This window comes from Panicum hallii, chromosome 5 (genome assembly GCF_002211085.1).
Source record: "Panicum hallii strain FIL2 chromosome 5, PHallii_v3.1, whole genome shotgun sequence".
Lineage (NCBI taxonomy): Eukaryota > Viridiplantae > Streptophyta > Magnoliopsida > Poales > Poaceae > Panicum > Panicum hallii.
Window position 1 is genome coordinate 10,996,858 of NC_038046.1, and position 249,197 is coordinate 11,246,054.

Below are 249,197 nucleotides of genomic sequence, written 5' to 3' on the forward strand. Positions count from 1 at the left end.
GGACTGTACGAATGGTATGTCAAAAGTGTGCCGTACAAAGAATTAACACAGGTAAAAGTATGTAATTTCTAATCACACTTAGCCTTCGCGGTGTTGAGTTTGATCACCTTTCTTGGACTCTCATCCTCGCTTCGTCTGGGTGGCTAGCATAACTGAATTTGGAATCAACAGTTAGTAGGTTACTGTAACTCATATAGATTGGCAATGCGGTGATCTTTGAAAGAATCAGGTTGTTACATAATCACTAGCAGAAAGATTGCTGCCTGTCACTGGGTGTAAACAGTGCAAATCTACAGTGGAAAGGAACAGGCAGATAACTAGAATATTATCATGTGTAAAAACATAAATTCAAATCAGTGTGGACCACCATGCTGCTAGAAGAATTTATCGCTGAAGAACAGCGAACTACCAGCCCGACAAGCTATGCCAAAGCTTCTGTATTATTTGCTGGAGTTGTCTCCCAATTTCTTTTTCCAAAGTCTAATTCGTCTGACCATGAACCAAAGGAGGAGAGGAAAGAAATGCTATTCTGCTTTGAACTGTTGGTGCACATGCCTTGGTCATTTTACTGCTTAGCATGTTGCCAAATGTCTCAAACCAACAAGATATCACGGATAGAACAAATGGTTGTACAAGAGAAACACAGCCCATCAAACACGGATTGGTTTCGCACCTCATTTGAGACATCTGTGACAGCTATACCTGAGTTCAGACCGACAATGGGACAGATAATGTTATGAAAAAAAAAGTCACATAAACAGTCTCTTTGCCCTGAAAAAACAACAGAACAGAGAGGTCCTTTTTCTACAGATATGGCTCAAGATCACTAGAAAGATTAAAAGTTCATGAGACTATATGTCTGATTCTTCTTTGAGTCGTTACCATGACCATATGTCGAGGTTCATTCAGTCAACAAGATAAAGGCAACATATCAAAAGGTCATATAATTACCAAATATTCTGGATTGCACTTTCATGATTATTATAGTTCAGCATATAAACAAAACAATAAGGGACTTTATCAGGTTGAATAAAGATGAATCAAGGTGCGAAAGATATAAGGTCCAAGTAATCATTTTACTTTTCTTATATTTCCGCATGAATATGATCAACTCGTTGCCATTGTTCACTCAAACGAAAAGTCCTGCACACATTTCAGTTCCATAAAAGGGATTACTGCACACATGGATGTTCAAATGTGCAGACCATGTAATAAGCATAGAATGCAACTGGCTTTAATCCAGCATGGGCAATTTGGACAATTTCAAAGGCTCTGCTAAAGTTAAAACATGCATGGAAAAGTTTGCACAATACCTGGCTTCTGTCTATGTCTATATAAGATAGCTACAGTGCTCTTGAAACCCTTACAGACCCAGATTGGGCAGGACATTTGGAGTGTTCTTCAGGTCCCTCCATTATGATCTCCTGGCCAACCATCTACCATGTTCTTGAAGAAACAGTGCCCTTGTATGTAGCTATGATAGTGGCCTACTTATCCATACAATGGTGGAAGCTGTTCACCCCAGAGCAATGCTCTGGGATCAACAAGTTTGTGGCGAAGTTCTCCATTCCTTTGCTCTCTTTCCAGATCCTCTCTACAAACAATCCTTATGACATGAACCTAAAGCTCATATTCTCAGACATCCTACAGAAATCGATATCCTTGCTGGGGTTTGCAGTTATCTCTAAAGCATGTTGTGTGGAGAAGTTTGATTGGCTGATTACAGGTTTTTCTTTATCAACACTACCGAATACCTTGATTGTTGGCATCCCATTGCTGAAAGGAATGTATGGCAATGAAGCTGTGAAGCTGCTAAGTCAGATAGTTGCCTTACAGAGCCTAATTTGGTACACACTTCTCTTGTTACTGTTTGAGTTTCGGGCTGCTAGAGGAATGGATACCACAACATCATCTGAAACTGCAAGTAAGAACATCCCCACTGCATTCTTGAAGATTGATATTTGAATTTGCTTCTGCTTTACCGTTTGAATTACATAAAATATTTATATTTTTGTTCAAGTTTGACAAATACATGGTTTAAAAGATCTCCCCCCCCCCTCACGTATCTCTACAGTTATTCACTTCTTTTGTGTTAATATCCATATTGTGCAAAATTAAACATGTTATACTCAACATTGCTCTGAAGATAATATTGATCTCATTACTTATCTTGTTCCTTCTGTGAGAATAGATCTTACTATTTAGAATAAATGAAGCGGCGTATCCAACCAAATGATAAGCACAATTGAATGAAAATAACCATGCTAAGATGATCACATGATCCAATTCATGGATTTTCTGTTAGGCGATTGTGTTCTTCCAAATATTAAATTATAACGTAAGCAAAGAGCACGTAGCTAGTAATATGACAATGTCTGTCTCAGGTAGAAATACATCTTCATTTGTAAAGTGAAATACTATTCTACTTGCACAAGTTCTGTTTTTATGTTTAAACCATGGTCGGTAAGAACACATGGAGCTGTCCTTCACTTATCTACTGAAATGAGAATAGGCAGGAGGGGCTACCTATTTGATTGTGTAGAAGAAGTTTAAAGAAAACAGGCAGAAGGGGCGCATCTGCAATCAGAAGCTATCCTTCATAGACCAATTCATAACATTGTACTTAATTGTAGGGGCCTGTTATAAAATTTACATATCAGATTGAAAAACTCTCTCAAAACATATTCAGATAGAGAAGGGGCATTGTGAAGTAATACAAGACATAAAATTGATCATGAAAGTATCATTTATTCCGAGATTTATTAGAACAGTATACTTGGGACTTGTTTATTGTAATGCTCATCTTTTATGCAATAGTGTATGTCTGAAACAATATGCAGACTTTTCTCAATTATCCCAGTATATTGTATTTTTTCGTGTGCACTCTAAAGCAAGTAACTTCAACTTATCTTCTGAGGTTTTAAGTTAATGACATAATTAGTTGAACAGTTCTTATCCCATGTCATGTTTCAAAGATGAAGCAGAATCAGGTACTCCGGCACCTATGCAGGAAAGACACGAAGAGGGCCAAACAAAAGGAGTATCAGCAAGATGTTATAGTGCTTTTCGCTTTTTGTTGGTGGTCGGTAGGAAGCTAGTGATGAATCCAAATATGTATGCAAGCCTAATAGGCCTAATCTGGGCACTGATCAGCTTCAGGTACGAACACGAGTTCATGAACTGAGTTTATGCTCTTAATTTGGAAGCCAGAAAGTCATCTCGTGCTACTGCATACCATATCCTGCAGGTGGCGAATACAGTTACCATCGATCGTCAGCAATTCCATAAGAATACTTTCAGATGGAGGGCTAGGGATGGCAATGTTCAGTCTAGGTGTGCATTTCAACAACAAATTACAAGAAGTGTATATAAATAAATTTAGGATAAACTTATGTAACTATGCCTTCTGACTATTTCTACTGCAGGCCTTTTCACCGCCCTACAAACTAAAATGATAGCCTGTGGAACCAAAAAGATGCTACTATCGCTAGGCATCAGATTCTTCCTAGGACCAGCCATGATGGTGATCTCTTCCTATGCCATAGGAATGCATGGGACTCTGCTGAAGGTGGCTATCATACAGGTAGATTCTAGTCCTTTCATTTGTATCGTCCATTCTAACACAACCGCGTGGACTTCAACGACAACCGTGATGCTTCACCTCTCAAGTTCTGCACAGGCAGCTCTACCTCAAGGAATCGTGCCATTTGTGTTTGCGAAGGAGTATAATGTGCACGCTGATATTCTGAGCACTGCGTGAGTACATCTTAATCCTAGGCAGAGACAGAGTTAATAAGAAGAATATGTGTGGTAAAAGAACTCACTGAGATCTCTCTCATCTCGCAGAATAATTGTCGGCATGATGGTTGCGGTTCCTGTGGCCCTGGGTTACTACTTCGTCATCGACCATCCCAGACTCTAACCATCCCCTATTTTGCAAAAAGATAGATTTGAAGCCATTCATTTCGCGAAACAGTAGTAAAAATTACAATGTGAAGGACACATTAGCTTGTGCTTATGATATAGTTTGCCAAGGCTGTATATATCTGCACGCTTGGATAATGATGACGCAAGCTAATGATAACCAGTTCGTATCCCATGTAAAGCATTTTTCAATTTTTGGCCAGTACTAAATGCAAAAAGAAAAGAGACGCGCAGAAAATTATACCTGGCCTACCTTGTTCCTCACAAGCATCCTGTCGAGCATGGTGCTCCTGCTCTTTAAACCACTTCTGCTTGAACCTTTGCTCCAAAAAATCTTGTGCGGCATTCTGCCGAACATCTTGCAGGCCGGCTGATAATGTGAGGAACAACAGAGATCTGGTTCTACTGGGCATGATGTACAAGTAGCCCCTGACCAGGAGGAATGAGGATCAGGTGCATGAAGTCCAGCGTGTGTTTTCCGTGTTCATGTTACCTGCACTTTGTACTCAGAACGGCAAAATTGTTCAGAGCTGAAGCATTACTGCACTTAGGCCTCGGCAGCGAATGAATTTGCCGTTATCCGGGCAAACCTGAAAGACAGACGCTAGGTTTTCTCAAGACTTGAATTTTTCAGGTTTGTAGAATGCGCACATCTTGGCCCAGGAAGTTTTAGGGTCCTTTTGTTCTGCGTTACGTCTCAACTTCGCGTCCAAAACGCAGAAATCTCAACCAGACGGGTACCCAGGACGCACTGATTTGCGTATCGCGGTGGGTTCCGCTGGTTCACGCGGAAAATCACCCGCACCCCTGCGTTCACCGCGTTTCGGGCGAAAATTACCGGCACTGCCACCGCGTATGTGCATACCGGTTCGCGGTTCTGTTTCCCGAGCTCGTTCCCGTGCCTCTCTCCCCAACAGAGCGCAGCTAGGGTCCCTGCCCCGCCGCCCCGGCTCCCCTGCCCCGCCGCCCCGGCCTCTCCCTGCCCCGCCGCCCCGGCCCCCCTACCCCGCCGCCCCGGCCTCTCCCTGCCCCGCCGCCCCGCCCCCCTGCCCTGCCCCGACCCCCCTGCCCCGCCGCCCCGCCCTCTCCCCACTCGCCGACCAGCGACACCAATCGGGAAGCTCGTCTTCTCAAGGTAACCGATCCTCCCCTAATGCATCCGTACTCCCATCTCGTCGCAGGCACGCAATCGACGAGGACCGATTTGTTCTGTGGCCTGTTGGCTTTTCCACCCCCCCAATCATAACTCTTCTTAGGTTACCTAGGGTGAAATTCTTGCGCAATGTTGCATGTTCCTGCGTGAGATTGCTAGAGAATGACCTGTAGTATTCGTAGTGAGAACAGTGGTGATGCATGCGTATGTTTGATAAATTGGATGCTACTGAAATTGCTCTCTACTTGATGAATTGGAACTATTGTTATAAATTGTGATTGCTCTCTATGTGTATATTAGAATGGGTGAAAAGGCAGATTGGAGTGCTGCTCATGTGAAGCTTTTTTGTGAATTATGCGCAAACGAAGTTCTTGCGGGACATAGGCCATTAGGCCAAAATGAGTCTCCAACATTACTGTTTCAGCCTCCAACAGAGTACCTATACACGAGATCTATTTTGCATGTCAGGAGAGGCACAACCTAAATCTGAGTATGCTCTCCCCTGAAGATCCATTCGCAGAAAGGGTTATCTTTTGGATCTATCGTTGGAGAAGACCAAAAAAAGGTATTGAACCCTTTGCCTGTAGCACTATGCAAATGTGGAATAGGTCCTGTAATTTGGGTGTCATTGTTGAAGATAGTCTTAGCATTCCACCTCCAATGATTTCTTAGCTTGGAGTCCTAGTAGTCTTATTTAAACCAAGGCGCACTAGCATAGAATGGGGATTCATTCCGATTTCAGTTGATATCTCATTTTTGTTGTTCGCAAAGAAGCGAGCCCTAGCTTGCTTGGATGGATTGTTCTTTGTTATTAGGGCGACCTTTGCTCTTGAGGAACTTTATTGTGCGTGGTCAATGTAAACAATGTTGTCTTCATGAAGTCGGGTAATCCCAGTCTATTGTTTTGCACTGTATTTGGACGTAGATAATCAATTTTAGAATTTGAAATTGATGTTGACAGGCGCACGAGTCCCTTCGCCCTTGATACCGAGGTCAATTAATTTTTTTACCGCTCTCACTGATGGCACTTGATCTCGTGTCACTGACCAGCGGGCCTAGCTGAGTCACTGACCAGCGGACCAGCGTACATTTGCCGAGCCCTGCCTCTCGTGATGAATGAGACGTGATGAATTGGCCTCCTCTCTTCTTCCTCGCGACAAAAAACGCACGGACCTCGGCCGCCGGAACTCCAGCCCCAACCTCCACTGCTGGAACTCCACTGCCGACCACCGCTCCCGGAGATTCCCCCATCCCACCAAGGTTAGAGATCCCGTTTTCCTCGCTGCCAGCTTCCCCTCCTCTTCTTCCTTGTGGTCGCGGCACCCTCTTTGTCTTCCTTGCGACCGGCTTCCCCTCCTCGCCTCGTCTTCCTCGCGGCTGCGGCACCCTCCTCTTCTTCTACGCGACCAGCGTCCCCTCCTCTTCTCGCTCCGGCTGCAGCAGCTTCTTTGTGAGCTGGATCTCGTCGGAGCGGTTGCTCGGCGGGGCGCCGCCAGCGGGCGGCGGGCCGAAGGAAAACCCTGTGGGCAGGAGGCATGGAGGGCCGTTGTGCTTGACTTGAGTAGTGGCCGTCTGCCATACCGGCACCCCATGTTTGTGTACATCCAAACAGGAATCAAATTTGGCTGCTTTCTAGGATTTCCAAAGCCAATTCAATGATCCTCAATAATTATCTGCTCTCTTAGGCTTTCAATAAAGCTGGGTGATGAGCCTTTGGTCTAAAAATTCAATGGTCATCCAAACAACTGAATTTGAATCATGGCTCATTGCAATACCATGGATGATTTGGCATTGAATCCAATTCAATACTTATCATGCCCTCCAATATCGACATTACGTGGCGGGTGACTTGTAGTAATAGGTTTGTGAGTTCAAATTGAACTCTGGTGCTCCTGCATTACGTCCTTCTCTGTGTAGTAATTATGTGGATTATAAAATATTTTTCCGCATTTCACATTTGTAGTGAGTGCTATTAGAACAAAATTGGGACTTAAAGCAACCAAACTTTGTTTTCTTCTCGTGTAGCTAGCTTACTGTATTTTTGACAGGTTTCCTTCCCCTTAAAAGATGTACTTCTGCTTTAAAGGCTAACACATTAAGGGCTAGTTTGGTAGAGCTCCAACTTATTCTGATTCTCTATAAGAGCTAATTCTCTTAGAGAAGTGATTCACTAGCTGAAAGTGATTCTCTCTTTGATTCTCTAAGATTAACTATATGAAAAACAGATCCAGTGTGACAAGTGAATCAGCAGAAGCTATTTTTTTCGCTCTCAGCTCTTTAGTTCATTTCAGAGAATCACTCCATACAATCAGTATAGAATCACTTCTCTCAGAAAAACTGTTTGGCAGAGCTTCTCCTGGATTCAGCCTAGAAGCTGCTCTGGGAGCTCTACCAAATAGGGCCTAAATAGTTCGAGATGCATACTTTTGAGTGAATTGTGGTATGGCGTCCCATGCTAGCTGAAAGTTTATATCATGCTTATTATACAACAAAGTGTTTTTTTTTGTTTTGAAGCATGGATTGATTTATTGTATATATCGTGTAGTATTCAAGTATTAGAAATTATGCCCATGTTTGTCCAATAAGCTGTGTGTAAGAACAAAAATTTCAGAATTCATTTAGTGTTTATATGAAGTCATTCCACTATTTTTTTTTGATGCAACAGGAGGGGATGAGTATCCCCTACTGATTATATATATAAATAAAAAGAGAGGAAAGTCATTCCACTATTCTAGTGCCCAAGATTAGGACAGTAAGATGGTACTTGTTAATCAATATCTCAAAAGGATTTGTTGTACCAGAAACTAATACTGATAATTGTTTATGTTTGTATCGTGGTGTTCCTCCTTTCTCTTATTATCTTGTATGTGTGCTCTCTGTCCTGGTATAACTATCCTTTGTTTGGGTTCCGTATTATTCTATACCCTATATATTTCTCAGCGGATAATTTGAACTTTCTTGCAGCCTTGATAAGCTTTCATCTTTTATTCGTTGTGAATGAACGGAATTTTGAGGTTTTGACTCGTCTCAGGCATATAGCCTTTTTTTCTTACTTCTGTTAAAATAATAGCAAAAACCTGAATATCTGCTCTCTGGTCCAACGATCGACAGCCCTGACTGTAGCAGCATCCCTTCTGGCCATCTCGTGCCAGCCTCCTCTCTAGACTCTTGCATTGCATTTCCATCCAGAAAATATGGTGCTCCCTTGAGGCCTTGCAGTGCATCCACAAGTTGAGCTTTCTTGCGATAAGCATTCTAACTAATACAGGTCTTTACGTAATATGATTATTCTTTTATATTGTCATGTTTCTGGATGGAACATAAACTATATCAGTGGTCTTAGTCCTAGGCCTCAATGGCCGGGTCCATGGTGGAGAGGGAGGGAAGGAGTGAGTTCTGCATAGAGCGTGGCCCAAACATGAAGGGTTATAAGGTAGTGGAAACTAGTTGTAGGTATCTAACCATCTTGGATGGCAAGTTGTCTCGTAGGGAGTTGATCTATTGTCTACTGTTTGCTAGTGTCCAACGCTTGTATGGAATGCACTTTTACGTTTCATTTTTGCTCTCTTTCTGTTTATCTTGATTTGCTTTGCTTTTTTAAGGCAAGCATTGCTCATTGATGCCCGGTCATATTTTGTTCTATTCTTTCTGTTTCTCTTTTATTTATGAATGTTCATCTGTGACAAATATGGCAAGCAAAACAATTTTATCCTGTTGCAGTTTGAGATCTATTTGTCATAGCACGTCGCAGCGTGTTAAATAAGGTTATATTATATTGCCTTTGCGCGATAGTCTTCTGTTTGAGCTGTTGATCAAGTTCAAAGCAGAAAAGAGTTGAACTGAGCTTTCCTAATAAGTTATGAGTGAAGCACAAACCAATGTATGCTGCAAATATCTTACAATGTGTATTTTCTTTTGCCTGAGATGCATGCCCAAGGTTATATACATCTGCTGCAAGTAAAGTACTATCTCTTTTTTTTCCTCGAATACGCAGGAGAGTGCATATCTTATCATTAAAGAAGAAAAAGTAGGGTACTATCTCTTGCCAAGAGATAAGCATGTTTACAGCACTAGTACAACTAGTACACGTAGTTAACGAAATATGTATCTATTATAGGTCTGTTTGGTGCTGCTTCTGAAGATGCTTCTGGATAATTTTGTTGCGAGCTGACCAAACGATGCGCTTCTGGCCCAGCTTCCGCGAGCGGCGGTTGTGGACGGCCCGAGAAAAGGCGCTTCCTCACCGGACCAGCTTATCCTCTGCTTATACTCCCCACCCGTCCCTTCCCCGATCCCCAATCCTCCCGTGCCCGTGAGCCCCCGCGCCGGCCCCCGCGGCGCCGCCCAGCGCCGCCCCCCGCCGGCCCCCGCGACGCCCCCGCGCGCCGGCCCCCGCGACGCCCCCGCGCGCCGGCCCCCCGCGCCGCCCCGCGCCGCCCCCGCGCCGGCCCCCGCGCGCCGCCCCCCGCCGCGGTAAGAAACCAAATCCATGAGCCTCCAGTCATGCATCTGTACACTTCTCGAATAAGTGGTCCTCTTTTCTCTACTGGTCGCAAATTTGTTTCCCAAATGTTAACGGGCAATATTTTGATTTTGAATGTGCGGGGGCTCATCTCTAGAGCTCGCCAATTGGTTGTCAGAGAACTGGTGGCTCAGGAACGATTTACACTGGTAGCTCTTCAAGAAACGAAACTTGACACTTGCGATGACAGCTTAATTCTAGAGATGCTGGGGGTCGGTTTCTATTTTTTCCTCGTGCCGGCCACACACACCTGCGGAGGTATTCTGCTAGCTTGGCATAGAGATTTTTGGTCGGCCACAAACCCAATCTTCCATAGCTCGTCCCTAACAGCCAAGCTCCACTGCAACAACGCAGACGAGCAATGGTGGTTCACTTGCGTCTATGGGCCTCAAGGTGAAAACGATAAAGAAACCAAATCCATGAGCCTGCAGTGCTCGTATACCTCCTGGATTAGCTGCGTGGAGGGAACAAGTGCTCGTATACCTCCTGGATTAGCTGCCGCTCCGAGTTGGTCACATTTGCAGATATTAGAATTTAAGAAAACATGTCTGACCTGTGATATAACGTAGGTACAAGTGTGCAGCAGCAAGATAGAACGTGCACAACAAAGGTCATTCTACTTGCTGCCTTCTAATAGGTAATTCACCTTCCAAAATTATTGGGGCAAACAAAAATCAGCAACCATAATCTGTTCTGTAGATCCACAAATCTTCTCATTGAGCCATGCGTGCCATCAAGCCTCACTACATGCAGCACCCGTAGACTGGAAAAACTACTCCATGAATCACGAGGCTTGAAGTTAACTGTGCGGTTTATGATCAATACTCTTAGTGCCACCAGCTTCTGTAAATAAGCAGCCCATTCTACTGCCACTGATTCAGCTGATTCTATAATAGACAGACGCCGCAATTTTGATAAAAGGGGACTACTGACCTCAGTAAACTGCTACATGTTGTCATCGTCCATGCATTCGTGATCTTGCATAGCCAGAGTTAGCCATGCATTATCTGTATGCTTATGATCAAAGCTTATGGCTGTCTTTATTCTCATTATTGTTCAGGAATCGTGCAAACAATCGGCGGAAGTCTCGAGGTACATTCCTTCCAATGCAGTTAGTTAATTTTTGTTATGCTTCTCAGGCACTTGTAAGTTAGTCCACGAATTTGAGTGATAATGACTTTGATACACTTGTATCTGATGAGACATATGTTGATGGGGATGCGGGAACTACTACTAGTTATGTTGGTGATGAGCAAGATATGGGAGATGTACGAGATGCTATTGCGCAAGCATTGGCTGGAGGATATTGATAATGTAATTTGCGCAAAAAAATGATGTAATGACACTCTATTATCTAATTTATAATTATGTTATCTAATTTATAATTAAGTTATCATTATCTTATTTAAGAGTAATTTATGATTAATTGTTTGATTTATTTGTGTTGTTAATAATTCTATTGTTATTCTGTTATAAAAATAAATAAATATATATCTGTACATAAGAAATACATGTATTCAGTAAACAGTAAGGGTATTTCAGTCATTTCTCACTTCATACAGGATTTCAGCCCATTCAATAAGCAGTCTGCCAAACATTTAACTTCTGTGACCAGCTGCTTCTTTAACAAGCTGCTTCTCAGGCCAGCTAGCCACCAGCTGGCTTCAGAAATAGAGGTGTGACCAACACAAGTATACCAGCTGACTAGGCAACACAGGTAAAAATGATTTATGTGACCATTTGGTCTAAGCCACAATGTGGATGGATGATATCCAGTATGACAGCTTTGTATGTATGATGCGGTGCACAAGAACTCTTTCATGATTCAGTCATGGTATTTCTGTTTTTCTCATTCTTTGGATTCATATTTTGCAGGAAAACATTCTCAGTGCAGATACTGACATATGGCATCAAGACGTAACGTTCGTTACACACCTCTTCCTGTAGAGGGTGGGGAGTACAACAATCTTACTAAAGAAGATGTTGATCTTCGGTTCGCTTACACTCCAAAATCCTACAGGAGGATCCCCTGGAAGTCAATTGCACTGGCATTGTTCCTCCTCCTCCTAGGAACTTCACTTCTCTTCCTTTCATACTTCATATTCACAGGTCACATGGAGGGTGATAGTTCTCAGGCATATGGTCTCTTGTTCCTGGGCTTCCTTGCCTTCCTTCCTGGTATGTTAATTTAAAGTACCAAAGCGTGTGCATTTATTTCCTCAACATTATTGAATTTTTCCTTTTTATTTAGTCTGTTATTATCCACTCTCTTTAGCTTCTGAAATACCTATTACTGTAGTTTTTCTTAGTTATATCTCTTGACTTAAGAGAGATATTAATTGCCATACGCAAGATTCAAAAAGTTGATACCAAACAAGGCAACAACATTTTTGTTCTGGCTGATAGTGGACTCCTACGACCAGGGAATCAGTAGGCTTCATGTTCAACTGGTATTGCGATCAGTACTGGCATTATTATTGTAGAAAAGGAAACTGGTCACACTTTTTTGTGTCTCCATTTGCAGCTGTTGAAAGGCTATGGCTGTGGAAAGTGTCAAAGTGGAACATTTACATAATTTTGGCATAATTGCAGGCTTTTACGAAACTCGAGTTGCTTACTATTCGTGGCGAGGAGCACCAGGGTACACCTTTGCATCCATACCGGATTATTAGCGCCTCAGTTCCTGCCGCCGTCGGTGCAGTAAAGTGGCAAGCGAGCAGCCTGGAACTTCAACTGGGAACCAATTTTAGCGATAAACATTTAGCATGTAGATGTAGTGACTCTGCTCATTGTTGTGTTCTAAAATAGGATTGTATTACTGCATCGGCCAGTGAAAGAATAATCCTTATTCTATTGTAAAGGACGAAAGCTGATTTCGCACTTGATATTTTCTATGTCCATTGCTGCTGCACAGCTACCTCAGGAATATGTTCTACAAGTCTAGTATGTGCTTATCTGATATGTAGGTACATATATACTCCCCTCTGTTTTTAAATAACGACCTCTCCCTTTGTTCTACAAGTCTGGAGCGCGCGATTGCTGCTTCCTGTCAGAGCGGAGAAGAAGAGAGGAATTGGGATCAAGGTTCAGGGATTTGGGGCTCAGGGAGGGTCAAGATGAGGGGCCCTTTCACTCACTGGCAATGGGTTCCGGCCGCGACGCGCGCCCACCTTCCTTATCCGAGGACGGCACCAAACAAGGAAAAGCACTATACATAGGTGATGCTAATTTACAAGCGGTGGGCGCATGGCTTATTTTCTGTCCGGCTGCCGTCCAGCCTCTTTTACGCAGGAGAGGGCGGCTCCTTGCTCCTCCTCACCGGCCGGCGGTTCGACGTCGACCGTGCAAAAGGGAGAGGCGCCGGGCCCCGCACCCGCACGCCGCCAGCCTCCCGGCTCAGTCAGTGCATGTTCGTGCTCCCAGATGCCTGCACGCGCCATGCCTTTTTCCAGGACTTGAGCGGTTCGTCCTCTTCCTCTTCCACCCTAGCTGAATGAATCGTCTCACCTTTTCACCCAGTGTATCCTGTTAAATTTGTTTGGGTTTGGAAATTGGGATTATCTGAACGCTGTTTCTTTTTCGTTTTTTGGTACACTGGGACGTTGTGCTCTACACTGTACTTTCTTCAATTTGATGGGAATGCTATTATATCACGCTTGATTCCTTGGTAAAAATATATACAGTCAGTAGGGGCTTCGCCACCTGGTGTTTCATTAGAGAAAAATTGTTACTATGCCTTTCCAAAAAGAAAATGTCACAATGAACCTTGTATGCTGAACCAAGAATATATTTTTTTGGACCAACACGATTTCGGGGGAAAATAAAAAGATTTGTTTGTATGGTCGTTTAAGCCGCCGCACCTACCTAATTCTCGTATTAGTAGCTCATAATTTTTTTACTCATTTTCCTCCTAAAATATAAGCATTTCTAAGTTTTTTTCTAAATCAAACGATCATGAGTTTGGCCAAAGGAAAGAGTATTACCATATACCACATCAAACTATAATACTATGCTTTATAATGGATCCAATGAAGCTAATTTGGTATGGTAATTATTATTCTTATTTTCTAAAAGCATGGTCAAGCTTACAAAAGTTTGATTTAGGACAAACTCAAAAATAATCCGGAACAGAGAGGGTATTACAAAGGAACCGATTTTAGGGAGAGAGAAAAAGGTAGTGTATGTTCTTGTATGTGTCTGCCCATGTGTCATCGTTGGCCCCACTGTATACTGACCTAGTTAGAGATATATAAAAAAAATCATACGCCGGCCGTGCATGTGCACATAATTACAATAATAAACGAGGATCTACGTTCGTTAAGTGCTATGGGCACGTTTAGACTGTTAATCTCCATCCCAACAAGTCTAACAACCACTCAGTTTTCTACTCATTTCTACAGGGGGCTAATATTTTTCAGTATGTTTCTGTTCTTCAACCCAAGATAACAGTAACTAATTGTTTTCCTGAATACGTTCTGTTTGCAGCCAAATGATGTTTTGCTGAACAGATGAATAACTCCTCCAAAAAACAAAGCTGAATACTCGCAAAAAAAAAAGATGAAATATGTTTTACTCTCCATGACCAAAAATAAAGAAAGAAAGCCCGACAACAACAATTATTCTTGATTGCACGTACTGTTCCAAGGATTTATTCCTCTACCATTCCCTAACTCATTTGCCTAACATATAATTCATTTGTTCAGATATCAATTCTTTCCAGCTCGTAGCTGGCTGTCCGACTGCTGATTCTCGAATATTTGCATCTCTTTGACCATCAACATCTTTCAAGAAATGCAGATACCCCCTGCAAACGCGGCATCCATCTGATCATTGCATAAATCCGAAACCCCTACCGGCAGTACAAGGCAATCTGCTTAACCATATTTCTCTTCAACTACAAGATCTCTCCTCATTATGCAAACTGAACAGGAACCTTCCCTGAAGTTCAAAGTAGCCTAATAATTTGTCCAGGAATAGTTGATATAATTCGTCGTCTACAATAAAGCCTATAATGCAAAATGCCAACCTACCAACGAGCACATGCTCTCCAAACTAATCCATCAATCATGAGCCTACACACAACATTATATTGCAGAGCGGCTGCAGGTTTCTCCAAACCTTGCCCTCTCTTTCCAAGTCTCTTGCTTTTCCAAAACCATTTGCGTTTCTTGGATTCACTCTGGTAGCTCTCCATTCTGTTTATCCAGTTTCTTGTTACATTCCCCTCACATTTGCCTGTCTAGTTGAGAATACTTGGTCTTTGGTGCCACAGAAATCACTCCACTCCCACCGTCTGTATGCGAATCTTTAGAACCTGCTTACACATACACCAAACTTATATTCTTGTGACTGCAGGTTAGGCCTTCATCTCTACCTCCAGAGTGTGTACAAACACTGAAGGTGAATTATCTTAAAGAAGAGTACTGAGGATACTAGAAACAGAAAACACACACACAAGTATCCATCACCGTGGGTTCCTGTACTTCCAAGGCTGCCCTAGAGCATAGGAGGCCAGCGAGATATTACACCAGAGGACGAAGAGTCCGCAGCCATTCCCGGTCCATCATGCCAGAGGCACCCCAGTCACAACAGTTGAGCGATTCGAGAGGACGCATGACCGGCTTCTCAATGAGCGAGATTGTACATGTCGAGACGGCGAACCGTGGCAAGTCGGAGCTTTCCAAGACATTCCACCTTACGCAGATGCAGTGGCACCACAGCCAGAGGGACGATAAAGGTAAAAGTTCATGTAAGCTGATAAGTACGAGGCAATGAATCAACCAGATTTTCTCATACCGTTGTAGGTTGCAGCAACGAAGATGCCTGGTTTGACTCTGTCAGCATTCTTGAAGATGATTCTGATGATGAATTCAAGAGTGTGGATGGAGGTATGAACATTAGAAACTTAACAATTAGGAATTATTAGGAATGGTCGTTGTGCGAATTGATGTCTCAGGGAGGCATAATTGTAATGTCCAAGGTTTGAATTCCCCTGCAGATAGTTCGGCATCCTCGGACGAAGATGAGGACGAAAATAAGCAATATGAGAGCGCTCCCCGTTTTGCTGACGCACTCTCGTATTGGCGAGATATGCCTTGGTGTGCCTATGACATTATCTATTGAACAGTACCTGAAAAGAGATAAAGGTATGAACAATTTTACCTCAAAGGAATAAGCATTACAAATATTCAAGAACTTCTACAGCTTTATCTGATATTCTTGCATTGAAAGGTGATGATCCTGGACGTAGGAGCCAAAGCATGTCTTAAGGCCCATGTTATCAAGGTTCACTGTCTGCTAGAAAATAGTGGAAGTCTGCGCAGGCCAGAATTTGATTTCTAACGTACATTGCCACGCAACGAAAATGTCTGATTGCAAAGCAGACCATTTCCCCCCACTTTTCTATCTTTATAGAATTCTTATGTTCCAAAGATTTTCCCCATCTTTTAGTTGACATTCTAATTTACACTTCATATGTACTGATTTTGTCAGTATACATGTGGAAATCATGACGTGCAGCATAATGGGTGTGTAAATACAGTTGGATTTGGTTGATGACTCCATCTACCGGCCTTGAACTTGGGCTTCATCTCCTTTTTCTTCACTGATGGATGGTAGAATTCGTAGCTTAGTGTTTTTCCCTAGAAAAAGGAGATGAAGATAAGGATCTTTTCAAACCCGTGCGGTCAGCATCTACTGATAAGAAATTGATCATCGTACATGAAAATAAAGCAATTTCCAACTTGTTCCAGAAAAAAAGAGGCAAGATCTTCTTTTTTTAAAAAAAAGGAAATCAAGATATTATGGATCAACGCGAAGTCCATGGCCAGTCCTGCCGTCATCAACCCTTTCTCCAAGAAAGCACGAACAGCGCGCCTCCAGACCCCAACTTCTTTCTCTTCAAGAAAAAGACAAACACCCCGTGAGAGGAGATCCAGGCCGTCCATCTCGCAAACGGCGCCATCCAGCGTGCCTCCCTCCCCCCGCCTTTATTATAAGATGTGCCTCTTCCTCCTCCCTCCCCTCCCCAAAACCCCACACCACCACCGCATTTCCCCGGGCTCCTCTCACCTCCTCCGCCGCCGCAACCGTCTGGTCCTCCGGCCCGGGCCGAACCCCTCATCCCTGTCGCCATGGGTCCCGGCCTCTACTCCGACATCGGCAAGAAGGCCAGGGGTCAGGACGAGCTCTTGTTTTCCTCTATTTTGTTTTCGGTTTTCCTTATTTGGGATTTCCTGGGGTTTTGCGGGGGATGGATGGATCTTGGTTTGTGCTTTGTGAGGGGGTTACTGATGGTTCGCTGATGTTGTTGTTTGCTGGATTCGCAGATCTCCTGAACAAGGACTTCCATACGGACCAGAAGTTTACCCTGACCACCTACACCTCGAGTGGAGCCGTGAGTATCTCTGGTTTCTTCACGCCCTCAGCGGTTTCTCGCGCGACTTTTTGCATGCTACGTTTGCTAGAGTGGTTGTTGTTTCTATGGTTTTTAGTTTTATTTAGGTGTGGGATGCTGTGTGGTTTTGCCTATCCGTACGTCCAGATTGGGAGTGTCTGCGTTCCAGGCATTGCACGGTAGGGTGATTAGCGTGATAGGGTTTGCACGTTGGACGTGTTTTGGTCTGGTTTGGTTCGGGATCATTGCAAGTCGAAGAAGATTCGTAACCATGAGTATGCTAGGATTTGTGGCTAATTAGATTTTTTGTTGGTTTGGATGATTCAGAATTATCTCTGATTAGTTGGTGAATGGTAATAGATTTTAGCTTATTTTTGCATGTGTTTGAGGCTTTTTGTTGGGTGATGTTAAGAGGATCGATGTGATGGAGGCACCGTCAAGTAGATGTGATTGGCTGGCTAGTCCTGTTGGAATAAGTTTAGTTAAGTAGTGGTGCTATCCTTGAACTTTTTTGTGTCATGTTGTAGTACTTAGTAGTTTTGCAAACCAATTGAGGTGTCTGTTGACCTATATAGCTATATCTATTGATTTGATGTTGTCATCTGTATTTGCTGCAGGTTAACCTGTGTGCTATGTAATAAATTCATATTTTGGGTTAGAGTAATCATCTTCATGATATTGGATTCGAGTGTTAATTGCAGCTTTGAAATGGATATGCAGTTACAGTTTTGTTTACTTATTCTTCCTTTACTGTTAGTTGGTAACTACGACAGTTGGAAATATACTGGGAATTACTCTTGTAGGCTTGAGCGTATTTGTATGTTGATGTTGCCATCTGTAGTTTCTCCAAGTTTGCTTTGCAATAGGTTCACTTTTCGGTTAGAATTATTGTTCAATCACAGTTTCAAAGTGGGCATATTTATGCAATGTAAGTGTGACTCTGGCTATTGTGTTCATATAATGTAAGTGTGACTGCAAGTCTGCAATTGTTAAATATTTATAATATTCATATAATCTTAGCATGCCATTGTGTTGACATGCCCAAAATTGCAATATGAGACTTTTTGTTACCTTCATTATGTTCTTTCTTCTTTGTTGATCAAACCATTTGTCTTGTCATCAAACACTATAAATTCTTCAACTTCTGTGGTTGTGCTTGTACTGTGTAGAACTCAAGTTTTGTTATTGAAAAAAAAAACTCAAGTTTCCACTAATGATATAAATCTGATCATACACCTTACCTTTCTGGAATTTCTGTCTGTAGGCAATAACAGCTGCAAGCACTAAGAAAAACGAGGCTATCTTCAGTGAGGTCCAGGCCAAGCTGAAGCAGAAGAATGTCACAGTGGATGTGAAAGCAACTTCAGACTCTCTGGTAAGTTTCTTCCAAATCTGTTCTTGTCTTATTCAAGCCTTATTATGTTAAGGTTCCAGTTGAGTATCTGAAACTGAACCAATTACTCTATGCGTATGATTGATTTCTGTTTGTTATCTTCAGCTCTTAACTACAGTCACAATTGAAGAATTTGGTGTACCAGGCTTGAAAAAGATAGTAACTATTCCTTTCCCAAATCAAACAGCTGGAAAGGTAGGCTTCTAAATCTTTTCCATATTGGCTGAATCTCATCTATTTCATTGACTCTTGATTTATCTATCTTGTGGTTGCAGGCTGAAGTCCAGTACTTGCATGATTATGCTGGTATCAACGCCAGTTTTGGCTTGAACTCAAAACCTTTGGTTAACTTTTCTGGTGTGCTTGGCAACAAAGATATTGCTGTTGGTGCTGATGTTGCATATGATACTGCTACTGGGGATTTCACCAAGTACAATGCTGGATTGAGTTTCACCAATGCTGATCTCATTGCTGCTGTGACATTGTAAGTCATTTCTACTAGCCAGTCCAATGTACTCAACTGCTAGGCATTTCATGGATGTTTTCAATACTTGTGTGTTTTTACTGAGATATTGCATCTTTGGGACTTGTATGGGAAATTTTAATTTGAATGGTCAAGGGCATTGTTTCAATTGTGATTGTTATATCAATTTCATTTCATGGTCTTCTGGTGTCCAACTGATTTAACCAATAACACTTTTTCAGGAACAACAAAGGTGACAGCCTCACTGCATCCTACTACCACTTGGTGAACGTGGAGAAGAACACAGCTGTTGGAGCAGAAGTGACCCGCAGCTTCTCAAGCAAACAGAACACTGTCACCTTCGGCACGCAGCATGCCCTGGACCCCAGCACAACTGTGAAGGCGCGCTACAACAGCAACGGCGTGGCCAGTGCCCTCATCCAGCACGAGTGGAGGCCCAAGTCATTCTTCACCCTCAGCACTGAGGTCGACACCAAGGCTTTCGAGAAGAGCTCCAAGGTTGGGCTCTCGCTGGTCCTTAAGCCCTGATGATGATGATGATGATGATGATGCCGATCCCTTTTTGGTCCTAGGATGATTAGGTTCCCGTATCAGCACCTGAGGTTGACTGTAATAATTCTGAACATCTTCCTGGCTCAACTTTGGTGTCATGTGGCATCTTCGATTCTGCAAGCTTGCCCTTCTAAGTGTCATCCGGAATGTTAGTCGTCACTCTTGATGGTTTAGACGTGGTGGAACTGAATCGGTGAATGATATTACCAGTGATCCAGTTTATTGGCATATGGGTACTTTTGTTCTGATCACTCGCTAGCATCTTGTGCTTATCTATGCTTTCTTTTGTTCTGGTCACTCGCTGGCATCTTTGTCTAAAGCTTCATGTCTTTAACGTAAAAATATTCTATGTTCAATACCCAACTAAAGAATGCCTTAGAACTAAATCACTTCTGTTGATGCACGATGCAACTTCAGACTTTCATATATACTTCGCAAATGTGCATAGTATTACATAGCACCAACATATTGGAGGCATATCTGCATAGGTGCTGATAAGCACAACAGAGCTAGATGAATGGGCAATGTGCCTACATAACAGGTAGTTCTGCATCATATCAAATGTTCGACTGTATTATATATAGCATCGCGTCAGCACAGTTCTGTACGGCAAATGCTTCCATCGGACCATCGCCATAGCTCTTGCTGTTGCCTCTCTTGCTTGTCAGCAGCAGGCCGTCAGCTTGACCATTCTGACGCCATTTCCTAGCATTATGCAATTCAACTTTCTTCTAGCTCGTTTGGAAGCAGATTGCTCTAGGAATTTCAGATTCAGTTCATATGTGAACTAAATCCTAGGGATTTGCATTTCAATCTGGACCATCCAAACATCCCCCATGAGCTATACCTGCAGTTAGGCCAGTCAGGCCTATGAAGACACTTCCCAGATTTTGTATTCTTGACCCTCAGCAGCGACAATCCAGTTCTGGGGACCGCTTGGCTCAAAATGTTCTGAGCCTATTTTCATTATTAACTTCTCATCGATTTCAGCAGCATATAAACTCCTTTCTGCCTTGAGTATCTTGATCTGTAAGTGATGTATTATGTAACAAACGGTCAAAAGATAAGAAATAACCATTATGCATACGCTGGGGGTTGCACATCATGGGTTTGGTTAGTTGCATTTTACCTTGCTGCGGCAATGAATCTTTTGACGTTGTCGGATGTTGATAAATTTGGCGATCTCTGGTTGTAAGTGCGAAAAAATGTGATCATAGAAGACTGCTGGAGTGCCAGGGTGCGTCAGGATGTAGGCATATCCTTGCAACTCCATACCATAGGGGAATCTCCAATGACCCTGCAGAGTGCCAGAAACTGTGTAAGGCCGACAGGAGGCGGTAAAACTTGCAGGTTCAGACAGCTTTGAAGGCAGGTGAATCTGGCAATTTTTTCTTAGAATATAGCTGAATTGCAAATCTGACAAGGATTCAAGAGATTGCCTCCTCCAAGGGTACATACATCTCAGCTAGCTCAAAGGGCTGCCACCTCATATTTTGTTCTAGTTGGAGAAGATGGAGAGAGAAGCTATCTCTTGATCAAGAGAGAGTCACATGTAACTCCAGATTATATGAGGATGGTGCATGGGTCCACTTCATATTGGGTTGTGTGCAAAAAGTTAGACCATAGGGAGAATTGTCTCTTGTACTACTTATTGTTGAGGTGGAGCATGCCACGTAGACATAAGAGCTAGTGTTGGCTCTAACTGTTGGAGGCAACCTTAAGGACTTAAAGATTCAAAAGAGTTCAACGATGACGGTGAGACAACATTTATTTCTTTTAGGATTTGAAATACAAAATATTGGATCAATAAGGATCGGGCATCTAAGTTTACAAATCTTGGGAACAAATGCATCAGAACAATCAGGTTATTCAACATCAGGTGTAAGCGTTTCTTGCTACTTCTATGCAAATGCAATTAAACTAGGGATACGTCCACTTGTGCAGAGTGCTGAGCAGCGGTAGTTTTGAGACATAAGGTTGAAATATATTCAGATACAATGTGATACTGCTTACCTGAGTAGAGCCAGTATCATGATTCTCTATGAATGTGACAGCTCGGGAAGGCCACCAACCCAATACTCCAGGGGGTTTTCCTTTTTCATCAGACAAGCGCCAATACTCAGATCTTTCAAGTGCCTGTGTAGCAAAAGTAAATTCCATATGACAGATGCAGGAAAAATAGGTAAATCAATAAATGTAAGGAGATGTCACGGCACAAGATTACAAAAGCATCTTCCCCAAATGATGAGGAAGGGCTAGTCATTCCATTATTAGATGAGTTTACTCTTACAAGCAAATGAATTCAGGGGTTGTCACCCTATGTCAGTTCAACTATGCAAGATGCATGTTTTTAAAATAATCTACATAAATTGAGTTAAAAAAAATTAGGCTTCACATGTTGCATCTCGCATAACAGGTGTCAACGCACTAAATGCTTGCCAGAAATATTGGAGCATCAATAAATAAAATTATACTATTCTCCAGACCTCATACCATGACGAAGAAGAAAAAAGACATGAAGTTATGGCCCAACTGCCCAAACATAACCGAATGCACAGGCAACTAATACATCAAGCATATCAGACATAAGGATTGTTCGAATATCTGTGGGTACAAATTCAGGTACTGCCTGGAGGTGAAAATCTGTGGGTACCAGGATCAAGTGATGCCTAAGGGAATATGCCATTTTGAGCTCTGGTTGCTAACTAGACGTTATTGGAAGTTTGAAACAGCATCCAGGAAACAACTTCTTACAGTTTTAAAACTCTGCCCGTAACTATTATAGAACTTGTATCCTTTAGAATTGTAAGCTGACATCTTAACGCATAGTATTCGAGGAAGAAAAAGGACATCTTACCGCATGAAGTATTCCTTTGGTAGTGACATCAAATGCACCGGCAGTTCCATTTGTAGCATTTATCCAATCAACAATTCTCTGCCTGTGGGCATCTTGATTGTAGTCCATTTCACCATAAGTGTAACTGAGGGAGTCCCAGTACTCTCCTACTGCAAAGTATGGCTCACTTGCTTCCAAATAATCTTTGACATATCCACCCCAAAAACCACGAACAAAGTCAAGTCTCCATCCATCATATCCTACTTCCTTTCTGCAAGCAGAACAGGTATGAATAAAACATGCTATTATGCTGACATTTCGTCCAACACTATACAACCCAACTTATCTCGTCCAGCTAATTGAACATATATTAACCACATTAGAATCTGCAAGCTACTGTTCCTATCTTAGAGCAGCAGAACATGAATATCACATTTCCTACCCTCAAAGTAAGGAACATTGTTGACATTAAGATGGATTAACTCCTGAATAACTTGATTTGCCTACCTATAACCAATTGTGAGTGAAACTAAATGTCCCAATGGCTGTGGCACTTTACTAAAAACGCAAGCACAGCCACAATTACATTAACTCACAGGATCAATCATCCACAAGTACATATCCAGAAAGTCAAGGAGAGTTGAACTGAAGAGATTTTCCAGAGTTTGTAGTGCACTGTTTGTTCATTCCAATTTGTTGTTGGAGCTAAGCAGAGTAGCAGCATGAAGCATACACATTTCTTACCCAATTATGTAAAAAAAGATCTGGTGGTAAACTGATGACAATCTGCAGGGCTTCTGTGTACAATTCATTCATTTGAATTTGTTATAGAGCTAAGCAGGGTACAGTATATATCGAATGCTTTAAAAAAAAACAGAGAGAGATAGAAGAGCTTTCGAAAGTAAGTGACACAAGGCAAGTGAAAACAGGCACTTGGATGCAAGTTATGTCCACAAACAATGCACATACATGGTATTTATTTACTCAACCTATGGGGATGCTGCAGCAAAAGACATTTGCAAGGGTAATGCATATGTCCACAAACAATGAAGCATGAGCAATGGTCCAAATGGAGGAGCTTTGAGAAAGAAATGACAGAATAACAAACCTCATCCAGCAAAGCCATTCCTTAAGATCATTCCTCACAAACTCCTGGGAGTGATCAATGTTTGGTGCTGCATGGAAGTTATCTCCACTACTCTTGTTTCCTCTTCCCTACAGGGATAAGAGTTTTACCCCAACATAAAAAATGTACTTTTGCGTAACATTGATGAAATAAAATAGTAAAAGATGTACAAGCTTAAATTTTCGATGACTGCTGAAGTTGAATAAGTTTCTTTTCTTTCCCCCCTTTTGGAACTAAGGTCAAGTTCCATGAATTTCTTTGTGCTACAGAGTATGGATGCTAACCAGTGCATTTGCTGCAAATACTAAATATATGCAAGCGGAAAGATTTGACAAGCCCCATTAGAGTTATATATTGGTGAACTGAACTCCTGCTTTTTTAAAAAAAACTACTGAACTCCTGCTTAATGTGAAGGAAGAAAATGACCAAATTTATATGTTCATGTTGCTAAAACTTATTGCCGCGCAATGAAGGACCCAGAAGAGAAAATTTAGAGTTGAAATAGGGAGCGCACAGGGATTGCATCCAAGGTATCTGTGATGCCTGCAGTGTATTGTCAATATCAGCTTAACTGTATCTAAGGCGCATATTTGAGTGTTCCCAGGGGTGCCTAATGCACTGTTCTTGATTAAATGAGTTTTCATATGGGAATTTAACCATAGATTTAATAGCTGTACCAGTAGCTGAACAAGTGAGTTGCTCGTTTCATAGGATTGCTAATCAGACTGTTGGTTCAATGGTCCAGCCACCAGTTTGGAAAAATAAAGTAAAACAATATTGGTCAATAGCATCGCAAAGAAATATATTATGGGAGCCTTTATTTTCCATCCATTAACACGTCCACTGCCCGGTTTGCAGTGTGTCTTCACAGGCACTTCCCTTGCCTATCTCCAAGTCCCATTCCAACCCTTGCATGCAAATTAATTTTACATGCATATGTGATCCACTGGTTAGTATGTTCAGTCATGCTCAAACCAGATTGGAGCAATTAAGCATGAACAATCTTGAGACTTGGCCAATATTTTTTTAAGATCTATTCCCCCCTGGCAAAACTATATTCCAATACAGCTTGCTTAAACAATCTTACCCCCACCGTATTTTCTATGGAGAATCATATTTCAGTCTTCTAGTATCTTGGAAAAGAAAAGGCCTTACCTGGAAATGTGGATCATCTGCTACAACCGCTCGATCATCCCAGTTCATACGGCCACCAAAAATATTCCAGACACCATTGTTATTCTGAAACTGAGCACACCTGTGATTTAGAACAGCATCACCAAGAACCTTGATGTCAGCTTCATGGAAAATCTTCACAAGCTCCTTCAACTCATCCATGGTCCCATATCTGAAATATTGGTTTACCATGTTAGTGCATGACATCAGTTTGCATGATGGGTTCATGATATATAGTTTTTAAGAAGCTGGATTTTAACTCTGAAGATCCTTGACTTCTGTGCAAGGTAAACGGAAAAACAACGAGCTTTCCAAGGTTAGACAGGGTCAAGTAAATTAAGCAATAGATGGCAGGACCAAGTGAGGATAGTTTATCGCCCGAACTGCAAACAGTGGCTTTGCTATGCCTCTACAGAGAAAATAGTAGGAAAGCCTTTAGATCCCTACACACCAGCTTCACAATGTTTACCCGTACAGAGTCTTTCCCGAAAATCTCAATGGTACTCTAGATCAAGGAGATGAAAAGGTATGGTACCTAAATGGTCCGCGACATCAGTTTCTAGGTTCTCTGCGGTAATGCAACATAACTACATGGCTATGCCAGTTATCTAATAAGGACACGCAACACTTTATTTTATCAAGAAGGAAAGTTGCTGATAAGTTTGCTGCTTACTTGGCAATAATCATGTTTGTTCCTTTATGTGAGAAAAATCATACATAGCTTGTCTGCTAACTTCATGACATATAAGTTCACCAAACTTCTAGCCAGAACGAATAAAGAATAATCCTCGCAGGAAAGAATATGATGGCAGTGTTTGCACTTATCTCAGGAGAAAACGATGGTTTCGCAAATTTAGTTCAAACAGAGTGGTTCAATAGTCAAAAGTTTCTACCTTACCTTGAGTACTAATCAAGTTCTGAAAATGCATTACAGGGTAAACCACTGATAATTAGCTCCTAAGAATGGCTGCTAATTCAATCTACTTATTAGGCCAGTCTCAGTGGAGGTTTCATAAGAGTTTCATGACATTAAATTTTTACGCCACATCAGCAAATTTACTGACATGGCAGGGTCATTAAGAGGAGTGGGAGTTTCATGGGATGAGAGAGGAGTTTCATCCCCATGGCACTCCTCCGGCACACTTACCAAGTCCCTAGTCTTGGTAACTGTGCAATGAAACTATGCAGTGAGACTGGCCTTAGGATCAAGAACAAAGAGAAGGTGGCTCTTGCACATTTACAGACTATGCCAGTATAAGAGATCTTGAAGGAGGTACTATCCTACAAAACATAAACAGATAAAGACCAAAAGTAATATATACAACAAAACTCAAAAGAATGATTTTGCACACAAAATATATACCTGGAGTTCAGATTATATAAATCCCTTGGCATGTATCCTTCAGGTGACACAGAATCAGTAGGTGGTGGTGACCAAACAATGGTAAAACCAAGGGATGACAACTCCTTGGCCTTTTTACCAAGTTCCACATACCATTTCCCTGACTTATGAGATTCCCAATTAAATCCTTGGCACAATATTTCGAAGCCAGATCCAGTGCCAGAACAAGCTGGCTTTACGATTGATTGATCATCGAGATCTACAGACGCCTCAACGGAATCAATAGTAGGGCTCCTAAAAATGCTATAAGCTTCTGCTGCTAGCCTTTCAATTTCTTGCAGGATATCCTCTTGCAGTACTTTATTCTTAGCTCTCTGACCTCTTCTAGACGATAGGCCAACCACCAGATTTCTTATATCACTGATTATACCATCAGGTTGTGAAGGCTTATCAACTTTTTGTGGCTCAACCTTACCAGGATCTTGGGTGCTTCCACGTTGTTCCATTCTTGTAAGAGAAATGAAGAAATCGGATCCATTGTCCAGATTTCTCAACCAAGTATACTCATCAAGTTTGAGCACAAAAAACAGACCAGAATACTCTGCATCTAGTAAGAATGATAAATAATTGCCTCTTCCATCAGCTTTTGCCTGCAGTAACAGATATGATGTGTGATGAGCAAAGCTTCACTGATTTCACTATGCTAAAGTCATTGAATAAAAAAATACAAATGATCAACCAAATGGAGAAGTAACAAGAAATTCTTTTTGCAGCATCAGCAGAGCACATGGAAAAATTACAAAGAGAACTTGAATAAGCATTGCGCTGTACTTTTTAAGCTGAAAGATAGCAAGTTGTAAGTAGTTGATTCTCACTTTACTAACCAGAAAGAATGCAATTCCATGGATAAAGCAGTTCAGAGAAAAAGAATACACAAAGGAACAACTTTATATTTTTAGTCAATTTAAAATCTCTGAAGTTCAGTAAGGTAGCGCTTGGATGTCTGAATGGGGCTAGGAATTCAGGAATTAGAATTGGACATATTTAAAGAACAGAATTGAAAGTAGCATTAAGGTAGCATTTGATACCCAGTTAAATTCATCCTATCCAATTCTTAGAACCAAAAGGAGCCTAAGACTTCAAATAACTGAACTTATTTTGTAGGTTTTTCCTGGTGAAGGGGGAACCATAAAGAACTTATCCTCCTAACAACGAAATAATATCACAGGACAAAGTATAGATCTAAGGAACCAATTTTCTTTTAAGGTACAGCTTCAAGCACAAACTTGTGGGAGAGGGCATATAATAAAGCCACCTTTATATTTCAGTTTGTCAAATTCTCAGGCGTACTGTTCTTCAAACAAGTTAAGGAGTGCACTTACCTCTGTAATTTATACAATGGATTTCCTGTTGTGGGCAACCAACCTAACTTACCACTGTAATCTATAATGCTTCCGAGTTCTAGTTTGTATAGTCTCAGATGGGGCAAATGAAATAGTTTTAAATTTTGGTAGGATGGTTGGAAACTTGGAATAATAAAATAAAACAATGCAACTGTGCCTTATGTACTCCTACGTTGAAACTCCTTTCCCTAATTAATGGGGGACAGCCGGCTAATTCATTTTGACCATTCTTTCAATTAATACAGTTCAATTTTGTTCCTTTGATTCCCAGCAGCCTTCAAGCTAATATGAAAGTACCTGTAGCAAGGTCTGAAGAGCTTTCTGTCGGAAGATTCTCGTTGTCGGTGGATGTGGTTCTGGCGGGATCTCCCATGTCATGTTATTGTCTCTGCAAACTCCCCAATGAATGATAACTTCTCCAGGAATATCAGTGTCAAATTCCACACGCCTTTTATGTGTTTCATTATCCCTCTTCACAGTAACAGTTACAAAGTTATGAGTGTACTCTGATTTTATAATTTGGAATTCCTGGTAGAACCCTGAAATATGTTTTCCACTTAAACCTTTACCCCCAGGTATAGTTTCTTGTGGCTGAGCATTAGATCCTTCATGTTTCTTCAACTGCCCCAAATCTCCTAAGAAATAAGACAGTCAATACGTCAAGATAACTTTCCTAGACACTTTCTCTAGTTTTAAAACCCGACAATGATGTACTCCGATGAGAATACCACAGCAATGTATAAGTATTTGTCTATTAGACATGCACATGTGAAATCAAGACGGTAGCTTATTTATAGGAACAAACAAGATCATACATATGGATAAAATTAGTTTTCAGGCAAAAGACAAAATAAGTTGACATGAGAAAACAAATATACATGATGGAAAAGTTTATGACAGATCCTTGCAATTATGATTATTTAAAGTAAGATTTCCTAGCTTTGTGGCTTTGTGCTATCAGAAATCCTTACCTTCTATGTTCATGTACTATAAACCCAGACAAGAATAAGATTCTATAGTATGAAGTATACTTTGTGCATCGGTGATGAAAGATATTCCGGACAATATTGTTTCTACAAAAATACCAAATGTTGTAGAATGAAGCGAATCACTGATTCAAAGTCACCCATTCATAGATAACTGATAGTTAAATTCAAAATATTCAGTAAAATAGTTAATGTTCCAAAGCCTAAACAAGTAGATATCAATCGGCGGCAAGCCACTATATTGATCGAAAGAATGTAATAGTTATTCAAACTCTTAATACCTGGCCATACACCAATATCTTCGGTCGCTCCAAATGGAACTCCACCGTCGGAGGATCCACTTAAGGGTATTCTGAAATCCCTGCCCTTATGCTGAAACCATGCACCTGTTTCCTCTTCCTATAAAGGTAAGGATGAATTGAAGCATTCAATGTGCAACCAAACTAAACAACCCATAATAAAAGCTAAACAATGCAAATAAGAACATAGGGTTTAAATAATGTATGAATCTATCAAAACAATCCTCTCAGACGAGGCATGGTTCCGTGGTGCATGTTATCATTTTCATAAACAACTAAAACACATGAAAATAAAATTCCAGTTTAAGTGAGTTTAGCTATTGAGTCAACTGGCATCAACTAGAGAGTAAAAGAGTCGAGAAGCATAGCATCATCAACTCATAACTATGGAAGCTATGCAATAATGCAATAGTTAAAAGCCAGAACCTTGAGGACAAAATTGATGGCTGCAACTGGAGTGTCCATATCAAATTTGATTTGCACTTCATACCGGCCCTCCGAATTAGGTAAAATCTCCAATGGTGTTTCAATGGCATAGTCCTGAAATTTCAAATATTGTCCAGCTAAAGAATAATTAAGAAAGCCAATAGATATTTTATTGTCTCAGTCTCTCAGATATCAGTTTCTGGCATATTTGTATCACATTGACACACACATGCCAGTGAATATAGCTACAATCTAATCAAGTGCTTGAACAGTGTTCGCAAGAATTAAACAACCTTGATTGGAACAGAACCAGGTGGTCTCATTTCTGAAGGAGGCTGATCCCACTCGCTGCAAATCCATAGAGAGCAAATGATGAGATGAAAATGGTCATTAAACATTTTTGGGTCCAAGAAGGTAGGATCTGAATGCAACAATAGAAGGAAAAACGGTAACCGATTATTTTGTTTTTCTTTTCTAGGAAAAATACTAAAGCCTTCGTTTTGAGGTTCGAATACGTACAAAAGAAACGAAGAAACGACAAATTTAGATAATTACATTATGAGGAAAATTCCTTTTTCAACTGATATAAGTACAGGATATCAAGACTACATAGAGGGGGTCAAAGTCAAGGAAACATAACAACCAGTAACCGATCTGATTACTATAACTTCTTCCAATTTTCCTTCATGTCGTGAAGCCATGGAGTGCGCTCAGATTCTACTTTCTAGTTCCAAATAAAACAATTGTGAAATTTAAGGCGTGCATGATATAATCAAGTAGGAACCAGCCAAACTTCTTGAACGCCAGCCCCTCATCCGATAAAATAAAACGCTATTTTCAAGTTTCGCACCCTCCAGGATAGCAGAGGGGCAACGGCGCGCCTGCCTGTTAATCATTTCTAAACTGAACATGGTCATGATTTCACCTAAGCGAATACAGAGCTAGATCACAGACTGCATGGTCTACCATGTCACAACTACACAAACGTTGAACCAGGAGCTACCTAAGGCAGGACAAAACACACTGAAACATGGGCAAAGTTGGCTGTCTGAGCCTATTGTTAGTCCCATCCGTTTTTCTTAACAATGCATCAACTGCGATCCATGAACACAAGAACGCATCCGAATCCAAAAAAAACAAAGTAAAATAAAAGGAGCAAGAGAAGAGAAGGTACTAATAGTTATCACCTCTCATGCTCACCGTCGTAAGAGACACCCCAGTGCAGTATCCACTTCCCCGCCACATCGCATCCCACCACGACCTTGCACTTGCCGTCCCCATCCGGCTCCGCGTCCACCCTCACCCACGCCTTCCCTTCCACCTGCGTTTTCACCACACGACCACAACCCCACCATCACCACCAGCCCCACAGGCATAGAAACAGACCGTTTTAGCACGGGATCAAGCAACGCGGATGTGGTCTGGAGCAAGCAGGTTACCGTTTGACATCGGCGCAGGGGGAACTTCTCGGAGAACACCGCTCCGGCGTCCTCGTCGGCGCCAGCCACCGGAGTCTCGGCCGCGCCAGCCCGGGCCACGACGCGGCCGCCGAGCCTCACGCGCCCTTGCTGCGTGGCGCGGCACCGCCCGGCCCGCGGCCGCGCCGCGGCCACCTGCAGGAAGGCGCCCCCGAGCAGCCCGGCCCTCGGCGGCGGGGCCACGCCCGGGATCGCCGGAATGCACCCGCTCCCCACCGACATCGCGCTCCCTCCCTCTTCCCCTCTCCCCCTCTACCTGTGTGAGAGAGAGGCTCTGGGTTGGTATGTGGGATGCGTGCTTGTGCTGTGCGTGTGTGAAGGAGCGGAGGCTGTGGGAATGGGAAGGGAACGGAAGGGAAGAGGAAGACAAGAAGGGGGCAAAGCGAGGCGAGATGAGTTGGAAATAAGAAATGGCCCCGGAAAAGGTGCGAGATATCCCCGGGCCGGATTACGTGGCAGGAAAGGCAAAAGGGGCGGCGGGGGGAAGATTGTTTCGCGGGCCCACGAGTCAGGGGCGATAGCGAGGGCCGGTGGCCGGTGGGGAGACCCGCGAGGGCCCCGCGCGCGGGGAGGGGAAAAGTTAGTTGCTAATTTTGGGATCCCGGGGCCCTCGGTTAGCGGTACTAATTAATTTACCGGAGAAAGCGTGGGGAAGACAGAAAGGGGGAGAGCGTCCCGGGAGCGTGGGATCAGTGTCCGGGCGCCACGTGTCCTTGACTTGTCCGGGAGCGGGCTTGCTCGGGGAGGACACGATGATGCATCGCTGGGGATATTCAATTCATCGTGGCATCGTCCATGCATGCTAGTGTTAGAGGATAATTTTTATAAAAACTTGGAAATTTAATTGCGGTCTATGAATTTGGCTTTAAGGAGTATACTTATTAAAAGTGAACCAAACTAAGTGATTCGAATAGAGGAATCAAATACTGAAATCAAATACTGGACCACAGCCACCATCTAAGATGGAGGCCCACATTTCTATATACGATTTCCGTACCAAAATATAGCCGGAGAGAGTGGCCACATCACGGGCAATTCCCGACCATCGAATCGGCGGGCGGATGGTCCAGGTCGCGCATGTCCCGATCATTTTGCGAAAAAAGCCCACGGACTTTAGAGAAATCAACCCGCAGTCTAATCTCCTCTCTTAGATAATTTTTTGAAAAAAAACTCGTAACTTTTCCCGGTTCAGGGAAAATTTGCAAAGAAAACTTTAAGCTGTTATAAAATCAACCCGCCGTCCTGACCCTTTATCAGGAATATCTTCATAAAAAACTCTTGGATTTTAATTAAATCAAACCACAACCCGTTCTATCCGTTGCTTCTACACAAGCAACACTATATGTACAATTTAAACACCCGTTGAAATTCAAAGTTGTTCAATATAGAATTTGATAACTTCATCTTAGAGCAAATTTTAAAATTCAAAACGCTTTCGTAACTCGTTTGCACAAATGCTTGCATGCAATCCGTCGTACCTACAATATAGACGCCAAAATATCTTCAAATTAAAAAATGTTCAACGAAAAATGCTTAGAAATTCAAAATTTATATTATAATTTTAAATTCAAAGCGCTTTTATAATTCATCCGCACATATATTTACATAGGATCCATTCTACCTACAATTCGGACACTGAAACGTCTTCATGTTAAAAAATTTTGAATAAAAAAGTTGCTCAAAATTTCAAAATCTAAAGATTCGCTGCAAAACAAACTTTTAAAATAAATGATAACCAAAACACTAAATATAACAAAAAAATTTATTTCCATACAAAAATAATATCCTACATAAATAGTAGCGTCATGGCAATAGAGAGTCATAAACATAACGGACTGCAGATTATGACAACTACGTATATAATAATACTACTATTGCATAATCTAAATCAACTGCAATCCGACGACACCAAATAAGGATCTTGCGCGGCAAAGCCGCGCCCTTTCTAGTCACTGCTATTTGTCTTGGTCCAGTCCACTGCGACTGTAGCAATCACTTGTAGATTGCAGTCGAAAGGAACTGCCCCCTACGCATCACACGAGCCTTTTCACTGGCTCAAAGAGGCGTTGCTGAATAGTCGGCCGGAACGATTCTCCGCAACAACTGCACAGCAATCCAAACATCAGTCCGTTGCAGTGCTTATCTTTTTTTCTCAATCATTGCTCTATTTTGCCAATCTTCAAGGCTGCTGCGTACATGAAAAATAGGGGGAAAACACATTGAAATGTGATGTTGGAGATCTTTGCTATGACAACGTAGCAGTGTTACTAGATGCTCCTGGCCAGTCATAACTCATAAGACAACATCCGATGCATTACCAGACAACATAATGTGAAGCCAGAATAAGAACCTAGACCAAATCGCAGGGATCAAATTGTCAGAACCACATCTAAAAATTCAAAGTGAACTGTAGAACAAAGGCTACGAGGTACATCCATAGAATAGCAGGCATTACAGGCTATTTGAAACGTGCTGAGTTCCAGGAAACTGTCCAGATACTATAGGGATACGTACAGCGAGGGTTTTTCTCTCGCTCAAAAAAATCCTTCTCTAATACTAATTTTCTCGCGCTCCAAACAGGACCTACTTATGGCTGGAAGGAGTTTCAACGAAGAGGCAAAGGCGTTAGTACTACATCAAGCATTACCAGCTGATATGTAGATGCTCATACACTAGCAGGACAACTGATCTAATAGGTAGCTGAAGAAGTCTTGGACTGAATCACGAACATAAGCATCTGACACCTGCTGTGCCGCAGGTAGCCTGCATACCCAAACTCTAGAATATTGGTATGCGATCACAGGGACACAGTTCCAGACGTTCGCCCGGAGAAGCCCTCTGCCAGGTGTGTAGTTCACTTTGCACTGTTTCAACCATGGCTTCATGTAGTTCATGTCTCTTTGCTTCAAGCAAAGCTTCATGCTGCTCGAACTCATCATACATGGCTTTATGCTCCGACTCGTCACGCTGCACGTAGACCCACCTACGATACTTGAGGCTCATTCTTTCAAGAACCCTTGCATTCATAACCAAGAATTGAGCAAGACTCAAGCAAGGGGGGGCCTTTGAAGAATGAATTGGACATGTCGAAGGTGACAGTTGACAAGTGACTCTGAATGCATTCTGCATCTATCTGCGTCTCCCAAAATTTTGCAGCTAAGGGGTGACAATACTTCATATCATAAGGATCCTAACAGCACACATGAGAAGAACCATATTAAAGGCCGCAAAGAAGAGTTTGTTGACCCGAACTTGTCCAGATATATTAGGCCGCAAAGAAGAAGCATGAAACCAGTGTGGCAACAGTTTCATGGTTGTGATCCATTGTAAGAGTAAGCTTCTGCAACCCAAGCAAATAGTCTTTCTTGGGCAACATCATTGGCACTGAATTTTTGGTCTTTCCCAAGACCTAAAGAATGCAAACAGATGTACTCAGGGGAAAAACTATAATGATCAAAATAATTAGAATTATGCTAATAGGGAGTAATTATCTCAGTACAACAATCAATTTGTATCATGGAAAAGTAAATTAAATGTCAGCTCCATTCATTCGTTGCGGTGAAAACAATCTAGCCAATTTACACATGTCACATGCTATACATTTTGTATCATGATAAGCTACCTAGAGTACTTGATCAAACAAAAAGAAATCTAAAAACTGAGTTGTGATTTGTGTGGAAGAAACAGGCCAAATCTGAAAGATACATGACCACATGCATTCATTCATGGTATTTAAAATCATCCTCAAGTACAACCAACAAAACCAGTCCTTTTTTTTGCAAAAAAAAACAACAAAGCCAGCCCAATACTCCAATGTCTATGCAAGATAAAATCTAAATCCTTACAAACGAAATAAATAGTAAAAGCCATAATCCATCAACGTTGTAACCCAGAGAGAAGATTCAGTGTAGCAAATCCATGTGTACATAAATGATTATTTCCCATTATGCATATTCTCCTTTCTCTAACACATGTATTGAGATTTCAAACATATCATGGACACGGATTCATGGTCGCAACCAAAATTCATCTTTTGGGAGTCTGTTCTGCACTTGTATGAATTAAGATGAAGCACATCATCTCGATTACTCTTTAAGTGATGAATATGCCATTCTATCTCACTAGGACAGCTCAATCTATGTTCGTTTCATCAAAACTTACTTGAGGATTTGGTCATACAAGTGAACAACATTAGCAGAAGTTAGCGAAATGCAGTATCCCGGCTTGCGGCTTCCATAGGCAGAAATATGACGTTGAACAAACAAACAGTGACCTTGCAATATCCACGCTTCAACTTCAATGATAGCATCTTGGATTTGGATCTGCCGACTCCACCGAGAAATGTCAGCAAGTTCCCTATCTCGTCCATCTGCTGGTGCTCCCTCTCCTCCATCTCCCCGAAATTAAATATCTCATAGGTCTCCGACATTAAGTCATCACCGTCGGTGTCCTCGCTGTCGTGGGCGCTCCCGTAGAAGATGCCCAGCTTGACGGACTCCAGACGTGGCGCCTTCTTTACGGAGATGCGTTGCGGGCGGAACAATTTGACCTCCAGCAGACCAGCATCTCGAGGCTCGGGGCGCGTATAACGATGTTCCACGCCTTGCGAATGTCGTTTAGCACCAGCCGCTCCATGGCCTGGCACCGTGAGATCATCCGCCGTATATCGGCATCCGTGGCAACCACATCACCGAGATGGAGCGATCGCACGGCGCGCAGGCCGGTGAGATTGCCCGGCACCCGGAGGTGGCAGCAGTATAGCTCTAGCGAGGTGAGCGTCTGACAGTTGTACACCGGCGAAGGTACCTTGTAGCAGTCGATTAGGCTGCTGTTCATGATGCAGAGCTCCCGGAGGCCGCCGCTCCCGCAGATCTCGGAGAAGAGGTCGCCGAACCACCGGGCCTCCTCGCACAACAGCTTGGTTCTGATATCGAAGGCGGACACCGGGGCCGCGCAGCTGGCTAGGACGCAGTCGAGTGCGTCGAGCCAGCGGTCGCTGTCCTCGCAGTGGTCGTCGTCGAGGTAGCCGCGGCGGTTGAAGGTGCCGCATTCGACGCGTAGGCGGGGGAGCGTGGCGAAGACGCGGGGCCAGCGGCGTGAGAGGACGGTGGTTGCCGTGGCGTCGCGGAGCGGGAGGCGGGCGAGGATGGCGTGGAGGGTGGCGTTGTCGAGCGCGCTAAGCCGGTCCTCCTCGGCCTCGGCGGCCTGGGATGGCGGAGAAGAGGGACAGGGCCTCGCCCTCTTCGCTTCCGACTGTGTCTGCTCCATGGGAGAGTTCAGCGATGCCTGTGCGATTTGGCTGTGCACGCGGCCACGCGGGAGGGGAAAGGTTTTGTTATTGATGGCAGGCAGGGGCGGCGGGCGGGCGGCAGTTGTGGTTTCCCGCCAGATTGTGTAGAGCGCGCCAAAGGAAAGGCCTTTTTCTTTCCCGGCTTTCCCGTCTCTGACATCGGCAGGTTCGACGAGTTGTCAAGTCATTTCTTTTTTACATTTGTTGGACGCACTCGGATCTACTCTCTTGGATTGTCTTTTCAAGTCACAAATTATTTTTTGCGGAAGTCACAGATTATTTATGTTTTAAATTTGGATATTTGAAAAGGATACTACTAATATTATGTATGGAAGGGTACTAAATATTCCAAAAACTTTTAACGAAGCAATGGTTGTCCAAAACGTCAATTGTATGTTTAGAGTACTACAGTGTCCAGTTGAGAAACATGAAATTCTATAATTTAGTTTTTGTCGAGGATACTAAATATCAACCGAAGAATGTAATTTCTGTCCCGCAAGATGTACTTAAAATTCAGGTTATGATTGGGGCATAGGTTATGACTTATGACTCAGGATTTAACGTGTTTAGTAGTATTGATGGGAAACCAGCCAACCTGGTGGTGGCAAAGTAAGATGGTGAGACTATAACGGTGGACCAACAGTTGGGTGAGACGGACGCTCAAAGTCTTCCGGACTAAATTTTAATTCTGGTGTATCGAATATTTGGATATTAATTAGAAATATTAAATGTATGTTAATTATAAAACTCATTGTATAAATGGAGACTAATTTATCAGACGGATTCATTAAGCCTAATTAGTCTATAATTTGATAATATTGTGTTACAGTAAATATAGGTTAATGGTGGATTAATTAAGCTTAATAGATTCATCTCGTGAATTAGTCTCCATTAATCAATTGGTTTTACAGTTAGCTCATATTTAGTGTCTCTAATTGGCATCCAAATATCCGATGTGATCCAGACTAAAAATCAGTTTCCGGATCTAAACAACCCCTCAGGTGAAGTAGGTGCGCAGGCTCCTTTTTCTGGCATTTTAAAGACAAACTCCTGGTTCCATCACCTAATTGTATCCAAATATTGAGTCGGCTTGTTCTACCGATTGTTTCCATCGTATCGCATCGCATCACACTGAGCGTGAGCGTGGAGACAAAAGCTCTCCTCAGTGTGGGTGTAATGGATCATAGCTCTGATACTCTCTTCACAATCTTTAATATTTTAACTTAAAATTATATAATATTAGAGTCCGGTTCTTAATTTATCTGCACTAAAATTTGAAGCTTTTTACCACCCCTATCCTCACACTAGTTCCTCCACGTGTACCACGGGAGCGAGAAGCCCTTGACATTGCTGGAGCTCCCCTGGGACTCGGACTCTCTCAAGCTCGCCCGCACACAGTTGATCCTTGGAGCGTCGGTATTTGATACTCAACATTTCGAGAGCCCTCGCGTGCATCACCAGGAACTTGGAGAACTAGGTTGCCACCATTGCTGATTCGACGAACAAATCCGGGATCCCCGCCTGCGTGTTTGTAGTCCGCAGTTTGCAGGCCGAGTTGTGGCCTGTGGCCTTGTGGGCCGTGGCCCAGAGGCCAGAGCCCGGTTTCAAACGTGGGCTCGCGTGTGGTCGCTCGGCGCGCGCCCACCTCCCCCCCCCCCCCCCCCCCCGGTCTCCCTCCTCGAGGCTCGAGCAACGCCAGCCACAAACCCCACGGCCGAGGAGAGCAATCGGCAGCCCGCACCGCCGCCGCCGCCCACCTACCTATCCCTACTCGTGGCAGACGCACCAGCGGACACGCGGGCCTGCCGCCGCACCCCGTCCGTCCTCCGCCACCCTCTCCAGGATGCTGCTCCGACTCACGTGCGCCCACCCCGCGCCGTCCGCGGCAACCCGGTGGAGGCCGCCTGGGCGCGCGCGGCCGGCGCCGCGCTTCCGACGAGGGTGCGCCTCCTCCTTCTCGGCTGACGGTAACGGCGCTCCGAGCTCTCCGGTATACGGCTCGCGCTCCGAATCTCCTGTTTCTCCTGTAATTGGACCTTACTCTTGGATATATTTGTGTTCGTACTACCACTGCAGCTCCCGTATGACCCTTTGGCGGATATCCTCGGCCCGGACATCGGCCCCAGCTCATCACGTTCACAGTACGTATTTTTCTCCCTTGGATTGTCATGAATTCATGTGCTTGTTGGACTGCTCGTGGCCTCGTGGCAGTTAGCTGATTGGAGAATTCAGAATTCGGATTGTTGATGAACGGCGCACTGCTCTTCAAATTGGCTCGTAGAATTTATGTTTGAAATGTGGAAAATCACTCGATTTTACCATTAGGTGATTTGCCGCAATAGCCTGTAGACTAAACATCAAACATCGTGCTTCAACTTAACCGCCAACGAGTTGTTTTAATGGATTTGGGTATGTCTTGCTAGAAGTTTTGTATAGAATTGTTACTTATGTGAGGGACCGAGGATAAAATTGTCCATGGGAGAAGGTTGAATTCCAACAGAGTTTGGACGTTGTGCATACCATCAAAAGCCTTTGAGTATGAGGGTTGCAGGTTTGGATTCCTTTCAAACAGAGTGAAGATTCTGACACTTTTTTAGGTTTGACTTTTGGCTGCAGGAATACAGCACCTATTGCGGAGAAGGGGAAACTGAGGTCCTGGGTCGGTCCAAATGGGCAATACTACCGTGAGCTGCCTTGCCCTAGCTGCAGGGGTAGAGGTTACACTCCATGCAAGCAGTGTGGGGTAGACAGATCAAGCTTGGACTGCCCTATGTGCAATGGCAAGGTGAACCTTCCAAATATCTTGTGAGTCATCTTGAAGGGGAAATAGATAAATCCTAAATACATGTAAATTTCAGGAACCTGTAAATTTATTGCTATGCATTTCTACCAGGGCATTAAGGTGTGTCTACAATGTGGTGGAGAGTGTGTGATATGGCAGGAATCCATTGATGAACAGCCATGGGAGAAAGTACGGTCAAGGTATCCTTTTGTGCAATTTGAGACTTCGCTGTGTTTTATTTGTCTATCCCATCTGCATTTAAGTATTCTAAGCAAATATTGTTGGTGATTATTGATTATTCAAGTAACAATGCATGACGTTGCTTTTTTACAATGTGGATACATGGCCATCTATCATTTTTGTTTTTGCAGCTCTCCCTTGAAAGTAAAAGAAGATGATGAAGTCGACAAGTTAGAGATAAATATCGACACCCCAAAAAGATCAAAGCGCACTTATCCTTCACCTTCACCGGAAGTTGCCATGAAGATTAGCCGATCATTAAGAGTAAGTTGTGTTTCCTTACATGTTGAAAGACACATCCATGCACATATGCAGCTGCATCTTTTGTGTCAATAAGCATTGTTTAAAGTGCAATCTGTCATCCATATTTTATAGGTTGACAAAAGGTATATGCACCACCAAAACAGAAGTGCCTAACTAAATCCTATTCACCTTACCTGATTATGATTAACAATGGAGCCTTATTTATTCTCTTTGATACGAAAACATTTGAGCTCTATGAACTTGCTTCATAATTGTTTTTTTCTTGTGACTTTTAAAAGACTTAATATTAATTGCAGAGTCTGAATGCTCAAACAGGATTGTTTACTAAGCATATGAAGATTATACACCAAGACCCTGAATTGCATGCTCAAAGAGTTGCTGCAATCAAGGTAAGATGCCAAACAATTTTCTTATTGAGGTGTTCTTGTTAAATACAGCAGTTGATCTGGGCATATTCTTTTCTCCCCCTCTTTTCTTGGACATGAAGAGAACAAAAGGTACTGCTGCTGCAAGAAAGCATGCTTCTGAAACTCAAAAGGCTTTCTTCAGTAATCCTGAGAATCGACTAAAGAGAAGCATTGCTATGAAAGGTTAATGATATAACTTTACCTTTTACCTACAAGCATGCATGTCAAGGATAGCTATGTTTTACACAGTTTGACATTGGCCAGCTAGAGCCTTTATGTTCTTGGTTAACATGTAACATGTACATGAACAAATCCCTCCAGTCACAGTTAAGTGATGCTTTTTACATTGGATTGTCCTCAACGATGTGTCTGTGTTCCAATTTGAAGTATTAGCACCAAAATTACCCATAGCCTTCCCTTGTTACATTTCTTTTTGACAAAATTGTGTAAATGTCACCAACATTGACTTGACATTTGATGACCAACATCAGAACTGATGCTTTGCAGGGGTGAAATTTCACTGCAGCAGATGTGGGCAAGAAGGACACAGAAGCTTCTATTGTCCAACAGTGAGGAAAGGTTCGGCCAGAGTGCAGTTCAAATGCCGATTATGTGGCATGGAAGGGCATAATAGCCGAACATGTGGCAAGCCAAAGTCAGAGAAAGAGCAGCAGCGACAACCTCGGCACTGCGGCCGATGTGGTGAAAAGGGACACAACCGCCGCAACTGCCCTAGATCTACTAATGTGGATATTGGTGCTTCAGGGTATACGACTAACAAAGTTACTGGTCCTAATTCAGGTATTTATTCATGTAGTTTCTGCTTAGAAAAGGGGCATAATAGACAAACATGCCCAAAAAGAAAGGCTAGCTTAGGAAAATGAAAACTGTGAGCAGTTAACTGAATTTTAAATATAATGCAAAATGTTTAAATTGGATTTTGGGTCATGAAAGCAGGAAAAAGTTTGTAGAAACTGATATTAATGATACAAAATATTCTCTTGAAATCCAATGCTATCACTGTAACCCACGGTTGGCGGGAACAAGCCCAACAGATCTGAAGTACCTCTATGCAACAAACTGTTATATTCATTAGCACTGGCTGGGAAACATGCTCTCTGCTATTCCCTCTTTTTTTCTTGAGATATCTGCTATTCCCTCTCGTTCTGCTGGTGGCATGTGAATTCTCTTTAACTGTCTGAACACAAGATGACCTAAATAGCAGTGTGGAGTGGAGGATGCTTTTGTCCTTGAGCAATTTGGAGAAACAATCACAGTAACCTCCTTATTACCATGTATTGAATTATGATCTAGGATAAAAGGACCGTTCTGGGAGAATATCTGTTTCTCTTGGGAAATATCTGTTTCTCTTGGGAAATGGTTGCCAGTAGGAGTTGGCACTGAAAGAGCTTCAGCATTTGCAGGTGACTTGGTTCATGTCAAAATTAGTAACTATGTTGATGATACTCAACTGCATCTATGTCATGTCCTTGTCCAGTCTCTTCCTGTGTGCCTGTAGTAATATTTACAAATGATGAGGTTAGAAGTTGAGTTGTGATGTTTTGGTTTATCTTCTGGAGGGATTTGAGAGCTGATGCGAGTTCCCATAATACAATGGAGTTTTATGATTGTTGAATGGAAGTAGAAAACGTACTCATATCTGCATATCTGCATTTATCACCCTGAGCATGCAGGGACAGTTTTGGGACCACTAGTAGATGAGTTTTAAAATATTGCATGGGTACTTAAGAACACCTCTTGAGAAACCATTGTTCTTTCTGTTATGTGTGCCAGGTAGCAAATATAAGGTATCATATCGATGAGATTTGAATGTTCGTGAGAATTATTTACATTCTTACTCATGCAAGGTATTCTTCCTTTGTAAGGTTCTGCATTATATTCAGTTCCTTGTCAGAGTTCATGAACTGACATCTACTAATTCTTGCCATGCTTATCTACCAGCGGTTGCTTGAAGAAAGCAATAGAACACATTTCATCTTCAAATATCTTAACTTTCATGTTTGCATATGCTATAATTAATGCTATGCAAACCATCGTAATCATTCTATTATGATTGTTCTAACTGTGAGCCACACATATGACATGTAGGGTATCTTTTGTTGTCTTGTCCAACCTTAACCGCAAGTCTTGCTCAGTATTCAGTAAGGTTAGTCGAGAAGACCCAATTTGGCTCTGCACATCAGAAACAAGGAAATCATTGCGACCTTGGCGAAATTCAAACCAATCAAAGTAACCAACATACCTATTTGCCCTCTAATCTTATTAGGCAAGGTTATTGAGCAAGAGAACCAACATCCCAGCTTTGATTGGCACTAGGACCTGGGATCTTGAGCAGCTCAATGCAGCAACGCGATGTTCCCGGGACCAGGATTCCCTGGAAGGATAATGCTTGTTATATATAACTCGTATCCTGAACCGATGACGATCCCGCACTTGCTATCTGGCGAGCTGCACGAGCTTCACAGCTCTCGATCTTCGCATGATCTTGTTCGTGTGCCCATGTATCTCCAGATCCAAGGGATGTGTCTCCGACACGGCTGTCCAGCATGCTCGTCCATTCCATTGGAGTCTATTCTGACAGACACGAGGCGAATCCCACGCGTTGCGCGATCGGTCGACTCGTCATCCATCCAGATCTAGATTCCCGTCCGGACATCTGCTGATCCAAACAGAAACAGCCACGAGCGGCTCGGCGCCCACGTGGAGCTTCCTCTTTGAAATCAGCCGGGCCTGCGCCAGTGGCAGCCGGCCCACCCACCACCGTCCAGTCCACCGATCTCGCCGTCTGCCTGGCACGTCCTCCACTCCGCTACCCAACGCCACATCTTCAAATTTTAAAGGCCAGGCCAGGACCGGATCACAAATCCATCACCCATCCGTCATCAGAATTACGTTATCATCAATAAATTCATCTCACAAATATATGCTAATTATATACTACAGTAAATATATATTAATTATAAATTAGTCATTCGTCTCACAAATTAGCCTAAACTTCCGCAATTAATTTTATAACTAATTTATATTTAATCCTAATTAGCATCAAAACATACGTGATACTGAATTTTAGCCCTTAGAATCTCAATGCCCCGTACTAACTAAAAAGCTAAAGGAAAATCAAATCCATCGCTCCATCTCCAGCACCTCCGTGTGCTCCTCAGGATTTCTTTTCCGCTGCCCCCAAACTCCTCGTGCGCCTCGCGGGACGAAGACGACAAGAGGGCGAGGGCGAGTAGGGCCGATCACGATCGCCAGCGCGCAGCCATGTCGACGTCGCGGAGGCGAACGCTCCTCAAGGTCATCGTCCTCGGCGACAGCGGGTCAGCCCATTGCTCCTCCCCCTTCCCCTTTGTGCCCCCTTCCCTCGGATCCGTCCGCGTGTGGATTCCCGTGCCGTCGCTGTGAATTCTGGGGCTCGATTTGGATGCGGCTGCTGTAACTGCTGTGCGGATTCTGGTCTGGTGGTTTGATTTAGTCCTTTTTGATCTGTGCAGGGTCGGGAAGACGTCCCTGATGAACCAGTATCCTTGACTTCACCTCCAACGCTTCGCGTTTGGTAATTAGGCCCCGTTCGATCTCCGTGCAGTTGGCCCCCATTCGGTGTGATTTGCCTTTTCCTCCCTGAATCAACTAACGCTATGGTGCCCGATTCGGTAGACGGCAAATTTGCAGGTCGTGTAGAGACTCTGTGTTTTTAACCAGGGGAGTTTGATCACTGGAGCTGTAGGGAGCAGGGACACATCTCTTAGTTTTGGGGTTTGGAAATTTGGATTTCTGTGAGCTCGCACTTGCCGTCAATAAATGTTTAACTGCATTTTTATGCTACTATTTCATTCATTGTGCTGTGCGTGAGTGCGAGACATGATTTTGTGACTCAGTTCTTAAAGCTCTGGTACATTCGAATATAATTCTTATTGCAGTATGTGGATTGGAGTTAAAATGATGCAAATGCTAGACGAATTAAGTATCTTGACGTATGATGTATCTAAAATGTTGGACGGCTTTTGTACTTTGGGTGCTTTGATGTTCTTGACTTTAGCTAGATATGTCCACAAAAAGTTCAGTCAGCAGTACAAAGCTACAATTGGTGCAGATTTTGTCACAAAGGAGGTTCTCATCGAAGACAGGCTAGTGACTTTGCAGGTGAGTGCCACTGTCTCGCAGAGTTGGTGAGCTTTTTTCAAAGAGAAGGAAGAGGGTGTTGGTTATTGTTGTTGTTGTCATGTGTTGCTTTGATTCCAGATCTGGGACACGGCAGGGCAGGAGAGATTCCAGAGTCTTGGTGTTGCATTCTACAGAGGGGCAGATTGTTGCGTGCTCGTCTATGATGTCAACTCTAACAGGTCATTCGATACACTCAACACATGGCATGATGAGTTTCTCAACCAAGTAAGAATATCTTATCTTACAAATTGTTTTGATATTTGGTCATTGTTAGTGGTTTTCAAAAATATAGGTATCGACCATAGTGCATTTCATCATTTATCTTCTCAACATTATCTTACAAGCTGATAGCTTGATGTGATCTAGCCAATTGTTTTCTGAAGCTTGAGTCTGCGTGCATATCTGCACTTTTTTTGTCTGCACACATATCTGCACCTTTTTTACTTATAGGTGTCTGAAAATATGTTTAAGTTAGCATTGTCTAGTTTTTTATCCAAATAGTGCACTTTGTGAACTTTGAATTTAAAGCGTATGTTTAATCCATTTTATACTGTTGAATTTTTTTTGTCTCGGTGTGTCCACTCTCAATCTACCCTGTTTTGAGCACATGGTAGCTAAGCAACCTTATAAAAAATTATCATCCTTTTTCGTTGAATAAGTATAGGCCCTGTTTGTTTCCGCTTATCTGGATCTCACTTTTCTGAGAAGCAAGATTCTGTGATAAGTCAGCTGTCTGGAGAATCGGCTGTCTGAATAAGCTAGGTGTTTGGCAATCCTGATTATTTTGAGTTGATTCTCTGAGGTAAGTGGTAAAATGTCTGAAGTGCCCCTGAGGCCAATGATATCTTGTTTTTTTACTGAATACGAGCAGAAGTCAATAATTCTTATGTTTTTTGTCTGGACCTATTTGAAGTGTTTAAAGTTGAAGGAAATAGTGAAACAGCTCAACACTTAGAATCAAGTGCACTGCAACTTTCAGGTTCAGAAATATTCAGATTTAGCACAATATAAACAGCAATGTTCAGAGCTCTTTTTGAACAAGTTAGAGTTCGATTCAAATCAAGTGCATATAATGAAATTTGTAGAGGGATGCCCCATGTATAAGTTTGGTTTTGGGAAATTTTGGAGTTTACATGCAGAATTGGGAGATAATTATATTCAAATCCCGCAGGTTTGGGTAGCTTAATTGAAACTCTGAAATTTCAGATTAATTCAGCAGAAACAGTAAACTTCAGAATCAGATTAGAGTGGGTTAGAGGTGGAATCAGAGAAAATGTTCAACATGAAAAATGTAGAGGGAAGTGTCCTCTACAATTTTTCTATTGGCCCCTTTCAAAGTTGACACACAAAACTTAGAGAGAAATGAAGCACAAGAACCGGGTTCAGAGAAAGAGAAGAAAGAGCAGAACAGCCTGGAGGTCTTCATTTTCTTCCTCTCGCAGAATTTCCCCTCTCGGCCGTGGCCTTTCCTCCGGCGAAATTCGCCGCCATCGCTTCACCATCTTCCAATTCCTCTCACCCATGACCTCATCGACACCTCCTCAACCCATTTGAGCTGTTCCCAAGTCGATTCCACCAGGGAAAGCGGAGGGAGATGGGCGTCGGGGAGACTGGCTGGCGAGGGCAGGCGAGGAAAACGTCTCCGCTTACCAGGTACGCGGGCTCGAGAAGGCGTTCGAGAGAATCAGACTTCACGTTGTATGGGTGATTCTCAGCTGAGCGGCTTCCCAAATAAGCGAAAATTAAGCGAGGCGTTTGGGTGGGATTCTCGATTATTTTCGTTGATGGTTCCACAAATTCTGGTGACATATGAATTATCTCTCCAAGTTGAGTAGATGTGAACAGATAAGACAAATTTTGTATTGAAGTCTGATCGAAACAGAACGCAATGTAAAGAGGGGAAAGTCTTCTTGAAGTTTGAAATTGTATGCCTATGTAATCTGGTACAAATTTCCTTAGTTAGTTTTAATCTATTTAATCCAGCTGAAGTTTCTAAAAACAAAATTTTTTACTGTTTCTCTTCAACAAACATATGATTATCCCATATGAGTATTCTCGTGGTTCGAACTTGTGCTTATGATCAAATATTGTGGGTTGGTGATTACAATTTTTGATTCCATGAACTGTATTTACATTAGTCTTTGAAATAGCTGATCATATATTTGGTTAAAAATGGATTAGCCTAGATCACATGGTTACACTCAGCCCATGTCTTGTAGAACTTGACTTTGAGGATTTGTTCAGGCAGAAACATCAATCTGTGTTCAGTACTGTTACTTTGGTAGTCTGTTCAGTACTGTTACTTTAGCAGTTCTGTTTTCTTCTTGAACTTGCTAGCATAGCTAAAGCCTACCATGCTCTAGGGAAGAGATGTCACTGTATAGTAAGATTGTAACCGACATGTGACAATTATACGAGTTACCAACTGCAACTGCAATAGTGTTTTTGTTTATCTCTAGGGCTTGTGATCAAGGTTGTTATAAAATTGTGGAAGAAAATAAATTTGTATGATTCGGTATTAAATTTTGTTAATTTCGAAGTCTGGAAAAAAAAGCCTATCAACTCAGTGATCATTTCATATATCATTTCTGATTGGGATTTTGAATATTTGCAATTAGTAGTGGACTTCTACCCTAGTACATAACTACCAAATGCGTAAATGGTGAAGGAGTCGCCACAAGTGCTGACATTCTGACTATGGAGATTTGTTTAATTGTACTGATTGGGCTTCTACCTTGGTGCGTAACTAGCAAACACATGACCAGCAAACAGAAAGTGCTGATAAGTGACTATTGCATCCTAATCTTTTCAGTGTTTCTGATCTAATGCCATATTGGTACAGTTTTGTTCTATGTTCATGTAATGCTGTGACAACAATGGTACTCTTTGTGCTTATTACCTTTGTTAGCTACCATGGAACTCCTCAGACATTGTATATACATATACGCAATGATGGCCTTTAGTCATTTTTAGCGGACTATTTGGTAAACTGCCTTATGTTTTAGTATGTTTAGTCTGGGGATCTGGTTTATTGTAATGTAAAAGTTTCTGAATCCGAATACTAAACATGTATCTCTTATAGCATCCTATAACATCTTAAAACGTTATGTGACAAGGTTATCTACCATTTCTTTTCAGGCTAGCCCATCAGATCCTAAAACTTTTCCCTTCATCTTACTTGGTAACAAGATCGATGTAGATGGTGGAAAAAGCAGAGTGGTTAGTTTTGTTATCATATGATGATTTGTAGCTTATGTCTCTTGATAAGCCGTTACTTGATTATTATGTTTTTTCACAGGTTTCTGAGAAGAAAGCAATGGAGTGGTGTGCTTCCAAAGGCAATATTCCTTATTATGAAACTTCTGCAAAAGAGGACTACAATGTTGACAATGCATTCCTGTCCGTTGCCAAGCTTGCTCTAGAGCATGAGCATGATCAGGACATGTGAGTAATTTCATCCTCCTCAGTTTGCTGTTTGGTAGGAAGCTCATTTGCTTCTTGAAGTAAAAACGTTTTTTGTTAATATGTGGCCAGACTTGTTCCTAGCTGCAGTGCATCTTTTTTTATAGCTCTTCATATTTTTATAACTAAGCCTATTAGCCCTTTCTTGATGCAAGATTTTATGCACCCCATCCATTTTGTATAACATTGTTTACTCCAATATATTTAGTGGTTCTTCAATCTGTCAACTATTATTTGCGGACAACTTTTTGTGTAGCTAGTTTTAGATATTTCTATAAGCTTCGTAGATGGTCTGAAAGTCCCATTTGATGTGTTTGTATGCTTTCGCTTGCTCCCAGTTTCTCGCAACTTTTACAAGCTTTTGTTGTTAATAAATAAGGTTCTATGTGCGCGTAGCTGTCCCATGTCATCTTAGTGATATCTCTTTGTGTTCTGGATGGTGTTGATGAGCTTTCCTGTTCACAAACTCGAAAGTCATAATGTTGAACATCTTACCATTTAGAGTGAATATGGGCCATATTGGTTTTGCTGTCTGCTGAGAATTTGACATAGGTATCTAGTAGCCTTTTATGTGGGAACAAATACGCTGCTTGCACTGCTTAATTCATGTCATGACTTCACATATCTGAAAACAATAGATTCTTAAGGGAACATTTTGTAGTAGAGTAGAATGCATATGTGCATTGCTGGTTTTAGTGGTGATGATTAATGTCTATTAATAAATACTTTCATGAATGTTTTCGATATATTTCATTATATTGTTTCAGCAAGATTAAACAGCTCCTACGCCCGTACTAATTTTCCTGTTTAGTTATTGACTTACACCCTTTTTTCTGCTCTTCAGTTACTTCCAGGCTGTTGCTGATCCTGTCCCGGAGAATGAACCGAGAAGTGGATGCGCATGCTAGTAGTTAGTCATCATCCTTGTTCCTTCCAGATTTTGCTTATTGATTGCGGCATTCTTTTCGAGTGATGCCGAGCAGGCATTCTTTCAAGTGATGCTGGGGCAGGCATTCTTTTAGTTTTGGAATGTACACTAATGTTCCAGCCATCCAACTTTCGCTTTTTGTAGCCATTGTACGATAGTTAGCGGCCATGGCTTTTTGTACACGGTATTACCGAGTGGTGGCCAGCCCTGTTTCTTGGTTTGGGCAATAAGAATGCAGAGGTGGAGAATTTCTGGATGGGGCCTGTGAAAGGCCAAACTCCTAGCCTCAGTTGTATTCGTGCGGCTGTAACTTGTTGACCTCAAATGCGTTGAGCTCTCGTTGATGGAGGCTTATCGCTATTCCCTACCTTGAATCCTTGAATGAACGTGCGCATTTCCAGCTGAATGATTACGTTCGATCCCTTGCGTGCGTTTGTTTCCGGATACTGCAGGGTTTGTGGTCTAACGCCGGATGTTGGCATCGATGTGATTCTTGTAGAAGCAAAGTTGCATTCCTGACCTTGCTTCCACGAGCTGTACCTGAATCCCGTTTTGGCTTTCCGCTTGACCGCCTTCCCGGATCTTGCTGCGCCGGTGGCGAGAAGGTTCAGAAACGTTTCCAGTGGAATTTTCGGCGTGACCGATTATTCTCCTCGCCATCCTCGTGTCTGGTCGTCCTCGTACCGCCGCGATTGGTATGCCGGCATGCCTCTCCCCGCCACGTGTAATTCTGCGTGACATGGCATGACAGCGAAAGATGCACCCTGATTCCCCGAAGCATAGGCACGAGCCCACCGGATCAAACCAGTTGCGTACAGAAACGTGCGTGCCGAATTTTTAGAAGAGGGAGAGCATTGCTGAATCGTATATAGATGCATGATATTTCGTCTGGATGCAGTGTACTGAGCTAGATGGGCTAAGGGTAACTTCTGAGCCTCTCAAATCCGCACGTGCTTGGATCGCCAGGGAGACTAATCTTAGACTTGCGAGGGGCCGGAACGTGGTTGGATTAGGGGGAAAGAAGCTAGGCAATAGTGGGGGTTGTAAACATTGACCCCTCAACTGCCATATATAGCTAATCCGCGGTCCTCTTTTGTTATTTCAGGGGGAACAAGTAGAAAGGACAAGAACTTCAGGATTCACTTGAGAAAGAGGCAGACTCCCGAGTGAGCTAAAGCGAATCATTCCTTCTACTGAAACTAGTATTTACTTGGTGATTGGACAAGCCGGTTTGGTTCGGCCGGCGGACCGCGGACCTTTCTCAACGCTCGTGGTGGGATAGATGCGGACGGCGGGGCATCCGATCCTTTCCATTTCGAGAAGCATGATCCATTGACGATTGGCGTGGCTAGAGCCTAGATGCCTCGTGCTGGATAATTCTGCGGTACCACGGAAACGCACTCCTGCAGCTTCACGCTGTTGCGATCTTGAGCGATGCAGTTCCTGGTGCAAAAGAGCGGCAGGGAACCAAAAAAAAAATATTATGGGGAAGAACGGCACCGGGAATGATTGAATGAAAAAGGTTAAAAAACGCATCAGATCACGAGGTGTGATATGATGGCGTACCGAACCATCGTACTCTGCAGAGGATATGCCAGTGTCCGGTTGACGCGAGCTATGAGGACGTCGAGGCCATCCATCTCACGGTTTGCAGCTTTGGACCGTCAGTGCGTTTGGGCTGGGTGCATGTCAGCATGTGTACCCCCTTTCGCCTTGACTTCTTGGCGCCTGGAGGGCAATATACGGGAACGCGACTCGCATGAAAACGAGCCCTTGTCCTATATAACTTACTGGCAGGTTCCGAACAGGCGAGTGCGTGCAGTGATCGATGCTTTGCAGGTGCAGATCTACTACTGTTACGGACGCAGCAACTGTGCGTAACCATACAGCCGTTGACGTGCACGTCGTTGCATTGAATCGGAGGAGGGGATCATCGATCTGTGATTCTGATTTCTGAACCCAAGTCGCGGAACCTACATGACCTACGCAGCAGCAGTCGGCGTCGTCATCACTCATCAGTAGTACCACCAGTACTCGACCATTCGACCGTGTGCCACGCAGAGCCTGCGAACGGCGAACGGCACGGCACGGCACGGGCAGCTGGTCAGCGATCGATTGAGCAGGGCGCACCCGGTCCAGTTCAGCCCGGGCGGCCGCTTGCGAACGCTGATGCTGGCCGGAGTCCCGGGAGACAGTCCATACGTTGGAACCGCGGCGTGACTGAACGGCAGATGTTTCCATGGTTTTTCTCACTGTTTCCAAACAACATTTTCAAAACAACTTATTGTGCAACTTTTTATCACAACCTTTCCGTTGCAAGTTCTAACGTTATGCAACATTTTTTTAATTAGATTTTGTACCTAACTTATTCTAAGAAAGTATGTAGAAAAGATAGTTGAACAAAGTTTTGCTTGTAGCACGTCGAAGAAAATAGTAGGGTAAAATATGCGGAAAATAATAGAAAAAAGAAGAAGTAAAATGAATAGGCAAAAAAACGAAAAGAAAAAAGAAAGGTGGCTCGGGAATCCGCAGCGGAATTGGATTTCCGCTGTCTCACTCTCGAGTACTCAATCAGTGTCCAAGCCTGCAATGCGCGATGACATCAGATGATAGCATGTACGATGCATATAGCCCTGGTCGCAGTAATTTTCGAACGTGACATAACGTTGTACCACCCCTAGTCCCTAGACCCGGCTCCTCCCAAGTCCCGCCCCTCGCCGCAGCCCGCGACCACTCCCACTCCGCCAGCGCCAGCGCGCGACAAGGATGGGCGGACAGCGACGGGCCCAGCCAGCCCGCAGCCCCCTGCCCCCCGGCCGTCCCTTTCCTCCGCCACGCACGCACGCACGTTTATGGTACGGCTCCCCAGAGTGGCAGCCAGGGACCGCGGCAGCAAATCAACGACCCGGAAATCGAAACGGGGGCGGCTGCCTGCGCCCTCCCTCGCGTGCGCGCCGCGCGGCGCCGAAGCTTCTCCGCGCGCCCAGGAAGCCCCGTGCGAAAGCCCGCGCGCGACGTCGCCGTCGCGGCGTCGCACCCGCGCCCACGCCACGGGAACCAGCTCGCGACGACGCCTTCTCGGAATCTTTCTGCAGGATCGCGCCGATCCCGCGAGCCTACAAAAACGAACGCCTCGGCGGGGCATCATCCCTTCATAGTCTGCCGCTGTCGGCCCATGCACATGGCGCTAGCGTCCTGCGACTCGCTCCCCGCAGCAGACGCCGCCTGCTTCTTCCCGGCCATGGCGTACCACCACCCGTGCGACGGCGGCGGCCTAGCAGCATCCGCCTTCTACGGCGGCGCCAGTGGCCCCGCGGCGGCTTTATTCACCGGCCTGGCGCCGCCGAGGCGGCAGCCTGACGCCGCCTTCGAGTGCTTATCGAAGGAAGACGTCTCGTCGGTTGTGCCTGGCACGTTCGGGACGCCGCCGCCGCGGATGCCGGTCGAGCAGGCCGTGCCGGACGCCTCGGGCTACGCTCACCTTGCCAGGTGAGTCTCGCGCAACTGCGCAAGTGTAGATACGTGATGCACTGGTACTGTTTAGAGAAACTTCTTTTGCACCAGCGGAGAGTCGCACGTTTTGATCAGCCGGTTCGTGAACCTGGACGTTTTCAGGGGTACGGCCGCCGTGGCGGGGGCAGAAGGGTCGTCGACGAGGACGACGGACAGGATCGCGTTCCGGGTGAGGTCGGAGGAGGAGGTGATCGGCGACGGCTACAAGTGGAGGAAGTACGGCAAGAAGTCCGTCAAGAACAGCCCTAATCCAAGGTACATGACTTGAGTGCCAAAGTGTTCGAGAATGGATGAATAGGAAGAACCATGTAATTGAAAGTTTATTTGGAAGGGCCAGGTAACGTGGACTGATATATGAGCCTTCAAATTAAACGATCGCAGGAACTATTACCGGTGCTCGACGGAGGGCTGCAACGTCAAGAAGAGGGTCGAGCGAGATAGGGACGACCCCAGCTACGTTGTGACCATGTACGAGGGGGTGCACAACCATGTGAGCCCCGGCACGATCTATTACGCCACCCAGGACGCCGCCTCCGGCCGCTTCTTCGTCGCCGGGATGCATCAAGCCCTTGATTAGGCAGCGCGTGTGGTAGCGTAAGATAGACACACGCACGCTGACTGTCCTGGACTCCTGCTGGTTAGGGTGGACAAACCTACTCGAGATGGAACCTAACATATGACATGTCGCTTGTAATATCTAACTGGTGTCCTCCCGTTTATCGGCTAGACAAAGTTAAGGGCAGGGCCCGCTGATTTTGTGCTACTAATTGTAGTATCTGTGTGTCCAGAAACGCGTGGCAGATTTCCCGTATATGAAATGTGGCTTAACTAGACTCGCTTAGTTTCCTTTCTAAGAAAATTCCAAGTGTTCATTTCCTGTGGAACCTATCAGGTTCCATTTTTGCTCTAGGAGACTAGGACAGCAAAGAACAACCACGGTTCCATCCCTACAGGCATGCCCCGACAGATAAAAGAAGATGAGACTCAACCTAGAATGCACAGTGGATGAGATTCGTGTGCAGTAGATGCCTCTCCAAATGAGTCACTTGACACGCACGCTCTGATCCGCTCGCCGGTGACACAACTGCGGAGAGGGCAGTACTGCAGGGATCCCTGTCCACAGTTGTGCAGCCTCGCAAGCAGTCCAACACATGCAATTCTTGCGTTTTGCACGCTCGAGAGTCGAGTCTCTACAGCCAACGGAAAGAGCATCCCTGAAACTTCTAGAACGTTCTAGAAAGTCCGGGACCGCGTGTGTCATTCCGTGAGCCTGGACAACGAGGAGACAGCCTCCCCTCCCGTTTAAAGTAACGAAAATATTGGCGGCTCACCTCCCAGGGTCCCCCTCTTGCCCAACCCTCCTCCCCGTCCGTTCTTATCCTCTCGACGAGTCTTCCCCGTCTCCGATTCCGCGGGCTCGAAGGCCTCAGATGGAGATCGGAGGCGGAAATTCGCGCCGGGGATGGGGGAACTTGAGCGCGCGCGCGTCTCATCCTCCTCCCTGAGACCCTGACCCATCCACGGATCGTGCCGGCGGTGCTTGCGCACGAGGTAGCGGCACGAATGGATGCGCACAAGGAGCAGGTACAATCCGGCCTTTCTCTTCCCGGGCACGCGAGATTCGGTTTTCGCTTGCATCGCGGTTTCGCTTCTCCTTTGGATGCGATCTGGCCATCTGGGTTTTGGAGTGGACTCGACGATTAGCCCTGTTTCTGTTGTGATCTGCGTTCGTTTGCTCCCTGTTCTCGGAGGATACTCTAGTTTTATTCGGATCTGGCACAACGGTTGATCTGTATATCTGAAATTTCAATGCACGAGCACGTGGTCTGGGGAGCTGCCCGTGGGCTTTGAAGTTTGAACCCTTCGCCGATGTGAACAGAGGAGTATTAATCAGTATCCCATTTCTCCTCTGTTCACATCTCGGTTGCTAGATCATTTTTTACAGCTGTTTTTTCCTGGTTTAGGCTTATCCATGCGGTTGGTTTGGTGTGGGTACGCTCAATCGTAGTTTCACTGCCCTGATGCCTTGCGAATATTCTTTTTTCTACACATTCAACAAGACCATTTAGCAGCTGTTTCCCTCCATGATTCAGGTATTCAGTTTTTTTTATTTGAAATGTGATCCAGGATAGTTCCTGCCATGACACAGTACTTGGGCTTTTTTTTTTGGGGGAGAGTATGTAAAAATGGGCTTTGGACTTTGGATTGGGCTAAACGATGTTTGCCTGGCAGGGGGTAGAGCGGTAGAGCCGTATTCGTTGACCAGAAGGGTTCTAGGTTTAGACGAACGATGGCTTTGCGTAATGCAGCCGAGCTTGGTGTAGGTTGCGAAGCTTGTCAAAATTGTTGGGTGTTATATTAGTCAGGTCAGAACTAAAAGTTGGTATGTTTGCAAACTGCCTAAATAAGCTCCAGATATAGGCGGATATGGCGAATTGGTATTTCCAAGAAATGGTTGTCTTTTCTACTGCAAAGTAAGGTTTTGTTTGGATGCAGGGAACTTTCGTCGCATCGAATATTTTGACGCCAATTAGAAGTATTAAATATAGTGTAATTATAAAACCAATTGCATAAATGAAAGCTAATTCACGAGATGAATTAGTTCATGATTTAACCATGTTGCGCTACAGTAAACATATATTAATGATGGATTAATTAGAATTAATAGATTCGTCTCGTGATTAGCTTATGTTTAGTCTTCCTAATTGGTGTTTAAACATCCAAAGTGATCGGATTAGAGTTTAGTCATCCAAACAGCTCCTAAATATATTTGTAATTGGATAGGAGTAGTAGATAACATTTTATTTTTCTTCTAAGTTGGCAACTGAATTCAGAAACAAGAAAGAAGGCAGAGGCCGTGAGCAAACGGTGATGGGAAAGAGGCCGCAGGTAGCTTATGTCTACAGCCTAGCCTCCGGCCCACTAGCCGCAGCGCGGTCGGAGAGCCACAAGCCGAATAGGGAGCGGAGCCAAATGTACTCCCTCCGTTCTAATTGTGAATTATTTTGATAAATCTTTAAAATAGATATAGATAAATATTATATATATCTAGATATATAGTAAAAATTATACATCTAAATTTAAAAACGAACTACAATTTGTTGCAATGGAAGGAGTACAAGCCAACAGCAAAGCCGGATCCGCTCGGTAACCAATTCTTGCTTGGGCGGGTATATTCTTGTAAATTGTAATCAATGAGAACAAAATGATAGACCGAAAGTTTAAATTGTCCTTTATATCTTCCAAACCTAAGAATCCAAGACATCCGAAAATACAAACTGCACACGGGGTCAAAGGATCCAAGACGCACAGCACACCACATCTGAGAGTACATACTTCAATCGTGGGATCTCCGAGGAGCCACGCACAGGATCTACCATGGTCTACGGGCCTTCGGCGAGCTTGCCACCAGGCTTCTCGGCGGCGGCGGCGGAGGCGTCGTCCCGGCTGACGAAGAACATGCAGAAGCCGGCGAGGATAGTCGCCGCAGCCATCGCCCAGACGACAGCGGCTACGGGGGCCGGCATCAACGCGGCCACCCGCTTCGAGAACATGACCGTCAGGGTGGTGGTGAGGGCCCATACAGCCGCCTTCACCTGCAGGCGCTTCGGTGAGCCCGGGGGCAACCTCTCGAAGACGCGCAGGAGGTGGAAGAGGAGGACGAGGCTGACGAAGGACACGACGACAAACAGGACGGAGCTGGGGTCGCGCCTCGAGTGGTAGATGGCTACCCCGCAGTTGATCGCGAGGAAGCAGAGGGCGACGCCCGAGGCCCATGCCGACGAGCCATCGGAGGCTCCGGTGGGAGCGGGGTTGGCCTCGGTGCAATGGTGTGGAGGATTTAGGGGCTCTTTTAGATCTCCTTTGCCGGGTGATCCGCCGTCCATGAACTGTATTGGCGAACCTAGCTTACCAGCAAGCCTTCCAGCTTGCCTGCCGTGATATCAGGGTTCTCTTGTGGAGCGAACAGGGATGGTAGCAAAGTTTTCAGCTCTTGGGAACTCCATCGTATCCTCCATTTATAAAAGGGCGTGAATCCTTTCGCTGTCTAAGAGTCTTTGCAATAGATTAGTGTGTCTGTCCCTGGCGTGCACCTTCGAAGACACCGTCAGGAAATTTCGGCGGCAGTTCCTCCTGATTACTACGTTAGAGTCTTAGAGAGGAGCAGCTGTTCGAGTCTGATACTACACGGTTTCTGACGTAACGACACTAAACAGTGTTTCTTGAGCATTGGGCGAGTCTTTATTGCAGTGACTGCAGGGAAACTCTCCCACTGATGTGTGAACCCCACAGTAAGTGGGCCCACACATCGGTGAGGGAAGGGAAGTCTGTCCGTAGGTACTACTTTCAGAGGATAGAAAATTGCATAGCATGCAAAACATACGAATCTGAATAAGATATTGCTTACAAAATCTTGAGGATGGCACGGATGACTCTTATACTTTGTGCTGCCTTTTATCCACGGTGATGGACTTTGTCAAATCTAGAGTAAAATTAACCTTAAATAAAAAAACTAGAGTATCCCGCACAATCCCCACGCCACCAAGTCCATGGTCATACATGTTTTTTTTTTATTCCAAATGCTGTAGGAATCGAATTGATTACTACAAAATTTCTACGATATTCGATCTTGTGTTCTAAAGCAGACCTAGGCTACCGAGAAAATATGTATAGGATAGGTTTGCTAGTTAGCTAAGAAACTGACATGCGAGTGAGCTTGTGACGAGTGTCGAATGTGACTACAAACCAAAACGTTGTGTATGAATAATTAGACCAACAATGAAATCCGAACTCAAGTAAAATAGGGAACGGTCTCGATACGTATAGCGATTAGCGAGCGCACCAAACACAGAGCTAGAGAACACCTTGACGTTGAAGCTATGCAATAACTACATTGACCGGTCAATTTTTGCATACGTTGCGTATTTAAAACACACATAAACTTATATGCGTTAAACAGTAGAAAAACAATCGGATGCAAATGCGTGTTAAAAAGTCACATTGCAAGCGCGTGATCTGGCCGTCGACACGTTCGTATCAATTGCTTTCATCAACGACAAAAAGCCACTTCGAGTCTTCGACCATTCAAGTCGTCGCAAATGACCAGAAATATGTACCGACCTTTTTAGCAGTCCAGGATGGGCCACTCGCTGCATATAGAAAGAAATTTAATATGCACTCCTGGTGTTACTTCCTCCGTCCACAAAAAATACAACTCTCACCTCCCGAGGAGTTAAATAATTTTTTATTGACTAAATTTATATAAATAATACCAACATTATATTATAAAATAAATATTATTAGAGTACTTATGTAATATATTTTTATGCTAGATCTATTTGGAGATATGAATGTTAGTAATTTTTTATAAATTTAATTAAATTTAAAGTTATTTGATTCATCGGGAAGCAAAAATTATATTTTATATGGATGGAGGAAGTACATCTGTTCACATTGTCCGTGTCGACGACTTCGCTAGTCTCGCCTCCCCAGCAGGCGGCGAGACCCGCGCCAGTTTCTTGGGAAGAGAAATCCCCCCGGTGGGCCGTCGCGTAGAGCCCCGTCGTGGACGGCTGACGCGTGGCGTCCCGGTGGAATCGGCTGTAGCTCGCCACGAGGACTCTTTCCATCCGGTGAAAGTGAACTTGTCACCGTATTTTTTTTTGTTTATTGAACTTGAACAAATCCACTTGCTCCAGCGAAACAAACACGACCTAATAATAGAACAAATCGAACGCTGAAGGTGCAACCCACGAGAACGACTCAGGCTCGAATTGATACTCCCACTTTCCAGCTTCCAAATCATGAACGCAATACCACCAACAGCCCAGCAGAGGACACACCTCACAGCGGCACAGCCCATCCTTGCGATTCAACCAACCAACTCTACGGCAGAGACAACTGGCAGCGTTTGTGGGCCGAATAACATCTGAGAAAAAGGGTAACCAAGCCCACACAATCACTACGAAAAAGGACATGGACTTTGTTGGCCCACAATACGGCACATCATCGAAGCATTCAAATCCAGAAAGTGGCCGCTCCCGAACGGCTTGATATGCACAGTTCCAGGCCCGTTGTCTAAGAAAATACACGACAACGGTGCAAAGCGGCTCGCCATCCAAGAGTTTGAATTACCCAGTTAAGAGTTAACGATGCTAAAATTATGTCCTCTTTGTTTCACACTCCAGAATATAAAATCCGACTTATAATCCGTAGTAAGCTGAAATAAATTAATCCTAGATTATATAGCCCAACAAGCTGGCCTCCTATAATGCAGGGTGGAAAAAAGGGGGCTACAATTTTTGGAACAGCGATAGTGCTTGATAAGCCTGCGTGCCATCACGAAGCCACGAACCACCGGAGAGATTCAGATTCGGAGACCGTGTGTCCGTGTGCGCACGGCGGCACGGGCGGGTTGCACCGCGCGAGGGGCGATGTGACTGACGATCGGGCGACCTCCGAGCATATGCTTCGACAGAAACAAGATTGCTGTGGCCCTCGGTCGTTTAGCGGGGGGCACCTACTCTCCGATGGTGACCTGCACCTAGCAGCATCCGTCGAAAATGACACTGACGACAACCGCTGTGCGAGGCGAGAAAGAGTTTGCATTTGACTTGACGAATCATGTCCTCCATGGTAGTGTGAGTGGGTCAACATCTATCGCAAAAGCATGCGATAAAGCCGACAATGCATGCCCGGAGGCAGGCACAATTGGCATGCTCCGCCGCTCCGGCAAACCGGCATCTCGGGAGGATACTATTCTTTCCGGCAACGCTCTTTGGTTGCCGTATCCTGGGCCGCAACTTTGCCATCAGTACATCCAAACAAGCAGGAGCAATAATGGCTCAAATTCAAATCCCTCTATTCATCATGCATGCGTTATCTTCTTTTTCCCATTCGGAAACTCGTCAGGCACTCCCAAGAAATCAAACACGATTTAATAGAAATCAAACGCCGAAGGCATCAGCCGCAGGAACAGCTCGGGCTCGAATTGATTCTCCCAGACCCAGTTTCCAACGTCCAAATCATCAACCCAACCCCAGCAACCACCCACCAGCCAACCCAGCAGAAAACACACGCCCCGCAGCGGCACAGGCGCACAGCCCATCCTCCTTGATCCTTCTGTTTCGCGACCCGAGCTCCACGAAGACATTTCTGTTCTGTTTCACGGTTCACGTGACAGGAATTCCCTTCCAGTAGTCCAGTCCAGCCTTGCTTCCAGATCCCACAGCTCACTAAAGTCTAAACAAAACGCAAAACGCATCGCGTAGTGGAGTAACAAACAAAAGAACGCACCACCAAAGCAACGCATCCCCGCCCCGCTCCCCCTTCTCGTTTACCTCCCTCCCCCCGTCGCCGGCCGCGCCGCCCCCTTCAAAATCGCCTCCCCGAAAAATCCCCAACCCGACCCATCCCAAACCCAAGCGCCGCCACCGCCAGCCATGTCATCCCGCTTCCCCCGATTCGTCGGCGTGGGGGGCGGCGACCACCGCGGGGGCGACGCGGGCGACGCCGCCCTCGCCCGCGACATCGTCACGCTCCACAAGGCGCTTTCCCTCGACCCCTCCACCAGCCGCCGCCGCTCCCTCCCGCTCCCCACCTCGTCCCCCGCCGCCACCGAGCAGCCGCGCCACAAGCCCGGCCTCAAGCCCTCCTTCTCCTCCTCCTCATCGCGCAGGCTCCTGCCGTCCGCCGCCAGCTCCTCCGCCGCTTCTACCTCCTCCTCCTCCTCCTCCTCCTTCTGGAAGAAGTCACTGACCGCCATCTCGCACCTGGGCCGGCGCCGCCTCGACTGCGCGTTCGCCCTGCACGTGCACTCCGTCGACGGCCTCCCCGCGGCGCTCGACGGGTCCGAGGTCACCGTGCAGTTCCGCCGGATGTCCGTGTCCGCCTACACCCACCCCGTCGCGGCGGCGCTCGGCGCCGCCGCGTTCGAGGAGGCCCTCACGCTGCGCTCCCCGGTCTACTTCTCCCGCGGCGCCAAGGCTGCGGTCAAGTACGAGCCTCGGGCCTTCTCCGTCGCCGTCTCCACCTCCACGCTCGAGCTCGGCAAGCACGAGGTCGACCTCACGCGCCTGCTCCCGGTCTCCTTCGCCGACCTCGAGGACGGCGGCGACTCCGGGTTCGGGAAGTGGAGCACCAGCTTTCGGCTGTCCGGCCCCGCCCGCGGCGCGCGGCTCAACGTCACCTTCTCGTGCTCGCTCGTCGGGGGCGGCGGCGGCGGCGGCGAGCAGCATAAGGCTGGGGGGGTTGCTGGCCTGCGGCGCGGGTCGATGGCGCGGCCGGTGTCAGTGCAGCCGCCGACGCCAGTGCCAGCGCGGAGCAGGGATGTGAGGGTACTGCACGAGGTGTTGCCGACCTTAAGGTCTGCGAGGGCACTGCCATTTGCTGGTGATGGGGGTCTTGATGCGAGGAAGGAGGAGGTGGCAGCATTGGACTCTGCGGAGGATGGGTCTCCGGAGGCAAAACACTGCACATCGGTAGAGGTTAAGAAGGAGGACTTGGTGCATCCAGAGGGCCATTGTGGTGCTGCGGAGTTCAATGTTGTTGAGCATGGAGTTGAGGTCGCCTCAGATGATACACAAAGGCCCGAACATGCAGAAACAAGTAATGCGGCTGATCAGAAGGAGGATTTGCGGTTCAAAATCGATGATGAGGGATCATTTAAGCCTGCGCTAGTAAGTGATAATGTCACTGAAGATCAGACTGTTGGAGTGATACTGGAGGAGGCAGTCAGTGATGTTGCTGTTCAAAGGGAGAACGTGGAAAACAAACAGAATGGAATAGTCAAAGCGGCTTCACTGCCTACTGCCGCTCTTGAAGCAGAGAATCAGTTTGGAAGAGATACGGAGCTGAAGGATCTAGAGTGTATATTCAATGCTCTCTCAATTGCTGAACCAGAGGAATTTGAGTCACCAATTGTAGAAGATAAGCGTTCTAGGCGATTAAGCTGCATGGGTGTGACTGATAGTTACAGGTCCACCAGTAGGAAGGGCAGATCGCGCAGCATGGATGCTTCATCAGATTCTGTTGCTAATGAGTTCTTGGATATGCTTGGAATAGAGCATAGCCCATTTGGGCAACCCTCAGATAGTGATTCCGAGTCACCAAGAGAGCGGCTTTGGAAGCAGTTTGAAAAGGAAGCTCTAGCATCTGGGAATGCTATTCTTGGTTTGGACTTTGACGATGGAATGGAAGAACCGATCTGTGAAGATGCTGTGGAGGATTTTGATCTCTCCGCAATGATACATGAGGCTGAGCTTGAGCTTCAGAATGGAAGCCAACCAATAGATACCAGACTTCGAGCTAAGTCGCTGGAAGATGAGGAAACTGAAGCCTTAATGCGTCAATTTGGGCTAAATGAAAAGTCCTTCCAATCTTCTCCACCTGAAAGTAGAAGTGGGTTTGGTAGCCCTATTCACCTCCCGCCTGAGCAGCCCTCTGAGCTACCACCATTGGCTGAAGGTTTAGGTTCATTTATTCAGACAAAAGATGGAGGATTTCTGCGATCAATGAATCCAACCCTGTTCAAAAATGCTAAGAACAACTGCAGCTTGGTCATGCAGGCTTCTTCACCAATTGTGCTGCCAGCAGAGATGGGATCTGGGATTATGGATATATTGCATGGTCTGGCATCAGTTGGAATTGAAAAATTATCAATGCAAGCAAATAAACTTATGCCCTTAGAAGATGTTAATGGCAAAATGATGCAGCAGATTGCCTGGGAGTCTGCTCCATCTCTAGAATCTGTTGAAAGGTTTGTAATCTTCCTTTTCATGCTTGTTTGTGCTTTTTCCCACTTGTGCCTTGTTTGAACCATTTTTCTTTTACCAATGCAGATATGATCTATTGGAGAATCATAGCATTGATGCTTTGGTAGGAGGTGTAGGAAATGCTGCCTCTGGCAAGAAGAAGAAAGGGAGGGTTGCTGATATGTCATCATCCTTGGGTGGGGAGAGTGCTTCAGAATATGTTTCACTTGAGGACCTTGCTCCTTTAGCTATGGAAAAGATTGAAGCTCTTTCCATTGAGGGTTTGAGGATACAATCTGGCATGTCAGAAGAGGAGGCACCCTCCAATATCAGTGCCAAGCCTATTGGGGAATTTTCATCTCTGCAAGGAAAGTCTGCAGAGAATACTTGGTCCCTTGGTTTAGAGGGAACCGCAGGCTTGCAGCTTCTGGATGTTAAGCAAAGTGGAGAAGAAGTTGATGGATTAATGGGCTTGTCTATCACTCTAGATGAGTGGATGAGGCTTGACTCTGGGGTAGTGGATGAAGAAGAACAGCACAGTGACAGGACATCGAAGATACTTGCTGCCCATCATGCTAAATCGATGGAGTTAGTTGCTGAAAAACGGAATGGAGACAAAAAGAGCAAGAAATCTGGTAGAAGATGGGGCTTGTTAGGGAATAACTTCACTGTTGCTCTCATGGTTCAACTACGTGACCCACTACGTAACTACGAGCCGGTTGGCACACCTATGCTTGCTTTAATTCAAGTGGAAAGGGTTTTTGTCCCCCCAAAGCCCAAGATCTACAATACTGTTTCAGACAAAGGTAATAGCGAGCAATATGATGAGGAGCCCAAGACTGAAGAGGTTCCAGGTAAGGCATTGGTCACGGAACAGAAGGTTGAGGAATTAGAGGATTCCATTCCTCAGTTCAAGGTTACAGAAGTCCATGTTGCTGGTTTCAAGAGTGAACCTGAAAAGACAAAACCATGGGGCAATCAAACGCAGCAGCAGTCTGGCTCAAGATGGCTGATTGCAGCTGGCATGGGCAAGGGCAACAAGCACCCCCTGATGAAATCCAAAGCCATCACAAAGCCGAGCCAAGAGGCAGCTGGTCGGCCAGGAGACACCCTCTGGAGCATCTCGTCGCGCGTCCATGGTGCAGGGACCAGATGGGGCGAGCTAGCAGGAGCAAAAAATCATTCGCGGAACCCAAATATCCTCCTTCAGAAGGACAAGAGGTTTCGGTAATATTTTGGTGGGTAGTTAGCTTGGAAGACATGTCTACCTCTACCTGGTACGATCGGGGTAACTTATTTTCTGGAAATGTTCCTAGTGGATTGTAAAATCATGTACATTGAGTTCTCTTGCATACTGAACCATCTTGGATCAGTTCTTTTTTTTTTATGCTTCGCTATAGGCTGTGTAATGTTTCCTTCTGAATTCCATTGGGCTCAACTGTACAGAGAAACTGGTGTTTCTCTCTTCACAATGAAAAGAGCGGCTTCTACCTGTGAAGGTGCAATACAGTCTTCCAATATAGGAGTAGTTTGCCATTGCCATCGTTCATCTCCAACTAGCTATTACGCATTTGTTTTGCAATCCGTTGCACCGGTATTCTATGCATTCATGCTTCGGAATGCTCTTCTCACTCTCACACTGCTATCTGTCTGACTGTCTTAGGTTCTCGGCATTTCCATACTTCATGTGTCAGCACGAAAGAAAACTGCTCGAGAAACTGTGGAGAAGCAGGCCTGTTCCGACGCCATTGCATCTCCAAAAAGAAGACGACGATCTCGCCAATCGTGCTAGATAGATCCGCCCTCCCCTGCTGCGCTGTAGACTTCTAGCCTTCTACCGATGTGTAAATCGTTTGCCGTCCCTCCACCACAGATGGGCAGCGTTGCAGCATGTGGCTTTCTCGACAGGTCAGTGCACCGGTGCAGATTAGCAACTCTTTCATGGCATCCCGTGCTCGCCGTGGACGCAATGATTCCATCTACGAGGTCCCCACGATCCCATAAAAAGCTTGGTTGGCTGGACGCAAACTTTTGTTCGAGGAATTTTGCGGGTCCTGTCGCGGTCTACAGCTCATCGTCAAAGTAGTATCATCACTCAGTTCTTAAAAAAAAAACATCACTCAGCACAGGACAAAAGGAAATCCACGGAATCTGTTCTCGTGATCTCATCCAATGGACGCTTGACTATTACTGGCCATCCAAACCTAAGAGCAAAGAAGCAGGTACTGGAACTGGAACCCTCGTTTTTGACGACCCGGGAGTCTTCAGTCTCTTTTCGACTTGATTCCTTGTTCAATTTTGGCGTGCTCGACTTGAGCAGCGCAAGCAGTTTCCTTCCTGCCGAGCCAGTTCATCAGGTTTCATCACCGATCCCAGTTCGTAAAACTGCAGAACTACGGGAAACTGGACACAGATGGTTAGATGCTGGTAGTGGTAGTTGCATTAGGTGATCAGGTACGCAAGGACGCCGCGGGTCGCAGCGGCGCGCTGGTTGCCACCGCGCCCGCACGTGTGATGATGATGATGATGCAATGCTAACAGGGCAGCTCGTCCTTTCCAAAGTCCCAAGCCCATGTTTGGCATTGGTGCGAGGCTTACTGACTGGTACCCATGGTCATCTTACTTGACTGGGTGTTTAATTGCCGGCATCTGATTGGAAGATGACAGCCTACAGCGATACAAGACAGTTTCAGCCTACAGCGACACAAGACCGCTTCTGCCTACAGAGATACCCCTACAAGCAATGGCAGCCATCCGCCATCATGATATTCTACCGGTTCCAGTTATCTGAAACCATGGAGTGCAGTAGTATTAAAATTGTTTGAAAGGCTGAGATGACACCGAAGCCTCGACTTTTTCTGGATCTGAAAATGTGATGATAAAAAAAAAAGAAAAAGAATATTTCTGCAGGCTGGAGGAAGGAGAATTCCGATATGTTTTCTGTTCTTACAGTTTCATTTAGACCCCATCTTTCCAGAATCAAATTTGATTGAAATGGACGGCACGCCACCATGACTCGGCGGTGGTTGCACTTGCGCAGCGTCGCCATCATCGCGGTGGCCGCTGATTTCTTACCTTCTCCTCCGGCCACCTTTTCCCCAATGCACTTGTCAAAGAGCTAGCGAGATGGACACCGCAGCCAGTACGAACCCACGAGCTAGCGGTCGGGCCTGGACGGACGGCCGCGCAACGCCCAGCGCCTGCCATCCTGTTTCCGCAGCCATTTCAAACTCCGGGGGTAACCCGTCGACGCGTCGTGGGACCATCATTGGGCCAGTACGTACGCATCCCTGTCTCTGAGTTTACTATGCTCCAAACCAGCTCGTGCTCGCCCATCCTGTGGGTCGTGCGCTCCTTCGCGTGCGCACGTTGTGGCGACGACACGCGCGCCTCTAGACGCGCTGTGCAGCTGTTAAAAACCCGGGGATGGCAGGCGCCAGCGCGGCACACGATGGCCCGCCGTCGACGCACGCATGTCTCGAGCCCGAGAGGAATGTTGCGAAGTTGCTGCCGTTTTCCGGGTCTCCGATCCGTAGCTGCGGCGAGAACGTACCGGCACGACCTTGGCAACTAGCAAGTGGTGACGACAGCAGCACCGGGTTTCGGTACTGGGCGGAGCGAGTCTGAATTGCAATATTTTCATCCGTGTTGGGGTCCATGACAAGCGAGTACCCCTGTACCCGCACGGCTGAGCTGATGGGTCCGTGAGCGGCGGGGCTTGTGCTACGACGCGTGCTAGCTTAGTTTTTCCATTGGGATCTGGGAGCAAGCAACGCGTCATAATCGTGCGCTTCCCATCGAAAATAATGTCTCGCGATCTTGAATTCATATTGGCTTGCGCTATTTGACCACCAAGCTTAACTTAATCCGTTGAATAAAACTAGCTTACTTTGTTTATTTTTTTTATTGTATGTCTACAAATTCAAAACGGAATTCACTGGAGGGTGCAAATTGGTGACCCTTAAATGCACCTCCGATTCCCTTTAGTTCAAAATTTTATGCTACTTGTCCAAAATAGGATCTCAATTTGAAAAAATAGCATAAATATTTAAACTAAAGAGTGTTGAAGGTGCACCTAAATATCACAATTTACATCCCTATAATTTATCATGCACATGTAGGTGTAGTCCACGGCAATAGCTAAACTGTCGTGCTGATGAGATATATAACGTCGGTTCAACCGGTGCTACTTATTGTTCTGTATTTAATCGTCAATTGAACTATCAATGCATCGATAGGTTCAAAACTAGGGGTGACCGGTTAAACCGGTCGCCCATTCTCTGCTGCATCTTGTCCAAATCATCTCTAGTTTTTCACTTCAACTTAGACATGTTGATTGCGATCTGAGCACCTTTGGACTCCATTTGGACTCCATCCATATAACCTAAAAATTCTACAAACCTGATTTCACAAATTCGTCAGTCCCATTGACTATATTATCACACAATTATTAAAATCACAATTATAGTACGATGAGATCATATTTCTTACAGATTCCCTGCACGGCGGCGACAGGGAGCCCGTGCCGTCGTGGTGTAGTGGTTCTTCATCGAGAAGCTCCAACAGACGCTTGTATTCGAGATCCGCCCCTTCCTGCACGCCGCCAACCAGGTTGAGGCTAAGAATCCGTGCTCGCCTACCTGTGTGAGTGCCAGCGCGCTCTCGGCCTTGTCTGAGCGGCAGCCGCGAGCAATGCCGCCGCGGCGCGTGCGGGGGCCGCGAGCTCCGCCACCGCGCGGGCGCCACATGCTCCGCCGCCACCGCGCATGCCGGAGCCGCGAGGAACACCGCCTCGGCATCCCCTCGCTCCCCCGGGCTCAATGGCATGCCGGGACGACTGCGCCGGCCTCAGCAGGGGCTCCTGCCATGGCTGGCTGGGGCCGGCTGCGAGCTCCGCCACCGCGAGGGCGCGGGAGAGAGAGATCGGTGAGGGAGTGATATGGGAAGAAGATAAGACTATTGCAAGAGAATTATTGTAAATATTTATCTCCATGTCGGTGTCGGAAGCTCACGTGGTGTGGTGTGTTTAGAATCTCGGATGAACCATTTAATACAGTTTAAGGATCTAAATAGATGATTTGAGAATTCAGAGATGTAGGTAAAACTGTAGGATAACTTTGGAGATCTAGAGTGCAATTTACTTTATTATTTTCTTCCTGAAATGATGGCAAGCTGCATTATTCGAACATGGATCATCAACAGTATCACGACCGAGCGCCGTTGCCATCGCGGGATTCATGACTACACAGTTGAAGCGCTGCACAGCTGCTACCAGCGTAGGAGTATGCTGCTAGCTGGTACTGGTACGGTCCTCTGCACAATAGCACAAAGTTAACCGAGCACGGCGATTGGCAGCTCGTAACTATTCCATTCCAGGTGACTATACGCAAGGCTCCAACGGTACATGTACGCCGATTCACCTAAGTCCTAACGGTACAATTCGTAGTATGAGTACGGCTACGCCGGCAGCTCGGCACCGACTTTCCAGTCCTCACCGCCACCCTCGCCGAAAGCCATCGAGTTTATTTTTCCCCATCAAGAAATCCACCCAAAATGACGACTCGCTGCCTAACTGTCGGCCAGGTGGCCCCCGCGCCCTCCCGGCCAGTCCATCCACCCCGCCGCTGCCCGGCTGTCCGCTCCATTCCTGGCCCCCGCGCACATGTCATCATCCATCCCTAACCGCCTGCCAAGCCCGCCCCGCCAGAGCACTTTCCCCACGCTAACCACACCCAAAACACGATCAGAATCAAGCGACGGATCGCCCGCCTGACGCCCTGACCCGATTGGCCGATTCTAACCTCGCGTCGGGTCCCCGATTCGTCTAATCCCTTCCGGTTCCACCACCACCGCCTTTCCTTCTTCCCCGTCGCCGTCGCGCTCGCCTTTGATCCCCCCCCCCCCCTCTCCCGTTTGGCCGTTCCTACCCGCATCGCCACCTTCCCCCAGCTTTCCCCGGCTTTTGGAAATGTCGCGCGCAGCCGCGCTGGTGCGCTCGTGGTGACGACCCCGATCGCACGTTGGCGCGAGCGGGCGGCACAGTTCCGTTCCGCCTCGCGCACCGAGATTATTCCCCCATTTTTTTTAATCGCATTACATGACAGTGGCGCCCGGTTGGCTTCGCCTGGCTGTGGCTCCCCTCACCCCACCCTCCTCCCTCTCTCTCCTCCTGTCGTGCCGCGGTCGCGTCGCCCTCCTCCACCACCACCACCCCATCAGCCCACCCGCCTCCGCGTCGCTGCTGCTGCTGCCACCGTCGCGCGCCTCCACGCCCCCACTCGCCCGCGAGCGCGCGCGCGCGCTCCCATCCCGGGGCGGATCGCGCCGCCGCAGGGGCGATCGGCGATCGGATAGCGCCCGAGGGGAGGAGATCGCCCGTCGGCGCCGCCGCTGCCGCCGCCGACCGTGCCGCGACTCCTCCCGTCCGGTCCCGTTGCAGCGCTTTAAACCGGGGTCCGTCCCTCGAGGCAGGGCGGGGCGGCTCGATCGCCGCAGATGAGACATGGTGCGTGCCTGTCTCTGTTTGTTTGTCTTTTTGCTGCGACGCTGATGTGTCCGGGCGCGAGCTTGTCTGCTTCCGTTGGCGTCTGTTTTTGGCTTTGGGGGGGGGGGGGGACTATCGTGTGGTTTTGCAACTCGAGTTTGGGGGAAAGTGAAGTGAAATTGGACTTGGACTTTTGCACAATTTTGGAGGGTTCGATTCATTGAAGCGATGGATTGATTGGATTTCTCTGGTACATTTGTTGGATGAACTGAATTCTAGCTTCCTCGTGCAGAGCCAAAGTGTAGCCACAAGTATTTTATTTTTGCAGGCTGTTCGGATCATGTCAGAGTAGCTTGCTATGATAACACACTGGTTTAGAAAAACTACTTGTGTTTAATTCAGTACTCTTGGTATAGGAGTCGAGTGAAGTGAAGTCTGTTCACTCCGGGGAATCAGCTGAACTGTATAAGGACCAGTTTTGCTATGATAGTTTCAGGGCAGAATGCACATTGCTGGAATAACTATACATTACATGTGATCAGACCTGGACTATTCTAAGTACAAAGACCTGAAGGATAGTTGGTATACATGTCGTCCTCTGCGAAACCCGCTGACCTTTTTGCAATTTGCTGCAGTGCAAGTTTCAACATTTATATATGCATGTATGCTAGTCTGTTGATCTGCCTTGAATCCAACTTCACATGTTGAATGTGTCGCTTGTCACATTTTGCAGGCTTCGATGTTAAACATTGTTAAAGGCTCTCATGTATGGGTGGAAGATAAAGATTTAGCCTGGGTTGATGGTGAGGTATTCGGAATTGATGGTCAAAATGCCCATGTTCGCACACCCAAGGGGAAAACGGTATGTGTTGTCATGCTGATGAAGTCTGCCATGTTCCTGTTCTGTTTGCTTTTGGGTTCTTCGTGATTTCAGAGTTCAGTTTCTTGTTCGGAGTGCATTTACAACTTCCTTTACTGTGTGTGCCATCGCTTGTCATTCTTCTAGTGTTCATTCAAGTATAGACTGATGCTGGCATCTAACCGCAGATTATATTGCAAGACTGTTCTAATACATAGTGTGCCCTATGTTGGAAAAAAAAACTAGTGCCTTATGCATAGCCAGGAAAACTTTTAAAACATTGATGAATAATCTGACCGTTGCATATTGTGATGATATACTCCTCACTAACGCATGAGTTTGAGTTTTTTCTCCCTTAAGTGTACCTTCTATCTTTGTTTTTGATAATAATACCTTCTATCTTGCGATTCCTGCTTCCAGCCATATATGTAAGGTCTGCAGAAACATTGAGTTATATAACCACATAACCAGTTTATAACCTATCTGGATTAGATGGATGAGAAACCATGATTTAAAATCTGCAGTATGTGCAATCTCGCGTGCATGCAAATCATGAGCATGGGGAGTCGTACCCTCACGCCGCCACCATCAAATTGGATGGAGTAGGGTTTTTTTTTTGTCTCATGAAACTGGTTATGCTTCTGCTTGTGTAACCAGGTCACTGCACTGCTTTACTCGAAGGTTTTTTTTTTGTGTCTCATGAAACTGGTTACGCTTTTGCTTGTGTAACCAGGTCACTGCAAAGATATCAGATATTCACCCTAAAGACACAGAAGCACCACCTGATGGAGTGGATGACATGACAAGGTTATCATACTTGCATGAGCCTGGAGTTCTGGATAACCTGGCTGTCAGATATGCAAAAAATATCATTTATGTGAGTAATGATTTGTTAAATTGTGGAAGCACAATTATTATGCGTGTCAACTTTCTCTAATGCTCTTCTCTTGAGTTCCCAGACCTACACTGGCAACATTCTGATTGCAATAAATCCATTCCAAAGGCTGCCTAATCTGGTTGATGCCTGTACTATGGAAAAATACAAAGGTGCAAATCTAGGGGACTTAGATCCTCACGTATTTGCAATAGCTGACGTTTCTTACAGGTGAATGTTTATACTACTACTATCTAATGTTATTCATCAACTGCCTAGTGGAGGTACCCCTATATTGATGGTACCATTTTGCGTTCATTTGAATAAGGAAACAGGCAAATGATAAATGAAGGAAAGAGTAACTCCATTTTGGTCAGTGGTGAAAGTGGTGCTGGTAAGACTGAAACTACAAAATTGTTGATGAGATATCTTGCATTCCTGGGTGGGCGATCTGGAACAGGAGAAAGGACAGTTGAACAGCAGGTTTTAGAAGTAAGTTTGAAAGTTTCGTAAGCCAACATTTCTTGGTGATGAAAGCAAATGTTATATTATAGTCTTGTCAAACTAATCATTCCATTTGTAGCTATTGTTTCCATTACTTACTTATGTTTCGGATCCAGTCTAATCCAGTCCTTGAAGCTTTTGGGAATGCGAAAACCGTTCGGAACAACAACTCAAGGTGATTCCCTTTTCATGGATATCATAATATATATGGAACTCAGAAGATATTTAACATGTCTGGTTGTAGACCTAAAGTACAAAATCTTGGTGGTGACACCAATAAGCTGAAAATACAAAACCCTCGTGATAGTACATACTGTCTTGCATAACTGAGGGAATGGCCAAATCACAGTATTTGTTGCAGCTTCATCTTGTGAGTGAGTTGGTTAGTGCATGAAACTAGATGATATCAGAGCCAAATATCTTATGTTGGAGACAATTTTAAGGAAATCAATTTTCTGCCTCCCTGAGACATGCGAGTCCTTGCTGTCAGCCTGGCTTTGTGATCTAGGCATGTCAGGGAGGGTTAAAGTATACTGCCTACCTTTTCTCAGCAGCTAATTCATTGGTTTATAAGTATCAAATTAACCAAAGGTATGACCTTACCTGTGGTCACGTTTTGTTAAGGCATGGAGCACTATAAATGAAAATTATGACAAGGTGGCAATATTTCAATATTAGACCTCAATTTGAAAGCTTTGTAGCAGCTGTTTAGTTTGGAGGTACATAATATCTAACTCAGAACAGTTGCAGCAAGTCGGCAATTAACAGAAAAGGCTTATGTTGAGCGGTTTTGGCAGATTAAACAAAAGAAAAAGCCTGCTGGTAGATTAGGAAATCTTGTAGCAGCTCTAGTGAAAACCAAAATTTAAATTTATGTGGCATGCAAAACCTTTTTCTGGTCACTGAAGTCACTAGCCAAACAAGCTTGTTGATAGAAAATAGTAGTAATTTTAAGAAAAACTACAACCATTACAAACTCTCTGTGACTTGTGAGAGGTCAAAACATTTGTAGGATTTTTTATTTTTTATTTGTAGGTCACTATTATATAGAAGGATAATTATATAAACTATATCATTTATCCTCTCATACTTGCACATACTATGGTACTGACTCACTTGTTAAACCTTTTCTTTCCATGTGGCGAAGTCGATTTGGTAAATTTGTTGAAATCCAGTTTGACAAGAGCGGAAAGATATCTGGTGCTGCCATTAGGACTTACTTGCTCGAGAGATCCCGAGTCTGCCAAATTAATAGCCCAGAGAGAAACTACCATTGCTTTTACTTCCTGTGCGCAGCACCATCTGAGGTATTTATTTTTCCCAATCTTGATGTAACTATTTATTTCAGATCTTCTAACCAAGCTGTTACTTGTGCCATTCTCTATGCAAAATTTGTGGTTGCAGGATCTTAAGAAGTATAAGCTTGGGGACCCATCTTCATTTCACTATCTCAACCAATCAGCTTGCATTAACGTTGATGGGATCAATGATGCTGAGGAATATCTTGCAACAAGAAATGCAATGGATACTGTTGGCATCACTGAGCAAGAACAGGTTTATAATTCCTCCTCTTTAAGTTCAGTAACAAATTGTTTGTCCAATGTGGATAAAGGAGATACAGTAAGTAATTTCTTTTTCTCAAATGGCATGACTATCTACAGGAAGCAATATTCCGCGTTGTTGCTGCTGTGCTTCATCTTGGAAACATAAATTTTGCAAAAGGGAGAGAGGTCGATTCATCTGTAATAAAGGATGACAAATCTAGATTCCATCTTAATACAGCAGGAGAGCTCTTGATGTATGACTGATGTTTTTCCATTCTCTGCTTCTCTTCATAACTTTAATGTTATATATTACATGTCCATAATCCACGTTACACTTGGAATGGTCATTACAGGTGTGATTGCGAGAAGTTGGAGAACGCCTTGATAAATAGGGAAATCAATACACCAGAAGGAGTGATTACCACTACTGTTGGTCCGAATTCTGCTACTATTAGCCGGGATGGTTTAGCAAAGCAGATATACTCTCGATTATTTGACTGGTAATAGACCTGGCAATGTATTCCTTACTAATTATGTAATTGTTTTCTAATTACATAGACTTATATTATTGCAGGCTTGTAAACAGAATAAATGCATCAATAGGACAAGACCCAGACTCGAACAAACTGATTGGGGTACTTGATATATATGGCTTTGAAAGTTTTAAAACTAACAGGTAGGCAATTAGTTCAAGAAAGAACATTAAATTTGTTACTGTAAAAGACCTTTCTGAGGGGTGCTTACTCTCCTACTTGTTTGTGACTGTTATAACAGTTTTGAACAACTATGCATCAATTTTACCAATGAAAAACTCCAGCAACATTTTAATCAGGTATTGTGGAACTCATATTTTCAGTGGAAGTTTTCTTTTTCTTGCTTGCATGAGCCAATTAATGCTGGGTGCTTGTTTCGGTAGAATGTCTTCAAAATGGAACAAGAGGAATACACAAGGGAGCAGATTAATTGGAGTTACATAGAGTTTGTTGACAATCAAGATGTACTTGACTTGATTGAAAAGGTATGAGTTGGTTACTATATAAGATGCAGTGCCTTGTGGTTACTAAGGTATTGGTCTATTAAGCTTAGTCTATCGCAGCCTAGCTGTATAAAGGTATGAGTTGGTTACTATATAAGATGCAGTGCCTTGTGGTTACTAAGGTATTGGTCTATTAAGCTTAGTCTATCGTAGCCTAGCTGTTATTGCATAGTTTAGCTACAATGCCCTATACACATGATGACAGTAATCAACACACTTGTGTTCTTGACTTCTTGTTGTTCATTCATCTATCTCCACCTATTATCCTTTTATATTCTCATGTTCTTCTATCATTTTTCTATGTCCAGAAACCAGGTGGCATTATTGCACTTCTTGATGAAGCCTGGTGAGTTTACATGTTTCATATTTTCCTCTGACAAACCTATTGCTGTGCTTATGTATGCATGATGGAGAGAACTAAAATTATTTTGATACTTCCAGTAGGATTTTTTGAGTTTGGTGCATTTCCAAATCCTACTTTCCATATTTTATTGAATTGAACACCCAGTTTCCGATTCCAAATTAAGTGTTCACACATTAATCAAGGATGCACATTCTTGCACTAATTTTGCGAATACATGTGTCTAACAAGAGTTACCCTCTTCTGTGCTCACATATATTCATGAGCATGTTTCTTGCACTAATTTCGTGAATAGTATCTAACAACAGTTACCCTCTTCTGTGCTGATATATATTCACCAGCATGTTTCCAAAGTCCACACATGAGACATTATCTCAAAAGCTGTATGAAAAGTTCAAGAACCACAAAAGGTTTACCAAACCAAAGCTTTCTCGGACTGCTTTTACAATTCAACATTATGCTGGAGATGTAAGTATTTCGCACTATTAAAGCTCGTCTTTTCATTTGGTTTTTATGTTTTTGCCTGAGTACAATCATTTTCCTTTTTTTTATTTCCCCAGGTAACATACCAATCTGATCAATTCCTGGACAAGAACAAAGACTATGTGGTATCAGAGCATCAAGAATTACTTAACGCTTCTAAGTGCTCTTTTGTATCAGGGTTATTTCCACCAGCAACAGAAGAGAACACAAAATCATCAAAATCCTCAATCGCAACTCGCTTTAAGGTAACATTTCTACAATATTTTCCCAATTAAGAATGGAGATCTGACGATATTTACTTTGCTGTATTCTTATGAAAGCTTTGGTGTACATGCCATTGTTGCTGTATTGATTTCTGAATGCAATTTGCAGATGCAACTTCACGAGCTCATGGAGACTTTGAGCTCAACAGAGCCACATTACATCAGATGTATAAAGCCAAATAGTGTTCTTAAGCCTGCTATTTTTGAGAACACTAATGTTCTGCAGCAGCTTCGATGCTCGGTAAGGAAACTATCGCATTCATTTTTGCCAAATTTCTAGATGCTCATTTTATGGTGCGCTTCGCTGATGATTTTCCATCCTAATAGGGTGTTCTTGAAGCCATTAGAATCAGCTGTGCTGGTTATCCGACAAGGAAACTATTCCATGATTTTCTACATCGCTTTCGTGTTCTTGCTCCTGAAATTCTGAAAGAGAAGTGAGTATGATTGTTCTACAATGAAATGCCCTTTTTTTCTCCAATTTTATCATGTAATTATGACCATGTTCTTTTCTGGTAGAAATGATGAAAAAGTCGCCTGTCAAAAGATTTTGGACAAAATAGGACTACAAGGTTATCAGGTGAAGCCACTTTACTGACCAAACTCCTCAGCATGTACCAAATATTGACATGTTTCTCCTCTTCACAACTTTCATGCACACAAAAAAAGAAAGGGCATAAGTCTGGGAGGTTATTCCCTATTGAGAGAGGGTGCAACATACATAATTATATACTCCCTCCGTCCTGAAATACAAAGCATTTTGGTTTGTCCTAAGTCAAACTGTTCTAAGTTTGACCAAGTTTATAGAAAGGAGTAATAATATTTTGAAGGTCAAATGAAAATAATTAGATCCATTATGAAATATATTTTCGTAATTTACTTATTTGATGTGTTTGATGTTAATATTCTTCTCTATAGATTTGGTCAAACTTAGACTACTTTGACTTAGGACAAACCAAAATGCCTTATATTTTAGGACAGAGGGAGTATGTTTTGTAACAGGGCAAGTTTGCCCTGAGCTGAAATGGGTGTAAACATTTTACATTAAGAATAGACGGGCAACTTATGAGGTGGAATGACCTATAATTGGAAAATGGATGGCCTTTGTTTTGGTTTCAGTTAGGAGAACAAGTGGGCAGGTCATGTGAGCCCAAATAGGTTTGTGATTTGGGTTTCAATTGCGTTCTAGAGTATGTTATGTTCTAAGCTGGCAAGTTCGATTGCTTCGAGTCAAAGACATTTTGTTGTTCTTGTATGTAGACAACATGAATTTTCCCCCCTCGAATACAGACAACATGAATTACCAAAAAGATTCAAAGAATAAGGCATTGAGTTCACTGGAATGGGTACCGATTCACCACAAAGAACTCATGAGGTTTTAAGTATAGAATTGGTTCTTGGTGAGGTTAATTGTGGTTGGAGTGAGTGGTTTCAATAATGGCCACTGCCAGGCATTTGATGACCATTGTTTGACTTTTTTGTTTAGGCTTCTTTCTGTATACATTTGAGTCCCCAAAAAAATTTATCTTGTGTAGCTATTCTATCTAGTATCATATAAAATTGTATGCTTTAGAAGTTTATATACTCATTGCTGTCATACTGTAAAATATGTTCTGAGCAACAGATAGGAAGAACTAAGGTATTCCTGAGGGCTGGTCAAATGGCTGATCTGGATGCTAGAAGAACAGAGATGCGAAATTATGCAGCAAGAGGTGTTCAGAGTCAATACCGTACTCACGTTGCTCGTGAGCAGTTCCTAGTACTACGAGACGCATCTATTTGTTTGCAGTCTTTTGTTAGAGGTAAAACCTCTCAGTATGGGCTTTGAAATAAAATGCATGCTCATAGAGGCACAGTGGAGCCTTGTACATATACTAAGATCATTTTTTTTAATTACAGCAAGATTGGCTTGTAAGCAACATGAATTCCTGAGGCAGCAAGCAGCAGCATTGAGAATTCAGAAAACCACCCGCTGGTATTTTGCCTGGAAAACTTATTGCCAACTGCGCTTGTCAGCCGTTACATTGCAGGCAGGGGTAAGGGCCATGGCAGCTCGCAATGAGTTCAACTTCAGAAAGAGAAATAAAGCTTCAGTCCGTATCCAGGTAGTTTAGCATTTCTTATAGCAATTTGCTGCTGTTTTACTTATACAGCAGATGGACATTTATCTCCTGTCATTAATATATGTTCTCATACTTTTTTTTCTTCTATTTGGACCATCACTGTGACACTTCCTGCTGCAGTCCCAATGGCGTTGCCACAGAGATTACTCAAATTATATGAAGTTGAAGAGAGCGGCATTAACATATCAGTGTGCTTGGCGAAGAAGGGTTGCTAAGAAGGAGCTGAGGAAGCTCAGAATGGTACTTGAGCACCTGTTATGGTATTTATTCTGTAAGACTTATTCTAAGCTTGTTCTGGTTTGCATGTTTTCTAGGCTGCAAGAGATACACAAGCTCTAAAGGTGGCAAAAGAGAAACTTGAGGAACGTGTGGAAGACCTAACAAGCCGCCTAGGCCTGGAGAAGAAACTAAGGGTCAATACTTGGTCTTTGATCCCATTGGAATTGTTGAAAAATATTAAATACTTGGGCTACACAAGCCTATTCTTTTAAACCTAGAAGTACACCAAGCATCCTATACTGACACATTGTGGAACTGCACCTTTTATGCTTATAGACATAGCATATATGGATCATACTCATGTATATTCAATTTACAGGATGATCTGGAGAAGTCCAAAGCAGAAGAAGTTGCCAAACTGAAGACTGCTCTTCGTGAGATGGAGCAGCGAGTAGAAGAAGTCAAAGCGATGCAGGAACAAGAATCAGCTAAAAAGGCTGTTGAAGAAGCTCTAGCTCAAGAAAGAGAAAAGATCAGTTTGTTGACTACTGAAATTGAGGGCCTCAAGGTATGTTCTTCACCCATGATATTACTGTTTTTTTGCAACTGATCTACAAGCAGGAGTCAAATGAGGACTGGTCTTGTTCTGTTTTATCAAATGGATACTCTTAGTTTAATATACTCAGTATTATATATTATCATAAGAGTTCCTTTAGAATTTAATTAAGTTGTAGCATAAACTTAGCACATTAGGCACTGTTCAGAATGTTGTGCGTGCTATTATTACAGGAGCTGCTAGTAGCTGAACGAGAGGAGAATGATATAAGAAAGAAAGCACATGCTAATGCTCTGGAGACGAATGAAGAGTTAAATAAGAAAGTCAGTGATGCAGATGAAAAGATCAAGCAATTTAGTGATACTGTACAGAGGTTTGTTGCTTAATTTCCTTAACCTCATGACATTGTTTCTCGACTCTTGTACAGAGCTGGTCCAAATGCATTTAGTATTCACATTCTCTCAGTGTTGGAGTGGAACTATTATAGCAGTGGCAGCAGCCAAACATATCCACGATTCTAGTGGACTCCAATATTAGTTAGCTGCCGTGATCTGAACTTAAAAATGTCGTTTATTGGAAAATATATCTTCTTACCTATCTTGAAGGGATGGTCCCTTGTCATTTTGTCTAAGGGAACTTTTTTCCAGAAAAACAGGTGATTGGAGTTTCATACATATTTCTATGGTCAAAGCTTGCATACAGTGGTAGAAGTGCATAAATTTTCCTGTTCGCATATTGTTTCACATGGCAATCTTTTTTTTTCTCAAATACGCATGAGATCTGTGTATCAAATGAAATAAGTACACATCCAATCCACCTCACAACAAATTAGAACATGCACGCCAATGAATAACGACCCAACCAACACAGCATCTACACCTAGACATCCATCAAGACCAATTTCATGTGACAATTATAGTCAGATTTTATTTGCATGATGCACAATTTATTCATTTGGGGCCAAGAACTGAACCAATCTGATCGTTGCAGATCTAGAATTTTCTTTGCAGGGTACTTCGTAATATATGTTGTGATTTTGAATCCATGGGTGTCTTGTTAATTAATTTAAATAACTGGGAGCCTTTGTTGCCATTCCTAGATTCACTCCTGTAGGTTCCAATTGTTTTGGAAATTGCCGCAGTTTCTTATTTTGTTAGGTGGTAATAGTTCTGCATTTTCTAGGCATTACATTACTCTGATAATGCAAAATTTCCTTTATCGGCGCAGACTAGAAGGGACTATAAGAGAAGGAGAGGCCCTTTTGCTAACCGAAAGACAACAAAATGAAGCAGCTAGTGCTACACTTGCTGAATCTCAAGCAAGAAATGAAGCATTGGTAAGCAAGCTTGAAGATGCTGTGAAACAAAATGATCTCCTCCGTGAAACTTCTCAAAGGTTTGTGCTTATTCCAGAAAATAATGTGGTCAACTCGGCGAATTGTAGCATCATCAGTAATCCCTAATTTGCATATTTTATAAGGTCATAGCTATTTTTTAGAAATAAATATTGGCCCAAAAGCACATTGATAGTGATTGGTAGTTGTACAGATTTAATCTTCTTTTCATCCTTCTACATCTGTGTTCAATTTCCAATAGCTTGCTCCTCATTGTGGAATGCAGATTTGAAGAAGCCATGAAAAATCTGGAATCTTCACTAATATTTGAGAAGCAACAACATGAGGCAAGTTTGCTAGAACTAGCTGAAGCACGAGAAAAAATTGAAGAGCTTCAAAGAGAAGTTGGGGACACTGATGAAAAATCCACCCTGCTTCAGACTACTATACAAAGGTATTTTTTTTCCTTTCCTTTGCAATAGTTCTAACCTCTTGCATTCATGCATTAAGTTTTTCTAGCATTTTTTTTATTTGATGTTTTCTTCGCAACTATATATTTAATAAATTCATAAAACTCCATTAAAATTTCCTTTTACCTTCTGAGGGGATGCATCAAGAGAGAGCCTGGTGTAAGAAATGTATACAGTTAATAGAAAAGATGTTTATGAGACAATAAACTAAAAAGATACAATGTATGAATCTATTTGCACAGAGAAAGGGAAAAGATTAACTTCTCACTTTTTGGGAGACTAACAGTTGTCCCTTTTTTTTCATGGATGGACATAGCCTTGAAGAAAGATCAAGGGAGAAGGATGCTCTATTGACATTAGAAAGACAAGAAAGTGAAGCAACTAAGAAATCCCTTAGTGATTCTGAGGATAGAAACCAGAATTTACTCATGAAAATTGAAGTTGCTGAAAAAGAAACTGCCCACTTCCAAGAAACTATCCAAAGGTCTGTTACTTAAGGTTTAGCTTGCCCTATGCTTGAGAGCATTTCATTTCTGATTTCCAAATTTCACTTGCTAATCCTGCAGTCTCGTGATCTTTTTTTTTCCTCGAACGGGCAGGAGAGCTGCCTGTCATTAGTTAGTGAACCATTCTATTAGCTCACTACTCTCTTAGCTTATCATTTGTTCCCCATTGTTTTAGATATGAACAAAATATGGCAGCACTGGAAACTTCGTTAAGATCTGAAAAGCAGCAAACTGATGTAATCATGAAACAACTAGCCGACTCTCAGGGGGAAATAGGAGAGCTGCAAAGGAAGCTTGAAGATGCTGATGGAAGAAATAGGCTTCTTCAAGATTCTTTACAGAGGTTGCATTCTTACCTTAGACTGATATCGAATGTGGTCTCTCAGTTGCCTACTTATTCGTCTGTCAAAATGCACACATCATGTTAGTGAACTCACATGGATAAGCACTATTGTCCTGTAACTATATAGGTTATTTCTTTTACAAGATTAACATGTTGCTGAATAGCTTCAAAAAAAATCAAGCAATAAGTAAAGAAGTTAAAAAATATTACAAGAATAGCTAAAAGGGAGAAGATATCAGACACGGTTAAACTGTCCATGTTGCATGCTCAATCAGACTATCACATGAACCATAGAATATGACAACCTTAGCAGCTAGTTGTCAGGAAAAAAAACTCAAGTAGGAGCCCTAACATTAATATGTAGAAGGTGAGAATCAAGCCCTGGTTGGGACAACCACCCTCACTAGCAAGTATGTCTCAGGGAGATTCTCTGCAAATAGTTGTTAGAACTCATTGATCATCATGCTTAGCTACTAACAGAGATTTTCTATTAACGTAGATATGTAAGAAATGTGAAGCTGTTGTTATCCATTATATAGGTATTATTAGCGTTTAGATTGGATATTTTTCGAGGCTACGATACCAACTCTGTTCAAACTTCAAAGCATATTAGAGCTTTTTAAATGGTATGGATAAGTGAAATTTTCGCTCTCTTTCATGTGGATAAAAGGTCATGCGGTTTTATTGCCTCTAAGTTGATCCTAGTCGCCATCTGGGAACCAGTTCCTGTTCTGATTGTAGTTTGTCTCTATTCTATTCTAGCTTGCCATATGTTCGGTTTTGCATTATTTCGCTCAAGGCTTTCCCGCTTCCATTGCTGTTCCAGTAGAAGTTTTGTTTACGTCATCTTGTATATGTGTTAGCATCAACATTCCACTAAAATTATTCCTAAATTCTCTCCAAACCAACCAGTACTGCTTGCTGGATTTACCATCCTTTCCTGTTGTCAATTCCCTGTGGAATAAAGCTTGAAGCATTAGTGAAATTCTCTTTCAAAGCAACTAAAATAACAAAATCCAAAAAAACACTTACCAGCACTGACAGAGAAACTTGAGTTGATCATGTAAGTAGAAGGCACTGCAGAAAAAAAAAAAGAGAAAGAAAGAAAGAAAAGAAGAAAAGAAAAGAAAAGCCCTATACCAATCTAGGATGAACTAGGTGGCCTTTATACTAAAAGGATTCCCACTAATTGCTGTTAATAGACCAACTATCTACTGGCATCTTGTTCTTTTGGTTGAGGAACTGCACTATCATGACAAATTGACAATCCTTGTTGCTAACTGCAAAGCAATAAAAATGAAGTGGCAATAAAAGAACCAGCTGAGGTTCAGAAGAAAAATAATGTATGGCAAGGAGAATCGCAGATCCTGATAAGAAAAGTAGAAAACAAAGTTGTGTGGGTAATTGGTTTACCAGCTACTGTAAGCTTGTCAGGGTTACACTACTCATTTGTTTAGAATAACTTTTAGCTTGCAATAGAGGTGAATCAAGTTTCCCTTTTCTTTTCTTTTCTTCTTTTTGGTAGAGTTCCCAGTGTCATTTTATTAGTAGTCATTTTTTTGTGAGGCCTTTAAATAGTCATGTTCTATTCTTTCTCGATACAACTTAGACTCGAAGAAGATGCTACTGCAAGAGAGGCTTTAATGGTTACTGAAAGGCAAGAAAGCGAAGTGACAAAAAAGACACTAACAGAAGCTCTGGATCAAATTGAGGAATTAGTCAAAGAAGTTGAGTGCGCTAACCACAGTGTGCATCAGTTTCAAGATAGTATACAGAGGTACTGCATCATAGCAGGCGTTTATGGTACCTAATTGTGTTTCTTGATTTTTACCATGTTTATCCATGAACGTAGACTGGAACAGAGCGCAGTTGCAAGAGAGGCAACTTTACTAACAGAACGTCAGGAAAAAGATGCAATATCAAAAGAGTTAGCAGAGGCACAAGGAAGGATCAAAGGTTTATTGAAGGAAATTAAATCTGCTAATAGAAAAACTGATCAACTTCAAGATACTATAGAAAGGTTTGTTGTTTTTGTTACCAGAAAATCACTTACATGCCCTGTGTTTGCATCCATCTGCAAACATCCTGCTGCATGGGAATTCCTTACAGCTAAACATTGCTCATGTACTGTCATAATCTTTCTCACTTTGAACTGCGTAATTAGTGTTGTCAGTGGCCATCCAGAATTTGGAGTAGATGCTGTTGCAGCTATCAGCCCATTTCCTCCATAGATTCATAGAATAGTTGTTGGAGTGGAAGAAAAATATGTGACTAGGAAGATGATGACTTCGTTGTGGATAGTGGATGTTTGTACCATGACTCAGGGCTGGCCAGCTGGTTGACATTAAGTGAAGTAGTAAATTAAGGAAGCCATGTTCATGAAGCTATGAAGTGGGGCGAAGAGAACCTATTAACCTAGTATCGTGCTATTTCTTTTAACTTGTGCTAATAAAGATTCTGTCAAACCCAACAGTTATGTGTTGACGCAGGTGATGTTATGTAATTGCTAGCTTGTTGAATGGGTATACTTGGAAAATTACTTGGCAATTTGATGACACCTGGTTTGATTGTCTATTTGGTCATCAATTTTATGGATCATAGCTGTTGTAATATGATCCTGAACGTAGGTTAGAAGAGGGCGCAACAACAACAGATGCTCTTTACTTAGCAGAAAAGCAAGAGCATGATCATACGAAGAAATCACTTTCTGAGGCTCAAGGGATAAACAAGGAATTACTAACGAAAATTGAGGAAGCTGAGAAAAATATACATCAGCTTCTGGAGAATGTGGAAAGGTCCGTTTTGTTGTGCCAACTCTATTTGGTAGTTTGCAATAACTAGCAGCAAAACTGAATTGCTGTGCACTGCATAGTAAAGATCCACTGTTTATCCTTTTTCACCTTTTGAGCTAATGCTGATTTCCTTAATTTTATTCAATTAATATTAGACTTGAAAAAGATACAGCTGCAAGAGAGTCTATACTGCTTACAACAAAGCAAAGTTATGATGAGACCGCAAAATTGCTACTTGAAGCTCAAGAGAAAAACCGAGAGTTAATGCACAAAGTAGAGGACTCAGATAGCAAAATTGTTCTGCTTGAAGATTCAGTAAAAAGGTTTAATCTCTTCTCTTTCAAGTATTGCGAGATTCAAAGCAACTTTCCACTAAGTATAATACTTCTCTTCTTTGTACATAGACTTGAAGAAAGTACCGCAGATAAAGATTCTTTATTGGCTATTGAAAGACACGAAAACTGTGAAACCAAGAAAGAATTAACTGGTTCTCAGAAAAAGATTGAGGAATTGCTAACTGAAGTGCAAGATGCTCGTGTAAATATTGCAGAACTTGAGGAATCCGTTAGGAGGTCTGTAAGTTCTCCTTATAGGGATGCGTCATCCTTCTATTCTGACTTCAGTGCACTAACCTTATTTTTACTTCAATTGGATAACACGACGATGTGTTCCAATTCATATGCATAGACTTGAAGGCAATTTGGGAGTAACTGAAGCTTTATTGCTAACTGAAAAGGAACAGAATGCTTCCACCTTAAAATTACTTTCAGAAGCACAATTGAGAATTGAAGATTTAATAAAGAAACTTGAAGGTGCAGATAGAAAATCTGATAGCCTTCAGGATACAATAACAAGGTCAGATTGCTTTCTTTTCTTTCCTTGTTTTCTTGCGCTGTCTCAAGGATTTTTCCACTTCGTTCACATGTCAGTAAGATAATGGAGCAGGAAATCCCCAAATGATCTCCAAAAGAGTGGAAAACTGGAAAAAGAAAAACCATCGATTTTCTCTTTTTCTAATGTCAATGGTCTGGAGTGTTTACTACATGCATTGTTTTTTTTTTGGGATTCGAAGATTCTTTTGTAGTGATAAAACTTCAACATCAATCTTCGTCAAGTTATGACTTAGTAGTGATTTTTTTTCCTTTCCCATTGACAGACTTGAACAAGATGGCACTGCCAAAGAGGCCTTATTGCTTACAGAAAAGCAGGCACATGAGGCAACAAAGAAGACTCTCAGTGAAGCTCAGGAAAGGAATGAAGAATTGCTGAAGAAAATTCATGATAATGATAAAAATATTCTTCAGCTTCAGTTTACTATACAGAGGTCCATTATTGTTCCTTGGTTTACTTGTTGCTACATATGAACTTACACTAGATCGTATGTAGTAATTATTAGCAGGATAAATTCGATCCCTCAAATGCTTTGATGTATCAACTCTTATTTTCTTTTACAAACACAGGCTCGAGGAAACTACAGTTGCAAATGAGAATTTGCTGTTGAGAGAGAGGGAACAGAATGATGCAACAACAAAAGCGCACATTGAAAGTCAAGAAAAATATGAAGAATTACTAAAGAAATTTGTTGATGTTGACAGGAAAATCGACCTTCTTCAAGGTACCATAGAAAGGTATGTCATCTGCCTTTTCTTATTGGGCCTAACTCGGGGCTTGTATGATTTGGCTGTGCATATAGTCTGCTGTCTTGTTATGAGATTTTAATGCTTCATATCATTCCTTCAATTCAGGTTTGGAGAAAATACAACAACAAAGGATGCTCTGTTGCTATCAGAGAGACATGAAAAGGATGCAATTAAAAAGGCACTTACTGAGGCCGACGAGAAAAATGAAGAGTTACTGATGAAAGTTGAAGATGCTAATGAAAAAATTGAACACCTTCAAACTATGATTAATAAGTGTGTACCTTCACTGGTGCTTAGTCATGACTTTATCCATATTGTACATGTACCAATCCATGCATTGCATGCATACTCGTTCATGGGCAAAAGCAGATGCTGTAGCAATACAATAAATAAATTTGTACCTTGGCTAATTATCTACAATGTTTATCCATATTCCACACCTCCTACATGCATTACTTGTTCACATGCCCATCATTTGCTATATCAAACTTTATGAAATTATAATATTGTTCCTGAATAAAACAGGCTTGAAGATAATATAGCTGCAAAAGATGTTTCTTTGGAAGCTGCAACAAAGGAAAATGACACAATCAGGAAATCTCTTGCCGAAGCTCAAGAGCGAAATGATGAATTACTCAAGAAAATAAGTGACAGTGAATACAGGATCCACTTACTTCAAGACACAGTACAAAAGTTAGTATCACCATTCTCTATGTATCTTTCTGGAATTGCCATATGCTGATATTATTGTTTTGAAATCTAATTACTTTCTTCTCTGAAACAAGGCTTCAAGTAGATGCAATATCAAGATTGTCTTCTTTTGTAATGGAAAAACAAGAAAGTGATGCTGCAAAGAGAGCTGTTACTGAAGCTCATGAAAGAAATGAAGATTTACTGAAGAGAAATGAGGACCTCCTCAAGAGGAATGATGCTTTGATTAAGAAAATTGAAGAGTCTAGTAAAATTGTCACTCAACTTCAGGAAGCTCTACAAAGGTATGCACTTCCATACTTCATGTTCCATAATCTCAAATAGATATATCAGGTACTTCTTTATAATATCATTACGAACTTGGACCAAATAATTCTTACTTATCCTTACATAAACAGACTTGAAGGAAAAGCAGCCAACTTAGAGGCTGAGAACCAAGTTCTTCGTCAACAAGCAACTGCAACTCCGCCATCTACTGCTAAATCTCCAGCTTCGCGCTCAAAGATCACAAGGATCCATGTAAATGTCTCTTTGAAGAACCTTCTTTCAGTATACTTTCCCAGTCATTCAACACTCAAAACTGTAACTACTGCTGTTTTTACAGAGAAGTCCAGAGAATGGACATATTTTGAATGGTGACATAAGGCAAACTGAAATGAAGCCCTCAGCTAGCACATCAGAAGCAATAACCTCATCAGTGAGTTTAACCATGTATACAGCTTCATGATTCATCTGAAGAATATCTCTAGAATTGAGCTTTTAAATTATGCATTTTAAAATATGGTTATAGGGCAATGTTCCTGACTTGGGTGACCAAAAAGAATTCGAACATGGAGAAAAACTGCAAAGAATACCAAAACAGAAATATCAGGTATGCTACATGCTGTTCGTTGAATTGAACTCTTAATTTTACTGTTGTAATGATAGTTTTGTTATTTTTTGGAAGTCTTCCCATCATCAGCAGCCCCAGGACGATCAGCAGTGGTTACTCACTTGTATTTCACAATATCTTGGATTTTCTGGGAGCAAACCTGTTGCAGCTCTTCTTATATATCAATGTCTTCTCCACTGGAAATCATTTGAAGCAATGAAGACAGGTGTCTTTGACAGCATTTTGCATGCTATAAACACGGCCACAGAGGTTCCTGCCACTTAGCTTGATTGTTTTAAAAATTTCATCGTGATGCTTTTTAAGAACCATTGCTGCCGATGAAGCACTACCTCTACTTGGTGAAAAGAGAACTAGAGAATTCAAATCTTTTAGTAATCTGAACATAGAACCACATCTATTCAACATGAATATAAAGGTAGGCAATATTAGAGCCTACATGCGCACTCTGGAAGCCTAGAAATTTGGATAAAAATGAAAAGGGAAAAGCAGTTACATGCCTACTTTGGCAATTATTTTTTCATTTATTTTTATATTTCATACAAGACTACATCATGCTATTGTACTAGAATTTGGCTAATTGCCCTATTATTTTCTTCCCCTCAAAAGGCTCAAAATGATATGAGAACATTGGCATATTGGTTGTCCAACTTGTCAACGTTAACAGTTCTCCTTCAACGGTCATTCAAAACTACGAGGACAGCGATCTCGACTCCACAAAGGAGAAGATTTTCGTCAGATAGGATCTTTCATGGAAATCAAACTTCAAATGCTGGGCTTGCTTACCTCAGTGGACAGTCAGTTGTTGGATCTGCTGGATTGCCTCAAGTTGAAGCAAAATATCCAGCTTTGCTATTCAAACAGCAGCTCGTGGATCTAATTGAAAAGGTTTATGGTATGATAAGTGACAGTGTGAAGAAGGAGCTAAACCCTTTGCTTGAATTGTGTATACAGGTACTGCTACCTTAAAAATGAACATTAGTTCGAAATTTTGTCCCCAATTGAAAGATGTCTAAACATAAAACTTGTCAGGATCCACGAACTTCTCACTCAAGTCTCGCAAAAGGCCATCTTAATGGCATGGGTCAGCAGAACCAACTCACACACTGGTTGGGCATTGTGAAAATCCTGACTAGCTACTTGGATGTACTGAAGGCAAATCATGTGAGTGCTAAACTATTATTGACATGTGGCATCCATTAGCCGAATATCCGGAATGCATGTCTTACTCTATCGAACTTGTAGGTTCCATCAGTTTTGGTGCACAAACTTTTCACTCAAATATTCTCACTGATTGATGTTCAACTATTTAACCGGTAAAGATTTTGTCCTTATTATGTGTGATGTTATCTTGTCTTGATCTGTGTAACGTTTCTCTAAGATCTTTTCTTTGAAACTAGATTACTTTTGCGGCGTGAGTGCTGTTCGTTTAGTAACGGGGAATATGTCAGAGCTGGACTAGCTGAACTAAAACATTGGTCCGACAATGCTACTAGAGAGGTTAATCACTTTCCTGTTTTGAGATGGGTTTCCCAAATGCCATTGGCTTATATGTTCTATATTTCACACAGTTTGCAGGTTCAGCATGGGAGGCCTTGAGGCATATCAGACAAGCTGTTGATTTCCTGGTGCGACAACACTATCTTTAATGCCTAATAATTTTCAGATAACGAGTTTCTAATCATAAATCTGTTGATCCTTGCTACTCTTTTATCAGGTGATTTCTCTTAAGCCAATGAGGACATTAAGAGAGATACGCACTGATGTGTGCCCTGTAAGTATTTTGCTTGACCGAGTTTCTTCTGCTGCTTATCTTTCCTCTCACGGTTGTACTCATATTTTTTATGATATCTTTAGGCCCTCAGCATACAACAGCTAGAGCGAATAGTTAGTATGTACTGGGATGATGTGAATGGTACCAACACTATTTCAGCAGAGGTATGTTGGTCAGCTTCCCTAATGTAGTTTATGGTCTTGGGACATTTGGTTTGTATTCCTTTCCAAATGACATATCAGTTGACAAATCCAACCTATCTATCTGTAGTTTACATCAAGCTTGAAATCTGCGGTACGTGAGGAATCGAATATGGCCACAAGTTTTTCTATACTCCTAGATGATGATTCGAGGTTTGTTATATGTGAAAAATGTTAGCCATATTATTTTTATAAACTATTACTACTTATATCTCATGGTGTTGCTTGTTCATTCCCAATGCAGTATTCCTTTTTCACTTGATGATATTACAAAGACACTGCCAGTCATTGAGATGGCTGATGACGACTTGCTGCCTTTTGTCCATGAAAACCCAAGCTTTGCGTTTTTATTGCAAAGAGGGGAGTAGTCATTTTTTTTCTCACCATGGAGATTTCGCCCACCTGTGGATAAATCAGGATTCCTGTCTAGGATGTACAGTATGTGTGATTCTTTTTATACCAGATAGCAAGGCATTGAAGATTAGCTGCTAGGTGAGCTTATAGGCTTCTGGTTTTCATTGATTTATTCGTTGATTGTATATTTGTATTCAGATTTTTCTTGCTGTTTTTTTTCTTGGTAGTCATTTTTGGGCTTGTATACTAGGGGCTAGGGCAGAAGGCCCTGCCCAGTGAGCATAGATGCAAGGGGTTTTCTGTAAGTAGGAAAGCTGTACATGTGTTGTAAATGATAAAAGAAATAGAAATCCCATTGTCCAGCTGGCGTGTAGTGATGGCTTTGTGGTTGGTGTGTCGGTACCCTTTTTTATCATGTATTTTTAGTTGTTTTCTTTGTTGTATTGTACATCAGTTCTAGTGTACATAACTTGCACGCTGAAGACTTGCCCTGTGGTGACAGTCTGAATGTGTAATGTGTTACAAGGATGTCATGCTTACTTTCCTGTCCTCTCTGATGAACACCATGTAACAATTATCGGTTGTTTCTGCTCTGATCCGAGTTTTATGTGGTCTTGTCGAGATAAACACTCCAGTCGAGTGACCATGGCTGGCCTTGTGAAGGCACGATTGTTATGCCATTTTGCCTGGATGAAGTGAAACATCTTTGCCCTGCAGATGAGATGAACGGTATCCTGGCCGTTGTTAGGAGTTGAATTAACTACACACCAGGGGTTGAGTGTGCATGCGTGTACCTCAGGCAGCGACGCGGGCCCCGGAGGACGGCCGGCGCGCAGCGCACGGACATTCTGACGAAGCAGCTTCGGGCGCCAGTACGACGTACGCGCGCCGTTGCGCTGCGATCGACCGGCTCCTTGCGGGCTACAGCGCTGCGTCACAGTGACTTTCTTCTGCTACTTAACGCAGGTGACCTTCGGTCAGTGCTGCTCCTTGTTTGGTGGAGCCGAGGCGGTGTGCGGAGCACGAACGGCCTCCATGCGCGCGGTCCGCGGTGCATCAGCCTCTCGGGCCGTACGAACACCCAAGTCACGTTCGTCTTCTCTCTTTCTTTCACCCAAGTCACGCTGAACAAAATTGCAACACAAACGAGTAGAGTAAGGCAGCATGCATATTTGTTCAGCGTGATTTGAAGATCAAAATCTTTACGTGTTACTTAAAAACGGATGCGGTTTTCTTGGGCGATTTGACTAGCAAAGCAACATTGTATTTGATAAATGCTAATATGGATGAGTGCGTACATATGTTGGTAAAATGTTCATAGGGGAATATATGGGTGAAATGTTTATAGGGATAAGTGTACGTATGTTTGTGAATATCTAAGTTGTATTATGTATTAAAAAATGCTAATAAAAATCTTTTATGCAAGTTCTATTCAGAAAAATGTAGTGGCTCTGGTACTGGACGCAGTTATAATGCAGCGAGGATAAAGAGTAGATAATGACCGAGACATTCCGGACGCTGGAGACATCCGTACTTCACTTTTTTTTCACGTCCCATAGTGGCCTTCTTGTTTACTGACTAGCGTGTATACACTTCGCTTTTATAAGCGTATAGTGTTTGCCTACTACGTGTAATAATGCGAACTAATTCAGCCTCTACGTGGGATTGCCAGACATTCTACTACAGGCCAACAGGGCCCGGCGGCCAAGCCTGGCGTGGGGCCTCATCTGTTTAATCTCCATCACCGGTGTGCCCCTGCGTGCAGCCATTGAAAACAACAGAATAGGCACACCGCTGGACTCCTGCCTTGGGCAGGGATTCCAGTAGTACAGTTTGAGATGTTCCTATCTACAGAAGGCATGCTCGCGGAGGGGCTAATCAACAGATGCAGGGCTGTCGCTGCTGGAGAAATGGTAAACTCATCCATTTCCTCTTGCGCAAATCAACCAAATCATCCAAGCAGTAGGTGCACACACAAAAATTCAGGATATATATGGGACGAAATGATCACTTTTGTGATGAGCCAGAACCACTCGAATCTGTTGTGTTCCTTGGTCCGATGACAGATACCCATGAACAGACCAAACCATGCAGAGCAACTATTGCATCAAGAACTGACCTTCAGAAGGTTTTAATTTTTGTTCCATCATCTTCAATTGCAACTCTTGCACTCTAAAGTGATGCGGGCATGAATGAACTAATTATAGGGATGGCTCGTGTAATCATTCTCACTTGTCACTGTCTGATGCATACAGATTATGGTTACTTGGACTTGGTTGATTTCTTCTTTTTCGGATGTGGTTCTTCATTACTTGCAAGATACGATTCAGCTCTGACATTCTCTTGGGCCTTGTTCTTTCTGAATTCCTTTGCCTTTTCCTGCAAATAGAGAATAAATTCAGGATGATAAGTAATCGTACTAATTGAAAATTTCCCAATACTACTGAAAAATTTAACAATAACGGTCAATGGTGTACATGCACAATACAACAGCAGCAATGTACCTTTAATGACTTGGCTATATCAGCTATCTCACTATTGTCATTGGCAGTCTTGACAGATTCAGATGGACCTGCAGTTTTCTCCTGCAACAAATTATAAGGTATGTTTTAATCATCAATGCAAGAGGAACATCAAAAAGATAGCTAAACAGGGAAAATATTCTAACCTTTGGAGGAACAAATGCAGCCTCTCTCTTTCTTTTGTTTTCTTCAGCTTTCCCTGATTGCTTCTCCAGCTTCTCTTGCCATTTCTTTGCTGATTTCTTTTTCTCACTCATGAAATACTCACCAGTTTCAAGTTGAGCATCGATCTACAAATCAAGAGGAATAAAGGAGTCAAGAGCACAATGTCTGAAATGAGAATATATAAAAAAAATGAAGCACCTTCAACTAGAACTGCTAAACCCACAAAATACAGCAGAGAAAGGAAGTTGCACTCCAAATCCAAGTAGCATACTAGGAATAGCACTAACTTATAAAGAAAATGGCATGATAGAATTTAATGTGTGCATGGACAGCTGAAATAAGCACAAGTTCTAGGACAGGGCACCTTACCACTAATCATCACTACCCCACTGGTCATGAAGGCTGAATATGAAGAGGTACAGACTTAAGTAACAATAAGACACAATAGAAAGTCACTTGCTTACCTTGCTAGGCTGTTGAGGTGGTGGAAAGGGTGTGTATGGTTTCTTCTCCTTAGTTTGAGGCTTCTTCTGCTTGACATTCTTCCTAAAAAATAAAATGGTGACAAGGAATCAGATACATACAGTATATTTGATATTGAACCTCTAACAGAAATATGATGTTACTTACTTCTTGAACTTCGGGAGAAACCTATCCCAGTTTTCAGTGGCTAGAGCAGGATTTTTGGCTAGTTCGCGTTTGATTAGGAGTTCCTATATAGTTTAATAGTAATCAATAAGCAACAAAAAACCCTTTTCTTGCTAACATCCCTACATAAAAATAACATCTCAAAGGGAGAAACCAGTCACCTTGATGTGGTACACTGGATGCTTTACATTCTTCATGCAATCCTCTACAATCCTTCTAACTTGTTTCAGTCCCCTTCCTGTATAGGAACCCATGGCTGCAACCGTGTTTCCCTTTCATTGGGAAAGGCAACAGCAGTAACAAATAACATTTACAAATTGTGTCAAAGGGAGGAAATTCAAAGTGTAGACATAAGGTAAGAAAATATGAAAAACCTGCACTAAGATGTAGCAGCCAGTCAAAATCTCAATGGCCTGTATATCACGAAACAATGTGTAAGCAACAAAAAGAATTATGATTATTCTGATTTTGACATTAGATGAGGCACCCGCAGGAATAAGAACAGTTTTTACCTTAAGCGTAGATAAATTAGGGCCTAAAAGGCGTTCTCTCCTTTTAACAAATCGTTCCTGTAGATAACATTATAAATGTACTGGAATTAAGTTCAATAGAACCAACAAATTGTGAGCGAGCACACTAAATCTCTAATTATATTTAGCGTATTATCATAAGGTCGCTCCAGTTGCAAAGATTGTTACAAGTAACAGCACAATAATTTAAAATAATAAAATAACGCCACCGAAAGAAACCTTATGAAACAGGCTACTAAATCAGTATCTGTAGGCCAGATTTGAGAAATTTTTTTAAGGCAACAGAGTAAGTATCATGCAGATGACTATATTACAGAAAGGCTTGCCCGTTTGTGATTATATGAACATAACAGAAAATTCACAATTGGGTAGAAAGCATGAACCTAGCAAACATGAGAAATTAGTATTATAAAATGAGAGAACAAACAAACACTGTTTTTATACAAGACATTACCAACTATGTAGTGTCATCACAAAATGAATGAAACAAAAAAATACACACCAAATGTCAACAACACCTTCGAAAATAACAAATGGCAAGTGAGGAATCAAGTAATCTGGCAACAACATTGACCATGTTATGACAGTTCAAAAGGTTATTTAGTATTCTCGTCAGATAAGTCTGTCATTTAACTGTATATAAGATTGGTCTTTACATTGTTCTTCCAGGGGGTATATATTTCATAGCACACAGAGAACTAGAGAAGCACCTCATGACACTGAGTTAATTAAGGATAATATCTAGGGAGATACAGACTTAAAGTTGAATGATGAAAAGGAGGCTTACCTTATTTCTTACAAGGCCACCAATCTTTATAATGTCACAGTTCATCTCATCATCGAGAATTTTGATTGCCTGCAAAACCAGCAAGAGAAATACTAGATAAGTTCCATACAGCTATCTCAACCAAATGAAATTCTAAAAAATCAGCCAATCAGCCTGCAGGAGTAGATCATGCAACATGTAAATGGCAATCAAAAAGAGATAGCAAACTAAACTAAAACCTGCTCAGATAAGCAAGTAGCTCAATATAATTTCAAAAAGTTGAACAACAAGCTCTGCACATGATGCACAGATTCTGACACCTGAATGCACAAGGAGTCATACCTGAGGAGCAGGGACGCTCCTGGACAATAGTTTTATCAGTTCTCTGGCCTTGACAATAATGTAGGGGTCCCTGGTCTTCCTGGTGGTCGAAACAGTCATGGATCCCTCCACCTACACACACAGCATGAGCCAAAAGAGGTCTCAAATCAATAGAATACCACATCGATCACGCCACCCAATAGCAATTAAGAAAAGGCTAATCAGGTACCAAATTAAGCTCGCACGAGATCCCGTGCTCCTTCAATGCGCCCTTCACGATCGGCCACGACTCCTGCAGGTACTTCTCTGCACCCAAACAAGCAGCATCTCACCAATTCCCCTCCAACTAACTCAAAATGCGCCCCACTCAGAACGAATTCGCATTACATTCCGAAGGAATCGCAGGAGGGAGGACGAGATTAGGATGGAGCGCTCGCCTCGGTACTGGGGGAAGAGGGTGGAGAAGGAGCTGACTTCGAGCATGCCGCTCTCGTTCCAGGATGGGTCGAACTTCTCGATCTTCCAGTGGTCGATGCTGGGGTCCTCGTCCCACGGCTTGGGCTTGTCGTGCTTCCCCTTCCGCCGCCAGGTCTTCCCCTCCGGCGCCTCCGCGCCCTCCTCCGCCGCCACCGCCGCGGCGTTCGCTTCGTCCTCCAACTCCATGGCTGAACTGAAGAGGGGGTAGAGTTTCGTGGGGCCTCGAGGAACGGGAACAGGAGGATGCGGCGTGGTCGGTCGCCGTGCAGATTAGGGTTGGTAGCTTGGGTTGCCGCCGGCGGGGACGAAGAGAATGGGGATGGATGCAGGAAGAGGGTTTGGGGGTTTTGGGTGCGCGTTATATTTTGGGCTTTTGGGCTTTGGGCTTTGGCGGTGCTATTACGATGAGATATCTCCAAGAAGGCCTTGCTGTACGATTGACGGGCCGGGCCCTACGCAGATTGGGAGCCAAATTTGCACCAATCCTATACATCTTTCGGAAGATTTTTTCTTCCCCACCTCTCAAGAGATTCATGCAACACTTCCTATCCGTTCGATTTTTTAGCCCGACCACCATCTCCATCGCACAGCGCGCTGCCCTCTGCTCCTGCCACGCCGCCACTTCTCCTTGCCGCGCGCCGCGGCCGCCCCCCGCTCCCCGCCACCGCCGCGCCCATCCTCCCGCAACCTGCTCCCAGCGCGCGCAGTGGCCGCCCCAATCCCCTGCTTCACGCCACGCGCCGCCGCCGGTGAAGCCTTTGCCGCGTGCTGCGGCTGCGGCAGGGGCTCCACCCCCGATGCCTCTGGCCGTACGTCACCAGAGAAGATGATATGCCAATCTATTTTGAAAAGAAAAATGTTGATCTAAATTTCGATAAATGTTGAATCTATTCTCTTGAAATATTAAAATAGTTTGTAAAAAATGTTGAAGAGTTTGTAAAAAATGTTGAAGGTAGTATTTTTAAATATGTTGATGTATGTGCTATTTTCAAATGTTGAACTATTTTTTCGAAAGTGTTGATTCTAATTTGGGCCTAATGGGCTTTATAGATAAATAGCTTATCCATCTTCCGGAAGTTATACAGGAGCCCCCGCGAAATTTGTTGCAGCTAATAACTACCCATATTTGTGTGCCGACCAACCAACACTATTCGGCACTAGTATTTCCGCTGCGTGCTGATTGCAGCAGAAACAGAATCTATCTGTTTGTGATTCCTCTGCAGAACAATTCCGGCTTCGATCAAGTCGGCGTCGCTTCCTCTCACGATCCACGAGCGCACACACAAATGCTGCCTGGAATTTTGCTCCAGGAACATCCAGCGTGAACGAACGATAGAATTTGAAGCATTGTCGATCGATGACAGTTATCCTTCTCGTGTGTTTGGAGGACAAAAACCTTGAGTCCGCAGAGCGGTTCCCGACGCCGAGTCTGCTGGACACCTGTGAGAACAAAATGTCCCCAATTCTATCACACGTCATATAGGAGAAGACTGTGGCCTTCTAACTTTAACACCCATGCTAAATTCAGGGCCTAATCAACACTTGAGACAAAGGTCATTTGATGGCCCCTCATGTCAACAAGAAAGAAAAAAATGAAGTTGAACTGATGGTCGGGGAGCACACATTACTAGGAAACAATCGTACACATGCAAGTTTCAGTGAACCACTGCATTCACAAGTCTGTTCTGAACCTGACGCAAATCACAATATCTGAACCGCCTGAAACTACAGAGGGATAGACAACCAAACCAATGGAATTACATTTATAGATCGTATACAGATAGACAACCAAACCATTGAGCTGGTTGTTTGTGGTTGTTTTGTTTGAGTAGTTTTCACCCCTCATAGTTGTAAGGTTTTGGGTGGTTTTCCCTTTTAGAACTGGTCTGTTTCTTCTTTTTCTTCTAATGAAACTAGCAGCAGAGGAAAGAAAAAGGATATATAGAAAACACAGATAGAGAACATATATATAGATACAGTTATTTAAAACCATAAAAGGAAAGTTGTCTTGTAATGATTGTAGACTAGTAAGTAGCAGAGGCTCCAATAGAAGAAAAGTTGTCTTGCAACGGCTGTAGACTAGCTGCAGAGGCTCCAACGTCAGATGAGGGTCAGCTGATCAGACGAAACATATGGACTTGTCCTTGATCTTCTTCCGCAGTTTCAGGTCGATCACAGTGACAGTGATGTTGTCCGCGCTCCCTTTCAACAGGGCCAGCTTCAGAAGATAATTCGCAGCTGCTTGCGCAGCTGGGTGGCTTATTGTTGGCACACCGCCTTCGTCAGAACATACACCATTATTTTTCCTGTGCCACTGAAGGATCTGTACGCGAGCAACTTTGCATGCTTCCGCATTTGAGATGACATCCCACAGCCCATCGGTTGCTATAATGAGGCAGTCATCGTCTCTTGCCCGAGGAATAACTTTGACTTCTGGCGTTGGAATGAGAAATGTTCCATACCCATCTCCTGCAAGAGCCAAGAGGCGATGAAAATATCCGGTTGATGCCAGTAATGGATAAAGAAGACGACGGAAAGTGGTTTTTACTGACCCACCGATTGACCGTGACATAGCAAGGACACCAGAGACTCGATGACCATTCCAGTCGATGACCCTCCCTCCTGCAGCCTCAATCCTTGCGCGCTCATCTTCCCTATCAGGCTGAACCAACAAAGCTTGTAAGCTCCTTATCAAAAATAAAAATAAAAAAAATCAAAGCATGTAAGACAGGGTTCGCCATTACTGAGCGCAGCCTGACTGAACACACTGGGTGTCGAATGTACTTTGTGATCATCGGACAGAGGCACGGGCTCCTTCCCGCGGCTGAGCACCACGCGCGAGTCTCCGCAGTTGGCCACGATGATATGAGAGGAGCAGACGACCGCCACGGCGGCAGTGGAGCCGACGTCGCCGGCGGCAACAGGCTTGCACTGGGCCTCGCTACTGACGCCGCCGCAGAGCCTGCTGGCCTGCCCCGACACCTCGTCGTCTACCCTCTGGAAGCAACCGCCAAAAACCTTCTGCCAGAGCTCCGTGATGTCCAGCAGCTCCCCCGATTCCTCTAGCCCGGCCCTCGCGGCTCGGCCCAGCGCCTCCTTCAACACGACGTGCATCCTGTTCGCGCAGTAGTTCGCCACCTGCACAAACAACGCCGGAGCATGACGGCTGGTGAGGTGATGGTGATGGATAGAGCGAGGGAGAGAGAAAAAAGGTTGGTGTTGCCTCCGCTCGAGTTAAGAATGGCGGAGCCCGGACGACCTCGGAGCCGCCGTGCCCGTCGTACACGCCGAACAGGTGCAAGGGCAGCTTCAGGGCGGCGGCGCCGATCCCGTGCCTGTCCAGTTCCCGCGCGCCCGCGAGCATCCGCACCGGCACCCCGGCGAAGCGCGGCACGGCGGCGCTCGCGTCCTCCATCGCCGCGCGGCGGCCGCGCGTCGCGGCGGAGCCCCACGCCGGCGCGTACTCCACGAGGTACGCGCTCCTCCGCTTGCCACCGCTCCTGGAGGCGGGGCGGGCCCCTCCGTCAGCCTCGGACCCACCGGCGGCGCGCGCGGCCCCGTTATCCAGTACGCCCGGCGTCGCCATCACGAGTCACGACGGACAAGTGTACTCGAGCGGGGTGGGGGTCCGGTTTTGAGGTGGGGACGTGGCCGTGCTGGAGCGGGTGGGGCCGGCGCGTCGAACAGGGGGGCTCTCTCGGGAATCGGGATTCAGGATCGTGTGGACGTGTGGTGAGTGGTGACGAAGGGGGGCGCAGCGGCCTCGTTATATATAGGGGGCCAAGCACGAGCGCAACATGCGCAGTGGCCCACCTGCGTACCACGCATCCTGTGTGACGTTTGCTCCGTCAGCCTGTCACGGCCTTAGGGACGTGGATGAACACAAAAATGTCGGAAAGATTAGGCACCACGCAATGACGCGACTAACTAACCAAACCTGATGTTGGCAATAATCGTGCATGGCTTCTTTTGTGTCCAGCTGTTGGACTGGTTTTCTGTCATGTAACGGTGGCGACGTCCCGACGCTGTTGGTAACCGCATTCCAAACTCTTTTTCTTCTTGATCGAACGACAGAGATTATATCCTGTTTTGCTCAAAAGATGTTGGCACTAACTTGATATGATGCATTTTTCCTAATGTTCATTGTAGAGGTAATTTTTAGACAACTACTTCTTTCATCCCAAAGTATAGACCGTTTTACATGTCCCATTTATATGTGTTGAACCGGTTTCCGCTCAGAAACCAAGCGATCTTGACCTCTTGTGAGTCACAACTTCATAACAAACTTGTTGATCATTTGTTCCAACTCTATAGACTATTGATTTCGCAATGTTTCTTCATGTTTAATTTGGATTATTTAGTGCATTTGGACCAATGCTGTGCTTGTAATATGAATTATGGATTTGAAATATTGTTGATTTGTGTGCAGTTGAATTGCAAGAGTTTGAATTATTATGATGTTGAAATGGCTGAAATGGTTATAGGGGATTCTATAACCACTTTTTGGGGATTGGTTATTGGGAAACTGCTAAGTGCACAGGATGACAGGTTTTTTTTCTTTTTAGAGTTCATCAAGGGCCCTGTGCCTCAGTCCACTAGCATAACGACTGGACCAAACAATATCAGGGTTCCAATTCAGTTCAAGACACTCCACCTGGGAGCGGACATCAGCCAGGCCAGACACGCATCTGGTAACCGGTAACATCAAGAATGAAACAAAAAACAATGACACGCACCGGAGGCCATAGCAAACCCAAATCACCCAACAAAAACGCACGGCTCAGAGCATCTGGGAGAACCCAACATCAAGCTCTGCTCCTTCCCTCCCAGCCTGTCATCAACTGGGTGGTTAGCGCACTGGTTGCGTACAGAGCTAGACGGCTTCGACTCTGTTCGCGAGCTCCTTCGTCCTGGTACGTTCATGGTGGCGAGCTTGCCTCAGGTCAGGTGTGCTTGCTCAAGTGGTTACCCATCCGTGTCGCTCTGACGTGGCCGCACACAGTCCACATACTCCACACTGGCCCTGCACGCACATGTTCGCCGTGACATCCAGTCTGGAATCTGGATGGTCAGTAGCAGATCGAGCAACAGATTTTGCCACTTCAAGCTGCTTATAAGCCGAGGTTACGGACCAAGCCTGCGTAGAGACGATCCGGTACAGCGTTTCCTTTCTTGGGCGATGACTAGGACACCTCAATCGAACTGCAGCATCTGAGCTTCCTTTGGTATGATGCCAGCAAGCTGGGACGACGGCTAGTCTGCTCGGGGCCCGGGCGTGGGCGCACGCGCCTGTGCTTTCGTGCGCGGTGGCTATTCCTCATGCTACTTCAGTGGCAGGGCAGCTAGCACCAGGACTGGACTAGCCATGCATCCGAACAGAACAATCCATGGGTCGATCCGTTTCTGTTAAGCTTTCCAAGAAACCTGACGTGGCGCAGCACATCAGGGGGGTGTTTCCAGCCGGTGCAAGAACCAGTTCCAGACGTCTCGTGGAGACAAAGCAAGTGGCTGAAACTGAAACAGATAAAGGGTTGGCATCTATCACGCTCCGATGAGGAGACTGTGCCCAACAACCACGTGAGAATGAGAGGTTACTCAAACCAGCAGCACCAGGTTCTTGGTCAAGGTAAATGCACAGGCTGTCTTTCGATTATGTACCTGCACATTCACGAGGTGCAGGAAAAACATCAGAGCCTAGCGTTGCATCTGATGCGATGTTCAGTTTACCGTTTTACACATAAACAGCAGGCGCTGGTCAATCATATACTACAACATACAAAATGAGGACACCAATTTATTGGGATGTACAGCAATGGCGTCAGCGAGGAAATTTTTTCTGAGCTTCACGCAGGGTGTTGCCTGATCCGACCCAGCAGTTCTTTCTGCATGGATCTCACATCAGAGGCCCAGACTTTGGGTAGTAGGGAAACGAAGAGCACCCAGCCTTCTCGTCGTGGAAATGGGTGGCCAGGTTGACGGAGTGGCTGGAGCCCAGGGGATTTGCCATGTCCATGGAGTCACCAAACGGGTCGAAGAAGTCGGAGTACCTCACGTTCGCTACTGGTATCTCCGGCAGGGAGTTCAGTATCCCGTCGAATATCTCGTCGGCTTGTGGCACAAGTGCGAGCATGTCAGCTTCTGGTGCGACGGGGGACGCATAGTCATGGAATACTTGTGGAGCTGGCAATGTGGCAGCAGAGATGTGCATGTGCTCTTGGATTATTTGTGGCACAGTGGCAGTCTGTTCATATCCCGCCTTCTTTGCTCCTATGACCTTCATGAAATACAGCACACTGTAAGTAACTGTATATAGATGGGGGTGCAAGTTCCTTAAATACTCATGAGAAAAAGTTAGTACAAAGCGGTCGTTCTCGTCGTCTTTGTATATCACAATGAAGTCTCCTTGCTGAAGCTCATGAGCTTTTATATAGTCTCCTGGAATGTTTAAAGATGTCTAGAAAGTGTAAGAGCATTAGCCTAAAATAATACCCCAGTAGTTCAGTACCACGGCCATCCATTATTGTACGTAAAGCTTATTGAAAAGAAAAGAGTTTTCAAAAGAAAATTTTAACTTCGTATAGTTCGACTAATTGTTTGTGAGAACTTAGAGAAGTTTGATTTTTCAAATCAAAATATGCCTTACAAAAGTGGATGGAGGGGGAATAATAGAGGACAAGGGTAAAAGGAAAGTACGTACTCACCAGTATTTTCAAGTACATACATCCTGCTTTTATTGTTGGGCCAATATCTGCATAAGAGATGATGGAATCTATCACTCTTGTGGATTAGCAAAACCTTAATAAAAATAACAGCAGAATGAAACCACATTTCTTCCTATTCACAGGAAGAATCCACATTAAATAAAATCTCAACATTACTCGCCAATGTAACATTTTCCAAATAAGGATTCATTGGATGTAGATTATGCCCCTCAAACGAAAAAAAGATACCAGCACAATATCAGAAGATGGCCACAATCTTAACTGCAGTTTGCTTCTTTCAGATAAACATACAATTTTGATAATTAAACTCAGGCTAAGATCACAATAGGAACAGTGGAAAGAATTAATGTGTTGCTTCTCATTAATTTTACATCCATAAATTGTTCCGTAAGCTGCTCGGCAGCATAATATTTGATTCTTCTAAATTAAGCTTAGCAAAGTGCAGTATTCATTTTACTCAGTGTAACAAGCATTAGAGCCAAATAATTCACAAGATCCCACCTGTACTTGAAGGTCCACAGTTGTGCATTTAGCAAATCATACATACACAAACCTTTTCCGTCCTTTGATAACAGAATGGGGAGGTAAGACTCTGCCTCCTTCTGTGGAATTCATTCATCAGCAACCAGTATCAATAGTTAGAGGAAAGTGTGTATTGAATAAGTGGAAAAGAGAAATAATTCTGAAGAGAAAATTAATTGCATTGATAACTGACCTTGGGGAGAATAATTCTTCCTAGTTGGCTTACATCGCTATTTCGGAGCTCCTTCTGTAGAAGAACTCTCAATCCAGTGGCATAATGCTACACAAACATTACAGAATCTATTAACCCAGAATAGTGGAATATAATCTGTTAACTCTTTCTTTGTAAAAAGGAATAATTACTCTAAATTTCTGTGTAAACCTTACATCTGGATCAAGAGCAGCCGTATTCAAGTCCAGAGCATTTACCTGCATCAAAAGATAGATGGATTCAGAGACCAATCATATTGTATACATATATTTTCATGGACTAGATATAATCTGGGAAAAGGGCTTGAGGCAAAAAAATCAACAGTTTATACATAGGAATAGCCCAAGAGCTACTATGTGTTAGAAAACTGGCTCACTAATCTACCTTCCAATGCGGATAATCAAAATAATAACATTTCCAAATGACCAAATAGTAGACAAGTATTATACTATATATTATTCTACTACTGTTCATGTCATAACGGACTCGTGTTTATATCGTACCACCAAAAACAAAGTTTTCTGCTAATTTGCACATAGTTCCCACATCTTCTAATCCTTTTTCAGGAACACAGCAGAAAACTCCAGCTTCCACATTAAAGAGGAGATTTCACACACATCAAAATGTTTATATCAAATATGGGGGGGGGGGGGGACTAGCACTTTCGATCAAGAGATCTATTGTCTTTTGTTTAAATAGAAGGTTCCTTGACCACTGCGTGGCAAGGACGCCAGAGCCCAATGAGACACTGTTTCATTTATACTCCATATAGTGGGCCAGTGCTGCCAATAAGAACACTGGTCCATGACATATATCAGTCACTTGCATGATTGATGCATGATTTATGTATCCCCACAAAAAAGAGGATGTATAGTACGAAGTACAAACACTACAGTCACTAGCTTCTGGCTAGTGTCAGTGACTCAGTGGCAACCAAACATGCACACTGGTACAGCCAGTTCCTACCAATTTATTCGGGCTGCAGCACACTCCTAATAACACACCTACACACACATGTACGCTGGCAATCTACCAAAACTTCAAACTTGTGATAACGCTACGATCCCTACAAGGTATACATGGCATCTTCTAACCTTGTGCCACGTGTGGCAACACGTGATCAAACTGCGCAATGCCAAAAGTGCACTGTTCCAAATTGACCCAAAAACATGGGTAATTAAGCATCTGCTACCCTTGAAACTACAGTGAAATGAGGCATCACTATCACAAAATCGACAGGTATGCAACAAAATTGTGCCTCTCCACAATCCACATTCCTCAACCTACCATCCATTAACCCAACATTTACAGCAGACATCGCCGATTGATCGCACATACGCCATGGTAACCAGAGCACACATCCGTACACTAGATCGCCCAAATTGATCGTGGAATTCGGACCAAGCAACTGCTAGAGAACAACGATGCACTAATCAAATCAGAAATCGTACGGATCAGACCCCAGATCGCCCACAAAAATTCTAAATTGCGGCCGCAAAGGGACAGCGGGGGATCGCAAGTTTCCTCCCCTCTGGGCCTCCAGCCCACCGCACCTCCGCACCACGCCGGCCCACCATCTCCTCGCGTACGATTGATATATACCCGCACAGCAGGAGACCGTGAATTCCGAGGCACTCACAGGTCGAGGCGCCGGTGGCCTCCGGGCGGCGCCGCGCGGCCCGCGGCGGGCGGACCTTGGCTTCCGGGTGATCCGCCGCGGCATGCCGTCGCCGGAGGAGGAGGAGGTGGAGGCCGGGGAGGTGCGGCGCTTGCTGATGCCGGCCATGCCGGTGGGACGGGCGGAGACGGAGAAGAAGGCTACGCTGGAAGGAGGAGGCAGCGGCGGCGGCGGCGGCGGCGGCGTCGGCGTCGGCGCCTAGGGTTGGGGCGGGCGGGGCTTTTATAGCCGGATGGGGCGGGCGGGCGGAGACGCGGAGGCGGGGGCGCGCGGTGACAAGTGGCGGGCGGGCTCTGAAAATGGGCGCAGGGGTGGGGGAGGCCAACGCCCCGTCGCGGGGCGAGGCCGCGGGCGCGCAGGCGCGGCCAACCGCGCGGGCGCGAGGTGGCAAGCGCGGGGTGGGAGGCGCGGGCTGGCATGCCATGCGTTCCACCACCGGCTCCGCGCATCGGGATTCCCTGCGGGCGCCGGGACAAACGGCCCGGCTGTTTTGAACTCAACCCAGGGGGTCGCTGCCCGCGCCCTGGTTTTCCGGGGCTGGCCGGGGCGCTGATGCGTCGCCGCTCTGCTGCCTTCGCGTTGGGCGGCCAGTGGCCTTGGCCCGGGTTCGGCTGGTTGGGCTCACTGGCGCCGCCCCGCGCCGCGCGCGCTCTGGGCGTTCACTGGCTGGTAAGGCTGCGGTGAAGCTTGAAACATGGGGTGTGGCTCGCCAAAAATAGCAGCTCTCTATCTGCAGCCCTGCTAACTTGGGACTTGCGAGTTGTACAAGGAACTAGAGTGTCCAGGAGCGTCCACTCGGTTTCGAGCCCTGGCAGTGGCAGCATTGCGCTCGAGCACAAGATGCCGAGGATAGATTGCGCAGAAGTCCGCACCTATTACTGCCGTGCCGTGTGCACAGCGCTACGCAAAGCGCAATGAATACATACAGACTGTATAGAGAGAGAAAAAAAGAAGACTCTAGCCAAGTCATGCTGCTGCAATACGCTTGTCCGTTTCCTCTTCTACACCAAAGTCATGGACTGCCCTGCCTCAAAAGCCGAGCCATCCATTGTTTCGTCAGCGCAAAGCGTACGTATGCATCCTTGTTCCCACGTACCGAAAGTATTTCTGGAGAGTGGACTCTCGAGGGCAGGACGTACAGGGTGGCAGGATACATTACGAAGCGAGATGCAATTGTGCTCCGCTAGACGCGACGTATCTGGAGGAACCATGTATACGTATGTTTTGTCATGTGAAACGCAGGCAATCAGTGGCATTAACCACCTGTCGCGGGCGTTGGTAAGCGACTGCTGTGTTTCGTATGTTGTGCAGGTAAAAAGCAGCAACGACGTAAAACAGCAGCCCGCATGTCCATCTCGTGAGCCCAGATTGCGAGCTGCACATTTCCAATAGACAGCCACCCTCTCGAAAGGCTTGGCCCAACCCGCGCCTCAAGCTGAACAGACAGACATAAAGCATAGAACTGGGCCAGGCCAGATGCAGAAATTGGCCCTCTCGTTAGCCCAACAGACTTGCTCTTGCTCTGTAGAAAGAAGTTCAAAAGTTCCGCGGTTTTTAAACGACAATAACATTTTTCTGAAATAACAAATTCCGGTTTTTTGGAAAAAATATGGATTTTTTTCGAGAAAGCTATATGTCACCCGTGTGATTCGTGGCTCTGTCTCACTCATTTTTTTGGCCGTCGGATGTTTTTCTGGAATCATCCTGATCTCTGCATTCCTCCCCGCACTCAGTTTTATTGATGTGTCTCTGACTCGTGGGGTCGTGTACTGTTTGTATTTCGGTCCGCGCGCCACTTTTTTTCCTCCCTCGTTATCCTCGGCGCATCAGTTCCGACGCCTCATTTCGCCTTCCCCCTTCCCTCTCGTCTAGGTGAGGCGATTCTAGGATTCATTCCGATCTCTTTCTTCTTCTTCAATTTCTTCGGGTAGATTTGGTTGCTTTGCACTCTAATCTCTGTGTGCTTGCTGTCCTATTCTTAGTTCTCTTTGTTCTCCGTGTGGTTTTTTGATGCTTTTCTGATCCTTTTTCAAGCTGAGCTCTTATCGTTTTGTTTTTCGATTTCGGCCATTTCCAGTCAATTTCAAGCATTGCTCAGGGAGATTTGTGGTTTCGTTTAGGGTCTCCTAGTCGATTTGTAGCCCAGCTCATGGAGATTCGTTGTTCGATTTCGGACCTTTCTAGTTGTTTTCGAGCGCTTCGCTTGTCGATTCGTGGTTCGATTCAGGGGCATTTCACTCTATTTCGAGCGCCGCTCATGGAGATTTGTGGTTTCATTGTGGGTCTCCCAGTCGATTTGTAGCCTTGCTCATGGAGATTCATTGTTTGATTTTCGAGCCTTTCCGGTTGTTTTTGAGTGTTTCGCTTGTCGTTTCCTAGTTCGATTTAGGGCATTCCACTCGATTTTGAGCGTTGCTCATGGCGATTCGTGGTTCCATTTAGGGTCATTGCGGTCGATTTTGAGTGTTGCCCATATAATTTTCTGGTTCGACTTTGCTTTTCCTACGGGTTGTGTGCTCTGTTTTTTGTTCTGATTTTAGGTTGTATGCCGTTGTTGCTGCAGTTGATTCTTGTTTTGAATTTATGTCTTAAATTGTTGTTGGTTTTCTAGGGGTTTTGGTTTCTGTGTACTGTTACATATCCGGTTCGTGTATTCTATCATATATAATTATCATGTTTTACGTACTGTTCATTTTTAGCTTTCTCTTCGAATATGGGATTTTGTGTCTTATGTTCCTGTCTGTTTGGGTTTAGATTTTCTCATATTTGCTTGATGTTGTTTTAGGTGTGTGATTCTTCTACTCCTGTAGTATTGTTTTAGTTGTGTGATTCTTCTACTCCTGTAATTTGTGTCTGTTTCTTCTACTATTATCCAGTGATCACAATTTTATTTGTTGTAGCTTGTATTGTTAATGTGATATTAGTATATATTAGTTACAGTTTATTGATGTTCCAATGTCCTATTTAATTTATTTTTTATATTTAGATTATTTCATCTATTTTTAGGTTTTTCATCAAATCAGGTTTACGTTCTGATCTATTTGTTCTTCCTTTCTGCTACTTTAGAAGTTAACGTATCCTTTTTCATCTAGTATACTGTCTTTGATAGCGTCACAATATGCATTGTCTTATTTATTACTGTTATACTAGTATATTATCTGTTACGGATGGTTAAACAAATCGAGTGTTGGCTGCCTCCGTTTCACTCATTTTTTTCTTATTGTATTTTTGAGTGTTTTGATTGCCCGAATCGCTCGAGTGAGTCGATACTTCAAATCACTCAAGTGAGCAATAGACGGATCTATTTTTTTTGAATTTATGTAGAACACAATTCAGGATGATTACTGTTCATAATATCATTATTGCAGTGGTCACTAGTCAGTGGTAACACTAACATATGTTGCGTCAAACATCAATTATTGGCTCATAAAATGCACATTTGACAATAGTCGATTACCAGCATGCGGTTCAGTTCTCTTCGACGGGCTTCGAGCAGCTGATCCGCACCTGCCCGTCCGACCCGGTCAGCGGCGCGATCGCCGACAGCTTAACCATGGCGTGCGCGAAGTCCTCGCGGAACACCTCCTCGCCGCCCGACCCGGACGCGTACACGCGCACCCACCGCACGGTGCTCCCGGCCGTGAGCTGCTGGTCCGCGCGCAGGATGCCCCGCCCCTCCAGCAGCTCCGCGTAGTAGTGCGTGCCGAAGCCCACCTCCCGGCCCTGCCGGTAGTACCCCATCTCCATCGGCGCGCCGCCGTCGCGGCCGCACGCCGCCCGCATCTCGCCGACCATGTCCGGATCGATGGAGTCGTCCGGCGCGCCGGTCCCGGCGAAGTTGTAGATCCTGTCCGTGAAGAACCTGCACCGCACCTTCCCGATACTGTGCGCTCCTGCGGGAGCGCGCGGCAGGAATCGTGAACTGCGTCAGCGCAAGAGACTACCTCAGGCCAGGGAGCTCGAATCGGCAGACATGGTGCAGAATTGCAGACTGCAGACAGACCTAGGAGCGCGACGGTCTCGCGCTCGGTGAAGCCGCGGCGCGCGAACGCGTCGAGCGTCATGGCGTAGGTGGCGTTCGGGGCCGGGATGTTCCCGCCGCCCGCCGCTTCGTAGTAGAAGCTCCCGTCGCTGTCGCGGCGGCCGGTGAGCACCGGGTAGGTAGGCCCGCCGACCAGGACGAGGCTGTCCCGCGCGGCGAGGGCCAGGATGTCCGCACAGGAGACGGTCCCGGGGCACGCCGCCTCCACCGTCTGCTTGATCGCCTCGATGGCGCTGAAGCCTCGCAGCGACTGGTTCGGGCCGGCGTCCCGCTCCGACCTGCGGCCGCCGACGCGGTCCAGGAGCACCGAGGCGTCGCAGCCCTGCACGCAGCGTCCAGGAGAAGACGGCATCTTGGCGTGTGCGCGCGTGAGCGTCGCAGGTAGGTAACAGAAAACACGGCAGCACGATGAGGAAGCCGGGCACGGCACGGAGCGAGTTTGTTCGGACGTACGTGGATGAAGCAGTCGTGAAAGAAGAGGCGAACGAGCGCGGCGGCGACGTTGGAGTCCGCGTGGTAGAGCCTGCGCACCGTCGACGACACGATCTCCTCGGCGTCCGGGCACGTCTCGTCGTAGAACCCGAACACCAGCCCGCGAGGCCGCGTCTCCGGGAAGGTGAAGGAGAAGGAGGGCGAGTCGCCGCCGCTGTCCTCCTCGTAGTCGTCAAGCGAGACCACGGCGGCGGACCTGGTGGCGTCGGAACGGAGAACGCCGGTGCACAGGACGATCGAGACGGCAAGAAAGAAGAGCGCTCCCCGCGCGAGAGGTCCTAACATCTCTTCTTGTACTGACGAGTGACGATGGTGCGTTTCTCAGGTCGTTGGGCTATGCCAAGTGAACATGAGGATTTTAAAATGACGCGGAAAGTATGTTGTAGCATCTTCGAGAGACTTTTTCTATCTCTAGGAATAAAATTACTCTTCACTCCAACACTCTTTTCAGTTGGATATCTGAATATAGAACTTCTCTATTCCAAATTTCTCGCTAGCTAAAGATGGAGAGCGAGAATTACTCTCCAGAGTACGCACAAGATATAGAAAAGGTGTGTAAAAAATATAGAAAATAATTTATACTCAAATAACTCTCCAAATAATAAATTAGAGAGTAGATTTTAGAAAGGTTGTTAGAGATGCTCTTAATGGGCCGTTTGCTGTGGGAATGCTCACCTGTTGCGCTTCGTGCATCTCTGGCTCGTTGTTTGCACAGCCCAGAACCTGATTGCCCTGTTTGGATGGATATAGATTACTAGAATCCGGATAGTAGCCGTAAATTTTAAAACTTTAGATTATAAATAGCTGAGTTGTTTGGATCTCTGGGTAGTTAGATGGTTTGTTGCGTCTATACTCTATAATATAGAAATAGCTGGGTGGAGGGAGATAATAGGATTATAAGAATTTGGGTAGTTAGATTCTATAATCTGCACAATAACCTCAGCTGTTTGGATGGAATACCGATTTTTTTTGCTGGATTTCATAATCCATGATAATCTGCAAGCACTAGCAACCGCGTAAACTCCAGAAAACCAATCGAAAATTGAGCAGATTTCCTATGTGTCAGGTGACTGAAATCTCGGTTTCATTCAGTCACGTGTGCATGTTCACATGACGCCGGTGAGGTTTTAGGGAAAAATAACGAGAGGGCTGCCGGTTTGGAGGATGCAGGATTAGTGGCATATGAAAAGGTGGAGCAGTGAGGTGCGGGTGTCCGCCGGCTCTGGTGAGAGGATAGTCAGCGGAGGAAGTTGGCAGCGGGAGAGCACAAAAACTCCAAAGTTAGCACGGCAGGAGTGGCCAAAACAAACCCGGCAGTGACGAGATGAGGATAGAAAGGAAAGGACATGAGTAGGGAGATTGGGGAAAGCTGGAATTTGGACGAATAAGGGGGGTTTTTTTGGCACGGCTCCATAAAAAGCTTCACCACAGGCTAGTTTTCCAAACAGCTCCAGCATGGAAGCTTTTATGAAGTTGGAGCCGTTTGTTGCAAAAATGTAAAATATGGCTCCTCCGGCTTCTCTTGCTACGGTACGGAAGCTGGAGCCGTGTCAAACAGGACCTTATTATCCACGAATGCTCATAGATAGTTGATGGCTTGGGCCAAGAAAAACAATTTTTCAGGCATCTATATTGTAGCAATTCTTCCCTTTTAAGACTCTGACCCGTTTAGGGTGCCAAGTAAAGTGTGCATACCTGGGCCATTTGGCGATCAGCTAATTACTGTGACTAAGCAATTGATGGCTCCCTTTAGTGCTGAAATTAAAGGTTATTTTACTTGTAGGAAACCTGCCAGATTTGAAGATGAATCGCAATTTTTTTATGAGCGTGAGTCAGATTGAACAGAGCAGGAGGTGAACAAAATCAGCGTGGACACCCTACCTGGGTAGTAGAAAGTAGAAATAATCCAAAATATTTTTGGGCACCTGCTAATCATAATGGATTAATGGATCATACATTAGTTACCACTTCCACGGCACTATGGATCTAATGGCTGTTGACTCATTTTTATTCTGCTTCGAGAATGGCATAAATAAATGGTACTGGAACAAGAGGCAAGAAATGTGATACCAGCTGACCTGTGCCTTTGCAGCCCATCAGCGAGCAGTTCGACTGAAATCAATTTAAAGATACCAATGTGTAAGATGCCAAGCATCTTGAGCAGTTGGCGGGGGAAAGTACCATGACGCTAATATAACTGAGTAGAAAAAAAATGCGATTTTTTCTTCAAAAAAGTGCAATTGGGTTCTTTTAGATAAGTCCCACTAAAAGCCAGCTATGTAAATGCTCAATTCCTGATCATGAATGCTAGCTAGTCCATCCGCAGTTTGTCAAAAGAGGTTGGTCTCAAAAAAAAAAAGTTCCGGCACAGGGCTAGCAATCGCGAACCCAGAACCGATCAGGTGCTTGGTGCTCAATGCTCTTGTTCGTCCGGATAGAAAGCGGCGCGCGATCGAAGTGACAGGGATCTGAATCTGATCTGCAAGGTGCGCCGCGCCACCGCCGCCACAATTTCAGATACTCCCGTACCCGGTGGTCGGCGTGGGTGGTGGCGTGAAGCCTGGTGCGAGGTCGACGGGACGGCGGGTTCTTCGGCCCAAGAGGAGCCGCATCAGAACACGATTTGCCGCCGGCGCATAAGGTACGTGCAGCAGCAGCAGCTGGTCGATACAGGACTTCAAGATTTCCTTCTTTTTTTTTTCTGATGGATCAGTGCCTGCCCGGCGCCGCGCGCGGGAGCGTTTGATACGAGATGCCGTCGCGCGAGAGGCGCTGCGTTGGCCGTCACCCTGGCGTCAAGCATTCGCAAGCTATCGCGTTTCCCAGCTTCCTCCGCGTGACGTCTGCGCTGCGCACAGCGCACGTCTTGAATGGAACGCAGCCGGCGCGGCCGCGAGAGGTCCTGCCGAGTTTCTATGAGATTGGCCCGAGGTGGTAAACAAAGCAGCACGGCGGAGCACGCCAGGCTGAAGGGCCGACCGGAACGCGGCGTGGTTCGGTCGACCGGCGAATCTTTGGCATGAAATCCAAGATCAAGCAGGGAGGGAGGGGGAGAGAGAGAATGAAGTTGAGAGCAAGAACTTATCCACCGCCAGCGAGGGGAACGGCTCTTCTCAGCGGAGATAAGCATGAATCTTTCTGTGTGGTCTCGTGTGTCTCTCCATGAGCACGCACGCTCGATGCATGACGAACGCGCGGCCCCCTCTTGCCTCAAGCAGCAGCCCATCTTTGGCTCAGGCCACTTCAGGAATCGGGCAGGATCCGATGTCCATGGGAGGGAAAAGCATTAAGAAAAGCTAGCAAAGGAATCGTGTGGCCATCAAGTTGTGATTCTGATACAAGGAGCACATGCCTTTCTGGACAGACAGACCAACCTTCGGATGGGACACCAAATGCTCCGCGAAAATTAGGATTGAGAATTTGCCTCTAGTGGAAGAGGATATTTTGCTCTATTTGCGTAACCAATTTGATATTTCTCTTCAGTCACAAGGATATGCGTATGCCCAATTGTATCTACAAATTCCCTCTTAATGAATAACGGGCACGGCCGCGAAAAAAATTTGGGTCTACAAATAATTTGTGGGTGCTGGAATTTGAAACTTTTTTAGTGGTGGGCTGGAATTTGAAACTTGGTGAGTGGAATCACACCAGTACACCTTCGTTACCGTACTACTCCGACTGCAAGGTGGTTTCTGGCCAATTTGACATCCAACTCATGGGGCTGCTAGTCTTGAGGTAGCACGAGCGAAGATTCTTGCTGGGAATTGCTGCGTCACTGCGTGACAACCGACCCGTGGAGGAAACTAAAATGAAATTAGCACTGTCGTTGACAGCTACGGAGCTGGAGATAGGATTCGGTATCGCCTTCTGAAATGACTTGTGCGCTGATTGAAACTCGATCTGCGGCGCGAAAGCTGAAGGGGAAAAAACACAGAAGATATCGAAATTTAGTCTTGTTTGGGATTATGTTAAACCCCAAGTTGCTCTTCTACACACTTTCCTCCCTACCTTTATTTATCCCCTCCTTTTCTCCACCAGTTCAGTGGCCATTTTCTTAGAGATGATTGATTGAACTTGACCCCAACAACTTTTGATAGCTATCTTGAACATTTCTTTATCTTTCTCAAGAAAAGGGGTTTTCTTTTTATTTATTTTGCATTGCATTGGGCTATTGAAGAAACACTTCAACTCAAAACCATTATTCAGTTGGCCCCAAGTCGATCTCAATCTATCATGATACTATCCAACACATTATACCAAGATAGGACTTTTTTTCTACTAGAAGGCAGCAGCAGGAGTAGCTTTTCTGAAACCATTAAAAACTGATCTTTTTATTTATTTTATACTGGGCCATTAAGGAAATACTTCAACTAAAAAACCATTAGTATTCAGTTGTCCCGAAGTCAACCTCAGTCTATCATCATAATACTGTCCCTACATCATACCATTGGAGGAAAAAAGAAATTCTACGGAGTAGAAGACAGCTACAGGAGTAGCTACTCTGAAACTGAAACAAGGAGCGTCAGCTCTCGCTCTTGTGATCCCCAGACAGGTCACAGCTCACACCTACGGAAGCAGCCAAGCCAAGTACAACTCCATCCAAAGTCCAAAACAAAAGCAGCCAGTACAGCTGTCAGCTGTGCAACCACCAACCGATCCAAATCCAGGCCCGTTCTGGCATTGTGATGATCAGAAACCCTCGAGCCCCAACCTAGCTGCGCAGCCCAGATGCATTGCTCTGCTGCGGTAATGGATGGCCACTTATTAACCATCAGTCCATCACAGTGGCAGCACCCACCAACCGTTTCCAAGCACGGGTGGCCGCTGGCCATTGCATTGGTGCGCTCCCTTTGCGCGCCGGGCTAAGCAACCTCGCGCAAGGCGAGCCGCTCACATGCCGCAAATCCACGCCCCGCTACGTGCTCGCTTGCTTGCTCCGGGCGGAGCCTTTTCTCCCCCGTCAGCTCAGTGCGAGTCCGATGCACGCCTCACTGGCTTTTTCTCTTCTCTAGTATGTGCCGAGGAGCAGAGGCGCCGAGGGGTCACCGTCGCGCGTCGCCTTTGCTGGAAAGCGCGCGCGCACGTCCTCCCTCCGGCGAAGGCACGAGCGCCACAAAGACGAAGAGCTCTCGAGTTCAACGCCCACGGCCTAACTCGGAGCACACCGTCGGACCACAAGCCCGATCCACTAGCGCCGGCGTAGCGTGACGGTCGGACCACAACCCCGATCAGATTAGCCGATCCTCCCGCGCTTGATTAGCCGTGCACGTTTCCCGGCCGTCCGACCGATTGACCGAGCGGGCCGGGCACTAATCGCATCGACGGACCGGCGGGCCGCTAACCATTCCGGTCGTAGCGAATGAGCCGGACGGAGTCCGCGGGCGCCACCCGACTCGTCCGCCTCGGCGGCATCGTTTTCGCCGCCGAGGAACTGGCCGGCCGGATCTCGCACGCGACGGCGAGCGCGTCGCCGCGATCCGGATCTGATCGGGGTCTGGACGCGACGGACGGGGGCATCGCATGTCGCACGATGGCCTGCATTATCGTCGCGGCAATAATTTATTTAGTCACCGGAACGTGAATCACACGAGGCGGCCAACCAAGGCCAACCCGGACGGCGGCACACCGATAAAACACACCATCATTCCATTAACAAAGTGCATAATTGAGACCGGCCGGTACGTGCCAAACCGCTCCATCGACGTCGTCCGCGCGCCCGAGAGCCGCGCACTCGTTCGTTCACAAGGGAAAGGGCCGCGAAGGCGACGTCGCCAAGTGGAGCCGTGCGTTTCTCGTGGGGCACAGGCTGTGTGGGCGGTAGCGAGATGGATCACCGTTTGGATCGTATCATATGATAAACATAATATCATCGGTCAAAACCGACCAATAATTGGAAACATTTTTGTATGCATTACCGAGAGAGAGACGGAGAGAGTAGCTGTAATTGTATTCCGCTGCTGTCAGGAACGGATGGCTTCAGATCAATCAAACTTGGATTGCTCTAAACCAATTGAATTTTGGTGGCATGTGGTGATTTTTCCCAACTCACATCAAGCACCTGTTTATCGTCATCTGGCAACCATATCATCTCGGCTACCAACGTGGCAGAGTTGTCAGATTGCACTGTGACACGTCGAACGCAACCTTGCGGCGACCATTTGTCAGTGTCCATCGCTTTCGTTTCCAAAGCAGAGCGCAGGAGGGGGGGGAGAGAGAGAGAGAGTCGAAAAAGAAATAAACGAGACACTTGCTGCGTCCTTTATAAATAGCCTCGCACCAGAGCCAGTAAAGCCCCCCCTCTCTCCTCTCCTCTCCTCTCCACACTTCGAGGAAACGTCCAAGCAGTTCCTCGTTAGGAGGCTAAACGCGATTAGGAGGCAGCGAATCGTTTACTAATAGCCCAGTTAGAGTCGGATCTGAGCAATGGGGGAGGAGCAGGTGACGCCGAGGCCGGAGGCCGCGGCGGCGGCGGAGCTGACGGGGTTCGTCATGAGCGCCGAGGAGGCCGAGCGCGCCGCGGCGGCGGCCGGCGTGGCCACCGTGCAGGACCTGCTGCCGCTGCTGGTGCCGTCCGCGATGAAGCGGGCGATCGTCCCGATCTCGCGGTTCCCCGTCGGCGCCGTGGGGCTGGGCGCCAGCGGCCGCGTCTACGTCGGGGTCAACCTCGAGTTCCGCGGCCTCCCGCTGTGCCACTCCGTCCACGCGGAGCAGTTCCTCGTCGCCAACGCGGCCGCCGCGGGGGAGTCCGCGCTGCGCGCCGTCGCAGTCTCCCACATGCCCTGCGGCCACTGCCGCCAGTTCCTCCAGGAGATCCGCGGCGCCTCCGGCATCCAGATCCTCGTGACCACCGACGCCGAGGAAGGCTGCGCGCCCGAGTGGCGCACGGTGGCGTCCCTCCTCCTCCGCCCCTTCGGGCCCCACGACCTCCTCCCCGAGGACGTGCCCCTCGTCCTCGAGCCCCACGACAACACCCTGGGCGACCCCGTCCCCGCGGTCGCCAATGGCTTCGCCGCCGGCGACCTGGAGGCGCGCCTGAGGGAGGCAGCGGAGGCGGCCGCGCGGGCGTCGCACGCGCCGTACAGCGAGTGCCCGTCGGGGTTCGCGGTGGCGGACGGCGACGGCAGGATCTACGCCGGGGGCTGCCTGGAGTCCGCTGCCTACAACCCGACGTTGGGCCCCGTACAGGCGGCCATCATTGCGATGGTGGCAGCTGGAGGCGGCCCCGCCGGGGACGTGGTGGCGGCGGCGCTCGTGGAGAAGGAGCGGGCGGCGGTGGCGCAGGAGACGACGGCCAGGACCTTCCTGGACGCCGTGGCCCCACATGCCAGCCTCCACGTGTACAAATACAGGCCGTCCGATGCGTGATGAGCCCCGTCGGGACCTTGTGGCGGTGGGGAGGGCAGGACGTGAGATGTGATCGAGATAATGTTCATAAAAAATGATTTAAGAATAAGATGAGAAAGAAATCCTGTGCAGTTGGGTGAGCTGTTACTCCCACATGGCGCTGGGCTATTGGCTAGCAGGCCTGGGAGCTGGGGCCTACTTGCTCAGAGTGATTAGTGTGTTCTTCTATTGTCATGTGTGTTATTGAAAAAAATAAACAATGAAATGGAAGATGAAATAGTCGTATTAAATAAATAATAGATGTATTTACATGACACAAATCTACACTTGCCTTGCAAGCAATGCGTCCCTTTTGCTTCACAAGTTCACATTCTCCCTTGGTGTAAGTCCCACAAATGTTATGTGTTGGAACTTTGCATGATTTGCACACCACGTGTTACTAAGAAATCGGGGTGTTTGGTTCACTGAGATTTATTTTAAACCATTCATATCGAATGTTTCGATGCCAATTAGAAAGATTAAATATAAACTAATTATAAAACTAACTGCATAAGTCTAGGCTTATTTACGAGATGAATCTATTAAATCTAATTAATACATAATTAACGCATGTTACTGTAGCATCATATTGGCTAATCACGGACTAATTAGGCTCAATAGATTCGTCTCGCGAATAAGTATAGTATTTTATTTTATCATTAGTCTATATTTAATATTTCTAATTAGCATCAAATATCTGATGTAACGGAACTTAAAATAAAATAAAATAAGCTCTAAGGGAACTATACACCCCTAATGTAGCTGCAGCAGCACGTATTATACTATGGTTTGTATGGGATATGTGTGGTCAGTGGTCGCGGCATTGGTCATCCAATCATGCACGGGGGTTCCTCTTCCTTGCAAGCCTCAAACACATGACTGATCGCTTTATGAACTTCTCTTGGTGGGGCCGAGATGGACGTAGTTTGTTGGCCACGAGAATGAAACAATGGTGGGCATTAACCTGTTCTTGATTAGATAAAAGCGATGGCTAAAGCCTGTTGGATCCAATCCACCCAACTAAAATTTAGCTAGCTGCAAATTTTAAACCCAAACTAGCTAAAAATTCTCCTAGCTAAACTTTAGCTGTGGTATCTAGATTCTCCGATAAACTCAGCTAAACTTTAGTTAGGCCGTTTGGATCCCTAACAGCTAAATTTAGCCAGCTAAAATTTAGTTGGTGGATCAAACGGATCCAAATCCCTTTCTCAGCTAGTAGGTATTACAAACAACGGAACAGTGCGATTGTGGTCTAGGTAATAAGGGTGCGTTCGTTTTCCAGGGTCTAAAGTTTAGACCCATCACATCAAAGAGAATCTTATCATTTAGAAGTATTAAATAAAGTCTAATTATAAAATTAATTGCAGAACCCCAGGGCTAATTCGCGAGACAAATCTAATGAGGTATATTAGTCCATGATTAGCGGATGATTACTGTAGCACCACTGTGGCAAATTATGGATTAATTAGGCTCATTAAATTTGTCTCGCGAATTAGCACCCATCTGTGCAAAAAGTTTTGTAATTAGACTTTATTTAATACTTCTAAATGATAAGATTCTTTTTGATGTGACGGGTCTAAACTTTAGACTCTAGAAAACGAACACACCCTGAGATAGAGAATATCTCTACGCTTTCAGTTCTTGCACTAATTTTCAGAGAAATCCTTTATTTTTGAGCGCCAAACTACTATTAAGCTGTCACCTTCTTATTGTTCTAGTTAGAATAAAGAAAGTACCCTGAGGAAAACAACAAATGGACATAGAAAACGATATGCCCCGTGAGGGAGTAGCTAGGGTGAAGGGAGTAACAAGTTAGGGGCTATTTGGTTCTGGATGGCTAAATGTCACGTTAAAAAGAATCTAATGAGCTATATTAATTCATAATTAGTAGATAGTTACTGTAGTATTCCTGTTGCAAATCATAAATTAGTTAGGCTCATTAAATTCATCTCGCAAATTAGCATACATCTGTGCAAAAAATTTTATAAATAAATTTTATTTAATACTCCTAAATAGCAAGATTCTCTTTGATGTGATGGGTTAAAGTTTAGTCCTCCGGACCAAACGGGACCTTAATCTACTGCAAAAAATAGGAATGTGACGGGTTAAAGTTTAGTCCTCCGGACCAAACGGGACCTTAATCTACCGCAAAAAATAGGAAGTAAACAAGTTAGTAATATTGACCCATCTTAGAAAATTGCAGCTGTAAATGTTGACCGCGAGCCTGTGCATGGTTGCTGTTGCTGGTTGGTACTGATTGCTTTCTGAACTTTGTTGGTTATGCTGCCTGATCAGACTCTACAACCAACTCAAATGGGCTTTATTATATTAATGTGTGTTTTGACCGCCAGCGCACAATTAAGCATATTAGGTAAAAATATAGAGTAAAATGCACAAGTAGTAGTTAAACTTGTCATGGAGCGTCATCCAAGTCTAAGAATTATTGAAGCTGCAAATTGGGGTTCTTTAATTTTATCATCTAGGTCTAATGTGTCCAAAGTGCTCATGTTACATGCCAGCACGGAGATTCTCATTGAAAAATAAAAACCATAGTGGTACTTTGGGCATGTTAGACATGATGACACATTTAGCAAGTTTAAGGGTCTAATTTCAAAATTCAAATTTCCTTAAAGAAGATGAGACATGTGTTAAGGCCGCAAGTATGTTTCCCTCTATGTGCAAAAGATTTATGCAGATTAACTATATAAGACGGACATTGCAAGACTTGTACTGAAAAATACTTTTATAATGTTTGATTATCTTCATTGAAATGCTATATTTTCAAAATAGAACTTCAGCAAATATGATTAATTAAGTACATTCTTATTTACTTATTTAGAAACCATCATAAATTTTTAGTTGGAGGGAGTAGATCAAACAAAATACTACTTAAATCTATGAATATATACATTTAATCTTCCTTTGAAAATAGTGAAACATCTAGCTAAACCTAAACGGAGCTTACGGAGGAGATTAGGAGAAGCAGGACGAACATCGGTAGACGTTTTGGAATTCGAAATTCATCCTACGGAGCTGACGGAAGTACCAACGGAGGACGCTTTCTCGTACTGTCACTGAAATCATGGACCCACATGACAGCGAGACAGGGAGCCGATGGACACCGAACGACCAACCCGACCCCAATCCGGCAAATCATCCGAGATGTGTCTGCGCTCCTGCGACGCTCGTGGCGCCACGACGCCCCGTGGCCTGGGGCGCGCGGACATGACGCTTTCAACGGCCTCGCGTCACGCTACGCTGCCACGGTCGCCGTTCGTCTCGACAGGAGTCCATCCATGGCCACCCTCGCGCCACGGCCCCGTCTTCCCCTCGCCCTGAGAAGGCTCCACGCCTCCGCCGCCGCCCCCTGCGCTCGCCGCGCCCCCGTGCCACAGCAGGCCGCGCGGCCGCGGCGCGTCTTCCTCGGCCTCGGCGCCACCGTCATCGACCAGGTCGCCCGCATGGCCTCCGGCGGCACCTCGTCCCGCTCTTTCGTTGCCGGAGCACGGCCGAGGCAAGGGGTTTCCCCAGTCGAGCAGGTTCTTAGGCGCTGGCGTTCCTTGCTCTGTTTTGTGTTCCTCATTTTTCCTTTTCGAAAATATTGCTACAATGCTATGCTAATTTTGGTTTGCGAACCTGATTAAAGGGAATCTATTGTAGATTCTGAAGAATGTGGAGTGGCCCGATGAGTTCCCTTTCAAGCCTGAGGACTTCAGCCGCTTCGACGAGTAAGCTTCAGCCCTCCAGAGCATTTTTCTGTCAGTTCATGCGCAGAGTTTTCGTGGATTCGGTTAGCCCGCTGGCAGCAGGCCTTGTTGTTGCTATCACTAGTAGTCACTATATCTGACACTGTAACCTGTTGGATAATGCAGCACTGCTTGCTTTTAGCGTAATAACATGAAAGATACATTTATTTATTTGTGAATTGAATGATACATTTCGATTACCTGGGCAGATCATCAGATAGTCAGTTCTACTCAGTTCCCCGTTTTGTCACTCACATTGATGACGAAGCAATCCGGGTTCTCACAGAGTACTACTCTGAAGTTCTTCCTCCAAGTAATACTCCTGGGGTGACCATTCTGGACATGTGCAGCAGCTGGGTAGGATTTCTTTCTTTCTTTCTTTCTTTCTTTCTTTCTTTTTAAATTGTAAGTCACCACTTCCGATCTTACATGCACTGTGAAGTTTCTTACATTGTCCAAATTATGAAGGTGAGCCATTATCCTCCCGGTTACAAACAGGAGAAGATTGTGGGGATGGGTATGAATGAAGATGAACTGAAAAGGAACTCGGTATTATGCTTTGACTAAATTAGTACATTTGGTAAATTTAATGTTTGTAATGCTTCATATGCATAGGTTCCTATCATAGTTCAATGTGTCACACTTGAGTTTATTCACTTAAGTTTCCCAATGTTTTTAGCAGCAACACAATTTATGGAGAGTAAGGAATTTACTTGTGTTGCTCGAGAAGAGGTGTTAGCTCACTAGTTCTGCAAGTTAGCCCTTAGTTGCTCCTCGAAAGGAGAGCAAAGAGCTGTTGACAAATCAGTCTCTACATGTGAACATAGAGCTCTATCAAGTACATTTGAACGCACAATTACTTTTTCTTCGATGATAGTTTTGGCTTACAAATGTTTAAATTAAATATGTTCTAGAATCTATGGTTTTATTTTAAACACCGCAAAAACGTATCTTATATGCAGTAATATTGGAGTTTAGTTGGAAACGTTACATTGGGAGCAGGTTAAATGATTATAGATACGCGGCATGCACCTTTTGTAGTAATATGAGTCAACAAGTGGTAATTCCCTTTTGTTGCTTTGCTATTCTGACATAGTTTTTTGTTGTTTAATTATGACAATAGGTATTGACCGAGTATGTTGTGCAAGACCTCAATGTGAACCCAAAGCTTCCTTTTGAAGATAACAGTTTTGATGTTATCACCAATGTGGTACTGTGTCCTCTATATCATAGTCTTGTTAAAAGAAGCGATCATATATGTTGTAGACAAAGTATTAATACTGTGAATTGAAGGCCTAAGATTGTTTACTCTATCTGATAGTAGCACTTCTTTGCTAGTAGGTTAGTGTAGACTACTTGACAAAACCCATAGATGTTTTCAAGGAGATACGGCGAATACTCAAGCCAGCTGGCCTTGCCATAATGAGGTAACATGCTGTCCAGAATGACACACGCCATTTATGAGAGCTACTTCTGGATAATTGTAGTAGCATTACCATATTTGAGTGGTAATGACCCTAAATTCTATTTCTAACTTTGGATATAGCTTTTCAAATCGGTGCTTTTGGACAAAAGCTATATCGATATGGACATCAACTGGTGATGCTGATCATGCTTGGATAGTGGGTGCTTACTTCCATTATGCTGGAGGCTTTGAACCACCTCAGGTATGTAATTTGTTGTGCAGTTGTCCTCTGGTGAATATATATTCGGTGGCGTTCCCTAAAATTGTAAAGGAGAATTAGCAGCTTCCAGAAATGACGCTTTTATTTATTTTTCTCCTTTGCATGAACATGTCCCTAGCTATCGAGAATTTAATGGACTTCTAGACATGCAATACGAATACGATGGAATTGAAATAACATACCTACATATATATTTATACTATTATTAATGTGCTCAAATCAATCCCATGAAACAAATATTCTCTTTTTTTATTCCTGCAGGCAGTTGATATATCTCCTAATCCAGGACGAACTGACCCAATGTACGTTGTATACTCCAGAAAGAATACAGCATAAACCAAATAATGTATTTTGCAAGGTTTGTACCTCCTTTCCTCTCTGTTGATTCTTGAAGTTTATCAAGAAAGTATGATTCTTATACCCGGTGGATCCTAAAATATGTCATACCAATTTGTTCAAGAACTTCTGTGGATACTCTGTATAATCCTATCAGTTGTTCTATATTTTTGAAACTTTAACTGCTATTTTTACGTGCCATCTTGATTGGAAATAAAAAGTATAGTAGTTGACAGCGCAAATGTTCTGAACACTTTTCAATTAGCTAATACACTTGATTGTAGTAGCTTATGCAAATCATGGTAGCATGCCAACTTATATTAGAGGTAAAGATGTTAATATGTTGAGAATTAACTTTGGCGATAGCTGTTTTGGTCATCATAGGTGCATACTTAATAAAATGTAATTTCAGGTGACAGGTACACAAACTTAAAAGGCATCATGACATTAGGACTCTGTCAATGACACGTTATTGGAAGTTAGGGATCTGCCGGAGAAACTCTAATGAACCGATGCACCGACTAAAAACAACACGATGCGTAATCTGTACGATGTCTCCCATGGCAGGTTCATGGGAGTCCCAAACGGAAGAATACACTAATCCAGGTACGGGGCCGATCAGAGGAATATACTAATTAAACATGTGCATATACAGAAGCAGAGTCAAAAATAAATAAATGAAGCCGAGCCCTGATCTATATACTCTGTTCCGGAGAGGTCGTCGTTACCAAGGAGAACGTAGCTAGGTTCACGTCGACGTACGTATCACGGTGGCACAGAGGTCACTGCCATCAAGAACTTACTTTCACACAACATGAAGATCGGCCCGAGTGAAATACGGAGAATCCTATACGCGCTGCTCGCCGTGGCTCTGTCGCCGCTCGTATTCTACCTCTGGGTGAACCTGCCTCCCAAGTTCTCCGCGCAGCTCACCGGCATCCAAGGCCTGGACACGGCGGCCCCGGCGGCGCCCCTCACCACCGTCTTCAACTTAACCCTGCACGCCAGCAACAAGCGCGGCAGGGTCGCCGCATGCTACCGGCACGGCGAGGCGGCGGTGCGTTAAGCCGGGTTCACCCTCGCGTGGGGCCGGACGCGGACCTTCTGCGCCGGCGCCGGGGGCAGCCGGGACGTGCCGGTCGTGGCGTGGGCGGACGGCGTTGGGCTGCCCAAGACGGTCCGGGACCGCATGGCGGCAGAGCGGAGTGCGTCGGGCACGATGGAACTCGAGGTCGCTGTGAAGTTGTTCGCGGAAGGCGATGACTACGGCGCCGAACCGACATGGATGTGGTGCAAGGTGGCGACGGGCGGCGGCAGAGCAGAGCCCTCGGAGGCGACACCGTGCTCGGTGTTCAGGTCAAGGGTTTGAGCATCCGACTTTGCTCCTAACTGGATGCTGGTATGATTCTGGCAGTGATGTAGTAGTACCTTGTGATGGCCACACCATCGTTTGCTATTGTCAATAGAGTAAATTGCACAATGTATCCCCAAACTTGTCCTGTAATTTCATATAAAGATCCCTAAACTCTTGAATCGTCCATCTAGATCTCTAGCCCGTGTTAATAACCCGTGTTAAGTGTTCCATCCGAATTCCAAACGCGCCATGCAAGCATCCGATACCGACGTGGCATGCCACGTGACGCTACGGTGGCAAATATTTAAAAAAAGATCCCATAGTTTCTCTCTCCTTTCCTCCCATGTTGACAAACATATACAAATGACCCTCCAAATTCTATCATATTTTACTTTTTAGTCCACTCCTCCCCTCCTCTCTCCCCTCGCTGCCCTGCTCGCTGCCCTGCCTGGCTGCCGGCGCCTCTACACCTGCTGCTCCAACCTCTCTGACGGCCTCCCACTACACCTAGCTCCCCCTAGCCGCACACGTCGGCCACCTCGTCCACCTCGACGAGCTTGGGGATATCGTCCGCTCTCCCATCGCTCGCGGGGCCGCAGCCTAGGCCGGTGCGCCCTCGCCCGAGGCCATGGACGGGGAGGGATTGAGAAGGGGGCAAGGAGCAGGCCGCAGGAAAAGGAGAGGAGCAAGGGCGGCGGGTGCTGGGCGCGGCGCTCGCGAGCAGTTGCTGCTCTTCTTGTGCGCGGAGGGACCATCAATGGCCGCACGGAGCAGCGAGAGTGACCTCGCGCACCTGGGCGTGGCGGCGCTGTCCCTGCGCACCTTATCGAGCGCCGCGGTGAAGGGGTCGAAGCCCCAGTGCTTCCTGCCGCCCTTGCCGCTGGTGTGTGCCACGGCCGACGATGACGAGTGGGCGACGTCGCGGCCGAGGCGCCCGCGGAGTAGGCCGGCCGGCACCACGCTGCCTCCGCTTCCCCTTTCGCCCGCCGCCATCTACCACTACCTCGCCACGGAGCTCGGGCAGCTCCAATGGCGGCCGGCGGTGGTGTGCCAATTCCTAGCTAGAGAGCAGGTGAAACAAGTGGGAAGGGGGTTGGGGCGGTGGAGGAGTAAGTGGGAAGGATGCTTGCAAGAGAAATCGGGCGGGGAAGGTCGGTGGCCGCTGGATTTGGCTCGGCGTTGTCCGAGCGGAAGAGGAGGAAGGGAGGGGATGAGAGTGAGGGAGGTGCTTGGGGAGGAATGAACACAAAAGTTAAAGATGAATAAAATTGGAGTTTTTTTATAAATGTTTACTGCCGTGGCGCCACGTGGCATACCACATCAACGTTGGATGTTCGCGTGGTGTGTTTGGAATCTCAGATGGAACACTTAACACAGTTTAGGGATCCATAGTTTAGGAATCCAGATGGACGATTTGAGAGTTTAGGGATTTAAGTGAAACTGCGGGATAGGTTTAGGGACATGAGGTACAATTTACTCTTGTCAATAAATATCAGTGGATGTAGGTATTCAGTGAAAGAATTGCATTGGGCCAGCAATACCAAAGCTGGAGTGGAAATGGAAATGGGCCGGAATTCCGATGTTGTTGTTTGGATGTGCATTTAGTTGGTAGTTGAATCAAAGAGTAGCGGCCAATTCCAATACCTGTTTGGATGTGCAAACTCTTGAATTGTATATTCTGATGAGTTTGAACATGATACAATATTGTAAATTTATAAAAACATAATCTCCATAACTTGTGCACATATTGGAATTATTATATAATACTTTTCACAACAAAAAATACACAAATATTCTAAAAATCATCAAATTAGCTGGAATATCATGAAAAAAGTGACAAAAATATTTAATGCAACAATACCACAGCAGCTATTATATAACCAACGTGATGTCAATAGCTTCCAGGTCTTACAAGTGCCGACAATAGATTACAACATGCTAATATATGTTTTTTCATGAAGCACCTAATTAGGATAATAATTTTCTAAGCATTACATGCTAACAAGTGGACAGAAACCCCCTCCCCCCCCCCCCCCCCCAAATTGTCATTCTTCTTATTCAACATCAGAAGCCATTCCTTCCTCATGTCCTACATGTGCATACACTATTCCTCTTAGGATTTAATCCTACATGTGCTCTACATGTGCATACACTATTCCAAAACTGTGGGCACCGAACCACCACCAGAACATCAGCCAACCGACCTATGCTCTCATTGTAATGTTTCATTTCATATTTCTAGAAAACTAAATTACAAAGGAAGATCATAGTATGGGGACTGTAAATAGATTAATTATAAATTAATAATCTGAATTTAAAACTAAAAAAGGTTAAATCGTACCGTAGCTCCGAGCCGGAAGCAATGTGAAAGGGCAGTCAATGAGAAGCCCAACCATCCAATCCAATCCAGTCCAGACACCCACAACAGACTAGCAATGATGAAGGATGATCCTGGTACTAAAACCAGTGGAATTGGTCTCTTATCCTAAACGATAAATTCATAAGTGAAAGTAATACATTAGCCACAAATAAAGAAAACATGAAGATAAAAAAGCAAGGTTTAGATACCAAGTAGCAGAGTTATTACCCGCACACCAAAGGTCAAATATGTAGCAAGAAGTAAAAGGATGAGATGGACAATTGCCCCCAATATTGACAGCATATATATTGGAAAGATCGCTGCTTGATGGAATGAGGAACAGTCACAGAAGTAATATACCCATATGATTAACCACTAGAGCCACAGCAAAGGTACCACCAAAATTGTGTATCTGACTCAGTACGGCTGTTATGCTCTAACCTCAACACTCGTATCCTGAAAGCACATTTCAATACATTTAGAAGAGGCTAGTGTTCACAGTTGTATATTATAATGGATTGAGTATTGGATTCAACTTACATAGGTACAATGAAGAAGGAAGATACGGCTGAGTTGAAATCGACAATAGCCTTAGCAGCACTAGATTCAGCAGGTTTGCAGGAAACAGTGTGGTTGCCACTGCAACAAGTTAAAAATTGTATCAAGAGCAGAATGAACTCCTGTGTAGCGAGAATTGAGGAGTAATTACTTGTTTATGAAAAAGACAAGTGAGGAACTAGATGAAAGTAGATGTACATGTGTGGCATGAAACCATGAAAGGGGTTGCTAAGCTAACTGCATTGTGCATACACCAGCATGGGATGGCTCCGTCCTAGTGATCATTATTTTTCTTTTCGAACATTAGTGGTCATTAATTTAGGGAACTAGAACAGGGATTCATAAATCATAATAGCTATGCTACCCACAGTAGGGCACCAAACATATTGTCATATACTCATATTCTTTTGTGGATCATTAAAACTGCTAATCTTTCTAGAGGTGGAGTTCATATTAGAGTATTCTTATCCTTAGGACCAGTTAATACATCAGCCTAAAAAGTCAAAAACTCATATTTGAACCAAATTTTGTCATGTTTGAAGTTGTCAAAGTTTTAGAGACATACCAGATGTCACTCCTGTCGGGCTGTGGCGCAGGAGCACTCGTGTCCAAATGAGAAGCCAGGGTAGCTGTCCTATGCCATGTGTCACCAGGGCAACTAACATACTGCACCTTGACAGCTAGTAGAAAAACCAACAAAAACATAGCCCTCCAAAGAGCCATGTGTTACTGAAAGGTAGTATTACAAAGACATGATACAGTTAAATCTATAACAGGGATATGAGGAGGTGCTATAAAAAAGTAAGGATTTTACATACCATTCAAAGTTGCACATGACAGTATGACATATCAGGTATTGACAGACGAGTGATGTAAACTATCTCATACAATGCGTTATGAGTTCATTGTACTGACATATTTTTATTCTCAATAAATATTGTTCAGCTTGACAAATTATCCAAATGCATACCAATTATGAGCGAAACTTAAAAATTACTCCCTCTTTACTACATACAGTATAGGTCCATCATGGATGTTTTGGTTCGATTAGAGAATCAAACAGCCAACGATTGTAGTATGCCCACTCCACCCCTCTACTTATTAGACACTGCAAATGCGCATTGGTACCTCTAGAATGATTATTTATTAGATACCATGTTTCCTTGGACTTATATTGTGTGACAGGGGGCAACTCATGTGAAAACAGATCAAAATTTAGAAATACTGCATATTCCACAAAGACCTGCGTAAAGTTTTTGGAAATAATTTTTAAAAACAAACCAAGGTTATGATCTACATGCATACAAATGTCAAGGTAAACTAGACCGACTTGCAGAATACAAAGTTGACAAATTCAACTCCAGTAGGTTACATGTAGGGCATTTTTTATATCACAAATGGAATTGAAGTGGAGTTGAAAGTTTGCATGTATGTACAACAAAACGTTAGCTATAAATGAAAAATTGCAGTACCTAGGGTATCTCACAAATTTGAGAATTTTCATACCAGCACACCTATAATTTGAGAATTTTCTAAAAAATTCAATGTGGAAGGTTAAAAAATTGAATCCATAACTATGCAACATGCTTGTTCTTGTGGCTGGTCTTTACTACTATTCACACTCTCTCAACAAGCAACCCAGCAAGTTAAGATCAATCAAACCAGAAACCAGGCCAAAGGCTTTGCAGGTCCAATTTCTGGCTGTAATAACTATGGCTTACACATTCCAGTTGTTTGTCCAATCAAATGCACCTATAAGTTTGTGGACTTACAGTTGCAGTGTTCAACGTAAAATTAGCTGTATAATATTCCGCACATGTAGCTCCTGGTAAAGCATACTTCTCAGTTGCGGGCATCGCAACACAGCTTAAAATTACATGCCCTAATACTATTTTTCTTACCAACAAGATGCACCATAAAGTTAGTTTGGAACACAGGAATTATTTTCCATTTTTTCCAGTATAAACTGTTTAACGAAAAATCCAGCAAATATGTTACAACATCCTAAATCATGTAAATTTATAAGGGTTAATAAAACTGGTGTTCCAAGCCAACGGCACGAGGATCCATTTTGCCAAAGTTTCGCTGCAGGTGGGCCAGCAATCTCGATTCTGTCACAGATAATATCATGTTAAAAAAAGGTGAACTAAAAAGAATAGTAAACGTGCCCGAAATATCTTGCTCTTCTTCCTACTAGTATTCTCTAATCCAAAAAAATACCCAAGCGTACCTGTATCTTGATGTATGAAGCGGCGGCGCCAAACGGAGGCGTAGCGCTGCAAACAAAGGACGAAACAAATTAGCCTAGTCATGGGAGAGGAGCAGATTAGCTAGGGAGGTGAGGGGAGAGCGCACCAGCGAAGAGGCGGCGGTGGAGGGGGCACGGACGAGAAAGCTGCAAAGCGAAAACGTCAGTCGATTCTCTGGTAGAGGAGTAGATCGGCGAAGAGGCGCTGGATCAGGCAGTGGAGCACACGATCGAAGAGGCGGCGGAGACGGGAGCGTACCGAGGCGGAGAAGTAGGGAGGGCGAGGCGGGTAGATCGTCAGGTCGCGGGAGGGGTTGGACCGAGGTGCGGCGCGGGACGGCGCTGGTGGAAGGAGGCGAAGCGAGTCAAGGACGGGAGGGAATGATCGCTTTGAGGCCTTGACGGCCTGCTGCGTTGGGGAGGGATGGGAAGGCCGGAATGGGTTCGCTTTTGTTGTTGGTGTTGGGTGGATCTCTTGAAATATTTGGGCTAGGTCCATTATTTAATAATGGATTGATAATTAAAGGACCCACGAGTGAATGCTATGGAGCTATGATACGTGAGTAACGATTTTTGTTGAAGAGTAATGACTGTTAAATGGTATTGATTGCGGGGAACAATAGTACAAATTGACGGCCATTAGCGTAGCCTGGGACATACATACACACCTATGTAAGGAGACAGCCCCTCTCATGCACAAACTCTATTACATACAATCAAGATATTCTTGCTAAGGAGATCTCTCACTTCTCCCTTTATTCTTATGCTGCTGTTGTATATTCATTCTTAGCACAACTCTCTGCGTGCATAGAAATTTGCGTGAGCAGACCTTTGGAACCTCCTCGTCTAAGTGATTCCGCTCGGGATAGATGGGCAATAAGGTTTATTAGAGCATACGAATACGCGACCGTTCGCTATACGACTACTTCGAGTCTCAACACGTGTGCGACTAGATTCTGCTCTAACCCGACTAGTACGACTACTTCTTACTACAACACGACTACTTCAGCTACAACACGACTACTTTTACTATTTCCTCTGCTAAAGGAGGACGCTCATGGGACTGCACTGTGTACATGTTCCTACAGCAACTAAGTTCGACTACTTCAAGCAAGACCAACCGAGTAGTATGTTTCCTCCAGCTGGTGATAGCGCATCCAATGCCTCCGACAAAAGACCCACCTCAGGGTACTACTCGAATCTTCTCTGGTTCATATTTTGTATTATGTTCTTGTTTAATAGAAGATTAAATTTGAACACGTGCACATATAATATGATCACAAGATCGCTGGACTTCATCATAATTAAAATATTAATTCTCGAAATTAAAATATACTTCTACATCTGGATATTGGCTAAAACGATCTAACTTAAAACGGAAGAAGTATATTTATATTATTAAAAACACTTTAATATTTATTTTTTATTTTATAGTTCATCTTATATTTTTCTCCCCAACTCTCTCCTAATATAAGATCTCTTCTAATACGGCAGTTAGGGTGTGATTGATTTCACGCTGAGATGAGCCAGGCTCTCAGTGGCCAGACCGAGCACATACAGCAACGTTGTGATTGGTTGCCTGTTTGTTCAATGAAATTATTTGTTTAGCCGCATGATAGCTCGTGCACACACGCCAAAGCCTCTTTTCAGTTATCCCTGCATAGCACGTCGCATCGTCAGAGACACACCTAGGGAAAACACCGGATTTCTATGCATCCCCGAGCTAGGCTCGTCAACAGCTTTTGCACCTCGAGAACCATACCTAACTAATGATCTAGGCAACTCTTATGTATCGTCGTCTGACCTCCTATCCACATCCTAGGATCACCACTCGCTCCATCTCCACTCGAGCTCCTCCGCCTGACCGCTGCCGGTCGCCTCTCCGCAACCGTTCTGTTTGAGGCCGCATGGGCCCTCACAGTGCCACTAGCAGGTTAGCTTGGGGACGTGGACGACAAGTGAGCCTCAGTGCCGCCTCCACTCAAGCTCGTTTGTCCGAGCTATACCATTACCAATGGTGAGGAGGTGCTGCCACCAGTGCCACGGACGGAATCGAATTGGAGAGGGACGAAATTGATGGAAGAGGACCGGAGTTGACTTCGAGAGGATGGAAATTGACAAAAGTGGCTTGGAGAGTGCCAGAATCAACATAGGTGTTGGAGGCAAGGGGGTTTCCCTTCATCCCACTGCCTCTAATCCCAGTGTCGTAATGAAACGCTATGGCCACTTGACTTGACCAGCCCATGGCACTTTTGAAACCAACAAACTGAAACAATCTATCTATTAGATTGCTCTACGTGATCTCCAAAAGTCGTACTGACTAATAATTATCAATCTTGCGCTCCGTGGCTTCCAAGGGTAAGCTGGAACAACTGCAACGACGTCCCCCAGTCACTCGGTGGAGAGGACCAATCTCTAGCATCGTAGAACAGCTTCATCCCCACCGTTACCTGAACGGTACGCGCAACTCTGAAGCCAGACGCTGGCGCACATCCTCCGTCAGGCCAACCCCCCTCCCCCATGGCACCAGCGTCAGCTCCGTCGGCGCCCTCCTCTGCACGCAGAAGGGCGGGACGCGGCCCCACGTGAGGGCAGCATCGGAGTAGGAGACCACCACCTCCCCGCCGTTGTCGCAGCACCACGGTTGAAGGACACGGGCGTTCTTGACGCGCAGCTTGAGACCGAACGCGGGAGAAAGAAGCGTCTCGCTAGCGGTCGCGTTCCCCAGACCCTCGGAGGCGGCGAGCTCCATGGAGAACTCGGTGGCTTCTTTGGCGTCGTTGGCCACGAGCAAAACCACCACGAGCGCGAACGCGGACAGTGTGGACACCGCCATGAAGGTGAGCCGGGCTGTTAGCGCTCCTGTCTCCCTTTTAGAACAGATAATCCAGTATAATCTTTGACCCCAGATGAAATAGGCGAAACAAAATAAAACTAAGTACACCGTCAGAAATACTGCATCCAAGCAGGCGCAATGTCCGACGCCCAATTCTGCAACGCGAACACGGCGCACGGCGTCACGCCCGGCGGCTTTGCTCCCCCGCCGTGACCTTGCACGACAACAGCGTTGGTCTGGCCGAGCCGTCGTCGCCCCTGAACAGCCTCACCTCGACCTCGAGCTCCACCGCGCCCGCGCGCGCATCCGCCGCCACGCGCTCGCGGAGCGGCCTGGGCACGCCGAGGCCGTCGGCCCACGCCACGACCGGCACGTCCCGCGCCTCCTTCCTGCCCACGCAGAAGGCCCGCGTCCGGCCCCGCGGGACGGCGAAGCCGGAGTACCGCACCGCCGCCTCGCCGTGGTGGTAGCACACGTCGTGGAGCCGCCGGTTCGCCGCGCGCAGGGTTACGTTGAAGGCGGTGGAGAGGGGCGGCGCGTCGAGGCCCCTGGCGCCCACGAGCTGGACGGAGAATTTGGGGGGGAAGGGCGCGGAGGAGACCGAACCAGATCGGCGAGGAGAGCCAGAAGGTGATGAGGATGAACGCCCGTAAACTGGACAAATCCTCCTTGAGGGAATATTGACGTCGTCGAGAATTGTTCATGGCGGACGACGTACTGATACTAGCCGTCGAAAACAAATTAAAATCTTGGTTTTGGACTCCTTGACACGACGAATCGACGACCTAAAAAGATCTGCCCAACTCAGGAACACCTAATCGCAAAGAGAGTCCTGGTGGATGCGGAGTAGGCCAAGGATGATACACGGATCAGGCCGCCTGGACGACCAGTTCAGGTGTGTTCCGTTCCTAGGTAGGAGTAGGACGAAGATGCTAACTTGGGTCTGCTCTTGGACTGGGAGGTGGCTGCTGCTTGTGGGCGGCGCATGCAGGTCTCGGTACAACTGACAGTGCATGCAGGTTTCTGTTTGCAGATTGTAACAGCAGTTCAAAATCTGCAAGCTAGAACAAATAAACAAGGCCTAAATACAATGATAGACGGAGCAAGAGTGGGCATACGTAAACAGGATAATTCATTTTCATGACACTCAGGACATGTGAGTCTGGGTTTCCATAAAAGCCACTTAGAAGGTCTTTTTCATTCATGAAATACTATTATCCTAAATCATTTTTCAGCTTACAAGCCATATACATTGATTCTTTTGCCCAGAGTAGTCATTGATTTGTGAAGGCTTCTTACTGACTTGCCGCATAATGACCGGCCGTATTTTAATTTGATTGTACGGCCGCATACATCTACAGAGAGCGTTCACGGAGAAGCATTTTTTATTTCTACTGCTCTCTCTCTTGAAAAAGTTGTAGTTCTTGAACCGGCCATCAAATTCAAATTTTGATTGTACAGTTGTATTTCTTTTGAAAAAACATTCAAAACAAGACGTGACTTGCATATACTTCAACAATATTTTTTAAATACACATAAATTGCTTACTTAGATTAGAAAAATACCAACATAAATTACTAAAAATGCTCAACTGACTTGCTAAAGTTTACTATCACTGATCATGCAATAAACATCCATCTACCCCAACATAATTATTTGCCATCATCCTCTAATCACACCATCCAGTTATCTTCTAAATATCAACATCAATATCCACTTAACTAAATTCAAGCGAGTCAAGCAACATTTTGTAAAATGTTGAGCAACTTTTGCAAAATTCATAAGCAAATTAGAATACACTAAAAAACATTTTCTCACACGAAAAGATATATCTTCAAAGCTCTTATTGAAACTAGTACAACTGTGTAATCGGATTTTGATTTCATCGCTCGATATTGAAACTACGGTCTTTTTCTCGTTTGAAATCATATATTCTATACACGATGCGGAAGTTTAGCGGAGTGGGAAGATTGCCAAAATATAAAATCCTGATTAGGGACTTCCCATAAAAGGAGCGGCTGTATGGTGGGCCTATGGTACGGCCGGTCCATATTTTTATATGGTTTATATCTTTTGTATTTGTGCTCTGGTCAAACATATGAAAAAGGCCATGATGATTTTCTTAGTCCACTATTATTTTCACAACCGATGATTCGAGTACCAGGTCCTATTAAACCAAACAGGGCCTAGTTGAGCCCTGACGCCTGTAGGCTGTGGCCAAAGGGCAAAACAGCCAATATACATATTCATTTTTTGCTATAAAAGGTTCCAAATAAATAGTTATTTTCTTCTTTTGAGCTGCGGAAATAGTAGGATCTGGTAGAATAGAGTAATAGATTGAGCAAGAGCACGACACATCGACAGCTGATAGTACACATCAGACATCACACCATGTGTAAACAGAGTAATAGACCATGGAATCCATGCTACTCCTGCCATTGCAAAACTTCCCTCTCCATGGACCAAAATTTCAATCAATATAAACACACCTCTTAAGAGAAATAAAAACATTTTTGGACTCGCACAATTCAAGAATAATAAAATTTCCAGTCTTCTCTGCTGCATGCACACAGCAGGCCGCTTACCCTGCTGCAACTCCCTCACTCCAGTCAGAAAAGCAACAATTGTCAAGTACAAATTGATCTCGTTTGGTATCACAATGAGAACTCCATAAGTCACGATCTTCATTCGTCTTCTTCGTCTTCCTCATCATCTTCATCATAATCATCTTCCTCATCTTCGCTGTTATTTTCATCATCCTCTAGAATGGTGCCGTCATAGTCCTCATCTTGAGCCTCTCCAGTGAACCAGGAAACAGCATGTGGAATGATCTTCTCCCTGATAGCAGATCTGGCAGTAGAACAAAGCTTATTCAGAAGCAAAAAAAATTAAAAATAATAAAGCATGCAGTTCCACAACCAATACAATAGAAGTATGATTTCAATATGTTGACTGACACAATGGCATAGCTTGTAGAATGTAGTGAACGTGCATTACCCGATGTCGTAGTCTTGCTCCATTTGGTCCTGCAATTGCACAGCCTGATGATAAAAGCAACAGACAGAAAAGTCATAAATCAACACAATTTTCAAGAAAGGTATACCCACAAATAAATAACCTAGTTCAACTTACAGTATCCTCATCGATTTTTTCATCAACATCAGGAACTTGAGGAGGGTTGAAGAAATTAAAGAAGCTCTTGCGCTCTTGAGTCATTATAATAGGTTTGGTGTCCTTTGAGCCCTTCTTTGGCTTCTTCTGTAGTACCCTTTTTGTCAAACACTTTCCAGGATACCATTCAATTTCAGTTCTGAAAAATAGACAATTTGCCAAGTGAGATTCTGATCCAATCTTAAGTGATCTTTCTTTTGTGGATATGGGGACTTGGGCATCCTCCTTAAAGTGGAATGATTTTGCAGACATCAGTGGTAGCATACCCAATAGCCTTCTCTAGAATGGGATCGTCTTCATCAATCATGTGATAAGTTTTTGTCAACACAGAATTTTTGAAAAAAGGGTTAGCATCAAATGAAAACACAATCTTGAAACCCTTTGGGTCATCAATTCTGCACCATTCGATGTTCTTAAGGTACTTCAGAGCTTCCTCATCCCTCTTTTGGATCTAAAGCCAAGAAACAAAGGAATTATTGGCAACACAAACCAGTGACAACACGGAAGGCAATGCACTTTATGAATAAAAGGACTCAAGACAGTATATTGACATAAACGTTGGCAGTTCAGCTAAGGAGAAATTCACAAGCTAATATCGTCTTACCTCCTCGGCCAGTATTTCATTGTTCTTCATTGCATTAAGCCAGAAATCTGGAACACCCTTCTCTGGAGAAAATATTCACGGCATTATTAGTCTTAGAACATCATACAATCACCTTCATTTCAGCCTCGCCACCCACGCCACCCCATAAAGTAAAAAAAATACCAGGGGAAAAAATCTGTTTGAACAAAACATGTATTCACCTTTCGGTTCTGCCGGGGTCTCATCTCCACCCTTTGTGATGCCGTCTACCTCCACCACACCAGTCACAATTTCAGAACGCTGCAATTTTCATGTACATCATAGTCACCAACCAGCACTGCTTATTACATTTAGGAGAATATACATACTAAGCAACATTGCTGTCTATTTATGCTACATTATGTGAATCTGATGGCTGAACAACTGCATGAGCAGCAGTAGCACTTCCTTGTGATAGGGTTCAGGAAGTTTCATTAGTTAATAAGTTGACACATCTCTTTGTCAGGTAAAATAGAGGGGTTAAATTCATGGATTACAGTGTACAATTAACGATTTACCAAAGAATATAATAAAATAAAGATTAGTTCACCTTTGAGTAGAGTGGTTCATAAAGCTTCAGGTATTTAGCTTCTAGCGCAGTTCTTTCTTCAATGAACTTTGCTTCCAGTTCATCATGTTTGCTCTGAAACAATGCCGACATATATAGTAGAACAGGGAAAGACTGAGAATTTTGTTTTGGAAAATATCATATCATGTTTATCTTTTATAAAATCGTCATATATTGATTCATAGGAGCTAGTCGTTCTTCAGAGATGTCAATCAAATAAATCAATTGAGTTTAACGATGTTCTCGACTTGCAGGTACACCTACATTACTGAAATTAAATATCCTTTCATGGTTTTATTACGGTTTCACTCGCGATAAGATGCTTAGCAAGTCAGGGGAGGGGAGTCAAGTGAAAAATATGACTAATGTGTTTTCTTTATAATGAATTACGGGTGCAATGCAATATGATCTAGCATCTTTGCAAGTGCATGTGAACAATAATCTCTAGCCAAACAGGCATCTCAAAGAGGACCTGGCTTGGCATACCTGGTGATTTTTACTACGCCATCTTATGGGCACAGAGTCAGCACATTCAGAATGAAGGCAACAGCCAAAGATGGTACAGACAATATACTAAATGCCTAAAACGTGGTGGGTTTGAACAAAGGAAGATAGAAATATTCTCTCAAGGAAACCAAAAGGAACACAAAGATATCACAAGAACATAAGCCCAATGCCACAGGGCAACATTGGAATAAAGGTGGCAGTCAAATATAGCACTAACAATCAACAAAAAACACCAAAAACATGGCGGGATGTGACCAAGACGATAGAAATATCTCTTAAGGAAACCAATGGAGACGGATACCACATAAGCACAATGCAAAAACACACCGATTATAATTCAAAAAAATGAATAGTAAGTACTAGAAACATGTAGCTGCTGATATGTTGTATTTTCGTACCATCCTTATAATTTAGAACCATTAGAACCCACCTCTGCCATTCAAGTCCCGTGAATTCAGAAGAAACTGATGAATTAGGCATACCATCAAAACATTTAAACTACACAAGGGCTACCTACTGAAATATTGATATGATGAGAGATGGATGCTCAGAGTTTCCTTGAGGATTTTTTTTTGTTAAATCCGTAATGGCTTTCCCATGTTAGTTTGAACAACAGATCAAAAGTTCAGAACGATCGGACATGCAGAGTTGCACATCTAAAACACGCGGATCACAACATCTACGATTAATAAGATGTGGCTACCGACAAACGCACAAAACAGAGTAGGGCATCAGATCATGCTGCAAATTAACACCACCACCGCCACCCCCAACTATAGCGTCCTGGTCAACAAATTATGACATTGTCTTTAGTTACCTGAATAGCTCTGAGCACGTCGACGCGCTTCCTGACCTTGGGAGCGAGGCTCTCAAGCACATCCGTGTGCTGCGCTACCAACCCCTCCAGCTTGTTCTGCACAAGCGTGGAGTAGATAGAATCAGATAAAAGCTCACAGTGAAGCCGGCACCGCGCAGAGCAACAAAAAAAAAATGTAACGAGAGGGGAAAGGAGACGGAGAGGAAGTCAGAGTACCTTCAGCGACATCACGAGCGCGGCCTTCTGCTCCGGTGTGAGCTCTGCATTGCGAAAACGAAAAACGCCGCCGCAGGCAGTGAGACGGGACCGCAATCGCGAGAGGAGATGAGCAGCAGCAACGAAGCGGAGCAGGGCGTCGAGAGCTCACCGGCCTTGGAGGCGAGATCGAGCGCGTCGCCGCCTTGGGTCATGGCTGCGGAGGGCGCGGAGGAGCGGCGGGGCAGAGCCGGACGGACTCCGGAGGCGTGTGTATGAGAAGGGGATAGGAGGAGAGGGCAACGGAGGGCGCGGATCTTATAGCGCCGCGGGGGGTGGGGAGGGGGGGGGGTGTGGGGGTGGCGGCTCTCGTGCGGACTCGGGATGCGAGAGTCCAGGCTCGCGTCTCCCGGTGGTGTAGAGACGTGACGGCTCGGGTCGTGATGGGATTTTTCCGTGAACCGCCGCGCCTTTTCCCCCGTTTTCTCTCGCCCTTTTCCTCGGAAGCGGGCCGGGTCTCCGGCACCCGGCGCCTGGCTTCCTCGTTTGGGTGCTCGGCGCCGCGATAGGCGGCCGCAATTCTTGTTGCCCCCGCTTTTGGCGTGCTTTTCGTTGGGCAAACCGCAAACCACTCCGCAAGTAGAAAGTTTGTCGTCTGGCTGGTTCTCTTCTCTCTGTGTGTAGACGGTCCTGAATTCTGATGCGTATCTTCCAGCTTCCAACAGCTGGGAAACTTGGGCAGTGTCTGGATCGGATCAGGGATCCATCCGACGATATCATCAGAACCACTTCGCTCTACTTTCGGCTGTTCTCTGCTCAACTTGTGGTGAAACGCAGCAATCTGGACAGCTGGTCACAGTAATAGGATCCGGCATCCCGTGTCCTCTGAGCGTTTATTCGATTCGCTTCGTCCGAAGCTAAGGCTCCGGTACGTGCAATTCGTCGTGACGATCGCTGAAGTCACCGGCTACGGCCGGCAAAGAAGTGAAGCCTAGTTTCCGGAACCTTTGACTCTGCTTGGAGCCTTCAAGAATCCGGAGACTTTTTTTTCCTTTTTGAACTGAGAATCCGGAGACTTCGGTAGACGATTCATGGCGATTCAGTACAGTCTGAAACCAAACTGAGCAGAATTTCAGAATGTGGCTGGGCTCCAGAAAAAAAAAGAAATTAGGATAGGGGGACTAGAATTTCCTATGTACATGTGGCGTGATCTTACATGCCAGTTCTTACACGACCCACGGGAATATTTTTTTATAAGCAGTAACCCACGGGAGTTTAGGTTAAAACGGCCCGTGAACACGGATTGCGTGAGAGCTCCCGCCTAGCTTGGATCAAACAAACATCGAAATGGCTTCAGTTCGGCTTGGCTACTGAATTTGATTCCGCCTTCGACTTCGACGACATTAAGAGTAGATCGACACGCTCAGCAAGACAACAAATCAAACAAAGTCGTCGCAACTCCTACTATAGATCCAGCTGCAGAAGTAAGCATGGCGAACATAGACGATGGCGACTTCTTCTTCGCTCGACCACCGGTTGCAGTCAGGCCACGGGACCCCTGGGAGAAAGCCATGTTCGAAGCCCAAATGACGCTAGCTTTAGCCACCTTGCTATCCGTAGTGGTACTCATCATGGTCTCCGCCAGTGCCACCCACGCCAGGGAAGCAACGGAGTTCTCCTTGGAGGTCTCAGACTTCGCGGGACTAGACCTAAATGCTACGCTTGGCGGCACGGCTTCCTCCTCGTTCGCTCTCAAGGCGCGCGTCGAGAACCGCTGCATCCTGCAGCCGTGGTGCTACCATGGCGGGGAGGTGGTCGTCTCCTACTCGGGCGTCGCCCTCACGTGGAGCCGCGTGCCACGCTTCTGCGTGCGAAGGGTGGCGCCGGCGGCGGAGTTTAGAGTGCTGTCGTGGGGAAGGGAGATCGGCTCGCCGGAGGATCTGCGCCGACGTCTTGCTTCAGATTGCCGCATGGGCACAGCTCGGATTGTGGTGGAGATGAAGGTGTTCAATGATGATAAAGGTATGTCGTCTTCGGGGAGGTTTAATGGGCCATCTTTGCGTTCGTTCCAACTTATGCTTAGATCGAGGACAAGCACCTGATTGATTAGTCAATGATTTGGTTTCTGTTACAATTAACGTATCTTTGAAAGATAACAAATTTGTAATAGTATTTATTTTTTATATTTATCCATTTTATTGATGTAGGTAGTATATCATTTACTTATATGTAGAGATGAAAATGGTCGGAAATGATCGGCGAAATGCTCCAGCACTTTCACTTTCATATTTTTTTTCATCGGAAAAAAACCATAGATAATGATCGAGAACGCATTGATAATGATCGAAACCCATCGAAACAATATTTTTTAAAAATGATAAATATATTAAACCATAGACCACAACACTAACCATATTAACCATATGACTTGACACATTCTATACAGAAGTATTGATGGTTAAGATATTAATCCAAATATCCATCCATCCCTGACATGTATCTCATTTTATAGTACTAAAAATTTACATATTAGTCCCACCATCCATGAAACTATCCATAGTCCCATAAATTCAGGTTGCTAGGTTGTGATTTATAGTTAGGATAAATAAGTCATGACTCTCTAAAAATAAATAGATATGATACTCTAAAAATATAGATAGCAGGGTGCTAGCATTATATATGAATATGGTATTTCTATCGGTAAAATATGGTAGAATAGCTTGAAAATACCATATTTCTCAAAAATGATTGGAAGGCGCTCAAATCATTTTCGTTTTCATTTTCTTTTTTCTATCATTTTTGTTTAGCCTCAAAAGTTGATAAAATCTCTAAAACGATCCTCGAAAATCAAAAATTACCATTTTCAGTTTCATCCCTATTTATGGGCATTGAGTCGTAGTCCCTTTCTCCCCTAACTAGTTTATTATTTATCTAGGGCATATTTGGATGGGTTAAAGTTTAATGGTAAACTTTAGCACCTATTGCACTCATACCCTTGCTAAAGTTTCTAAATCTTGGCTAAAGTTTAGCCCACACCATTAGCACTCATATTTGGATGGATTAGTGCTAAAATTTAGCACTTTTGAATATTAGCACTTGGATTCAAAGTCCAACACCCCCTTATTATAAGTTTTGCCATAATATTTTTAGAAGAAAAATACATTTGTTGTGGTCATGAATTTTGGATTAGTAGGTGCATGGCTACCCACAAGTGTTCAAATCCTGGTGTATACAATTTTTTTTTAAAAAAATACACACTCAGCTCTATGAATACACACTAAGTGCACAAACTTTAGCAGTGTTGCATGCATGCTTATACACTCTTGCTACTCAAATGCAAGGTATGAATGCAAAGTAGAAAAAACATAAACCATGACATTAAAATGTGTAAAAAGTGATTTAAAAACTGTTTAAAAGTCAATAACTTTGAAACCAAGCATTCAAATCAGAACCACCGCTATGTTTCTTGTGGCAAGAGCTCCAAAAGAAGATCCTGTTTGACTATATTTAGATGATATTTTCTTGAAAAGCATTTTGGTGGTGAAAAAATGTCTATCAGCGCACTATAACCTCCTAACTTTTCAAGAAAATGACCTACGGAATTGATTGTAGATGAAGGAAGTATTGATGTAGTCGATGCGATCAATAGTATCCTGAACAGTTGTAACATGCGTTAAAAGGGCGAACAACTGAATTAGATAAGTGAATTTCTGTTCGTATTTCAGGTTGGCAAATTTACCAAGCTTGTCAAGTATTTTAAGTACATTAGTCTTAGCATCTTTATTTGCGTCAATGGAGCCAATCTTTTGTTGGCCAAAAAATCTTAGCAACATTTTGTTAATAAAAATGCAAGGATTACAACGGTGCAAACATATCATAGAAACGAATATATTGCTTAAAAGATATACGCATTCAAAGCTTATTAAATCTACCATTTTATTCATTGCCCACATATGTTGTCATTTCCTCTGTTAAGTTGTGCCATTATCTAAAAAAATGTTCTTTAAAGAAGATATTTTTAAGCAACTACTGCCAATTGCTAGGACGATAATGTCCTTTACCCGTTCAGTAGCGTACGACTTTCAACCCCAGCGCTCATCGCGTGTTTGTTGGCTGGAGAATCTTCGAAGAAGTGATCAGGCAGAACTACTCCAGTCCAGAGAGAGACTCTTCACGTTGAGGATTGGTTTTGCCCCGATATATGAAAAGAGTCATGAACAATAAGGAATGACGCGAGGTGGCAAACTGTTAGTGCCCATGCCCTCGCGGGTACGTAGCTGGCTAAAGCCGTACTAGATGGCAGTGGGACGCAGACAAGTAGAAAAACATTACTTCATGAAAATCACATCAACATCCACTCAAAAAAAAATCACATGAACATATATTGCTATGAGCATATGTTCGATATCATCCTCCAGAACACATGCATATTGCATCGTATAATCTCCAGTACCGAGTTACGAAAGATAGCCAGAAATGTGCCTTTTCAATTCCAACATATGGTAGGTCAAAGCATACAATGTCCCGTGGCTATGGATAAGTCAAGAACATAGAACACCACGATCGAGCAAAACTACAAAAGCAAGTTTGGAATCACAAAAGATCTCGGGTTCTACTTCATCAAAGATCTGCCGCATCCAAAAAAAAATCCACAGTACCGAGTTATACAAGACAACCAGAAGCGTGCCTTCCCACTTCACCAAACATCGTAGGTCAAAGCATGTCATGTGCCCATGCCCCCTGACATAAGGTAGAGTCACCAAAAATAAGAGTACCAAGTTCGAGCTCAACTACAAAATGGAGTCAGCTGAAATCACATAAGATCGAGTTGATGACTTCAGCTACAAAATGAAGTCAGTTGCAATCACATAAGATCGAGTTCAACTTCATCAATGATCTGTACTTTGGTCACCCCTTCAATCTTGGCTCATCCCACACCCGAGGCACGGGAACACCAGTTAAAGGCCTCCCAACCGCGGAAAATGCTAGTCAGATAAGAGGCAAGCTGCAGTTCACAAGGACATGATAAAAAATAAAGTTACACTAGTAATGATGATATGAACAATCTATTAATCCATGTTTGGCCCGGCCCATTTGGCCCGGCCCAGATGGCCAACTATACTCGGGCATGTAACATGTTGCACCCTGACTGCTAGCAGAACAGCTAACAAGACTAACAAGTAACAGTGGAAGGAAGTAGAAGAAAATAACAGATGATATGGTTAGAAATTTGTGGCAAATGTGAATTTTGTGCAGTTTTTCACAAGATTCACAATGCAAACACAAAGTATTTTGTACAGTGATACAACAAGGTATGTCCAACTAGTATTTTCTTACCCACAAAGTACCACAACAACAGGCCCTCTTTGGAAAATACAACAATTCTAATTCCTAATTTCTGCAGATAAACCGTTTAAGTAAAATATTCTGCAAAATCCATCCTAATTCTTGAAAAGTTATGCAAAACAGGTGTTCCACGCCACAGGCAATTCGTTTCGACAGTATTTCACCGCACATGGGGCCAGTGGTGATCACAATTCTGCCAATGATAGTAATAATGTCAAAAACCAATGAAGAAATGATATGAAGGAAGGTAAAGTCATCATCATTAGAAGTGCGTTCGAGATTGCTCGATACTTAGTTTTCCCCCTCGTATTGCTCTTTAAATGCAATGCCGTCATAATTCTCAGGAAAAAAAAAGAAAAGATGGTATAAGTTTACCTGCATCTCGAGACTCGCGGGGGAGCGAAGGCGACGAAGCAGCAGGTGAAAGAGTACATGGGGGCACGAACAGCAAACACCGCCACGAAATAAGAAATACGCATCAGCATCGTGAAGGGGGCGGGCCAACGAGGAGGCGGCGGGGAGGGGACCAGGGGAGGGAATCGGACCTTCAAGGAGACGGCGGAGGAGGAGACGAGACCTGATCGACGAAGAGGTGATGAGAAGGACAGGGTAGCCAAGGCTAGGCAGGTAGCGATACGCGCGATGAGGTGCTGCCTGCTGGGTGGAGGCAAGACGGCGTAGGGGTGCGAACTGTGCGGCGCACGGCCCGGGAGAGAAGCTGACGAGAGAGACGAGGAGGCAAGGCGGCCAGGCGGGGTAGGGAAGGAAGTTGGCGTAATGGTGCGACTGTGGTGCTCGGCCGATGAGGTGTGGCGCGGGCGAAAACTCGATTTTATGTCCGGCAACCGCGGAAGACTGAATCCTATCCACGAATCGTGTACCGAGATCTGTGCCATTTTGTCCCATATGAGTGTATTTTCTCGTATTTTCATTTTTATTGCTATTGTATTTCTCCAACAGTCTGCCTGCTGCGATGTGATAGAAAGTTGGCAGGTAATGGACATAAAGTTCTTATTGATCGTGGAAAGCCCGTTGGTCGTGTACTGTTCAACTTTTTTGAACCGCTGGTGAGAATATGCATAGATTAATTTTACATTAGATAATACAACTTTCATAGGACAGTCTGCTTTCTACAGTCGGTGCAATCTTTTGGATTTTGAATTCAAGTATGGTGCAATCTTTTGGATTTTGAATTCAAGTATCGGACCCTAGAGAGGATTAAAGTGTAACTAAAATATATCCACACCGGTACATGGTACCGATACATGCTGGTACCTTGCCTATGAGTACTCATTTGTAGTTTTATATTTATACTATTTTTTTTTTCTAACTTCATGTGTGTGCTGGTACCGGAATACACAAGTACCATTTGTACAGGTACTCATTTGTAGTGCCATATATATAAAAATATTAATGAATTTACTCTCCGTTGAGTATCATCTCTAGCGCATATGTGCAGGCTATTTATGTACCGTGATGTATATGTTGCACATTAACCAACTTACCTTGTACCAACCAATACCCGAGCCTAAGCACATTGATGTATATGGATGATAGAGATACAAAATTGCCAGGAATTTTCGAAACCTGGTCAAAGAATATCAGAGTGCCACACATGCACCTGTATATATTGTATTTCAACAACTAGATTTAAAATAATATAAAAGATCATGTGCAAATTTATTTAAGAAGCAAAGCCCCATCCAAACAAAAATGTACATGGTCATGCATAGATCATGAGGCCAGTGTCCACCTTAGAGAAGCAAGACCCTAATCAAAACATTGCTAAAAGTACATGTTCACGTGATACGAACTTCGATATGGAATTGTACTTCGTATACCTGCTCCATGAGCAAGGGAGCGCCGCCGTTTGCAACGGTGCTGCTAGATCAAGAATCTAAGGAACCGCCGGACATAAAAGAAGTGAGGACGGCGTGAGGCAGAGCAGAGAGAGTCAAATTTTGAGGGGTATTCCCCAGCTGCACACATATCAGAATAAAAATTAGGATCTCTCCACTCAATAAAAGCGATTGGCAACAAAAAATGGATCAGCATATTGCACACGCAAGGAAGCATCACACAAGATGCAGTCTTGACATCAGCTTATACCAAGTATTGATTTAGCTAGTAATATACTCTACAAAATAAAAAGAAAAATCACTGCCCGAGCTAAGCAAGCATATCTCTCACAATAATCACACATCCATCATTGCAAGTACCAGCTAAGCAAGCATATCTCTGACAATAAAAGACATTACAAGTTTGAAGATTTGGAATGAAATCAAGAAAAAAAATCATACGTAATGTAGCACACAGAAATCATAGTCCAGCCATGATATACCACAATACATTGACCGATCTGCATCAACATGGAAATGGGGAAGTGTTACCTTCTGTAGATCTCTGTTTTTCACCAGCAAAGCACAACAGGAAGCAGCTCTATCTACTTGTCATTTCCCAAATCTGCAAGCACCAAGAAAGTCTTCTCCCTTTCTCTCAGCAATTTCTTCTCCACGAATAGAGTAGCATGAGGCAAGCAGTAGGGCTTCTCACTCTACTCTTTGTTTTCCCCACTCCCCAAATCTCCAGCTGCTCACGGCTCCCCCCACATGCCGAGAGAAGCACAACCAACACAAATTCATGTCTCTAGGCACAACCGAGGCTCCGAGCGGACGAACGCTCCCCAAGTCCCAGATTTCTTCTCCCAACTAAAACGTCAACTGCGGCTCCTACCCAAGTGGTTGGCGGCACCGGCGGTCGGGCCATCTGATGAGGCAGACAACGAGCGAGCAAGCAGGTGCGGCGGCCGGAAGGTCTGCCTGCTCGGGTGTGCGGGTGTGCCATCCGATGATGTAGGCGACGGGCGACCGGGTGCGGCGGCCAGCAGCTGGCGCGTGCCCTGTGCTGGCGGCACGTAGAGCCTCGAGGCCAGCACGGCAGCGCGGGTGCGACGACGCTGGAGACCAACTGGGCCGTGTTGCTCGTCGCCAGATCTGTCGCGTGCTGCCGGATGGAGACCATATGAGACGGGCGAGAGGTGTGGTAAGCAGCTCTAGCTGTGATGCCGAAGTGAGACTCACCTCGTACGCCTCGCCGCCGCCCTTAGGTCGTCGCGAAGCGTCTTGCGCCCCTTGCGTCGGCGACGAGCCATCGGAGGCACAACTTCGCACCCTCGTCGTCGTCGGACGAGTCGATTAGCCGTGGACTGGGGACCGCGGTGGCGAGCTCCTAGATGTCTCACTACCAATGGCGGATCTGGCCCCGAGGCCATTGGATCTAGCCTTGGCGGGACTCGCCGTCGTTGCTCCGATGAGCAGAGTCGGAGTCACCGCCGGTGAGGCGGATCTGTACCATCGCCATCGGTGGGGGAGGGGAGAGGCAGAGACGGGAGAGCTGGTTCAGATGATTTTGAAACGGTGAGAGAGGAAGCATGCTATTTTATTGGTACGTAGTAAAAGTTACGTGATATGATATAAATCAAAGTAGCTTGCTATAGGTACAGATCTCGAGAACATAATAGTACTACTGTGGATGGACAGAATAACCCCTACTGGGATAACTGGAACTAGAAATCTTCATTCTGGCGCGGGGAGGAAACAGAGAATTAATTAGGAATTAATTAGGGCTAGAGCATCCTCAACACTAAGTTGCTCTCTATAACGAAGTCCACGTATGATGAAGTAAATACTATAGATCACCTCTCCAACAATCTTACTACAGCACAGTTTTTTAATTAACGGTGGGGTCCACATGTCAGCATTTTTTTCCTCTTCCTTCTGCGTCTCCTTTTCACACGGCGTCCCAGCATCCGCTTCGGCGCTTGCTGGCCTGCTCCGGCCCTGCTCCGCCTCTGCTCCTGCGGCTCGCCGGCCTGCTCCAGTACTCCGCGCCTCGGCCTCCGCACTCGCCTGCACCTGTGGCTCGCTCCGCCCCTGCGCCCTCGCCGCCCGTCCCGTTCCTCGCCTCCACCTGCGCCGCCCCCATCCCCGCGCCACCGCCGGCAGCCGCGGTGCGCCTTCCCGTCCAGCGCCGGCGGCCCATCCAGCTCCGCATCGCCATGCGCCGGCCGCTGCGCCAAGCTCCGCCTCACCCCGCGTTGGAGCCTCTTGGAGCTCTTGGAGGAGCTCGACCACCGCGCCGGCGCCGGCGGACCTGCTCCGCCCCTCCGCCCTACACCGCGTTGTCCTGACCTGTCGAGACGACGGCCGCGCCCTCCGCCCGCGCCGGCCGTCGCCGGCGCCGCTGCGCATCGGTGGCCCGGCGGCCACGGCCACGTCCCCGGCAGATTTTGACCCCTCGGTCCGCTTCGCCTTTAGTTGGCCATTCGGGCACCCGGCACAACATGGCTCTGACCCGACTCGGCCGGCACGACTAGGTCCGGCACAATGGGTCCCATTACTTAATTATGCCGTGCTGGGTCTGTGTACGGACCAAGGCGTCGGCCTGGACACGGCATGGAAGGTTTGTTTGGCTATCTCGAACGGTGCTTCCAGAGCGTTCTCTACCCTATGTAATGTACAGAGAAGATTCTGTTCTCTATTGCTTCGGCAGCGTTTTCTAAATGGTCCTCTAAAATAGAGAACGCTACAGGTTTTCTCTGTATACAGAGATTCTCTCCTCTTCTCTATTTTTTCTTTACGTTTTAAACACTGAATTAAATAAAAATAAAATATGTTCATAGCATTTGAGGTATGATAAATACGTACTACAAAAATTTGGAACAAAATACATTTTTAATATAGGGTTTAATGTATAGAGAACGAGATTTAAAGAACGTTGTTGGAGAGAAATGAGATATAGAGGAAAGAATCTTATAGAGAAGAAGGATATAGAGATAGCCTACTCGTGCGGGCCGGTCCGATATTCCATACGAGCTCAGTGTGCCGTACCGGCCTGTGCTCCGGTATTCTATTCACCGCTTCATCTGTTTCATTTGCTGCTTTATTAAAAAATTTATATGTAAAATCTCACATGGGAGAAAACTTTTAAAAATGTACAACTAGTTCTAAATTATTCAAATACATCAGTTCAAGTTCTAGACCATATATCCACATCAGTGCATCGCAGCGTGGACCGGCTCGCTCAGCTGCATATGGCTCTCGGTGATTCGGCTCCCAGCGTGGACGTGGCTCCCATAGACTCTACTCCCAGCTCCCCAGATTCGACACTGGCCTTTGTAAATAATGATGTTCTCATTACACACTTGCTTGAGTCGCTAGGTTGGTGTCTCGAAGAAGCTAGTTGACGTAGGGAAGATAAAGCACATCGGATTATCGGAAGCGTATGCATCAACAATTAGAAGAACCAATGTAGGCCAGTTCAGTTAAAGTAGTCACTATGGTACAGAGATGTGAATAAGAACGGCATGGTTCATGTGGATTACAATAACAGGTTCATGTGAAGCAGCCTTGTCCGCGATGGATCTTCAATCTTTACTTTGTGCATGAAACAAAAAGACAGAGCACTGCACTTCTAACATTATGAGTCCCAGCATAGTTGGCGTCCTTGGCATTCTGTGTTCAATAGCAAAATCAGCATAGTTGGCGACATTAGTCTTTTCCCTATCCTGAGTTAACTGACAGTGAAAGACTGAATGATAACTTCTTCAGAACACAATGCATGGCAACCAGGGGTGTGGTCGTTTCCTCCCCTCTAGAGTTTAGACCCGTCACATCAAAGAGAATCTTGCTATTTAGAAGTATTAAATAAAATCTGTTTATAAAACTTTTTGCACAGATGTGTGCTAATTCGCGAGACAAATTTAGTGAGCCTAATTAATCCATAATTTGGCACAGTGATGCTACATTAATCATCCGCTAATCATGGACTAATATACCTCATTAGATTCGTCTCGCGAATTAGTCCTGGGATTCTGCAATTAGTTTTATAATTAGACTTTATTTAATACTTCTAAATGACAAGATTCTCTTTGATGCGACACCTCTAAACTTTAGAACCTAGGAAACGAACACAGAAGAGATAACTGAATGGCGACTGAGCATCCAGAGAACCTGACCAATGCTGCAATATCCTGCACTGATCATCTGACATACCCTGTTTTCACGCGGCTAAATGTGATATACAGCCGGCCAATAGTTCAGATTTTGCTAACCGAACATATGAGTTAAATTACTGCTAAAAATGTAGGTCTAAAGAACTGCAAGTGGCATCTCTCTCTCTCTCTCTCTCTCTCTCTCTCTCTCTCTCTCTCTTCCTTTGCAGAATTCAAGAACCTCTAGCAGCGCGAGTCAATCAACAGGAGAAAAAAATTCAGAGCAAAAAAGTTGACCAAACATTGGTACATTTGAGTAAACCTGTAATCTCCCGAGGGTCTCACTGATTTAGCCATTGCTTTCTTTAACACTAGTCCCAGACCATGCACAACCACCATCTTCCATCTTGATTCAAGAAGTGAACTTGGTATGTCCGATTGATTGCAAGGGGAGCAAGCAACTGATAAGAGAGAAGTGGATTGATATGGGACTTACTCCGTACATCTGAAGCAAAGAACCAAACCGATACAGGCCGTTGCACACAAAATTGGAAGCGATTTGGTCGACCGTCGACGGAGGCAAGAAGATGCAGCATACATGTTCTTATGATGGACGGTGGCGAACTGGCGGACGAGGGAGGCACCGAAGGCGGCGGCCGAGGCGGACGACGCCTGACTCCGCTCAGCTGACCGCCTGGGAGCCGAGCGACGCGAGGGATGACGAGCCTTGCGAGCCTTGCCCGCGTGGTAGCCGAGCGAGCATGAATCGTCGGATCGATGGAGTCTCCACGCGGCAGGAATCCGGGACGGGTCCTCACGGACAGCGGTTTGGGGCCCATCCCCATCGAAATTTTTCCGACTTCACAGGCTAGCCAGGCTCGCATGAGATTTTGATTGGAAGGTTGCGCAAGAACTGGTCTGCTAACCTTGTATGCTCATGTGGTAACTTTTAAGGGGCGGGCCTATATTGTATCAAGGGTATTCAATTGAATAACCATTATTTCGGATAAAAAAATTATATATGTAATATTTCTTAAGTACATGAACAAAAAAATAAAAAAAATAAACAACACATAGGCACCAAATAAACTCTGAATCTCTCATTCAGATAAAAATACAAAAACACATAGTAGCCCATTTTTCCTCTCCCACCGACGGCCCAAACTGCCACTCAGGCCCATTGGCGGGCCGGTCAAAGCCGGCCTGACCCAGGCCAACCCTAGATGGCTGAAACACCCTCGAACCCCCCCCCCCCGCCTTGCCCCGGTCTGCCCGCTCCCGATTCCCCAGCCTCAACTGTAGCTAGCGCGCGTACGGCGGCCGCAATGAGGGCGCGAGGTGGGAACCGAGGCGGCATGTGGCGAGGCACCGAGCAGGCCAGCGGGGAGGCGCGCGAATTGAGGTCAGCATGCGGATGGCAAGGGTGCGAGCTCTGGCCAGCGCGCAGATGGCGAGGGCGCACGCTGCAGTTATCCAGCAGCCCTGCCAGCAGCGCCGCAGTGCCGGTCCAGAAGCCGGCAGGCCGTAGGCGCAATTCCAGCCCCTGCGCAAGGGGTAGCTGACAAGCTTAACCGAGTCTTTTACAATAAAAGTTAGCTTAGAAACGTTAAATTCGTCCATATTTTGTAAAAGATGTTATTGCAATTTATGAAATTTCTATATATTGAACATTTCAAGTCATGTATAATTTATATTGTCAGTAATCAATTATATGCTATTAATATATAATTAGACTGTTAAAAATTTTGTACACCCTTTCAAATTTTAAATACCCACCTTCCAAATTCTAGACCCGCCATATAAATTTACCACCACTAGTATTCCTTCTAGCGCCTATATAAAATAAGAAATCAGGACATGCGATAGAAGGTGAGGTGACGAGAACTACTGGGGTGAGCAGAACCGTCACGTGAACCTACCTTCCGCATCTGCTCAGCCTGGCTCCGGAGGAATGGATTTATTCTGCGTTCGTGCAGAGCCTGGCCCGGAGTCCCTTTTTGCATGAGTTCGGCCAGGCGCGGAGGTGCATCCCGGCAACCAAACAAGCGTGTTCTAAGGTCCTTTAGTCCTAACCTGTTTAGATGGAAAAACTACAAGTTATTAATGCAGCTGTATAAAGACTATTTTATTCCTACCCCCTATTCCACGTGGCTGGCCGGCGTGGGAGCTCGATCGCGGGCGGAGGCGGCCTCTGCCGGCGCGAGAGCTCCATGCGGCTGGCCGGCGCGGGAGCTCGACCGCGGGCGGAGGCGGTTGGCCGGCAGCGGGAGCTCCACGCGTGGGCGAGCAGGGAGGCGGGGAGCGGACAGGCGGAGGCGTGCAGGGAGGCGGGGAGCGGACAGCCAGCGGCGCGCAAGGAGGAGAGAGGGTATAGGGTTTAGGATTGGTGGGGAGGGCAGGGTAGAAAAAGTGGACTTTTAATCTCCTTTAGTCACCCCTTGGGACTAATGGATTAAAGGGTTTTGGAGCACTTTTAATCCCCTTTTTACTCTATGTGTTTAGAGCCCTAGGGACTAAAAAGGGCTAGCTAAACTTTGGCAGGGGTGATCAAATAGCGAGCCTGGCTGGAGAGGCATACAACTAACCAATCGCGCCCCGAGTCTACTTCGAGCCTTCAAGAATTCAGAAACTCCAGTGGATGATTTATCGCGAGTTGCAACAGCGTGTGAACTGGGGATAGGCTGCGTGGTATAGTCGGCGCCAGCGGGTTTAGTACCTTAGGCCAGTTTCAGTGGTGAGTATCATTGCATAGTTACCAAAACTATCAAGTTAGATAACCGAACCGTGCATAGTTACCAAAACTATCAACTTAGATAACCGAACCGGAGAACTGTCATGGTGATGAAACTCACATCTCGTGAAACTCATATAACAATCCTGTTGAGATTGCTGGTATCAGCAAATGCTCGTGATACTCCTATAACAATCCTATTGAGATTGCTTTACAGGAAACTAAATTACAGTGAACCGGACACAGTTCTTGGTGTTCCAAGAAGAGACGGTCATTTGCGTTGTCTTTGGACGAGCTACATAATGTCTAATATTAGTATGCCATGACTAAATTATCTCAAGACCATCTCAACAAGGCAATATTAATTGAGGAATTTGCATGGCTTCCTGAATCACTGAGGCTGAGGATATCATAATTTAAGAGAAAAACGCTGGGTACACAAGGTGCTTTCTTCCGAAAATTTTCAAATAGATGATCATGATAGTGGGTAATTTCAGTAGTTCCTTTGGAGAATTCTTTGCGGAGCTTAGTCAAAAAGTTTTATATAAATCAATCAACACACCAGGCCCTTAATGCAGTATACTGTAAAAACAAACCATCCAATCAAAAGGGCAGAGAATGCTGCCATCCCTACGAGGAAAGACCAGCCAGCCATTAAAATACCGATGCATGTAACAGTTGAGAAAGGTAAGAATGACCGAACAACAGACATTTTGTCGACCCATCGGCCATGAAACCAGACAAGGGCCGCCACATTCAAAACATTCCACTCCACAGAGCCATTGTAAGCGAGACGGTTCAAGCAGTTTGCCACGAATGAATGGCAATTGCAGGTGAACAGATTGTAATACTTGTGTTGAAAGCGCCTCATGCCCGATTGCAGAGCATCATCCCATGATATCGCAGCTCCAACTTCTGAGTGATTGTATGACCGCTCACATACATGAGCCGCGAGGTTAGCAGGAAAGCAGCACTGGTCATGGATGAAACAATAAATTTGTCATGAAGCATTCACAAACTTAAACAGTTTAACTGAAAATTTATGCCTGACGACAGCTTTAGTAGGTTTTGCAAAAAGAAAGCTTAAAACCAAACAAGATAACGAAACAATATATGAAATTTCAGCATTACAATTTTTAAAACTGTCTTGTCTTATAAAATAGGAAATCTAAATGTTCCCAAGAAGAATATCTATCGAATATAGTATGAATTTATTATAAAAAAGTTACTAAAGAAAAAAATAGCTGAAATTGATCAAAACTTCCCAAATTTTGTGAACCACTCAGCTTTGGCTGTCCCAGTCCTTCACACGTGACACGTGCTACGTCTATGGTAACTTAGCTACTGCCTAGTAGCTAGAGTAATCATAAGACCCAGTTTCCAGCTCATATCTTTGATTTCGATGTTACATTTTAACAGGATTCTAGTTTTTTTTCATGAAGTTCCAGTATCGATAAGAATTCGAGTTCCCTCGTTTTTTAGGTAATTGAAGTGGGATTGACGAAATGGAAAAATTCGAAGGGTATTCAGAAAAACAGAAATCTTTGAGTTTGAGCGAAAAAACAAAAATGCAAGAAAAATTGCAATCCCTACGAACTATTACTATTAAATGAAGACCCAACCTCACAAGTAATAGTTATAAAATACTATACTGTCTAAAAGTAGGAATGATATTGGAAAATGTTATTTGTTTGCAAATCATGCATTCAAATTAAATGAGAAAAAAATGTGTGGTGATTCCTTGCAGTCCACAAGTAAATTTGGAAATCACTGACATTTGAACGACCTGAAAAAAACAAAATACTATAATTGTGATATGTTCACAACTTCAAATGCAAGCATGCTATTCAGGAGTCAAGACTATAGGACCATTAGTCTTTCTTCACTCAGAGAGTAAATCAGGATTTAGTTCCTTGGACCATAAACCTATTCACATTTTATTTTTTTGAGGGAAACAAACCTATTCACATTTTAGTAGTAGTTTTGATAAAATGAAGTACAACATGGGCAGCTATGTTCGAATTGCACAGTAATGAAAATATTTGGAATCATCCATACCTTCTTTCTGTCAAGCTGGAGGTATCTGGCAACTGAACCATAAGCAAAATTATCCACGCTCACCAAATTTGAACCGGCAAAATCCAAGACAGCCCCATCCTCCTGACAGATTCCAACATGCCCTATGTAAGGAGCAAGCCATGAAACTACAGGAAGAGGAGTCCAGACAATGCAGCATGGGAACCTCGCTCTCTTTGGGTCTATTTCGCCAAGTGGCCACAACTCTTGTAATCCATCAGTTGAACTAATATCTTCACCATCAAAATCAGCTTCAAGCTCCATTGAGGAAAGTACTTTTGGTGACATTAATGTTCCTTATTCTTAAAGATAACAAAATGCGACTAGCTTCAATCTCACAGATGTCAACCTTCACTCAAAGAAAGGAGCAAGTTAGTGTCTCATACTTCATGATTAAAAAAATGGTGGAGAATTAAATGTGCACCTAGTTTAGTACACTATCTTTACAATGCCATACGGCAATATCACAATGAAATATATCAATATGTTCATACAGGCATGAGTAACGGGTCAGGAACCAAATGAACCTCTTTGTATCCACTACAAATTGTCCTCAAACCGAGTATCTGCTAACTTTTTCTAGTACATCCTTTCACACACACCACTCCCCCAAAAAAATTAACCTGCCCCCTTTTCTACTTTCTAGTTTGTGCACGGTTGGACCAGGTGCTGATTTGGTATATCTGAAGAAGTGAAGAGGCAGCACTGCATAAATACGAAAGCCATAACAGCCCATATTGACACCATATGGTTCAAAACTTACACAGACAAAGTGTACTCGACTACTAATTCGACATTGCCAAATGTGGTTTTAATGTTTTTTTTATCTAACATATTAAGGACATGATGAATCCAATACATTGCAGAAGATGGAATCAGATTTGTAAGGAATGGCAACGGATACATGTTTGAAATAGAAGCACATTTGAACGGCCAGGAGCTGCTGCTCCTCTCCCCAGTCAAATAAAGAGTGCACCGCATCCTCTGACAGTTCGACGAAATGTCGAAATGAAATGTAGGAGCGTTGCGGAAGGTGTGCTCCGAACCGGGGGTAGGACTACAAGAATTCGATTTCTATGTAACTGCGTGTGCTAAAATGCAGTATTACGACAACTAATTTAGCAGTGCCAGCTCCATTTTCAAGATCAGACCTGTGATTTTAAGCTGTATCCCTCCGCTGTCTCGTTCCATGCGCGCTAATCGGATTTGGTAGGAAACCAAACAGTAAACAAAAGTAAATCACAAGGCAGCCCGATTGCGCTTCGACATTCGCTCTCAAGGATCCCCCGTCTCAGCCGACAAAAGAGCATAAAAGCTCCCAAACTCAACCCCAAATCCATTCCAGGCATACAAGACCACGCCGCAGGCACGAATGACCGAACCAACGGAAGCGCGAGCGAAGCAGAGGAAGGCAGGGAACTCACCGGAGAAAGCTGGATCGGCCCCCGCGCGATCCGGCGGACGAAGGGCGGAGGCCGGAGGGGGTCGACCCGACCGGGGCGCCGGGGGTCGCCGTGCGGGGAGAGGAAGATGACTCGAGAGCGTGCTCTGTTCGTGCCGGCTGCACGCTGCCTCCCCAGCTGGGAGTGGCCGAGTGGGGGAGGCGCGGTTATAGAGGTCGATGGAGACAGGGGGAGGAGGGAAAGGTGCATGCACCTGCACCGCAAATGGTAGGCGCACACGCAGGTGGCAGGCGCTTGCTTCGCCGGCCGGCTTCCTTCCGTGTTTCCGTGGACGGTTGCGTACTCCGTACTTGCCCCATTTGCTTGCCCCCACGCCTGCCACTGACAGGCCCCCACGAGGCCCCGAGGCGATGTCGAGCCACTGACAGGCCGGCCCGGCCGCACGGGAACTGAATGCAAATGGCAAAAGACGAGGTGAATGTGGGATGCTTCAGGGCTTAGGCAGAATGAGATGGACAAAAGCAGAGTGGAAAACGCAAATGACAAAGGCTCCGTTTGGCGCAGCTTCTGAATCAGTTTCTGAACAATTTTAAGCTGCGGGCTAGCTAAACGCTGGGCTTCTTGACCGCTTCCCCCGCCAGCGCTTACGCACCTCCTTCACAAAATGCGCGTACGGTGAGCAGCGGGAGCGGACCAGCTTCTGCACCTTATCGGCCTTCGCTCCCCCCCCCCCCCCCCCCGCCGGCTGCCTCCGCCCCCCGCGCTGGCGCCGGCCTCCAGCCCCCCGCGCCGGCCTAATTTATTTGTGTAATGACACTCTATTATATTATCTAATTTATAATTAAATTATCATTATCTTATTTAAGAGTAATTTATAATTAATTGTATGATATATTAATTGTTAATAATTTATGAATAAGTTTCAGCTGTGCCAAACAGAGCCTATGACCAACTGCTTCTTTAACCCGCTGCTTCTCTATCCAGCTAACCATCAACTAACTTCTGAACAAGTTTCAGCTGTGCCAAACTGTTTGGCGAAAAGATGACGGCAATGATTCTCTCTCGGTTGTTTGAGCGTCAAAGCTTTCAGCCTGGAACATTCTAGAAAAAGAGTACATTTAAAGATACCAATATTGGAGCAACAACTTACATTGAAGATACCATATTGGAACTACTACTGCTACTGCTTGCCTTGATAAAATACTGAAACACTTGAACAATTTGGGACTGCCAAAGTTGAGATAAAAGAACTACGGTAGGTATGTACCCTAATCCAATGAATGGAATGCCTCTAGAAGCAGCCGCTGTCAGATTTTCACAATTCACAACAATGCCGATAGCGATGGAATGAAAAAAAAATGTGATACGCATGCCCCTTATCAAACCGCGAGCACGGAAGCTGACTCCTCCAGCAGCAGCTTGCTTGCGCACCGATCTACTCGACTGGAGACGGGGACAGGTCAGCAGGAACACCGGGTTTTGGTGCTATCCGATATCCACCAATCTTTGCACTCCAGAGCTCCCGTTTCTTTTTCTTCGTCGACTGCTCATCTCCATCTCTGTTCTGACTTAGCTGCCACAATAATACCGCACAATCAACTGTGTATCACCCCTAGTCTTCAACTTGTGTATTGAAAACGAAGCTGGGGAATGCCGCTGTGGTGTCCCTGGGAAGGAAAAGAAGATGAATCAGCACGTTTGTCATTTAACATTGCGATGTATTACTAGCAGACATTCAGATGCGGATAGCAATTAGCCAGTATGCAACTCTAATGAGAAACATATATTTCCTAGACTAATTGCTTGTTTTTGCCAAAAAGACGAGAACTAGCATCTCATTGGCCACGAAAGAAGCCAAGTTGATGAGATGCATGAAGCACAATTAGATCCATACTTCAGGTGTAGCAGTGTCATCTTCTTTATAGCAGAAGGGTGCCGCAACACAAAAGCTTTCCACTCCACTCTGCTAATCCTGTTGTCCTTATCAGTATCAGCTTCCTCGAAAGTCTGCAGAAGGACAAGGCAGGCATAAATCATCAAAAATTCATGCTACTTAGTGCAGAAACAGAAGAGGGCTTAGGAGGGGGAAGACAGTTATGATGATACCCTGTCTAGTATCACTTCCACAAGTTCGTCAGTCAGCTCCACCTGTGACTCCATCAAGGTAGCAATGACCATCTGTTTGACCTGAGGAAAATAACATTCATGGACTTTAGACTTCAAATAGTGCCGGCCATACAGCATTGATTTCTTCTGACAAGCTCCATTACCAAAAATAAGAACAAGCTTAACAGCATTTCATTGTTGTCCATATTTTTATATTGAAGACTGATGGTGATCCATTGTACATCAAGAGCATGCCTAGATTGCTCCTCAAGTCAGTAATCCCAAGCCTACTTATTTTTACGGTATTTTTGAAGTACATGAATTGCCACTTACCAAGCTGATATTCTGAATGCTGGAAAAAAAATTCTGTGGTCATTACTAGAAAGGACAGCGAAGTAGGAATTTCATGGTTAGGCTCGCTCTGACACTATCACGGTTCCAACAAAGTAAACATTTTCTGATGAGGTGTGTATTCAAATCTAGATCGTATCGATCCAAAGCCCAGTAAATAACCAACATTCATGTGGAAAGGGTGTCATATCGGTTAAGCTCTCCAAAAGTGCTGGAACAGAGAGACTGACAGTGGCAATGCAGAAGTCTCGACCAGTTGAATATCAAATGTTAATCAGTAACACAAATCACTGAAGAAATTCAATGCCCAGATAGAGCTTATGCACTAGATAACCCATACATACCTCTTCACGCTCAATGAAACCAGTTTGCCTCAAGTCATACAATCTGAATGAAACTGAAGTGCAAAAAAGAATTTAGTGGCAGACTAAACTTAACATGTCAAGAATAGTCAATCAAGATGACCATACTTACAATCAATTTTATCTTCAAGAGGAGCATTTGGGTGAAACACACTTATTGCATGGACAAACTCTCCAAATTCAATAACAGAATTTTTCTTTTGATCAAAAAGATCAAAAACCTACAGGCACAAGAAAAAGGAAAACTCAAATGTGAAACTCTAAAGAAAAGAAAAATCAAATTAGTGGAGCTAGATGGAAAAGAAGAAAACTTCAGAAATAAAATTAAGGCTGCTTTCACATGTATGAAATCTATCAAGTTATCAAATCATACAGTAATTGTTCTATTTTTTTCCTTGGGATTTTGGCATTACCACGCAGCATTGTAACCTAAAAGGTAACAACCACAAAAAAGGTTGAATGTGATATCTCAACAATGGTATTAACTTTGCAACTATGCAATGTGTTTTCAACCATACTATGCATGAAGCTTTGTTTTCTTTAAAGAAAAAGATATAGAACTTGGAAAGCAATTCATAGATGATATATAATCAAGTACAAAGCCCCAGCTCCCTTGGAAGATTCTTTAATATAGCATTTTAGAAAGATACAAAAAAGGGGCAAGCCATGTGATACTTCAGCAGCCAAAAAGGTCAAAGAATATTTGAATCGAGAGGGGTGGGTGGAGAAGTTTTCATCTTTTTCTTTCTTTCGTTCTTTCTTTCCCTTTTTGTTTGAGAACTGGTAGAGTAAGCTTTGGCACTTAACTCTATCTAGGAAAAGATTTTTCCCAGACGGCACCTTGAACAATGCCAATTGCAGCTCCTCCTACAAAAGAAGTAAACCCTTTCACAATTAATGGAAAGAAACAATACTATGGATCAGTACATTCCACTATAAATTCCTCACCTGGAAGACAGGAAGAGACTATCCTAGCTGTTAGAATACCAACATTGAAAGTGCTCTTGTGTGGATAAATAAAAGCAAGGCATAACTAATGTTCAACTACTGTCAATGGTCAACCCCATTATAGTGCAGGATATCTTTTTGACAAGGATTGATAAGCTCCCCTGGTTTAACTTTCTGCTCTCAAAAGATATTAGGGTCAACTCACCTTTCTGCACTCGGTAATGTAACTAAAAGTCCTTTTCAACATGTGTGATGGCACCAAAAGTTGCAATCCGTAAGCGTGAGAGCACCACTAGACACCGGAGTGCAAATTGAGCAAACTAGTACTAATTGAGTCACGAAGTTTCATGCAATGGATTGGTCACACCCTTTTTTTTTCCTGCCATTTCCCAGATTTGCTACTCCTCTACAATCCTCGCATAATTCTAGAGTTGCCATGGCTTAGAATCAGGGAGGTGCCAGCACAGCAAATCCTAAAAGGCATAGATCTAAAATCAAAATGGGGGGCCCTTCCACGTTGTGGATTGGTTAAAGTGTTAAACTGGATCAATACACTCTTCGGAAGGCACAAATTTCGCTGGAGTTGTGAATTGTCACGGGAATAGTGGAATCATAAAAAGGCCCACCGCCCAAACGGGGTCGAAAAGATAAACAAAAGCGCACGGCTGGCCAACCGTACAATAGTTGAAGAAATAGAGAACCATTTGCAAAAACCTTATGGATCAGGCCGTCGTTGATGATGGAGCAGCTGATCTTCTTGTACAGCTCGTACAGCGCCTCCACCTCGTTCACCGAGACTCCCAGCAGCCACACCCAGAAAAAAAAAACTCTCAGGCCACAACAGCAGGCGGAAGAGAACACAAAAGCCGGGACAGGCAGCCGTATACTTACAGCAGCGGGACTCGTCGGCGAGCTCGGCGAGCTCACGGAAGGTGAGGCGCCCGCCAGCTCGGAGGCGCGCGCCTGCGTCGAGAGCGGGAAGCAGCCTGGGCGGGCTCTTCTCGAAGCACCTCGAGGCCGCGAGCAGGGCCGCGTCGAGCACGGCGAGCACGGGGAGCAGCACCGCGCACGCTAGCTCCCCCAGCGTCAGAGAGCTCTTCGACGCCTGCAAAGCAACAACCGGATCAGGCCGTGATGAGAAGCCCGGCGAGACCGGATCGGAGGGGGGCGATAGGGGCCCCGGGGCCGCGAGCGTACGAGATCGTTCGAGGAGCCGGAGGAGTCCATGTGCCCCGGAGCCGGCGGCGAACCATCGACCGACTGGGGCCACCTCGGCGTCCTCCTCGACCCGTCGCCGTTTCGCGGGCGGGGGGTGGGGGCGGCCGGAGCCGGACGGATTCGTCACGTCACCCGCTTCGGCGGCGGCCGCCGCGACGGAGCGGTGGGAATTGGCGGTTGGCGGAATTGGCAGACCAGCTGAGCTGTTCTGGCTCAGATGTTGCCACCTCGGGCGGTGTCTGATCCAATCATCCAATCATTCACCGTTGGTTAATATTTTAACACCGGGCCTCGGCGAGCAATGATTGCCAATATTTTAACACCGTTGGTGCGTAAGCGTCTTCAATTTTGACCGAGTTACCCCATCTCATTAGCCCCGAAGAGAGGACTTTTCGTGGAAAGGCCGAAAGGGTGGTCTTGAGTTACTAGTTCAGAAAGGAAAAGTTAAATTGGTTAATGATTTTTTAACCTAGTAACCTAGTATAGGAATATCGAGTTAACCTACTGTAGTTCCATCATGTATTATCGGCCTAGCTATCGTCTTCTCAGTGGTAGGTAGCTGCTCTCACCTCTCAGCTTGTAATAAGCTGACGTGTCATCGACTCATCGGTAGCCACTGTGGTGTCGTGTCGGTCGCACAGTTTTTCTTAAAATGAAAAACGTGCCGGACATGCTCTAAAAAAACTCAACCTCTTGCGTTGCTATCTAGCTAAAACATCTAATTTCTGTAGCAAGACAACTTCCAGAGTATCTAGATTATTAGTTGCTGAGCATAAGAACCTTGTTAAGGTAACTCGCCGAGCCTCAGGTTAGCTAGCTTTATGATCTTAAATCTTAATAACACAGAACCAAACGCAGAGTGCAAGAATGCAGTTAGATAGATATTTCAGATTATATTACAAGGAGCCCAAAAGCGATTGAGAAACCCATGCCCAGGTACTCGAGGACCATCATTTGCATGATTGCTTCTAGCAGTCGCGGTGGCGCCTCATTGGCCGAGGATAAAAGCACCAATTTTTTTTTCAGAAGGAAGGCTGCAGAGGAGCCTCCCGGTGCCAGGGATGAACCCGGGCTGTCGGCGTGAGGGGGGCGCAAGGAGCCACTCGAGCTCTGCTCAACCCCCTCTCACACAGTAGTAATTGAAGTAATTGAAAATTATGGCCCTTGATTTCCTATTATTATTGCTGTACTGAGGAAGGCAGGCAGAACACACAGAGCTGGAGGCCAGATAAGCTGATGCCAAAAATATCAAATCTAGTTAAGTAATGGACTTCAAACTTGGCAACTTGTTTTTACACTTGTAGTTTTCCAAATTGGCTGCTTGGTGTGAGGATTGGTTCAGTGCAGCACCGGACTGTAGAAAGACATGTTCAGTCTGCGCCATGTTCAAACATTTTTTGTCAGTCTGCAGTATGTTCAAATATTACCTCAACTTCATGTGCGTACTCCTATATTTTTGGTCGCGAAAAAAAGTGTTACGGATAACTGAAGAATACCTTCCTTTCCCACTGTTTCGATATGGACATGTATCAATCAGATATTCTTTGGTGTTGACTCTGGAGAAAAGAGCAGCGACTCTAGTCAATAAAAGCTAATTTTGATTTTAAATGGGGAATGGAGAGGCAATGAAGTACAGAATTACAGGAGGCAGCTGTGGGGGGAGCAGGAGCTGCCATGCGCTAGTATGCAGTATATACATTGCAGAAAGGGCGAAGAGGAGAGGATGCCTCGCTCCTACAGGAAGCATTACGGTTTCTTGAGGCTGTTTCACACGCTGCGGCCGGGATTCCAACAAGATTACGCAGTAGCGGCTGCTGCTTCCTCCGCCACCTGGGACGCTGGCTGCAGCGTGCAGATGAGGTTGCGGTCCCCGTACACGTTGTCCACACGACCTGAACATAGCAACGATTAGCTTCTCTCACACTATGGTAGTATGCGAAGAAGAGAAGGTTTGGAGACGGTGAAGTTGCTTATACCAGTTGTTGGCCAGAACTTGGCACCCCGGAGCCATGCCGCAGGGAATGCAGCGTACTCCCTGGAATACGGCTTACTCCATGTGTCACTCATCAAGAGTTGGGGTGGGTGAGGAGCGCCCTGCACGAACAAAGCAAAAGCACTTAAAACCTCTGTAAACATGCAAGAGGGGGTGCTGCGTGCAGAACTATATTTTATGAGCGGACGTGTCAAAAGACAGATATTGTTTACAGCTATAGGTTTTTTTTTAAAAGTTATTCACACCCAATAAGCAAGGAATAGTATTCAAACGGACCTAGTAACCACTCATTATGTGCAGAAGATATGGTTTGATATGGTGAACAGCTGCTACCTAACAGATACCATTTGACACTAATGATGATGGATTTACCTTCAGGACATTGTTGAGCGTATCTGCTTTGCCATTTTCTATCTCTGCAATCTCTTCCCTGATGGAGATAAGAGCATCACAGAACCTGTCTAGCTCAGCCTGACAAGACAAAATGATGTTACATTAAGCTAATGTGGGATCAACAAACTAATATAATAGGAAGCAAAAGATTAAAAGCCATATTTGCTGACCTTGCTCTCACTTTCAGTGGGTTCAATCATAAGTGTGCCAGGAACAGGCCATGACATAGTTGGTGCATGGAATCCATAATCCATCAAGCGCTTTGCTACGTCCTCTGGCTCAATACCAGCGGTCGCCTGACAAAGATCCAGGAGCCAGTTAGAGATTGGAATGCATCAACACAAGGTTCAATTGCTAATATGATTTGGATAAATACCTTAAACCCTCTTAAATCAATGATGAATTCATGGGCAACAGTTCCATTGACTCCGCGGAACAGAACTGGGTAGTGCTTCTGCAAAAAAATCATTACAAAGTAAACTTTAGAAAATAATTTTAACAAATATAAAAAATATAGCTAAGGTATGCTGTCATGAACAAAAAGTACCTCTAGTCGTTTCGCCATGTAGTTTGCATTCAAGATCGCAATCTTTGAAGCATCGGTAAGTCCCTGTGAGCCCATCATGGCTATGTATGTGTAGGAAATTGGCAGAATCAAAGCAGATCCCCATGGAGCAGCAGAAATTGTACCAAGCGGGTCGGTTTTCTCAGGGAGGGGAAAGCCGCCAGTGGGAATCTAATAATAAGTGGAGTAATCAGATGGTGTGGTTGTATTTGCTTTTGAATGAAATGATGGGAGCATGCAAAAATTATGAATATTTTTTTCTGGTTTTAGTGCTCTGCAATTTTAGAACGGTCTAAGTAGTTCACACATCATCACTAAATACTACAGTATCATGAGGCAATGTAGCAAACACAATTGTGCAGCGAACAAATACACCGGCAGGAGAGCAAAATAGTTCTTACGTTGCAGAACAACGGTATGATAGTTTTCAAGAAATAATGTAGAATTGGTCGTAACATAGAGAAACAAAGTTGGAAATCTATCTTAATGTTCGGTCTGAAACATCATAGGAAACTATTATTGGAAGTTAAACATGGTTAGAAACGTCTCAGACTGAACATAAAAAACGGAACTTCTCAAGGGCATAAAGTGACAGGATACAAGGTGGTGAACTGGTGATACAGTCTACAATATTAAATTTGACTAGCAATTCAAGGTAAATGATGAACATAGGGCGGTGCTAATATAGTGATATGCCTCAGATTGGAATATGAATTTTTATAGATTGACAAACGACGGGATAAAGAATTCAGGGTACCTACCACTGGGTGAGATGGTAAAAATGATGCCAAGTGCTTCTTAACACCGATAGGTCCCATTCCAGGACCACCTCCACCATGTGGAATGCAAAATGTCTTGTGAAGGTTAAGGTGGCAAACATCAGCTCCAATAAAACCAGGACTTGTTAGCCCAACCTGTAAAATGATAACTTTTGTAAGCTCAAGGAATTTCCGGTGAACTGATCATTTTGGCTTTAGCCATCCAATAAGAACAAAAATATGTTTCTTATAGAACAAAAATAGTTTGGACCATACAATTAGATAGATTATAGACAAAATTTAATCCCAAATATTTTTCAATAAAACTGGAGAATTACCACTTAATAAGAAATTAACAAATGAAACATGATTACTAATGCCTTACTAAGTACTGAACTTAGATTGATTTGTGTCATATGTTTATTACTATTTTATTTTCAACAAATAAGAAGAATCGACTTCATTGTTATGTGGAATGCCATCTACACACTCTCGTACGAATGTAAATGTGTTCCGTAATCTTTTTAGAATAATAAACTCCGGAAGAGAGTGCTTTCATAATGAACAAAGTATAGAAGATGGCCTAGCAAACTGCAAAAGATTAACCTGAGCATTCATGTTAGCTCCGTCCATGTAGACCTGCCCCCCATTATCATGAATGATCCTGCATATCTCATCAATGCCTTCTTCATAGACTCCGTGAGTTGAAGGGTAGGTAACCTGAAAAATATGTTAATAATGTAACACTGTTGTTCTCGGTATACAGCAAAAGGATTTCCAGAGTTTCTTTTGAAAACAATCAACTTCATTCTAATTGAACTTTAAACTTTTAATCCTCCAAACAAAAACTTTAACATTCCCATGGTTCCATAGTATTCATTGTAATCCAACAATTGTCTGTAATTCAAAAAACAACGTGTCTGACACCTCTTTCTATTCCACCTATTATATATGTTATATATGACTAGTATCATTAGAGGAAGTACTATGAAGCAGATGTGATTGCAAAAAGTCATCTGATTTGTATCATAATAATAAACAAACTGAGAAGGTACACAGTGGTAAACAGAGCTGAAAGAGTAAATGTCCAATGTGGTGGCATTATTATTTTATTTTTCCAGATAATATAAATCCTCGTATTAACAGGGCATAGCAATAGTACCATCAGAGCAGCCAAGTTGTCCTTGTTTGCTTCCGCAGCTTTCCTCAATTCCTCAATGTTTATGTTACCCTTGGAATCAGTTCCAACAGCAACAATTTTCATTCCAACCATAGCAGCACTTGCAGGATTTGTGCCGTGTGCTGAGACAGGAATGATGCAGACATTACGGTGGTGGTCTCCTCTTGACTGCATTTTTTCAGTATGGTTTGTTAACAAAGATTACTAGAGAAAGCAAGAGAAAAAAGGTAGGCCAGATATATCATGACGTACATGGTGGTATGCACGGATAACCATTAATCCAGCATACTCTCCTGCAGCGCCAGCATTCGGTTGCAAAGAGAAAGAATCAAATCCTGTGATCTTGCATAACAGATCGCCCAAGTCGTCAAACATTTCCTATGATACAAAACAAGTTATTTCAGATGTTTAGAAATTCATGATGCGAATAGATTGACATTACAAATTACGAAAACTGAATCGTAGTCCTTACATGATAGCCTGCAGCCTGATCAGTAGGGGCAAATGGGTGCAGGTTTGCAAAGTTGGGATATGTTACAGGCATCATCTCAACAGTAGCATTTAGTTTCATCGTGCAAGAACCGAGAGGGATCATACTGTGGCACAGTGAGAGATCCTTGGACTGCAACTTGTGCAGGTAGCGGAGAAGCTCGTGCTCTGTGTGGTACCTGCAAGCCCACAACATGACAAATTAGAAACATTCCGGCAAATTAGTGGAGCAAACATGCAGGCATTTGAAGCCGCGTACATGTTGAAGATTGGATGTGTTAGGTAGGGGCTCCCGCGAGCAAGGCTGCTAGGAATTGAGCTTGAGACCTCTGGCGCAAGGGATTCAGCGGTAAAGCTCGCCTGAAAGTGTTTGCAGTATCATTTAACATTTGGATCTAATTTCACATCAAGCACACACATTTTGCAATAATTGAATGACTACTTACTGGTTTGCCATTGTTGAACACCTTAAACAGCTTGTCGACATCCTCCAAGGTGGTGGTCTCATCAAACGCTACAGTTATCTATAACATCACAACTCTAAATTAATAATAACTCTCAAAAGCATCGCAATAGGTTTGCAGTGAAACAATGACGTCATGATAAAGCGCACCGTGTTCTTATCGACAACCCGAAGGTTCATCTCGTTTTTGACAGCCTCCTTGGCAATTGCACGTGCATCAGAACACGTGACCTTGACCGTGTCGAAGAACGGCAGATCCTGCACCGTCACTGTCCCGAGCTTCTTCAGCCCATGGGCGAAGGTACCAGCCAGGCCATGAACCCGGTCAGCGATCGCTTTCAGCCCCGCAGGACCATGGTAGACAGCATACATGGCAGCCATGTTGGCGAGCAAGGCCTGTGAACCACAAGTGTCCTTGTCACTACTACTCTATCACAAACACCTACTCGGTCACTTTCAGGCAATTTGGTGAGCGGGTGGAGTGCGTGCGTACCTGGGCAGTGCAGATGTTGCTGGTGGCCTTGTCCCGGCGGATGTGCTGCTCCCGGGTCTGCATCGCCATGCGAAGCGCGGGCTTCCCGGTGGAATCGACGCTAACTCCGATGATACGGCCGGGCATGAGCCGCTTGTACTCCTGCGACGTGGCGAGGAACGCGGCGTGCGGGCCTCCGTAACCCATGGGCACGCCGAACCGTTGGGCGGAGCCCACGGCGATGTCGGCGCCAATCTCGCCGGGCGGGCGCAGCGTGGTGAGCGCGAGCAGGTCGGTGGCCATGACCACCTTGACGCCGTGGGCGTGCGCGTCCTTGACGAACTCCGCGTAGTCGAGCACCTCGCCCTCCGTGCCGGGGTACTGCACGAGCACGCCGCACACGTCGCCGCTGCTGTAGTCGAAGTCCTTGGCGTCCGCGACGACGACTTTGATGTCGAACCCGGCGGCGCGCGTCTGGCAGACGTCGATGGTCTGCGGGTGGCAGTTGGAGGCGATGAGGAAGGTCTTCTTCTTGCCCCTCACGATGCCGAGGCACATAGCCATGGCCTCGGCAGCGGCGGTGGCCTCGTCAAGCAAGGATGCGTTGGACATGGGGAGGCCGGTGAGGTCCGCGATCATGGTCTGGAAATTGAGCAGGGACTCGAGGCGGCCCTGCGCGATCTCGGCCTGGTACGGCGTGTATTGGGTGTACCAGGCGGGGTTCTCCATGAGGTTGCGCAGTATCACCCCCGGGACGTGGGTGTTGTAGTAGCCCATCCCGATGAAGGACTTGTAGGCCTTGTTCATGGAGGCGAGGCGCTGCATGTGGTTGATCATCTGGGACTCGGTGAACCCTTCGTCGAGCTTGCCGGCGAAGTGCATCGGCGGCGCGCGGATGGCGGCCGGGACGGTGGCGTCGATGAGCGCGTCGACGGTGTTGAACCCGCAGGTGGACGCCATGGCGGCCTGCTCGGTGGGCGTGGCGGAGTTGTGCCTCCGCGGGAAGGTGTCGCTCGGCTGCAGCGCCGACGCCGACACCTGCCGGTCCTGCGCGTGCTGGTGCGCGCCCCGCGCGCGCGGGCGCTGCTTCCCCGGCGGCGCGGGCGCCAGGGTGGAGATGCCGCGGGAGGGGGCCGGGGACGTGTTGGACCCGGCCGCCGCCAGCAGGCGGCGCAGCAGCGCGCGGTTGGCGAGGCGGCGTGCGCGCTCCATCCGGTTGGTGGGGTGGGTGGAACTCGCGCGGCGAGAGGGAGGGGGAATGGAAGTGGCGAGTCCCCGGGGTGGTGGGGGGCCTCCGCTTCCGCTCCTGCCGAGAAGAGCGGCTGGTGCTGCGACTGGGCGGGCGAGTGATGTGGTTGGCCGATGATTTATATCGGCGCGTCCGGAGAAAGGAAGGGGGAGGAAAGAAAATGAGGAAAAATAAAACAAATTTCCTCCTCTCCGGTGGCGACTGGGGATGACGATGATCCGCCTGCGCCTAGTTGTTGTGGAGTGAGTTGGAAAGCACGCACGGCACGGGGACCGGCGGTGAGATCTCTCAGGGTGACGTCCGCGCTGACACCTTGATCGGCAACGGGAGGCGGGGCGCGCGGATGGCGTTTGGATGGACGAGGAGCCCGGCCACGGAAGCCGGCGGCCGGGGCAGCACGGCGGAGTGGGAACGGGCGCGGGGGGAGGGGAATCGCCGGGTGGGCGGATGGGACGAGCGAGAGGGAGCGGCTGCGGGCACGACGCCGGCGCTGGGGCTCGCCTTATCGCTTTTTTACACGGCCCCGCCCCCCTCCGCCGCAGAAAAAACGCCTGCGCGGGCCACGCCGATCGCCTGGGCGTATTTTCTGCGGCGCCCGTTGCCCCGCTTGCCGCTGGCGCGTCAGAAGTCGCCAAGCACAGTCGCCAAGCCCGCGGCGTGCTGGCGAGCGCGACGCGAGGGGGATCTGCGGCAAGCCGGATTCTAGGCTGGGCGCTACCGGGCAACACGTGGGATGGCCCGACCGGGCGCGCACGAGAAATCGCCGGGCCTGACAGCTCTGACGGGTGGGGGTGGCTTTGGGTTGGGGGTGGCGCGTCAGTGTCACGGAGACGAGTTGGGAGGTTTGGTGGATCGGGGGGGCATGGATTTTTGTTGGGATCACCTACCGCCAAAAGAATCTCTGGGAACCCGTGGGGTTTGGAGGCGTGGACGGATGTCCTTGTTCCACCAACCGCATGGAGTAGCCTGCTCGTCTTTAGAAAAAAAAACATTGGGCCTTTGCTGATTGGCCACATCTGCAGATGGAAAAATACTATTTTTTTTGAAAAGATAAATGGAAAACTACCAAGGCCCGCTGCATAGAGTCGATCTTTGCAAGAAGTATGGCCACCCATACTCACACAGCCGGATCGGTCGAAAGCCTTCCATCTTTTTTAATACTATATTCGAAACATAGATAGATGCTGACGCTCACAAAGTGAAGAATATATAGATTAATCTAATCTTATGTTTTCTTCAGTTTCCCCATTGTTGGATGTAAATGGGAGCATATAAGATCTACCAGTGTATACAGTTTGTGCTTTTCAAATGAATATACCATCATATGTATTGTATATTTGTATTTTGCAAAATAAAATATCGTTAGCAGATGCTGAAAATAATAGTAATAAGCTATTAAATGCTCCAGGTTTTTCGAGGCAAGGTTGTTTACACCTCAAAGTGAAAAATAGAAAAACACGAAGAAGAAAAAAGATTCATGTAGTCGCTTATTTGCAATGTGTTTTTTTATCACTTCTACCATATTTTGGCCCCCAAAATCATAACTAATGTTGTTACGGTTTTTTGTGTATTATCAATCTATTGTGCTTATCAACAGAAATCATTAAAATACGTGCATATGTAGTAACATCAGATTAGGTATGAGTCTAGCAAATAGATGGTAAATTTAATGTAATTTATTCTAAATATTCTAATAGACAATTCAATGATTGGCTATATAATTAATGGTCAAATGTGATAAACCACCATGTCAAGGCAAACACATCAAGATCTAACTATGTAATAGCCACAGTTGGCACACTTAAAATACATGTACTTAGTACTTTTTTCTGCAAATTCAACAGAAAACCTATCGTTTTCTATTATATATTGATGTGTATCTATCCATAATATTTTTGAATATTACAGAATTAGAGAAATTCGTATGCTTTCTCATTAATTCGCGAGGAGAGGTGAGAAGTTTGATATGTGTGGTTGAAATTTTACCGAATGTTGCATCCAGCTAGAATTTCCTGATGTGTACCCAGGTCATGAAGAGTGGACGTGGCAGATTCCTTAGTTTATGGAAGAAGCCAACAAGCAACATGGTCAGTGGAGTATCCAGTGGACCAGTGATGGCACAAAGCTCGTCTCTGGAACAAACAAACAACTTTACACAGTGGCGTACCCCAGTGGTGTCACGAAGCGAGCAGCCATCACAAAAATTAAAATAATCACTATAAAGAATAAGAAATCTCGCAGCCTCGCACTAACCAAGTGGAGTAATATCATGCTCACTAAAAACGAGACGGAAGAGATATAAAAGACTGTACGTGATCAATCAAGGACGAGATCAGGAGAAAACTAATTGAAAAGAACATATATGTCAAACTCTGTGGGAAGATCTTTCATTGAAGGACTGCAAAGATCTTTTTCCCCTTTGTTTAGCTGATACGGTGATTGTTTTCCTTGTTAGTTCAAATGCTTAATGATTGTTTTATTCTGTGTTGTAAGATTATGAAATACATTTTGAAGATTTTTGAAATCATATAATGATTGTTTTTCTTGTTAGTTCAAATGCTTAATGTAATGCATTGACTGACTTACTTGAAACTCTTAGAATAATTGCACATAGCAAAAATATGTTTCTTTTTCTTGTTAGTTCAAATGCTTAATGTAATGCATTGATTGACTTGCTTGAAACTCTTAGAAAAATAGCACATAACAAAACTATGTTTTAACTTTCAACTAGCTAGGATAGTCTTGGAACGAACTTGGTCCTTGTTCCACTAGGGGATTCCTTATGTTCTTGTGGCTAAATCCCTAACCACGCAGTTACCTCTCTATCGCAAATTCATCATAGAAATCCCTAACCACACAATTATTTCATGAGTTGTCAACAGTTTTAGTAGTAATCCCTAGTATCTTCCTTGAGTGGGCGACAATTTTATTTATATTCCTTACCTTTTCTCAACAATTTTAACAAATTGTTAGCAACGTCATTCTCAACAAAATAATGAAACAGTTGGACATTTGCCCATTTGAAAGCATACACTGCTGGGGAAGTTTGTTTCTTCTGTAGTGGCATGTACTTCTATCTTCGGATACCATGTATTATAATTTTTTTATGTGTCGTCTAGTTTAGAAAACATCACTATGTTTTATAAAATATTATCAAAGTCTCACGAAACAAAATTCATGGTCTTTATTAGACTTCACGAAACAAAATATGTGGTTAACAAAAGTTTTTACTTGTGTAGTAGTAAGGGAAAGGACGCCACACGCCATCTATATCAGGCCTCCTTCGACGTTCCAGTGGGTCTTTTTTCCTCTTTTAAATTCGGATGTAGCAGTTAGGAGCATCTTTATTGGTTCTAGGATTCACGATAGCAAAGATTCTATTTCAGTAAAGACTCTTGTAACAAAGTGTCAAGGTAGATTATACGGCGACAGAATCGCACATCACATGATGCACAAATTTTTTTACAGTTCTGGCTTTGAAAGAATTGAATGTTATCGGACAGCATCCACCTGCTCCCTTCGGAGATCTGACTTATTTAGTTAGTATTGACAACTGTGATCATGGTTTGGACGTTGTTATATACTCCCTCCGTCTCTAAAAAATGCAACTCTCGCTTCCTGAGAAATCATATAATTTCAAATTTAACCAAACTTATATAAAATAATATTTATATTTATATTACAAAGTAAGTATCATTAGATTAATTGTGTAATATATTTTCATACTAAATCTATTTGGAGACATAAATGTTAAGAACTTTTTCTACAAATTTGATCAAATTTAAAATTATTTGACTCCTCAGAAAGCGAGAGTTGCATTTTTTTATGGCCGGAGAAAGTACTGTATATAGCTATTCCATCCTTCGTTGGTGCATCCCACCCGGCAGCTAGTCATCAGTTACGTCAAATCGCTAGACACAGCCACATAGGCCAAAAATTTAATTTTGGCGATACCATACTACAATACTACTACCCCGTTCTCCAACACTATTGTATGGCGTTTAGTACATGCTAGCTAGTTCAATAAACCAATCAGTTAGTCCTAAGCATCGTATATTGGAGAACGGAGGGAATGCTGGTCAATATAAGCAGGGTAGATTCATACCATGATCCGACGATCGCTACAGTGAACGCCTTGCCCGCGGCAGGTTAATCCACACATAATTTTCGCGTACCCTCTCTACACTCACAAACTTATTACGTCAAGGTGTTCATCAGGCTAAAAGCTGTTGAACAGAAAGCCACTTCGCAATCACAACCGGGTAGCCTGGCACAGAAGTGAAACTCAAAATCGCTCTAGGGTGCAGAAGGCAGAGCGTGACAAGGGAACCTTTCGTACGGCTGCTATAACGGACTAGGAATATTGGCCCGCATGGAAGATGTGTAAGGCCTGTGGCGGTTCGTCTGCTGCAGCGCAGAAAGAACCGGACGGAGACGGCAAGGGTGATGCCGAGCGTGAGCAACAGAGCAAAAGGCGAGGGGGGAAATTTTGCCCAGGATAGTAGAATCTGGAATGGACAATCTCACCTGGAGTCAACACCAACAGGAGGGCCAAAGGCCCTGGAACCACGAAGAGCACATCACAGAGCATGCGGATGGATCCTGGGCACAAAGAAAGCAAAATGTCAGATCAGCATAGCATTAGCAATGCAATGGCCGGCGCAGAGGCACAGACAACACCAACGATCCCTACCACCAAAGAAGGATCCAGCCATCCAGGTGAAGAAGAAGGAATGGTCAGCACTACCAACAACACTGAAAACAGAGCCAGAGCAAGAAAAGAAGAGAAATCTAAAAACCATAAGGGGAAGAAATAAACAGAGGCAAGGCAAGAATGAGCAGCATGGAGCAAAAAAGCAGCTCAGGGCACGAAGCAGGGAGGAGGCCTCAAGGGAGGCCGACGAATCTTCGAACTTACCAAAGAGGAACAGAGGAAGGATGGGAGCGGGAACTTGCCGAGGAGAAGGAAAGGAGATGGCTCTGGTCGGCGGCGCAGAGAGATCCCAAGTAGGGCCATCCCGAGAGAAAAAGAGGAGGCTGGTGGCCCACTAGGCCGGACGTTCTATCCGGCCATCTGATGAAGCCAAATCAGCGCAGAAAGCATCGAAGGGAGAATCGCTTGCAAGTTGCAACGGTGCCAGAAGTTCAATCCTGGTATTTCTTGATCGATGATGTCTTTATCTTAAGGGAATATACTAGCTTTTTGGTTTGTTGACCTGATGTGCTTGCTGCCTGCTCAGTCTGCCTCGATTTCTTGCTGGGTATGCTGCATTTGTAAACGTATGTACAGTTCCAAGTAAACGAGAGGCAAAGTAGCCGACACTACCACATGCTCAATCTGATTTCACAATGTTCTTTCTTTGCCTCGTCACAAGTTAAGTTAGAACGCAACGATGCTAAAAAGGTTGGGCCACCCTGCCAATCACCGCCTGTACTACGCTGATATGTGGGTCTGCAGTAGTTCCAGCCAAAAAAACGAAAGTCTCCAGAAGAGCCTCGACCACGTAGTGTTCTGATTTCGTAGTCACGCTTGTCTCTGAGGACGGGAGATCCTGTGAGCAACCACAATAAACCTGGGCAAACCTGAGCGCAACAGCGTAACTACCCGTTTGAAACCGCGGAGCCGCACCGGCCGGCGACGCATCGAGCCTGCACTCGCGACTCGCGTGACCTGGGGAGGAAGGCGGCCATGTTCTCGTCGCCACGGGCACCGCGCGTGTCCAGGGGTCGAGACGTACTCAAAGCAACGATCGACGAGGTTGCTAGTGTACTCGGCCGGCGGGCTCCCCGGAGCGCGCGCCAGCACACAGAGACGCCGCGGCTTGCGCGCACGTCCGACACGCCGCGTCAACGCCGCCGTCTGCCAATTTTAGCTCGAGGAAATCGAACCGACCGGCCGTCAAGCAGCGCATTCGGGCCGTCTTGGCGTCTTCTGGTGGGATACGCCGGATCCTCTCGCCATGGTCCGGCGGTCACTGCAGTTCCTGGAACAGAATGAACCGCCGGAGAACGCCATGGCGCGCGGCGCGGGCGGCGCCACCATAGCTCTCAGGTCCCGTCGCATGAGCCCAAGACTGCGGCGAATCGCGCGCCGACCTCAGGTCCTTGCCGCGTGGGTGAGATTAGGGATTAATGGAAGGGACGGGGCTCCTCGATCCGGCGGGGAGGCGGCGGCGGACGGACGGCAGCAGCAAAGGACACCGACCAGAGGGCTATATGCAAGATAGGATCCAAATTGCGAATATTCAGATCGCGACCAGTAATCGCGATCCAAATTAGGAAGTTATATATAAATATATCCTATATTTATATATAATTTTCTAATTTGATAATCGCGACCAGAATCAGGGAGCCTTTTAAAAATATTCCGGACGGCGATAAGGGGGAGCCTGGCGGGGCCGGGGAGCCTGGCGGGGCCCGCGCGCCGCCGGAGCCAACTCCGGTCGGCTTATTCTACTGGCCCGAATGCAATGGACTCCGATTGCTCGCGGCCTCGTTTGGTGGCGTCGCCTGGCCGGTTTGATTGTGTCCCCTGGCGTGTACTCCGCACCAGGCGACAGACAGGCGAGAGCTGCGTCAAGAGCTTGACGCCGGGGTGGACCTAGTGGTGTCCTCGGACACGCAGGGGGACGACTCGTACGAGCGCCCCGCCTGCGACGGGGACGCCGAGAACTTGTTGCTCCGCTTGCTCCCCCTGTCTCTGATGTCCTCGATCATCTTGGCCACCACCGCCATCCTGGGCCGCTGCCCGGGCTCCTCCGCGACGCAGAGCAGCGCCACCTGCAGGAGCGCCACCATCTCGTCCTCGGCGCCCCTGCCCCGCAGCAGCTCCACGTCGAACACCTCCGACGTCCACTCCTCTCGCACCACCGCACGCGCCCACCGGGGCAGGTCCTGCGCGCCGCCGCCGTCCTCGGCCGACGGCTGCCGCCCCGTGAGGAGCTCCAGCAGGACGACGCCGAAGCCGTGCACGTCCTGCTTCTGCAGGGACGGATCCCCGGGCGGAGGCGCCGGCGCGAGCAGCTGCAGGAGGGCGAAGTCGGAGACGCGCGCGGTGCCGCTACCGTCGACGAGGATGTTCGAGGAGGTGAGGTGCCGGTGGGAGAGCTTGCCGCCGGACACGCCGTGGAGGTAGGCCAGGCCGTGCGCCGCGTCCTGCGCCAGCTTCAGCCTGGTCTGCCAGTCCAGAGGAACTCTTGCCGGTCCTCGGTTCTCTGTACAAAGAGACCAATTTTTGTGCACGCGTCAGAAGACACCACTTGACCCGTCCTAAATTCCGAATTATGAAATGTGACGAGAAACGGAGCTGCTCACCGTGCAAGAGGCTGTGGAGGCTGCCGTTGGGGATGTAGTCGAAGACGAGGAGCAGCTCCTCGGCGGACGCGTAGAACGCGCGCAGGCCGACGATGTTGGAGTGCCGCCACGTGCCCATCTCCCTAGCCAGCTCCCTCCGCCACCTCTCGTCCTCCCGGGACGCGCCCTCCCTCCTCCTCATCCTCTTCACCACCACCACCTCGCCCTGCTGGGCATCCTCGACGCCGGCGTCGTCGCTCGTGTCGCTGTTGCCTCTCATGACCACGCGGTACGTCGTCGCCGTGGCGCCTTTTCCCAGCATCTCCGCGGCGCCCTGCATGAGCGTGGCCACGTCGAACTCCACGCAGCACCCGTCGAAGCGCACCGTCTCCTCCCGGGCCACCGTCGAGTTGGCGGACGCCGACCTGGCGCGCGGTCGTCTCGCCGCCTTCCTGTTCTTCAGCAAAAGCACGGCGCACAGTGCCGCCGCGACCAGCGACGCGACCGCCGCGCCCACCGCTGACATGATCATCACGACCATCCACCGGTCATGGATCTTCCCCCTCGCCGCCCTCGATCCGTCCGACGCCTCGCCGCTGCCGTTGCTGTACACGATCTGCTGCGGTCCATTGCACCGGTGCGCCAGCGGCGCGCCACAAAGGCCGGGGTTGCCCGCGAACGACGACGAAGGGAAGGCGGCCGCGAGGCGGCTGGGGATCCGCCCCTCGAGGTGGTTGCCGGAGACGTTGAGCTCGGCGAGCTTGGGCACTGCTTCCAGCGAGACGGGCACGGCCCCGACGAACGAATTGAGCGCGAGGTTTAGCGTCAGGAGAGCCCGGAGGCGGTGCCCGATCTCTGGCGGGATCGTGCCCGCGAGCCGGTTGCCCGAAAGGTCGAGGCGGCGCAGGTGGCGAAGGCGCAGGACGGAGTCGGGGAACCGCCCGGAGAAGCCGTTGCCCGAGAGGTAGAGGAGCTTGAGGTGCGGCGCCAGGCGGGAGAAGTCGACGCCGTGGAGCGCGCCCGTGAAGGTGTTGTTCTTGAGGCTGAGGGACGAGAGCGCGGGGAGGTCCGCGAGCAGCTCCAATGCCGCGGCGTGCCCGCCGAGCCGCAGGCCCTCGAGGACGACGCGACGCACGCGGGGCGGGACCGAGGACGGCGACGGCCGCTGGCACCTGACGCCGCGCCACGCGCCGGCGCAGGGGTCGGAGGACTCCGTCCACGAGCCCAGCGCCGCGGTGGGGTCGGAGCACACCGACTTGAACGCGAGCAGCGCGGCGGCGTCGGGGCTCGCGACGGAGGCGGCGCAACCCGCGGCGAGCAGCGCCAGTACCAAGAGGAGCACGCGCGACGCCGCCATTGCAAACGTTTTGCAGCGCTTGCGCCGGAGGCAAGAGGAGGGTGCGAGAACGGCGGGCGCTTGGAGCGGGGAGCGGCTCGGCCTCGGCGGACGGCGCGTAGGCGTATGTAGCAGTAACGGCGCAGAGGGAGGGGGCAGTTGATGGTGCACCGGCCAGGTGCGTGAGGGATTAATGGGCGTGCGCGGGGCGTGGCGCCCCCGCCGGAACGCGCGCGGCCGGCGTGAGCCCATTTGCACGCCGTTGGAAGGACAAGGACCGAAAGGAAATTTTGGCGGCGCGGTCTGCAGTGCATGGACTGTCATGGCGATTTGTGTTCAGGATTCACCACTTGTCGCTGAGCCGCTCACTGAGTCGCTGGTGTATCTTTCAGGTTCCTGAATACCTGAGTGTGCAGTCAGTCAGTCACTCAGTCTGGCCGTGTAAATAAAAACGACGGAGGCCCTGTTTAGTTCAGGGCCTGTAAAGGGAAAAAAAAAATTCAAAGAAATCTTACCAATTTAAAGTATTAAATGAAGTCTATTTACAAAACTTTTTGCGTGGATGGGTTGTAAATCACGAGACGAATCTAATGATGCTAATTAATCCATGATTAAGCAATAATTAGCGGATGGTTATTGTAGCATCACTGTTGCAAATCATGGATTAAGTAGGCTTATTAGATTCGTCTCGCGATTTACAGCCCATCCATGCAAAAAGTTTTGTAAATAGGCTTCATTTAGTACTTCAAATTAGCAAGATTCATTTAAAAATTTTGCGTTTACGGGGGTGGGAACTTAACTTAGCAGCGCCACAACAAGGCCCGAGCGCTGCATCCTCTGATCCTGGCTCCTGCACTGCATGTCACTGACCCGTGTATTCAGACTTTCAGAGGACGCACCATGCGGCTCTTTGGACAGCTGCTGGGTGCTGCCGTGCTGGCCATGAGGTTCCTCTGGCTGCACTGCCCTTTTGGCTGGCTCCCTCTGGGCCTGCTTCATCTGAGACTCCCTGCTACAGCTTTCAGTGCAAATACAGATACGCTGTAGGATCGCCATTGCAGTTACTACAATGGCTAAGCACTCTCGTCTGTCTTCCTAAAGAATCAGTTTATGCTGAACAGGCTGGTGGTGCCTAGGAAAGTCTTCTGCCATGATCGTTCATTCTTTATAAATTATAACCTGTTAGTTTTAAAACTAACTCTGCCTCGAAATTCCTAACATAAGACCATTAGGTAAGATAGGTAATTGATATAGACTCACTCAACTCCAAAAATCTGCAGACGAGGATTGCACAGAAAAGAAATAAAAAGAGGAAATATTGAGAGGAAACAGTAAAAATCTGAACTCCATGCATTTTCTGTGAAGATTATGTTCCTTGTCACCCTCTTCTGCCAGTACAACTTTTCAAGACACTTCTCTCAAACATGATTCACAAATAAATATAATCATGGATGCAGTGAACTCATCGGTTGAGAGCACCACAGCCAAGAAAGCTATTTGCACATTCAGCATCAACGAAGTGTATAGCACAGGCACGAAGCAGAAAAGAATATCTAATATATAACTGAAATGCCTGATGCTACCATTGGTAATTTCTTGGAATGACCTAGAGTTACAACAACACTATCACAGAGCCGCAGCTTCAATTATTCTGTGCGTTCCCAAAGAATATCCTTCGAGTAAATTCATCATCAGAACATGTTTCTGACCGAAACCAACTAAGCTCTGGCAAATTCGAGATTGGTCCCGTAGCAGCCAGAGCAATATCCTGAAAATTGCCGGACCAGTCAGAGGTCAGTGCTTGAAGCATCCCATAGTTCAAGTACTCAAAAATACTGTAGTACTCAGTAGTAACATGGCCACTAGTATTGGAGATTTACCTTATCAATTATGTACTCCTTGGCGGTTTTCATTATTGTAGCGCAGTCAACAGCATCTATGCGTGCAAAAAGTTCTAGGAATGGCATTACTCGCCCATAAGTTAGCATCTGCATGAGATGGTTGAAGAAAAATCTTATTAATCGGGACCAGAGAATAGCTGCTATGATGAGTGCTTAATATAGAATACCTGGCGACCATTATTCTCAGCAACTGCCGTGGATCCATCAATATGAAGTAATAGAGATGATTTCAGCTGGTATAAGACATGATGTTAGTTCTCAAATATTTATCAGGTTCCACTAATGATTTGTGTGTGTGTTTTGAACATGTAGCAATTTTCCCAAAAGAAAACAAACCCACTGTCATCAATACCACATAGGTCAGTAATGCATCAAAAAAGGAAAACATGTGCTTACTAGACCTTGTATAACTGAATCACCAATACGCGAGGAACCCTGCCATATCCATATCAGATATGGAGATATGGTATCAGGAAGTATTGGTGATTTTGTCTTTCAATTCGCGGTGCATAAGCAAGTACTCAGCAATGCAGCGGGATATGGCAGGTCAGTAAGCAGTACGAACAGCCACACAGGTTATCGCTCCCATCCTCACCCTAACCTGTGACGCTGCACTGTGCTGCTGCCTGCTTGCACCACCGAGCAGGTGCGCTGCCTTCTGGAGCCCACGCTGCCGCCAGGAACTCACACCGCCGCTGGGTGACAGCAAAAACTGAAACCACCTTGAGAGCCCACGCAGTCTCCTATAGCCCACTTTTGGAGAAGCTTGCACAGCAGCCCTGGAGGCTGGAGGTAGTGCTGCTGATTGCTGAACATGTGATTGGGGGCTGATTTTTGTGTGAATTAGGGCTTATTTTTTATGGAACTTAGGTCTGATCAGCTGAATTTTGATGAAATATAGGGATGAGCTCCTTCTTCTTGTGTAGTTCAGATGAGGCATTGCAAAGGGCATATTGAATAGTTTTTGCTAATATATTTACATTCTCAATCTTATCTAGCTTATTCATATATTCTGAAATATAAATATATACATTTATTGGTATATAATTCTGCCATACCAGCATACATTATTTTTAGCGTATCATTATTTTTCTGAAAAATGCCATATCGCAGTACCCATACCGCTTATATTGGTGAAACATAGTTGTATAGTAAAGGTCAGATAAAAAGATCTCTTTTCTCTAATAGCTATTGACAAAGTGCCACCCATGCACTTTTGCCTTCTATAAATATCCAATTGCTAAAACAAGATATAAATGGCTAAAATGCATGCAATATACTGTAGGAAATTGAGATCAGAACCATCTACCTGATTACGGGCACGAGCAACCTCCTCTTCTGACACTTGGAATGCAAGTCTTCTAAGCTCCGCCATTATTAACCGTGACAAGTCATGCAGGGTATCAGGCTGTAATACAATTTTGTAAATTGTAAGAGAACATGGTAGCAAGCAATATTTCCATCCAATCCATATTATTTGTTCAGTTGCTGTATAGCTGAATAGTCACTATGACCTTCGAAGCAAGTCTGTGTAGTGCAAATACAAGTGATTTTCTATGAGTAGTTTATAGATCAATCTGATGAATAACCAACCACTGGCTACACTTTCTGGCATTCGGCTCATGTGACAAACATCTAGAAGCGCCCATTGTTATTTGAACATGGGAGTTCCCCTCCCACTGCTTGATTATTCCAACAGGTTACCACAGATGTTAGAACGGAATACCCGTGACTGATCACTTCTATATTTTCTTAAACTAACCTTTATTCAATTCGGAGCTACCGTTACACATATAGCACTCATAATGGCAACATCAAGATGAAAGGAGGAGATTGCATAGTTGAATCAGAAAAAAAAACAAGAAGACTGAACAATAAACATTACCAGAGCAATAGCATAAATGCCAAATATTCCTGTGTCTCGATAATTAGTGTTGAACGCCATCAGGCCCTCAGCTAAATTACCATTGCTGACACCACGAGTTAAAGAAGACCTTGCAGTTTCAATCAGTAACATCAGATTGAAGCAAAAAATTTGGCACTAACACACTAAGGAAAGCAAATTGCTGACACATCAAATGCAAACTATCAAATGAGATTTCATACCCTGAGCAGTTCCCAACCCCAACGCTCCTGTTCCAGGATCCCAATATGCTCTGGATCACCATAAGGGGAATGGAGCTAGGGTCAGTCCATGATGCACCCTTGATAGCAATTGCAATGTGTGCTAGAGGCATCTTCCAATTTTCCACGCGAACCTACAAAAGCTAAAATCAGTTGAGTAAAAAAAACTAAATCAAAGATCATTTAAAATGTCCTAGCGAATTGTTAAATATGATTCTGTATGAACTGAAGCCAGACCTCTGATCCAGTAAAATTAGCTGGGTTCGCGTCGACAAGCTGATCAGCAGTAGTTGGATCGGTGGAGAATTCTGTAAATAATTCTTTCACTCGATCAACAACCTCATCGTGACTGACACTTCCAGCGGCAGATACAACCTAAACCAGACAGCAGAATGAAAATTTTACAACTTAATTTGCTCAAGATAACCAATTTCAACAAATTTTAAGATTTGATAGAAATACCATTCTAGGACAGGTATAATGAGTTGAGATATACTGCTCCAAATCTTTCTTTGAGATTGATTTAATGTTCTCTTCTGGACCTAATATTGTGTCCCCTAGTGCATGGCCTCGGAATGCTGCTGCATGCAAGAGATCAAATATCACCTCTTCCATCATACCTTGTACCTGTTTATCCATAAACAAACATCAGGCATCCACGTCTGGCAATAGGTGTTCTAATTTTGTAGCAAGAACTATTCTCAACCAGAATAAGCATCCTTCACCATTATTATCATGGAAAGTTTTATGCTCTAAAAGGGCAAAGCAGAAATATACAGGTTTAAATATTTTGGTTTTCACACAGACTGCAATAACACAAATTATCTGAACATCCCTCAGAACAGCACTTATGCCATTAATGCTTAAGCTCATCATTGTGTTGCACCACTAAAAATGCTCTACCCTACAGGGAAAATGCTCTACCCTACAGGGAAAACCAACAGTCAGAACATTATAAATCTAGTTAAATGTGCCACATGTATAGTATAGTATAAACCCATGTTCAGAATACTGAGACCTAAAGCCATCAGATGCAACTTAAACTCTTTAAGTGGTACGGTAGATACCAATTGCAAGGCAAACTTAGTATCGATCAGTTACCCAAATTTTATACAGCGCCATCCCTGCAAAAGCAATATCAGATGTGCAGCAAAAGAATGCGGCATCCACTTTTAGTTCAAAAACAATCAAGCATCTAAAGTTTTCACCTTTACTCTTAGGACAATGCTCAAATGTCCAATTAGCAATGGGACGAGAATATCGCTAAGTGTCACTAGAGCTTGCTCCCCTTTTTGGTAAAGGGAGGATCGAGGTGTTGGGCAAGAAAGGCACAACACAGAGAATTGGTGGAATAAGCTCACCTCCTCCATCTCACGGAGTATGACGCCGCGCTCGCGCTGCATGGCCCTCTCCGGGAAGCGCGGGTGCTGCAGGATATCGCTGAGGATGTCGAGCGCGACTGGCACGTGGCGCGCCTGCACGTCGGCGAAGAATGTGGTCTGTTCGCGGGAGGTGTAGGCGTTGAGGCGAGCGCCCATGTCCTCGATCTCCACCTCGAGCACCTGCGCGTTGGGACGGCGCCCGGTGCCCTTGAAGGCCATGTGCTCGAGGAAGTGCGCGGTGCCGTTTGTCCCCGGGAGCTCGAAGCGGCTCCCCGCGTCGACCCAGACGCCGACGGAGGCCATCCGGGTGGCGGCCGGGTACGCCTGCGTGACGACGCGGAGGCCCGAGGGGAGCGTGGAGACACGCGCGTCGGGGAAGCGGAGGTAGGGGGAGTGGTCGGGGGTACGGGGCACCGGCGAGGCGTGGCGGAGGAAGCGGCTGCTGGAGGGGGACGGGGCGGCGGCGGCGGCGGCGGGGCCGGAGTGGAGGAGGCGGTGGAGGTAGGGGAGGATACGGCGCCTCGAGCGGGCGGCGGAGGCGAGAGCGACCATGTTATGTTCGATGGAGTTCGCCGCGCCGCCGCGCCGCCGTACGGGAGGAGGGAGAGGAAGAGGGGTTTGGTTTTCCTCTCCCGTTTTTATTGTTGCGGCGGGGGAAGGGCTACCGGCCTACCGCTGACTTGCTGAGAAATATCAGAGGTTTTCATTCCGAGTCGGGTTTAGGGTACAAATACAACAAGGCAACGGGGAGAGCTGGAAGGTGCTATCTTGATCAATCTTCTCGAATTCTTTTTAGACCTGAAAAATGTTCTTTCACTAGTTTTCTAAAGATTTTTTAAGTATATCGTTTGAGCCGATCCATGTGATACAAATTCATTGTTCTAACATTGTACCATAGCTTACTTTTCTATCAAGAAGTTTTCTCTTATCCTAAGCATAAAAACCGAGGGCCCAATTCCAAGAAGAAACAGAAAAAGAAAGAATATTCAGAAAGAAGTCTAGTGGAACAAACAAAGACACGATATTGTCCTATTCTAGACTAAGAAGATACCTTCAACTAAAAAAACTAGTAGCTACGTTTCAGTGTCCTGTACTTCCTCCATTCCAAATTATTAGTCACGTTTTAGTTTTTCTAGATTTATAGATTTTGCTATGCATCTACGTATATGTTTATATCTAGATGTATAGGAAAATCTATAAATCTAAAAAAATTAAAATAACTTATAATTTGGAACGGAGGGAGTAGCTTATTTTGGTACAGTTAAATTTTTTTTAATAATATGGTATAATTAAAGTTGCTGCCGTATACCACGATACTTTTAGTGGGACATTGTGTGAGAAGCCCATGTTGTATCTTTAACCCCTTATTAGTGAATATTTTATTGTTGTCTAGTATATTTACTATATTGTTACATGGTTATTTTTCCATTATACCGAATTATTTATTTTATAAGTATTTAAAATTTTTAAGGTACAGATTGGACTCTTATTGTTTCACATAGGATCGAAATTTGACCTCATAGGAGATGAAATCAAAGGGATTCATTCATATGGAAGAAATATAATAGGCCTACTAAGCCCATGTGGAGACATTATAGGGAAAGGTGGGCAACATTTTGGTTGGTTAATTAAGCCCGTTCGCTTGTCCTCACATGTTGGCCCATGCGTGTAGCTCCACCAGATCCCCATTTTCTGGGCTCTGCACAACGACACGGCTTATTGGGCTTCTTGTAGGCCCACATCCTAACGGCGTCTCCAATTCTCTGCTTCCAAATCAAAGTCTCGATTAGACACTGACATATTTAGTGCGACATTATGTTCACTGACAAGATAGCAACGGCACAATGATTGTGCTTGTATGGATCCTATTACCGGACTCCCAATTTCAATGCTTTTTCATGTTTGTGTGGCAGAGTCATTTTCGAATGCACATCACCCACAGGCCCGTAGGTCTTTTCAGACTGGCTCAAGCTTATCCGATGTCTTAAAAATGTTCTGTTTTTTAGCTAGGGTTTTTAGGTTTCAGCTTATATATATATCTATGCCACAGAAAAGGAACCGGGTCGCCCGCGGATGCCTGTAAAGCGTCCTGTACTTTATATATAGAGCAAGATTCCGTTCTCTATTGCTCCAGCAGCGTTCTCTAAATGGTCCTCTAAAATAGAGAACGCTACAGGTTTCCTCTACATATAGAGATTCTCTCTCCTCTTCTCTATTTTTTCTTTACGTTTCAAACACTGAATTAAATAAAAATAAAATATGTTCATAGCGTTTGAGGTATGATAAATACGTACGTACAAAAATTTGGAACAAAATACGTTTCTAATATAGGGTTTAATGTATAGAGAACGAGATTTAGAGAACGTTGTTGGAGAGAAATGAGATATAGAGGAGAGAATCTTATAGAGAATTCTGTAAATGAAGGACGTAGATGATGGGATTTGGAGGATATCGCTGGAGACAGCCTCACTAGCCCTCTTCCTCCACCCATCTAATACTGTCCATTTGTCCAGCTCCAGGCTGCCAGCCTGCACCGGTGCACCTGCTGCAGAATCTGAACAATCTTTAATGACGCTTAGCCAGAACAGGACCGCCACTGGCCATCCAAGTCATCCCGTCGCTGCCCGCTGCAAGTGTCCTATCCCCTGATGCAGAAATGGCCACGAACATGCCATTCAGATCTAACATGAATTTTTCGATCAGTTAGGACTTGGGAGGGATCGGCTGGAACGGGATGCAGGTGATCCAGAGGTGCGTGGAGCTGCCCACAGTTTTGTCAGACAAAAGAAAAACGTGCACATTTTACCTGATGTGTCGTCTAAATCTTGTCCTGCGACTACACGTCATCGTATTTTGGATAGTACTACACGGTGTACATACTAAGAATAGTTAAGAGTAAGGACCCTAAGAGTAATTGTTGTTCGGGCCGTCGGCGTTCTCCGGCGCAGCAGAAATTGATCTGTTGTTCATACCACACATGAAACATTCGCCAGCCACCCACAGTCCACGCATCTTCTGCTCCCCATCCCCCTCCTCTCAGGCTCTGAGCCTCTGACCACTCCACACACTCGCTCACTCCACCTAATCCTCTTCTCATCGCAGCACGCGCGCGCACGCCCGCACACATGGACGCGAGCCAGGGCGTCCTCCTGTCCAGCTCCCTGGTCGGCGCCGCCAATGGCTCCGCGTCGTGGCCGGAGCTGCTCGGCTCCAGGCACTGGGACGGCCTCCTCGACCCGCTCGACCTCACGCTCCGGCGCCTCATCCTGCTCTGCGGCGACCTCTGCCAGGTCACCTACGACTCCTTCAACTCCGACTCCCACTCCAAGTACTGCGGCAGCTGCCGCTACTCCCGGCCCACGCTCTTCGCCCGCACCATGTTCCCGGCCGCCGCCGACGTCGCGCCGGCGGCCTACCTATACGCGACCTCCCAAGCGTCGTTCCCGGGCGGCATCATGGTGTTCTCGCTCTCCCGCGAGGCCTGGAGCAAGGAGTCCAACTGGATCGGCTACGTCTCCGTGTCCACGGACGCCGCCGCCGCCGCCACGGGCCAGCGCGTCATCTACGTCGCGTGGCGCGGCACCATCCGGACGCTCGAGTGGGTGGACGTGCTCAAGCCGGACCTCGTCTCGCCCGACGACGTCCTGCCGGAGGGGGACCCGGCCCGCGGCCACGCGCGCGTCATGAAGGGGTGGTACCTCATCTACACCTCCAGCGACGAGCGCTCGCCCTTCTCCAAGCACAGCGCTCGGGACCAGCTGCTGGCCGCGGTGCGCGAGCTGGTGGCCAGGTACAAGGGCGAGAGCCTCAGCATCGTGTGCACCGGCCACAGCCTCGGCGCCTCGCTCGCCACGCTCTCCGCGTTCGACATCGCGGTGAACGGCGTGTCCAGGGTCGGCGGCGCCGATATCCCCGTCACGGCCATCGTGTTCGGGAGCCCCCAGATCGGGAACCCCGAGTTCAAGAAGCGGTTCGAGGAGCTGCCCAACCTGCGGGCGCTGCACGTCAGGAACAAGCCCGACCTGATCCCGCTGTACCCGAGCGGCCTCCTGGGCTACGCCAACGTCGGCGACCTCCTAGCCGTGGACTCCAAGAAGTCGCCGTACGTGAAGGACAACACCACCAACGTCGGGGACTACCACAACCTGCAAGGCATCCTGCACACGGTGGCGGGATGGAACGGGAAGGACGGCGAGTTCAAGCTGCAGGTGCACCGCAGCTTGGCGCTGGTGAACAAGTCGTCCGCGTTCCTCAAGGAGGACAACCTCGTGCCGGAGTCGTGGTGGGTGGAGCGGAACAAGGGGATGGTCATCGGAGAAACCGGGATGTGGCAGCTCGAGCCGCCTGCCAAGGAGAATCTGCCCGTCCCGCCGGTCGTCATCGGGAAGGTCATCGACGACAACGTCGCTGCCACCATTACCGCGGCTAGCAAAGAGACAAAGATGCCGGCGGAGGACAAGAAGAAGGGGACCGGAGCTAATAATCTTTTCTCTGCATGCTTTAGGGGGGTCAATTAGTTTGTTCATAATGTGAATGATTGAATGTTTGAACGATCTTTTGCTACTACTGTGTCTGTATGTATTGATGTGATGTGATGGTGCTTAAGAGCCTCTGAGATGACGCTAGTGCTCTGTTCATTTCAAAAGGAGAAAAAAATGATAGTGTTCTGTAATCTGTACTGGTCGATCGTGCATTTGTGATGAAACAATGCAGATGACCTCAGCCGTTTCCTATTGCGGTGATCACGTACCCTCGTATCATTTCTGGAGTTTTTACAAAAGACGGATGCATTTCGCAGACTAGTGGATTTCCTTGACCTTGAGAGCCACTCTTCTTGTGTTTCCGTGTCCGGTTTTCTGTTGCAACTCTGAGAGCATTTGGATGTGACTTATGCTCCTCCTTTCAGAGCAAGCGTCATGTGACTGATGAAACCATGGCGATTCCTTTGATGTCAAAACACGTTAGCAGCTCTAGTGGTGCCACGGTGATAAATTCACATCACAACTGAGGAGGAAGAGGAATGCCGAATCAGAATCCCATGGGCCGTGACCATGCCTCGATTGGCTGACTAATGTATGCCTGCGGCCTACCTAGAGGTTGAGTGCACAAGGCCTAGCCCAGTCAAAGGGCCCAGATTTTTGCCCAGTCCCTGAGAATTAGGAGTGGAAAACCGCTGCACCATGCAGAAGCAGTAGTGTGCGCTTGGGAAAAAAACCTTGCCAACAGAGGCTCGTCGTCAACTTGGCATATTGGCAGCACTAATACTTGTCCCATCCATCCATACTTGATTCTAATCAGTACTTAGAGCTATTTTTGTTGCAATAAATAGCAACTTGAACTGAAAAAACAATGCCTATCTTGTGCAGCCATGAGCAATGGAGAACTCCCAAGTTGCCCAAATTCAAGGGCACTGGCGTGCAAGGCTGTATGTAAGCAAACTTATCAGCATTAGTCTCTCTGACATACACTAAGACCAACTTGTACATTTGCCTATGTGGCGCACTAGCTGCTAGCATCAGACTGTAGCAGGGTCGGCTCAGTTTAAGAAAAGCCAGAGAGATATGAGATCCGGCATCCCTCCAACTAGGGGTGCAAATTGATGAATCTTAGATGCACCTTCAATTCTTTTTAGTTTAAATATTTATACTATTTCTTCAAAAATAAGGTTCTATTTATTAGTACAAATATTTGAACTAAAAAGATTGGACCCACTTAAAAAGGTTGGAGCCACTTAAGAGTCACCAATTTACACCCCTAACACGCTTTGTATAAGCTTCCCAAACGACAAGGTCGTCCGTCCGATCCTTTGATGCCAGGGCGATGCTTGTCGCATGTATGTTTGTATGCAAACAGCATCAGGGATGTATGCAAACAGCATCAAGGGTTCAGTATAGTATGTGGCATAGGATTCGTTATTCCTGAATTGTTTTCTCTGTCCCTGTCTTTCTGCAGAACTGGCATTAGATTCACCCATATCGTGAAGCATTTTTCCACAATGCGCGAGCTGAATTTCATTACCCATCAAAACAATAAAATTACGATGTGTTTGCACCCCAGATCCTACGTTTCCACTACAGGTCATTTGAAAATTGCAGTCAAGGTGGGTTGGGGTGAAAAGAACCTAGGATCACAGTAACCAAGATGAGGGGTGATCCTGACTGAAAGAAAAACCACACCATCATCATGCCAACAAAACAAGCTAATGGTTGCCACCTTATACAAAAGCTACCAGACCACAAAACGAACACCGACAACTATAAGAAACTAAACAAAACAACTCTCAATTCAACCAAACGTATGTGATTGACGGTGGTTTCCACAGTTTCTTATCTCCTCTTTTAGCAGATCCTGAGATTGCGGTCACTGAATTATTGAAGTAGCACCATCCCATCATCCTCTTTCGGCACCTCATGAGAGGATGAAAGCTTTAGTAGCGCCGTGCCCTTGAAAGCTCCAGCTCCATCCCGTGAAAGATGGACCAGGTAAAAAGAGACAAAATCTCCCTAGCTTTTTTTTGTGCATATAAAAGAAAGATATCACTAGCCAGGATCCAAACAAATCTCCACCTTACCCTGATCTAGCTATGGAGTATGAACTGCCCCGTCCTGTCTGTACGGTAGCAAATCCCTCTCGCGTTCCTTGTCGGAACACTACACCATGCACGCCGAGGTGGCCTGCACTCCACCAAAATCTCATCTCACCTGGCCAGACGACAAAGATTCAAAAGATATAGAATTTATTTAGAGGAGCTAAAATTAGATGCTAAATTTTACTATCTAGCACTCATATTTTATACTAAAATTTTTAAATCTTGGCTAAAGTTTAGCCTATCATATTAGCGCTCTTGTTTAGAGAAGCTAGTGCTAAAATTTAGCGCTTTTAGATATTAGCATTTGGATCCAAATATCCCTTTAATCTCAACTGTGTAGCGCGGAGCCATGAATAGCACGCAGGATCACATCGAGGCCGAGCCACACGACCGGAAGTGGAAACCACCTCGTGTAACATTATCGACGGGGGCTGAGGGTGGCGCAGAGAAAAGTGGCAGCCGGAGTCCTGCCCGGACAGCGAGGCACCACAGCACCAGCAGCCCCCACGCTCTCGCTGTTACCAAACGTGGGAAGACTCGCCCTGGGCCGTGGCCCCGTGTCGTGTCGTGCGCGCAACACACGGTGCTCGCTCTGCTCGCCGGCTCCCTCGTTATAACACCTCGTGCCGTCCTGTGGCTCTGCCGGTCTTGGGAGGAAGGCGTGAGCCGTGAGGCACAGGCACGTCGCGTTGCGTAGCGTGGTAGCGTGCGCGACACGCGCGCGCGCCCGGCCGCCAGGCGAGAACGAACGGGATCTGCTAGTGCTAGCGAGGATCGATGGTGGCCAAGAAGCCGAGGGTCGTCGTGGTGGGCGCGGGTGTGGCCGGGCTCGCGGCGGCGCGCCGGCTGTGCGGCGCGGGCGCGGACCGGTTCGAGGTGGCGGTCGTGGAGGCCGGCGCCCGCGCGGGCGGGCGCGTGCTCACGTCCGAGTTCGCGGGCCGCCGCGTCGAGATGGGCGCCACGTGGGTGCAGGGCGTCGACGGGAGCCCCGTGCACGCGCTCGCGCGCGACGCCGGCGCGCTCGGCGCGCTCGGCCTCGGCTGGGGAGGGAAGGACGACGACGGCGGGGATGCCGCCGGCGTGCTCCCGTACGAGCGCATGGACGGGTTCCCCGACCGCGTGCTCACGGTCGCCGAGGGCGGCGAGGTCGTCGACGCGGACAGGGTGGCCGGGCCCGTCGAGGAGCTGTACAGGGGCATGATGGAGGCCGCGCGCGCCGGCGAGGCCGGGGGCAGTGGGGGCGTCGAGGAGTACCTGCGGCGCGGCCTCCGCGCGTACCAGGCGGCGCGCCCGGCTCTGGCGGTAGCCGCGGGTGAAGCCAATAAGGAGCTGGAGGAGGTCGAGGAGGCGCTGCTCGCCATGCATATCAACCGGGAGCGGACGGACACCTCCGCCGACGACCTCGGCGACCTCGACCTCGCTGCCGAGGGCGAGTACAGGGACTTCCCCGGCGAGCACGTCACGATCCCCGGCGGGTACTCCCGCGTTGTCGAGCGCCTCGTCACCGCGCTCCTGCCGGGCACCGTCCGCTTCGGCCTCCGCCTCCGCCGGCTCGACTGGGGCGAGGCTCCCGTGCGCCTGCACTTCGCGGACGGCGCGCCGACGATCACCGCCGATCACGTGATCCTCACGGTCTCGCTGGGCGTCCTCAAGGCCAGCCTCGGCGGCAAGGACGCCTCCGCCGCGGGCGCCATCGCCTTCGACCCGCCGCTCCCGCAGTTCAAGCGCGAGGCCGTCGCGCGCCTCGGCTTCGGCGTCGTGAACAAGCTGTTCATGGAAGTAGAGCCTGCGGAGGAGCCGGAACCCGAGGGCGGCGGCGGCGGTCAGCCGCCGGAGTTCCCGTTCCTGCACATGGCGTTCCGCGGGCACGTGGCGAAGATCCCCTGGTGGATGCGCGGCACCGAGTCGATCTGCCCCGTCCACGCGGGCTCCCGCGTGGCGCTGGCGTGGTTCGCCGGGCGGGAGGCCGCGCACCTCGAGTCGCTCCCGGACGACGAGGTCATCCGCGGGGTCAACGCCACGCTGGACTCCTTCCTCCCTGCCCCACCGCGGTGGCGGGTGAAGCGGGTCAAGAGGAGCGGGTGGGCCACGGACCCACTGTTCCTGGGGTCCTACAGCTACGTGGCCGTCGGGTCCAGCGGCGAGGACCTCGACGCGATGGCCGAGCCGCTGCCTCGCGGGCCGGGCGCCGCCGCCGCCCGTGCGCCGCCGCCGCCGCGCGTCCTGTTCGCTGGCGAGGCGACGCACCGGACGCACTACTCGACGACGCACGCCGCGTACCTGAGCGGCGTAAGGGAGGCCGAGCGACTGCTGTTGCACTACCTTTAGCTCTGCACCGATCAGTTGAGGACGTGTCACGTGTGCCAGCCAGCAGAGTTTCCTCTGTTTTTCTGCCGTTGTTTTGCTTGCACTCTCACGAGCTTGTCTTGTCCTTGTCGATTGAGGGTTCAGCAGCGCACGGCTGCATTTCCCGCCGGCCGTCGGCGTCATTTTCGCGCGCCGGAGTGATAATATTGTTGGCGTCTTCTCACTAACAGTATACTCGGTCTAGCTCGTCCTGTTTGCCTGCTTCCGTGCTTCTACACGTGTCGCGCCCCTCGCTAAGCACGACCGCGACATGACCATGCCCAATCGCAGCGTATCCTCCCTCCGTAGCTGTGTGCCAACATGTCACTTGATGACGTACCAGCCTGCATCTGGCCAATGATATGGCTCGTGGATCAAGAGATTTTCTTATACATCGATGTCGAGCGGTGAAGTTACTGACCTGGCTCGCATCTTATTCCAATAGCCTAATGGTGTCGTATCGGCAAATCCAACGCCGTGCAAGTCTTTCAGAATCCTCAAGAGGTCTGAACCGTGATCTTAGATGAGCCCCGAGTAACTAGCGGGCACACCGATCTTGAGAGCTAACTGCTGGCGGAGCAAGGCGACACGATGCGGTGAGCCGGTGACGGCCGAAGGGTGAGAGCCTGAGAGGATCCAGCCCCCAATCAGGCTGCGCCTCAGTTCCTTGTCTGTATCCGGAGGGCATGATCAAGCTACCAATCTACCATGATGCTGATGCCCAGAAAGCGCCGACCAGGCGAGCGATTTCTGGCCAGCCAAAGGCCAAAGCTTCCATGGCAAGGGTACGCAGCACGAGGAGCTTGCCAGTTTGCCATCGCAAGGGCACGCGGATCACACCGTCGCCCGTCGGAGCCGATCACACGAATGGTAGCAGCGATTTGATGGATCGGATTGGCGAGGGGCTAGCTTTTGGGGATGCTGGTTCCAAAGGTTCCACGAAACTGACGACAGCCAGATGTTTTTGTCGATCGGGCAATCGATGAGAGCCGCAACTTTAGCTTCGTTTCCGACCATATTTTACAGCTGGGGTGCTATCGTCGTGTTAAAAAGCGGTTGATGTTTTATTCCAAAAAAAAGCGGTTGATGAGTGCAAGAGGATCTTGGCCTAATCGGTTCTTTCGTCCCTTTGCCATGATTTAGGCCTTGGTGCATTTGTCTATATATATCAACTATGGTGATAATATACTGGCCTGGTGACGAAAAGCGAGGTGAGATGCAGAGAAAATGAAAGGAGAGGGAGAAGTGACGAAAACATTTGACATTGCAGGTTACACCCTCGTCCCTGAAGTATTTTTCACCATGGACTATTGCCTTAAACTCTAACCAACGATGTTATTCAGCTAATCAGTTAAGTAAAGTGAAATGAGTACCATTAGATTTATTATTGAAAAATGCTTTAAGCGCGCGTGGTATGCTTATCTAAACAAATATGCGCTCAAAAGACGAATAAGCAAACTGTTGGAAAAGTTAATAATGATAAATATTTCGACACAGAGGGAGTAATAGATTATTGTTTTGCAGCAGTACAAATTTGTGAAGTTCAGTTATCGGCAGAGTAATATGGAACTCCTTTTTTCCCAACAAAAAGCAATAACTTTACTTGACTTTAACCCCACAAATAACTGAAAATTTATGGTAACATACAAAAGCACTTAAATTTAGAGTAGTGAATATAACATAGACATAAATTTGTCTCAGAATGTTTTTGACGGACAAATTAAGTCCACAGTTTCTTACGAACAATCTCTTAGAATTTTTGCCCTTGATAAGACCACTTGAAAAAAAAATCGCCGATCGAGTGAAGTGGGGACACAGAAAGCTACTAATCTCTAATTCTTGAACAAATGTGATACACACTCTTGCTGCCACACGGGAAAAAATCACTGGTGCCTGGAAGCATGCACGTGCAGTTTCATTTCTATCTGTTCCTATTATTAAAAAAATTAGGAACGGAAAACACATGCACAATATATAGAGGGAGTTCCCTCTAACAAAGGGCCTGTTTAGATCAAAATGCAAAAACGCAAAATTTCACTGTAGCAAAGGAATCTTGCTAATTTGAAGTACTAAATGAAGTCCATTTGCAAAACTTTTTGCATGGATGGGTTGTAAATCACGAGACGAATCTAATGATGCTAATTAATCCATGATTAAGCAATAATTACCGGATGATTACTGTAGCATCACTGTTGCAAAACATGGATTAAGTAGGCTCATTAGATTCGTCTCGCGATTTACAACCCATCCATGCAAAAGGTTTTGCAAATAGACTTCATTTAGTACTTCAAATTAGCAAGATTCCTTTGGTATGTTTGCGTTTCCTTTTTGCGTTTTTGCGGTAGGAACTGTTTAACAGGCGCAAAGTAAAAGGCATGCACCGACGACGAAGCCGATTCCCAGACCACGGCGCGGACGGAGCACGCATGGCTAGGCTAGGCCAGTAGTAGGCCATGGCCAAGCACAAACTGTTCCCCTTTGCTTTTCGTGCAGGCTCCTGATTTCGACGCGTACTTGTCGCCGTACGTTGTGTCCATTCAACCTACTGTTCAGGGTCGAGAAATAGCACGGCACGTTAGGGCCCAAACGACTGTTGGTGCACATGATTACTCTACTCGTGTGTTTGACTTATCAGAGCAGATGCGTGCATGAGACAGTCGATGGCTGTGCTACTGCTGCTCCGCTGCTGTAGCAGCACCCTGGCAAATCAAAAGGCATGTGGCAATCTCGTGGCGGACTTGGGCACGGGGAAAGAAAGGGAAAGAGGCCCGGAATGGACAGGACATTGGACCCAAACGGATGCAAGCATACACACCCGCACGCTCCGCAAACCGCCAATTTCTAGTCCCAACCGTGCTGGGCCTCATTTCCTTTTATGGGCTCAAGTGGGACCGTGGTCACTCACTAGCTAGTGTGACGAATGCTGTGATCATCTTACTCGGTGGCTCAGGTCCCGCAAATACCAGGCAGGGGTCGCGCGCGTGGATGCGAGCCGACGCGTCGTAGAAGAGTATCTGGTCTGGGCACTCGCTGCAGGTGGGCCCATCGGAAGTTCTTCTCTTCTTCTCCGCGAGCTCGCCGCCGGAGTTCGGGGAGAGGGTTTACCAGGGTTTCCTATGTTCTTCTTCTCCGCGAGCTCACCGCCGGAGTTTGGGAAGAGAGCTTGCCAGGGTTTCCTATGGTCTCCGAGCTTAGAAAGAGGAGGAAGAGATCGTAAGAGGCTCGGCAGCGGAGGCGGGTGAAGGGCCGGTGCGGCGAGGCAGCGGGAGCTGCCGGCCGCCGGTGGTCGAGAAAACAACCGGTAGAAAAGGCACCGGACAGAGGAGCACCATAAGCTGTTAAGGCAGCGGTGGCGGGGCGAGGTGCAGATGGGCTTAAGGGAAGCTTTCTGCGATGCTCCAGCTCGCAGTCGTATCTGTGACCCCGAGCACCCCCGTCAGGTCCTCTCTGCTTTTGACGTTTCGAAATGTTGAAAGGTGTTCCTCCACCGAAATCTTTTGGCCGCAAACAAGCATCCGAATCTCTTTTCTTGCAGCGAAGAGAAAAGACGACCTTTCACACCATTTTTTCCTGACAGAAATCTCTGAAATCCATGATCAGAGATTATCAAGACGAAAACAATCTGCGCTTTTTTCCTCCTCGAGACTGCGACGCCGGATTAGAGAGGGACGGCAAAGTAGTTCAACTGCAGAGATGGATCAAGTGTTGGACGCAGCAGACATGGGACTACGACGAGAACATCGCCTGTGGCTCGATCCAGACAGCTTCGAGCTTACTTACAATGCAGATGGAGCTTGCCAAAAAAAAAAAAAAATCGGCCGTACATTCCACTAGTATGTATACTGTGTTACTCCATTACACCACGCACACTCGACAGCAAATGAACACTAGCTCGTAGCTGCACGGCCTACAAGCCGCGGTTGAGCATCTCCTTGTAGTTGAGCAGCGAGTTGAGCCGCTGCAGCTGCAGCTGCTGCCGGAACTTGTTGATGAAGTCGTCGGCCCGCGCGTCCACGCTCACCGCCGCGTTGTCATCCTCCTCTTCCTCCCTCACCGCCAGCTGGGCGCGCCGTGCCGGGGCCCTCGGCGCGCGGCGCACCTGCGCCTGCGCCGGTGCGCGCTCCAGCTTCTTCACCTCCGAGCTCGACTTCGTCGTCTTCGCCGCCCCGACCACCGCCTCGGCGGCCTCCTCGTTCTTATCAGTAGCCCTGCGAACCCGTGGCGGCGGCGGCCTCGCGGCCGGCTCGGACCGGCTCCTGGCGTACTGGGCCTGCGCCTCCCGCGCGCCGCCGCTGGTGCTGTCGTCGTCTGCCCCCGCGGGGAGGTGGTGGTTGTACTCGGGCGGGAAGTCGCCGGAGCGGAAGCGGTAGAGGCCCAGGGAGCGCAGGCGCTCCATGACCGAAGACGTGCGCGCGAGCGGCGCCGGAGGCGGCGCCGGAGCGTACTGGTGCCGATCGCCGCAGTGCTGCTGCTGGTATTGGTAGTGATGGTCATGGTCTTCGTCGAGGTGGCGGCGGCGGGAGCGGGAGGTGAGCGCGATGGTGCCGATGACCATGTTGAGCAGGAGGAAGAGCGTCGCCGGGGAGAAGTAGCCGCGGACCAGCGACCAAGGGTTAGCCGCCACCGCGAACGCGTCCCCGCCGCCGTCCATCGATGAACCAGCCCGGAACGAAGGTTGCCCGCGCGCAAGACGAAGGGAGGGGAGAGTGCAATCTGCAATGGCCTGGCCTCTAGAGCTCGCAGGTGGTGGACAGGTGGGTCGGATTCGGATACGTTGTTGCCTTGGCTAGCTGCTCGGTGTTGGGAACGGCGGCAGGGGCGCGGGCCTCTTATACGAGGAGCCGTGGGGAGGGAGGGGTCACGCGGCGCGCTGATCCGGAGGCCGGGGGACGGACGGTGCTGGGAGGGCAGCGGAGAATGCTTGCCGGGAGGGGGCAACCTGTGCGCGCGCGCGCTCACGGGATGGAGTGCCGCCTCTCCTCGTGCGCCAGGTTGGAGATCCCGAAACCCATGAGCCTGGTCGAATCAATGCGAGCACGGGGTCGCCGGGCGTCGGCGGCTGCGTTCCATCATGAGGAGATACTGGCGCTGTCTGGCTGACAGAAGTTTCCAGTATTTTATAGGAGGGATGTTGTCGATCGAGCTTGCCTTGAAGATCAGTTCGAAGAGCAATTCTGGTCTTCTTTTTATGGCAGCGCCTGATCGATGATACATGGGCTCGGTTCGTGATTTCGTGTTCTAAATAGACAGAAAAAATGGTTCTAGTACTGAATGAACAATGAGGGCATGGAGCAGAGACCTTTCTTCGCTTCACCGTCTTGGCGCGTACCGGGGGGGGGGGGGGGGGGGGGGGTTGGGGGTTGGTTGCAGCTGGCCCCTCCCAAGGTTGAGTGGATGAAAGTTAGTGAAAGTCTAGCTAGTAACTGCTTACTGCGTGGCCGCTTTTTGGAGCAACTCCAAAACACTCTTCGTGTCTTTTCTCATTGTTATAGGGATAGAAATTTTGATGGAAAAGACTTTTCATATCTTTTCTCATTGTTAGAAATAGAAATTTTGATGAAAAAATACCCTCCAATAGCTTCTCTAAATAGTTATCCAAATGTAGCCATCCTCCATTCCGCATTTCTCGATAGCCAAAGATAAATAATGAAAATAGCTTTCTAGAGTGTACACAAAATATAGAGAAGCTGTTGGGGAGCGAGAACAGATAGAAAGTGATTTTTATGGAGAAGGTTCTCCAAATAATAATTTAGAGAGTGAAATTTAGAAAGATTTGGAGATGCTCTTAGCCTCTGACTCAGACATAGGTTGATGCCTTCCGTTTGCGTATGGACTGATTGAATCAACAACAACAAGTAGTGCAGCCTACTAGGCCCTTCGATTAATCACGCTCGCGGCGTTCGGCCGCACGAGCACACACACTGGCATGGCAGCGCACAACGAGGTGAGCCGAGCAGCCATGCCTAAGAAGCGTCCAAAGAGCGGCAACGATTTGCTTCGCTTTTTGCAATTTGCAGCCCAACCACGGCATGTACGTCGGTGAATCTAAAATTCTTGATTCTTATATTCTGGAAGCTAAGCAAGTCTACCACGCGAGTCATTACTCAATTGTTTTCTTTATTATGATTTCTATTCTTTCCTGTCGCAGTGGGCCAGTTGCATGAGGTGCTAATTGTCAATTCAGATTTAAATTTTAAAGGATAATCATGAGATTTAATTTGTTCTAGTCTATAATTTGAAACTTTCTTATTAAAAGTCAAGTGATAATTTCTGATACCTATATAATTAGACAAGCATAAACAACATAACTTTTGATATAGGGACTAACTAGGCAGCATAGTGTTGCCATGCGAGAATCTGAATTTACATTCGCTCGCTACCTATCTTCGTAGCAATGGAACCAAATAGCTACCCTCCACAGCTCCACGTGCTTGTGCCCCACAGATACACATTTTCGTTTTCCTTTCCGTGTGGCTCCGCCTCACACGCCTGGCTCCCAGGGATGACGGCGTCGGGAGGCAGCTCGAGCTTCGCCTGATGCGCGCGGCCATCGGAGGCAGCTTGGCTCGGTGACTGTGCGTGGCCCAGCGTTTTTTATTCTTTTAAATTTTTGTTATATAACAAAGTTGTTGCCCAACTTTGTTGAACAAATTAGTATAGTGTTATCTTTAATTTTCTGGTTGTGGGCATGACAATATTCTCATTTAAATTTGTTATAAAAAATTATCTCACAAGAATTTGTAGTATAAATTATACATAAAAATTGTTTGCAAAATTTCTTTAGCAATATTTTTCGCTTAAAAGATGTATGAAAATATTTGTACGTCAAACTTGTATATATAAGTTTATAACATTTTGAAAATAGAAAGTAGTGGAAAATAAAACTTTCCGGAAAAGGAAAATCTGAAGTTGTCTGAGATCCATCGGGAGCCCCGCTGGCGCGCGCTCGCTAATTAAATTCCCGTTGCCATGGTATACTGCACGGATTCAGCATACCCTATGTAGTGTTTCACTTGGTCCCATGCACGGGAAGTAGCCGAATAGCCGTCCACCAGCCCACCTAGTGCTCATCAGTACAGCTGTGTGTCAGCGTAGCACGATACGTCACGTGCTGCCACATGTTCCCGTGTTCTTGCTTCCGATCGATCAGAACCAGAGCCTGGTCAACCTGACTCAAACCTACCAAGAATTTAGGGACTATTTGGTTACTTAAGACTTATAATAAATCCTACCCAATAAGCTTCTAAGCTACATTCCATCCAAATATCTAGGATAAGATGAGGTTTATTATAAACCTCTCCATAAGCCTATAAGCCCTTTTAAGGGTGCTTACGAGGCCTGTAGGTCCCACCAAAAAAATAGCACTTTCCAACTCCTACCCCTTCACAACCCTATCCATGCAGCCCCTTTAATGATATTAACGAGGGACACAAAGATTATTTGCTACTGCGGAGATTTATTATAAATCCATACAATCAAACACCTATTTAAATTGATTATAGGTCTAAGTAACCAAACAGGTCCAATCGACCAATGACCTAGACAGAGACAAACTTGCTCCCTATCTATGTGTGCCACTGCCAACCAGGGCCGGAGCCAGCCGCAACGATGACTGGGGTCATCACACTTACTCACGGAATCGATCAAACAATGAATATAATAATTTGGATCACGAATCTTAATACTCCTAGCGCCAATGTTCGGAAACCGTGACGAAGTCCGCTGGGGTTCTCGTCACCACGTCGATCGGAAGGTTACTGGATGACTCGCGCTCCCCGAACGGAGTGCACGACCTCATGCGGCCTTTGGCCTGTCTTCATCTAAAGTTTCATGGAAGTGCGTGGGATGGCAATTCGAGATAGGAGAGTCAACACGTGCGTGGGATGGCAAGAAATTTAAAAATATTCTAGTTCTAGTATTCAATTTGACATAACTTTTTTTATTTTATATACTGCTACGCTTTCATTCTAATTGCACTGTTGCGTTACATGTACTGACGCTGGAAAAATGAGATCCATCACAGGCATCACTGGCGGACCCAGGACCCGGCAACCCTGGGCACTCGCCCGGGCTCCCTTGTTATAGGTGCAACGAGCTAATCCTAGCACATCGCAATGGTAAAAGCATGTCTCAATTTTTTTTTATTTTTTGCGTTAGCCACCACTAGAGAGAAGAGTCAGCACGTGTGTATTCATTTTCAACACTAGAGACCAGGAAATAAAAAAAAAACGCTGCTGACAGATGACTAGTCCCGGCAAGATACGTGTTCCCATCAGCATTTGCACATGTCTATCTTCTAGCGATGGACACATGGACAGGACATATATTCATCTTTTCTCTTCTTTTCATTTTTGCGAGGCAGGATGGTTGTGTTCATCAATGCACCATCACACCATACCATCTTTTCTTAAGCATCAATCACAAGAGGAGCCAACGACTCCGGATCCAGTTCCACGAGCCTGCCTGAATTGCTGGATCAACGCAAGCATGGGGTCCTAGCGCGTTGCATTCATCAGCTACTGTGCTTTGTCTTGACAAAAATAGTTGCATAACTATAGGAAGTGTCCGCTAATAGTATATCTTACTGGAGTGATGCGAGTTGATCGAAATGCCTCTGTTCTAAATAAATAGAAAGACGATTCCCTGGAAATGAACTAGCATATTGCTGCGAGTAAGTGCAGCATTTGTTGGTACAAAGACATGGCAGGCGTTTCGTTTCTTTTTGACGCAATAATCTGTGTCGTGTTGGCATGCCAGCGTGCGCCTAGATTGCATCTGTTCTTCGCCTGTTCTTGCTTGCTTCTGTTTTGTGTTACGAGATCGGAAGTTCAGAACAGAGCAGGTCAACAAGACCCAGCCAGTACTACCAGCACTTCGTTGGCAGGCAGTAACGCTTTATGAGAAATCCCGGCAACACATGGATCTCCTATAGCGTGTGCACATGACGATCTCATAAAAAGAATTTGAATCAAGATCCGTCCAAACGCACAGTTTTTTTTTTCTAATGATGATTCATGATTGACGACCGACCATGCTCGAAATAAACAGGACGATGACCCGGGAATGATGCGCATCAACGCCATACCCCATCTTCTAAGTAGGGCGTGCGCGTACTGAGCGAGCGAGCGTGCACGTACTTTAAGGGCCCCTTTGGATTGGAGGATTTCTAAAGGAATTTTGTAGGATTACTGTTTCTTAGGATTTTTTCCTATTTGATCCTTTGGCTCACAAAAAATGCAGGAAACAATCCACAGGAATACATTTTTTAGCGTGATTTCACAGGAAAGTTACCAAGAGGTCTGACCTCTTGGAACTTTTCCTGGCGGGAATATTACCGTGTTCTGCTCCCTTTCGTGCCGCTTCTTGTTGTTTTCACACGTACTGCTCCGTCTTCCCCCTGGTGAAATAAAAGAGGCGGAGAAACAAAAACACACTCTCCCCTCCCCGGAGAAACAAAACACACTCTCTCCACTCCCCTTCCCATCGTGACCAACGACGAAACCTATCCACTTCTCAGATCGTCGACTACCGGCGACCACATTCATCCCCACCAGGGAAGGCCAATCAACACTGCAGGTACTCTTCTTCCATGTTTAATTTCTGATTTGTTGCTTCCTTTTCGTTTTTCCCCATCAGATCTGAGCATCATCGGCCACCTGTCCATTCGACGGCCATGGCGACCACAAGGCCTTGTTTCCCATTGGAGAGCACAAAGCAGCATTCCCCATGACGGCCAACCAGTACTGCAGGTATCCGTAGGTTCTTCCCCATCTGCCGGCGCTGCCCTTTTGTTTACTGTAGTTGATTTGAGGTGCGGCTCTGCTTCTAAGCATGATCGATTTTCCATGCGCACTTCCGTATTTGGCTATGTGGTGTTTTGACGGAGGCAACGATGCATGTACTAGCTCAGATGCAGGCACCACGAATGTACTAGTATAGATTGACAGAGCCTTTCTTTTTTTGTAGTTATTTATTATATCTAAGTTTGCCGTAAGATATATTATAATATTCTGATGCACATGATGCGCTTCATGGAGATTCTCTGCTTCTTGAAGATGTTTATTATTTCTAAATTTGTAGTGAAATATAGTACAAAATTATGTTGCACACGACGCACTAGTCTTGCAGTGAAATATACTATAAATTTTGGTTAGCTCCATTTATTTTGGCATTCTTGATCAGGTCCAAAATTTTTCTGGGAAAAATTACATTGTAATGTTCTTCTAGGGAGGTGATGCTGGGTAGAGGTCGTGCACAGATAGCTGTTCAAGGTGATTTGTCTAACGGACGAGGTCTCATGAATGTTCACACAGAGCATGATACTATTGAGCCTACTCCTGAAATTGGTAATGCTTCTAACTTTTACTGCATTTGCACACTGAAAATGTAAAGTAAATTTGTATATATCTATTGTTGAATGCTGGAATACAGGAACCACTCGTAAGAGAGCCAAATGGAGCCATGAGATGAAGTTATTTCTTATTGGGCTCCTCAAACATCATGATGTGCCAGGTTTTAGAACACATAATGCTTGAAGTAAGGAGGCATGGACAAATATTGTTTGTCGCTTGAATGCAAAGTTTGGTTGTTCATTTACTCTCAACCAAGTCAAACAGAAGGAGCAGGACTTAAAGAAGGATTATCGTGTTGTGAAAGAATTAGAAGAAGAAAGTGGTTTTGGATGGGACAGCGAGAGAAAGATGGTGACGGCACCTCCAAATGTTTGGGCTAATTTTGTTGCTCGCAAGAACAATTCTGATGCCCTCACTTGGCAAGATAAATCATTTCCATATTTTGATGATTTATTTGCACTCTATGATGGTGAGATTTTGGACCAACAAAAAATTTTATTCTCAAACAGGAGCTGTAATTTCTTATTTTCACCAGTCTTGCAATGTAATTGTGCAGGTCGTTATGCAGAAGGGAGGACTCGTCATGGTATGGATCATTATGCAAACAAGGCAAAGAACGCATCAAATCCTTCAACTCAACAAGCACCAGCAGCTGAGACATATCAGTCACCGTTTCCTACTTGGCCTGCTGAATTTGACTCTGGTTTGCAGTTTCCTTTTGATGAAGAGGCTGGTGTGACTCCTGTGCAGCACATGCAAACTCCTCCTAGCTCAACACCGACACCTTTAGAAGGTACGGAATCTCGACGTGGAAAGAAACAAAAGACTAAATCTTGTACAAAAGACTAAATCTTGTAGTCCTGAAAAAGGATTTCATGAGAGGTACCTAAAGCTGAAAAGGGAAGAAATTGATAGATTTGCTGCTATTGAGGAAAAGAAATTGGAGGATCCTTACAGCATCAACAAGTGCATCACGGTGCTTGAAAGCTTAAATGATCTACAAATGGGAGATATATTATTAGCTTCTGATATTTTCCAAAACAAGAATAATAGGGAAGTTTTCTTATCATTTCAAGGTGATGCAATTTGTTTGGCTTGGGTTAAAAGGGAGATTGGGCGTTTGCAGGCTGAGAAAAACTAATGGGGCTGGTTGCACTGATGCTTTTGTTTAGGAGTATTTTGTGATACTTTTGCAGAGGAATATTTTGTGATACTTTTGCAGGATGAGAAAAATCTAATAGGGCTGGTTGCACTGATGCTTTTGTTTGGGAGTATTTTGTGATACTTTTATTTGGGAGTATTATGTGATACTTTTGCAGGCTGAGAAAAAACTAATGGGGCTGGTGCTTTTGTTTGGTGATAACGTAAGGACATGCAACTTATGGCTGATAGTAGTAGAAGTACTATAGTTCTAGCAGTACAATAGTAAGAGTACAACATTTCTAGCAGTACAATATTTAAGTCCTGTAATATTTGTAGCAGTACAATGTTTAAGTTCTGTGAGTTACATATTGATCCCACATCTGATGTGCTATAGCATCTCTCTTTTGATTTCCAGCTTCTCTAGAATTATTAAATCTCTGTATATCACTGTTGTAGTTGTGGTCACCACTTGGCATTTCAACAACCTATTCTGGATCTAACTCATCATTGGAATTAGTTGACCACTGCATATCTCCATTATGTAGGCGTATAAAGTTGTGTAGAACACAACAAGCAACTGATATATCAACTTGCTTATCAACAGGATAGTGTGAGCCAGTCCTTAGTATAGGAAATCTCATTTTCAATATACCAATTGATCTCTCAATATGGTTTCTTAGTTGTGCATGTCGAAGATTAAACAGCTCCTTGTAATTCCGAGGCTTTTGATTGGCTCTTCCTTGTTCTTGTAAGTGATACCTTGTTCCACGATACGGTACAAGGAACTGTGTTGTGTTTGCATAACCAGCATCCACAAGAAAAAATTTACCAGGTGGTACTACTAGGCCATGACCAAGTGCATCTTGTAGAACTCTTGCATCTGAAGCGGATCCCTCCCAACCGGCATGTACCTGACAAACTTCAAATCAAAATCGCATGCTAGCATCACATTTTGAGAAAATGTTTGCTTTCTATTCCTATAAGGTTCTTGCTGTTCCAGCGGAAGTATCATCGGCATATGTGTCCCATCAATAGAGCCAACACAATCCTGCATAAAAAGAAATTTAATATTCATTGCTGTTCATGTGATAGATATTTTAAAATTCTAAGATAACAACTGGAATATATATTTGTCTATACCTGAAAAAAGGGGTAAAATTTTGGTCTTCTCAAGATCTGATGTGCAGAGACGGTGGACGAATATATATGCATGTTAGCTGTGTAATTGCATCAAGCACAGCTCCAAAGTATCGACTTATTGTTTCTCCACTGTGTTGGAAGAAATCTGCCAATGTCTCATTACTTGCATTTTTTGCTAGTGCATATAAAAATATAGCAACTTGTTCTTCTACCGAGACAACTCTTGAATCAGTAAAGAGTTGTTTCTCACAAAGCTTGTGTACCAAAGCATGAAAAACACTAAGTTCCATACGGAAATTTCTTTTACTTAGGATCTCATGCCCAGTTAAGATTTCTTGAACGCGAGATGCTCCTGAAAGTTTGGATGTGTGCATAGGTGTCTTTGTAGATGGTTGTGATGAACTACTTTCTAAAGTCGGGAGAACAAAAAGCATGAACTCATCTTCATTTTGTGACCTTCTTTGATAGTTTCAATCCATGAAAGTGACAACCAAAAATAACACTTTGCTAGCTTCTTTTATCAACTGCTATTGCCGGGAATGAATTAAGCACAAGAAAAGCATCTACCATCATGACTAACATATATGCAGAAAAATTGTTAAGTACTCATGAAGAGCTAAGTGACTCACCAAATTGCCTTTGTTTGTTGAAGGAGGAAACAAGTTTCGCTTCTTTGTGTTGCAATGTATAAGCTAGTGCTTTATAAAGGCATACAAAGGCAATGGTCTTGCAAGACAACAGCTGGCTAGCTGGGCAACGGCTAGCATACAAATACAAGGCAACCGATAGCTAGCTGCAACGGCGCAGCTTCAAAGTGATTCCTTTTTCCTATGGTACTACCAAAGGCATTCTCATCTCAATTCCTGTGGTTTCAATTTCTGTAGGATTCAAAACATCTACCATCTCAATTCCTATATTTTTCGTGTTACTGCGTTTTTCCTATCCTACTTTCCAAAGGGGGCCTAAAGAACGTGCGCTCATGTAATCCCTGCAACACACCGACAAGCTCAGATAGTCAAGTGCACGCAAGCAGCTTAACAGTAGGAACTTCGATAACAGATAACGACGTGCCAACGAATGGATGCGGGCCATTACGACTACTACGTGAACAGAATACATGAAGTCAAGCAATCAGAACAAGCCCATTGTAATACCCATGTATTCTGGTTTCAATCCTTGTGTTGGATTCTCTGTTTACACAGAAGGATAAATAACCCTTTTAGGCTTTTGCACGCAAAGTTAGGTATATGTCCCTCGACAGTTACACGCAAACTGAGCTATAGGTTCAACTTTTCTATATGTTCCTCGACTCAGCATGCTTATTCAGTATTCACATTTTTCTAGATTTATTTCAACGACAAACGAGATATATAATATACGGGGCTTGCTCCACGTGGGAGCGGTCGTAAGCAAATAAGACTGCACACTTCACAATCTCACTAGGTCCAATAGAACAATTCAGAATAACTGTCAACAATATCCAGCAATATCCGAATAGTCGGCCTACAGACTACGGAGATATCCAGCTCTGCTACGCTCGCAGACGTACTCAGTTTAGTCACACAACAAGCTTAATACAAGCTCACAAGTCACGGGTCTTGGAGCATCAGAGTCAGAGGGCAATACCAATGTCAACTGAAGCCATTGTTAATGGCTAGGAAACTAGAACACCTACTCGGGGTTTGCACTGGATTGGATTCCACAGATAATCACAGGATTCAGTTCCTCGGAGTGCAGCTGGCCAAGTGAGCCTTGAAATTCTCCAGTTCTTGGAGAACTTCCTCCTCTGGGCGGTAGATCAAATCACTCATGCGCCATATCTGAACAAATAAAATTGTAAGAAAAGAACAGAATCCATATGGAATAAAGGAAAAGGTAAACATATAGGTTTAGTAGCTCCAATTATCAGTGAAAATACAGCTCACTTTTGTCTTGTCAATTCACAATCGTTTGCAAAATCGCAAGAAAGATCAGTACCTGCAGTGTTCCACCTCCACCGGTGCTCTCACCATCATCTGAGACACTGACGATCGTCCAAGGATCCGATGAATTCCAGTGGAAGTCTACAATCTTATCCCTGCCAAAATATGCAATATGAAATTCATGGTATATAATGGAACCACTTAAAGAAAAAGAAAGGCTGTGTTTTGAGTGTTTTGTGTCACACGTGCTAAAAGGATTTTTTTCATATAAAGAGAAATGTATGCTTAGGGAAAGATACTGGAAACCCTAGTCCCCAGGCTAGAAAACATGGGTCTATTTCTGTTTGATTTCGTATGAAGATACTAACATTTATTGCTTTCACAGGGTGCCAAAACAGATTACTACTCAATTCACTACCGGGAGGAGGCTGTACATAGAAGCCATAACCAAACCACTATGCCAATAGTTTTTGGGGGAAGCTAGACCCTTTGAGCCTGAAAGCAATATGCAACAGAGGCCAACCTCAAAGCATGAGTCTTCCAGGAGCCCTGGGAGTGCTCCCGGAAGGTGGAAGAGCATACAGTGGTAACCTAAAAGCAAAGCCCAACAGGACTAGAGACAAAATTGTGGTAGGGTACTTCCAAGCTATGAAAGACAAAAGATGAAAGCTAGCCCAGAAGATAGGAAGGAATAAGGAGACCCTCTCTACACTTCTATAATGACACATGGGCGCAGCGATTGTAAATAATCTGTAGTGCCCTTGCACAAGTAGAAGAAAGACATAAGAGTATCGTAGAGCAAGCTTGCAACTGAACAAAAAGGGGCTGGATATGAGCTTTAAATACACCACCCTCCAGCATGTAAGGGCAGTAAAAACGTTTGGGGCATATTGCTCCGCAAATGGAGTAGTGATTGATTGATGCACTAATTTTGTTTCAAACCCTGGAAGTCCCTTTCAGGCCCCGGTGGTCCCTATTTGTTCAGGGGCCTTTCCCCCAACAGCATCGTACCTGTGACCAGCATGTTGAAAGAAAAGCCCCGCTGGTACGTTAGAATTTTTCTTCTTCCCAACCTGTCATTGCAAAAGAAAAAAAAATATTAAGGCAAAGTACACGAGAAAACAGCTCTTCTGGGCTTGACAAATCATTGTGCAGGATTCTGTCAGAAGAAACAAAATGGTTACCTTCTCATGATCCCACACATTTAAGAAACCGTCTTCCGCAGAACTTCCGAAAACAGATGCTCTGTCAGGTGACCACTGGAACACAAAAGGTTGAATTATTTCTAAAAAGCATTCAAAAACAATTTAAGAAATAACCATATCTGCATTAAATGAAAATAATAACAAACATATTATCTTGACATGCCTGGACACAAAGAACAGCAGCTTTATGGCCCTCAAATTTGTGAATCGGAGAACCAGCTCCTCCAAAACCCAAATTGCGACGATCCCACATACGGACAGAGTTATCAGCAGAACTGAAATATCAATTGAAATTCTCACTACTCAAATATGTAAAAAACCAATGAAGGAAGATGGGACCCATCTTCCACATATGATGAGGGACTAAGCCGTAATGCCATCATACCCAGTTAAGATATAGTTAACATCAAGCGGATTCCAATCAACACAATGAACATCCCCACTGTGAGCTTTCTCAACCTGGAAATCAAGAATAAAGAAGTTTTAACATCTTATTGAATTCCATCACTCTGTGTTAAGAAATAAAATTAAAAGGTATGAGGTATTAAAAAAAACGAAGTCACAGGGGCGATGCTGCATTCAGTTTGCCTGGTGCCGTTGCACCAGGGTAAGAAAATTTTCTACACCAGCTAGGCTCATATTCACCATATATTGCTACAAATTTTTGCATGCTCCTTAAGGGGCGCACCACGGTAAGCTTAGAGTTAGCTTCGCCCCTGCGAAGTCACCCTATTTGGAATAAGATTAAGAAAAAACCACCTGAGCAAAATCTTGTTGAATGGACTCATTGAATTGAGAATGTGTGGACAGCGCGATGGTTGTGACATCATGGCCCAATTCGAATTACGGCCTTTTTTTGTTGGGGGGTGGGGGGTAGTCTCCCCTTGCAAGTTGAGGGTAAGTTACACCAACATATAAAGCTGCTAGAGTCCATGCCACCAACCCAGGTTAACCCTTATACGTAAAGTGAGGACGAAAGTGTAAGCAGCTTAGTGGGAGTGTGCGGTGCACTCATCGTAAGTGAAACTGAACCCTTTGGACTCTAGGGCGTTACAGTGGTAGATCCCCACCTGTGCAGCTGCCAACTCTGGTTCTCAACAAATGGAGGGTCACGTGCGATGTACCTCGTTCAGCGTGTTCCAGCCTTCGGTCCCTTTTCTCAACCTTACCTTCCCCATGGCTCGAGTTTTTTTTTTGTTCTTCTGGACTCATTAAATCAGAGTCACAGATCCAACTTTTCAAGGAATTTCGTGTTCATCAGGTTATTGAAAATGCACAACTACTCGAGGAAACAGAACCAGAACCAGAAGTATCATGCAAGTAAAATATGCCAGGCCGATTTGACTAACTAAATCATTCAATGTGATGTAGCTGACCATATTAAACCCTCTAGTCTCATCAATAAACAACATTACATCGCCTCGTCAAGTTAAGCTATGTTATTACAAAACATGAGTATTGCATTATGCACTCAAACTTCTGCCAGAAACATAATTGATCCAATTGAGATAAGAGGAGTGTGTTACCTTAACAGCCGGGCTAGTACCAGTACGGGCATCCCAGAGAATAAGACAAGCATCATCACCCACACTACAGAATTCCTGTGCACTTCATCCCCAAAAGGGAAATAACAGAGACATGTATTAATATAAACAAAAATGAAAATAAGGCATAAGTCGACACAGATGTTCAGAGATAGCTGCTATTAATTCACAATTAGCAATAAGATTAAACAAATAGAGATGTTTTACATAATTGCATCTATCTCAACTAGGGATGCAAGTTATATTTATTTTGGGTTATTGGGTCGACCCAAAAATTTGATAAAATGAACTAGGATGGCATTGTGTGTAATTAATTTAGGAGGAGAAATGAACTAGAATGGCATGCCATCGTAATTATTTAGTTGACCCATAAAACACCATTGGGTACCCACTTGCATCTCTAATCCCAACCAACCCCACACCAACTCAGGTAAACCAACAAAGTGATGAGGGAGTACCAGCTAAGCAAAGCCAAGACAAAGCCACAACATACGAAGTAAACCATCCAAGGGAACAAGTGAAATATAGACAAACCACATGAAGTGATGCAAAGAAGCTACAGAAACGGGTGACTTCACTTTCTGCTGAATTTCACTTTAACATATTAAAGGATTTTATACTACCTCAATGTTCTAATTTGTGTTGCTTAGGTTTACATGTGAGGAGATGAAGATGCTCAAGCTACGAAGGTTTATGTGGAGGACAAGGCACATTATGTGGTGGACAACATGGACGCTGCCCAAGCTGAGAAGGGCTACATGAAGACAAAGGTTTACAAGTGCTTCAACTTCCCATGCATGCGAAAACAAACCTATGACATTTCAGGATGCACAATGCATGTGATTGGAAAGCTTATTTAGCCTACTTTCAGACATAACCAAATAGAACGTCATTGCTTCAAGGTGATCATTGAGTTAGGTTATCTTCATAGACTGAAAGGCCCTTTTACACCCCACTAGGAGGGTTGTTCCTAGTATAAATACCCCTTGCATATAAGCTACTTTAAGACTATTGATAATCTATTTTGAACCCCTTTGCTCCTATGTGTGCTAACAATTTCAGAGTGATCTCTACCCCTTTTGCTTTTGTGGCTCCCAATTGGTGCTCCTGCTTCGTTTGATAGCAGTTTGTGTTGGTTCATTCCTTGAGAGTGCAGTTGGGAAAATCCATGATTCAGGTTGCCGTAATGAGAGTGGTTAGATTTGAAATAATCTGCCAACTTGCACTAGTTATCTTGGCCACTTCCAGCTAGTTATCTTATTCGTTATCCTACATCGTGAAGATTGGGACTGTAGCCTCATCAGATTGTTTTGAAGGCAGCCAAAAAAACAGAGAATGCTATTTACCTGGAAGGGCAGAACTGAACATCTTCAACAGTGCTGTCATGTCCATGGAATATACCCCGAGGATCAACTTTGGGACTCTCCTTTTCATTCGCAGTTTTGCCAGACTGCTTGCTGCCAGATGCTCCGGGAGAAGATGAGGAATCCCCAAGGGCAGATATGTGGTCTTGGATGCTCCACAAGACAACAGATTTGTCCTTTCCTATTAAAAATTTGTATTTGAATAAAAACATAGGTCACCACTTATCAAAGCACTATACTCAATAAAAATTTCAAAAACTGCTCTTTCCCTAGGGTCTGTTCAGCTTGGAAACAGAATTACAAGGTGTAATGGTGACTAGGTTTCATTCCAACTTCTTTTCCGTGTCTTAAAGTTGCCACGGCATCTCTCTCCAAGATAAATCAGGACTGAACCTGTCCACATTTGCATGCACTAGTTACCATGGATACAGGAGTCCCAGTGACACAATTGTGCATGGTCTGCCAAAAATGGGACACAGGGAGGAAGGGAGGGTGGGAGAGAGATTGCCAAGGATATTCTTGATCAGAGTTAAAATGATGCTGCTCAGATGTTGGCATAAATTGGCATGAGATGTAAACCCTAGGGCATAAGATTAACTAGACAGTAACTAAATGCAACAAGTAGTACAATATGGTTAATTTGTTAAGAAGGGTACACATCGCTAAGGACACTTGTCAATGCAACAAGGTAACATCTTCATTTTCATTCAGCAAAAGTTTTTCAAAGCTACGGGGCGCACGCTCGAGATGTTGAAAGAAACAGGATAAATAGTTGACTCCGAAAAGAGAAGGGGCAGCAATAAGCAAGCATACAACAAGATGGAAATGTGCTAACCTCCTGACAGTACATATGGTTCTGCTGGACACATGGCAAGCGCGAATTCAGCATTTTCCTGATGTCCTGTTAATATCTGACAAACAGTTGATGCCAGTAAGCCCTGTGCCAGGAAAAAAAAAAGAGTATATCTGGCACATTGAACTAAACAACTAATGGTACCAGATCAGGGCGAGATTCAGTTGCTCCTAGGACAGCATGTCTATTTGGTTGGGCTTCAACATCCCAAATAAGCACCTGAATGACAATGAAAAAAAGGCTGACACCCATAAATCTATCACTGCCTCACTGGAATAGTTATAGAGATATTGGTTCCATCACAATAATTAAACAGCAGTATAAAGGGCTGGACGTACATCTGGACTGTCGGTGTGAGTGGCTATGATCTTACTGTTCTGTGGAAGCTCCCTGATTCTGTTAACCTGTTTGCATGATAAAGACAGAGATAATGCATCAGCCATGCGGTTTAACAAATTAAGCAAATCATCATGCCACTACACTTCAGATAGGAAAGCAAACTGAGCAACAAGGCTGAAAAGCCGACACAAAACGACCACATTGCAGGTGAGCAAGAGCAACATGTAACAAGGAGTGTAAAACACAAAACAGCCAAATTCAATAGAACATGACTCTTACCTCACCAGGATGAACTATAGTCTTATACTTCTTCACAAAAGGCGATCGTGCTTCCTCATTGAACTGCAAAAGGAATGTAAATCTGCTGAGCACCATTGTAACCCAATAAAAATAGAACCAGAAACCCCTAGGTCCTGTTGAAGGATCAATTTAACACTATGGACATTTTGGAGACACCAGCGTTACACTACCAGTCCATGGCCTCAGATTATCTCTACCCAAATGGCAAAATATTTGTCCGGTCACCCCAGGCAATTTTTCCTAGTAAAAATAACAGCTCCCACTTCCGAATCGTGTAATGCCTTAGGAGCTCAACTATGCTCAATGAGTATTTTCATGCAAATAAGAATGAAAAATGGGCCCTTCAGGAGTGTTGTAATTTGAACATGCCACCTCTAGATATGACCACTCAGGTTAAAAATAATTTGAGCACATTCCTACAATTGTCTAATGAAATACGTGAGAACTTTTACTAACTAATGCCGGTAATTTACGAGCCCGTTTGGGAGGGCTCCGGCTCCTCCTGGCAAAACATGTTCATCGGAGCCGGTTTTCTCTCTCCTCTCCCCTCCCTCTCACAGAGCCACGAGGAGCCACAACTCCACCAGCTCCTCCTGGCTCTGTGAGAGGGAGGGGAGAGGAGAGAGAAAACCGGCTTCGATGAACAGTGCTTCACCAGGAGGAGCCGAAGCCGGCCGGAGCCCTCCCAAACGGGCCCTACATGTTGATTATTAGTCCAATAGCTGTGAATCAGGGCCCATGTTCTTGTTCTCATTTTTTGACGATTAGACCAACTGCATCATGACTTTGAAAGATCGGGCCAGATCATCAACTGTGTTTTGCAGGATTTGGATCAGTTCTCATCGGAGCCAGATCATCAACGTCAAGTCTCTACCAATCAAATTTATCCTACTTATTGGAAGATCGGGCCAACACTACAATTACGGCATTACATTGTTTCCCAATGTGGGATTAACTGGAGGACTGCAACAGTATGTGAAGGCTGCTAATGAGGAAGATGGAGTAGACAGAAGGTTGTGGTTATTCAGGATGGAGGTTTAAAAGCTTCGAGAGGTTGAACAACATTAGTTCTTCTGTAATCAAGTGACATATTGCTTCCTGACATGCAGCATTTGTTCATTGAGAGCTTGAAGGAGTAAAATGGTTAACATACTCTGAACAGCAAAAGTCTAATTTTCTGATTATGCTAAGATGAGACGAAATTGACATCAAAGGTAAGATAAATGCCACAAGATGCACGGCTGAAAATTCATGCACTTCTGCTTCCAACAGAACAGAACTGTGATTAATGCAAAAACAGTAACTAACCTGGGAGATATGTTCAGCAGCTGCAACCCTGGGTTTGACAACTTCACAGTTCGCAATAACCAGAGTGTTAGGCACACTCCCATCCGTCTGAAACCATATCATGCCAAGCAACTCCTATAGTTAGCTCCGATAAAGAAAATGTGTACACTCATTAACCAACTAAAACATAAGCATCGGCTGCAGTGCATCTTGAAACTTCACAATTAGCTTCAGCTTCATAACATTTTGAAAGAGCTAAAACAATATGTGCTCGCAGATGCGCTTGCCTGCTCAGATAGGTAAAGGCGCTGGCGATTCTTGTAGGTAGCTTTCTCAAATTGCGGGCCCCACCTGTTCAACCAAAGATCAGCATCATTAGTGGGAGGATCCAAGCATTGAAGCAACTTAATAAACAGAAAGCAATCAATCTGCAAATATTTATCTTTAGCTTCAAAACATCTTGCAAGATAACAGAATGTGTCAAAACTCTGATGCACAATTGCATATCACCACCACCATGTTCATGCTCTGATCAATAGCAATCATTTTCCGTACGAAATTAGTAAGTAATCATCAAGACAACAGGCGTGCACCCGCCCACTAGCCACCAAACCATAATCCTAGGATTTTCAAGAGTTAATGCAATTTGAACTGAAATTGGATCCACATCCCTTCCTGTCCAAACAGGTACTTAAGTCACTGCTGCAGGAATTACATGAACACACAAGCTCATAGCCCCCAGCCCAAATAGTAACAGCCCACAAAAAACCACCCGCTCATAAACCCTAGCATCGCAAAACACTACTAACCCAGCATCCAGGCCCACCATTCCCACCCTGTACCACGCTATCCCCACCAACGCACCAACCACGCGACAGATCTTGAGCCACCGCAAGCACAGCCCCAGACCAAAACCCTAGACATGAACGCCGAACGACCAACCCCTCAAAACCCTAACCCGGCAGGAATCTCCACGGAAACGACGGCTACGAGCATGAAACGACCGAAAAAGCGAGCAGGAAGGAAGAGGGAGTGCGGTGTGCAGGGTATGTTACCGGCAGGAGAGCGACGGCCAGACGAGGTTGTGGTTGGCGAACCAGTCGTAGAGCACCGGGATGAGCGACTTCCACTGCGCGTAGCGCTCATCCACCGCCGCCCTGGATCCGCTCCTCTCCTTCATCTCCGACACCGGTGGCCTCCGCCGGCGGCGACTGCTCCGCACCTCCCACTCCCACGCTCTCGGCTACTGCGGGAGCGTGCTGGCGTCCCGAGTCTGGAGGTTTCTGTCTGCCTGCGCGGCCGAGCCACTGCGTTGCGAGCAGAGAGTAGAGGGGATCCAATGCTGGTAGCCGAGCGGGGAGCTGAGAGATGGATGGACGAGATGCGTGGGCTGGGCCAGGTTGCATTTGGGCCGGTAGTCAATAGGGGCTGCGTTAAGTTGGGCTGGCGCGTGACTCTTCTAATAAAGGCCTGTGAAGAAGTTGGTTTTCGTTCTTTTCATATTCTTTTTTCCTTTTCGCTGATTTAAGGAATATAACATTTCTTTTCCTTCAAGGCCTCAACTCTAATTTTTTTCCTCCCTCAAAAACCACTCAATGTTATGTTCAAAAGGTAGTATATTGTGATAATTGAGAATCTGCTGCGTTTTCGAGTTGTTTTTTTATTGCTTCTCAGATTGATTCCAAATATCCGCTATGAATTTGGAATGGTACAGACAAATGTTGCCGGCCTAACAACGTTCGAGGCTGCACTGGTTGTCTGCATCTCCGAGACTTGATCGGTTAGTGCAGTATTTTAATAGAAGTTGCTTTTGCATTTTTTCTGATTACACAATACAATACAATATAGATACATATAATGTACGCGCACTCACCTCTATAAACGTATGTACACGCAAATCCTATCTCTACAAGCATTTTCGAAAACTGAGTCGGTAAATTCTCGAGATTGACAAAGTCATTAAAAATACACGGAAACATTGCCTACCATAAAAGCATGACGCCGTTAAATAAAAAAAAAATCGCTTCCACAGGGTGCCCAGAATAAAATGCTGTCTTTCTCGGTACTGGGTACGTAGATATGTACGAAGTCAACAAAATTTAGCTCGGGGCAACTGAAATTTCAAAGGACGAGTCGGTTCGGCACATGTCAAATCTCGATTTTGAATAATCGCTCTCGGGAACGGCATCGCGATCTCTGATGCGGACGTGAGCCAAGGCACCCGGGCTGCCGTTCAATCTTTTTGCGTGTTCAGATTGCTTTGCTTTAAAATAAGAGTTTGGAATATGCCGGTTATTCTCCATTTAGCCCCGCCGCTTATTCCTGGAACATCCAACTTTCTTCTGAAAAATATCAGCGCCCAGAAGTCAAATCCTGCTCGTCGCGTATCAGTTTAGTTTAGGTTTAGCCTTCTTTTCCGCTCAATCCCTCATCCATACCCACAAGACTGTCGAGAGATTCAGCAATTCAGCTCGCGCACCTCGTGCACAGAGGAGAGGGGACTCGAGGAACTCTTCTTGTGCTTGGTACTGTTGCTCCAGGCCGTGGACGCATGGGCCCGACCGACCGACCGGGCGATGGGGAGAGCACAGCACCCCTGAGCCGCTGATCTGAATCTGACTGACCCGTCGTAGATGGGGGGCCGCGCGCGGCGCACATGGCCGGCGCGCGGACATGTCGCGCCGGCCTGGTCAGGGTCGCACTGAATTCGAACCGCGGATTCCTTGTCCATGCAGCACCAGGCAGAAGCAGCAGATCAGTGCGGAGGTGGGTGGGAGCCGGGGAGGCCGCGGGCCACCGTCCACCAGCACAACGGAAAAATAGCGCGGGACGGGCGGTTGCGGTGGTCCGCAGCGTCACGTCCGCCTCACCACTCGCCACGGCCACGCCAACAGCGACCCCCGCCGCGCTCCCCGCACACCACGGGGCCCTTTCGGTTTCAGGTTCCCGTGCGTCCGCGCAACGTCGATGCGTCATCGTCGGTCGGAGCAGGTCGTCTCCGGTCACAAACGAATTCGCCTACGGAACCACTGCGCCGGACAACGGCGATTAACAATGATCCGACGCCATCAGTCAGATCAGGCTGTTCCGCCTACAAACAAATTCTCGCCACGCGAATTCGCTAGTAGACCCGAGGGACCTCGCCGTCGACCGACGTAACCAGAATGGCGACGGGCTTGACATGCCTCTTTCGATGTTCCCGACCTGTGCTTTGTTTCGTGGGACCCCAGGATTAGTAGGGATGGGCAGGATCTGAGTATCTGATCCTCGTTCAACTCCACAGCACGCACCACTTGCAGTGGTGAGATCTGGGGCGAAAGCGAAGTCCCAGTCGGAAATCCATTGGACCGGAGAAAGTCTCCTCGATCCACCTGCGATTTGCGCTTATCCACCTGACCTCCGCGTCACCATCCATCTCCCGCGGGTTCCGCCCACCGCGCGCCGCCCATGTCGTCATGCGTCAACCCGTCCGCCCGTTCCCAACTCCCGCGAGCTAGCTACCCCGACCCCAACCGTTCGTGCCGTTAACCAGAATGACACGACACGCAGGGTTCGGGTGTCGTCTCCGCCGCTCCGTTTCCCCGGCGCAGGCAGGTCAAAAGCTGGCCTAACTCCGCCTGCGTCCGGGCGGGCGCGCGGGGTCCGGTCACCCGGCGACCCGGCGGAGTTGGGCACGGAACTCCTCCGCAGCGTATCGCCCGGTCGGTCCTGATTCGTTCGCTTCTCTGCGTCGGTCGTCGGGGTCGACCGGTTGGGTGTTCGGGTCGGTTTCTACGCCAATTTGACGAGGATAAGCTTGCCACCGTCGTGTCATGTATAGGAACCTCTCCTGGCTGAATGCTTCATCTGGAGGCAAGCTTTGTTCGGTAGGAAAAAGCATGCTTCATCTGGAGGCATGCTTCTACGCCATTAACCAGTAATTTTCTTTTTTAATTATGATGTAATCGTTGAAGCATTACTTCCAAACATGTTTCATGTGTTGGCAGTCGCTTTTTCCTTTTTGTTTGCCTGTCAAATCACTGGTCAATGGATCATGCACATGAAAGCGTGCCACTCTGGAACGCAGAACGAGTGCTGCTGTGTTTTTTTTTCTGTGATTGTATGACAAGACTGCATGTCTACCTTTCCCGTTGCATAAATGTCACCTACCGAACAACAGGGCCCTCCAAATGACTTATTTTCAGCTACATAGGATCGTTAGAGGCAGCATTACTGTGTTAATAACCTCTTGCCAATGAGCCAATCACTAGCCAGTAGCGTAGTAGTACTGCCCCAGCAGTGGCGAGGTAGATACTCCAGTAACAGCATCTAATTCCTACCGAAGAAATAGAGACTTCCTTTACTTTTGAGGGCTGTATTTTTTACACCAAACTCCAAGCAAAATTCCCTAGATCTCAACCTCGATTTCCTTTTGTCTTGTATTTCAGCCTATTCTCTATGTATATCCTTCGTATCATTCCACTAAAATTTAAACATAAATATTTCTAAACTGTAGCAATGAACCATATTAAAAATGATAATTTCAAACATGATAATTCAAACTTAAAAATTTTAATGTAAAAATCGCATGCATATAGAAATTATCTAGCACACCACATAGTTCAAACTTGGTGCGGATAAATAAATAATTCAACATAAAAGGTACAGATCTTCTATGGTGACATAAATAGCTCAATTTAGTTTGCTCCAAAGCATGCATAATAGCTCAATTTAGTTTGCTCCAAAGCATGCAGGGTGCTCGATCTGAATAAAGCATCAAGCGCCATATAGAAAAAGTGTAATAATATCGATCTTGGTTTCTTTGAACACAAGATAATACTTGAAGGAAGCCCGTATGGCAACATGAACTTAATACATGTAGCTATCCCTGAAGGGAGTTCATGCAAAAACATGAACTTGATACTTGCAGTTGTCCTAAATTGCATATCCATCTAAACACATGAGAAATGCAAACAAGTATTAGAGGATTGAGATGCATAACATATACTGGATAAAAAAAATATTACCGAAAGTATCACAATACATACCTATTGTGCTGCTCCACTGAAATCTCCTGCACTACCATCATAAAACCTGCTGCCGAACCTACCACTTAAGGCAGCCAACTTTTATGATGCAATTTGTGCCCTCATTGCCAAAACATAGGTCATCTGATCTGATTCATGGTGATCAAATTACAGAATATGATTCTCTGTTCTTGCTCCTATATCAACCTTTTCTTTTCTAAGGGTATCTTTTGCTGATGAATTATCCTTGTCTCCTTCCACCTTTCCTCCTTTACCTTTTTTTTTCTCCTCCTCCCACCTCTCCTTCTTTAATTTCTTCTCCTTCTTCTTATCCAAGATCAGCTCCTGAATGACCTCTCCTTCTTTAATTTCTTCTCCTTCTTCTTATCCAAGATCAGCTCCTGAATGGCTTCTTTGTCTGGTCCTTCATCTCCTTTAGTTCTCAACCTTTGCTTTGCTTGCTTCCTTCCAATTGGCCTTTTCTCTTGGTTTGCCTGCGCTAAATCGGGAATTTGACTCTTACCACTCTCATCTCTCTCCTCTTCAGCACCTTCCTAAGAGGGCATGGAAGACTTGCTTGATCTTGGCCTCTTATGCGTTTTATCTATTGATAATTGAAATTTAGGATAATTTCTCACTTTGATCCAGCATCGGAGAAACTGAAAAATCTTGTTCTTTTGTGCCTTGCTAGAGTACAATGTTTGGGCTCCAAGAATTTTAAAAAAGATTCAAGTGTAGGTTACCAGGATAAAATTAAATCTAAAAAAACCATCAATGAACAAATACACTTACATGCTCTTTATATGGTATGCCGCTTGGATGTTGATGCTCAACTTGTTCATATAAGGTGCGTTCCTTCTTAATGGTATCCCGACGATGCTCAAACGAGTTTGCGCTCCTGTCAGATTGGAAGATGCGGTTGGTATGGAAGTGCTCGGCAATCCTTTTCCAATATGCCATGTCTGGCTGCTCATTTTCAAAAATAGGATCTATGCTGATACTCTTCCACGACATGCACAACTAGATATCCTTCTGCTGAGTGTAGTTGCTTGATCGTTTGGTGCTTCCTTTTCCACCATTGGTCGATTAGCAATGCCTTCGATTGGTATTTGTAAGCTCAGTGCCTCTACATCAGTCGCATCGGACAATAAGTTCGACCAAGAACTAGCTTTTGCTGCCATTGCAATTCACTGCACACAACATGAACATAGTCAAACATGAACATAGTCAAACTACTGAAAAATTATATGACTGCACACAAGTAACAAAAGAAGCTATTGAAAAAACCAATCAGTTAAAAAATAACTTGCTAGCACACACATTTAATAAGAGAAATGATTATTCAGTTAGAAAATACCATAAGAGAATTTACCAATAAACTTTATACTGAACTACTATCAAAACTAATATCATTTACCTATACAGATTGATATGATGTGGACTAAGAAAAAGAAATTTCCCAAACAGTACATCAAAAAATCTTCTACATTTTCAGAATATATTCTACAACCAAAAATTAAATGGTCATATCATACATGAGTTCTGAATTTTCAGAACAACAATATTGATAGCGACAATATTCACAACTCATATCTCTGTACATATAATTTAGAAGAAAAAAATGTATGTGCATTTGCATGAGCTACAAGTCTGCATCACATGTGCGTTGTTTGCATCCGAGCAGGCCAGAGAAACTTGCACTCGAACCAATAAGGATGGGTCATTGATTGATGCATGCAGAAACAAATGAAATTGAGAAAAAAACAGACCTTGCAAGGTGCGGTGTGGCCTGCAGTGGCGCTCGTGGTGGAGGTTGGGGCCGAATTGAGAAGGTGGCCGGGTCTGTGCTGCGCTCAGACCGGCGGCAGTTGGCACACAGGAGTGGATGGGGCAGCCGGTGCACGGGAGGGTACTATGTTTGGCTGGCGACAGGAGCTGCAAGGGCGGGCCCGAGGGAGGGGGCGGTTGCTGAGATGGAATCCGAGGTGGATGGCTCGGCAGCGCCGGGGGAGGATAACGGGTGGAGAAAAGGCACGACGGCCGGTCTAGCAGCGGCGTAGATCGGAAAAGGATTTGCTGTGGGAGAAAAGGCGCGCGGGGCAAAAAAAGCGCGTTGAAAAATCTCCTCCCACAGGAATAAACGGAAGTACAGTGACTCAGGGCAGACCCCCAGGCCTGGGGGTGTGGGATTGAATTTGAAGACCTCCCTAGGGCCCTAGTAGGGATTCTGTTTTAGCTTTGGTCTCTAAATGTACAGTAGAGGGTTTATTTAAAGGATCTGCTGGAGTTGCGTTTAGGGGGCTTTCTTTCTTTCCTCCTCCTCCTCCTCCTCCTCCTCCTCCTCCTCCATATCCTCTCATTCTTTCTCTTTTCTTCTGTTCCCCTCTCTCTCCTTCTCCTCCTTCCCCTTTGCCTCCGCCCCAGTCCCAAGTGCCCATTGAAAGGAAATGGTGGTTGAAGGCTTGAAGATAGCAACGCCAGCATGAGCAGGAACTGCATGAGTTCTGGTAGGCACCCATTGGGGGGGGGGGGGGGCGTATCGCAATTCGCATGTGTCCATCAGCGTACCAGCAATGTGAAGCAGATGTTACGATCCAAGTGGTTCATGCGTCACGTCTCAGATCAATGCAGCCAGTGGAAAAGGACATGTGAAGAGCTTTAGCCATGAGCTGGACTTCAGAAATCCCACTTTTAGCGTACTGCTAATCGCATGCTTCGCGCCTAATTTTAGCCGGCTGGGAAGGAAGAGGAGCCCAGGCTCTCTCTGATTGCCGTCAGAGACAACAGGGCATCCACCACACGCAAGGCACTTGGACTCGGATCACCGCCGGCCGGTTCGCTCGCTTTGCGATCTTTCTTCCGCCTTCTCGGCCGCTCTTTTGAGAAATACTCTAGTTGATAGTTTTTCCGCTGTGGGACTGCACGATCATTATTGAATCCATTTGTTCGAACCATCCCGCCTTTTGAAAATGGCCTGCGCATGGGACCGTATTATTTTGGTGGGGGTTGGGGGGGGGGGGGGTGTGGGGTTGGCCTTTTGTATATGTTCCCCCGTTTTGTTCGGAGCGTAACATAGCAGCGGCACGCGTGATGACCTCAGCGGGATGTAGCGTGACGTCAGGCTGTGTGGCCGCTTTGGTTAATTGTTGCAAGGTGCCAACCCCGATCGGTCTGGCACATCGGAACATGCTACTCCTCCATCGTGATGCTGACTAGTAATTAATTAGCCAGTAGCTTTGCATGCTCATTTTCTGGGGAAAAAGTATCAGCCTGGTCGCGCGTACTTGATGGGTGGTCTCGAGAGCAGGCTTGTTTGCGAAGCAATAGCGGCAGCTGGTGACTAAAATTAAACGCAGAAACGTACCCAGTTAGCACCTACTCCTAAGGGTAAAATGTTTCAAAAAACTGGCAACGCTTTTGAGTATGTATGGTATTATGCAATGGCAATTTGACGTATACCATTGTATATGCTTATAGGAAGAGAATGTATTTGGTTCCACAAAGAATAAGATGTTTTGTTTATCTCCTAAACGTAGGTGTCTAATTCAAGACAGTGGTGGCTAGTCTTGCATGCGCAATTTTAATACCCGTGCTAGCGTTTTGAGCGCATGAACCAATGCTCGACGATGTTTTTTTTCTGGCGGGCAATGCTCGACGATGTAACGTGATAACAACTTCATCAATGTTCATATTAAGCTATCCGGGGTACATATGTACCGAAGATTTGATGAAAGTATTTATTTGGCTTCATAAGCTACAAACTGTTTAGAGCGAGGTTCTTGCGGATCCTATTGGAGTTGAAGTCGTTCACGTGAAACAGTTGGTCTTCCTACGAACCTCGTGTCCTTTCATCTCCCTCTCCTCTAGCCTAACGCCGCCCATCGCTTCCGCGTAGTGAACTCCGTGTTGAACCGAGTCTAGAGCCAACCGCAAGGCTACCCGGCGGTAGTACAGTGGTGGCCCCGTCCGTGATCTCACTGATTGCCGCTGTCCCCGAAAAGTGGCGAAACGGAGGCCCACGCGCCCACCCCCATGGATGAACGGATCGGCCGGTCCACCGCAGGGCCACTGTTGGCTGCTGCTCGCCCGTCTCCACGCCACCAAACGAATCGCGACGCTACCGAACAACGATCCAAACCCAAACACCACCCAGAAACCTCCCCTCCCCCGGTCCTCCCTCTGCCTCTCCCCCGTTTGGCGGCGCAAGAAAACCAGTCGAAAAAACCTCAGAAAAACCCCGCGCCGCGCGGCCAGATCACGGAGACGGCGCGGCGAATCGCCGTGCGCCAGCGCCGCGGATCGCAGCAGAGGCAGGCAGGCGTGGGGGCGGACGGAGGAGCTCCGCGCCTTTCGCCACCCCGCCCCCATCCCCGATTAAAAAACCTTGACCCCGCTCACTGCTCGCTTTGCTTTGCGTTGTGCGCGCGTGCTCGGCTCCCCACCCGCCGCCAGCCCGGCCGCCCCATTCGTTTACCGGGTCCGGTCTCCGCCCCCGAATCTTTTCCCTCCTCGCGCTCCGCAGCACCACCACCACCGCCACCCGGCTCGCGCGTGCAGCGTGTCGGGGGCGGACTAGTAGTACTGCCGGTGATTGATTGAGATGTGATCGGAGCTCGGCTGTCGGTCCGGGTTTCAGTTGCCGTCGGACCGTGGCGCGGGGAGGAGGCAAGCTGGCGGGGAGATGTGGCGGCGCGGAGGAGGACGAGGACGAGGACGAGGAGGAGTGGGGGGTTTGGGCGGCTGTGCGCTCCTCGCCGCCGCCTTGGTAGTCTCCGCGCTCGCGATCCGTGGTGGTGGAGGTACGTACGACTGACTATACGAGTCGCCTCGTCTCTGGGTTGCTCTGTGGGTGTTTGGTGGTTTCCTCTTTTCCTCTTTTCGTGTGGGTAGTTTTATCAGGATCACGCGCGCGTGGGATGCTCGCGCAGCTTACTCGTGACAGTTTTTTGTGCTCCGAGCTGTCAAAACCGGAGCCTGGAGCGTTTGCTTGTAGTTCCCTCAATTTTTGCTGTTAAGCTGATGACTGAATCGTGCGTTCCACTTTAGAGTTAACTTTATTCGAGCCTTTGATCCTTATTTTTGGATCGCGGACTATTGTTAGAGGACGTTGGCGTGTGTCCTGAATGTAAGACACCCCAAGCTTAAGTAAAACCATGAAGAATGTCCACGTAATTCAAATTTTAGATACAGACTTTGAAGTTTATTCGGTTCCAGAAAAAAAAGGAAGCTTATGCTGAAATTTTGGCATGATCGATCTGGTATCCATTATCTAGGATGCTTATTAGTTATTTTTCACGAATAGGGTAATTGTATTGCATCTGTCAATTTCAAGGCTTAATTGTGTTATATACCTACAACAGTGTGTAATGGGCAATTTTGGACGAAACTAATAATTGAAGTAACCGAGGATGAGGAATAATTCATGGCAGATAACTGCACAGTACGATGTCAGTTGAAATCAGGAATTTAATGCATTAGGCATATCAGTAGTATTTGAGGGCAAGGGATGAGGCTTTATACATTATAAATATAAAGCAAGAATCCTTTGGTGCAAACCAGCATCTAGATTGGTGTTGAGCAATACCTAATCATATAAGGCTCATGTTCCTCACTGACTGCTCTAGCTAATTATATCTTTTTGTTTAGCAGTTAGCACTATGTGTGTGATAGTCTATGAAGCACACTTGTTAGATTATTTTCACCATAGGTTCTTCAATACTTCTCATTTTACTCGTGGTAAGAACTATGAAAAAAAAAAGAATACTGTGCTGATTTCTACTCTGTTCCACCTGGAGACACAAGCAAGTTCCTTGAATTGCATATGGCACTTGTAAAAGTCATTGAATATTCTGTTACATACTTTATTTTTTTTGAAGGATTGAAGCAATCTCATGCACCTGCTGTTGCTCGCAAGGTTCTTCTATCCATAACGAGTTGGCATCCACAAAATAACTTGGATAATGTGCTCCATCCATCTCAAATACAAGATCAAATGCTCAAACTTGTAGGTCTGTAACTAAACATTGTATACTTCAATGTTTTGCAATTTTCATTTTTATAGATTGTGATGCATGTTTCTGAGCTAAACATGATTGTCCATACTCCATATTGTTTCTTTGTTAGGATTAACCGCAATAGCTACCTGCACGAACTATTTAGCATACATGTTAACAAACGTCAGGAACAATATGCGCTGAGCTCAGCAATGAACCACAATGCTTTCCCCTTTATTTATCTGCCTTAAAATAGTTTGTTTTCACCACCTAAACAAGCAGTGCTACCTTTGATGGAACCTAGTGCTCCACCTGACCATTTTTATCAATCCCAGTCAATCAATCTTTTACATTCTCTAATTTCATTTTTTTTAAAAAACTTTACCTGGAACCAGCATCTGAACCTCCATATCTTCTATCAGAAGTCATTCAGTACCACCAGCTCCTTTACTCGTAATTGACCAATGGCCACCATAAGGTTGTTTAATCTAAGGCTATAACATATGAACATGTCATAAATTATTAGCTGATGACATGGCATCAAGTTTCTCACACTTACTAACCTGAAATCTGTTGCAACCTATTATTCCCATGGCAGCAGCTCCTCAACCATCTCGTACTCGAACAGGCCAGGAGACATCTAAAGTACCGGTTGCTTCACCACCTGTGGAATTTCCGAGACAAAGAAAGCCACCACCAGGAGGTATAGTTCTTATTGATTGCTTGGTGTCTAGCCGATCAACTATACCTATGTCACTGACAGTGGTAGATAGGGATTATGCAAAATTACAATGGCAGGGAAGAAACTATTCCAAATATGGGACAATATAGCCCATTTGTATTGTAACTTTTGGTTGATATAGGAGTTGTAGCTGCAATATCCATTACCTTAGCTTGTTGCCAGACCTCCAAATAATTAACGCACAGCAGATTACCTCGAAAAGGTGGAGTCCCTTAATGCAGTGTGTAGAAGATCTATGATTTTTTTAATAGAGGTATATTTGCTTGGGAATAGCCTCAAGGGAGACTGACCATCCTTTCCCTTCAAACCTAGCTATCTTTACACCAATTGATCCAAACAGATACAAGGCTTGCGTTGCTCCACCTTCCGTACATCGTGCTACTCCGGTTCCCCCACAACAGGGTCCAAGTTCCAACTCGAATGGTACTTAACTCAACTAGGTCATCCTGTGATTTTTGTCATCTGCATTGACACATTCCGACCATATGATGTGCATTATATGTTTCTTCATCACCAATCACCTCTTCTGCCACTGCCATCCATGGGAGTATGGGACTAGGTATGGTGCACATGTTGCTGCACCTCGGGGAAATCCTCTGCCCCTTCATCCCCTTCATGTTATCCACTCATAGAAGGTAGCCCTCTCATTTAGTTAAAGCTCAAAAACCCCTTCTTGATTGCAATATGATAGTCAGCCAGTCAGGCTCACCTCCTTCACCACGACAAAATGTTCCAGCCACAAATCAGGGAAGACTCATGACATTCGAGTTGCTGGCCGCCCAAGGAATTTAGTACCTTTAAATCAGACAGATAGCAAAAAAATTATATATCTGACTGAGGGTTTTTGAAAATTAAATTGACTCATTTATAAGTTAGTGAAGGGCGGACCTGGCGCAGTGGTACAGACTATCCACTTGTGGCCTGGAGGTCCTGGGTTCGAACCAGCCTCTTTGCAGATTTTTAAAAGAAAATTTTGTAAGGGTAAGGCTGTCTATGAATTACCTTCCCTAGACCCCACCTTGTGTGGGAGCTTTCAATACTGGGTACGCCCTTTCTAAGTTAGTTTCAACAATGCGTTGATGCAGGACCTGCTGTGCCCCCAGTATGATTAACATACTTTTTTGTTCTACTAAATTGTGCAGGACCAGCAGCTTCTCCAGAAACAGCAGTTCATCCAGCTAACCATGGTAAGGACCATGGAGTTCCAGTTGCAGTGCCTTCAAAAGGAATTCATCACCATTCCATGCCTGTGAACAAAACACACGGAAAGACTCATGGACCTCCAGTTGTGGCGCCAGCAAAGAGAAAGCATCCCCACTCGCCTGCAAATAATACGTATGTGGAAGGTACACTACCAGGCACCATCTATACCTAGTGCCGTTGTGCATTCTATTGCTGATAATAAAGTGATTCATGAAGTTATGTCATGCAGGACCTGCTGTTTCTCCCTCAAAGTCTCCCATTATCCATAGGAAAAGACATGGCATTCCAGTTGCTGCACCTCCAAAGGAACACTCCAGCCATTCACCACCTGCAAATCGTAGACACCACAAAGGCACGCACCTATTGAAAACACAAATGAAAATAATGCGCTCATCTCACAAAATTGATGTTTGATGCAGGTTGTTTTCGTCCTGCTCCACATAAAACTAACAATAGTTCTGCAACAGGCCATGGAAATTCTGGTTTAGATCATAGTCCTACACCTGCACCTGCACCTGTACGTTTGCCTCCATCAAAAGGAAAGGGACAAGGAAATTCTGCTTATGCTCCACGCCATTCCCATCAATACCATTCACCATCATATTCTCCAGGTTATCACTTGCTCATTATATTGCCTCATTTGTTCTATGCGCCACAAGCTCTCCAGCCATGCCCCCTAAGAACGAGCACCACCTTTTCGTGCCGGGCGCACTAAACATATTAAGTTTGGTTATGCTTAAGCATGCATGCTGATGCTGCCATCATTTAGCATTGAATCTAAAAGTTTTGAGACATCTCATGCACATGAATAGGTGATAGACATTTGCAAGATGAGTCCGTACTTGATTGAGATTCAACATTTAATCTACAAAATTGATCAAGACTTCTTAATATGAATACACAAACTACCCTGCCCTATTATGCACATTTGAATCTCTTTGCAATATTAGTCACACAGGCCTCAAATAAGTTTCCAGCCTTTATTCTATATGTCAAAATGGATTCCATCTTATTTTGCCAGAAGTAATTTAGGCTTCCATTGGTTTAATATGAATGTAACTATAATATGATTTTTCAATACCACTACATGTATGCAGGACCTGCTCTACCGCCCATTCATCCACCTGAAACTCCTGCATTTAAAAAGCCCAAGGCTTTGGCACCAGCGCCTAGCCAATCACTGCTACCTCCACCGACAAATTCATGTATGCTGAGAATACAATTGCCATTTGATTTCGTAAATTCTCAGATAGTCAGCTACAGATTGCTTAGATTTTGTCCATTCACCTTCCTTTTTTGTTTTGCTAGACTGCACGGCTTCCTGTCAAGATCCTCAGACCAATAGTCCTCCAGGCACAACATGCCTCTGTGTGTGGCCGATAAAGGTCGAGCTTCGCTTTGATATAGCATTGTACACGTTCTTTACACTGGTTCCAGAACTTGCACAAAATATTGCATCTGGAGTGCTCATGAATCAAAGTCAAGTTCGTGTCATGGGAGCAAATGCTGCACCTGATGACCCTGAGAAGACAATTGTCTTTATTGATCTCGTGCCACTGGAACCAAAATTTGACAATGCGACAGCACATTCAGTATTTGAAAAGTTTTGGCAGAAGAAGGTTATCATAAACCCTATGCATTTTGGAAAATATGACGTGTTGGGTGTTCTTTACCAAGGTGACAGTTCCTCACGACTTCTTGATGTTCACTTAACATTCGTTTTCTAATTATGTTAACCTCTTCAATTTTTATTTTTAATTAGTTCAGTATTTGATTTGAACTGTAAATCATTTTATAATATTCTGGTCATTAATTCACTTTCTGCTCTTTTTTCCTTACAAAGCATTGGTCATGATGCATGGTTTCATTTACTCATGCAGGTCTTCCTCCGCCACCACCAACAACAAACATGAACAATGGTCTTAGCGATATAAATGGTCCAAAGTTACATCCACTTGCTGCTGATGTGGGAAATCATAGAGAAAGAAAAGGCAAGGGCATAATTGTTATAATTATTCTATCAAGTGTTTTCGCTTTTATTTTATGTGCTGGAGCTGCACTGGTGGTTTGTTTCAAGCTTAGAAGCCGCAGCCATTTAACTGAAGCATCACTTGTGCCATCAAAACCTGCAGGTACCAAGACATTCTGTCCATGGATTATTGTTACCTTTTTGTTCCATACCTTTCTGTGTGTCGCCTTTGAAAAGTCAGCAAAATGCAGCTTAGCGAGCCTCTTTTCTTCTAGAAACATAAGTTGCCTTTTTTCTCTGTGGAAAGATGAACCATGTGCAGCAGATAGTAATATATCTTTATAGTTATATGTTAGAGAACAACAGGAGTTTATTTATCACATTTTCCTTGCCTTAGCTGCTGCAAACTATTGCACTAATATGCTTATCCTGTTTTAAGCTTTCAAGGGCACTGAGAAAGTGAGAAATGTTATTCTTATAGAAAAAAATCTCCACGTGAGATTGAGTGTTCAGTTTCATGCTTCATGGTGAAATGCGAAAGTACTCGTATCACACTTGAGAAATCTCAAGGCTTACAGTTACAATTTTACAAGTTTATTAATATATGATGCTGGTTCTGTTATTCTTTTCCTTTCAATGGTTGCATTGGAAATGCAGGTCCTGATTCTGCAATGGTCGGGAACAGGCTAGAAAGCAGACCTATTTCAGCATCACCGTCCTTCAGCTCAAGCTTGGTGGCATATAACGGATCTGCTAAAACATTTAGCCTGGCTGAGATGGAGAGAACTACACAGGGATTTGATCAGTCCAAAATTATTGGTGAGGGTGGTTTTGGGCGTGTCTATGAAGGTATTCTTGAGGATGGAGAACGGGTTGCTATCAAGGTTCTGAAGCGGGATGACCAGCAAGGTACTCGGGAATTTTTGGCTGAGGTTGAGATGCTTAGCCGGTTGCATCATAGGAATTTGGTTAAGCTGATAGGTATATGCACAGAGGGGCATAGCCGATGTTTGGTATATGAGCTTGTTCCAAATGGCAGTGTGGAATCTCACTTGCATGGTAAAGTTTTGCTCTTTTTGCCATAACTTCACTTTCTAAGACTTTCTTCGTTTGATCATAATAACTTCTCTTTCATCACTTAATTTAGTCATTTTATTGGCAAGAGATGCAGTACATAAGCCAAACACTTAAATAATAGAAAACATCCAGATTATATTCTGTAGTGGAATAGAGCTTTATAACAGTGTCACTTACATGAAACCTACCAGTGCTACTTTTGAATTGCACCGTTTCAAAATATTGATACTTGATACCAACAAAATACAGGCTTGTGATTTAAATTTTTTAATATGGTTCATGGGTTGTATAGTATGTATCCTCGATCTACTCTTATTATATACCAACACTATATTTCCTCGGACTGTTAAAAAGGAATATTATTATGATTCTAAGCAGGATCAGACAAGGGGGCTGCTCGGCTTGATTGGGATGCTAGGCTCAGAATTGCACTTGGTGCAGCACGTGCACTTGCGTATTTGCATGAAGATTCAAGTCCACGTGTCATACACCGTGACTTCAAGTCAAGTAACATCTTATTGGAATATGACTTCACCCCAAAGGTGTCAGACTTTGGCTTAGCGAGGACTGCTTTGGGTGAGGGAAATGAGCATATTTCAACTCGTGTCATGGGAACTTTTGGGTATGTTGAATCTGAATTTATCATCTTTACTATTTTATAGCTGATTCACTATCATCAACTTATGTTACAAATTTATGATTAATTCCTATTAGGTATGTTGCTCCTGAATATGCGATGACTGGGCATCTTCTAGTAAAGAGTGATGTTTACAGCTACGGTGTTGTTCTTCTTGAGCTTCTTACTGGGAGGAAACCGGTAGATATGTCAAGACCTCCTGGACAAGAGAACTTAGTAGCATGGGCTAGTTCTCTTCTTACAAGCAGGGATGGTCTGGAATCAATCATAGATCCTTCACTTGGGAGAAGCATTCCATTTGACAGCATTGCGAAAGTAGCAGCCATTGCTTCTATGTGTGTTCAGCCTGAGGTGGATCAGCGCCCATTCATGGGAGAAGTGGTTCAAGCTCTAAAGTTGGTATGCCATGAAGGCAGTGAGTTCAATGAGTCCACAAGCTTTAGCCAAGATTTGCATATCCAGGATGTCGAGATCATGAGTAGAGCAAGTATGGATATGGACATCGATCCAGCTCTATCTGCTGAGCTGTTCACTTCATCAGCACGTTATGATGCTGTGGATGCTTCTGGTTCTTTCCGAAGATATTCAAGTTCAGGTCCTCTAAGAGTAGGGAGCGCTGGACACAATAAAGAGAGGGGACTGTCAACAGGCAGCTCGAGTGAACACGTTGGGCTACAAAGATTTAGGATTGATTCAGAGTAGTCAGCCCGCAGGCAGCTCACTATGTTGTGAGCATAGAAGGAACACGCATTGGCTTATTTTTTTCCCAAGCCAGATTTCGTACGCATCGTTAATATCTGTGACCGTGAAGTCAATGAAGTCAACTTCAGCTGTGGCCGTGAAGTCAATGAAGTCAACTTCAGCTGTGACCGGGAAGTCAGCTGTGTAACCAGCAGCGTACCAGCTTCAGCTGTGAAGGGGAAGTCAATGAAGGCACTGCAGAACGGAACAGTTACTGCTGCCTTCTACTATTGCTTTACTATTCCCATTTGCGAATCCGATACAAGGCTACTTCGCACGCTTTTTTTGTACAGTGCTAGAGATGTATAGATGCCTTTAGACAGAGGGGTACACAAGCAAGCTCTTCAACTGTAAATCTCCATGAACTTTCCCAGGTTTTCCCTTTGTATCATGTGTACATCAACTGAAATCTCAGGGCATCCGTGCACAGGCTGTCACCATTTTTGGGTTAACGAAATGACTTTTGTCTTCTTATAAGCTGTAAATGTCTTGCATATTTATCCGTTGCCAATATATTGTCATTGTGATGCTTGACTGTTTTCTTTTCTTTTTTTTATTTGAGTGGTGGACCTACTCTTTAGTCATTCAGACAAAACTAGATGGTTTGGGTTGTAGGCAGCGTCACAAATGGAAGGAGCTTACAACATTCGCCCGGAACCTTGTATCATGCATTCAACAAACTTTAGGGTCAGCAGATAATGTGATTTCTGAATTCTGACGTATCCAAACTACAAGCATAAAAAAATAGATACCCATTGCCTACTACTCCCTCCATTTTTATTTACATGTCATATTAGATTTGTCCTAAGTTAAAGTTAGCTAACTTTGATTAAATCTATAGAAAAATATAACAACAATTATACTATCCAAGATATATACTATTAATATATACTTCATGGTGGATTCAATGAACAAATTTGGTATTGTAAATATTATTATTTTTCTATAAATTTAGTCAAAATTGGTCGAGCTTAACTTAGGACAAACCTAATACGGAAACAGAGAACAGAGAGAGTAGAAGCAAAAGTAAAAATACAAAAGTCAAGACGTCATTACCACATTACAAATCAAAGAAGTCAGGATGACATTACCGCATTGAATGGCTGCAACAGCATTTCAAGTTACAAGCGGCCAATTTTGGCAGCCATCGTTTAGACGGGAACAAGACAAAAACAACCACATATCCCATGCTGAATAAAACACCTTCCTAGAACAAACCACACTGAAAAAATAGTGGGGGCTGGGCAGTATTCATCTGTTAGATGCCGTAGCCTACATGGTTACATCCAAAATGTAGAGGCATCTGCATCAAATCATTTTGCACGGCCAAGGAAGCCGGCAATTGGCAGAAAGGTGAACAAAAAAAATTGAAATTGCACTGAACAATATCGAGCGCAAAAGACTAAACAAATCAAACCCAATAAAGAGAAGAGAGAAAAGACCACCATCACTGCAAGAACTAAGACACCTATGGAGTGTGTACATGTCTGCATGTTTGTTAGGCTGCTGACGGATCTTCTTTTTCCTCAGCTACAACTGCTGAGAGCCAATCTGAAACAGGGGCTCCAATTTCAGCCTCCACTTGCCCATGTACATTCAGAGGAGTGACAGATATCTGTAGGTTGTAAAGTGGGGTAAATACTAGGGCATTTGTAAAGGACACAAACATAAACATGAGAGAGCGCACTCACAAATCCATTCTCCATAGCTCTCAAATCGATATCTTCATTTAAATCTTCATGTTTCTTCTCGACAAACTGCATGTTGATGTAACAAGAGAAGAAAATTGTTCTCAGAATGCTTTGAGAATACCACTTATGCGCCTAGGAACATGCTCTAGGCTCTCAAAAATAATCAACAGCAGAATACCCCAAGTTAAAAAAGTGGCTAGAACAACCAACAATGTGATATTTGCTATGTCAAATTGACTGGAAAGTGTAATTACCTCAGCACGGAATAACTTCTTCACTACTTCACGAGCCTCCTGTTTACCAGCAGCTGCAACAGACTCAACCTCGACTGTCTTTCGCTGAGCACTAACTCTACGTGCAGCTCCCTGAAGATAACGGCAAAAATCAATTAAAGAATGTGCTAGCGAGGACATAAAAATTGCCGTGAATAAAAGAATGTTTTCTTACTGCTGCAGATGCATCCTTCCCAAGCTGTGCCAACTGAATACCAAGGCTTTGATGCATGCCCATAAAGTGTACAGCAGATGAAGGCCTATTTGTTGACACAGCTTGCCAACTTTGAGCAGGACTGTATCCACTCTGTTTGGTCAACTTGAAACCCTGGTATCAGAACAATATAAAATTCAACAAAAATTTGATGTGAATGGAGAACCGAAATTACATCAGTGATGTAAGTTTGTTTCTACTACAGTTGTCAAAAAGAATGCAAATCAACTCAGTATAAATTAAAGTGAAGTGGTTCACAATTATTTCCACAAATAATAATCGGCTTCCAATTAATTAGGCTGACATGCCTAACAGACAATTGAATTGAATAACCTTATGATTTGCATACTTATGAAAAAAAGCTTGAGGAATATTGCTTTGCCTGTGGATAAGCTGCTAACGTAATCCTACAGGACTCATCATTCTGTACAGCTCAGCAGTCAAAGTCAAGCTATGAACCTATAGTGCATACATGCAGCAATTAAACCACTGGGACACAAATTGAGACGGTGCTTTGCTACGCTATGCTACAGCAAATAACATGGCACTCAAGGAAGTTCAGACTTCAGAGTCAAGGTATCAGATAGATCCACCTGATTATTCCGATGTATTAAGTCGACAAAAGAAGTGAGCTAAGCACTGGTGGTGAAACACAAGTAAAAATATTTTTTCATTTTTTATAAAGAGGTCTCATTTGCCTAAACAAGGCAGACTCAGTGTAGCTTGTATTATTCTTAAGCATTGAATCACATGCCAGGTGCAGGAAGCAGATGCCTAAGAGATGGCTAGACACTTTCTGAGCCTTTTTGTCTGACATGACAAACAGCTACTGCTAACATTCTACATTAGGAATGTGGAATCTCATTTCTTTGCCCATAAACTAACATCTCGAGGAAATTGAAACAGATGCCCTTAATTGATCTTATAACTGTGACATTTATTGCTCTAACCGGTCGCAATAGTGTGAGCCATATGTGCTTGCAACTAAGTCTTGAAGTTAAATCATTTCAAAGAAAGTCTTGAAGCAAAACGACCAAATGAGTTCATGTAACCTTGAGCTATTGTGGTATTATCGCTCTGAAGTGGAGTTTATATTCAGAGAATCATTGAGAAAATGACCTTATTTGCAGATGGTGAGCTTGGAACCCCAATATTCAGTAGGCACCCTTTGACGAAATTTCCTTTCTCAATGTCAGCCAAGGCAGCATTTATCAATGGCAAACAGGCCTGAGCTGCATCCTTGAAGTCGCTGTCTTTGCTTTCATCCTTCTTCCTAGCCACATAACCCATCGTGTATAATTAGCATGGACCAATCATATTAATGATGTACAAATTTTGAAATATATATCCAATACCAGTAGGGAGGCATGCTCACCAATTCAATGATATTGCAATTGAAGGCACTCCATACACTAAGGCCTCCCTTGCAGCAGCAATGGCAGAAGAGTGGAACCTACAGAGTTCTGCAATGAATTAATAAAAAAAATATAAAACAGACAATAAATGGACCATTTCTGAAACAAGGGCATACATCTCATATCCACAATTTGGTCCCGCATTAATACCGCTGATCACCTGTATAAACCAGAAAAATATTATGTTTCAAACAACAAATCAAATTACCCTCAGAGATAACAATGCTAATGAATAAACAAGCGTGATACCAAAGCAGGCGCAGACCAAGGAAACAGCCTCCCAGATAACGCCAATGAGACGCAGTCAACCGGTGTGCCTAAGTTACCAATGATCAAAGTCAGCAAGGATAGAATATTGGGATCGTGGAAGCTCAGGAATAGTGTGATCCAGACTGCGCGCAGATGAATGAATGGCCCTCACCGGATATCTCAAAAGCTTTAGCCCCTTTGAAATCCACGGATGTCGCAGTGATGGTCTCACGGACGGTAATTGAGTGGCCGCAGGCTGGCTTGTCCCTTCAAATCAACAAAGCTTCCTAAATTAGTTCAGTTCTATAACCACAGGGCGACAAAATTACTTAGTTTCTACAAGCTCGGAACAAATCCAATGGAAGCAAACGAGATTATGCGATCTCCATAGCAATGTAAGGGGCAATTAAGAGGCCGGGTAGTCGGATGGGGGGTACGTACGAATCGGGGGCGCACATGTGGACGTCGCAGCGGCCGCCGGCAACGAGGGCGTCGACGAGAGCCGCGAGACCCGGCGACTGGATCCCCCCGGCGCAGGTCAGCAGCACGACGGGCCTCGCCGGCGCTCCATCGTCCGGCGGGGCATCGGAAGCCTCCGCCGCTGGGGCCTCCGCCTCGGCGGATGCGGCGGCGGTGCTGACCTCCTCGGCCGGGGGCGGGCGGCGCGCGGCGAGCACGGACTCGAGGTTGGAGACGAGCGCGGACGGGAGAGGTTTGCGCTTGGGAGCGCCCTCGCCGGATTTCGCCTCCATCGGCTTCGGCCGCCGGAGAGGCTGTTTGTCGCCTTGTCGGGGATGGCTTGGGGGAGGGGAGGGGAGAGGGAGGGAGAGGTGTACGGACGAAGGATGGAAGGAGGTGGTGGTGTCGACAGGGAAGGGTTGGAGGAGGTGGGGATGGACTGAAATAGCGAAATGGGCTGGGCGCGCATTCTTTATGGATTTCAAGGCCGGGCCCGCTTTACGTGTAGGGTGAGCCCCCTTTTTTTCCTGACCTGCACAGCACAGATTTGGGGAAAAAGTTTTGAGTACAGATTCAGCGAAATGCGGGCGGATTAACTTGTCGTCATTTGGTGATCAGTCGTCCATTTTCAAACTCGAAACCTAAACCGCTATCATTAGTACTATAAGTTACTGACTGATAGTGTCCTGTGATTTGGGAACGTTGGCGTTAGCGAGATGGTCCTTCTTTGACGAACGCTTTGTTTATCAGAGTCAAGATCCTCACTTTTTTGAATTGACACACTTTTTACCAATCAATCTAGACGGAGCAGGTAAGCTCGTCAGTGCTTCCCGATTGCAGTTGTCGGTTTGGTTGACTAAGGCCTGTTTAAATCCTCCTGGCTTATTATACGATGCAACAGTTGGCTCATATTTTCTATTATAAACTGGATGGTTGGATAATTGAAAATTTAAAGTCTGTTTGGATCCATATGCTAATCAGTAGATAGCTACTTTTAGCTAGGGTGAATTCAAATAGGATTAGCTAATTCATAGCTAAACCTCTTCTAACCAGGTAAATAATAATTATCTAATTAGCTAGTTCAACCCAGTTAATTCTAGCTAATCAGCTAATGAATTAACTGGTGGATCCAAACGGAACCTTACACTGGAGTCCTTCCAATCGGCTAGAGCTTTTTCTTGACAGCTTTGTAGTATTAGTTATACCTTATCCGAGTAAAGGTGTATTCGTTTCACTCCTCTGAAACCCGAAACATCTAAACTTTAGAGGTCCGGTACCGAACAGCCCTCTAATTCGGCCTCTAATAAGACTACGATTCTTTAGAGCGAGGGAACACTCTAAAATTTTTAGAGGGCTCTAATCGGAAACGAACGCACCCTAAGATCGAAACGCCTTTGTCGTACTTAAATAACAATACAGTTGTACAGATGTTCGCGAGAAAAAGAATAACAGCACCGAGACACATAAATCCATGCATGGTACTAGACTTATGGCGCGCTTGCGGTTTGGACTGGTGAAATGAAATCCGGAAATGTGTTTGTAGCCTCTGGAATCCATGCTGAAAATGGTCGGAAAAGTGAAGCAGACCATGGGGGCGCAAAAGTCTTGCGACCAAATTCAACCGCATTTACAAGGATATTAAAGGCGGCATTTACGCCGCCCTGCGCGCGAGTGGGGCCGGGGCGGGGCTACCGTTCCGTTTCGGCGACGTTGATGCAGACTGGGAAGCATCCTCCTCCGTCAAACTAAGGCCACCTTTAGATTGCAAATTTGTATAATATTTGGAATTTTTTTTTGTTACTGTAGCGTTTTCGTTTGTATTTGACAAATTTTATCTAATTATGGTCTAACTAGGCTTAAAAGATTCGTCTCGTGATGTACAATTAAACTGTGCAATTAGTTATTTTTTTTACATACATTTACTGCTCCATGCATGTGTCCTAAAATTGATGTGATGGAGAGAGAGTGTAAAAATTATAACATTTGGAAGCGATTTAAACGGGGCCTAAACTATTGCCAACGACGAGAGCGGCGAGGTGGACAGCCATCGTGCAGCACAGGATGCACAGCTCCATATGTGATATCCCCTCGATGACCGCAGAATAAAATGGAGAACTACGTGGTGCTGCGTACGTGCGAACCGCATAATTGGGATTCGGGAGCCGCCCGGCCGACGTGCACGGCGGTGGTCGCGCCGGCGCAGGGCAGCGCCCATGTGACCCTCCCTTTTCAGACCTCCATGTGAGGCCGCCGGGCTCGCGTCTGGCCACCGGTCGGTCCTCGCGGGGTCGTGGGCACGCACCCAGGAGGCCAGGACCCGATTGATCGAAGGGCTCGGCGTCGTCAAGTCGTCTCGTATCGATGGCGCCCGAGGACCATGCACGACCGGCGGCGTGTGGCCTCGTGGGGCGCCCGCGACCTCACGCCCCGCCCCGAAGACCTAATCCACGCGGTTCCGTTCGGTTTCTAGCCTGCCGTCCGCTGGCACGTCGCCGTTTTAGAAGGTGCATGGCATCATCGTTTGGACGCTTGGAGCATCAGGTTAGCGCGTAAAGGAACGAGCCGGTGCCGATAATTGCAGTTGCATGCTGCATGACGAGACTTGGCCAGAGTTCTCCTTTCCGTCGTCGAGCTGCTGCTGCTGGCGCCACGCTCAATAATGGGGCGTGTCTGGCATTATTAGGTCTGTACTGCAGCCTGTACTCTCCTGTCCTGGTACAACCGAAACAGTGAAATCCATACCACTCCGGTGGTACTACTCCCCCGAGCATCACCAAGATTGCTGCAGTACTTATCGCGCCCGTACGCACGTGAATCCGTATCCATCATCGTTTTGTTTTGCCAGAACCCAAAGCTGTTATTAGCAGGCGCTTGCTCCCCGTGATTAGCCAATCGGCGCCTGCTTTCAAGGCCGACCAGCCAACTATAGCCAATTGAACAGGGGGAGGAGGAGCCTGGCTGGCGACGATGGATCGGAGACAACTCGCGTGGACACATCACATCGGCGCCTTGAAAGCCAGCGACGCCCGAGACCTGACCTGACCTGACCTGCAGGGGGACCGGCAGCGCGCGCGCCGTACGCACGTCGTCGTCGGGAGCGACCACCACCACCGTTCGAGGCATGGCGCGGGCGGCGGCGGCGGTGGCGGTGCTCGCCGTGGTGGCGCTGGCGGTGGTACTGGCGATGGACGCGGCGCCGCGCGCGGAGGCCGGGCAGAACTGCATCTGCGAGTGCATGAAGCTGTGCATCCGGACGAGGATCCCGAGCATGGACCGGCAGTGCTCCGGCAAGTGCCGGGAGAACGCCTGCACCAAGAGCTGCGAGGAGGCCTGCACGCTCAAGGGCTACCCCAGGCTGCCCAAGGAGGGCATCTCCATCTGCGAGCTCGAGCCGCTCACCACCGACGAGACGCACATGCTGCACTGATGAACACTGACCGACCGATCGATCGGTCAATCCATCGTCCATCCATCCATCTAGGTCTTTGTCGATCCGTGATTCGTGTTGTTTTCTTCGGTTTGTACTACTACGTGCCCTACCCCTTGTGAATGCATTGGTTCTGTACTGCGTGCTGCTCCATGTTTTCTTTCGGACATTCGATGCCAGCACATGCGGACGATGGGTGCGCACGGTTCTCAGCTGTCTGCCATGTGTGGCAGTAAAGAATGTGTGTTCTCCGTATATGGGCTCCTCGCCTGCAGGCCGTGGAAAACCCAAGTATGTATGATGGCCCAGTAGATGACTTTTTGGCCCATAAAACATCAAAAGCAGGCAAAATCGGTCCATAGAAATGAGAGACACGCACACTTTCTCCCTCCTCGCGGCCCGTGGGCGCCTGGGCGTCACTCGCGTCGTCGTCAGGAAACTCGTCGGCGGCCAGCGCAATCTCCTCTCGCCCACTGCCCTGGGCTGGCCGGAGAACAAGGTTTTGCGGGGCCGTCACGGGTGGTGCCAGTGTGCCACACCGATCGGCTGCGTGTGCGTACGTGATGCGAGTCCCGCAGGTGCGTAAAAGAACAGGAGAGGCCAAGCTCAGTGACACTTCTCCGGTTGTGAAGGAACAAGGAAGTCTCGCGGTAACCTTGTGCTACTGTACAGGGAACGATCGATCTCGTGATCGGCATGGTGCTCTACTCCTCTCTTCACACGTACTCCCTGCGGCCTGTTGGTCACTTTTTCTCAAAGGCAGACATGCTGTCCACTGTTCAATCCGCGTTGATGAAATTTGCACAGCCGCAGAAGAATCCTGGCTTTTACCTAAAATAGGCGTACTACTTGCTCTCGGCCGTGGAAAAGATGCTCTTTGCCTTGCCTTGCCCGCTCCACCACGGTGAGAAAAGTTGCGATATATCCTGGCTTTTGGCAGCAGCCCCGTGTGGAAGAAGGGGGTTAAAAGAGAAACCCTATCGCAGCTTCCATTTTCCTAAATATATACGCACTCGCCATTTTCTTGATAAGCTTAGGGTAAATACATCGAAGCCGCCTAATACGCGAGCTTATACAGTGACACATCATCTTGAGACTACTGAAAACAGACCTCTATAATAGGTTATCGTTTTTGTTGTCTCATAGTATATCATATATCTTAATTTGTGGAATAAAAAAAGAATATTGTGAGTAGTATGATAACAACAACTCGTACAATGGTGAGTAAACGGTCTTATAGTTTTTAATTTTAGCCTATAAGACGGTTATTCCGCGAAGCAACCACCTCGTTCTCTCTCCTCCCTCTCTTCTCAACATCATCAAAAATCCTACGTGGAACTGCATAAGACAAGCTATGAAACCGCTGACGTGTAGCAACTTGCCCTTAGTCCTTCACACAGGTTATGGGCATGTCCTTGTCTGCTTGCATGCGCGACCTCGTGTGTGCTTCCTTGAAAGTGGGTAACCGTGATCCCAAACAAATCATTCGATCGAATCTTCACGAGCTGAATCCTAGCCACACACCCACGTACTCCAGTCTCTAATTAATGATAATTCCCATTTTAACCCTTACAAGAACTAACATACGGGAGTACCTACTAGGTAATAATCTGCAATTTTGATTTGATAATCACCATGCAAACTAGTTCAGTAATAAGCAAGACTTATAGGACCTTCTTCTTCCAATGATTTTCAGAGTTGTCCTCGCGGAAAGTAAGGAGTGAAAAAGGGGCACATGGTGTGAATCACTCAACCACATGCATATACTCCCTCGGTCCCAAACTATAATTTATTTTAACTTTTTAGATATGTAGTTTTTAGATACATATTTTTTTATATATGTATCTAGATATGGTATATATCTAGGTGTATAATAAAATATATATATATATTTAGAAAAGGCAAAACGAATTATTATTTGGAACGGAGGTAGTACGAGAGAGGTACAATTAACGTGAATAAGAATCTCAGCACATGTTCTGAAAACATGCACACACACTATATATAGCTGTAAAGAAGTTGCAAAGTACTTTCTCCTTACTTGGCACATGACTGACACCCGCTTACATATATACTTATCGTCCTACACATTATATATATGTGAACATATATATTTACATGTAACTTATGTGATCACTGGTTTTACTATCCTGAGAAACTTAGCAGTCTAATTATTTTTTATAAATTATATTGTACTATATATCTGATCCCGCTGTGCTTGATCAATCCATGCGTCTATCGGAGTAATATAATGAGCGCTAAGAATCTAGTTATTAGGATGCGTTCAGGGGATCCAACAGTGAGACGGCATGCCGGTGCTCGCCGAGAAGCTGTCGACGGACGAGGCGCTGACCGCCGACGTGGACGACGACCCCAGGATGGCCTCCATGAAGTCCATCACGGGGCCCATGGCCGGATCGGCCGCGAAAGCGCCCGCGCCGCCCTTGGGTTCAAGAAACACCGGGAGGCTCCGCACGGCGGCGGCGGCGGCGCCCTCATCTTGCTGAGCCACGAGACCAGCTGCTGGCTTGCACTGGCTCGCGACGCCGCTCTCCGGCGGCGGGAACGCGTCGGCCGCGCGGCACAGCTTGATGAACTCCCCGTCGATGCCGTACGGATGGAGATCGTTCCCGCTGCCGAGGACGCCGTTGTTCCCCGGGAGGAAGAGCGGCTGGGAGACGAAGTCGGTCCACGCCGCGGCGGGGTTGTGCACCATGGGCGGAGGAGACGGCGCGCTCAATGTGACAGCTTGGGCCACCGCATTGTCCGCCCCGTTCAGCGGCGCGCATCCGGCGGCCGCCATGCCCTGCCCTGCTGCTCCATCCAGAATATTGTAGTACAGGTCTGCAGCTAGCATTCGCAGCAGAAGGCCGAGTTAAAGTTGTGCGCTCCACCACATGCATGCATGATTGGTGTCAGTCTATGTTTCTTCAGAAAAATAAATTCGGCGTCAGTCTGTCCAGGCTAACTTGTTCTATCCAAAGAGGAAACAGCTTTTGTGGCTCGAAAAAAGATGATACAATTGAGGCCAAAGAATCTCACACCACACAGAAAGCAAAGTGAAGATAGGTGTGTGAGAGGAACTGTAAATGCAGTAAGTTTCTCTGAACGAACAAAAACTGTAAAATGTAACTGAGCAAACGCAGGATGCATCCGTTACTTGTTACCTGGGTGGAGGCTGCCCACAGCCTGGGAGATGAGCTTCTTCTTGATGGTGGAGTTCCAGAAGTTCTTTACCTCGTTGTCCGTCCTACCAGGCAGGTGCTTGGCGATCTGGGCCCACCTGCATTGCAGTAAAAGCCAAGCGGCACACATTTAGCTACCCCCATTTTGCTATTTGCGTCGCTTTCCTTGTCCCAAGCAAAGTTAATGTGATTGTGCATTACTCGTATATGGGCGGTTGCATGCACAGATAAGTAACTGTCATGCAGGGAAATCTGGAGGGTCACATGCATGGCCGATATGCGTGTAGTACTGTAGGGCCGGCCGGCCGCAGGCGAGGCCTAGCTAGCTAGGATTACCTGTTGCCAAGAACCCTGTGGAGCTCGACGATGAGGGCCTCCTCCTGCTGCGAGAAGCTCCCCCTCTTGAGGTCCGGCCTCAGGTAGTTGATCCACCTCAGCCTGCAGCTCTTGCCGCATCGCTGCAGCCCTGCATGCGACCACGCACACTGAAGAGTGAAGACTGAAGCGAAACTTCCCTTCCTTATGCTAGCTAGGACGAAACGGCCACACAAATGTTGTGTCGATCTGCATCTCTGTGCGTAGATGATGAACACGTACGGCGTCGGCGTGCGTACCTGCTTGTCTCGGGACGGAGCTCCAGCAGCCATGGCCGTGCGTGGTGATGTACTTGATGAGCTTCTCATCTTCCTCCGGCGACCACAGGCCCCTCCGGACCTTCTGCTTGTTGCAGCAGGAGTGGTGCCCCATCTCCCACCTCCCACCTCCCCCCTCCCTCTGATCTGAAGGCTCTCCCACCACCGGCCTGGCTGCTGCAGGGCACACAGGCCGGGATCGGAAATGAAACGGAGGGCCAGAACCACTTGAGCTCTAGTGGTGCATGGTTATAAAGAAGAGGAGGGGAGGAGGTCGAGCAGCCAGTACTGCAGCATGCCGAATGCATCGACGCACGCATGTATCCAAGGGCAGGCAGGGCAAAAGCACGGGCAGGAAAAGTCGGCCCGAACTTGTGCATGCAGTTGGAGAGAGAGCGAGCGAGAGAGAGAGAGAGAGCGCCCTAGCTAGCTACCGGCTAGTAGCGAGCCAGCCTCTAGGCGCGTGAGCAGGCATGTTACGGGCTCTAGCTAGGTTGCCCCAAATGTGAGTGGCCGAGCCGAGGGCGTCATGGCTAAGGGAGCTAGCTGGACGGGGGAGGGAGGACGGCCGGCCGGTGGGCGGCGGTGCCCGGCCGGAGCGAGGGCACCCCGGTAATTGATCTCGCGCCGCGGCGTGTTTATGAGAGGAGACCTGTGGGACGGGGCTCCGCACCGATGCCTGGCTGGTTTTAGGAAACCCTCTCCTGTGCGCGGCGTGATAGGCCGCGTCCGATGTCCGTGGTGTGCACTTTGCAGTGGTCAGTGTGTGTGTGACAGTGTGAGAGAGCTTTGCGTGCGCGCGCGAGAGATTTCACCGCTCTGTCAGCGCGGCCATAACTGCCTGCCTGCAGCTTTCGTCAAACTGGCCGGGGTGCTACACGGCATGCAGCGCAGCTACCATTCAGACTAGTATCAATTCGTGGAGCTAATGGCGACCGATGTGCTCTGATCCATCGCGTCCATATTTGGATTCCAGCCCAGAATAGCTAGTACGGACGCTTTGGCACATTCATTGTTCTTACTTACCGTGCCCGGCCTCTAGCTCTCTACACTTTCTATGGGCTTGGCCGGGGAGACCCTCCACCGCAGCCGTTCGATCATGATCTGTAGTAAAAATGTTGTTTCTTAAGAATTACTGCTGCAGAGCAATCTTTTTACGGGGGGTACCTTTGACAAAACGACCAGGGTTTCGGTTTGGAATCCTCACTGTAGTACTGCAAACAGTACTTGCCAGAGAGAAAGACAAGAGACAAGAACTGCAAAGGTCATGCATATGCACGTACGTATTCGAGGACCTAATTTTGGTAGCTTCCGTAAAAAGATTGTGCATGTAGTAGCAATTAAGTCGAGTAGGTGGCCGTCCGTGTTTGTGTGTGTTCAACAAAGCTTTGTTGGTACATACTATCTCTGTTAAAAAATACTATACGATGAGAACTCTGTGAATTGGTTGGTCTTAGTGGTGCCATGCATGTATGCAGTTGTAGCCAGTTCTCGGTTCATTATCGAGTGGCTCTTCAGTACATAGTTTTTGTTCCAAAACAAGTGCATCCCCGGAAAGAAAAGTCAAACATACCAGTTAGGATGCAAAATATCTATACTAGGTTTGGACAGCGCTCTGTGTGTGTGTGTGTGTGTGTGTGTGTGTGTGTGTGTGTGTGTGACGTACGCAATCGAGAAAAGGAGAGCCGTAAATCACCAGAAAGCTAAAAACATGTACAGATGCACGCGGTGACACACTTCATCCTGTCAATCGGGCGCACACACCCTCTGACACGCCATCGCACTTGACTCGATTCGGACCCGAGATAAAGAAAAAAAAAAGCTACTACTACTTGATTGAGACCAGCATCCGTTGGCCAAGAACGCCGCCGAGGAATATCGATGCAGAAAAAGGGGCGCGATTTCATTTCCCGGACAAGAACGCCGAGCTGCATGCATGCATGGGCCATGCAGAGAGACGCCATGGCTGGGCTAGGAAACACGAGCACACGACAGACAGTAGCAGCGTCTGCCCTGCCGTACGTGCATCACGGCCTCAAATCTCCCTGGATCAACCGAGCCAAGCGTGCACCACACGGCCCCATGCTCCCCCCATACGGGCCTCATGTGCACGTCCCTCGCGCGCAATCAATGCGCCGGGCCCCGCGCGACATGTCACGGCACGTACGCGTACGTACCGCAGCTCCTCCTACTGCCGGAGAACGAAAAAAAGGGAGAACAATCCTGTGTACCCCCGCGTACGTGCACGGTACACGTCCTTGCAGCCCGTACGTACATATGCATGTCGACATGTCGTCTTATGAAATAGCATGCTCCTCCATTTTAAATTATAGACTGTTTTGAATTTCTAAATAAAATTTATGGATCTAGTCATCTAGACGCAGCGCGTATATCTAGTTGCGTAGTAAAATTTATAAATTTAAAAAAATTAAAGGATTTATAATTTAAAATGGAGAGAGTATATTTACATATATGCAAATGAGCAAAAATAAAAAAAAAGAAAGTAACCTGTACGTGCCGGCGCTATCATGGAGCTGTGTGTGTGGGTAGTTTGGGAGCGTGAAACGGCAGGCAATGCACCGGCGGTTCACGAGTTGGCGAGCGATTTTCCGATCCTCTTGTACAAGTACAACCGAATATAAGCTGTGGTCACGCAGGCAGCACCTCATCATGCATCGTTGCATCTCTACTGAACTTGGGGCTCTGCCTCCTCTGCCTTCTCCTCGCACGCGCGTCCGTGGCGTACGGAAGGGCAAAGACGAGGCGATGTGATCCCCCAACTGCCCCCCGTCGATCCATCGATTGTTTCAAGGCCAAGCCTCCTCCTCCTTCCCGACCCCGTGTGTGTACATGCCTGCCCCCCGTCGATCCATCGATTGTTTCAAGGCCAAGCCTCCTCCTCCTCCCCGACCCCGTGTGTGTACATGCCTGCCTGTACTCTCTCTCTCTCTCCCCCCAAGTAGGTACTGCGCTGCTTATTTTTGGAACTACAGAGTAGAGTAGAATGGAATGAACAAATAATTTATTAATTGATTGAATGAAGAGTGTGATTATATATTTATACATGGTGAAAGAATGTGTTTTTAGGGGTTTGTGCCCCTTCGTGAAAGGGCATACCTATCTACTAAGAGGTGTCTTTCTATCAAAGGGTGCAAACTAATTGATCACTAATAAATTTAATTCTAACACTCCCCCTTGATCAATTAGCTCTTTTTATGCTTCATGTAATCTTTGTTCAATCATCCTTCATTATTGTATGGGAAAAACTCCTCCAAAAATCCTGTGCGAAAAATTTGAGGAGAAATAAAATTGTATATTGATATGCTACTAAAACTTCTTTAAACTCCAGTGGAAAAATAGGAGAAAATGCTATAGCATATATAGATTATTGTCTTACCGCAAACTCATATGAGAAAACGTCGAAAGGAGAAAATCATAAGAAAGTTTGGAGATTAATAATCATGATTTGTGGATCATAATCGAATAACCTCCCCCCAAAACCTAATGGGAAAATATGAGAAGGAATAATATCTTTGATACCCTTTTAAAAACCCTTATAGGGAAAACAGAAGATATGACATCCAATATATCTTGAATATCACTTTTAAAAACCCCGATAGGGAAAATAGGAGATATGAAATATTTTCTTGTATTGATATTGCCTCATTAAAACCTTTATGGGAAACCATTATGAGGAAAACTCATCTAGGGAAAAGATTACATTATGATATTTGAACAGGTTATAACTTAAGGAGAGTCTTCCCCTAAGCCTTGCAAAATCAATTACTTATATACCGATATACCAATTTTAGAATTACACTTCTACAATGCAGTAGTTTGTAATAACTTTATGAGTGAATCTCATAAGATTATCTTATCATCTAATTTTGCAAGATGTTTAGTAATATGTTTAGTAATACTGCTTTCGTATAACCTTTTATCACCTAAGCAATACAAGTCGTATTATCCTTATAGATAATATAAGTGATTCGAAGGAATCACAATTAATCATTTAGTAAAGTTATGCATATTTATGTAATGCTTCGGAATGATAGATGAAGTTACCATTACAATTTATTTTCATAACTCCAATGAAAAATTTTACTACCATAGCATCAGTCAATAGTCTGACAATATGAGGATTAGTTAGCCAGTATCTTGATATTCCACTTTTATCACATCTTAATTTATTAACAATAAATCAAAACCTTTTGGTACCATTTGATATCTGTGGATATCCTTCTTGACTCCCACCTATATGGTGTTATTGAGTTGCGCTATCTTGAGTTATAGCAAAATATCTACAAATGCACTATTAGGCCTGTTGCAATTTGTAGGACACATAAGCGCTTTGATGACACTAAGGATGTCATCCCACGGTCCTTATAGAAAATGATCCATCTTTAGGGATTGACTGACCGCAAGTGTTGATGGACATAATATTCCAATATTATTTAAATTTTAGTGTATAATATCAATTCTATATTGGTAAACTGATGTTCCTGCTTAAGTTGTAGACTTAAGTATAGTTTGGTTTTACCCAAATTTTATTTCAAAATCTGTCGTAAAATGATTGCTTGCTTATTTGTGTGTTGAGATGATAAAATTTATTTTAGAATTTACTTATAGACACACATATGCAATCATAATAATTGGAGTAATCTTTATATAGAAGATACTCACTTGGTTAGTTGTACCACATCAACTCAACCTTTTCAAGTCCTCATAATTTGAGTTATACACAATATATGTTGGACTTTAATTTCGATTTAGAAAACAAAATCCATTGTATATCTGAATTTATCAAATTCATTTGATCTGCCAACGATTGAATATGGGAACATAATTTTCACACATACTTTGCGGGTATGTTGCTCACTCTCTGCGTGAGACCATGTACTACGAGTTCTCGCCATTTCACCACCTTGTTTTCATAAAGAAAGCAATATGAGAAGATATTTCTATCCTGAGTACTTCTCCCAATGGAACGAGAACACTTCTCCTTAATTCTCACCTTTGATTTGATCGATTTGAGTGTTTGGACACTGTGCCTAGGACTTTTGGTTTGGATCCAGCTGAAGGTGTATGACAATTTTGATAAAGAGTATATATCGATAATTTATAGTTTCTATATCATTGATTCAATGGAACCAATATACCTTGTGGAAATATCTACCCTCTATAACTCTTATCTCATTTCCCACGATGATGGAGTTAGGGTGTTCCATTGATCCAATGCCTGAATTTATGTGCACAAATACTGGGTTTTCGAATGTTAAACAACATTCATAGGTTTTGGATTTGAATATCCACAAAGTGTCTAACAATATGCATGATGTTAATTCGTATTTACTATCCTGGAGGATGTCTCTCCCATTTCCATGATGCTTGAAATAAGTTATATCCTAATCACCATACTTCTCTCCCTCTTATTTTAACTTGGAAGTTAAGTGATTTTTTAGCTACTTCCACTCTTTCTGGTACATTATCAGTAGGGATCAAATGTGAAAACACTTTTGATGAGTAAATGCATGTGGCAGACTGTTTGTAATATGTTACAAATATAAGATGTTTTGAACTGTGGTTCAGATATTCTTTGGTGCGTACGTGGATCTGAGGGTTGAATTTTTATACCATTCACTTTGGATGGCATTATATATGTGGTATTTATCTCCCTCTAATGCTAGGAATTACCCTCAATAGTGTAGTCAGTATACAGGCTGTAAATTAATCCTCTATGAGCGATCAAAGATACTTATGACGGATAATAATACCTTCTTATAGATCCTCAATGCCATGAACGTATACTGAGGTGGTGATATTGTTATATGTAAAACATAACCGACACGCTGATGGAAAATATTTGACTGAGGCCAATCCTCCACGTACTAACTGCAACGGAGGGAGCCGTATGATTGTAGTCTAATGAATTTGTTATAATAATACGGTGTGTAAGTCCGTATTTACCAAGATAAATTGTAATTCTATTTTATTAGTCATACATTTTAAATTATCTTGATAAGAGATTCAATTAGCCAATAATTAATATGGATATAAAATACTTAATGTTATAGTTCCTGAAACCAAATAATTTCATAAGATTGGATTTGATCACTTATCCGGGATAATTTGCTCTACTTAAAATACGAGCAATGAATTTGGCAAAATTTTGGTGCCTTAAGAGTAAGGGACACATGTGAAACTATTTTTAAATGCGTTAACAAGCATTTTAGAGTAACTACATAATCCATTGAATGGCTTATTTTCTCAAATTTTAAGATAATGGGATGTTAAAGTCAATTCCCTTGTGACACATGAGGTGTACATAGAATCTGAGAATTCCAAGAATGTATGCCATGACCAATAGAATTGATAATAATTTTTCTTATCATCCCTTATATAAAATTATCAAGACTATCATGCCAAGTCTTCTATTAAGATTTGAAAAATTATTTTGCACGCAACATGTAATATGGGATTGATGTATGCATAATACACCCGAGATGCTATGAAAAGATTTTTTATGAGTATTTAGTTTTCATATCATTGTACCAAGTTGAGCGCTATATTTCGTCATCGCTCTTAGTAATAGATTTCAATATGAAATCATAAAAATGGATATTGTGAAAACATATAGCGGTGATGCATGAGTGCATCCATGATCATGCATCCATGATTAATATCTGAATACCCATAACGAGTGTATGATCTTCATGTTCATGTTAATGGTGCAATACTCCACTAAACAAATTTCCTTTTCTATCCGGTTGGATCCCAAATAAACTTTAGTACGAAATTTAACTCATACAAGATATGAATACCATGTATAATTACATGATATTTACAATGGACAATATACTACATGTGTAGTATAATATTTAACTAATATTAATTCCAGTATAATATGGAGATTTTTGTGGATCTCATTTGTTGAAGTGAGCTTCAAACTTATCCCCTTAAAATCAAATATCTCCAATGGATTGGAGGAATGATTCAACCAAATATTTAATTTGGTCTACATATAAGTTATACAACCACACCTTTCGACAAGTGTGAGACTTGCCATTACAGACATCATATGTGTTTAAAAGATCCATTACTTTGTAAATTTCCATTTCACTTAAAATCATGATAGATGACTGAGTAAACAATTACTTATGTTTGGGCAATATTATATTCTTTGTTAGCAATACCGAATGAAAATTGCAAAAGTTGATGGCCCTTGCTTCTTTAAATACTCATCTTTTTTTTAAAAAAAATTGAGTAGACAGAACACACTATGTTGCATGTGTGGTTACTTTAGGAATAGAATGGAAATTCTACTGGGTAGAGCTATGGTGGCAATGCTGTCATGAGCAGTCCAATGATATTATTTGTATATAGTGCCTCTACTTAGAGAATTAATCCCATTCAATACGAGTTTAGGAAAAAGAAAATCCATTGCCAAAACATTAGCCATGTCCTACATGAACTGATCATGTATATAATTAATTTAGTTGGATTGTAAATTACATAGCATAAAATATTGATGTGCATATTTCTTAACTAAGGTGATACTTGAGTATAAGCGGACTATCCAATAATTGACAATAACAAGTGACAATAGGTCACTGCTATTGTTTTGAACTCTTTTCTACAATGAATAAACAATGCAAGAATCATTGTCAAAACATAGGCTCTGCTTATTTGAATAAAGATAGTCACCAAAATATATTGCACTATTTTTTTGCTATTTAACTAAACAAAGATGAATGCTTTAAACTATGAATTCAAGATGAGTCCTGAATTAATATATGCAAAATTTTATAGATCCAAAATGCTACTTGATTTACGTGTAGTGTGTGGACCTCAAAGTTAATAGATGATAAAATTGCTGCTATTATCAAAGGTGAATGATACTCATCATCTACATATAAACCTTGTCATTATGTACTTGACTTAAATGGTGTACTGGACAAAAAACTCATTGCTATAGGCATAGTTTGTCGTGATCGCAATAGATGTCTTAGACCCCACTCATATGTGTTATACTAATAAGATGTGGTTACCATGTTGGTGTAGATCTTATTTAATTCGTATTCAAAATTGGGTACGCACTTTGAGGATAGTCACTATGTGATAGTGTAGATCCCGCAGTAGTATTATGGTACTACCTTATGTATGGCCAATATGAAATATGAATTTAGGTAATCACCGAAAAGGAAGGTGTAACCTTTAATCATTCCAAACTTTAATATTGGGTATACATGTTGAGGGTAGTCAGTATATGTATCATACAGTAGTAATAATGTAATATTTTGTATATGGCCAATATATAAGATTTTGGAATTTTATATTGTATAAAATGATGAGGTGACACTTGTCTTTTGCATACAGTTCCATTTCAATAAAGCATGTCATTACATGATATTTGATGCTTAGTTAAGTTGATTTCTTTAATTAAGCTTGTTAGGCATTATCAAGTGTTTATTGCTTAATTTTCGTGATCATATAATTCTTCTTCAATTAAGCTCGTTGATCATTTAACATGATATTTGGTGCTTAATTATGATGAATTATTATTGTTAAAATTGCAATAGGTAACAAATTACAAAACTAACAAATCACTAAATATATTGTATGCTATAGGGATTGCACATATACATTGAATTTGCATGGCTCAACAAATAGAGTCTGGCTTAACACGGATGTAATTCGAGTTTAAGCCGAGGAGTTAAACATTGAAATTACTATGCACAAAATAACTAAGGTGCAGACCAATCTCATATCTGCAAAATATTTTCTTGGAAGCACACGTGTATGTAATCATCATAAGATGTAGACATCTCAGTGATAGGTAATTAAGTTGCTGCCTAAAAGCTTGGTCTCAGGGCAAATAAATTTTTTGTAAGAACATATTGCAGCCAATGCCTAGATCTCCATCACCTTGTGTTCTAGTTCCAAATTAAAGACATGTAGTATATTTTGCATCGAATACATCATTAATCAAGTAAAACTTAATTAAGAGAATTCTATTTGTTAAAATACAATTTACATAGTAAATTGCAAAATTAACAAGGCTGACGTATTTAAATTTTAGTCTAATAATTAGTGTATAGGAGTTAAAAAAATTTACTACGCTAAACAAATTCTTATCCCTCCGCCGCTATGGATTTATAGTCCATCGGCAGCTGTCGGGGCGAGCAAACTCTACCGCCGTAGAAGCGCTGGCAGGCGAGCATGCTGGATCATCGTCGAGGGCCTCATGCAAGCCATCATCCCGATGCTCGCAACTGGTGTGCGGCCGCGCGGGCTCTACCTCCGTGATGGTGACCCTCCGTCGGTTATTGCTGTGTCGTGGCCGAACTTAGAGGCTAGTAGAGCAAACAGTGCTAATAACATTTTGAAACTAGAAAGTAGAGAGTTGAATGGAATGAACAAATAATTTATTGATTGATTGAATGAAGAGTGTGATTATATATTTATACATGGCGAAAGGGTGTGTGCAAAGAATATGTCTCTTGGGGGTTTATGCTCCTTCGTGAAAGGGCATGACTATCTACTAAGAGGTGTCTTTCTATGAAAAAGGTGCAAACTAATTGATCACTGATAAACTTAATTCTAACGCTTATCATTTTGGTGGTTAATTAGTCTCCCGATCGATCGATAGCATGCTTTGTAACTTGCGATGGAAGCAAAAGAGGAGGATAAGCGTACGTGCGGGGCATGATGAAGTACAGAAGTATGCAAGGCACGAGCCACGTAGGATTGGGAGGGCTACCAGCCAGGCACACACACATCCGGTACGTGCCCATGGTGGTCCTCCGTGGAGCGGCACACGTCCGGCCCTCCGAAACGGCAGTACGTAGAAACCGCTCCATGTGCAAAAGCTCGGCACGTCGTCGTCATAGGGGCGCCGAGCTTTTGCTGCACTTGTAAGCCAAGCTACGCCTACGGGGAGTGTGAATGCTGCGACAGCTACCATATACGCCCAAGACAAAAGGAAATGTGCATCGTTATGGTTACAGAGCATGCACCTTTTCGTTGGCCTTTTCTTTTTCGTGTGTGTGTCTGTGTGGGCAGTGGACACACGAGAGCATGTACATGCATGTGTACACAGTACAACGTACGGCTTGATGTGTGTGATTCACTCTACCTCGAGCTCGACCGAGAGCGTCGTCTATCCGTGCTTGCCGTGCATGCAGTTGGGAAGCTGACCAGGGGAGAGTGGTTGAGTGTGCCGCCAGGACAATCGACTCACCTCTCAACTGCTACCCATGCGAGGTCGAAGTGGAGACGGATCACGGGCGGGTGGGAGTCAGACAGTCAGTGGGGTTGATACCGAAAGATCGCCGGAGCACAATCCCTCGCTTCCGAGTATGGCTAAGCCTTCGCGGCATCTTTACCAACGAGACTGCGAAAGGGCATGGATCTTGACCGGTTTAATTTCGTCACGGCTCAGAAGCAAGTACTGGAGGGAGCACCGGCACATGCCTGCAGCGGGGCTGGGGCGATCACGTCCACGGCCGCATCCATCATGCAATGTAACCTGCAGCCTGCAGGCATCCTGAGCTTTCGCTTCAGAGCTGAAATTCCATTACTCGAATCCATGAGTGCATAGTACATGTCACTGCTCTTCGCATTATTTCAATCTCCTTACGTACTGTTCTGTAACG

General features: G+C 45.4%; 32 protein-coding genes, 4 long non-coding RNA genes and 1 pseudogene across 66 annotated transcripts; 15 read left to right on the top strand and 22 right to left on the bottom strand.

The window, feature by feature from the left end:
• Positions 1-1,283: 1,283 nt before the first annotated feature.
• Positions 1,284-4,152, top strand: LOC112894508 (probable auxin efflux carrier component 8). Of its 3 annotated transcripts, none has more exons than XM_025962248.1 (6): positions 1,284-1,924; positions 2,976-3,159; positions 3,248-3,333; positions 3,426-3,583; positions 3,670-3,756; positions 3,847-4,152. In XM_025962248.1, the coding sequence occupies exons 1-5, from the start codon at positions 1,417-1,419 to the stop codon at positions 3,727-3,729; spliced, it is 996 nt and encodes a 331-aa protein (XP_025818033.1). In that variant the 5' UTR covers positions 1,284-1,416; the 3' UTR covers positions 3,730-3,756; positions 3,847-4,152. The 3 variants fall into 3 exon arrangements, with proteins under 3 accessions (XP_025818033.1, XP_025818032.1, XP_025818031.1); XM_025962247.1 differs by having other exon boundaries at positions 3,680-3,756; XM_025962246.1 differs by having other exon boundaries at positions 3,426-3,756.
• A 5,367-nt stretch (positions 4,153-9,519) lies between these two features.
• LOC112894514 (transmembrane protein 230-like) lies at positions 9,520-12,527 on the top strand. 4 transcript variants are annotated; one of them, XM_025962257.1, is made up of 5 exons: positions 9,520-9,550; positions 10,660-10,691; positions 11,162-11,316; positions 11,475-11,777; positions 12,192-12,527. In XM_025962257.1, the coding sequence occupies exons 4-5, from the start codon at positions 11,504-11,506 to the stop codon at positions 12,269-12,271; spliced, it is 354 nt and encodes a 117-aa protein (XP_025818042.1). In that variant the 5' UTR covers positions 9,520-9,550; positions 10,660-10,691; positions 11,162-11,316; positions 11,475-11,503; the 3' UTR covers positions 12,272-12,527. The 4 variants fall into 4 exon arrangements, with proteins under 4 accessions (XP_025818042.1, XP_025818044.1, XP_025818041.1 ...); XM_025962259.1 differs by lacking the exon at positions 9,520-9,550 and having other exon boundaries at positions 11,230-11,316; XM_025962256.1 differs by lacking the exons at positions 9,520-9,550; positions 10,660-10,691 and adding an exon at positions 10,698-10,935.
• A 2,427-nt stretch (positions 12,528-14,954) lies between these two features.
• On the top strand, positions 14,955-16,154 carry LOC112894513. Its single transcript, XM_025962255.1, has 4 exons — positions 14,955-15,336; positions 15,411-15,487; positions 15,598-15,745; positions 15,831-16,154. The coding sequence occupies exons 1-4, from the start codon at positions 15,165-15,167 to the stop codon at positions 15,866-15,868; spliced, it is 435 nt and encodes a 144-aa protein (XP_025818040.1). The 5' UTR covers positions 14,955-15,164; the 3' UTR covers positions 15,869-16,154.
• On the bottom strand, positions 16,110-18,415 carry LOC112894515. The gene is made up of 3 exons (XR_003228990.1): positions 18,237-18,415; positions 18,067-18,156; positions 16,110-16,240 (listed from the first exon to the last, which is right to left on the bottom strand). It is a non-coding gene; the product is annotated as an uncharacterized LOC112894515 (long non-coding RNA).
• Positions 16,615-19,654, top strand: LOC112894511 (mitochondrial outer membrane protein porin 4-like). Its single transcript, XM_025962252.1, has 6 exons — positions 16,615-16,775; positions 16,928-16,995; positions 18,260-18,370; positions 18,494-18,583; positions 18,664-18,872; positions 19,094-19,654. The coding sequence occupies exons 1-6, from the start codon at positions 16,733-16,735 to the stop codon at positions 19,398-19,400; spliced, it is 828 nt and encodes a 275-aa protein (XP_025818037.1). The 5' UTR covers positions 16,615-16,732; the 3' UTR covers positions 19,401-19,654.
• A 169-nt stretch (positions 19,655-19,823) lies between these two features.
• On the bottom strand, positions 19,824-30,875 carry LOC112894504 (alpha-amylase 3, chloroplastic). Of its 2 annotated transcripts, none has more exons than XM_025962239.1 (13): positions 30,455-30,875; positions 30,203-30,336; positions 29,309-29,363; positions 29,016-29,129; positions 28,572-28,689; positions 27,602-27,939; positions 25,923-26,551; positions 24,542-24,731; positions 23,369-23,475; positions 22,282-22,531; positions 21,438-21,560; positions 20,554-20,721; positions 19,824-20,451 (listed from the first exon to the last, which is right to left on the bottom strand). In XM_025962239.1, the coding sequence occupies exons 1-13, from the start codon at positions 30,713-30,715 to the stop codon at positions 20,293-20,295; spliced, it is 2,646 nt and encodes an 881-aa protein (XP_025818024.1). In that variant the 5' UTR covers positions 30,716-30,875; the 3' UTR covers positions 19,824-20,292. The 2 variants fall into 2 exon arrangements, with proteins under 2 accessions (XP_025818024.1, XP_025818026.1); XM_025962241.1 differs by having other exon boundaries at positions 30,216-30,336; positions 30,455-30,597.
• Positions 30,876-33,182: 2,307 nt separating this feature from the next.
• Positions 33,183-35,761, bottom strand: LOC112892407 (putative F-box/LRR-repeat protein At5g41840). The gene is made up of 6 exons (XM_025959583.1): positions 35,054-35,761; positions 34,761-35,006; positions 33,786-33,902; positions 33,667-33,683; positions 33,352-33,509; positions 33,183-33,256 (listed from the first exon to the last, which is right to left on the bottom strand). Exons 1-6 carry the CDS (start codon positions 35,759-35,761, stop codon positions 33,183-33,185), a joined length of 1,320 nt encoding a protein of 439 aa, XP_025815368.1.
• Positions 35,762-37,461: 1,700 nt separating this feature from the next.
• Positions 37,462-40,600, top strand: LOC112894510 (zinc finger CCHC domain-containing protein 9). 2 transcript variants are annotated; one of them, XM_025962250.1, is made up of 8 exons: positions 37,462-37,773; positions 37,860-37,924; positions 38,400-38,568; positions 38,677-38,765; positions 38,937-39,069; positions 39,366-39,458; positions 39,557-39,659; positions 39,984-40,600. In XM_025962250.1, exons 1-8 carry the CDS (start codon positions 37,627-37,629, stop codon positions 40,358-40,360), a joined length of 1,176 nt encoding a protein of 391 aa, XP_025818035.1. In that variant the 5' UTR covers positions 37,462-37,626; the 3' UTR covers positions 40,361-40,600. The 2 variants fall into 2 exon arrangements, with proteins under 2 accessions (XP_025818035.1, XP_025818036.1); XM_025962251.1 differs by lacking the exon at positions 37,462-37,773 and having other exon boundaries at positions 37,780-37,924; positions 38,381-38,568.
• Positions 40,601-42,617: 2,017 nt separating this feature from the next.
• LOC112894050 (ras-related protein Rab7-like) lies at positions 42,618-48,457 on the top strand. The gene is made up of 7 exons (XM_025961622.1): positions 42,618-42,817; positions 42,992-43,018; positions 43,541-43,640; positions 43,740-43,886; positions 46,800-46,880; positions 46,960-47,105; positions 47,968-48,457. Exons 1-7 carry the CDS (start codon positions 42,762-42,764, stop codon positions 48,029-48,031), a joined length of 621 nt encoding a protein of 206 aa, XP_025817407.1. The 5' UTR covers positions 42,618-42,761; the 3' UTR covers positions 48,032-48,457.
• Positions 48,458-51,202: 2,745 nt separating this feature from the next.
• LOC112894451 (probable WRKY transcription factor 57) lies at positions 51,203-52,418 on the top strand. The gene is made up of 3 exons (XM_025962173.1): positions 51,203-51,540; positions 51,667-51,819; positions 51,946-52,418. Exons 1-3 carry the CDS (start codon positions 51,227-51,229, stop codon positions 52,139-52,141), a joined length of 663 nt encoding a protein of 220 aa, XP_025817958.1. The 5' UTR covers positions 51,203-51,226; the 3' UTR covers positions 52,142-52,418.
• Positions 52,419-54,773: 2,355 nt separating this feature from the next.
• Positions 54,774-55,793, bottom strand: LOC112894711. Its single transcript, XM_025962503.1, has one exon. The coding sequence runs from the start codon at positions 55,449-55,451 to the stop codon at positions 54,948-54,950; it is 504 nt and encodes a 167-aa protein (XP_025818288.1). The 5' UTR covers positions 55,452-55,793; the 3' UTR covers positions 54,774-54,947.
• Positions 55,794-58,855: 3,062 nt separating this feature from the next.
• On the top strand, positions 58,856-62,821 carry LOC112893361 (protein PLASTID MOVEMENT IMPAIRED 1-RELATED 1-like). Its single transcript, XM_025960650.1, has 2 exons — positions 58,856-61,321; positions 61,404-62,821. Exons 1-2 carry the CDS (start codon positions 59,007-59,009, stop codon positions 62,545-62,547), a joined length of 3,459 nt encoding a protein of 1,152 aa, XP_025816435.1. The 5' UTR covers positions 58,856-59,006; the 3' UTR covers positions 62,548-62,821.
• A 4,173-nt stretch (positions 62,822-66,994) lies between these two features.
• Positions 66,995-88,173, top strand: LOC112893777 (myosin-17-like). Of its 11 annotated transcripts, none has more exons than XM_025961259.1 (53): positions 67,009-67,821; positions 68,534-68,662; positions 69,393-69,536; positions 69,619-69,764; positions 69,869-70,025; positions 70,154-70,212; positions 71,185-71,344; positions 71,442-71,591; positions 71,699-71,835; positions 71,935-72,081; positions 72,156-72,257; positions 72,356-72,413; positions 72,498-72,599; positions 72,926-72,963; positions 73,320-73,446; positions 73,539-73,706; positions 73,834-73,965; positions 74,052-74,161; positions 74,244-74,304; positions 75,349-75,526; positions 75,624-75,829; positions 75,968-76,087; positions 76,162-76,260; positions 76,446-76,634; positions 76,856-76,995; positions 77,850-78,017; positions 78,242-78,409; positions 78,742-78,909; positions 79,107-79,274; positions 80,884-81,051; positions 81,127-81,294; positions 81,902-82,069; positions 82,222-82,389; positions 82,471-82,638; positions 82,754-82,921; positions 83,223-83,390; positions 83,527-83,694; positions 83,812-83,979; positions 84,232-84,399; positions 84,492-84,701; positions 84,816-84,936; positions 85,022-85,114; positions 85,208-85,288; positions 85,364-85,558; positions 85,916-86,260; positions 86,339-86,470; positions 86,552-86,622; positions 86,707-86,806; positions 86,878-86,934; positions 87,024-87,080; positions 87,164-87,244; positions 87,351-87,433; positions 87,525-88,173. In XM_025961259.1, exons 1-53 carry the CDS (start codon positions 67,819-67,821, stop codon positions 87,646-87,648), a joined length of 7,164 nt encoding a protein of 2,387 aa, XP_025817044.1. In that variant the 5' UTR covers positions 67,009-67,818; the 3' UTR covers positions 87,649-88,173. The 11 variants fall into 11 exon arrangements, with proteins under 11 accessions (XP_025817054.1, XP_025817046.1, XP_025817044.1 ...); XM_025961260.1 differs by lacking the exon at positions 67,009-67,821 and adding an exon at positions 67,960-68,050; XM_025961261.1 differs by lacking the exon at positions 82,754-82,921 and having other exon boundaries at positions 67,008-67,821.
• A 1,451-nt stretch (positions 88,174-89,624) lies between these two features.
• Positions 89,625-93,397, bottom strand: LOC112895924 (KRR1 small subunit processome component). Its single transcript, XM_025963927.1, has 12 exons — positions 93,024-93,397; positions 92,816-92,892; positions 92,608-92,718; positions 92,287-92,355; positions 91,482-91,538; positions 91,344-91,382; positions 91,131-91,241; positions 90,952-91,034; positions 90,786-90,867; positions 90,303-90,446; positions 90,139-90,219; positions 89,625-90,013 (listed from the first exon to the last, which is right to left on the bottom strand). The coding sequence occupies exons 1-12, from the start codon at positions 93,247-93,249 to the stop codon at positions 89,897-89,899; spliced, it is 1,197 nt and encodes a 398-aa protein (XP_025819712.1). The 5' UTR covers positions 93,250-93,397; the 3' UTR covers positions 89,625-89,896.
• Positions 93,398-95,182: 1,785 nt separating this feature from the next.
• Positions 95,183-96,649, bottom strand: LOC112892408 (protein phosphatase 2C 50-like). The gene is made up of 4 exons (XM_025959584.1): positions 96,323-96,649; positions 95,848-96,201; positions 95,620-95,725; positions 95,183-95,532 (listed from the first exon to the last, which is right to left on the bottom strand). The coding sequence occupies exons 1-4, from the start codon at positions 96,647-96,649 to the stop codon at positions 95,183-95,185; spliced, it is 1,137 nt and encodes a 378-aa protein (XP_025815369.1).
• A 2,040-nt stretch (positions 96,650-98,689) lies between these two features.
• Positions 98,690-102,304, bottom strand: LOC112895513 (B3 domain-containing protein LFL1-like). The gene is made up of 7 exons (XM_025963465.1): positions 102,158-102,304; positions 100,695-100,736; positions 100,501-100,587; positions 100,287-100,387; positions 99,765-99,811; positions 99,422-99,498; positions 98,690-99,337 (listed from the first exon to the last, which is right to left on the bottom strand). The coding sequence occupies exons 1-7, from the start codon at positions 102,302-102,304 to the stop codon at positions 98,957-98,959; spliced, it is 882 nt and encodes a 293-aa protein (XP_025819250.1). The 3' UTR covers positions 98,690-98,956.
• Positions 102,305-105,541: 3,237 nt separating this feature from the next.
• Positions 105,542-107,047, bottom strand: LOC112894939 (peroxidase A2-like). 2 transcript variants are annotated; one of them, XM_025962789.1, is made up of 3 exons: positions 106,692-107,047; positions 106,200-106,560; positions 105,542-106,089 (listed from the first exon to the last, which is right to left on the bottom strand). In XM_025962789.1, exons 1-3 carry the CDS (start codon positions 107,013-107,015, stop codon positions 105,665-105,667), a joined length of 1,110 nt encoding a protein of 369 aa, XP_025818574.1. In that variant the 5' UTR covers positions 107,016-107,047; the 3' UTR covers positions 105,542-105,664. The 2 variants fall into 2 exon arrangements, with proteins under 2 accessions (XP_025818574.1, XP_025818575.1); XM_025962790.1 differs by having other exon boundaries at positions 105,588-106,118.
• A 5,959-nt stretch (positions 107,048-113,006) lies between these two features.
• Positions 113,007-114,368, top strand: LOC112893792 (cytidine deaminase 1-like). Its single transcript, XM_025961289.1, has one exon. The coding sequence runs from the start codon at positions 113,154-113,156 to the stop codon at positions 114,093-114,095; it is 942 nt and encodes a 313-aa protein (XP_025817074.1). The 5' UTR covers positions 113,007-113,153; the 3' UTR covers positions 114,096-114,368.
• A 2,986-nt stretch (positions 114,369-117,354) lies between these two features.
• LOC112895898 lies at positions 117,355-120,469 on the top strand. 2 transcript variants are annotated; one of them, XM_025963898.1, is made up of 9 exons: positions 117,355-117,652; positions 117,774-117,841; positions 118,069-118,216; positions 118,328-118,408; positions 118,983-119,069; positions 119,201-119,286; positions 119,406-119,526; positions 119,806-119,902; positions 120,293-120,469. In XM_025963898.1, exons 1-8 carry the CDS (start codon positions 117,410-117,412, stop codon positions 119,878-119,880), a joined length of 909 nt encoding a protein of 302 aa, XP_025819683.1. In that variant the 5' UTR covers positions 117,355-117,409; the 3' UTR covers positions 119,881-119,902; positions 120,293-120,469. The 2 variants fall into 2 exon arrangements, with proteins under 2 accessions (XP_025819683.1, XP_025819681.1); XM_025963896.1 differs by lacking the exon at positions 120,293-120,469 and having other exon boundaries at positions 119,806-120,062.
• Positions 120,470-123,342: 2,873 nt separating this feature from the next.
• On the bottom strand, positions 123,343-124,957 carry LOC112891414. The gene is made up of 4 exons (XR_003228552.1): positions 124,717-124,957; positions 124,134-124,232; positions 123,822-124,049; positions 123,343-123,719 (listed from the first exon to the last, which is right to left on the bottom strand). It is a non-coding gene; the product is annotated as an uncharacterized LOC112891414 (long non-coding RNA).
• A 915-nt stretch (positions 124,958-125,872) lies between these two features.
• Positions 125,873-126,898, bottom strand: LOC112892409. Its single transcript, XM_025959585.1, has 4 exons — positions 126,659-126,898; positions 126,507-126,546; positions 126,382-126,427; positions 125,873-126,262 (listed from the first exon to the last, which is right to left on the bottom strand). Exons 1-4 carry the CDS (start codon positions 126,896-126,898, stop codon positions 126,073-126,075), a joined length of 516 nt encoding a protein of 171 aa, XP_025815370.1. The 3' UTR covers positions 125,873-126,072.
• A 4,811-nt stretch (positions 126,899-131,709) lies between these two features.
• On the bottom strand, positions 131,710-135,432 carry LOC112893844 (nucleosome assembly protein 1;2-like). Of its 2 annotated transcripts, XM_025961353.1 has the most exons (10): positions 135,288-135,432; positions 135,137-135,180; positions 134,921-135,016; positions 133,579-133,671; positions 133,211-133,289; positions 133,011-133,072; positions 132,673-132,857; positions 132,368-132,545; positions 132,233-132,276; positions 131,710-132,085 (listed from the first exon to the last, which is right to left on the bottom strand). In XM_025961353.1, exons 1-10 carry the CDS (start codon positions 135,328-135,330, stop codon positions 131,920-131,922), a joined length of 990 nt encoding a protein of 329 aa, XP_025817138.1. In that variant the 5' UTR covers positions 135,331-135,432; the 3' UTR covers positions 131,710-131,919. The 2 variants fall into 2 exon arrangements, with proteins under 2 accessions (XP_025817138.1, XP_025817139.1); XM_025961354.1 differs by lacking the exon at positions 133,579-133,671.
• Positions 135,433-142,095: 6,663 nt separating this feature from the next.
• On the bottom strand, positions 142,096-144,965 carry LOC112891949. Its single transcript, XR_003228626.1, has 3 exons — positions 143,542-144,965; positions 142,852-143,464; positions 142,096-142,440 (listed from the first exon to the last, which is right to left on the bottom strand). It is a non-coding gene; the product is annotated as an uncharacterized LOC112891949 (long non-coding RNA).
• A 4,716-nt stretch (positions 144,966-149,681) lies between these two features.
• LOC112892292 (protein REVERSION-TO-ETHYLENE SENSITIVITY1) lies at positions 149,682-153,034 on the bottom strand. 2 transcript variants are annotated; one of them, XM_025959453.1, is made up of 4 exons: positions 152,685-153,034; positions 151,243-151,609; positions 150,960-150,970; positions 149,916-150,157 (listed from the first exon to the last, which is right to left on the bottom strand). In XM_025959453.1, the coding sequence occupies exons 2-4, from the start codon at positions 151,546-151,548 to the stop codon at positions 150,052-150,054; spliced, it is 423 nt and encodes a 140-aa protein (XP_025815238.1). In that variant the 5' UTR covers positions 151,549-151,609; positions 152,685-153,034; the 3' UTR covers positions 149,916-150,051. The 2 variants fall into 2 exon arrangements, with proteins under 2 accessions (XP_025815237.1, XP_025815238.1); XM_025959452.1 differs by lacking the exon at positions 150,960-150,970 and having other exon boundaries at positions 149,682-150,157; positions 152,685-153,023.
• A 728-nt stretch (positions 153,035-153,762) lies between these two features.
• LOC112892291 (calcineurin B-like protein 10) lies at positions 153,763-159,433 on the bottom strand. 2 transcript variants are annotated; one of them, XM_025959451.1, is made up of 10 exons: positions 159,291-159,433; positions 159,145-159,204; positions 157,322-157,535; positions 157,145-157,227; positions 156,290-156,349; positions 155,595-155,703; positions 155,465-155,517; positions 154,770-154,850; positions 154,558-154,670; positions 153,763-154,330 (listed from the first exon to the last, which is right to left on the bottom strand). In XM_025959451.1, exons 2-10 carry the CDS (start codon positions 159,172-159,174, stop codon positions 154,276-154,278), a joined length of 798 nt encoding a protein of 265 aa, XP_025815236.1. In that variant the 5' UTR covers positions 159,175-159,204; positions 159,291-159,433; the 3' UTR covers positions 153,763-154,275. The 2 variants fall into 2 exon arrangements, with proteins under 2 accessions (XP_025815236.1, XP_025815235.1); XM_025959450.1 differs by lacking the exons at positions 159,145-159,204; positions 159,291-159,433 and adding an exon at positions 157,628-158,389.
• LOC112892290 (glycine dehydrogenase (decarboxylating), mitochondrial-like) lies at positions 159,225-165,700 on the bottom strand. The gene is made up of 15 exons (XM_025959449.1): positions 163,983-165,700; positions 163,640-163,885; positions 163,473-163,550; positions 163,286-163,386; positions 163,010-163,205; positions 162,790-162,915; positions 162,520-162,705; positions 161,964-162,077; positions 161,361-161,513; positions 160,582-160,770; positions 160,411-160,488; positions 160,205-160,330; positions 160,014-160,112; positions 159,625-159,742; positions 159,225-159,540 (listed from the first exon to the last, which is right to left on the bottom strand). The coding sequence occupies exons 1-15, from the start codon at positions 165,171-165,173 to the stop codon at positions 159,446-159,448; spliced, it is 3,096 nt and encodes a 1,031-aa protein (XP_025815234.1). The 5' UTR covers positions 165,174-165,700; the 3' UTR covers positions 159,225-159,445.
• Positions 165,701-169,354: 3,654 nt separating this feature from the next.
• On the bottom strand, positions 169,355-170,525 carry LOC112892293. Its single transcript, XR_003228695.1, has 4 exons — positions 170,129-170,525; positions 169,904-169,965; positions 169,738-169,812; positions 169,355-169,617 (listed from the first exon to the last, which is right to left on the bottom strand). It is a non-coding gene; the product is annotated as an uncharacterized LOC112892293 (long non-coding RNA).
• A 1,059-nt stretch (positions 170,526-171,584) lies between these two features.
• Positions 171,585-173,861, bottom strand: LOC112894737 (probable leucine-rich repeat receptor-like protein kinase At1g68400). The gene is made up of 2 exons (XM_025962539.1): positions 172,525-173,861; positions 171,585-172,424 (listed from the first exon to the last, which is right to left on the bottom strand). The coding sequence occupies exons 1-2, from the start codon at positions 173,858-173,860 to the stop codon at positions 171,787-171,789; spliced, it is 1,974 nt and encodes a 657-aa protein (XP_025818324.1). The 5' UTR covers position 173,861; the 3' UTR covers positions 171,585-171,786.
• A 1,303-nt stretch (positions 173,862-175,164) lies between these two features.
• Positions 175,165-179,927, bottom strand: LOC112894758 (probable mitochondrial-processing peptidase subunit beta, mitochondrial). Its single transcript, XM_025962561.1, has 9 exons — positions 179,226-179,927; positions 178,327-178,491; positions 178,102-178,239; positions 177,847-177,998; positions 177,626-177,734; positions 177,050-177,148; positions 175,908-175,973; positions 175,720-175,827; positions 175,165-175,607 (listed from the first exon to the last, which is right to left on the bottom strand). Exons 1-9 carry the CDS (start codon positions 179,796-179,798, stop codon positions 175,482-175,484), a joined length of 1,536 nt encoding a protein of 511 aa, XP_025818346.1. The 5' UTR covers positions 179,799-179,927; the 3' UTR covers positions 175,165-175,481.
• Positions 179,928-182,044: 2,117 nt separating this feature from the next.
• LOC112895893 (phospholipase A1-II 5-like) lies at positions 182,045-183,983 on the top strand. Its single transcript, XM_025963893.1, has one exon. It carries the CDS (start codon positions 182,372-182,374, stop codon positions 183,761-183,763), a length of 1,392 nt encoding a protein of 463 aa, XP_025819678.1. The 5' UTR covers positions 182,045-182,371; the 3' UTR covers positions 183,764-183,983.
• Positions 183,984-186,224: 2,241 nt separating this feature from the next.
• Positions 186,225-188,230, top strand: LOC112891883 (probable polyamine oxidase 5). The gene has a single exon (XM_025958883.1). The coding sequence runs from the start codon at positions 186,613-186,615 to the stop codon at positions 188,161-188,163; it is 1,551 nt and encodes a 516-aa protein (XP_025814668.1). The 5' UTR covers positions 186,225-186,612; the 3' UTR covers positions 188,164-188,230.
• Positions 188,231-191,982: 3,752 nt separating this feature from the next.
• LOC112895298 lies at positions 191,983-193,050 on the bottom strand. Its single transcript, XM_025963246.1, has one exon. It carries the CDS (start codon positions 192,830-192,832, stop codon positions 192,089-192,091), a length of 744 nt encoding a protein of 247 aa, XP_025819031.1. The 5' UTR covers positions 192,833-193,050; the 3' UTR covers positions 191,983-192,088.
• Positions 193,051-197,907: 4,857 nt separating this feature from the next.
• On the top strand, positions 197,908-199,674 carry LOC112892410 (annotated as a pseudogene).
• Positions 199,675-202,236: 2,562 nt separating this feature from the next.
• LOC112893644 (WD-40 repeat-containing protein MSI4-like) lies at positions 202,237-210,957 on the bottom strand. Its single transcript, XM_025961088.1, has 15 exons — positions 210,686-210,957; positions 209,918-209,981; positions 209,652-209,738; positions 208,323-208,385; positions 208,043-208,108; positions 207,849-207,923; positions 207,687-207,762; positions 206,834-207,032; positions 205,470-205,551; positions 204,329-204,402; positions 204,107-204,218; positions 203,923-203,997; positions 203,750-203,811; positions 202,794-202,893; positions 202,237-202,636 (listed from the first exon to the last, which is right to left on the bottom strand). Exons 1-15 carry the CDS (start codon positions 210,808-210,810, stop codon positions 202,535-202,537), a joined length of 1,362 nt encoding a protein of 453 aa, XP_025816873.1. The 5' UTR covers positions 210,811-210,957; the 3' UTR covers positions 202,237-202,534.
• A 7,893-nt stretch (positions 210,958-218,850) lies between these two features.
• LOC112895337 (receptor-like serine/threonine-protein kinase ALE2) lies at positions 218,851-227,509 on the top strand. Of its 9 annotated transcripts, none has more exons than XM_025963283.1 (12): positions 218,851-219,435; positions 220,513-220,644; positions 221,228-221,332; positions 222,514-222,717; positions 222,804-222,926; positions 222,994-223,185; positions 223,672-223,779; positions 223,883-224,251; positions 224,455-224,706; positions 225,201-225,602; positions 225,996-226,242; positions 226,335-227,509. In XM_025963283.1, exons 1-12 carry the CDS (start codon positions 219,318-219,320, stop codon positions 226,957-226,959), a joined length of 2,877 nt encoding a protein of 958 aa, XP_025819068.1. In that variant the 5' UTR covers positions 218,851-219,317; the 3' UTR covers positions 226,960-227,509. The 9 variants fall into 9 exon arrangements, with proteins under 9 accessions (XP_025819068.1, XP_025819070.1, XP_025819071.1 ...); XM_025963285.1 differs by having other exon boundaries at positions 218,852-219,435; positions 221,231-221,332; XM_025963286.1 differs by having other exon boundaries at positions 218,854-219,435; positions 223,042-223,185.
• Positions 227,510-228,050: 541 nt separating this feature from the next.
• On the bottom strand, positions 228,051-231,726 carry LOC112895338 (5'-nucleotidase SurE). The gene is made up of 10 exons (XM_025963293.1): positions 231,281-231,726; positions 231,012-231,106; positions 230,840-230,907; positions 230,707-230,750; positions 230,551-230,628; positions 230,295-230,448; positions 229,137-229,289; positions 228,944-229,054; positions 228,690-228,755; positions 228,051-228,613 (listed from the first exon to the last, which is right to left on the bottom strand). Exons 1-10 carry the CDS (start codon positions 231,589-231,591, stop codon positions 228,497-228,499), a joined length of 1,197 nt encoding a protein of 398 aa, XP_025819078.1. The 5' UTR covers positions 231,592-231,726; the 3' UTR covers positions 228,051-228,496.
• Positions 231,727-236,870: 5,144 nt separating this feature from the next.
• LOC112894930 (transcription factor MYB80-like) lies at positions 236,871-238,657 on the bottom strand. The gene is made up of 4 exons (XM_025962778.1): positions 238,525-238,657; positions 238,247-238,376; positions 237,893-238,008; positions 236,871-237,569 (listed from the first exon to the last, which is right to left on the bottom strand). The coding sequence occupies exons 1-4, from the start codon at positions 238,655-238,657 to the stop codon at positions 237,010-237,012; spliced, it is 939 nt and encodes a 312-aa protein (XP_025818563.1). The 3' UTR covers positions 236,871-237,009.
• Between the last annotated feature and the right edge of the window lie 10,540 nt (positions 238,658-249,197).

Coding starts and splice junctions, on each gene's coding strand:
- LOC112894508 (XM_025962246.1), top strand. CDS start 1,417: ATGATCTCCTGGCCAACCATCTACCATGTTCTTGAAGAAACAGTGCCC. Junction 3,160..3,247: donor TGGGCACTGATCAGCTTCAG/GTACGAACACGA, acceptor CATATCCTGCAG/GTGGCGAATACAGTTACCAT. Junction 3,757..3,846: donor GCTGATATTCTGAGCACTGC/GTGAGTACATCT, acceptor CTCATCTCGCAG/AATAATTGTCGGCATGATGG.
- LOC112894514 (XM_025962257.1), top strand. CDS start 11,504: ATGGCATCAAGACGTAACGTTCGTTACACACCTCTTCCTGTAGAGGGT. Junction 11,778..12,191: donor CTTCCTTGCCTTCCTTCCTG/GTATGTTAATTT, acceptor GCATAATTGCAG/GCTTTTACGAAACTCGAGTT.
- LOC112894513 (XM_025962255.1), top strand. CDS start 15,165: ATGCCAGAGGCACCCCAGTCACAACAGTTGAGCGATTCGAGAGGACGC. Junction 15,337..15,410: donor CAGCCAGAGGGACGATAAAG/GTAAAAGTTCAT, acceptor TGTAGGTTGCAG/CAACGAAGATGCCTGGTTTG. Junction 15,488..15,597: donor ATTCAAGAGTGTGGATGGAG/GTATGAACATTA, acceptor ATTCCCCTGCAG/ATAGTTCGGCATCCTCGGAC.
- LOC112894511 (XM_025962252.1), top strand. CDS start 16,733: ATGGGTCCCGGCCTCTACTCCGACATCGGCAAGAAGGCCAGGG. Junction 18,584..18,663: donor CAAATCAAACAGCTGGAAAG/GTAGGCTTCTAA, acceptor TTGTGGTTGCAG/GCTGAAGTCCAGTACTTGCA. Junction 18,873..19,093: donor CTCATTGCTGCTGTGACATT/GTAAGTCATTTC, acceptor ACACTTTTTCAG/GAACAACAAAGGTGACAGCC.
- LOC112894504 (XM_025962239.1), bottom strand. CDS start 30,715: ATGTCGGTGGGGAGCGGGTGCATTCCGGCGATCCCGGGCGTGGCCCCG. Junction 26,552..27,601: donor CTCTTCAGACCTTGCTACAG/GTACTTTCATAT, acceptor CTGTTACTGCAG/GCAAAAGCTGATGGAAGAGG. Junction 22,532..23,368: donor GAATGGCTTTGCTGGATGAG/GTTTGTTATTCT, acceptor TTCTGCTTGCAG/AAAGGAAGTAGGATATGATG.
- LOC112892407 (XM_025959583.1), bottom strand. CDS start 35,761: ATGGAGCAGACACAGTCGGAAGCGAAGAGGGCGAGGCCCTGTCCCTCT. Junction 33,903..34,760: donor GTGGATATTGCAAGGTCACT/GTTTGTTTGTTC, acceptor TGCATTCTTTAG/GTCTTGGGAAAGACCAAAAA. Junction 33,257..33,351: donor CATGGTTGAAACAGTGCAAA/GTGAACTACACA, acceptor TTGGGTATGCAG/GCTACCTGCGGCACAGCAGG.
- LOC112894510 (XM_025962250.1), top strand. CDS start 37,627: ATGCTGCTCCGACTCACGTGCGCCCACCCCGCGCCGTCCGCGGCAACC. Junction 38,569..38,676: donor GCCCTATGTGCAATGGCAAG/GTGAACCTTCCA, acceptor CATTTCTACCAG/GGCATTAAGGTGTGTCTACA. Junction 39,070..39,365: donor AGATTAGCCGATCATTAAGA/GTAAGTTGTGTT, acceptor TATTAATTGCAG/AGTCTGAATGCTCAAACAGG.
- LOC112894050 (XM_025961622.1), top strand. CDS start 42,762: ATGTCGACGTCGCGGAGGCGAACGCTCCTCAAGGTCATCGTCCTCGGC. Junction 43,887..46,799: donor ATGATGAGTTTCTCAACCAA/GTAAGAATATCT, acceptor ATTTCTTTTCAG/GCTAGCCCATCAGATCCTAA. Junction 46,881..46,959: donor ATGGTGGAAAAAGCAGAGTG/GTTAGTTTTGTT, acceptor GTTTTTTCACAG/GTTTCTGAGAAGAAAGCAAT.
- LOC112894451 (XM_025962173.1), top strand. CDS start 51,227: ATGCACATGGCGCTAGCGTCCTGCGACTCGCTCCCCGCAGCAGACGCC. Junction 51,541..51,666: donor GGCTACGCTCACCTTGCCAG/GTGAGTCTCGCG, acceptor GGACGTTTTCAG/GGGTACGGCCGCCGTGGCGG. Junction 51,820..51,945: donor AAGAACAGCCCTAATCCAAG/GTACATGACTTG, acceptor AAACGATCGCAG/GAACTATTACCGGTGCTCGA.
- LOC112894711 (XM_025962503.1), bottom strand. CDS start 55,451: ATGGACGGCGGATCACCCGGCAAAGGAGATCTAAAAGAGCCCCTAAAT.
- LOC112893361 (XM_025960650.1), top strand. CDS start 59,007: ATGTCATCCCGCTTCCCCCGATTCGTCGGCGTGGGGGGCGGCGACCAC. Junction 61,322..61,403: donor TCTCTAGAATCTGTTGAAAG/GTTTGTAATCTT, acceptor TTACCAATGCAG/ATATGATCTATTGGAGAATC.
- LOC112893777 (XM_025961259.1), top strand. Junction 78,910..79,106: donor TTCCAAGAAACTATCCAAAG/GTCTGTTACTTA, acceptor CCATTGTTTTAG/ATATGAACAAAATATGGCAG. Junction 86,935..87,023: donor GACAAGCTGTTGATTTCCTG/GTGCGACAACAC, acceptor CTCTTTTATCAG/GTGATTTCTCTTAAGCCAAT.
- LOC112895924 (XM_025963927.1), bottom strand. CDS start 93,249: ATGGAGTTGGAGGACGAAGCGAACGCCGCGGCGGTGGCGGCGGAGGAG. Junction 92,356..92,607: donor GGAGCGTCCCTGCTCCTCAG/GTATGACTCCTT, acceptor CTGGTTTTGCAG/GCAATCAAAATTCTCGATGA. Junction 91,242..91,343: donor GCTGCTACATCTTAGTGCAG/GTTTTTCATATT, acceptor TCCCAATGAAAG/GGAAACACGGTTGCAGCCAT.
- LOC112892408 (XM_025959584.1), bottom strand. CDS start 96,649: ATGGCGACGCCGGGCGTACTGGATAACGGGGCCGCGCGCGCCGCCGGT. Junction 96,202..96,322: donor ACGGGCACGGCGGCTCCGAG/GTCGTCCGGGCT, acceptor TTGTTTGTGCAG/GTGGCGAACTACTGCGCGAA. Junction 95,726..95,847: donor CTCTGTCCGATGATCACAAA/GTACATTCGACA, acceptor TTGTTGGTTCAG/CCTGATAGGGAAGATGAGCG.
- LOC112895513 (XM_025963465.1), bottom strand. CDS start 102,304: ATGGCCGGCATCAGCAAGCGCCGCACCTCCCCGGCCTCCACCTCCTCC. Junction 99,812..100,286: donor CTGTGGACCTTCAAGTACAG/GTGGGATCTTGT, acceptor TCTCTTATGCAG/ATATTGGCCCAACAATAAAA. Junction 99,499..99,764: donor GTATGTACTTGAAAATACTG/GTGAGTACGTAC, acceptor TAAACATTCCAG/GAGACTATATAAAAGCTCAT.
- LOC112894939 (XM_025962789.1), bottom strand. CDS start 107,015: ATGTTAGGACCTCTCGCGCGGGGAGCGCTCTTCTTTCTTGCCGTCTCG. Junction 106,561..106,691: donor TTCACGACTGCTTCATCCAC/GTACGTCCGAAC, acceptor CGCTGCGTGCAG/GGCTGCGACGCCTCGGTGCT. Junction 106,090..106,199: donor CGAGACCGTCGCGCTCCTAG/GTCTGTCTGCAG, acceptor GCGCTCCCGCAG/GAGCGCACAGTATCGGGAAG.
- LOC112893792 (XM_025961289.1), top strand. CDS start 113,154: ATGGGGGAGGAGCAGGTGACGCCGAGGCCGGAGGCCGCGGCGGCGGCG.
- LOC112895898 (XM_025963898.1), top strand. CDS start 117,410: ATGGCCACCCTCGCGCCACGGCCCCGTCTTCCCCTCGCCCTGAGAAGG. Junction 118,409..118,982: donor ATGAACTGAAAAGGAACTCG/GTATTATGCTTT, acceptor TTATGACAATAG/GTATTGACCGAGTATGTTGT. Junction 119,287..119,405: donor GCTGGCCTTGCCATAATGAG/GTAACATGCTGT, acceptor CTTTGGATATAG/CTTTTCAAATCGGTGCTTTT.
- LOC112892409 (XM_025959585.1), bottom strand. CDS start 126,898: ATGGACCTAGCCCAAATATTTCAAGAGATCCACCCAACACCAACAACA. Junction 126,547..126,658: donor CTCCCTACTTCTCCGCCTCG/GTACGCTCCCGT, acceptor TTCGCTTTGCAG/CTTTCTCGTCCGTGCCCCCT. Junction 126,428..126,506: donor CCACCGCCGCCTCTTCGCTG/GTGCGCTCTCCC, acceptor CTTTGTTTGCAG/CGCTACGCCTCCGTTTGGCG.
- LOC112893844 (XM_025961353.1), bottom strand. CDS start 135,330: ATGACCCAAGGCGGCGACGCGCTCGATCTCGCCTCCAAGGCCG. Junction 133,073..133,210: donor GACCCCGGCAGAACCGAAAG/GTGAATACATGT, acceptor TATTTTCTCCAG/AGAAGGGTGTTCCAGATTTC. Junction 132,277..132,367: donor AAAAAATCGATGAGGATACT/GTAAGTTGAACT, acceptor TTTTATCATCAG/GCTGTGCAATTGCAGGACCA.
- LOC112892292 (XM_025959452.1), bottom strand. CDS start 151,548: ATGTCACCAAAAGTACTTTCCTCAATGGAGCTTGAAGCTGATTTTGAT. Junction 150,158..151,242: donor TCCAGCTTGACAGAAAGAAG/GTATGGATGATT, acceptor ATCCATGACCAG/TGCTGCTTTCCTGCTAACCT.
- LOC112892291 (XM_025959451.1), bottom strand. CDS start 159,174: ATGTCCATATCGAAACAGTGGGAAAGGAAG. Junction 157,228..157,321: donor CGCCGACGAGTCCCGCTGCT/GTAAGTATACGG, acceptor GGCTGCTGGGAG/TCTCGGTGAACGAGGTGGAG. Junction 155,704..156,289: donor AAAATCTTTTCCTAGATAGA/GTTAAGTGCCAA, acceptor TTGTGCCTGTAG/GTTTTTGATCTTTTTGATCA.
- LOC112892290 (XM_025959449.1), bottom strand. CDS start 165,173: ATGGAGCGCGCACGCCGCCTCGCCAACCGCGCGCTGCTGCGCCGCCTG. Junction 160,771..161,360: donor TTTTACCATCTCACCCAGTG/GTAGGTACCCTG, acceptor ACTTATTATTAG/ATTCCCACTGGCGGCTTTCC. Junction 160,113..160,204: donor CCACTGAAAGTGAGAGCAAG/GTCAGCAAATAT, acceptor TTGTCTTGTCAG/GCTGAGCTAGACAGGTTCTG.
- LOC112894737 (XM_025962539.1), bottom strand. CDS start 173,860: ATGGCGGCGTCGCGCGTGCTCCTCTTGGTACTGGCGCTGCTCGCCGCG. Junction 172,425..172,524: donor CCTCCACAGCCTCTTGCACG/GTGAGCAGCTCC, acceptor CTCTTTGTACAG/AGAACCGAGGACCGGCAAGA.
- LOC112894758 (XM_025962561.1), bottom strand. CDS start 179,798: ATGGTCGCTCTCGCCTCCGCCGCCCGCTCGAGGCGCCGTATCCTCCCC. Junction 175,828..175,907: donor CTGAGAATAATGGTCGCCAG/GTATTCTATATT, acceptor CATCTCATGCAG/ATGCTAACTTATGGGCGAGT. Junction 175,608..175,719: donor AGGAGTACATAATTGATAAG/GTAAATCTCCAA, acceptor GGCAATTTTCAG/GATATTGCTCTGGCTGCTAC.
- LOC112895893 (XM_025963893.1), top strand. CDS start 182,372: ATGGACGCGAGCCAGGGCGTCCTCCTGTCCAGCTCCCTGGTCGGCGCC.
- LOC112891883 (XM_025958883.1), top strand. CDS start 186,613: ATGGTGGCCAAGAAGCCGAGGGTCGTCGTGGTGGGCGCGGGTGTGGCC.
- LOC112895298 (XM_025963246.1), bottom strand. CDS start 192,832: ATGGACGGCGGCGGGGACGCGTTCGCGGTGGCGGCTAACCCTTGGTCG.
- LOC112893644 (XM_025961088.1), bottom strand. CDS start 210,810: ATGAAGGAGAGGAGCGGATCCAGGGCGGCGGTGGATGAGCGCTACGCG. Junction 207,924..208,042: donor CTCACACCGACAGTCCAGAT/GTACGTCCAGCC, acceptor ATTGTCATTCAG/GTGCTTATTTGGGATGTTGA. Junction 205,552..206,833: donor GTTCAGTTCTGCCCTTCCAG/GTAAATAGCATT, acceptor TTGGGGATGAAG/TGCACAGGAATTCTGTAGTG.
- LOC112895337 (XM_025963283.1), top strand. CDS start 219,318: ATGTGGCGGCGCGGAGGAGGACGAGGACGAGGACGAGGAGGAGTGGGG. Junction 222,927..222,993: donor AAATCGTAGACACCACAAAG/GCACGCACCTAT, acceptor TGTTTGATGCAG/GTTGTTTTCGTCCTGCTCCA. Junction 224,707..225,200: donor TGTGCCATCAAAACCTGCAG/GTACCAAGACAT, acceptor TTGGAAATGCAG/GTCCTGATTCTGCAATGGTC.
- LOC112895338 (XM_025963293.1), bottom strand. CDS start 231,591: ATGGAGGCGAAATCCGGCGAGGGCGCTCCCAAGCGCAAACCTCTCCCG. Junction 231,107..231,280: donor CACATGTGCGCCCCCGATTC/GTACGTACCCCC, acceptor GTTGATTTGAAG/GGACAAGCCAGCCTGCGGCC. Junction 228,756..228,943: donor AGAAGTTATTCCGTGCTGAG/GTAATTACACTT, acceptor ATCAACATGCAG/TTTGTCGAGAAGAAACATGA.
- LOC112894930 (XM_025962778.1), bottom strand. CDS start 238,657: ATGGGGCACCACTCCTGCTGCAACAAGCAGAAGGTCCGGAGGGGCCTG. Junction 238,009..238,246: donor CACAGGGTTCTTGGCAACAG/GTAATCCTAGCT, acceptor ACTGCAATGCAG/GTGGGCCCAGATCGCCAAGC. Junction 237,570..237,892: donor TGTGGGCAGCCTCCACCCAG/GTAACAAGTAAC, acceptor TGCTAGCTGCAG/ACCTGTACTACAATATTCTG.